This window comes from Micromys minutus (genome assembly GCF_963924665.1).
Source record: "Micromys minutus genome assembly, chromosome: 7".
NCBI lineage: Eukaryota > Metazoa > Chordata > Mammalia > Rodentia > Muridae > Micromys > Micromys minutus.
The window spans coordinates 60,787,105-61,075,462 of NC_137976.1; the positions used below are offsets into that span (position 1 = coordinate 60,787,105).

Consider the following 288,358-nt stretch of genomic DNA (forward strand, 5'->3'; position numbering starts at 1 on the left):
GCAGCATGGTGACCGAGATTCCTCAGGATTGTGGGACTCTGGCTGGGACACTGCCAGGGCCTTCTCTGCTGGTGAGCCATGTAAAGGATCTGTCCCGTCGCCCACAGGTGGGGGCGAGCCACTGGGAACCTGGCCTGTCATTAGCATCCTGAGGCCCCCCACACAGACCAAGACACAAATAGCTCCAGGCCCACGCCCGCTTCCACTGTGCTGACAAGGGCTGCTTGCTCCTAATTCTTCTTTTTATTTATTATTTTTTTTAAAGGAACAAGATCTGGAGTAAGAGCTGGTAGCTTTGGAAAACTTTTTCTGGTTTTTGAGAGAACAAGGACAAAATGGGGAAGAGGCTCTTTCTTCCCTAGGCCTTGACTCCCATAGCTCTTAGGAACCAGGGACTCTCTCAAAAGATTCAAGAGACCAACACATGCAGGGGTAGGGGAAGACACTGCTCTTGCCAATCCCCTGGCTCATGGGATGTCCTAAGGCCCAGTTCATGGAAGGGCCTTATTTTGGGTTAGCTCACGCTTCTTCAGACAAGCAAATATGCTCACCCAGAGATAAGAGAAGTGAGTGTGTGTGTGTTGATTGTGGGAAGGGGTATATGAGGGAGAGAGAAAGCTAATGTTGAGACAGAGCAGGAGAGCAAATAGTAGATTCCAGGCAACAGTTTCACTGTGCAGTGAGGTCCAGGCAGGGCAAGTCCTGCTTGTGACAGGAGCTGTTAAGCAGGATAGTTCCCACCCTGCATCAAGTTTCTCACCCACTAACATTCTTACGGGGGGGGGGCACTCTGAGGGTTTTTGGAGGACTTCATCCCCACAGTACAGCTCTGACCTTCCTCCCATCCCAGTCTGGCAAAATATGCTGTCCAATGGGGCTGGGCTCTTTGGTTGATGTCACCAAAGATAATGACAAAGGCCCGATGTGCTCAGCAACCCTGCTCCTCCGGGGAAGTGGGTTTGAGCCTTGGTGGCCAAGTGTCCACAGGACAAAGAGCTGGGGCAGCGACAGCAGGGGCTGCTGGGTGGTAGAGTGTGTCCCGCGGAGGTTCTCTGGGTTGGGGGTGAGCTTCTTCCTCGGCACCTCCCCAGGTGCTGGTGCAGAGGCTGGAAGCTGCTTTTGGCAACCGGCCTCATCCTTCCCCTCCACCCCCCTCCCAGCCAGGAGGCTCCAGGTGGGAGGCACAGGTTCGCTGCAGGCAACACCAGTTGTGGGTGGAGTGACTGGGAACGACTGGGCTGCTCGCCAGCCGCCTCAGGTACTGAGAGCCCCCGGCAGGTGGGAAGACTTGGCCTTAACAATCATCCTGCTTCTAGAAAATTCTCTTTGGGTTAGAATCGCACATCGGAGGGCTGTGTGTGTGTGTGTGTGTGTGTGTGTGTGTGTGTGTGTGTGTGTGTGTGTGAGTTCTCACCTTGCTTCTCGCATCCCCCCCTCTCCTGCGGGCTTAGCTGGTTTCTTGGGTTGGGCTCTGTAGCTTTCTCTGCTCAAGGGCGTGGCTTGGAAGCAGCCACCTTCAGAGAACTCTCGGGAGGAGGCCTGCAGCCGGGGCCAGCAGGAGCAGGGCCAGTAGGGGGACTCGATGCACCGCGGCCCCTGGGGAATTGGAGGGGGGAGGGGGAGGGAATGACAGGTAGTTAAGGCTGGAAGCACCAGGTCTGTGGGCGACAGGCTTGGTGCTCACACACAGTCAGCGCTATTTCTGTGTACTCGGCTAGCTCCAGACTCCGTTCTACCCCGCAACAATCTTGCCTTTCCCTGGTTTCTTTACATATGTATTCCCTTCCAAATTATACTGCATGCATATTTATGTCCTTACCTCAGATTCACCAAAGACTATCATTTCAGCTTTTGTGTTCATGATCCCAGTCTATTTGGGTAACACACCAGAGCTCCTGCCTCAATTACCGGAAAGCCTTCATGTTTGGACCTGGGAGACTTCACCTTCCTCTGCTTCACCTAGGCCTGGGCTATCTAGCCTTCAACTTCCTCAGTTTTGATTCCAAACTCCTTTATCCCAACGATTCTGGGGTGTCTCACAGCCCTTTGGGGGGGTATCCCAAGTGCTGGCCCATCAGGCCTGCTCCTTTACCTGCACCCGAGCATTGCAGAGATAACATCCCCTCCAGAGCAACCACATAGTCGGGGCCCAGCCAGTCCAGGTATGTGGTTTTCTCCCGGACTGGTACCACTCGGACCGTAGCATCTTTGAAAAGCAGGTCTTGGCTGTGGTATTTGGAGGAGTCGAACATTTGGAAACCATTCTTGTTGTGGTCGTCTCCAAATAGGTCCTGAAAACATCAAAAGCAGCTGCTGTCTGGACTTTATAGAACATCCTAGGGGTCCCAAAGAGCAACACTTCAGAGCTCCAAATCTTTCAGTGGAAGCCACCCACTTAGCCGCTGTCACAGAAGGAGTCTGTGGACAAAATTGCATGGAGCTACCATCCAAAGACACCCAGAGATGTCCTACCAGACTGTTGAATTCTTGAATGCAGAACTGAATTATAGCAAGAAGGACACAAGTGAGACTCAGTAGACACAACGACTGGGCGCTCGGCTGGACCTGCTCAACTCTTTTGTTAGCAACACTTTCTCATCATTTTTATGGGCATCTTTCCAAAGAGCCAAAAACAATCTCAGAGACATTTGTTCTGTCATTAGCAACAGCGAGGGAGCTGACGGTGTTCTCCCTGACTCTCCTCAGTGTCACAGGGGCGGTGCCATTCCTGCCCTGACGGGAACCCTTGCACTGAATGTGCTTTGGACAGCCCCAAACAGCCAGAGGAAGGTGAGACACAATACCAGAATATCACCATAACGTAATACCACCACACCAGACATACAACCACCAAGCCAGGCGTGGTGCCCTATTCCTATAGTCCCAGGGCTCAGGAAGCTGAGGCAGAAGGATTGAGAGTTGGATGACCACTTGGGATATAGATAATGCTGCGAACAAAGGCCACCTAGGAAATATGTATAATGTGTGCTCACTGTTAAGTAGTGAAAGGGGAAAGGACAAAGTGACCATGGCCTTCCTTCTTTTTGAAGGGGACTTGTAGATTCTCCTGAACTCGTCAACTCTTCCGGAAAAATATACACCCGCACGGTATTCTTCCCTATTTAACTTCAGAGAGCTTGAGGGACCAGTGGGGGGGAGCCATGGAGTTGAAGGAGTTGCTCCTGGAACAGACTCTGTCGGGAGAGTGAGCAGAGCACGGATAATTCCAGTTAGGGATGGTCGGTGGAGGTTCAAAGGTCAAAGGAGGTTCAGTTCCGCCCAATCAGTGGAGGTGGGAGGGGAGCTAGTGGTGTGGGATCTGAGAGCCAAAGGAGAAGGCGTTTTCAAAGAGAAGGGGTTTGAGGCTCAGGAGAAGGGAGCCTCATATACATAAAGTAAATAAATCAATCTTTAAAAAAAGGAGCAGTTTCAGGGATGTAGTAAGGACTGGAGTAGTGCCATCCCCAGAGGGACCAGGAGAGCAACCAATGGTCTAGCATGGAGATAGCTTAAGGAGTACTTCCTTCCAAAGGAGTGGAGGAGCAGTCTCCAGGGAGGGGGCTCTGGGTTTGAGCTCCTAGGCCACCCAACAATAACAGCAGTGGCAAGGGGCACTGGGTTGTAACTCTCAGAGATGGAGGCAGGAGAGTGGCTGGTGAAGCAGCTATTTGCATGTTGATGAGAATGGGTGGCCCAGTCAAGAAGGAAAGTTAATGACATAGGAGTCAGAAGGATGGTTTCTGGGAGAATATCCAGGCTGGAATGAAAACCATACAATGCCCCCTAGTCTCCTCTTGTGAATTCTGCTCCAGGTAAGCAGAAGCCACCTTGGGGCTTGGGCCCACCCCTCCCTGAGGTTACTGTAGCTTGCTCACCTGGGCCTTGTCCAGAAGTCCATACACAGTGAAGATGTTGGTGTCTGGACCAACCATGACAGCATGGAATGGCATTTGTGCCAGGTTGCAAGCTTGGAACTGGTCGACCTCGGCCCGTGCTCCATTGGGGCACAGTAGCTCATAGTCTTGCCACCTGATGTGAGAAGCCCAGGGCTCAGGATTACGACCTGTGGGACAGCAGAGGGTGGGAAGAAGCGGGAGAGAAATCCATGAGACCCTTCACTGGGAAGAGGTGGTGACGTCTGGACAGCATCCCAAGCACTGAGCTCTTGAGTCTTGCAGGAGGGACAGAGACCGACCAGCTGAATGTGACACTGAGAACCCAGTATGACAGGCATGGGTTAGGGTCCTGCCTATAGCACAGGGTGGGGTTGAGGTGGGGCCTATCACTTCCTCTTTACAACCCTTTGCAGTTACAACACCAGGGAGGGCTCTTAAGAACATCGTTTTTGAGACAGGGCCTCAAACTGTGATCCTCCTGCCTCAGACCGCAGCATGCTAGAGTTGTACTATGACAACAGATCTTAATATCTTTATGGTTTTCTCTCTGGAGCAAAAATGCCTATCTGTGGGTTATGCCCTTGAGCCCAGGCATGGGGTGACTCTGAAAGCTAAGTTCTCAAACGGTAGAAGGTGTGACACCAGCCATGGGTGTAAGACACAGTCCCAAGGGCCACCACCTGTGAAGAAGCTTCACTCTATAGCTCTTGGGTAGAGCCTGGAGTCTGCATTTTCAGGCAGCATGTGAAATGTTGAAGCGGGTGATTGCTCCCAGAGCTTCCCAAGAAGAGCCGCTCCTGGGAGTTACGTCATATTTGTCCAGAGGGAATGCCAGGTGGGTTCCACATAAAGCCAGACACTGAAGGACCCTGGGAGTCACGAGTGTCATGGCAGGCGAATCTACCAGGCTTAGAGAACTAGGCCAGCTCTCTTCCCTAGAGGGTGGGCTCTGTGGTTCTGGGTGGGAGGTTGGGCAGGGAGGCAACAGGAAAGACTGTCTCCAGCTCTGTTGGGAACACATCCTGTGACCTCAGTGACCTCTGAGCACCGCACACTGGATCTGAGTTTTAACTACTGTTTTTCCTCAGTGTCTAATTCCTCCCTGCTCGGGGCCACAGCTGTGCCCTTTGTGTTGTCTCTGTAAAGACAGCATTAAGAAAGGGCAAAGACAACTGAGGGTAGGTTTTCTTTGGAATGTCAAAGCCAGGGCACATCAGGGTAGGCGGAAGCACAGACACTAAGGGGCACGGACTCCAGCTTTAACACAGACGTGGTTTCTCCACTTGAGTGGGTGCAGGGTGGAAGCTGAGAGGTTCTGTAAGCAGATGGGATCTCAGAGGTGGCTTTTGGGGACCTGAGTGTCTGGGCTTGGGAAGGTGACTGCAGGAAACAGTTGTTTGTGTGATGAACCTGGCCGGGCCCTGTCTTGGTGAGACTTGAGTAGACTTTCCCTCAGAGGGCACTGACCCGCTTCTGACCAGTGATCACAGGAGAGAGCCCACAGGTCTCAGGGCCCCATAAATGCCTGCAGACCCGCTGGGATGCAGGTATCACACTGCAGAAGGATATGAACTTGAATTCTGTCCTCAAAATCTGTTCTTACATTGCGGCTCCTGAGCCTCCTAGGCTCACGGGGTTAGAGGGTTCCCGACTCAGTTTCTCTCTTGACTCAGTCTCTAAACCCAGCAATACCCTGTGCCTGGATTGTTCTGGAGGTTGGAAACCGCCTCACCTCCCCCCCTCCCCCCGTGCTCGGTTTCTGCTCCATCCCAAGCCCCCTCAGGTACATACCGTTTGTGTTCTCAAAGACAGTCGTGTGCTTGAGGAAGGCAACGTCCCCTGCATTCTCCACAAGGCACCTGTCACACGGGAGGGCAGGCTAGCCGTCAGAAAGACAGTCATGCTGCAGGGCCAGGCCAGAAGACGCCCCCTGTGCCGCTGCGCCAGTACCTGAAGGCCCCGCTGTAGCCGTAGTACCTCTCCTGGCTGCTGCCAACACATTTGTTGCGACCCTTCTCGTCCCCCACGCAGAGCGCACACAGCGAGGAAGGGTAGTTCTTAGGGTTGTTCACCGGCACACAGCTCGCATTAAAGAACTCGCTCACCGCTGGCGCAGAAGGGAAACAGTGGGATGAGGGGCCAGCAAAAAGCTGGCCGTGGAGGAAGGAGATGGGCAGGCTGTAACCCCACCCCCATCTTCCCACAGGCCTTGGTTGGCCTGAACTTCCTCAGGGATGGGGGTGGTCATAATCTCATGATCTAGTCTCCCTATTAGAGCAACAGCCTACTGTCAGGAGAGAGAATTGTCAAGTCTAGTGCCTTCCATGTGCTTCAAGGTAATAAAATGATGTTTATTTTCTCTGAAGCCAGGAGAGGTGTGTGGCCAGTCAACTCAAGGACCTCACTGGCTTTGGACTGTGAGAATAGAGGGAGAGCTTTGCATGAGATGTGTATGGTGGCCAACTAGCAAACCTTTCCTTTTCTGTCCCCATCTTAGCACTTAGATATTTGGTCACGAAAGCGCATACCCAGCCGCTTTTCCAATGATCCAATGAGGTCCGCAGATCCCAAACAGCTTTGGGATCTGTGTCCCTCAGATGGAGATACCTGTGAGGACATCACAGTCCTTGGGTCGGATGAAGCCCCGCTGGATGAGGAAGCCGATGGGCACCTCCCAGCCCGCAGGGCTGCCCAAGCTGGGGTGACAGGAACGCTTGCTCCGAAGCTCGTCCAGGGTGAAGGAGTAGGAACGGTCCCGTCTCACCACGGCCACCACAAAGTAGGAATTGCTCCTGTCCTCCTCTGCAGGGGTATGAACATCTTGAAAGGGACCCCTTAGCGGAGCTGGGATCCATGCTTCAACTGTCCCCTTCTATTTGGGAGCTGTCTCATCTTGGGGCTGCATAAACCCAGGCTGATGTCCCAGGGCCTTCGGGGGTCAGCTGGTGTCTCCGGTCCTCACCTGGCTGAAACACCCCAGGAGCCCTCGCCCATGGTCTTCCTCACACCCAGCTGGTATTTTTTTTTTCTTTGAGAGAAAAGCAGGCATGGCTGAGACCTGCAGACACGTTCACAAAGCCCAGAGATTTCTCACAGCCAAGTGGAAGGGACTAAACGTCCTAAGATCTATCCTGAAGAGGAATAAGTCAAGCCAAAACCACGGAGAAGGTGTGAATCAGTTAACAAGCAGAGGGCTACACCATGTCAGGGAGAGGACAAGGTCACCCTTGCAGACTGTGGGGTGGTCTCTGCATAGCCTGGGTTGGCTGATAGGAAGGGCTTTTATAGTTGTTAATGAGGACTTTGAAAGTCAGAAGACTATGAGTTGGCTCTACAAAGACTAGAATAATTCCTTGGCCCTGTCCAGAAAAATCTGTAGACGTTTAAGGCATGTATTGCACAGATGTGTAACTGAGGCCTGCGGTAGGAGGTGCTGGCTTCTCGACAGAAGGCTGGCAGAAGGCTCTGGATGAAGTACAGAAGGAAAGTTGGAAGTTCTTAGACAGCTTCAGAGTTACAAAAGAATCAGCCGCCAGGCAGGGACAGGTCTACGCACCAGCATACAGCTCCCCCGCCGCCGGGACCAGGCCGTACACCTTTCCTGCTCTGTAAATGTCCTCGCCCCTGAGAGTCACGGCGTCGATGTGCCCAGCCTGCAGGGAACAGAGGGAGACCCGGTATGCTTCTGGATGGCAGGAATCCCCAGAAATGGCAGGGCTCTTCCTCTCTCGGGGGAAAAGAGGGAGCTCAGCCTCTCTTCCTTTGGGAGTCACCTCATTTGGGAGAACTCCATTCTGTCCCTACCCCGTGCCTTCCCACATTTGTGCCAGGCCCAGAGGCTGCTGAAAGGCTAAGGACAGCCAGTACAGGCAGGAGCACCCAGCTCCTGGCAGCTTCACCAGCTTTTCAGAGTATGGCTGCTGAGATTTTCCCACGTCCCTCCCCTGCATAGCACTGCCCTTGCCCTACTGCTTGGTCCCCTGCCATCTCCCAGAGGCCTGAGGTGTATCAGCACTCTTCCGTGGGTAGCACATTTCATGGACAAAACACAGCTGCAATGACACATAGGCCCGGAGATTAAAAGATGACAGCCCTAGGGCCTCAGGATTCTTCTCCCTGAGTGTTGGGGACAGCCCATACGAGAAGGCAGCAGGCAGTTCTTCTCAGGGACCTTTCCCCCTCCAGGTCACCTACACCCCACCCCGCTTGCTCATTTAAAGCTGGTTGATCCTAGCCTAGGGGTTATGTGGTTTGAAGCCACAAGTAATGACAAGAAAGGGGCCAGACTAGAGAAAGAGGGGTTCAGGCACTCTGAGGGCACCCCGCACTATGTAGCCGCAGGTGTGGACCACAGGTAGTAGTGTTTGTCCCAGTAGGTGCATCACTAAGGATTTGTCCTTATTCAGAGTTTTTGACACCTTCTGTGATACCAAGGGACACAGAGCCCGAACCCATAGCCCTAGCCCCAGTCACTGTGGAATTCAAGAAAGGAAAGTGGGCGCCATACTGGACACCATCTACAGAGCCTGGGATGCCAGAACCGAGGCTCACTGGGCCTCTTGCTGGGCTTCTGAGGGTGCCTCTGCTCCTTTCTCCACAGGCCTGGGTGCCTCCTTTCCTGGCTCCTGTCAATCCTGTGAAGGTTGCGCAAGGCAGAATTCAGAAAGAGCTACCCAGGGACAGGCCAGTCTGCCCGTTGTCAGGGAAGACACCATCTCCTCCAGCCTCCCTTTGCCAGGAGGACAGAACTGAATGGGGTTGAGCAAGGGCTAGGCTAGAGTTTTACTCGGGGATTAGTGGGTATCAAGAGCAGTAAAGAGAAATACCGAGCACTCTTCCTATCCCTTCATACGTAGGATGCAGTTTTCATACATTCCTATTACATCCCTACGTTGTACAATGGAGCTTCAAGCTCAGTGAGATCAAGTTCTAAGTGTGGCTTGTCCCCAGAAACGTCTAAGCAATGATGATCTCCCACTCACACCGTGTATGGGGGAAACAGGCTCAGAAGGGAGAATAGGCTTTCTCTAAGCAAAGGTCTGTTCTCAGCCAACTGTGGTACTTCCTCCTGCCTCCCTCTATGAGCACGGTCACAGGACCTCTCCCTGTCCTTACCACGTAGGCACGAGAGATGGGGATAGACACTGGGTATTTCACACAACTGCCCCCTCCCTAGCCCGCTGCAGTGAACCTGGATCTGCTCCATGCAGTGCTCCGGGGACTCCGCTGACACACACTGGATCTCTGGCTTGAGACCCTGGCGGCTGAAGGCCACAGCCATATCTCCACACTTCTGAATCTCGGGCGCCGACAGCACACACCAGCGCAGGTAGTGGGGTAGCCCTGTGTAGGGTGTACACGGGGGTGGGGTTGGGGGCTAGTACCTTTCAAATCAGGGCTCAGGGAAATCCTGGGTCTTCTTAGCCATGTGACCAGGTTATGTAGTTTACCCACTTCCTCCTATGGAAAGCTGAGATGCTTGAGGCAGACTGGCTGTTGTGTATTGAACTCAGTCTGGTATTCCACTTCCCTGGCTATAGGTGGGATATGTGTAGGGATGAGGGCTGGAGGCAGGAAGCCCGCTTATAGGCTACTGCAATAATTCGGGGACGAGAAAACTCCTAAGCCCATAAGGTGAAGAAGGAAGGATGGGAGGCTGTGGAATACAGCCCACAATAGTTCTAAAACAGGCTCCGAGGACCCGAGTCCCAGAGCCTGGAGAGTCCTGCTTCCTCTCCAAACACCCAAGCAGCAGCAAAGTGACATATTCTCCAGGGGCCACAGGGCACACACCAGATTGCCCGGATAGGTGTCCTGCCCCAGCAAGCCTGGTAGAGAGTCCCACCATGTTATGTCCAGGCAGAGATGCAGCCGGTAAGGGTGGGCACAGGAGGACTCACGGTTGGGATCGCAGAGCAGACCCTTCATGGCATGCAGATATTCCTGACCCAGCCAGGACTCGTAGTTCTGCGTGGCAATGGGCACAAGCTCTAAGGTGGAATCTTTGAACAGCAGGTTCTTCTGGCCGTAGGCTTCGGAGCTGAACATCTGGAAGCTGCTGTCTTCATGGCTGAACAGAAGCTGCACGTCAAGGGTAAAAACCAGGGTGGCAAGGCTGCTGCGGGCCACACCCTTTCCTCCTGAGTCTGTCACCTGTAACTCCTTGCAGCCTCAGGCCACTTCTTCACAGGGCTCCCTCCACCTCTGCCTCATCAGCCCCCACCCTTCACTCACAGGGCCTGTGGCCCAGGTGTGGATGGTTTTAAGCACAAGCAATGACTGGCCAGTGGTGGACACTGCAGGGTCTCCACAAAACATTGTTCGCCACGGTTAGCGGTTGGCACACTCGCTTTCTTCTTTGCCCATAACCGCGGTTTTGATTTTCACAGGCACACGTAGGAAGGGCTTCTACGGAGGGGTGCTGAGACTGAGGCATGCCCGTGCTCTGACCTTCCCTGTCAGCCTGTAGAATACTCACTTCTCACAATGGCCTCGGCTATTCCAGATGGAGTCCTTCTGGACCTGAGCCCCTCCCCCTATGGGCCCAGGGCTGTCCAGGAGCACAGCATCCCACCTCACCTGGCCTTCGTTGAGCAGTTGGAATACGAGCCCTGCGTCCATGTCATCCCTGACCACCACAGCATGAGCAGGCACCTTGGCCAGGTGGCATCGTCTCCACTCGGTGATGTCGGCCCGGCTGCCGTCCCGGCATAGTAGCTGGAAGTCCTGTGACATCAAGGCCTTGCCCCAGGAAGGCAGGGTTTTCCCTGGAAGGTAGGAACTGGGGAGTTAGCTCCTGCATTCACAGAGGGTGGGAGGGTAGACGGGGATGGGAGAGGGGTCTGGAGGCTGGGTGTTTTGGTGGGGAACCTAGCACTTGTGTGGGGGGGCTCTTCAGCTGTACACATTGCCTTTTCAGTACACGATCTCCCTTTCTCCAGTATATGTTAAGATGATCTGAGGGAGCGTGCCATAATACGACACACAGTGTGGCTACTGACAGGTGGTAAGAGTTAGACAACAGAGCTGCTTAGATGAAAGAGATAAATGTAGCAAAGAGGCAGAATGCAGGGGGAGGGATGGAGGGCATGACGTAGGGTGCCCGGTCAGGGGCAGGGGTAGAGGAGAGGGTGCAAGGTGCAGGGCCAGGGCTAAGTGTAGAGGAGAGGGTTCAGGGTACAGGGGCAGGGTGCAGGGGACACGGTGAATCACCTCTGACAGACTCCTCAGAGCTGTGGCCCCAGGGAGCAGAGTAAAGCTAAGTCTGCCCAAAGGTCCAAACATTACTATTTTGGTTTATTCTCCCTTATGGTCATTTTTCTAATTCACTCATGCTACAATGTTGATTAAACAACAGGGTAGAACATGCATTTTATATTTATCATGTGTAGGGGTGTTTAGCATGCATGTGTGCCTATGTGCCATGTGAGTGTGCCTGGTGCCCATGGAGTCCAGGAAAGGGCATCAGATCCCTGGGACCTGAGTTACAGATGGACAGGAGGCACCGTGTGGGTGCTGGAAGTTGAACCTGTGTTCTCTGAAAGAGCGGTGATCTCTATCGTCCCTTACTGGAGATAGTCTTTATTTTTTGAGGCACGGTCTCACTATGTAGCCTTGGTTGATCTGGAACTTGCTGTGTAGACCAGGCTGGTCTGTAATTCCCGAGTGTTGTGACTGAGGGCCTGAATCGGCATGCCTGGCTTGGTTTCTTTCTTTCTCTTTTTTCAATGCAGAAGCGCTGAGTGTTTACATAATTAAACATGGTATGTCCTTGGTCAATTATTTAAAACATGAAGAGAAGGAAGAGGAGGCTGTGGTGTCAGCTGGGCAATACACATATGCCCATAACCCTAGCTCTTGGGAGACCAACACTGGAGGGTTTATAACCTAAACCTATAACATATTTATGTATTTGTCTGTCTGTCTGTCTGTCTGTCTGTCTGTCTGTCTATCTATCTATCTATCTATCTATCTGTCTGTCTGTCTGTCTGTCTAATTAAGCTCCGAGTCTACATTCAGGATAGTTCATTTTTGTAGGGCTGTCCTTGTCCTGCTGACAATTCTTTGTGCTTTAAGACTTCCATTTTAGAAATAAACAATGACTCCCCAAACCCAGACAACAATAACAAGAAACACAACTGAAAACAAAGAGGGTAAGGCTCACACATCCTAACCAGGCAAAGGTCGGACATGGCTGCAAGTTGGTGGGGAGAAAACTAAATCCTGCTGCACATAATCTCAACTTCAGTTCAGGAGGAAAAATCCCCTACTATTTTTAGACAAATCGACACGGAGGGACCGTTCCAGCCATGCATGTAGTCCTAGCTAGCACTTGCTTGCAATCCTCCTGCCTCGGCTACCCAAGTTCTGGGATTACAGGCACATGGCAATGTGTCTGCCTGAAGGTTCTAAAGGTCAACTACTACAAAATTAAAAAGAAAACAAACAAAAGAAACCATACTAGAACAGCCCATCTAAAGCAAGACTGTCCAGAGAAAGGCCAGGTCACAGGGGACATGCCAGGAAGGAACAGGACAGCCTGCAATGTCTAGCATGGGGCTTGCAGACAGAACCCAGTGCCACAGTTAGAGCCCTGCTTGCCCTGACCCTTGCCACACTGCGCAGAAATGCTAATGGTGAGACCCTTAGCTTGGTATGTAGACTGTGGCACTTGTCCAGAGCTCCCCAGGGAGACTCAGAGCAGCGTCCACACTAGACCACAGTGCTGCAAGTCATCTGGGGTCAACCTGGGCAGCTAAGCCTGACCCTCCTCACCATCAGTGTTCTCCAGCACTGTGCTGTGCTTCACGAAGGCCACGTCACCGGCTTCCTCCGCCAGGCACCTGTGCAGGAAAAGCCGTGAGTCTGGGTGGGACATGACCCCTGCTATGGCCCTTCAGTCCCTCCTATCTTCTGCCCTGGGGGTTTGCCCAGAGCTGCAGGGGGTCACCCTAGGAGGTATATTTTACAGTTCTGCAGTTCTGGGGACCTGCTCTTGGATGTTCGATGCGCGGCTTTGCCTAGTTGTGGACTCATCCGGGCCATAGTGTGTCCGTGAGCCAGGAAGGCAGGTGGGGTGGGGCTTGTCTGAGGAATAGGGGTCTCTTAAGGTCAGTGTGTTGCCTCCCTTGGCCTGCAATCCAAGACCCAGATATCCAAGGTAGTTTGAAGAGAACTCTTCTCTGATACAGGGGACTGGACTAGAAGGCCTCTCATACCATACCCAAATATTCTTAGTAGAAAGGATGGTGACTTTGATACTTTCATATATTCTCCCAACACGGGAGGCAGGTTGGGAACTGCTGGGCAGTGGGACTTCTTGGGTCCCCACAGTCAGAAAATAAGCAGACTGGACTGGTGTGGGGGGGGACACACCAGAGTAGGCCTCTGAGGGCACAAAGTAGAAGGGGCAGATAGACGGGGACATGGGGAAGTAGTAAGGACGTCTGTGGTTAAAACTGCCCCCCTGCCCACCAGTAAGCATCCTGCCCTGGGCGCGGACACGGAGGACTGATTGCTACAGGGACTGGATCTCTCTTGGAGACAGGAGAGTAGACACGAGCCCTTACCACTCTCTCTTGATCTTGAGTCATCATGGAAGACTAAAGTGTCAGTCAGGGCCAGCTGGTGTCCAGTCACACCTCACTGCCCTCCCCAGTGGTCAAACATGAGAATGGGGACCCAGGAGCAGCCTGAGATGGCTTTTTCCATTCTCTTTGGACAGAGCCCTCCCTTTTCTCAATACACCAAACTTGTTGACTTTGTGAGCAAATTCAGCCTGGCCCCTTCCGGTTTCGTGTTTATAAACGAGCACAGCTTTGCCTGCATAAAGGGCTCTTTGATACCCTGCAGTCCACAGTCACTTCCCTGCACCCCTTGGCTTCTCTTGCTGCACCCTGCCCTGGGCCCTCTCACCGGAAGGCTCCGCTGTAGTCATAGTATCTCTCTAGGGGACTCTTGTCACACACGTTGTGCCCAGAAGAGTCACCGCGGCAGAGGCGACAGAGGGACTCTGATTGGCTGGTTTCTCCTGTACCTGGGACACAGCTGCCCCCGAAATAGTCACCAACGGCTGTGGGGAGGAGCAAGGAGAGGTCACTGAGCCCACCCTGGAGAGTCAAGAGAGGCATCAGCCCCGCCTCCACCTTTCAGAGTCCAGTGAAAAAGCATGGGGTGGGATGGGGGGCGGGGCTGGATCACCAGTATGCCCAGCCTGAGCCCTCCGACCCGGGTGGGGTGTTGCTGTGGCTGGAAAAGAAAAATGTTTTCTCTAAATGTCTTCACAGGACGACTGAATGCAAACTGTAGAGTTCATTTTCAAATCAGCAGCCAGCACAGTCTTACCGAAAGAGGGGAAGAGGTCCGAGAAGAGGCCTGGGCGGTCAAGCTGTGTGACCTGCATTTTTTTGTGGAATTTGCTTTTCTTTTTTCCTTCATTAGTAAGGCTCCCGAAACACTTTTTCACAAGTGCTTGTCCTCGTGACTTGAAACTGGCCACCCTGAGAGGCTGTGGACCTTGGTTTTCCCAGGTTGTCACTTACACCATGGCTGGGCCCACAACCACTCAGGGGATTTTGAGGGTGTGAACTCAGCAGCTTGAAAATGCAGTTTCTCATCCCGGAGAGCTCGGGATACATGTCTAGACAGAGACCACCTTCAGCAGCCCACAGCAGGTGAATCTCTTCCTGGTCCTACAACTGTGGTTGGTCCTGCACCTGGCTGTGTTGAATGGGACATGGGAATCAGCAAGCCCGAGTCGGACTCTGTGGCTTCGCTGGGAGCAGTAGAGGAGGCTCCTGAAGGAGGTGGGGCTTTGAAGGTTCCCAGGGAACACAGGATGAATGTGACTCCTGAGCAGAGAAAGGAGGGGAGGGAAGGAGAGGAGGGAGAGAAAGAGAGAGAAGGAGCTCACCCAGAGACTTCAGGCTGGGCCTGAAGTTCTCACCTTTGAGCACATCACAGCCCATCACTGACAGATGGCCGCTCTCTATGAGGTAGCCGACAGGCACGTTCCAGCCCACAGTCCGGTTAATGCCTGTGTGACAGGACTTGACACCCTTCAGGGTGTTGATGGTCACACTGGAATTCCTCCTGACCACAGCCACGGCATAATAGGAAGTCCCAATGTCTAGGAGGCAAGAAGTGAGGGGTGAGGACAGCAAGGGAGGACACAGGAGGCTGCAGGGAAGGAAGACTGGGGGAGATGGTCTTCAATGGAAGTGTGTGGCTGCATGTGCATGCGTGCCCATGTGTGTGCATGCGTGACCATGCATGTACAGATGAAAACATGCATGTGTACTTTTACTGAGAGCTGGGAGGCACGATCTATCTCATCCTACCACAAGATCCACCCCCACAACACCTCTTCCCGGCTGCCTTGTGAACTTGGAGAGAGACAAGTAATTCATTCAACTGCTCCCGTTTCCTTTCTCAAGCCATCTGGCCATAGCTGGATCTCAGTTTGCTCAAGTCAGGGGAGCCTTCGGTTCCCAGAAGCACTTAGGAGAACTTGGAGGTTTGAAGGAGGGGTACCATGATTTTGAGAGAGGATAGCTGAGGGAGAAGTCCAAGGTGCTCCCTGCAGTCAAACTATGTCAAGGTGCTAAGCAGTGGAAATGAGGAGACATAGGGAGCTTGTGGTACTAACCTAAGTCACTCAGGACCCTGAATAGCTCTCACTATGTTGGCTCTGCAGCCCCACAAGACTCTATGAGAAGGACCATTCGGAAAAGGCACATAACTCATCTCCAGGGACTCTCCTTCCTCCCCCCCAAAACCCCCATACTGTGTGGTCCTGGGATGATCAGAGCACACTTGGGTCTGAGGAAATTAGGCAGCTGCCTTTCCTATTAGTTATTAGAGACATCAGGCCTCATCTGCCAGGGCCATGGTTGGAACCCTGCTCCACCGCCTTCCCTCTGCCCTCCTCTGTAGGCTTCCTGGAACCTTTTTCTCTTGGCTTTTTAGTTTTTCCTTCATAGCACTTGCCATGTGAGGAACTGGGGTCTGCGGTACATGCTGGGCATCTGACTCTTGCTTTTGAAACAGGGCTTCCCAGTCAGGGAACAGGTTACAGTGCACAGGGAACCAGGGGACCGTGGGTGCTCAATGGGGTGCTGAGTTAACCAGAGGAGGAGCTATACTAGGGCCCGTGAGTCAGGGCTGTTGGTGGCCTTCAAGGAAAGGCTCCCTGTGCTGGACTATGTCCTGTGTCATGGGACTGTCACAAAGTCAATTAGCAACCAGCCGGAGTGTGAAGAGACTTGGTTGAGGCTCCATTTGGGGTCAGTAGGGCAGAGGGATCAGGCCTTAGGCTCATGGAGGTGAACCTGAGCTTTAGTGACACTTCAGAGGCCTTTGCAAAGATGGGACCCAGAGCGCACAGGAGGATTTGACGTTTGCATTGCTGACTGTAGAGGCATTGGACGGGCTGAGGGGGTTATCAGAAGGGCTTTCTGGCCGAACCCCCAGAAGTGTTCTGTGGAGCTAGTGTTCACCTAGGGCTTCAGGTCACGTGGCCAGCTGACTTCTGTGAGGGATCCTTGCTTCTTCCCACCCCAGGCCCCTTACCTTGGTCATAGACTTCACCCACCACTGGCTTCAGGCCATACTCCTTCCCTGCCTGATAAATTGCTCCTCCATCCAGGGTGATGGCGTCTGCTTTTTGGTCCTAATCGAGAATGAGGGTCAATCAGCTCTCTGAGTCAGCATTCAGCGACACCCATAGGCAGCCCAGAGCCCCTCAAGAAGCGTGGGGGGTCGTTACATGACCCTCTTCATCTGGTCTAGGAGCTTGATCTTAGCCTTGCTCTAAGGGCCCAGGACTTCCTTTATCAGGCCAAGAACTCACAATGCATTACCACATTTGCTCTGTAAAAAGTTAGTTGTTAATTTTACAGGATCATAACTAGTGTGCACAATGAAAAACCAGTAGACACAACATGAACCTATAGCAGAAAGCGTCTATTCATGGGGAAGTTCTCAGGTCTTGCCCCAGTCACTAGCCAGCTTTTCCCTCCAAGGTAGTTCAGAAAGGTGGAAGCCTAGAGGAATTGTTATTTACTGCTGTCTTCTGTCCTCAGAGAGGGTTGGTCCAGCTAGCTGATTAGTTCTTAGATGGGCTATGGCATCACTATGATGACATCACTATGATGACATCACTATGTTGGTTAGGGTCTTTTGTTTTTTTGTTTTTTTACTTCCCTTGAATTTGACACAAGCTAGAGTCATCTGAGAAGAGAAAAACTTCGCCATCAGATTGGCTTGTGGGGCATTTCCTTGATTGGTGGTTGATAATGAAGGGCCAGCCCAGTGTGGGTGGGGCCATCCTCGGGCAAGTAAGTGGTCCTGGGTTGTATAAGAAGGCAAACTGAGCAAGCCAGGAGCAAGCAAGTAAGCCACATTCCTCCATGGCTTCTGCTTCAGTCCCTGACACGAGGTTTCTGCCTTTAGCTGCTGTTCTGTGTTCCTTTTAGGATGGAATGTAAGCTGTAAGCTGAAATGAACTGGTTTCCATCCAAGTTGCTTTTGGTCATGGCGTTTATTTCAGTAGTAGAAAAACAAGCTAGACTTGGGTGGCACATGTCTTTAATCCCAGCATTCGGGAGACAGAGATAGGTGGGTCTAACTCTGGGTGCAAGGCCAGCCTGGTCTACAGAGGACTTTTCAAGACAGCCAGGGTTACAAAGAGAAATCCTGTCTTGAAACCACACACACACACACACACACACACACACACACACACACACACACACAAGTAAGCAAGTGAGGACAGTCACTTGTTCTCTCTCCCATGAGGGGGTGGCATCCCTGTCCTCATCCTTGAAGGGCCACTGTGCAAGGGAAATCCCACCAGGGTTTTCTCCACTTTCTCCTTTACCCACTGGTGCCCATCAGGACTAAAGCCCTTCCTCACCTCCCATTTGGCAGGAAAAATTCAGGCGCTTGCTGCTAGGGAAACTCGGGAGATTGTATTGCCCAACCCTGGCAAGAGGAACATCAGCCTCTTTCCCAGTGAATGGGCCTGTTGTGCATTCCTCCTGAGTCAGAGCCTGGGCCAGGGGTGGGGAACAGTCAGAAGGGAGAGGCCTCACCTTGATGAGCTGGACACAGTGGTCAGTGGAGGTGCCCTGGATGCAGAGGAGGGAAGGCTGAATGCCAGCTCCCTGGAAAGCCTTGCTCATGTCCCTGCATTTCTGCTGCTCTGGGTCTGAGATGGTACACCACTGCACCTCCATCACACTGAGGACTGCAGGCAGGAGAGTTGAGAGCATTTCCTTGAATAGCCAGCCCGCCAGGACCCCACCAGCCTGTATGGCCAGCCCCCTGACACACAGCCTTGCACTCCCATGGAGAGGCCACCAGACAGAGGCAGGGCAAATCAGTGCTGTAGACTTTAACCACAGCTCATAGTTTTGCAGATGGGTGGTTCATAACCTAGCCCACCAAAGAGAGTTCCTGCCCAAGACTGAGCACTGGCCCCAATTCTCAACTGGGGCTGTAGCCAACAAATTCTTGTCTCTTTCTCAGCGATGTATTGCCCCAGGATCCCACCCCAGCTGTGTCCCTGTCCCTCCACCTAAGCACTGGACTATACAAGGAATAACTGTGGTCCTCTGCTATCTGCGGTGAGGCAGTCAGAGGCCCCTGTGGGGGAAAAGGTGCAGCAAGGGAGGCCGAGGGATGGGTGGGTGGCTCAGGTCTCTGCTCCTGTAACTGGTGACTTCAGGAGACTTAGCCCACCTTCAGTGTTAGAAGTCAACGTATGCAAAGCTGGACACACAGGTCCTCCGAGTGGGCTTCCTTCTGCTCCCCTTGACCTGACCAGGTCAGAGTCCTAGGGAGCATCCCAGCGGGGGCCCAGAGAAAGGAAAGGGGGTTCCAGAGTTCCTCGGGGTTGGTGACTTTGCAATCAGGACCCTCTGGAGGTCTGTACATTTGGAACTTGCCTTTAGAGCTGTACTTTCATCTAGGGGCCAGGTCTTTTCTGCTCACAGCCTGCCTTCCATCTTCACCAAGGGTCAAACTGTAGCTGCCTCACAGGCCACTACGCTGCCTTAATTCTGAGCTATGGGCTCAGAGCACTCAGCCCTTGTTCCTGAGGCTCCTCCCTTCCTCCTCTTCCTCCTCCTTGCCCTATTTGCCCTCCTCTGTCCTCAGGGTTGCCTGCGTCCTGTCCCCTAAGCTCCCTCCAACCTTCCACACCAGATAGTGCCCCCATCACCCTCAGGACTTCTTCCCTGTCATGTGGCATGATTTTTCAAAGTCTAGCTCAAGGGCGGCTCCTTTAAGAAGCCCTCGGGAAGCTGCGCTGAGCCCTGGTAGGTTCGAGGGGACTGCAGGCGGAACACCACTGCTTTGCCCCATACCCTCCCTCAGGGACACTCTCACCAGTGCTCAGGGACAGGAGTAGCCAAAAAGTCACGCTCAGGAGCTTCATGGCAACGCTGGATTGGCTGAGGTGCTGGCGGGTCCGTCCTGGCTTCCTCTCCTCCCTTCACTATTTAAGCGCAGCCTTGGCAGAGTCCACGCCCCTCTACACACCCAGCACTCAACACCTAGGCTGACCAGCATGGCCTTGGCTTTCTCTCTGGCACCCCCTGCTCACGCCTCCTCCGCCCCCTGCCGGCCGATCCAAGGGTTGCTGACCCGACTTAGCTACTACAGCCTGACTCTCTCCCCTCAACAGTTTGCCTCCCAGTCCATCCTCTTCTCTGCTAGAGGACCCCAATGTCACATTCTACTGGACAGAGACAGATTTAGAATGGGAAGGAAAAGAAGTCGGAAGGTGAGAGTCTGAGCTTGAGGAAGGCCGGTCACCCGATTCACCGCCACCTCCCTTCATGTGCCATGCACACAGGATCTGGAGGACGGAGCCATGATTTTGCAGACATTCTCAGAGACTCATAGGTAACACTAGACCATGTCAAACTGGCACTTAACACGGTTACAGAAGGTTACTTTTCAGTGCGGGCGATGAAGTTTTATAACTGTTGACTATGATTAATAACTGGTGCTGGATGAGGCTGGCCGTTGACTAGGATGCTGCTGCTTGCTAGCATTGCAATCCGGGGCATTGCAGAGCAGCCGAAGTAATGCAGTGAGGCTAAGGCCGTGTGTGTGTGTGTGTGTGTGTGTGTGTGTGTGCGCGCGCACGCGCGTGCGCGCGTGCCCGAGCATCTTTAAATGCTTTTCAGAGTTTTATTTTTCTCTGTGTCTGTGTGTTTGTGGAGGCCAGAGGACAGCTTGTGGGAGTTGGTTCTCCCTTCCACCATGTGGATTCCAGGGATCAAACTCAGGTCATCAGGCTTGGCAGCAGTTGAGAACACAGAGGTCCTTGTGATCACCGAGAAGCACTAAGAGACGCAGGCATCTTGTTCACACAGGGGTGTCTCCTTAATGGGGGAGGTAAAAACCTAATTCCTGCATTCCATCCAGAAAGCTGAGTGGCTTTTGTTAATGACTGGCTATCTATGAACACCCACATTCCCCAGAATGATTATCCCAGACTCTTCTGGATATCCTTGACCTTACCCAGTCTCAGGGGAGATGTCACATGTACTTTATGGCCTGCTGGTCTGTGTATTTTAAGCTGAGCCTCTAGGCCTTTTAGCTATAGAACCCACCCTCATGGTCAAGTGTACTTTGTAGAAGAGATTCTATGTAGTCTCCCGGTAAGCTATCTTGAACACATGGAGTTCGACAGATTGGACTGAGTGTTGCTGGAATTCTTTTTCTGTGTTGCACTGTGTTTTAAACATGCTGACAATGAGGCACCTGGCATTGGAATTCCTGAAGTCTGGTCCAGGTTGACGAAGTCGATTTGCACGAGTATTCATTCTTATCTCATCATACAGTTCTCTTCCCTGGATGACACCCGCAGGGACCCCCTTGGAGCCTATCCCCTACACTTCTGGCTCATGGTTCAAGACCAGGTGGTGGCCTACATTTTGGCTAGCAATCCCATAGAAGCATGGTCCCTGAGGCTCTAAGAGCCTGGATTTCCAGAGCTGGAAAGTGATGGCTGAGTGCCCCTGTTACCAACACAACAGGTCTCAGTCCTGTTTTACATAAAGAAATTCTCAGGTAGAGGTGGCTAAACCTTCAATGCTTCAATTCAGCAGGGCACCATTCAACCTGCTACAGCCCACTATTGTTCTGCTGGTCTAGGCCGAGCACAGAGCTTGGTCCCTACCTGTGTTAAAACATCAAAGAACACATTAGAGTGACAGGCTGGGCTACAGAGGTCTGTCCACCGTCCAGCTTGAGATACGCTCTGACGCTCCCTGCCCTCCCTTAAGAGAAGTCATCTTTCAGTAGCTGGATCAGTACGACCTGTGAAGTCCTAGTGATTTAAAGGACTGGTGTGGGGCTGGAGAGATGGCTCAGTGGTTAAGAGCACCCACTGCTCTTCCAGAGGTCCCGAGTTCAATTCCCAGCAGCCACATGGTGGCTCACAACCATCTGTAGTAAGATCTCATGCCCTCTTCTGGTGTGTCTGAAGATACGGTGTACTTACAAATAATAAATCTTAAAAAAAAGAAAAAAAAGACTCATTGTCTGGGAGCTGAGATGGGTCTGGGTCAGAGTGATGCCAGTAAGATGTTTGGGAAGAATTATTTGGTGACTGAAAAGCTAGGACATGTCAAATGCACCTGGAGTTGAGGTGCTTAGATGAGCATTTGCGGACAGGGGCCGTGGTAGTTAGCCCGAGAGAGAAGAGCTGAATTAGTGTCAGGTAAAGCCGACCAGAAGCAAGCACTGTTTGTTCAGAGAAATGGAGCTATCCTCAGAAAACTGTCTCTTCCAGTCTTAAATACCACTAGGGAAGTAGGTATTTTTAATTAAACGACTCACAAGATTTAGAAAATCTTTTTGTAGAGACTCCCACTGTGGGACATATGGAGCGTTCAGGCACAGTGCTGTAGCTGCTCCATCTGGGAATCGAGTGAGCCTAATTTTAGACAGCTTAAAGAGAGTGTCAGAGATTAGATCACTACCTTCCCTAGAGAAAAGTTCCCACCGTGCACTCATTAGCAACGTTCACACGGCAACTGTCCATGAACTGACTTCCACGTATTTACATTAAGAAAGAAATGTACATTAACTGTACAAGGTTAATAATTTGAGTTTTTGTTCACATTTCATATAGTTCTTTAAAAAGAATTTACTCACAGTACAAACTGTTCAAACAAAAACCTATTACCAACTACTTACTGTTTGAGGTAGAGGTAAGTGTAAATGTCTGTGCTGGATAAATACTAAGATTCCTAAGGGTTAGTCCAGTGCCACATTGAAGGACTTAAACCAGAGAAGATGGCTGAGGACTGTGTGCAAACTGTACTGTTAGACTATGGAGCCAGTCCTTAAATACAGGGCAGTTCAATCCTAATGCTCTAAATCATGCAGTGGAATATTTAAAAATAAGAATTCAGGCAACTAATATATACGGGAGACAAGCTATAACCTTTGGAGTTTTTGAACTCCAAAGAGTTTACAAAAACAAAACAACATCACACACCAGTCTCTTGGGAATGGTTTTCCTAGTGGGGTGGCTTGTTTTTGTTTGTTACTTTGACTTCAGCCATGTTGTGACATCTTTGGGAATTAGGATCCCTGTGGGGTAGCAAAACAAGGATCAGAGCTAGATGTCCTCAGTAACCCTGGTGACCTGAATGCTTGGGAAGCTGTGCATGAGTTATATGCAAATACAGTATCATTTTCTTGGGGTTTGGGCACCAACAGCTTTTCCTGTATCCTTGGATCAATCCTCTCCTCAGACTGAGACAGGAAGTAGGAAAAGGAACAACTGGCTTTCACAGGTATATTTATGACAGCTAGGGTGACTTTCTAAAGGTGTACGTATGTTTTTCATCAGAATTATTTCAATGTATTGTCAGTTTTTCGTGTGTGCTGTAGGTGGCTTATGAGCTCACAACAACTTTTATTTTTCTTTCTGAGTTTATGTTTTTTAGCAATTTACTGCATGTAGTGTAAGAACTGCATATACTGCTCATGTCTTTAAACCTGACTTATGTAATGTGGTGAACCATCCTAATAAATGCCAGCTTATTTAAAACAACTCCAAAATTCAAGACACATGTAACATATAGATTTTACAATAAAGTTTATTAGCTGTTCTCCTCTTTCTCATAAGTGGAATGGATAATTCTTTACAAACAAGTACTCATTTGAGAAATTTTAAAGAGTTTCCAAAATCACATATTGAATAAACAATTCCAAAGAGCAATGAGAAGCCAAATGACATTAATAATGGACGAGAGGAAGTGAGTCCTGAAGGCCTCTCTGACTCACTGACGTCTCAAGGAAAACCTGTGCAATTCCCGTTCAGCGCAGCGACGTAAGATGAAGTGTAGGGGGATCTCAAAAATGGAGTTTGTCTGTCTATTGATAAAAGGAGGAAAACTAGGAGGAAGGCAGAGGACCCAAATTAAACTCCATGACAAGAACAGCACTGACAGAAAACCTAGGAAACTTCTGGAACTTCTGTAGGAAAGAGGAGAACAGGCTTGACGTGTACTCACAATCTACTCTCCCTAGAGGCTTCTCCTCACCGCCACCATACACCTGCTTCAGTTCACATGATTAAGGACGATAAGTCTCATCAATTAATATTTAATTTAAAAACCAAACAAAAAGTTAGAAGTAGGTGGCAAAAGAAAAATATATTTTAAATATATATATATGTTTGTGTGTGCAACTATGTAAAGAAAATAATTCCCATAGTTACAGAGTTTAGTTAAAGAAAGTTTTATATATATTTATATATTTTTTTATTATAACAAAATAGGCAGTTATTGTGGGTAAAATAGTCATTAAAATCTGACCCCTCCCTAAGCATACATTAAAATTTTAGGCTATGAATTGGACTCTTTTCCACCGCCATGATTGCTACATGTCCACCAAGACATTTCCTCGTCCGCAGTTCTGTGTGTGAAGTGAGCTCTCTGTGCCCGATGGAACAGTAACCACAAAGTGTACAGACAATGCTTGAGGGCCACTATCCACAGTGCTGCATAAGCCGATTAAAAACACTCCCATGGTTATTCCTGGCAAGTGTCCCAGGGGCAGGGCACACAATAAAGACCTGTCATGAATAACAAACAGCCCTCCTGAAATCATGAGCTAACTCGGACATTAATTTTGAAATAAATTCCTATTTTTCTTATTTGTTTTTAATGGAATAATTACTTTAATGGCAGAAGTCAATGAGGAAAGAACTTGAGAGCTAATACACTGGCCTAACCATGCTATTAGAGTTAAGCGTGCACAGTTGCTCAAGGCCCACTGAGTCAATGATTAAAACCACTTTTCTCTCATTTGTACTGAAATTGGAAAGAATGTATATAAAGCTTTTCTGAAAATCTCTTAAAGTTAACTTTCCCTTAAACATTAAGGAATTTTACAATTTTGCATCTCCCCAAACCCTAGATAGCTGGTCAGGCCGTTTGTCTTCCATTCTGAAAAGTGGCCAGAAACCAATAGTGACACAGAATAATACAGATGATGCAACATGAAGGGACACATGTCAAGAATGGGCACAACTGCCGACCATGAGGAGGGGATCTGCCTCAGCGTGGAAGGAACACTTAAGACAGACTCCAGAGCAGGGCAGAGAGATGAGACCATGGAAAAAGAAAGACAACATCCGTCTTCATAATTTTTCTTTTGCTGGGACCCAGATGTAAGGACCAGACTGCTCTTCTATGATCTGCTTCACTTGGTTGTAAATGTCCTCCAGCGTGTCCCCCTGCACAATAGCTGCAACGACAGGAAGTACGAGCGCCCGTTAGTTGTCCGCCTTTGCCATCAACATTTCCTGTGAGATGGGAGAAGGCAGTGTACTACTTGTTTACAACAACTGTCAATTAGTCAGGTTTACAACTGTACAATACAGAAAACAACTGACCACAAGTAAGGCAGGCATCTGTCTCTACCCTCTGACTAGTGTGCTGGTCATCGCTCCCTCGCTTACTCTTCTGACGGTGCTGGGCACTGAACCTAAGGCCTCGCACAGGCTAACCGTGTGCTCTCTCTGATTTATGCCTCTCGGTTGTTAGCTTTATTATTTTAATACAAACTACTTCCTTGACCTCTGTGGGAACTACAGAGCAAACACAGCTAAAACTCATGTGGTGGCAGCAGCAGGAGAGGGGTGTGAGGGACAGATAGCAGGTCACATACTCTGCCCAAGTAGGTGTGGCATGCAGACTGAGATACACAAGCTGTATCTTAGTGCTAGAAACTATTAAATCAACATTAGAAAGTCCATTCCTGAATTGTGTAAGTAAAAACTGATAACACACCATGTGTCATGAAGCATACTTACAATTTACAACTTGAAAGGCAGAGGCAGGAGGATTATAAATTCTAGGTCAGCCTGGGCTATACAGATCCTTTTTCAAAAAACCACAACTAACAACAACAACATGGTAACAATTACTAAGAACTAATTATTTGGATAATTTGTTCTCTAGATCTGTAAGGATCAAGGGTTAGTTAATACAACTAAAAAGGGCTCAGCATGGAGCCAGGCAGGTGCTTAGAGCCATTCAGCTCAGCACGAGTTTGGGACTGAAAACTAGCAGCAGGTGTGAGCAGGTGTAAGGAAATTGAGATGTCCCCTGTGGCCTGAGACATCTGGGGTAAAATGCCAGATGAAGATGTTAAGTCAAATTGTCCATGTTGGCGAGTGAGGTTAAGAATATGAGGTATTCTTAAGGTAAGGAGGAACATTTATGTACATAAAAAGAGCTTCTGTGTAGCTAAGAATGACTGGGTAATCAAGTTTTAAGTTTTATAATGTTTACAAGTATCAGTTCTGTCAAAGTCCACATTTTGAGCTACATATAGATATCCTTTAATATTTGCGAAGACGGACATTTGGCAAACGCCCGTTTCTGTGACTGGGTCAGTGTGTAACAGGGCAAGCCCACATGGCAGGCAGTGAATTACTCTAGGGAAGGGCAGCTGCTGAAGAACTGCACTGGGAAGCACACATCTTGCTTAGTATCAAAGTCGTGGTTCTCCCTGGGTTGGAAGAGCAGCAGTCAAGTCCAACCAACTTAGCCATCACAACCAACAGCACTAAATGAATGGTCCAGACTGGTGTCATAAGGACTCATGACGCGGAGAATGAAATGTTACTTATCTGATATGCCAGCTCCAAACTAACCAAATCTAAGGAGATTTCACAAGAGAACTGGCCTTCACTCTTTAAAGAATGTCAAGGTAGTTACTGGGTTTGGTGGCACACACCTTTAATCCCAGCACTGGGGAGGCAGAAGCAGGCAGATCTCTGTGAGTTTGAAGTCAGCCTGGTCTACAGAGTTCCAGGACAGCCAGAGCTACATAGAGACCCTCTCTGGAAAAAAGTCAAGGTTGCCAACGACTGACTAGTAAGTAAGGGCTCGCTCAATGATGTGTGGTAGTTCAGTGCAACATATTCCTGGATTGGGTCCTCTGAGTATTTTTTTCTTTTTTTGTCATCTTACTCTAACAACTGCCACTCCTGGGGAAAGCCTGTATAAAAGGGTGAGATAACCCATGCTAAATTTCCCAAGTATGATTAGCAGCACTCTCATCATGTGAAGGATATAAGCAAGTGCTCATGCTATCAAACCTCTAAAAGAATTAAGTACTGACAAAAATATTCATATAATGTTATGCCAAAATGTCTTTAAAAATCTGTATATGTTCCCCCCCCCCTTTTTAAAATAAAGTCGTAAGGAAAAAAAAGAGAAAGTTTTGAAATACTGAAATATTTAGAAGTAAAAGGCACCTATTTGTAACTTTCTCAATTGTTTTAGAGATAAAATGTTAACATTGGGAAATCAGGGTAGAAGGCATGCCCCCTGCCCTGTGTAGTCCCAACTGTCTGAAACTCACTCTGTAGACCAGGCTAGCCTTCAATTCAGAGATCTGCCTTCCTCTGCATCCTCAGAGCTGGGATTAAAGGTGTGAGCCATTTTGTTCTATGTTAATATTCTTACGGTTTCCCTGTACGTGTGAAATTAAAAAAAAAAAAAAAAAAAGATGCTCTTCCCTTTAGCACGTGGCTTATGCTAAGAGAGCGCTTATTGGAACTCATGTGATCATTATTTTAAACGAGGTCAGGACAGTATGTATACACTCAGCTACTCAGGCAGCAAATGTACAGGAGTTCAGGGCCACCTTGGTACACGGTCAGAGCCTATCTTTTTATCATAGTGCTAGGCTGCTGTTGGTCACTCAGTCCCTCCAGCCCTGTGTGCCTGTCACCTGGAGACCATCCCTCTCATTTGGCAGTTCCCAGAGCTTATACCCAGTCTACAGAAAACACAGCAAGAGGTATAAGCCAACAATCTCACTTCTGGGTATAGATCCAAATAGAAATGAATCAGTGTGTGAATGAAACATCTCCAATTCTCTTTTAATGTCATTATTTACAACAGATAATCCAATGAAAACCACCTAAATGTTTGCCAACAAAGAAAATATGGGGGTATTTAAATATCTATAATAAGAACATTATCCAGCTGTAAGAAGGAATCTGGTCATTTTTTAACAACATGAATGAATATACAAGATCTTAAGGTACATTAAATCAGATACATAAAAATAATTCCAACATGGCTTCATTTCTCAGTGGAATCTAAACTGAAGTCAGAGGCAGGAAGCACAGTGACGGTTCCCAGAGACTGGGGGCGGGGGACAGAACAGGAGAAGAAAATAGTGGTCAAAGGATAGACATTTCTATTTTTAGGGGGGAAATGTGCTGTAGTCACAGCTCAGTGACAGTGCTTGCCTAGTATGTTCAAGGTCCCAGTACTGGAAAATCTAAGACCCTAAAAGAACAATTTCTGGCTATCTAATGTACAGGCAGTAATGACATTAACAAAGTAGATGCCAAGTGACCTCACCAACAGACACACACAAGCACACACAGCAGCAGGACTGGTGGCCACAGATGTACTCCTATGACTGCAGTAATCAACTCACGAAGTGTACACATCCCACTGTGCACTCTGAACGCCTAGGGAATCTGTCAGTTCCATTTAGTAAGCCTGGGAAAAATTTATAAAAATTTAGAAAGGGTAAGAGAAAGTCAGAGCCTTCAAGGAAGCAGTGAAATCAAACCTATTTTTCTCTGGTCAAGAACTACTCCCATGCACACAAACCTAGGCACACTACATTCTCTATTACCAGCCAGGCTGTTTCCCACAGGACAAAACAACAGATCTTCCATGTTTGTTTTGAAAGCTACAGGACTAGTCACTACCAGTAGATATGGCGACAGCACAGGCAGTAGTTATACAAGAGCTCCCACCTGTAAAGTGTTCAGTGAACTCCTGCTCCAGTTTCACGGCTCTCTCAAATGTTTTTCTGGCTTGTTCTTCTGTTAGTCGCTTATTCATTTCCCTATGCAAATAAATTTAGAAATTGGTGATTACCATATTGCAATACTCTTTGAAAAAAGATATCAGAGGACATATAAGGCATAAAATAGTGAGTAGTTCAAGTCTGCACAAACTATAGCTGTCACTGGGAACAGATGCAGTCACTAGGCCTGCTGTCTGACAAGGACTGTGGCACTTTCTACACTAGCTCAGGGCCATGAATGCATTCACCTGAGTTTCCCTATATACTTCATATCAAGATGTGATTCACAGCGTTCACTTGGAGGATAGAGGACAGCTCTGTAGAATTGCTTCTCTCTCCCGCCCTTCACACGGGCTGCAGGGATCAAATGCACATCAGCAAGCTTATGCAGCGGGCTCCTTCCCCTCATCCTCACTGGGTGTAGGGTGCTAGATCCACAGGCTTTGTTTCTTTAGTGTTAATGCACCATTCATGCTTTCTGACTCCAAAGTTTCTGATGAGGATCCTGCTGATCATCTCACTGGAAGATCTCTTGTGTGTGACGAGTCATTTCTCATTCTGTGTACAACAGTTTGACGGTAACATGCCTCAGTTAGGGCACTTCCATCTCTTATGCTTGAACTTTACTCAATGCTTCGAATATTTATGACTTTTAAATAAAACCTGGAAAGTTTCTTCAAATAATTTGTCCCTGCTCACATCTGACATTCATAACGTATGCTGACCTACTCAATGCCATCCCCTAGTTTCTTGAAGCTCTGTTAAATTCTGTTAAGTTAAATCTCCAATGTTCTTCAGATTTGATAATTTCCATTGCCCCATCTTTAAGTCTGATGAGTCTTCGGCCTGTTCAAATTTGCCTCTGAATCTCCCTACTAAATTTATTTCAGTAACTGTTTTTAAAGATCCAGAATTAAAAAGAAAAAATTTAGTTTAACTATATATGTATCTTTGTGTTGTGGTGTGGGTATGTGTATTTGAGTGCAGTGTGTGTGAAGGCCAGAAGAGGACATAGGTCCCCTAGAGGAACCTGACTTGGATCCTCTCTAAGGGACATCTGTGCTTTTAGGGGTGAGCCATTGCTAGCCTCCTAAACTTCAAGTTTCCTCTTTATCAATATTTCAAACTTGTTCAGGTATACTTTTCCTGACTTTGACCTTGCCTATTAGTTCTTTTACTAATCTTCAAGGCATTATAAATACTACATAACACAAGGACAGAAAGGATACGACAAGAGATAAAGAGAGGGACGACAGAGGTGAATATATATGATACAAATGCATGAGAATGTTATATGGAAACCGTTATTTCTTACTTAAAAACAATGAATAAAGTAGTCTTATAGTCTGTAGTGAGCTTGACATCTGGTCTGCCTCGGGGACCATTTGATTTTTCCTTTAACCATTCTTTGCTGTTTCTTTGTATACATCTTGTTTTGTTAAAAGTTCATATTGGATTATTATGATTCAGCAACTCTACAGACTAATTTTTGCTGTTTTATTTAAAATTTATTTATTGTTGTAGAACAATTCTGTGCTGAGGCAGCTTGACATAAGCTGAAGATTTTATTCAGGTATTTTCTGAGGCTGACTTTCTATGGTCATGTACAATATATCTATAAATTCCATCCATACGTGTGGCACTTTCAAATGGCTACCAAAGTTTAAAAAAAAAAAAAAAAAAAAAAAGCAAAGTCAGGGAGGTGGAGTGGGTCTGGGGAAAGGCACTGGTGCATTTAAAACTTTGACAATTACTTTGTAAGCACCTTATTATACTTCTGAGCCAGAAATAGCACCAGCCAGCACAGCCATTGCTGGTAGGGTCTTTGTTGTGTCCTTTGTGGTATCTTAGAAATTGTACACAGACTGCTGAAGAGGCTGCTTGCTATGGGGCTAAAAAAAATGGGAGATATATCATGCTGAGAGCTGAACTTAACCTTTTAACCCTACCCTAGGAAGCTGTAAGGCTTCAAAAGTCTTCAAAGTTCTGGTATAGGAATAGGCTGAGCAGATAGACCTTGCCAGGGAAGCCACTGTGTAGACAGGGCAGCTACTGGTGTGTTCTTTATTGGGAGGCTCTCTTTGATGGGAATTCCAGCCCGTGTAACTCCTACACCCTTTATTTATGCTGGCCATGTGCCCTACTCTGGACTTTAGTCTCCTGATAGATTTTTAAAATATTAAATCAGCCTTAATATTCTAGGAATAAATTCTGCTTGTGGTTATTATACAAGATTTTCTTTCCTTTCATCCTTTTCAAATTAAAGTTTTTGAGGTATAACTTTAAAAACATTGGAGTGTGGTAATGCACATGTACAGCTTGACACAGTCACAAACCTGTGCACCCAGCACTCAGGTCTAACAGAGCAGCTCTAGTGCTCTGGGACTCAGTGCGCCATCCTTATGGCTAGGTTTCATTTGGTTTTTGAAAGCGATGATCAATCCTGGAACTGTAGAGCGTGTTTACTTCTGAGATCTTTTATTCAAATTATGATTCTCTGATGCATTTGTACATACATGGAGACTGCTCATGATTATTCTTGCAGAATGTTTTATTGTGAAAATGTCATTGATGTATTTGGTTGGTGGTGATCATTTAGGTAGTTTCTAGGTGGTGGCTATTTGAATAGCTCTTTTGCTGGCAAGAAAGTATGCTTAACACAAGCAAGCATTTCTGTTGTATGTATTTAGGAAGGAGAGTTCTAGGCTAATCATAAATTCTGCATGTATCAAGCTTTTAAAGTTACTGTAAAATAATCAATGTAGACTCACCAATGACACTTGAAGACTGAGTTGTTTCAGATGCTTTGTATTCCCGTCAAAGATGAGCTGTCTTTTTCCATTTTTACCCTCCTAATATGCAGGTTAGTAATATTATGACATCAATTGTTTAAAGATAGTGGCCATACTAAGTGTGTGCTCTGTCCAAGGCCTAATTTCCACTGGGTCACTGTGTCAGAACTATAATGACCACTGATGTACACTGATCACCCTTTTCCATCCCGGTGCAAACTGTAAAAATGCTTAACTTTGTTTCTTGGTCATTCTTAATGTGTATTGTATTTTCAAAGAACAGCTTTCCATTGATTATATTGATCTTCCCACTGTTCTATACTGATTTGACACTACACTGATCTTTCTTCTGGTGTCTTTCCCTCATTCTGTAGTCCTAGCTGGGGTTGACAACACTCCTTCTGTTTAGTTTTCATGTTTACAGGCTGTGTTATCTCCACCAAAAAGATGACATAAAGTTTGTAAGCTTTATATGTAGTTTAAGCATTTATTATATTTTCTGTGATTTATTTTTTAACCTATTCAGAAATATAATGCCCAGTTTCTAATATATATGTATTTGAGTCATATTTTTATAATTAATTTCCAGTTTAATTTTGCTGTGGTCAGAGCACAAATTTCAGTCATTTGAAAACTGTATTCCAGCAGACAGTTTAGTCACTGTCACATGTGTCTGAAGTCAGTATGTATTTTACATATGTCGAGTACAGTATTTACTGAGCTTTAGTTTTTAATGAACAGGATATTTAGGCTCACTGATACTATATTTTTGTTCTGCTTTGCTGTTTTTATTTGCATTTTCTTTTGTTTTTTTACTTAATTCTACTCAATTACACTGTATCATGTAGCAAATGTGTGTTGGGTGGGAGTGTTGAGGAGCAGCTTGCAGGCAGGAGTCCTCCTCCCTTGCTGTGTGGATCCTGGGTATTGAGCTCAGGCCCTCAGGCTTGGGGCAAATGCCCAGCCGTCTTACGTCCTGTCAGCCAGGGAGCTGCCATCCTTTAACCTTTTAATGGCTACCATATAGCCGCACTGCCGATTCAATAATATGAATGATGATATTTTACATCACAACACCCTCTAGGATAGGCATAAATATCGTTATCTTCATCTTATAGACGGAAAAGACGATGACAAATAAGTAACTCAGGGCTGGCTGATTTGCATTTAAAGGGAACACTCTAGACATTTACACTTACATGATATTTTCCATCGATTTGGGTTTAATAAAAATAGATATTGGGTACAGCTGTGCAATCTGCAACCTCTTTATGGCGTTTCCAGACACATCAAGGATACAATGTTTGCCCTAAAAATAAAGACAATAAAGAAGACAATTAAGTAAGTGGGCCAAATCTTTTCTATTACACCAAAGGAGTTTCCCACAGGTCACAATCTGATTGTACTTCATTTAGATCTTTTTACTTCAAGTAAAATTGTCATTTATCAGTAAATTTCAGAAGGAAAATTAAATGAAGACAATGATGATAAATAACTGCTTTTCCATTCTCAAAGCCAAAAAGAATTAAAATCAGGTCTCATATTCCTAGTTTTTATAGACCAACAACTTCTAAATGGGTGGGAAAATGGCTCAGCAGTTAAAAGTGTGCATTCTTCTTACAGGGTCTGAATTTAGTTCATAGCCACCATGCTGGGTAGCCACCTGCTACTGGTTAAACTATGGCTTCAGGTGATCCAACACCCTCTTTTGACCCCAACAGGTACCTCTACATCCTCCCATGTATAGACACCCCCCCCCATGTATGTATAGGTTAAAATCTACAAGTAAATCAGAAGGCCATTAACAAACTTCATTCCATACAATGGCATGACTAGCAGGTGAGAAGGCACATGGACTGTGGCTGCCTTTTACTCAGAGCCTGTAAAGCCTCACTACCACTGCCCTCTAAAAAGTTGTTTTTATTTATGCACATGCCTGTATGTGTCCAAGGAGACCAGACCCAACAATGGACCATCTCTTTGGAGCTGGAGTTATTAGATGCAGTTGTGGGTCCTCAGTGAGAGCAGTACACACTCTTAAGCACCGAGCCATCTTGCTAGTCCCTCAGTACTGTGATTTCATGCTTCCAACACTCATTTTATTGGGGGGCTGGAAGATACCATAAACTGCAATTTGGAAAACCCAATTCTGGATTTACACAAAAGATCATTTACATTTTTGTTATAGCTGTATATTTCCAAGTTTCATAGAAAAGTATATAATGAAAATTAAATAAATTGTATTGGAATATTTAAAATCAGGTCCTTGGTCTCATACAATACCTTGCAATTTAAAGACTAGGGTTTATGTTAAGAAATGATACTCAATTTAATAGGCATGTTTACAATAAAAATTAATATTGTAAAAGACTTCAAACATACAAAAAAGTAAAGAAAATAATGTACTCACGGTATTAAAAAAGTTGATAATTTTATTTATTTTTTAAAGATTTATTTATTTATTATATATAATTACATTGTTGCTGTCTTCAGACACACCAGAAGAGGGCATCAGATCTTATCACAGTTGGTTGTGAGCCACCATGTGGTTGCTGGGAATTGAACTCAGCACCTCTGGAAGAGCAGTCAGTGCTCTTAACCACTGAGCCATCTCTTGGTTTGCTTGCTTACTTAATGTATATGAGCATATGTGTAGGCTGACATCAGGTGTCCTCCTTAATTGAGCCTCACCTTACTTTTTGAGACACGGTCTCACTGCACCTGAGGCTTGTCTCCTAGTGGCTAGACTAGCTGCCAGTCATTTTTGGGGAGCTTCCTGTCTTTGCTTCCCAGGGCTGGGATTATAGGTGCACAGTGACACACTCTGCTTTATGTGGATCTAATGCCAGATATTCATGTTTATGTGGCCAGGACTTTACTAGCCCCGTGTTAGGCTAAGTTGTAATTAATGGATACGTTCAATGGAAGTGATGCCTCACTGGAGGAAGCAGCTCACTGGGATTTCTGTTTATTTCTGCTCTCTCCTCTTTGCTTCTTCACTATGGACTGAAACCAAGAGCTAAAGCAAATCCTTCCCTGTTTTCCTTCACAGTGACAGAAAACTAACATGCTAGCTTCACTCTTTACATACACACATCAGTTTTAACTGTAAACTGCAGGAATAATATTCCTTTGGCCTATATTTCCCAAATATAATCACAGTATAAATCTAGCTGGTCATCTAATGCTCCTTATTGAAAAATCAATAGAGAGCTGCTGGCTGAGGTTGCAATCTAGGATATGTTTTTAATTTACTGACAGTGTCTGAGTTGCCAGCAGCTGAGCAACTTAGCCCTTATCTTTCTAGGTCTTGGTATTTTACTATTTTTGTCTTGTTCTTTGAGACAGGGTTTTTCTGTGTAGCCATCGCTGTCCTGAAACTCAATCTGTAGACTAGGTTGGCCTTTAAGAGATCCATCTGCTAAGTACTGGAATTAAAGGTGTGTTCCCTACCCGCACTCCACTCAACCTGATTTACTTTTTAGGATAAGCTTGCTCCCTCAACCTGGAGCATTGCGTCCACCCTGCTCAACCCCAACCTGCCTGGGTTTTACATGAGTACTGGAGATGGGAACACAGGCCCCCATTCTAACCAAAAGCACTGTACTTTATCCTGTGAGCCAACTCTTTCTAGCCCTGATCTTGGCAATTTTGAAGAGTACAGATCATTCATTTCATAGGATAGGACTTATTTGGCTTAGCCTGCCTCTTGACCATCAGAGGGCAAGTTACACAATTCTGGAATACCTCTAACAGGTATCCTGTTCTTAGTTCATTTTATCAAGAAGTTTTGTGATATTTATTTTTCCCATTTCTAATAACAATGTGGTTACATTTAAACTTCTGTCTGTTTAAAAGTTCTCCACTGTAAAATTATCTTTGCCCTTTAAACTATTTTCAGGGTAGATACTTTCAATGAATGTAAATAATCTTGTTTCTCACAATATGTCACTTACTGTGATTATTTTAAGACATAATTTTAATCATCTCTTAATGTTCTTGCCTGAAATAATTATTAGCATGAGATTTTCAGGAAAGATCTCCCAATGCTGTCATTCCCAGGCCTTGGTCAGCAGCAGACAATGCCATGTAAGGCTTCTCCTCCATATTTTCATCCATGCGCTTGCTTACGCCTTCAGGGATTACTTAATTTTTATGTAGCACTGTGTTTTATAATCAGTTATTAACTTACTTTGACAATCGAATGCTACACTCTTTGATCTGCCTCCCACTTTCCTGTCCTTTGTTAGTAACTAGTCTTACCAGTTATGGATTAGTCCTTCCTGTGGTTACACACAACTGAGTAGATGTTCTCTTATTTCTTCTTTTAAAATACTAAGTCATAGATCCTCTGCATGTTGCAAATCAATTCATTTATTAACTCTAAAGTTTATGGGCATTACTGATTTCAATCACTTTAGCACTGAACAGTTTACAATATCTTACACTTTGATTAAGGCCACAATCACAACCCCTTTGTGCAAATGCAGCTTTCATATCAGGAGTGTGTCTGGGAAAAGTCCTAAAAGTGACTGCTCAGTGGAGGACGGGAGTTTACTAGCTGCTGCCACATTTCTTCCTGACCAGTGTTCTGCAGGAGCAGAGCTTTTACTCGATGAACTTCAATCTATCATCTTTTTCTTCTGTGGACTGTGCATTCAACATCTTTGTCTAACTTAGGGTCATGATTTTTCTTGATAAGTTACTTATTTCTATTTTATTTTATGTATGAGTACCTACCTGCATGTATGTATGTAGCATGTATGTGCACCATATGTGTGCATACTGCCCTTGGGGGCCAAAAGAAGGCATCAGATTCTCTGAAAGTGGAGTTATAGAGGATATGAGTTGTCAGATGTGCTGGGAACTCAACTCAGGATCTCACAAGAGCAGCCAGCACTCCTAACTGCTGAGCCATCACACTGGCTCCTCATTATTTTTCTCAGAAGTTTATAGTCTTAGAATTTAGATCTATGACTTATTCTTTAGTTAGATTTGTAAGTAGCATGAACTGAAGCTATTTTATTGCTGACATTCCATATTCAAATGCTATCTGTCCCTTCACAGAATTTGTTCTTTTCTCCATTATGACGGTGTGTGTGGGTCTATATTGCAGAATTACAGTTTTCTTGATAGAGACAGAGTCTTGATATATTGAAAAAATTTGCCTTTATCTCCTGGGTTCAAGTGATCCTTTTGTTTTACCCAAGTAGCAGAAATCCTATTTGTGTGCTACCAGTCTAGGCTTATTTCAGAATACTTCAATGTGTAGCCCCTTTGATCTATGACTCTCTTTATATAGAGATTACTATTATTATTATTGTTGTATCAAAATTAAGTAGTATGAGTCCCCCAACTTTGCTATTTTTACAAAACTGTCTGGCTCTGGAGAGATTGTCTGGACTGTTAAATGAGGTGGGAAGCATTGTCTTGAATGTGGGTGGCACAGTTTATGGACCGGGCCCTGAACTGTACAAGAGGAAAGAAAGGAAGCAGGAAGCAAAGGTCTTGACTGTAGACATGCTGTCATTGGTTGCTTTGAGTTCCTGCCACTCTGAATTCTCATCAATTAAAGGATCACTGGAATTATAAGATAAACCTCTAAGATGCTTTGATTAGAATTTTGATCACAATGACAGGAATGACACTAGAGCACTAGAAATTTTTACAGAATTTATAATTATGATATAAAGTCTGTTAGGAATTCAGGGACATCTGATATTTAAGTTATATTTGTTGGGACCTCAGTAAAATGTTAGGGCCTATTTAGCTGTTCCTGGGCCAGCCTGCCATTATAAGGAAACTTCCTAATGCCAATATTGATTACATATTCTGTTATGTTCTGTGCCCTTGGAAACCAATCACAATAGAATCAGTAGAACTGTTTTGCACAGTTACCCACAACAAGCTTGGACTCAAACCAACCACCCAACAGCACTTCCTACACCTATGTATAAGCTTTTATAGTGTTTGCCTTTATTAAACTGTCCCTGGGATGAACCCCAACATAAGTGAGGCACCTGCACCAATATAAGAAGCTATTTGTAATAAGACTTCCATTTTGAGTAGTGGTCGAGTAAAGTTTAAGTTCCAAAGACCTTCCTGGGATTTCATTTTTTTTCCCTCAGGGACACTGGTGACCTTAGCCAGGACAAGACCTTAGGATAACCATCCCCCATTTTATGAATGCATGTGATCATTTCATTCTCAGAATTGACAATGTGTTCTTAGCTGAATTTTCTGAGTCACTGAAGAAGCAACGCTAATACACTATCAAGGCTGATAAAGTGGAGCAGACACTCTGCTTTGGGTGCTCTGGTGCTTACCTTCTCTGCTACTGCTCGCACAGACTGAACGCTCGTTCCATAGAGATGGTTGTTATACTGGCCAGCTTCAATGAACTTATGCTCCTGGATATCCTTCTCCATCTGCTCTCTTGAAGTCACAAAATGATAATCTCTTCCATCCACCTCATAGTCACGCTTTGGTCTAGTTGTATCTTCAATAAAAAAGAACTTGAAGAAGTGTTTAAAATTTAAAAACAGAATAAATACATCTCTACTTAATTCATTCCTTTAAAAAGGTTTAACATAATACCTTTAAATCTAAAAAAGATAAATATTGAGGAAGAAGAAGAAGAAAAAAACACTAACTATAGTCTTTAAAGCAGTTACATTTATTTATACCAAAACAGTGACGGAAAATGTTAAATAGTTTTAATTTGGGTTACTCACGAGGGACACAGGATCCAAATTTGTCAGGAAACTCTGAGATTAAGTCATCATTTACTCTGTCTTTCATAGGTCCTAATATGATGACTGGTCGGGTATAATTAACTACAAAAGCAAACATATTTAAAAGAATAAACACTTAACAATGTATTTCAGCAGAGAACAAAACCATTCTGAATGATTATGAATAAAACCATTCTGAACTATTAATTTATTCTTTCTCTATATTATGTTCTCAACTAAGCACTACTTTGTAAACAAATCCTTATAAAATCTTGGAAGTCAAGTTATATTTAGCATCTTAGAGATTTTAATAGATTGCTAATACTTCATGAAAACTAGAAAGCAAAGTTCAGTGTTTAAAAACAAGAAAGCAGAACAAAGGAGACAAAAACAACTGGGTCTAGGAGGTGGTGTGATGACACTGTGATCTAGAAAGATGAGCTAGCTGAGTGCAGGGGGCCAGGCTGAAGGCGGGAGATCAGTGGTAAGAGTCAGACCGGTACTGTGGTCGGAGGGATGAAAAGGTAGATTCAGTGAGCTTAGGGACACAATACCTATAAAACTCAGCCAATATGAAGTGACTTGGTTCTAATACTTTATGGGTTTAATATTTATATAGAAATTCTCTACATATATAGTTCCAAACTAAGCATATTTATTTTATTTTATACTAATCTCTCTACTATAATTGTTTTTTTATAAGTGACATGATGTATATATATATGTGTGTGTAGGTCAGAGGATAATATTGGTTCTCTCTTTCTACCCTGTCATTTCTTGGGTCTCAACTGAGGTTAGCAGGTTTGGCAGCAAGCACCCTATTCACTGAGCCATCTCATTGGCCCTGAAATATACTTTTTAATAAGGCCATAAAACATCAACAAACTTCACAAACCTTCTTGTTGATTCACTGGCTCATAAGATAAAACATATTCTTCTTGACCACCTATTGGAAAGTTAAAGCAAAGTTAAGAAAATCTGTAAAGAGAACTAATGCAAATGTAACCCTGCTCCACACAACTCACTGAAAAATAAACACCATATACAAAAAGGTACTTATGTCATAAATATCCAAGGCAAGACTTAGAACACAAGGGGGAAATTATGAAACCATAAAGGTTAATTTAATATACAAGACAAATGTATTATTTTTTCCATAGGTTAATGTTATTATGTGCTTATTTATATACATCATCAAATCCATTAAAATCTTCAGTTCTGCCTGGAGATTTAACTTACTGGCAAACTGCCCGAGTTTGATCCCTAGTACTATTTAAAAAAAAGAAAAATCGAATAACAAAGCTGTCTCCCAATAGCAAAGAACAAAACCAACCAACACACCTTCTTCATCTGGGATATAGAACATTTACTATAAATATGTACTATGGCTAGATGTGGGACTGCTTGCCTATAATTCCAGCACTTGAGTCTCAGGCAGGAGGGTTGGCATTTTAAGGTTGGCCTGGACCATGTAGTAAGACTCTACTTAAAAAAAAAAAAAAAAAATCAGAAAAACCTAGTAAGTTGTTGTTTCTGTTCCAACTGAGTATATTGAATTAAACTGAGTATATTGAATTTATTATTGAATAAATAAATTGTATTTATTTATTTATTTATTTGTTTATTTATTTATTTATAATTTTTGTTTTGATCAAAAAAGCACTTTAGAAGTTAAAGCATCTTAAGTTAAAGGAGCTTTGGAACCATTATGAATGAAAAAGAAAAACCTATCAACTAAATCCGATCACCATGAAAATAAATGAAACTGTACTTTGAACACGTACTGAACGAAACAATGAAAACTGGATGATGTATTTGGAAACGTTCTCTTTATCAAGACTCTAACAAGTCCACTGCCTTGGAAGTGGGTTACGATTCGTGCAGCTGCTGTGCTAAAGCTGTAATAGTGGCACAAACATCTGGACTTGCTTGACACTGTGTGTGGTTGCTTCCAACTTCATTATTGTAGTATCATAAAACAGATACTTCATGAGCTGTTTTTCGTTTGTCTGTACTAATGTATCCAGGCATGGTGGCACATGCCTTTAATCCTAGCACTTGGGAGGCAGAGTCAGGTCAAATCTCCGTGAGTTTGAGGCCAGCCTGTTCTGTATAAAGTTCCAGGATAGCCAAGGCTACACATTTAAGTGTCTCAAAAACAAACAAAACAAAACAAAGCAAAATTACTGATATAAAATATGATTTACATACTATAAAAACATGCAGTTGAATATTTCACAACTTAGTAATCCATGCAAACGGTGAGAGAAGACAGTATATACTTTCATGACCCCTTTTAATCTAGGCCACCATCTAACCACTCTAGAGTGGATTCTGGTTATAAGCAAATGAACTGCTGAGATGAAATTATTTTCCCATTCTTTCTCAAATCACATAGCTATTATGTGAGAAGCTATCCAGCAAATGAGTGAGGGTTAAAAAGTATATATTGCCAACATGAAATATCTGGGACTTGTAACAGGATTATTAACCTTTTGAGCAGCCAAATTCATCTGTAATCAAGATTACTTTCATTTTAGACAGCAGTAAAAGAAGTTAAAAAAACAATTTTAATTTTTAAGTTGCTACAATTAATATTCACATACTTTCCCCTCTTTCCACACCCCGCTTTGTATAGTCTAATTAACATCAAGAATATAACTTTAAACACCAAGGGAATAAACAGTATTGTTTTTTTGAGCAATGGTTGCATAGAATAAAAAGAAAATAAACTAATAAAGATTTAGCATTATTAACCTCTTAGTGCTTATATTAAAAAACAAAATTACTAAAGAAAATAGGAAAATACAAGTTTATTCCCCAACATATATTTACTTTTTATAAGGTACACACAAATCTACATACTAAGTATAGTGTAAGTTCTAAAATGAGTTTGTTTTCATTAAAACCTTGAAATTAACCTTTCTGTATGTGGAATTTGAGGACCCCCTTAGCCAGAATGCTTACAGCAAAAATGTTTCAGATTTAGTTTTATGCATTTAAATATATCTATACAACCAAACCTGGCTGAACAATTTTGAACTTACAAATTTGAAATCCCAAGTGTTCCCAGATCTGAAACCTTTACATCGTCACATTGTTTCTATAGACTTGGGCTTGGGTTAGAGACACTCAACCTTCAGGAACATCTTTTCAGGTCTATACTTTTCCTTGGCTCGTCCTGGTTTAACAAACTTCAGAGTCTGACTTTTAGTTTTTAGAGCACATCATTTAGGAAAAAGGCACTCAGAATATTACTTTTTTAAACAAAAGAACAAGCACCGTGAAACACTTACGGTAACTACTTTCACTATCGCTGGCGTTCGACGTTACATGCTCTGAAATTGAAGGAAATTGAAAAGAAAACAAGAAGACACTGTCATGAACTTAAAAGCTGTTAAAAGCAAATTATCAAAATTAAACAAGGTGGTATTATAAATGTTGAGATATAAACCAAATATAACCACATATTTTTTACAAAGCATTTTAGGTTTTTTATGAAAAGTTAATTTTTCAACTAAATTAACATGAATTGTCATAGGAAAATGTCTGTAGTAAAAGACAGTTTATGAACAAAATTCTCAGCAAAAAACCAAGTAGAGCATGGCACAAATACAAAGCAATCTTGTATCAGTCCAAACATACACATAAAATCCCCAAATAGAAAATATACTTGGTACCAAGTGGACAAGGTCCATTTAAGCAAATGGGTGCTCACTTGCTTCCTGATGGAAGGAGGTGCTTTTGTGATTTACAAATAGGTCAGAGGTTTTTACCAGAACATCTTTCTTCTTCAACCTAGGCTTCAGAGGCCATTCAAATCTCTGCAGATGACAAACTGTCTCAAAAAATTCATGACAAGGGAACTAGAGATGCTGAGTGAGACTACGTTCTAATAGTCGGCATACCTTAGCAACTCCAACAAATATTAGTAAAAGGCCACCTAACACTGGTCAAAAGTGGCCATTTCATAATTTGATCACTTGCGAGTAACAGGCACTCATTCATCCCTCAATAAATATCTTCCTTGAATAAAAAAGCAAAAATCTTATTCAGAAAAAAAAGAAAAACTTTCGATTTTCTAATGTTAGGGAGCAACAACAACATTTTAGGGGTTTGAGGCTAAGGTGGCTGTGCCTGTTCTGGAAATTGATGCTCTGCTGGAAGGTAGAACAGACCTCCTAAGAATGAGAAATAAACCTCTTGATTTAACCTGCAGAAGAAAAAGGTGTAATTCTCTAAAAAACTGTGCATGTGCAAATGAGGCAGAGGTCAGCAGCAAACATCTTTTCTGCTAGTTCCCCATCTTATTTTTGAGATTGCTTTTCATTAAGCTTGGAGCTCACTGACTAGGAAAGACCAGCCAAGTCTGACCAATTCCCCCATTTTCACTCCCAAGGGCTACGGTTATAGGCATGTGCTATGAGGCTTTTTGTTTTGTTTTTATTTCCTTTTAAACATAAGGTCCTTGTGTTTGTCCCCATTCTTGTGAGAAAAGTACTTTGATTCCAGTCTTAAGATGCAAACCTTTCTTAGTCAGAATTTACATTTTAAATAAAGCTCTTACAACTTCTAAAACAGAATCAGGGAAGGGAAAGTCATTTTCTTCAGTGTCTTGTAAGTTGCCCACCAAATAACCCCTCCCCACCCTGCCCAAGGAGTCAGTGGGTTGTAAAAAGGAAGGAGGAGACTTGTGGGAAGAAAAAAAAAAGGTTCAGTGGGATTAGAGATGATGATGGGATAAAAATAACTAAAATGTATACATGTATGAAACTGCCAGGGAGTAACACAGGAATTTGTAATGATTTTTCTTACAACTTAAGAAACTTCAACGAAATAATTACACCTAAGAACTAGAACTGACTACTATAAGACAAGCACATGTAAAACAAGCATCTTAAAGTTCACATTAATCTTTCTGTTTCTATTTTTATATGTGCATATGAATGTTTTACATGTGTGCGTGGCTGTGTATGCACGTGTAGGCCCCAAGTGGACGCTGCAATCAATCATCCTCAGCAGCTCTTCTACCTTTTCAGTGAGGCCAGTGTCTCCATCAGACCCAGAGCACACACACTGCTGGTCTCTCTTGCTTGCCTGGGGACCTTGTTTTTGCCTTTAGAGGCAGGTTGCCATACCCACCCAACATTTACATGGGTCCTGGGTTCAAACTATGCTCCTTATAGTTGTAGGGGCAACTGCTTTAACCACTGAGCCATCTCTTCGGCTCACCCCCAACCCCCAATTTTTTCTCATGTTAGTACATAGATTTCACTACAATCATTTGAAATTCCAAATGATATTCAATTTAACTTGTAAATTCTAATCCACCTGTTTTTTACAATATTAATTCTAAATGTCCTTATTTATACCACTTTTTACCTGTCCTATTTCTTTAAAATTTATTATAAGAAATAGGAATGCCACAAAAATCAAAAACTTGTGAAGTCTGTATTAGGATTGGCATTACAATCTTCTAAGTTGTAACCAGTTATCTGCAGGATGGGAATAAGTGGGTGTAAGAGACAAAACTATTAATGCAGAGCTGGTGATTATGACGTGAGGAAATGAATCCTGCAGGGTTTATGTTTATTGTTCTGCCATTCAATACATCTGACATACTACAGAATAAAATGTTACTATCCTTTCTTTTATATTTTACCTACTCACCTTGAGCTCTTTAAAACTGCCAGAAGGTGCACTGTAATAAACTTTTGTGGGTTCTTCACATTTTCTGTATGTGGTTCCTCTATAATAAAACCTTGCTACTCAGAGGGTGTGCCTTAGACTAGGATATTCACTGGTACTTCTTGAACTAACAAGAAAGGTAAAGTGCCCCTCCTCCAAAATTAATGTGTTGGGGTTGGGCTATAGTTCAGTGGTCATTCACTTGCTTGACATGCATGAAGAAGCAAGTGCCTGGGTCCAAGCCCTAGCTCTGCCAAAATAAAAACAACAAAAACTTGAACGTAATTTATCAAAGAAAGTCAGATAGCTAGCACATCGATTAAATGATATTAAATTTACCTCTGACAAAACCAAACCAGACATGCCAAGGGAAGACAACGATACAAAGTATTGCAGTAGATCAATATGAAGCATATGGATAAAAACATTCTGGAAAATTATTTGCCAGAGCAGTGATCCCTAGATATCCAAGGAAAGTTGGTTCCAGGACTTCCAAGTACTAGATGCTGAAGATGTGAAACGTGTTGAATTTACATGTATTTCTTGCTCTCCTCCTTTCCTTCCTAGACAGAGCCTCATGCAGTCCAGGCTGCCTGTAACAGGCAGCTGAGAAGGGAGCCTCTAACACCCCAAAGGCTGGGACTGTAGGTAGGCACACAGCACCACAGTGGGCTCCCATATACTTTGATTGTTTTTTGATTCTATAATACCCAATATAGTACAAATAATGGCCATATTGTGTTGTTCAGAGAACGAGAAGGGAATTAAAGCCAACTCAGTATACCACTGGAGGCTGTAAAGTGAATAATGGTAAATAAAAATGTCACTGAAAGTCCAAGAATGCAGGAAATGCCATTACTTCACGTCTGTTCATTTATTGTAGTGCTCTGTATATGTGGCAAATTCAATTTTATGCTTTGCAATATCTAAACATTTCTCCCCCAAATATTTTCAATCTGCAGTTGGTTCAATTCATAGATATGGAAACCATGCATATGGAGAGCCAATTTTATAAAGCTCAACAAATAAATATGTATGACCTAAAAATTTCTCCCCTTTTTACATATTTCCCAAGAAGAAAGGCATATATCTGAGTATCAAAAGATATGCACAAGAATATTCAAAACATTATCTCAAAGTGCCAAGCACATTTTATTTGCATATCCGAAACGTGCAGCTTCATTTTTATTTTTTGTATTGTGAAGGTTGTCCATGTCATCTGTGTGTTGGCCAGGCTGATCTCTCTCAGGCTGGTGATGCTCTTGCCTCCTCCTTCTTCCCAGTGCATTATAGGCACGAGCCACCAAGCCTGGTTCTTAATATGATTTGCAAATGCCATATAGCACTATAAGGATAAATTGTATTTCACTAGGCATTTCCAAACTAAGACACTCCAGAATGGCTTCAATCCTTTTACTTTTAAAGAAGGATAAAATTTATCTCCATCTACAATTATACCTAGAGGATAATCTCCTTGAAATGGATTTAATGAGTCAAAAGAGAATTTCTTTTCTTTTTCTTTTTTTTAGAAAAGACACATTAATTTATAGTTGTAATCACAGTACGTTAAAAAGCTATTCTGCAGAATTTTTTCATCATGAATGTGTCTCCAGAAAAGCTCATTACTTTGTATATTCTGACTACTGGGGAAATAGTGTTTCCTGAGTGCAAGCATGCACGCACACACACACACGCACACTATGAGAACAGCTAGGGCTGCACGCATGTCTTCTCCCAAAGGTCTGTAATGGTACAATCAGAAGGCAGTAGACAAGTGAGAAGTTCAGCCTAGGGGCAGCTTTTTCCAGGCCTTTTCTGTACTTGCTGGCACTAAGAGGTGAGCATCTCACTGGACCACTCACTGTACAATGATGTGCTGCCTCACCACAAGCCTTCCAAACAACAGGCCAAGTGATCATGGATGGAACTGAGTCAAAATGAACATTTGTCTTATAAGCTGATTATCTTAGGTTTTCGTTTGTTTGTTTGTTTTGTTGTTGTTGTGAGTAACAGGAAGGCAGAATACTTGTATTTTCCCTTGTCCAGTTCTCTAGTGGACAGCCTGTCTCTTATTGATCATAAAAAAACTGTACTTGATGCAGATATATTCTTCCAGGTCTAGGGTACCTTGGATGCAAATTTAAGACCCCCATTGACCCTCTTAATTTAGGGAAAAAGTATTCTCCAAATCTCTCTTCCCCATCCTCTCCTCTTTCTCCTCTCCTTCCCACCTCTTCTATTTTAGATGCCTGGTAAGCACAATTATTTCACATGTAACCACATTTTACCTTTCTTTTCAAACATTTCCTTCGTGGTAGGGTATGCACGTTTATTCTCTTTATTCCCTCCAATGCTATACTGCCAATCCCAAGCAACTATTTGACATCTTATTTGTAACACAAGTAAAAGTAAGTGTAGATTTGGCATTTGAGTGCTTTGCACAACTCTGCTTACAGAAGCCTTTAAAACAAGAAATAAACAGATACAAGAAACCTATGTGGCTATCTGAGGAAGTTTTTGAGGTTCATAAAATTGGAAATTGTAAAAACAGAAAACGAATGTCTTTTCAAACTGTGTGTTATCACTTCCCTTATAAGCACCCTGTCTACTTCTTACTGAGTTCTATCACCTTCAGTCTTATTTTGAATAAGCTTATATACAAATGAAATCCTGATGTCCCCTTTTCCAGTATTTCCTCTATAATGACAAGCAGCCTGTGATGCTTTATGTATTTCTTTCTTTTTTTCTGATGTTTTGCTACATTTATTTTATTATTTTTTCTTTTTTTTAAAGGTTTGATACTCTGCATTAAGGTCTTACTATTTACAATGAGCAAAAAGTACATGTAAAACAGGGTGTAACCCGGAATTAGTCAATGTGTTCTTGGTGTGTAAAGATTTAGCATGACTTTTTTTTTTTGTTTGTTTTGTTTTGTTTTCTTTTTTTTCTTGAACTTCACACAGTCTGTGAGTTGTTTCTGGGACAGTCCGAGCCTCTGGGGTTAGCATCCCACTATCAGTGACTGCATATTATGTCTGTTCTTTTGTGACTGGGTTATCTCACTCAGGATGATATTCTCTAGATGCAGCCATTTTCTTAAGAATTTGGTTAAGTCATTGTTTCTGATGGCTGAGTAGTATTCCATTGTGTAAATGTACCACAATTTTTGTATCCATTCATCTACTGAAGGACATCTGGGTTCTTTCCAGCTTCTGGCTATTATAAATAGAGCTGCTATGAACATTGTGGTGCATATGTCATTGTTGTATATTAAAGTGTCTCTGGGGTATATGCCCAGAAGCGGAATAGCTGGATCTTCAGGTAGTACTATGTCCAATTTTCTGAGGAATCGCCAGACTGATTTCCAGAGTGGTTGTATCAGTTTACAACCCCACCAACAGTGGAGAAGTGTTCCTCTTTCTCCGCAACCTCGCCAGCATCTGCTGTCATCTGAGTTTTGGATCTTGGGCTTTATGTATTTCTTTTATGTGATAACCTCCTTTATACCCAGTTTTAGAATTCTACTGGTATTTTTCTGCTCCTTCAATATTTTCTGAATAAAACCTTGTCCTTTAGATTGCCAAGTTAACAAATTGATTCAATTCCTGTGAAACGAAGCAGGTACTCATAATTCAGTGAATTATAATATACTGTATAGAAAATGAAATCTTTCCCCAAGTGACACTGCCTGATAATCTGTTACTTTTCATAAATTTTCCCTAAGGAAGTTTCTGTTTCCAGTTAGAGACACAGGGCAAGGTATAACCATATGTAGCTGTAAATATGGGATCCATAATTATAGACAGCAGCATCAATGAGAGTCAAAAATTCTAAGTTGGTTCACACAACCTCAACCTCAAGACTGGTAATCTACGGGGATATTTTCCAGTTATTGAAGGTTTTCACTGATAATTTTCCCAAAGTGTAAAACATTAAAAAGCCGCTGCTAGGGATAGGAAATCCGTGGGTAATACCAATTGTATTTTTAAATTAAAAATTGTATACAATATTTTGATCATGTTTTCCCCTTGCTTCAAGTCCTCTCGAATCCTTTCCATTTCCCTACCCACCCAACTGAGAAAACCCAAACAAACATGAAAAAGAGCAGAGGATGTCCAGAGCAAGGCCTGCTCAGTGCAGGTACTTGATATCTTCGGTTTGATGGCAACCTACCCTGTTAAGATCAAAGTAAAAGTATCTACCTAAAAATTGTAATATTTATATTTAATAATATAATTCTTGGAAGGTTAACTACTTAATTACCAATAAAACTACAAGAAGTTTTCAAAATGCTTTATAATTCAAATGAAATAAACAATTTAACAAAAAGTTTAGCCTAAATGTTTATTTCTATGAATAGAGATCACCTAAAAACTTAGTAATATTTGATGACTTTTCATACTTAAGCATCTCACTCTGCCCTCGCACTCATAATGTCAGGGATGGGGTCATAGGCACCTGTCACCATGTTTGGTTCTCACTCAGTTATTTATTATATCCCATCTACATATCAGAATCTACTAATCTGTATAAGATGACTAATCAGTTAGTTCAAAGTTAAGAACAGCAAAAACAGGAACAACAAATCCAAATAAATCGCCTCTTGGCTAAGGGAGAAACACTTCATTAAAGAGTTCCCTATAATGCTGCTTACAAATCTGAAGAGGATATCCATTCCCCTAGACTGCTGCTTGATCTTGATATCTGCTGTATACTTTCACATGAAAGCAAGGGCTTCTTAACATAAAACTGTAGTGATTTAAACTTCCTTTAAAAAGGGAGACACAAAACCCCAAAGCTGTACATGTCTATATTCTATTAAGATGGGCAAGTGATATCGTTAAATTTTTTTTTTAAAAAGCCTATACTTAAAAATTGTCTAGCAAAAAGAACTACCAGAAAAATTATGAAATTAAAAACATAACTGAGTTTCTCAAGTGGCATATTAAAAAAGGAACATAAGAAAACAAAAATCGTATCATTGAAGATCCCAAGCTCGTTACAAACATGAAAAGCCTAAAAGCCATCTAAAGCACACACCTCCTCATGCCAAAAAGGCACTAACTGCGAACCTCAAAATGTCACTGAATAAGGTAGGAGGTTAAAAAAATAACTTGGCATTATTTTGATCACTTACTCAGGCCTTTTGATCCCATGTCGTCAGGGATCTCCTGTAGAGAGTAGTCCCCAGAGAGCAAGCAGTAAAAAGATAATCAAAGAAAATAGTTGTCAGTGATGCATAGAATTGGTGTTACAATTAGAGACAGTTCCAAGACCATTACAGGTACACACAGCTCACAAAGCATGGTTGTAGATCTTTGAATGTTTAGAATGAGCTATCAATTAAATGTTATCTACAAAAAGGATAAAAACTTGTGCTTAGAAGTTAATTAGAAAAGAAAGGCAAAATTTCAGGCCATTTTGATATTTTACAAGTACAATTTACATTATCTATATTTAATGATGAAACAAATGGAATGACTCCAGATGATCTAGGAGTAGAGACTGACGGTACTATACCTACAAATTAGGTACCTTCATTTTTATCCCTCAGAAATACTCTGTGAATGTGTAAATGTTAAGTTCTTTTTATATGAACCCTTACTTAAAGGAATTATATTTATTTTCATATGTTATAAATAGGTAAGATGCAGTTCAAGAATTCCTAGGTGCCAGAACAGTTAAGACTGGCATACAAATTAATTTGTGTGTATTAAATTTCCCTGGTGAGGAAAGTAAGTAACCTGTTGCAGCTCTTGCAACTGTCTCCACGGTAACAGCCGACTGCAGGGCAGTAGCCCTACGCTCTCTTGTCAGGTGACCAATGGACCCACATACTCACGGTCAGCATCACTTGTTTCCTGCTCACTCTGGTCCTTGCTCTTGTAGAAGGGGAATTTTCGGGAAAAGAGGTTCTTTTTACGCTTGTCATTGAATGACTGCTGAAGAAGAGAAGGAGGGCAAAACAAAGGGTGTCTGCTTCTGTGTGCATAAGGCCCAGCCTAGCAGCTATGGAAGCTGACTCCTGGGACCACAGACTGCATGCAGTTTACATGAATTTTATACTGTTCACATGAAAAATGAATTTCTAATTCTGTATAAGGTTCTATAATTCTATTATTTTGTAAATGGTATATTTAATATTTTGTAAATATTAAATTTTAAAGCACATTAAATTTTTTCTTAAATATAAGTGCTACTTGAGAAAAATGTTAAAAAGGGTTAATCAGATCACTATTACAGTATAAACCAAGCTAATATTTATTGGTATGGCTATGTATTTTTCTAGGAAATTTCCAAGGATAGTACTAGGTAGGTGATACCATGTTTTTTGAACTTTACATTGCTGCTCAATTATCTTTTATGTATTCAGTAGCAATCTTGATTTTACTTTGTCCTAATTATACACTTTTCCTTTATGCCTTTATTTGTGGCTACAATGAATTAATACAATAGCTAATATTAACACAGCAAACCTAATTATGAGGACATTCCTAATTAAAAGAATGGAAAGACATTTGTGTAGTCACTGACTGGAGCTCATGAGGCACAAAGGACAATGACATTTACTGCAGAGGAAGAACGCCTGACCAATTCTTCTGTTCCGGGCTTTCTTAGTGGAAATGACCTTATCTACCAGTCACATTAAAATCTGGAGTGGGGATATATGAAGAGTTTTTTGGAAGGCAGTGCTAGGGATGGCCCCAAAGATAGGAATTCTGTTTTGACTTTCAAGTTGAATTGTACTGGAAGATGGCTACCCCAGCCCTTTACCATCCACCATTTACTTCCCAGGGCTTCAGTTCCTGTTGGTCAGTCTGGTGCAGAAATAGAGCGGACTATTTCAGAAATGAACTGTTCCCAAGTTTTAAGCTGCATTTTTTTTAAACTTGATATGAACATTATGATGAAATCTGACGCTACACTGGCTCCAACCTACCCAGGAATATGAATTCTCTTTCTGCCCATCTACCTACTGACTCAGGAGTCACTGGGTAGCCATCTTTATTATCTGATTGACTGTCTTGGTATCAATGTGCCTATGTTAAACGTAAACATCACTTTATTTAATGCAGCAAAGCACAGAAGGCAATAATGGCTATTGTATTATATTGTTATAACCATTGTGTTATTGTTAATTTCATGTGCTAATTTGTAAATTACATGTCACAGACATGCATCTGTAAGAGAAACGAAGCACATATGGGTTTTATCCCATCCATGGCTTCAGGTGCCCACTACAGCCTTGACATGAACTTTACTCAGGTCAGTGGGCATGGCTGCATATCACTGGAGGCATGTGAGCACCAATCTGTGTTGTATGTCCTTGTTTATAAATCATGTGTTGGGAACACTTAGGGAATTATTATAAGTGCAGTTAGATGAATAAATTCTGGAGGAACTAGAAAAAAGAGAACTCTCCAGCAGAAGCTAACAGTGCTGTTTTTGAGGAGCAGGACTGCAAAGTCTGGCTGGCAGCTATTTTATAAGCTGTCAAGTACATCATGTGATTAAAAATACTTGCTTGAGTCTAAATTTTAGAAAGGAAAAAAATTTAAGTTTTAGCAGGGAAAAAAAGGTAATTTCTTTTTTGCACGAGAATGAATCGCTGGCTTAAGCTTATGGTTTTTGATAAAATTGATTGTTTTTTGAAAAAAGGTTATTTACCCTGTTTACTGCATGTATAGTGGTCAGAGTCAGTTTCCTAGCATATAACCAAAGAAACATGTAGTTTAAAATGTTTTGATTTTTGTTATCTTTCCAGTTAGCCAAAATGAGATAGATATCTCAAGGACACTGTAATACAGGATAGAAAGATGTGTTAGTTAGGAAATGTATTAATTATGATAATTTAATATTACCTGGTGAAGAGCTTATTAAAAGTGCAAATATAAGTAGCATAAGCAGACAATTAAAAAAGTGCATGGAAAACACAAAACTGAAGAAATATGAAGAAAAACCTTCAGTTTTTCTGTATTTTCTATAAAAATTATCATCTTTAATTTCTAATATCATTAATGTCATGTTGTAAGAGTGCAATAAACACAAAAATTATATAATGCCACAAATTCATGATAGACATATTAGACATATAGATATATAATCTCCAAATGTAGCATTTCAAAAATAGCCAAATGAGTGCTAAACATGTTAATGAGAAACTGAAATGTTAAAGGTCAGTATTAAAAAAAAGTTTGCAGATCGTCATGTAAGGAAAGGGAAGGAGAAAGGTAAAATATTATGGAAACAAATGCAGTCCTGCATCAATGGCAAGCGTATTTTTACCCCACTCAGTACCATGCATACTTCCCGGTGCTGTGTTAGAACACAGTGACTGTGCACAAAGTCGGTTACAGTCAACAAAGACTAAGACTTAAATGCTGTTAATCAAGTTAACTTCTCACAGAATGAAAGGAAAGTTAAAACATGCATCCTCTTTTATAATTCATTGACAGTTTACTGTACTGACTTTTTAAATACACATATAAAACAAGTACAGAAAACAGTTATTTAATATCCTGAGTATTTACTTGTGATTTTTCTTCCAATAAAAATTTCTAACCTAAATATTACTTCAGGTTATAAGATGTAATTACGATTTTGAATTTTATAGAAATTTGTCACTTTCAACAATTGAATTACATAAAATCCATCCAGTTTAAAGTATTAAAGCTCTAGGCTCTGAGTGCTCGGTGCCATCTGCTGTCCAGTGACGGTAGTGTACAGGAAGTAACTTGCTGTGAATGTGTTCATTTCAAGAACAATGAAAAGCTTATAAAATTGCTTCAGATAAAACAAACCGAAAGAAATAAACAGAATGAAAAGCATTTCAATACAGTGTGTGTAGAAGCTGTTTCTTCAGCTCACTTAAAACAGCTCCCCGCAGGAGGCTGTGCACAGGGCAGAGCTGAAACCTGTGCTCTCTCTCAAATATCAGCACGGCTTATTTCCACACATCCAAACAGATTTAAACTAAACAAAAAATAAACATCTAAATATTTAAGAAATTTGATACATTTCTCCACCATCTATACAACTTCTTTTGACTTTCTTTATTCTCTGATTATAGCTTCATGTTGATCTTGAACATCAAAAATTGGATTCTAGTAAGAAATTTATTACGGGATGAAGGGTATACAGAACAAAGATCTCTCTCCATGGCTTCACCTTTAACAACTTGTAAACTTACATATGACTTAAATTACAAACAAAACACCCCACCCATCTACCCTCTGACGACAGTGTCTTACTATGGAGCCTTTGCTAACCGAAGACTCCCTATGCAGTGCAGGCCGGCCCCAAGCTCACAAAAATCTGTCTGGGGGCTGGAGAGATGGCTGATCTTGAGAGCACTGACTGATCTTCCAGAGGTCCTGAGTTTAATTCCACATGGTGGCTCACAAGCATATGAAATGAGATCTAATGCCCTCTTCTGGTGTGTCTGAAGACAGTGACAGTGTATTCATATAAATAAAAATAAATCTAAAAAAGAAAAAAAAAAAAAAAACCTCGTGTCTGCCTCTGCCTCCAACTGCCCTGTGCCACCATGCCCAGCAGGTAATAATATTTAACGGAAGTAAATATAGTATAGAAATATCATTAAACTAGCTGTTTCATAATACGTGCAATTACAAGCATGCCTCTTGCCTGTCTGCTTCTCTATGTCTTGGGATTGTAAGTGTGCATCATTAACTCAACTAACAAAGTCAAGTTAAACCACTGAAAGCTAAATTCATACCATTTATAAAAATAATACTGATCAAAAGTTACTAAGAATCTATCAAATGACATAATCTGAAAAGGTCTGCAGAACTTTATGAGTGATGACTACTCTTCTAATCTGTGGCAAACACTGTTCATAATAAACTCTGATATGATAAGTCTTCTCATTTTAACAATAGAGCCTAAATAAAAGTTAAGGAAATGTAAGAGATTTCGTATACTCACCCCTTTATCTCCTCTTGTTTTAGAATTGAATTTGACAGTTTTTAATCGAGCTCGCTCTTTCTTCTCAACTCTGTCAAAGTACAGAAGGTTATTGTCTTTGTTACTGGAGAATAAGTCTTATATATATTAGTCATATTTTCTAGCACTGAGTCCTGATTTCTAGAATTTTTTCTTCTGTTTTTAATTTGGAGTTTTACTGTATGTCTAAGACTGACGTGAAAACCTTGATTCAAAAATCTTAGCCTTCTGAGTAGCTGGATTTCTTAGGTCTACATTACAAATCCTGGTTATAGTATTTTTCTCTTAAAGATTTTTGTGCATACATGTATATGTGGAAGTTAAAGGTCAATGTTGTGTCTTCCTTACTTGCTCCCTACCATTAAAAATACATTTGTATGTATGTATGTATGTATGTATGTATGTATGTATGTATGTATGTATGTATGTATGCATTCATGTCTTGTGTAAGAATGAACAAATGTGTTGGTTCCAAGGAAGGATAGAAGAGCTGGATCCTCTGGAGCTAAAGTCACAAGCATACATGACTTAGATGTTGGGAACCAAACCTAGGTCCTCTGCAAGAGGCAATACATACTCTTAACTATTGAGCCATTTCTTCAGCTCCCATACTACTTTTTTTGAGGCAGGGTGTCCCACTCAATCTACAGTTTACCAATTTGGATAAGCACACTCCAGAGATCTTCTTGTCTGTGCTTCCCCAGTGTTGGAATTTCTGTTATGTCCTGTCCTGAAACCTGACATTTATATGGGTGTGTCACTTGTGTGACACTTTACAGACCAAGCCATCTCACCAGTCCTTAGTAAGTCTAATCTAATCAAGAGCCTTGCTTGACACCATATACTCTAAATTCTGTAAACTTGCAGATAAATGATATGCCACTTTACTGTGAAGTAAAAAAACCTCTTAAGACGATCCAAACCACAGAATACAAGTATATATATGCACTCAGTTCCATAATTATACTAAAAACAGTCAGATATCATTTCTGACTTTAGTCAGTTTCTAGAATTCCTTCCTTCTTTTCCTTTTGAAAATACTAGCTTAGCAAAGAACATATATTTTATCATATATGATAGAAATAAAGCTGGAGGAAGAAAGTAAATGTAGCAAAACTCAACAATTAAGATGTATATTGTATCATCTTGAAAAAATTTGTACTGTTCTGTAGCTTTCAAACATAAAAAACTATGTGGAAAAAAATTAAGTTTAATTCCAACAATCTATGTGTATAAAGATATATAATAGTCTACAAGTCAGAGTTGAAAAGTATTTTGAAAGGGAGAACAACAGGTAACCTTCCTTATGTCTTTGAGGGTGAAAAGTAACTTTGGAAACAGGCTGACAAATGCCAGGACTTTAAAAAAAACATTGAATTTGCAATCTTCTTTATCTATACTGAGCATGGAGGCTCATGCCCATAATTCCTATATGCAATAAGCCAAGGCAGGAGGATCATTGTGAGTTTGAGGTCAGTCAGTGTGATAGAGTGAGTTCTAGCTAGGTTAAGCTATAGCCCTGTTTTTCAAACAAAGAAACAATAAAAGGGTCACCTATTCAAATATGATAATTAAAAAACCCAAAACTCTAGATATAGTGACATCAATCTGAATCATACAAATTTGGTTTCACATAAATCAAACTTTTTATAAATCTTTAATTTTCAGCTTTTAAGTAGGATAGCATACTGCAGGAAAATCTAGCAGAATAGCCTATGAAAACTATCTAGCTAATGTTTAACTGTGGGTACAACAGAATCTTAACATGCATAGATTAAATGCCTATGTTCTTTACTACTCCAGAAGAAAACTTGAGAGTCTATGGCACGAGTAATTTGTAAACTTATTGCAAAACTTACTGAGGGAACCCCTAAACTAGAATTAATTAAATAAACATTTACCATTCAAAAATGGACTTTTCTAATCATTTTTTAAGTAAATAAACAGTATTTGTAAATGCTATTTCTGAAATAAAATCAAGAAGTGTGAGAATTGTAACCCTTAATGGTATTAGATTTCTAGATAAAAGACAGTTTTACTTAAGAAAATCTAAGTTTTAAAAATATTAAAGAAAAAAATAAAGGTGCCTGCAACTCCCCGAAGCTGGCAGTTATGAACTGTGTCCATAGCTGACCAGGGCACTGTGGAAGGATGCCATGCCTTTCTTTAGTGTGCAGAAAAGGGTGGGCATTAGCCTAGATTGGCACCTGATGATTTCTCTCAGCACCATGCTTTTGAGAAACAGAATATGCATGCGGAATTGGTGCTATCTGGGCTCAAAAGAGTGCAGTGTAAATATGAAGAGAGTGTGTGTGTGTGTTTGTGTGTATGGGTGACATCAAGTGGCAGTGGGATAGTGGGGGGGAGCCTCCGTACCACATACCCACACCTTTTGGCCAAGGGGAAACCCAGGCCCCGAGCAGAACAGCTGAAGGCTGTACTTTAGGCTCCTTGTTTTCCATGGGAAAGACTGTCTAATAAAAGCTTCTTCATCTAAGTGCATATAAACAAAAACTACTCAATCTTACATAAAAAAAATAAAATGGCAAATGTGTTGTCTTCCTGCTGTATTTTATGGTGGAAACATAATATTCTATACTACTATTTATGAACCAGCGGCTGATAGACACTTCAAGATGCATCCTGTGTTTGTTCTTTCTATCCAAGTCAGCATCCTTCTCACTGGTTGAGGGGGACATGTAACGCCTTTATAGGGTATAAGGCTTTAGAGGACAATTTTTAGGAGCTGCAACTTTGATATTTAGGATGTAAGGTTTCTACTGAATCAAGAAAGCAGCCAGGAATTTCTAAATCAAAGCATACTATAGTCTAATATAGGAAAGAAGAATGCCAAAGGCTGCACTCCTAAAATAAGATTTTCTACCAATCCTATCAATACAACAGATGAATCTAGCTAAGTATATAGTTCTAACTAACAACAGTTATAACTCTCCAATCAGTAATTACAAATCTTGGCAACACTTTGATATGGTTCTTAAGTTTAAGGTGTAGTTCAGTGATAGAATGATGGTTGTGTAGCATGCACAAAGTCCTGGGAGATCAATTCTTAATATTGCAAATAAAGTATTTCTATCTGTTTGTGCTATATGTGACAGATATGATATGGGTTATTTTTCAATTAGAAGTATAAATCTAACTCATCAATAAACTTGATGCTGAATGAAGTCACCAGTTATAGTAAGCATGGGTACCACATTTGCTGGCCATCTTGACATAATCTAGTAATTGAAATAAAAAGACAAGAAGCATACTACAAGATTTCCCTTTCTTCCCCTCCTCCTTTTATAAAAAAAGTTATTTTTATTTTTTATTTTTGCAGCCTTAGAGATTGAACCCAGACCTCATACAAACTGGGTAATAAAACGTGGTCCTCTAGAAGAATAACCATTGCCTCTCCAGTCCCTTCAAAGATTAATTTGGTGACGGTGTATTTTCTAGTTATATCATTGGTTACTTTTCTGTTTGTTTGAGACAGAGTCTCAGTATGTAGCCTAGACTGGCCTGGGACTCACATAGTAGGTATGCTACCTCACTAGAACCTCCACTGGTTACATTTAAATGTGACAGAATTAAATAGTAATAAATCACACCATGAAAAACAAAGCACAGAATCACTATTCAAGAAAAGATACTAATTTGTTTATTCTGCTTTCTTAACTTTTTAATTCATTAACTGTGGGGCTCCAAGACTTTTAAGATTGTGTATATTTAAGTATAGTAATGCATACCTGCAATCTTGGTACTTGACAGGCTCAGACAGAAAGGTTTTGAGAATTCAAAGTCAGTCTGTGATACATAGCAACACTATGTCTCAACAAACAAGGCTGAGGAGATGGCTCAGAGTAAGATGTTTAATGGCCAACTCAAATCCTTAGAATCAAGAAAAGGTACTGTATGCCTGCAATCCCTTTAGTGCTCCTAAGGTGATGTGGAGATAGGAGGCCTCTGAAAGCTCACAGGACTAGCTAGCCTGATCTAAGTAGTGGTCAACAAGATCCTGCTTAAGACAATGCGGAAGACAAGGACTGACACACCTAAGGTTGCCCTGACTGTCTACACACAAACATACACACTCACCCTTCTCTATGATTTGATTTGTTACACATATTTTGATATACACAGGTAAAACAATTGCTATATATCATGCTAAATAATTTAACACACCTCAATAATCTTTCACACAATTACTTTTAAAATATTTTTTTGATGCCAAAAAACTTAGGCTCTACTTTCTTGGCAAATTTCAAGCACACACTTCAGTCTTGTTACTACCTATCACAGTTTCATTCTCGAATTTATTCTTTTATATTTGAAACTACCTTCACTCCTGACCAACATCCGCCCATTCCTCTTCCACCCAGCCTCTTGTAACCTCTAGTAACCTCCAGAATACTTTTACATTTCACATAAACGAAATACAGCACTTGACTGTATCTGGCTACCTTCACTCAGCACAATGTCTCTACATAGCACAGTAAAAGAACTGTTAAGTAAACAACTGTTGATGAATGCCATACTTTGAAGTAGTAAGAAAAACCATTTACCTGCGTTTACTAGGAATTACTCCGACTTCTTCGCTCTCACCATCTGGGGTAACCTGTCTGGCTTGCCACCATTCGTCGTCAGAAGCATTGATTACATGGAGTATGTCTCCAAATTTGAAGTTTAATCCTTGACTGGGAAGGCCACTGTCTTTAGTCTTGTCATAATCAAAAAGGGCTCTAGACTCAAGAAAAGAAGTTCATAACAAATTGTTATTGTGATATTAATCAATTAAAAAAATTCATGGGATCCCAGAAGTATATATAATTTTCACAGACAAATTATTAGTATAGGATAAAAAAGTTAGGTTTGATTTTACAGTATATGTAAGTTAGTAACAACAACAACAAAAAAAATTACAGAAATCACTCGGTAATGGAAACAGTCTACGTATATTATTTATTACGTTAGTGCTTTAGGATAGACTGCATGCTCAATTATTTACTTGATATTGGAAAGTGCTGTATTGTATGTATGTATGTATGTATGTATGTATGTATGTATGTATGTGTGTGTGTATATGTATGTATGTATGTATGTATGTATGTATGTATGTGTGTGTGTATATGTATGTATGTATGTATGTATGTATGTATGTATGTATGTATGTATGTGTGTGTGTATATGTATGTATGTATGTATGTATGTATGTATGTATGTATGTATATGAGTTGGTAGGGCCCAAAACTCTGTCTTCTGCTTCAGCCTCCTCTGTGCTGGGATGTCTGGCTTCTTTGCCTTAATGCTTTCTTACTGTGTCATCTAGGAAATGAAACTGACAGTGATTCTCTTACTGTTCCTCCTGGACAGTGACACAAAGGGCTTTAGAGTGGTGGTCTCAGTGCTGGACCCCGCACTTCCTGGGTGTGCTGCACTTTGCTTTAGTCTGACAGTTTATTTGGCTTCCTTTTGCTTTCTCTTTCCTATTATTAGATGGGGCTAATAATGATATATCGCAGAGATGTTCTAAGGACTCCATCAGATTTAGTAACGTGTTTAAGAGAAATTTTAAAAATCTCTGGGTACACTGGGTTACATCTGTACTTTTAGCTCTCAAGGAGGACTGCTTGAATCTAGTGGTTCTGAGTGAGCTTTGCTAATATAATGACACTACATCTCACCATAAAGAATAAAATAAAAATGACACCCCAAACTTCATTAAATATAATAAACTATATTAGATCTGTAAATGAGAAATTATATAGCTGTTCTACAAAAATAAAACACAAACATTATCTACTTTGATTAGATATTTAGAAAAAAAAAAAACACTCTAATCCATAGATCAACTAGCTAGATATGCAAGTATATAAGTTGGTATCAGTATAGTGATCACTCTGCCAGCGAATTACTTCTTCCATTCATTTGCAAATGTAGAATTAACATTAATTTAAAAGTCATTATCAGTGAAAATTATTTTTAAAAGATATTGTATTAATTTATAGCAGTAAAATGTAAAGTTTAAAAAAATTTGTTAAAAAGGAATTAGCTAATTAACATACAATATTTAAACTTAATTCTTAAGTCCAAATAAACTCTCTTAAAGTCCAAGAGAAGGCTGGACTCAAGTGCACTTGCCTGGCATACACAAGGCCTTGAGTTTGATTCTTAGTACCAGGGGTGGGGTGGGTGGGGGTTGGGGAATATTGTGATCCCAAGCACTTTCAGCAAACAAACCAAGAGAACCTAAAAGAACTGTGGCAATCAGACTGAAATGCTAAACAGTTATTCTCTTATCTTAATCTGAAAACTGAAAATTAAGGTAAAATCTTTTCATGTTTCTCAACACTTTAGTCTTTTATAGTATGACTTTTTTGTTATTTTATGTGTAGGAGTACATACATGGAAATAAAATCTAACTAAGCTCAGATAGTCAGTAACAAAACATCAACCTAAATTTTTTGTAGCCCAATTTATTTTGTCTTTTTTATACCACTATTAATTCAAAAGGGAACAATTTACATTAAGTTAAAATATTCCAACTCTTGAGAGTATGCTAGAAAAATCACTCATGAAAATGTTCTTATTGGTTTGCACTGAATTTTGTTAATAGCAAATCCAAGTCAGTCACAGTAAACAAACAAGCAATCGGAATGTGCTGACAAGACAGTTAAGTGATGTCCCATTCCAAGAGACACCTACCTGACATAGAGGGACCGCTTCTGGCTAGTGCGAAGAGACCCTGACCCCGAGCTAATGCTGCTGTTCATCATCTGCTCCCGCAAGTCATGTATTTTAGCTTCAAAACGACTGTATTCTGATGGGGGAAAATAAACCAAATATTTCTAAAAGCGAGTTTTTAAAAGATAAAATGTAAACTATATAAATTGTCTTAAGATTGACCAAGTAGGCTAGAAGTTTAAGACAGTAATAAGCGTCTAACTAGTATAAATTAGAACTGGTTGGTAGAGGATGTCTTTATTCAAATCACATTTAGTATAACTCTATGAGTCAAATAACACTAGTAATTTTATATTATATTTTCATTTGGATGTAAAATTTGAAATAGGAATTATTCCAGTTTTCAATTACAAATGAAATTTACAGTAATTATTGTTAGTTGCTTTGATGGATGAAATTTTCTCCTTAAGAAAAACCAGCTAATCATGTTTTCAAATGTAGAACTTAAGTAGAGTTAATAACAAAGAAAAACAAATCCAAACCAGACAATAGGAATAAATAACTATTTTGTAATTTTTAAACTGCTGAAATGACAAAAAAGGCAATCAGAAGTAACATTCATAAAATAAAAAAAAATTTTTTTGACAATGGCTATTTTAAACCATATCATAATGTTTAAAGACTACTAAATCCCCTGGAACTGTGAACCTGGCCAAAAGCTGTGACTCACAATAGTATCTTTTTTTTTTTGATGATGCAAAGTATTTTCTACTTTTCCCCCTGATGTGTCTGTACAGACTGAGGCTATAATACCCCCATGGAACTACCTAAACTTTCATCTGTCTTCTTATTAAGTCTGATACTGTTATTGTCTTTGAACACTTGATGAGGGGTGCCTGATGGGTTATCTCCTCCTTTCAAGTGAGTTTTTAAATATGTATACATCTCTTAATTCTTTAAAAAAAAAAAAAAAAAAAAAAGCCTAGTTATTTACTGTGTGTTGAGGGAGGGTGTACATAAACCCTGTGTGGACCCAAGTTGTCCAAAGACAACTTGAGGACATTGGCTCTCTTTCTCTACTGTGTGAATTAGGGACTGAACCCAGATCATCAGGCTTGGTCAGTGCCTTTACTTGCTGAGTCATTTCACTTGCCCATTAAGCTTTTAATTAGTCATTTAACTAACATCAGTAAGAACTTCTAATTTATTTAGTATGTTATATTTAGTATTATACCAGTAATTTGAAGCAGAAATTGTTAATTTGTATCTTTCTCCATATTTTTTTGGGTTATGTTTCTATCACTGTTTGAGTATTTTACTTTTTGGCATTGAGTATCAGAAAATAACAGTATTTTTCTTGCCTGAATCTGGAAGCCAGCCATTTGTTCAAAAAGCCTGAGTTTTGAAAGAGGAATAGATCTAGATAAGAAGGCAAGTTCTGAGGACTATGCATGGTCATTACTATTGGAACGTGACTATGGTATCAGGGGTAAGGCGTATCAGATATTTATATATGCACATAGAATGTTTATATCTATAACTGAATCTATTTCCACTGATACTCAAAGTTCATACTAAATTTTCTAATTACAGATATTACAGAATATATACTTAGCTTTATTTCCTCTTTATATTTAACTCATAAAAAATATGGGTAATACCAGCTTAACATGCATGTTCACTTTATGTTTTTAGACACAAGCAAGTGTCTACTCTCATCAGTATCTACTACTTTCCTGAATGTGCAAACTAGGACATAACCTCACAGGAAGCCCTTCTCATGGACTAAGTCCAGTGGACACTACGGCATCCTCAGCCTGCAGCCCGGAAGTGGCTCTTGCTCTGTTCTTTCCAATCACCATGGAACTTAAGTGATCAAGCTATGGAAGAGAAAGATCTCTAGCTTCAATTCAAAAACATTTCCCCAGTTTCCTTACTTCCCTCAGGAAATACTGGTCCTAGTTAAATATAGCGCTGTTATTTTAGTACATTTCTGATTCTATGAAGTCACTGTTTCTTTGTCATTCTTTGCATATCCCAACACGGTTGTGTAAATACTAGTGTAACAGCAGTTGTGACTCATTCCAAGTGTGTTTTCTGGCATGTACTTGTTTGTGAAGAAATTATTCTGATTCTTATTTTCAGCATTCAAGCAGGTTTCTATGTAATATAGTCTTGATCTGTTCCTTTTTATCTAGAATTTAAGTTTCTAGAAACTTTTTATTTTATTTTTTTTTAAAGATAGGGTTTCATGTAGCCTGGGTTGCCCTGGAAGGAGATAGATAGACAGACAGACAGACAGACAGACAGATAGAAACGCTTAGTTTTCCCTAAAATTTTGGGTAGGCTTTGTAAATGGCTTCACCCTTCCTCTTTTTGTTTCTGCCAAGTATTCAAAGATATGACCTAATATGCTGAGATTCTCCTACTTTATTATGTATTTACCCTATTAATTCAGGCTTCTTATGTCCTTTGGTCAGATTGCACCAATCCTATTCAATTTCTCCCCAGTAGTTCTTTCCAAGTGTGAGGGTTTTGAAGAGAAAGTGTCTTACAGTTGGCGGTCACAGCCCAAAGCCTGCAAACCTACTGTACTCAGTGTGCAGACTGCACAAAACCTCACACTATCACACCTCACCCTACTTTATGGTCTATTACTCACCCTGCGCCTTTCTTGTTGCTTTGCCCTGAGCTGTGGGTGATATCACAGGGGTTGGTAGCTCTATAGCTTGCTTACATCAGTTTTTATTTGGGGATTTATGAAGAGTTCCACCTCGTTTTGTTGTAGATTGTTAATAAATTTTAGTTTCGCTTGTTCTAATAATTTTGTAAGAAGTGCAGAGAAATTATGGGACATGTAGCATTAAATCTTCCACTTCATTTTGCATTTTCTCGTAGTACCACTGATCTCTATGCTTTGTTTTTGAAATTACTGTACTGATAGCTGTTGTAAGCACACAGGGTATACTTGTGCCATGACATCTGTGTGAAGGTCAGAGGCTAACTTTCGGGCCAGATCTTCTTCAACTGTGGGTTCTGGATTAAATTTGTAATTTGTGGGCTGCAGAGATGGCTCAGGGGTAAAGAGCACTGACTGCTCTTCCAGGGGTCCTGAGTTCAATTCCCAGCAACCACATTGTGGCTCATAACCATCTGTAATGGGATCCAATTCCCTCTTCTGGTGTGTCTGAAGAAAGCCACAGTATATGCACATACATAAAATAAATAAATCTTAAAAACAGGGGACTTTAAAAAAATTTGCAACTTGCACAATGAGTGCTTGATGTCACTGAGCCACCTCACCTGGGCTTCGTTTTTCCCTGTGTTACTTATTTGGTTTTGAAATACAGACTCACTATGTAGCTTAGGCTGACCTCAAACTTGCTTCTTGTTCCAATGCTCCAGGTAGGCACTATCACCCCAGCTCCAACTGTCCTATGCTTTTATGATTTTTAGCAATGTGGATTACTTCTGTTTTAAAAATATTTTAGCATTGCATATTTTATATATATATATATATATATATATATATATATATATATATATATATATATATATATATATATATATATATTTTACTCTCTATGTGGAGGACAGCTTTAAGCTCCTGATTCATGCCTCTATCCTCACAGTTCTGGGACTACAGGGATATACAACTAAACCCGGCCTATTTTTACTTTTAGCAAAAGCCTATCTTTAACAATTAGTTGGCAAAATCCCCTAAAACAGACATTGCTCTTGAAAGAAAGTGGCTCACTAGCTCTTAAGTTACTATCTTTTCATGATGGTTTGATAACTCTTCGGCTCTAACAGCTCCATAACATTTAACAATATGTTTATTGCATTTCATGTAGGTATACTGTTTGTTTTCACTTTGCGGGGCTGATTATGAGAAGCCTTGGGCAATTTTAAACATTTTAGAAAATTTAAAATTTTATGTAAAAAAAAGCACATCCCATTTTACAGTGAGGTAGAGCACTTTCTTGATAAGTAGCCAACAGTCTCAGATATTACTAAACATGTACAATTAGGGCACTTATGGTGATTACTGATAAGTTCTTAAAGTTCTCTTTCCTTTAGTTTCAGTCAGTTCACACCTGTCATCCTCTTTCCACCTTTTAACCATTCTGCACATATTTTCTGATTTTCTCTGGGGAGACTGTGACTCCCTTTTTGGTGTGTGCTCCCTTCTCCTAGAAATCCTTCACACTCTTAGCAGAGCTGCTACTGGGAAAGAATAGGCTATCTGAAACTGTTGGACTAAATCACTTTATTTCATATAACATAATTTATTTTAAATAACTAGAATAGAATGTACATGCTTTTGAGAAGAATAATGTTTAATACGACCCCACCCTCCACTCACACTTTAGGACCCACAAGTTTAATATTCAGGAAATTTTGGAAAAGACTAAACATATATAAGATAAAACCACTCTGGAATGGGAAACATAAACTAAATACTACTTGAATAATCAATCAAAAAAGAATTCTCTTTTATTAAAAAGTTTTTAAAATTGAGTCTAGATTAGTACTATCTCTCAGTATTCTTGAGAATAGTATTTCACCAGGCTGCCCCTCTTAAATAAAAGGATCAATCTGAAAGATGATATTAACAGATACTTATAAATCACAAAAAAAGGGATAAAACCCAAAATAAGATTAAGCATAAGCACCAAAGAATGAGGAAAGAGGGGATTCCTGGGGAGACTCAGTGATGACAGAGAAAGGCTGAGTGGCCAGTGCACCAGGGTGTGCGCCAGGCTTAGGTAAGTCAATGGCCATAAAAACTCAAACTGCATGTGCTAAGTTCCATCACAGCAATCCTTTGAGTTAGCACAGAGTTCTTATGAATATATCAAATTGAAATCCCAAACATGTATTTATTTTCTAAAGAATCTTAAATAAAAGAATTAAGGTCTGATTTCCTCCTCTTTTCCCTCCCTCCAGCCCTCCCATGTGCTCCTCTTACTATCCATAATTGATGGCTTCCTTTCGTTATTACTGTCGCACACACAGTACATAAATACAGTGATACAACCTGCTACTTATGTATGTGTTGCACAGACAAATTTGTTTTCCTTTGAAAACACTGCCATTCTTGGTGGTTCTCAGAGAGTTCGATGGTAGCCTGGTCTACAAAGCAAGTCCAGGACAGCCAGGGAGGGATCTGTTACACAGAGACCCTGTCTTGAAAAGCCAAAACAAAAAAACCAAAACAAACACAAACAAACACAAACAACCCCCAAAGCATTGCCACTCTAATATTTTAGCTTTTCTCTGTGTTTTACTCTCCTACTGTATCCACTGAACTGTACTATCTGGGTTTGCTAGCTTACCTTAATCTCCAACTCTACTCTTACATTTTTACTTTGTGGTTTTCTGTCAAAGCCAACTGTTAAGGAAGCTGAGGTTGAACTTCATGTCATATGCCATCTGTTGCCAAACTTTGCTGCTACTCTTTGCTCTTTAATTGTCTTCATATGGATAATATGAATACCCAGGCTAGATCCTTTTAAATTACTTAGTACTGAGTTGAATTTTGCTGGACCAAGAAAATTAAAGTAAATAAAATAGCTGGTAATTGTTTCTTTTCAATGCTAACTTACGGACTATTTCACTTAATGTCTAAATCATAAAGCACTTCATTCCTCTCCTTGGCTCCTCAGTTTTTCCTTCCTCATGTTGTTTATGAACACCAGTGAGCACATTTCTATGTATTCTTCTGGGTTTTCAAATACACCAACCCCACTGAGGCCTTACTGCTGACTGGTAATGCCCACACATACTCACTATGGAATTACCTCCAATTTCCATGATCACATTCGTCCCCTAGGAATCTAGTCAAACTATGTCATGATGCTTTACTGTCGAGAGACAATAAACCACAAACTTTATTCTTCTATTTCTAAATAACAGCAAAGACTACTAAAAAGTATAAATTTGGTATTAATAAGTATAATTTAAAAGAAAGGATTCTGAGTAACTTCATTTTCTTTGGAAGCATAACTATTTTTACTTACGGTTTTATTACTCTTTTAAATCAGTAAGTTGTTGGTAAAAGGGACTGTGGTAAATTGGAAGTCAGATAAAAAGAAACTTTAAAAATAATTCAAATAATGGCACAATCTCAACAATTGGCAGAGGAAGTGTGTTCATCCTAATGAAAAACGCTTCTGACCTGGAAAATAAAACTCTTTCAGACTGGACAAACACTAGATTGACAAATGAAAGGAATACATAAAACAAGCTAAAATGAGCAAGGAGACATTACTAGGAGCTGGAAATGTAGCTCAGATGGCAGAGCACTTCCTAGTGTGAATAAGAAATTGTGACTTGAGCCCCAGCACAGCATGAAAACAGGCATGGTGGCATTCAACTGTAATTCCAGCATCTGGGTGGTAGAGGCAGGGGAATCAGTTCAAAATTATCCTTGGAGCACACTGAGTTCAAAGACAACCAAGACTACATGAAAGCTTGTTGTAGAGGAAAAATAAAAAAAGTAAAAAAAAAAAAAAAAAAAAAAAAAAAAAAAAAAAAGTCACTATCAAAAAGGAAGAATTTAAGAACATTTAAAAAAATAACTAAAATGTGCAATAGTAACAGGCAACAAAAATGTATTACCTTCAGGTCGATACTGCGCAACGATAGTGACAGCTTGGCCTGCATTTTTTAATGCAGCAGCTGCTTGTTCATGACTTGCAGCTCTGAGGTCAACACTGTTTACCTGTAAATAAAATTCAAATTCTAATTTAAGAATATATAACCTTTGACTAGACATCAGCACGGCTGATTAATGTATCATTCAGTAAAATAATACATGATTATTTCAAATAATCTGATTCACTAAAAGCACTTTGTTTAGTGGTAAGAGAAGAAAGTCAAGCATTTCCTCAGATGAATGTCAGAAGGCGGGCGGGCTACCCACGTAATAACAAGTCATTATTTTGCATAATTCATTTTGTTAGTAACTCAAGCAATGGGAAGGAAACGGATTTCTATTTTTGTAGCAGTTTTAACCCTCCAGTTCAACTCAGTTTCATTTCTTTCTTCCTTTCAGAGTAAGACTTCCATTCTTTTGGCTGTAACAGGAAAGCAATTGCTTAAGCATAGTTCAGATTTCAAGGATCAATTTAAACAACAATAAATGTAAATACTCTCAGAAATAATTTTAAATAAAGGAACCTGCATTGGGTGCAATTTGACTCCTGAAAAACACCCCATTTTATTTTTACCTCTGAAATGCACTAATACATTTAATTCATGTAGCAAGGCATTATACCTTCTGAGATTACTCCCTTTCCTCTAAGACAAATAAAAGACATTGTTCACAGGTGTATTATTATTGAATGCAATAAAGCCTTAATACTAAAAACTAAGAACCAACAACAATCAAGAGATCACAACTGTGTCCAGGAATTCCACTAAATGTTATTGATAAGGGGGCTGGGGAGATGGCTCAGCAGTTAAGAACACCTGCGGCTCTTCTAAAAGACCCAAGTTTGATTCTCAGAAGCCACGTCAGTAGGCTCACAATTGTGGTTCTAGGGAGGGTCTGATACTTACACCGCCACAGACACTTGTACTCTGCACATACCCACACGCAGACGCGTGCATGCCTAACCACAGTTAAAAAAAAAAAAAAAAAACAAACTTTAAAAATTACATTTTAGCCATGTAAAGCTAAATGCAACTGAGTATGGCTGTTACAGAGTAACTCCAGCTGCAGGGGGCGCCACTTACCAAACACAACAACACAGCGTACACTTCAAATTCCAACTGCCAGAATAAACTAGGTAAAAGTCTAGAGAAAGATGAACTTATATATATTGTAGGAGAAAAATTAAAACTTTTTTTGGAGGGGAACAGGTCTCACTCTGTAGTACAGGCTACTCCGGAACTCACAATGTAGAGCTCAGACTGGAGTCAAAACTCATGACCATTCCTCAGTCTCAGTTTCCTTAGTGCTGAGATTATAGGTATGAGCCACCATACAGCCTGGCTTTAGATGAGAAGTTTTCATGGGTAAAGGAGGTGGCTCAGTGGGTAAAAGGGCTTGCTAGCTCACTTGGTAACCGCAGTTTGGATTCTCAGAGCTCACATAAAAGCTAGGTACAGTGGTACTCATGTTTGTGGTCCTTATGAGCCAAACAGAAATGAGAAATGGGGAAAGGAGAATCTCTAGCTCATACGTCAGTGGGATTAAAGAACAGCAGAGACCCTGCCACCAACAACATGGAAGGTGAGGACCGACCTGAGGACTTGTGCAATGACCACATGCCATGCTACCTCCACAAACACACACACACACACACACACACACACACACACACACACACACACACACGCAGTAATGACTATAGGCAGAAAACTCAATTTTTGTTTTAAAGTATATTTTCTTATTTGTGCTTTTGAATTTTATTTAATTAGGTACTTAAATATTTATCCTGGAGTTTTTAGAATTTGTTGATTTTTGAAGTTTTTCTTTTTTTCATGTTTTTTTCTCTTGCACCTAAAGATTTATCGTTTTTGCTTTACTGGTATTTCCCACAGAAGACTACTAAGCACTTACATTTACTGATGTACACTGCCAAGCAGTGCTGTCCTCAAGCACACCTCAGGGTGAGCAACACGTTCGTGTACTCTCGGAAACTTTCAGTCTTGAGTGAGTGTGGCTGTGCTGCTGGTCTTACACATTTTGGCACTGTTTCGTGTCACTGACCTGCTGGTCTCAGATGGGCAACTTAAAATCACCTATTTTTGCTCTGAGGTTTTCACACCAAAATCTAAGCAAATTAAAAATATACTTTGACAGAAGGTAAGAAGAAAGTCCTAAGCTAATTTTATTCTCCCAACTAATGTGCCTGACAACACTTACTAAACTACAGTATATTTTCAAAATGTGAAGAAAAGCCCTATGACTAATTAAAATGGAAGGATCTACCAAACATATAACCCATGAATAACAGTTAAGGAACATATATACTGTCTCCATTATTCATCCCTGAGAGTTCTACTGGGTATTTTATAGTCAGTACACATCAATAATTATTTTACAAATCCTATTACCAGAAATTAATACTCATGATTATCATACAAGGATAGTGCGCATCTCTGTGACATCTGCTGTGTTTTGCTCAACATGATGCTTTTAGAGTCACGTGTTATTTTGTATTTCAGTTATTTTGTTACATTTCATGCAGTGTAGTATTAAATGATATAAATATCTTATTATTCAGTTATTTTCCTATTAATAGAAAAAAAATCATGTCCAGATTTGGATTATTATGAATAAGCTGGGACAAACATTTCTGTGGATGTGTCTTCATGTCTCTTGGGCAATTTATGTGATTAAGTTACCTGCATGTTTAAATTAATGGCTTCACCAAAGTTCTTACAACATCGCTTTATGAGTTACACTTTTCCCACTGCTCTTCCCCATAAGTATTGCTTCTAATAATATACATTAATATCATCTAGCCATCCAACTCAGTGGGATATGTATGCATCTGAGATATCCACAGATTGCTTTGTTTACTAGTTCTGTAGTTTTGTGCTGTCAACTCTTAAATATCTTTTCATGAGTATCCCTTTTAGTAAAATGTCTAAGTATTTTGTGAGTTAAAAAAAAGGATTAGTGTCCTAGTTACAGTTACTGTTGATGTTATGAAACATCTTGACCAATAGCAAGATGGGAAGGGAAGAGTTTATTTGGCTCCACATCATAGTCCATCATTGAAAAAAGTTAAGAGAAAAATCACACAGAGCAGGAACCTGGAGACAGGAACTGATAAAGAGGCCACAGAAGGTTGCTGCTTCACATGGTTTGCTCAGCCTGCTTTATTATAGAATGCAGGACCACATCCCAGGGATGGCTCCCTCAGAATGGGATGGGAGTGCCCCATTAATCATTAATCAAGAAAATGTCTTCTAAGTCAGCTGGATCTTATGGAGACATTTTCTCAGTAGAGGTTCTCTCCTTTCAGATGACTCTAGCTTGTGACAAGTTGACATAAAATTAGCCAGCACAGTTACTCAAGCTCTTTACTGTGGATGTGTAGACTTTTATATATTTTGGGTACAAGTCTTTTGTGAGGTATTAGTGAAGATCTCTACATAGTTTGCCTACTTGTTTCCAAATGGATACTTTGCCAGAGAAACTGCTTTCTTGCCCAGATATTTTTTCAACATTATTTTTTTTCCCCTAGAAAGATTTGGATTTAGGTTTTAACATTTGAATCTAAATCTACCTAGGATTAAATTTTTGACTTTCAGAGTAAGACTGATTGTGGTTCATGCTTCTACTGCCTGTCCAGTTGATTCATTGTTGTGTTAAATATTATCTCCTTATGGGGTTATCTTTGTGACTTCCTTTCTGTTTCACATCTTAGCTGCAGAATTATGGTGTTGTCAGAGAACATGCTGTTATAAAATTTACTTTTGCTTTCTTACAAAGGTCCAGTTTCTTTGGAGATGTGCCTAAGATGCAAATGTAGTCTCTGATCTCTGTCACAAGTTTACTACTTTTGTCTTTATTTATAGACTATTTATATACTATTTGAACCTGTTGTTTGCTTGCTATTAAGTCTTTCAAGGGTGACTGTATGATGGTGGATTAGCAGCCTATCTTGTCTTGGTTGTATTTCAATTAGAATTCCCACTCTTTCCTCACATGTTTGCCATTGTATAATAGTCTCTTATTGGACATATTCTGAGTTTGAGATAAATTTATGATTTAAGATGGATGAGAAATCATCTATCCTGGTCACTAGTGCTATACAGTATTGAGATTTTATGTCATTTAAAAATATATGAATCAATATAGATACCTTTTCAAGTATAAAGTCAGAAAATACTCCAAGTGAAAAATGAATGCAGCCAGCACATGATAGAAGAAACGCAGTTTTCAGAATTATCTTTCTTACTATCTGACTGAACATCTGACATACTGAAGATTTATCAATATATTCCTACATATAATCCTTTTGAAGGTCTCATAGAGTTCAAGGACAGAGTCTAGTATAGAATGGATGATCATTCACAAAAGAAATAGCAATTAAACTTTGTTCTAGTTGGTCTAGAGCACTGGAGTAATCAGCTGAATGAAAATTTAGGTATTTGATATGTAGTTTATTAAGGATTATATGTAACCTCATATATTAAAAAAATCAACATATGCAGCACTGTTAAATGGAAATTACCTTCCTACGTTTAAATACCACTATATATTCTTAAAGATAAAATATAGCCTACTCAATACGACTAAATCATAAAGTCACAGGAATTACCACGTCTACCTTAATACTCAGAACCATCAGAGTAAGTTTATAAAAACTAAATCCACCAGGGCATTGGAATTTTAAGAGACTTAAGTGAACTAATATCTAGAACGTCACAGGAAGACACCCATGGGCACGCCTGTGCTTGGCAGAATGGTGAAGGAAGGAGGACCAGATGGCAGGAGGAAGAAACCAGCTACTGCTTTACTCAATAGTTTATGATTTGTTGTAGACTGGGAAACATATAAAACTTCCAAGAAGCCATAAGTTAAGTGGACCTCCAATCTGTCACTCTTGTGTTCATGGAACAAAAACCACAAGCAAACAAACCAGCAAACTGAAGCTACAGCGGAGTACAGCTCAGCTATGGACCATGTTTATACAGCTTGACTCCTGTAGCCTAAACCATCAATCATTCCCTATACCTAGGACCAATCCCTGACACACACTTCTGTTCTGGGTAATAACATACAGGATCTCAGGTTTAGTAGCAGTGCCTTTACCTGTGAATCATCTTACGTGTCCCACTTCATTTACTATTTTACCCAAAATATCTCATGAAGATTAAGATTATACGACATGCAAAGATAGAAGAAAATCTAACTTGTTAAGACAAAAAGAAGTAATTTCAATACTTAGGAAACCAAAGGATACCTAACCATGAGTGGCTGGCCATGCTGGACCACAGCTGAGAGATCTTGTTACTAAAAATAGTAACAATTATTATGAGAGAACCATGATGCTAACAGATGTAGAGACTATGTGGACGAGTATGGCATAAAAACCACCCCCCCAAAAAAATCAAATAAAACCCACATGGAATTGCTATGGAAAAAAATGAGAGATTTTATGTGAAGACTTTGTAAAATTAGCTGAAGAAAGAAATAGAAAATTTGAACCTAAGTTAAAACAAGTTTCCAAGCTGAAATGTACAAATAGGGAAAATTGAATGTGAAGAAAAGAAAAACCATAGCATCATCTGTGGGACAGCTAAGACTCATGGAGTCTGATAAAGATACAAAGTCTTCTACAGAGATACTGACAAAAAACTTCCAAAACAGATAAAGGAGATGCAGTATGGCAAAGCAGGTAGGGGCACTTGCCAAGCAAGCCTGTTAATCTAACTTTGATCTCTTGAACACACGGTGGAAAAGAACTGCCTTCTGAAGACTGTCTTTTGGCCACCATCCACAGCATGCATGCTCACACCAGTCACACCCAATAATTTTTTAAAAAGCAGAACGTGGGAAAAAGTGTCGACAAATTTTATATTCAATGAAATTATGATAGATGGAGGTAAATGTAAAAGCAGTTTAAGAAATCAGTACTGAAGTAAAAAAGCAATTGAGTAACACTGTGGGGTAAATAAAAAGCAATGAAATTTCCAAGAAATACCAATGTACTCCAGCTGGAGATACGGCTAGTAGTGAGCACTTACCTTATGGATATTAGGCCCTAGCTTCAGCCTGAGCACCACAAATAATAGGAACCACTGTATAACAATTAACACCAAGGTTCAAAAACAAAAAACACCCCAAAAATGACAAGATTGAGCTCTACAATGCTTATCAGAAATATACGTTCGGGCTGGAGAGATGGCTAGTGGTAAAGAGCACTGACTGCTCTTCCAAGGGTCCTGAGTTCAATTCCCAGCAACCACATGGTGGCTCACAACCATCTGTAATGAGAGCTGATGCCCTCTTCTGGTGTCTGAAGGCAGCTACAGTGTACTCATATGCATAAAATAAATAAATAAATCTTAAAAAAAAAAAAGAAACACTTTCAAGTTATTTTAAAAATTCACTTTTAATCATTAACAGGTCATAATAAAGATAATAAAAACACCCAAGTATCAGACCTACCGATATAATGCGATCTCCTTTTCTGAGCTCTCCACTCAGATCAGCAGGTCCTCCAGCAAGGATGAAGGAGATAAAAATCCCTTCTCCATCTTCACCTCCCACAATGTTGAAACCAAGTCCCGTTGAGCCACGATGAAGAACAACTTTTCTAGGTTCCCTAAAAATTAAGAAAAAAATTAAATGTCTTAGAGATTTTATGTAGAACCTGAATTTCAGTAGGAGAGCATCTGGTGGTTACTCCGAGGAGGGGAGGAAGTCCTTCTATGGATCCCTGGCTGACCTTCAATTCAATGTTAGCCTCAAATTCACAGCAATACTATCAACTATGCCACGCTGATATCTTATATTACCAAACAATACACATAAGCTAAATGAAAAAAAATAACCAAGACCTAAATGTTATATAAAAGTCTTATCAAAATGAAAAGGAAAATATAAATAAAAGGAAAAAAACCTAACTTTATATAAAAGCAAAAAATTAATGGTAAAAGAAAAATCAAGCAAGCAAAACTACCACAACCACCACAACCAATATGAAAGAAATAATATATGAATCTGGGGAGAGTAGGGAGGAAGTAAATTTGATCAAAACACAATCTATGTATATTCAGAGAACAAAAACAGTATTAAAGGTAATACAAAAGTAACATTTATTTAAAGGTTCTGTCAAGAAAATTTGACATGTGTGCACTACTGCCCGAGAACTCAGCACAGCCACTGTTTCTTAGACATGCTTGCTTGCAGAAAGTAGGGCCACTCCTTTAGTTACAAAGACACCATTCAACTAGCCAGCACAAACCATTGCCTTTTGCTAAGGAGAGGGCTTGACCCCTTTATGGCCTCTGACAAGTGAAACTGCTTTGTCATTTCCCAAAGAAAAAGAACACATTCCTACCCTCTTTTCTCATATCACCACCCATCTTCATCAAATAAACAAACCCTTAATAAAATCTCCTTACTGGTTTAGAAATATTTTAATTATGAAGGTAAAATTAGAGAGCTCCTAGCCATTATGGGTTGCCATGCTACCTTGAAAAATGCCCATCTCCAAATTTTCTAGATAAAAGAATTGTCCTTTAACAAGTGGGTGTGACTGCACGCACCTGTATCCCTAGCTCTCTGAAAGGCCAAAGCATGAGAATTACTTAGGATCATGATCTGATACCACCCAGGCATCACAGACAAAGTGCATTTCCAAACAAGAGCAGCAACAACAAAGAAATGTTTTTTTTTTTCCATTTTATTTTTACGTGCGTTGGCCTCCATGTATACATGTATTAGGATGTTGGATACAGACAGTTGTGAGATAGAGTTGGGTGTTGGAAACTGAATGCACGTCTTCTGGAAGAGCAGCCAGTCCTCTTGACTACTAAGCCATCCCTTCTCCACCCCAAAACAAACAATTTTTTGTTTTTTAAGTGTTTTGAGACAAGGTGCCACAGTGGAGTTCTTGCCTGGCCTCAAATTCACAGAGATCCGCTTGCCTTTACCTCCCAGGTGCTTGTTGTTATGGCCTGCACTATTACCCCCGGTTTATTATTTCACATTTACTTTTCCCCACACATTACAACTCCCTGCCTTGTATCTCTCTGTTGATGTTTCACAGCTTGAGGCATGTGCTATGTGAGAATCACTCATATCTGTCTTCTGGTAAGATGATGGAGCGCCAGAAGCAGACCCTTTTACATTTGATGAAATGGAGATTATCACTTGACCAGACATTACTCTTAAATAGAATAGATTTGGCAAGCATTTAAAAGTTTTAATATAAATTTTTTCTAAAACGTAAAAGGAAACAACTGGTTATAATAATCTTGAGAGTTACGTATGATGAATTTTAATAATTGTGACATGTTAAATCAATTTTGCTAACTCATTTATGGTGTTTATGAAATTATTTTTCTTATCAAAAATGGGAAATTAAACAAAATGTTTATGAAAGTACATGTGTATACAGACATCTCTATGAATGAAAACATAATAAACTTTGGAGGGTAGGACGAGGTGCCCATACAAGTGGACATGTGAGGTAGAGGATTCAGCGCGAGAGGCTCCTATCTTGCTTTAAAACACATGTATGAATTATAAATTCATTGAATAATTGTTTTTAAGTTTGATAAGAACAATGTAAATTAAACCAAGAGATACTTCTAGAACTCTTGTAGGTGATATGCAGTGATTGTATTTTTTTTCCCGAGACAGTATTTCTCTGTGTAGCATTAGTTGTCCTAGAACTCTCTCTCTGTAGACCAGGTTGGCCCTGAATTAACAAAGAGCCTCCTGCCTCTACCTCCTGAGTACTGGGATTAAAGGCGTGTGCCACCACTGTCGGGCTCTGACTGTAGAGTGTGTTTGATGGTTCTGCAGAGCTAACTCAAAGACAAGTTACCTACAGTCTTGGAATTGCACCCAGGTTATTTCCTAAGAAACTCATTTATGGTATGATTTAAATGACGTGATTGTCAGTATTTCTCAGAATTATTTATAGTGATAAACAACAAACTGTGGTTTGAAAGGATGTGAATGGGCGTGCATGTACACACACACAAACACTCAGATATACACACAGGATTACTACTCAGTCAGAAAGATGAATGAAGATTTTATGTAGGCTAACCCATGAGTGAATCTTGAACATTGCTGTAAAGTGTCAGTCACAAGAAACTTATCCCTTGGTTCTGCTTACATGACTTATCTAGATGAAGCAAATTCATGGGACTGAACGTAGGCTTATCAGGCACCAGGATTCTATGATGAAAAAGGTTTTGAAAATAGCTAGTAGTAATAGCAGCACATACTGAATATAATGTACCTGAAATATACACTGTGGACAAGCCTAAAGTATTACTTTTATGATATATACATATTTTATTACACAAAAACTAAGCTGCACATCTGACTTTATTACTGTGTGTGTAAGGGGTTAGTCATGTGTGTAGGTCTAAGGAAAGTCTCAGGTCATTCCTCAGGTGTTGTCTGAATTCACCTGTCTCTGATCTCCCAGTGCTGGGGCTGCAAGTGTGCTACCAACATGTATTTTTAAAATGTGAGCTTGTCAAACTTAAGTCTTTCAACTGAGCCATTTGCCAAATCCATCTGTAAACTTAATATGTATAAAATTCATGGTAAGTATTTGAATAAAACTAATCTTTTAAAAAATTGTATTTATTGTTGTGGGGGTGTTTTTTTTTTTTTTTTTTTGGTTATTTGTATTTGAGACAAGTTCTCACTCTGTAGACCAGTTTGGCCCCAAATGCACAAATATCCACCTGCCTCTGCCTCCCAAGTGCTGGGATTGAAGGCATGTGCCATTTATGCCCAGCTCTGAACTTTAGAACCACTAAACGTATGCTGTGGTATTTCTGAAGTGGGGCTGAGACTGTGTGACAACCTCTCAATAGACTTTGGCTCAAACTATGGAGGATTTACAATGTTTGGGCAAAGATTTTTGTAGTTTATAATTTGAGAACAGGACCATACTTATCAAATGGGATTATATAATGCACATCACTTTAAGATTTTTTTAGTAACCAACCATCTGGTTTTCACATTAGTATGGAAATAAGCAGGTCTATTGTATTAAAGGTCCAACAAATACTGTAGATATGAGATGTGCAGAAAGCCTGGATGGGTACAAGGATGAAGTGCAATTACAACCTACTCTTTAATTTGCAAAATATGTAATAATATTAAAGCTACATAAATCATTTTTCCTCTTCTAGAAATAAACACCATTAGCAAATAACAAAAATAGAGATCATTTGAGGAAGAATAATTACAAACAGTGAGCACTATTCATTATTTCATTACTAGCCCAACTAATGAGCATTTGCTTTATTTCCTATACTGCTAACTCAGTGACAAGATAAACACTTCTGTACTTAGAGACATCATTGCTTCTTTTCTCTTTAAAGACTTATTTTCATTTTGCAGTATGAGTGCTTGCCCTAATTAAGTATACAACATGTGTGTTTGGAGCTTACAGAGGTCAGAAGAGGGCATCAGATCCTCTAGAACTAGAGTTAAAGTAGATTGTGAGATCTGAGCCTAGATCTTCTGCAAAAGCAGCAAATCCTTTTAAGCATCAGGCCATCTCTTCATCTCTGAGTCCAGTTTCTTAATCTACAGGTCCTAATCCTACACTGAGGCCACAATGACTTGGGAGTGAGGAAAACTGGCAAAAGTAAGACTTCTGAATGCACAACAACTAAAAAGTAATTCAAAACTAAACGTGTAATGAATCTCTGTGTAGCTGTCACCTCCGTTGCATCATGGGACAATGCTGCAGTCTTGCTTCTGAACGCATCCCATGTGCATTCTGCACTGCAGATGCTGGACTACTACTAGCAAAAACTGCTTGAAAAACAGATGTGAGACTGCTGTGCATGTGAAACCCATTCTTTATAGAGTCACAGTGCTTTACAGATAGAAACAAACACTTCAGTATTTTGCAACCATTTTTCTTTAGTATCTAAATATCAAAGTAGTCATACTGGATTGTATAGTATTAGACTACTTGATTTAAAAAACTGGTATCTGAACTAATAACATGAGCTTCATGAAAAACAACAAGCCATTAAATGAATTCTGGCTTTAGCTCAGGACAGAATGTTCAACATTCCTGAAATGTCCCTTCATGTGCTGCATTTTCATAGAACAATGTGTTCTCAACAAACAAAATGTTGACCAATATTGAGAATACTCTATAATCTACAATATCAAAGTTTAAACAAGATTTAATTTCTTATTTTTAATTTTAAGTGTTAAAATTACATTTTACTCATTTATTATGGTCTGTGTGGAGGGTCTTAATACACAGTCAAGGGACAACTAACTGGTTCTCTCCTTCCACCATGGTGGCTCTAGGACTCAAACTCAGGCTGTCAGGCTTGGTGGCAGTTTCCATCACCTGCTAAGTCATTGTACTAGCACCAAGACTTAAACTGTTTATATTGTAATAAGCACATACACCTATCTGATTAGTAGAAATTCTGATCTCTAATTCTTATAAGAGTTACTTATCTTCATTTTATGTGTATGGGTGACTATGTGTATGTCTGTGTATCATGTGTGTGGAGTGCTGGAGGAGGATTCCCTTGAATTGGAGTTGTTAAATGAACTTATTAGCTGTAATGTGGTGCTGGGAATTGAACCCAGTTCTTCCAGAAGAGCAGACAACACTCTTAGCCACTGAGTCTTCTTGTCCTGACCTTTAATAAATGGCAAAAATTCTATGTATATAAGAAATATGTATCTATTTTATACCTATATATCTGGGAATCATGTAAAATTTCTGCTGAGAAAGGGGCTGTGAAGAGAAAAAGCTTAGGAACTAAGTCTGGTGTTTATAGTTCTAATAAGAAAAGACCCAATTAAATACAAAGGTTCAAAGCCAACAATTATGAAAGCAATAAAAATATAATAGACATCACTGAGGACACATGTAACACTAAATGGTATAGTTAATATAAAATACTTGTAAGAATTACAAAGAACCTATATACCGTGTCTCATTACTACTGTCAATAATGTGAAATACAGCTAAAATATTTCTACCTCATCAGAATCCTATGACACTTCTTACACATAAACTTTAATGTAGTTACTATTGTTAGATAAAAGCCAAATTTTTGGCGACAGAGTATCAACAATACATATCAAACAAAAAAAAATCACTTGCTGGTTTCTGAATTTCTAAACATAAACTAAATGCTATAATATTCTCAAACATGTATTGAAAAAATATACAAAGCTTAATGGATCGATCAGTATTTTTTTTTTTTTTTGATTCATTACTCGGTTTCATAAAGCAATTGACATATACTTATTTAACTTAACCTTAATACTTTTTCTCTCATTTTGTATAATTAAAAAAATTATATTTTTTAAAATGGCTTCTTTTATTAGATAGTTTATGTATTTACATGTCAAATGTTATCTATCCTCTTTCCCAGTGTTTCCTTTTCCCATCTCCCTTCCCCAGCTTCTATGAAGATGCTCCCCCTCCCCCTCCCACCTCATCGCCCCGACATTCCCCTAAACTGGGGAAACTAGCCTTCACAGGACCAAGGGCTTCTATTCCTATTCATGCCAGACAATGCCATTCTCTGCTACATATGCTGCTGGAGCCATGGGTCCCCCATGTGTGCCTTTTGGTTGGTGGTTTAGTCCCTGGGAGCTTTGGGGCATCTGGTTGGTTGATATTATTGTTCTTCCTATGGGGTTTGCAAACTCCTTCAGCTTCTTCAGTCCTTTCTCTAACTCACTCTTTGTCCTCTGAGTACTTTGTTCCCCCTTCTATGAAGCATCCACATTTTGGTCTTCCTTCTTTTTGAGCTTCATGTGGTCTGTGAATTATATCTTGGGTGTTCCAAACTGATATCCACTTGTCAGTGAATGCATACCATGTGTGTTCTTTTGTGTCTGGGTTATCTCACCCAGGGTGATAATTTCCACCCATTTGCCTAAGAATTTCATGAAGTCATTGTTTTTAATAGCTGAGTAGTACTCCATTGTATAAATGTACCACATTTTCTGTATCCATGGATCAGTATATTTTTTAGTTTAGCTTTATATAAGCTAATCTCTCCTCACCTTTTTTTTCTGATAGGGTTTTATCTGTAACCCAGAAACTGCCAATGTACCCTAGCCTTGAATTTGAACTCACGATCTTCCCACTTCAACCTTGTCAGTGTTGGAACTATAGATGCACAAGAGCATACCAAACTATTTAAACTAATTTTGACACGACATCTTACCTCACTCACCTTAAGAGGGCAAAAAGCAGTATTTTAGAAAAGAGTAGAAATTACTTAATATTAGCCCTAAAAGGCCTGGCTTTCTTTGTAGGAAGGTGAAGATGAAGTTCCTTACCTAGTGATCTCATCATCTCCAAGTGCTGCTTTAGAAATGGGTGAGTATCTGGCTGGTGATGCTGGTGTCTGGCCCAAGTATGAAGACGGGCTAACATGGTTGTCAACAGACTGAGAAGAAGCTTCAAAATAAATTGAGAAAATATATCAAAGGTGAACACCACCACTTAGTACCACAATATGAACTTTAAAGCCAAAGTAAATTTATCTCTGCTGCTCTGCATATCAGAACTTAACTTGTTAAATTCTGTCATCTAGGATGGATGCCTGAGCTCAGTTTTCAGGTAAGCACTAGTTTAACTTTCAGACAGAGAAGCTATTATTTCATTTGTACTCTTTCAAGAAAATACAACCACAAAGGAATTTTATATAAGCTGGTTTACAAAATTAAATCCAGGAAAGGTCAAAGATTGTTATAGAAAGGACTAAAATACGATGTAAAATATTAAAAATATTAGTGATTATTACTTTCTGTGTATGGCTGTTTAGCCTGCATGTGTGTTTGTGCACCGTGTGCAGGCCTGTTGACCTGTCGCCATGGAGATCAGGAGAAGGTGTCAGGTCCTCCAGGACTGGAGGGACAGGTTTTAAGCTCCAGTGCTCTTAACCATGGAGCCATTTCTCTAGTCCAGTAAATTTTGCTAAGAAGTCATTTGTAGACTTAAAACAAGAAGGAAGGAAGAAAGAATGGAAGGCAGGAGGGATGGAGGGAGGGAGGAAGGAAGGAAGGAGACAAGAGCACACAGATTCACAATTGTGAATAGAGACCAGAAGTCCAAAAATAGTTAAGAAAAGCTTATGACAGTTCATACCTGTCAACCTAATCTGTGCCTATTTTTAATATTCCCAAAAGAGTAGAAATTTGGTTAAAAAAAAAAAGAACTTAAAAAGTAAAGGTGATCTGTCTCACTTCTCTTCAGAGGTATACTGCAACACTCCTGACCACACTTCACAAATACCCAGTTAAGAAACATTTTAGGTGGAGGCCCGTGGGAAATCTATATAAAAGTGGCGAAATGTGCAGCCAACTTTAAATAAAGACATGGAAGATCTGAATAAAGAACAATGGGAAAATGAACTGCAAGGTAGAAGAAGAAAATGCATATTCTACTAAAAAGAAGGCAGCGTCTCTTTAGCATACAAAAGGGGAGCGTGTATGATGAGTCCTGGCAATACAATCCAGGGCTAGTGGTGTACAGACCCCAGCAGCAATAATTCATAACTAGCTCCTAAGTTATTCTTTGACATTTGTATCAAAGCATTAACTACTAATAATTCTCAGCTTTAAAGTCCAAAGTCGTTCCTGGATGATACATGTTTATTTGATTTTTGACCCTTAAGGTTTTTCTCCCCCATGTTTGTATGGAGCAAAAATCTAAACTAAGAATAACAACAGAACAAGAAAACATAAAATTCTGATGCCAAAATTATAAAATGTAACTTTTCCCTGCTAGATTTAAAACTGCTCTGTTGTGCAGTGGATCCTTTTTGAACCCTTAACTTACATGTCAGTTTCTCTGAAAGCAAGGACTAAAAATGTATGTTCCTATCTATTGACCCAAAGTTCGATTATATAAAAACACTACTACCTCTTATGCCTGAAGATCTTATTTAATAAGATCCCACAGAGAAATGACTGAACAAAACCCCAGTTTATTATGAAACATTAAACATTAAAACCAACGGTCTAAGACCTGCAAGGTTTGGAGAGAAAGAAACAGACGGTGAAGTGAGAGTAAGAAGACACCGGGGCTGGACCCTGTAAGGGAGAAGATGGAAGTGTATAGCCATTTCAAGTCAGCAACGGTCAGATATGAGGAAGAGCTTGCTCATCATCACAAACAGACTTTTATTCCTGCAGACTGTATTTTAGTTATCTCTATTTTGACTGCCTTATCTAAGTGGGAAATATTGATTGTGTCTCCCTAATTAATGGACTTCCATAATTATCACTTCTTGTTTCCTTCCATATTCTTGTCAAAAGATTTTTTCTATTTAGTAATCAACTGTTTCCTAACAGTTGACATCTGCTCACTTATACACTCCCTCTCCCAGAAAACCCCTCACCCCTAACCTTTGACAATCACCTTTAAATCTATTGTGATCTAATTAATTTTTCTGCAAATGTGACAAATGACTGAAAGTATGGACAGTCTCATATTTACCTTTACAAAGTTTGACTGAATCCTGAACTAAAATCTTTCCAACAACAATAAAAATTTCAAATATATACAGATGAATTCATTGATAAATTACATTATCAATATAGTTTATCATGTTAACAGAATAAAAAACAATAGTCTCTGTAAATAAAATATTTATGCAATTTAAAAACTTAAAAAAATAAGCTGTATATCAGAAATAAAAATTAGCTTTATTAACCTGACAATGTGAATATACAAAAGTCCTGGCAAAATACTGTTTTCCTAGAGTTGACATTGTGGCAGTAATATGCATCATCTTTTCATTTTAAAATTTAATTATGTGTTTGGGTGCTTTGCCTGCATATATGTGTGGGCATAATATATATGCCTGATTCCTGCAGAGGCCAGAAGGTGTCATATCCTCTGGAACTGGAGTCACAGATGGCTGCAAGCTCATGTGTGTGTGTTGGGAACTGCACTTGGGTCCCCTGAAGAAGTAGTCACTACTGAGCCATCTGTCTAGTCCCTGACATTTCTTTTTAATAGTGACCTGGAGGTTCTATCAGTCATCAGACACAGGAAACGACTGTTTAAAGAACAGGGTCAAAAACACCTCTAAATTCTATATACAAATCACATGGCTGAATAGACAGACTTTTACAAGACAATCTAGGGTACTTTTAATGAGCTTAGCAATACAGATTATATAATCAAAGTAAAGAAGCCAATCATGTTTTTGCCAGTGAAAACTAGCAACATTTCATAATAGAAAAAAAATTTCCAAAGCAGTATCATTCATAACAGACTTGAGTATTAGAGTTGTCAAGTATCTTGGACTAAATGTAACAAAAACAATGATAAAATCTCTACTATCTCTACAAAATACTGTTCAGATAAATTTTAAAAGTATCTGTGTAATTAAGACAAAGCTATCATTTATGGACGGGGTGAAAGTCAAATTTCAATTGTTGCAGAACAGTACTATACGTTTCTCTTCTCTTCATTTTTGGTTGTTCCAGACACAGATCTTTCTGAGAACAAGCAGATTTAATGCTATCCCTTCACTCCTGACCAAGGGAGCCTCAGGCTTGCCTGGTACTTTTTCCTGTTTACTCACTCACTGAGAGTCTTTCCTCATTTCAGTTTACTTTACACCTAGTTCTTAATCTCCCAGAAGAGAACTTCATCTCAAATCTCCAGCCCCATTCTGCACTGAAATAACAAGAATGGCTGAGCACAGCTGGGAAGGAAGGATAAAAAACTAGAAGCACAAAGAAGTATCATCAACCAACTACAGAACCTAAGCTGAAAAACCCATTAGGAAAACCAAGCTATAAGAAGGCAAAGAAATGAAAGTAAACGAGGCTGAATGGATAGAAAAGAAGTGACTGAACTAATGGTTGTGAATGACTTAAAACTGTTGTAGATGCTGAAGGTATTGACAGTTACTGAAAAGATTTGTGTTAGAAGTACTTAGGTGCCCAAGCTGAAGTAGAGGGCAGGAGAGAAAGCCACGGTTTACATGAGCTAGTGTGGCTTTACATCACCTCTAAGAACATCAATGCGAATAAAAATGGCAAGAAAGATAATACAGTGTTCATGTGTACTGAAACTTCAATGACTCTCATACAAGGAAGATGCAGAAAGTTGAAGGCAAGGAAGGCAAAAACTATGAAAAATAAACACAAATGCTTAAAAAAACCACAAAAATGAATTCTTCATGTGTCTCACTACTGAATAAATATAAGTATATTCAAAATGTAAAATTACAATTGTATAAGATGGGGAATAGTAATAAAATATAAAGTTGAGCTATCCTATTAATTCATTAGCAGACTGGAACCAAGAACAAACAGCTCAGTATCTATCAAACCTACACAGCAGACATCAGTTATTGCTTCTCTTCAGAATTAGCTCTTCCATGTAAAAAATGCCAGGTCATTATCAAAAGAAGAATTAATTTCATAGACATTTCTTGTTTAATGTTTTCCTAGGTAACAACCTTGGTATTTGTAATACGTATTTGATAAAAATTAGGACATCAACTATCAATTTGTAGAAAAGCTGCTTCAAATGTGCACATGGCTGTCCTAAAGAGGCAGTATTCAAAGTGAGGCTGATACTGGACTGATGAACCAGATTCTTTACATTCAAATAAACATATACAAAGTCCTTATGTAGAGTTTATGTACAAGACTAAGGACATGCAAGAATTTCAAGCAGCGATGTTTTCTTTGTTAAAAAGCATACCATTTCTGTTGGTTAGAAAGGCTGACCATCATCAAGAAAATAATTCAATTATATTAAAGTCAGTGTTTTTCAATGCCTAGTCAATGAACCAATTAGAAGCATCAAACTTAGTTTCTTCATATACAGAATAAACTATTTTCTTGCTCAAGCATATAAAATGAACCTGCATTATTTAAAAAATACCATTAGTAATTGTTATTTATAGAAAAGTCTGAAAATTGAGGTGGATATTACTTGTATTATGATGACTATGACTTAATGGATTTAAAAAAATCAGATTAAAGAATTAGTGGTTCCCTTAAAATATTTACATTTTTAAGAAAGATTTTATTTTTAATTATGTGTTTATGTGTGCTTGTGTACATGGATGCAAGGGCCTGAGGAACACAGAGAGGGCAGCGGATCCCCGCAGCTCGAGTGACTGTGAGCACCTGAGGGGTGCTGGGTACAAAAGTTGGAGCCTCTGTAAGAGCAGTATGCTCTCCTAATTGCTGAGCCATCTTTTCAGCCAATTCTTTTCTTTTAAGACACTGTAGCACAGATTGGCCTTAAGTTATTTTTGCAGTGCTGATCCTCATGTCTCCATCTCCCCAACACTGGGTTTATATGTGTATAATATTTTTTCAATGTTTAATCTTTTTATTATTATCCTGTATACTGTTAACATTATAAAGAACATATTTGTGAAAGTAAGACACATGTAAGGAACCTTAAGCTAACACACTTACAATTAGTGATGTCGGGTGGTGCATAGCCATCATTTATATACATACTTGTTGGTTTTGCCACTTTCAAATAAACAAAGTCAGATGTATTCTTTAAGGCGGTCACTGCTTCTTCATGAGTAACTTCTTCTAAACAGACACTGTTCACCTACAAGGAAATAACAAAAGATGATATTTGAAGATACTTTTATGTGCTTTCTGGTTTTTAGAAGAAAACAATTACTCAAATGATATGGGATATGAGAGAGTGATTCCTGAAAAACCAAGATGTGTGGAAAGTAAGTTAACACATCTTTACTGTCTATGATACATGGGAATTATTTTTACATATGTTCATGAAATAGACAAATTTGATTCTGGCTTCTTTCCCTAGCTTCAGCTTCCCTCTCTCTAATTAAGACTAAATTAAGACATTTAGGGATGCAGTATTGCAGGATTTAATTCTTTTAAGAAGGAACAGCATTAAAACACAAACCAAAAGTAAGCTGTCCCTGTCAAGCACTATCCTGTTTGTAGGAAGAGGTGCAAATACCATGACTATCTGTCATTTTATGTTACTTATTTAGTATTAGATCTATGACATAAGAGATGAAAAATTATATTTATTAGATATACAAAGAAAGATGAACTCAGAGTTTTAGATTTGAGCAAAAGTTATCTGACATTTATCAGAGTCTCCTTTTGCAGTTTAAACAAGGAACGTGGGAGCAGGTACTGACATAAGAGGACGCACAAGACCGAGTTCCAAATCACCTCCATGATCAGAGCTAGAGAGAGTAACAAAAAAGGAGCAAGAACGAGTAACAGCAACATGGAGACAAACACCAAGTTGGAGAGAAAAGTGGGGAATGACAGAGGTCTGTCAAGTGCCAGGTTAAAGTCAATTCAAATGAGCTTCACATTGTCAATTTCAGCAGAGTTGTAATAAAGGCTTTATTAACATTTGTTTTGAGACAGAATAAAAAGTCTTATTGCTTTTGAAAAAAATCAACAAGGTTTTTGGTTTCCTGCGAACAATACTAGTTCTGTACAAACAATAAAGCACTGTATATGTAAAATTAAAAAATTGAGGGCTGGAGAGATGGCTAAATGGGTAAAAGACTAGTTATACAACCCTGACAACTTGAGTTAGATCCCTGGACTCAAATCAAACAAGAAACCACTCAGATATGGTAAGAGACATCTGCAGTCCCAAGCATTCCTAAAGATGTCAGGCAGAAACAGGAGACTCAGTGGGAATGTTGCTAGTCAGCTAGCCAGGAGTGTGTAGGACAGCAGCAGAGACTCGAGGGACCCTGCCTCAAGAAGGTAGAGGACAAACTTTGGAAGTTGTCCTCAGCCCTCCATACAGTAGTGTTACACAGGCACCTGTTCTCCCGCACACAGACTTAGAGAATAAAGAATAAATATGAAGGTTGTTGATGCTGCCTGGTGGGTATTTATGGTGAATCTATCACTTGTACCTTAGGGAAAGACTGGCAATTATGCTGTAAGACAAGAGGCGTGAGCAAAGACAGTGCTGTTCCCCATTGCCAAGTTGCTAATGTTGGGGAAAAAAGTTTTACAAGTGTCTAGAAAACAATAGGGTAGAAGCCTTTGTTGCTTAGTAATTTTACTAACAGAATACCCAATGAGTCTGTAAAATGAATGCTTAAGTAGCCAATGAAACCCTTGTACAATAGAGCACACAGCAATTCTTCCTACCACAACTATTTTTATAACATGCTCCCCAAATGGAAATGACATAATTACTACTAACTATACTACACTATTTCATGTCTTTACAAATGTTTCAGAGCATTCCTGCCACTAGGCCTTGATGGTCAGCACAGTGCTCTGGCTATTATTGCTGTCATTCTGTATCCTACCATTACCAGTTTGCCTATTTTGTTTAGGACTGGGCACAGATGATGGAGCCACATTTGTGAAAGTGTTAACATATCTCACATGTTGTATTGGCTAGTTTTATGTCAAGTTAAGATAGTCATAAGATAGTCAACAGAGAGCAGAGATCTTCAATTGTGAAAAATGCTTCTCTAGGATCCAGCTGTAAGGCATTTTCTTAATTAATGATCAATGGGGGAGGGCCCAGCCCATTGTGAGTGGTGACATCCCTGGGATGGTTGGTGGTCCTGGGTTCTTTAAGAAAGCAGGCTGAGCAAGTCAGTAAGCAGCACCCCTCTGTGGCCTCTGTATCAGCTCCTACCTCCTGGTTCCTGTCCTTCTTGAGTTCCTTTGGTGATAAACAGCAATGTGGAAGGGTAAGCTGAATAAATCCTTTGGTCCCCAACTTGCTTTTTGGTCATGGTGTTCACTGCAGCAACAGAAACCCTAAGACGCATGTCTAGCTTTCTCTCCCCTTTCTAGGCTTCATAGGACCTTATCTTCACCAGCACCTTAACTTTTTCTCAGGTTTCATTTTCCTAGTGAGCATGAGGACCAAGTAAGGTATTTGTTGATGAACACTGGATAAATGATGACACAGTCACAAAGTTAAATCTTTTATAAATGGGTTTCAACTCTAGGAGTATGGATCCATTACAGTATCACCATCTAGAGTGAAAAAAGCATAAAAAAAAAAACCAAAACAAAACAAAACAAAAAAAAAACTACCAGTCCAGCAGCCCCAGAAAAGGTTTCCAAATAAGATATTTAGACTTATGTAGATGATTAAACATTTTATATATTTTGTGTGTACGTGCACATGTATGCCTGATGCTCATAAAGGCAGGAAGGTGGCATCAAATTTCAAACCTGGGTCCTGTAAGAAGGAGCATTAAGCACTCTCAACTACTGAGCTGTCGTCTCTCCAGACCCTGTTTAAATAACTTATGAGAAGAAAGAGAAAATACACAAAATTCTTGGTGTTCTTGTTTTGGGAGTAAGTAATGACTTCACTGGATTTTCTTATGTTATAAAATAGCTCAGTTAGAACAAACAAGGGTCATGTGACCACACACTGCACTGTAACTTTAGACTATGATTCACAAGTCTATGCCTTTCTTTAACTGGGAAAGAGAGCTGGGTAGAGATTTAGGAGAGAGGAGACAGAGGAAGATGGAGAGGAAGAATCAAGATGAGTGTAGGGCTGCTAGAGGAAAAGGTAGTAACACCAAGAATCACTGCAGTTTCACAAGGGGTGCTAGAATCCACTCCGACTTCAATGGTTTCAGAATGGAAAAGCAGACGTCAGAATGACTTTCAGGACAGAACTTATACTCACTGCTAGAAGCTTATCTCCAATCTGAAGCTTGCCATCCTTGTGTGCCGCACCTCCTTCAATTATTTTGGTTACATAGATGCTGTTATCACCAGGAATGTGCTGATTTCCAACTCCTCCCGCAATGCTGAACCCAAGACCTGGTTGGAATACACTTGTTTAGATTCTCATCAATACAGTGAATTAAAGCCCAGAGAGAAGAGAATGAAAATTAGAAATGATTGTTCCATCACAGAGAAAATTCTTTGTTTAGTTTTCTGCTTTTAAAATCTGAAGTTTAGAGACTAGAGAGGGGTCTATCAGTAGTGAAGAGCACTGGAGGCTCCTACAGAGATGCTAGTTCCCAGTGCCCACACGATAGCTCATAACCATCTGTAACTTGAGACCGGGGGTTCTAACATGCCTGGTACTCATGTGGTACACAGACATTCAAGCAAGCAAAACACTCATGCACATAAAATAAATCTAAATTACTTTTAAAATCTCAGGTTTTTATATAAATGCAGGCATTTAAAAAGTTACAAATGCTCTCTTTTTTTGGATTTCTTCTTAAAGTCTTTCTGTAAATGGATTTGAAAATCAACAGAAACATAACATGATGCTTTACTTCTACTTCTGTCATAATAATGCCTTTTACTAATACTTTAATGTTTCATAAGACTGAAAGAGAATCAAAATTTTGTTTATTCTAGGTAGAACATCAGGCTTTAAAATGTGGACACTTTTCCCTAATAGTCTTGGAAGTGACAGTTTAAAATAAAATAACAATTTCTGCAGTTCTGAAATCTCATTTTGTTTCCAAATTCTCCACATTTTCTTTGTTGGAATCCCCTTCCTCTAGGAAGCCAAGGACTGACTAGAATTACTATTTCTACTTATCCCATCGCTGTTTTCAAATTCAGAAACCATCCCCCAGTCCTAACTACAGAGGTAAGTGTCATGACACACTATACTATCCTTTTAAAATCTGACCCACACTCTATCAGAGTACTTTGTAGATAAACAAAAGTTGGTATAAACATTACATATGACTTTAAGAGTCCTTAACAACAACAAAAAGATAACTAACTTAGCATGAAAAAAAAAGTTCTTAACAAAATGAGACTTAAAATGGATACAAACCAATCTATTCTGAATTAGATTAGAATTAGAGGGTTGGTAAAATGGACCAACCAGCAAAGGTGCTTTCCACTAAGCCTGACAACCCAAGTTGCCCTTAGGGATGCACATAGAAAGAACTAACTCTTGCAAACTGTCCTGATTTCCATATGCACACCATGGCAAATCACTCCTTCCTCACCACATAAATGTGTTTTTAAAAAATTTAAAATAAGTAGACTCTGTTCCCTGTTTAAAAGTATTAAGGATAGGCTACCAAACAGCAAGGGAGCCTGTCTCCAAAGGCAGGGTGGGAGTGACAGAGGAAGACAACCACCCAAGTGCATGTATGGTGTGCATACGGCATGTATACAAACACTACACACACACACACACACACACACACACACACACACACACACACACACACACACCACAGCAAGTAGAACATACTCTTCAATGTATACACACATAACAATAAACTATGTAATAGTACATTGGAATTACTATTGGACTGTTCCAAATGCCACCCTGGCAGGAGTACAGCCACTGTGACACTGTACTCAGGCAAAGAGCAGTGTGAATGACATTCTATGAACCAACTCAGACGCTGCAAAAGACACCACTATGACAGCCGTAGAGTATAAAAATGTTAACACATTTTTTAAACATATACCTTTAGGACCTTTAATGAGTTTTATTTCCATGATTTTTTCTGATGCTGGCTTCCGCCTTTTCACATATAATCGCACAATAGATCCAGCTTCTTTTAATGCCTCAACTGCTTTGCTGTGGGTTACATCACGAACATCTGCTTCATTAACTCTCAGTATACAGTCATTTACCCTGATAGAAATATAAAATATTAAGACAGTAAGTACCAATTTTTAATTTTTCTTGATAAAAGAATATTTATTCAAGAAAGTATAAAGAAGCTACATGTTAAATTCCAATGTATAAATTTCTCAAAAGCCAGCAAAAGTGAAAAATAAAATAAAAATAGATTTTTTTAAAATATTAGTATATTTCTTATAAATAGATAAAAATATATGATAAAATTAGAAAACAATTTACTCTAACCACATGCTATGTATTTCCTTACTATTTTAATCCTAAACAACTTGCACCAAATATTTTCTTCTTACCTATTTTAGACACGGAGACAATGAGACAATGAATTTTAACATAGTGCTCGCAAGGCTATAAAGAAGTGACAGAGCTCTGCTTAAGAATAAGAAAAATGAAGCTCAAGAACACTTAAAGTCAGTTAAGCTAGTTAGGTCAGAAGACAGTGTCAAAACTGAAGTTAACTGACTTAGCCAAGAGGAAATTTTAGTTTTTTTCAAACCTGAGGTGTAGAACTAAAACACTACTTCTTGAAATTTATATAAATTTAAAGATCAGATCATTTAATTCAAAGTTCTTTTATGTAAATAACTTGTAAGTAAAAAAATAAACTTTTTTGTTCCTATTCTCAACATTTTCGGCTTAGCTCTGGTCCTGACTCTGACTGTGTGGTACTCCATCAGAAAAGAATGGTGGTCATTTCAAATCAGCAGAAAGGAGAACAAAACACATTTTTTAAGATATTAAAACTCAGGCTGGAGAGATGGCTCAGTGGTTAAGAGCACTGACTGCTCTACCAGAGGTCCTGAGTTCAAATCCCAGCAACCACATGGTAGTTCACAACCATCTGTAATAACATCTAATGCCCTCTTCTGGTGTGTCTGAAGATAGCCATAGTGTACTTATATATAATAAATAAATCTTCAAAAAAGATATTAAAACTCGTCCTGACAAGTGTTCATATCTAATTAAATTCCGTAAAGATATTTCATACCCAAGGGAATGATGAGTACTTTGAGTGTGTTCTTCAGTTAAACAGGAACCATATGAACTTTCACATAGTTACACAAACAAAAAGGCAGTAACTTAAGTAGGAAATAAATGCATGGATGGTCAAATTCCTAATTTTTATGGTAAATTTCACTAATATACTATCTTTCATACCAGTGAGAAGTTCAGTTAAAAATCTAAAGAGCCACACAAAGGCTCATACTAAGAACCTTTGAATAAGATGTTGATTTAATAGTTCATAACATTATAAAATCCTTAGTTCCAACATGTCATTCTATACTTACATAAAATACAAACCTAGACCAACCAAAGAAATTGGAAAAATTACAGAATTTATTGTCCAAGGAAATAATAGATTTGTAAAAGGCAGTTTCCAAAAAAAGAGCACTATATAAATTCTATGTAAATTTGTTTCTCAAAACAGAAAATAAAATAGTTTTGTGACTTTATCTGTAAACCCCAAAGACATGACATCTATAAATTGGTTACAGACCTTTAAGCTGTCAAAATGCCTTATTCAGCGTATTATGATACCTAAGATAAAACTGAATTCCTTAAGGACAGAAACAATACGAATATCTGAGAGACGGTCATTTCAATTAGGCCTGAGCATCTTTCTCCTTTAGCTGCTATCCTGCTTCTTCTCTGTGCTAGTCCATGTCTTTTGTCAACATCACATTATGTTTAAGACATACCGCAATCTTCCATCCTGGGCAGCTGCTCCTCCTGTGATAATTTTGGTGATGAAAATACTTGAGTCATCTCCAATGTGTGGGTTGTCTGTACCTCCTGCAATGCTGAAACCAAGGCCCGAATTTCCCTAAGGATAGAGGGGGAAATTCCAAAAATTCTAGAAACTATACTGAGATCAGAACTATACCACTAAAAGGAAATGCACAGGTAAGAAAAAGATTCTATATCAAATATACATGCTCTTCATAAGGAAAGATGTCTTTTGGAGGTATTTATTATTGCTTAGTAGGTAAGGCTGAAGCAAATGTACTGAGTTCTTCAGAAGTCTAGTTTGAAGTTCTTTACTTACAATTATGTGTAATTTGTTAATTACTCTACCCGCAGAGGTGACACTACAAATTTCTTTTTAAAAAATGCCTCATGTTTGATAAGGCAAACCTCTCCCAAGAGACAAAGCATGTGATCTTTTGCTTAATTAATTAATTAGTACGTTAGAGAAACTGTAGCCCAGAGCACCTCAACCCTGATGTAACCCGGCCTTGGCCTCCGGAGCCTGGGAAATAGAGGCCATTACGCCTGGCTACTGCTTCCTCTCTGAACAGGTCAAACCTATTTTCACTTCTTTAAAGAAGGGGTGAAGACAGTGCCTTCTTCCGACCACTTAGCCAGGTGCTTATTTAAAAATGACAAACTGATAAGTAACATCAGCATAATCTGAGATGTTTAATTAATATACCTAATTACAAAATGGCATCTTTTAGTCCTAAGACCCATTGTGACAATTTATGTCGGTGAGCTTTTCTGATGGCAAGTGAACTTTGACAACTGCCTCCTTACTTTTATGCTTATTTTACAAACAGGAAGACTGAATTTCTAATATTTGCACACAAAAAGAGGTTTTACTGCTACTAAGTCTATAAGAAGAAATATTACTTTGATCTAAGATACTTAGAAATGTTATTTCTCCATGTAGCTTCCCAACAATTCAAATAAGTGGGTATATCTGATCTATTTCTAAATGTTCATATTTAGTAACTTAAAAATCCAATTTCCCACTATTTTTCTCAAAATCCCAATATAATTAATTGTTTTCAGATTAAATTCTTTAAAGAATTAGTAGGATTTCAATACAACTGAAAGATTATGGAAAGCTGACAAAAAATTTAAATATTCAAGTTTTCCAAGCAGTGAGAAATATATAGCCCATAAACCAAATATAAGAAACTTGGAAGGCACTGGGAGAGAATTAAAGAAAATCAGCCGAACAGCAGCGATGTTGTAAAATGCCCATGAAAACATGCTAGATCCACACTGAGCTTACTTGTATGCCACTGAGGAACCTGCCTGACCTGGGTGGGTGACCTGAAGTGAGTGAAGGAAGAAGATGACTGCATGTGGGAAAGGACCTTTAGTCTTACTTATTTTCCTGGGCATCCATTCTGGCTTCAAACTCAACAAAAATCAATTATCTAAGATTTTAGTTTTTAAAATGTAGACATTCTGCTACTCAGGAAAGGTGCTTTTGTAGAACATTTAATTCCCTGGAAGTACTTGCCAGACAAAGGCAGTGTTTCTAAAATAGACACACACACACACACATACTTTCATTCACCTACACCAAGATATGTATGTATGTGTGCATGTATGTGAATTTGAGACAGTCTTATGGAGCTTAAGCTGCCTTGAATTCACCACTGAACTGATCCTCCTGACACCACCTCCTAAGTGCTGGGAATACAAGTCTGCTACCATCCAGAGAGCATGCTATTTTCTTAGAAAAATTAAAAAGAAAATTTTGACAAACTATAATAGTTTAGAGCACCCTAAAGAGATAAAACTATATGGAGTATAGTTTCCTGGATGGTACCCTAGAGGAAAATACAAAAAACAACAACAAAAATATCTTAGAAACTAAAGAATAAGAAATACAGACTTCAGTTATACAGGGGCTCATTAGTTTAAACCGATACACTGTAACAAAGTCTGATGTTAATGATGAAGTAACTGAAATTCTCTATATTACCCTTATGCTTCTTCTGTAAATCTACAAAAATTTAATTAAAAGATATTGAAGAAAAAAATTCTAAAAATGCCATGGCTAATTTTATGACCTGTGAACTTGAAAAAGAAAACACTTCATTTTTCCGATCTTGAAAGACATTTCATCCTTGGATTCTATGATTGAACAAATATTTAAAAGTTCAAACAACAGATTAAAATAATAGTTTTTACCCTTTCAAGTGTGATTTCCTCATATTCATAATCTGCATCAGTGCCATTAACCTACAGAGGAAAAAGAAAAGTAGCTTAGAAATTCAGAATGATCATTCTGAAATGTCAAGATAATTCTACATGATTTATTAATGAAAACCTGTTAAGCATGATGATTAAAAAACTCAGCTCTACTTTAGTGACTTTAGACAAGACTCATAAGGAACGAAGAGTGTAACTGTGACTGTGCTACAGTATTCTACCATGCCTTTTGAATACGGGAGGGTGCATTTAGCTTTTGCTAGAATGTTGATTTTTTAATAATTCTGTGTACAGATGTCTTGCTGTACATATGTCCATGCACCACATGCATCCAGTTGTCCAAGGAGGCCAGAAGAGAGAGCACAATGGCTTCAGTGACTGTATGCTGCCAGGTGGGTGCTAGAAATTGAATCCTGATGTTATGCAGGAGCAAACAGCTCTTGACTGATAAACCAGTGCCTTACAACCCCATTTTTCTTGTATTGATCCACAAAGATAATCAGCTGTTAGCTCTTCCTAATTTAAATATTGTAACTTTTGAAAAACTATCACTTTTTCATTCTCATTGATACTACTTTGATTCAAGCCTTGTTTAAACAGTTTATCTTCTGGAACACTGCAAATAAACGTCATCTAACCAGTCAAACCTAGATCAGTGTTATCCATCTTTATATTTTAATCAGACTAATCTTTTAAAAGTCCAGGCTGTGAATACACTTCTTTCAAAACTTTCGGGAATTCTCCTTGCCTAAAACTTAAAAGTGGCTTTACAATCAAGGCTCTGTATGAATTAATCTCATCTACCACTTGTTCCCATCTGAGACACATCAAACATGTTCAGTTTATTCTCTATTCTCTTTAGAGGCATTACCATACTGAGTGTCCTTGAATCAGATTAATCTAGGCTTAAACCCTGGCATTACAATTTCTAGTAATAGGCTAGTCAATATACTCAATGTAGGTCAAAAGAGTTTTATTTCTGAAGGTGACTCCTGTCTTCCATCCCACTTACTCTTGTAGTATCACTAAATCTGACACCAAGGGGTGATGAGTTTATTTCCCTTCCTCTAGGACAATGATGCTGGTGGTCCTGAGTCTTATGTACTTTAGTGCTTGGCTTTGCCTTACAACTTAACATTCCTTAAAGTTTAGCAGATACAATTTGAGGAAACTCAAAGTGCTGATGACCAGATCTAAATGAAGGAAAACCAAGGTAGTTAGCCCTTAGTCTTAGCCTCATTCTTAACCAAGTAGCCAGCACCAACTGTCATTCAAGCTCACGAGTCAAACTTAGACTTTCTGGTTTTTACCAGTAACCCATCCAAAACTCTTGTCATCTAGACCCAGATAGTTAATAACCTGTGAGATTTATGAAAAATAATGAATTACTGTTTTTAAAAAATGATACCAGCAGAGCTGGAGAGATGGCTCAGTGGTTAAAAGCACTGACTGCTCTTCCAGAGGACCTGAGTTCAATTCTTAGCAACCACATGGTGGCTCACAACCATCTGTAATGAGATCTGATGCCCTCTTCTGGACTGTCTGAAGACAGAGTGCACTCATATATGTAAAATAAATAAGTCTTTAAAAAAATGATACCAGCTTTTAGTGTGGTTTATTATACAATGACAGATAACAAAACAACAAAGACCCTACAACCCTCCACATCAAAAAAAGAAAGTTTGTTTGTTCTCTTCATTATATGTAAGTTTAGTCCAAGTCTGTCTAGAAAGGAGCTCTTTTTTCTTGAGGGTATCTGACATCCATATCTACTTAAGAGAAATGAGGAAAAGGAAGAAAATAGAAAGACTACAATCCCTCTCCCACAATCATGTATAGAATTCTTATGGACCTATTCATATTCTCCAGACTCATCTATATATTTGACATAGTATTACTCACAGATGAAGGGGGTGGGGAAAAGAAAGAGAAAAAAGAAGAAATGGAGAAAACTGGCTGCACATATTGCGGAGGGCTGAAGTTAAAAATAAAAGATTCATCTATAGTTAGGATGTTCAACGGCTACTGATCACATTTATATTCAAATTTAAATTGATTAAAACTCAGTGCTATTTTGGTAGGTACATTTGTTGATATGACTTTATTGTATTTCCCTTGCTTCCTAAGAATAAATCCCACTAACTACAGTGAGTGGTGTCTTTTAGGTGCCTGAACTCAGACATTGTCTTCTTCTGTAAACTCTGTATATTTTCTTTTTAGATGATTGATTGCTAGACATTTCATACTTTTTTCATTATAATTTATGGATCCATACTTTCAAGTGGTTACTCCTAGAATAATATTGAAAATTATTGATAAATTAAAAATTACATACTTTTTTGATACTGGTACATAGGCCATAAAGAAACACAAAAAACTTAGCACAAATACTCAATCCTTCACTGATACAGACTTAAATTTTCTAATTAGAAAAGCACTAATGCAAATCAAACAAGATAAATCCTATCATGTTAAAAGTGTATGACTTAGCCAAAGGAAGATGCTTCATTTATTATCTTATAGCTTAGATTTGATTTAGCAATACCTTTCCAATAGAGTAATATATTGACATTCAAGATTTTGCACATTAATATTCATAATTCATTGTTCATATTGCATAATCTGAATAACTAAACCTCAAAGCCAAAAATACATTACAAGCCAAAATTCCAAAAAAAAGCAAAAGTTCTTCCTAATGAAAAATTAATGTAACTACCCTGCTCTCTTTATTCTCAAGCATCTAAGTCTCTGCTAACATATCCTAGAGATGCTTATACATTTAAGTTTACTACTATAGTAGTCAGTATACCAGGAAATGGATTCAGCCTAATTGTCCATCAGTAGATGGGTAAACAAAGAAAATGTGGCCCACATATAAAATGAAATTTTATTTAACCATAAAGAAAAAATAAAAACTTGACAGTGGAGGAAAATTTCATGCAACCAAGAATCATTGTACTAAGCAGTCAGTCCGACTCAGAAAAACAAACAGAGCCTATTTTCTCTATTTTTAATTTATGTATATTTAAAATTATATAAATTATGAGTACATATGAATGTATTTATAGGTCATAGAACTAGAAAGGATGAAATAAAGAGATCATAAGGAAAACATGAATAGGAAACAGAAAAGCAGACTCACTAGGCCAGGGTGGGGAGTGGGGGAGGAGACAGTGAATTTGCGAAGGGAAGAAAACATGGTGAAAAGCACAGGGGTAAGGGAATGAATAAAAACAAAACATAATGATACATATGTGTGAAGATGTCATGATGAAACCAGTCACACTGAATGTTAACCTTAAAATTAATAATAAAGAAATATTGTTCTCACAAAAAATTTTTTTTTCCCTAAATAAGTTTGTAACTAGTCTTTGCTATGCTGCAAGTTCTTCTATTCCCCATCTCCCTCACCCTTGGTTTTACTCGCTAGCGCTATCACTTGATAGGAGAGAAGAAGAGGAGAAAAGGAGGGAAGAAGGCAGGGAGGGAGTTCCTTGAATCTAATTTCTTCCCTTTTGTTTCTTCCTTGAGCATGACTACTAGCAAACTCCATCCAACCTCCATGAACAGCTGGACCCCGCCTCTCAGGGCTCTAGAATTTACATACCCTTCCGAAAAGTTCCCAGAATTCCAAATATCACACATTCGCAGAAACTTCCTAAAGCTAACAAATCATTTCTCTGGCTAGAGCATGAGGCAAACCATAGCTGCTGCGAAGCAACCCCATATCCCCGCACCTAGGATTTAAATGAAAGCATAAAATATGTAGTTTTGGTTTTTTAAAAAAACAAAAGTTCATTTTAAATACTTATATATATGGAAAAACTGAAGACTATCATGTAAGAAATTTATTAAATTTGAACTGAATGAATTTTTTCTAACATTTAGCATTTAGAATTTGTTTTGAGAGAAAATTGTGACAGAAAAGATAAGAGTAATTTCAACAAATTCACCTTTCTACTTCTTTAATGGAACCTGTAAAATCTTCATTTTTTTTGATCCTTACTTTTGCCTTACATTAACATTTTATCTTTAAAATTTTACATGTATTGTTTGTGTGTGTGTGTATATCACAGAGTTCAGAGGACAACTTGTGGGGAGCTGGTTCTCTCCTACAATACAGTACTAGGGAATCAAACTCAGAACTTTATGCTTGGAGACACTGTACCCACAAGTAACCTTACCAGCATAATTTTTTCTTTTCAAGGACAGAATATAGATGAAGAGAGAATCAAGTTCAGTGTCAATTTATACTTAAAATTGAGTTTAATACACCATATTGGAAAACTGAAAGTTTACCTCCAAAAAAGAATAAATAAGGCAGTTTGGTTTTAGTCCTTCTACTAAATATAGTAGTGAAAGTTCAAATCAGGGAAACAAGTCAAGAAATAATAGACATCCATATCTGCAGATATCTGCATTACAGAAAATCCAGAGAAATCTATCCAATATTGGAACTAATAATGAGTTCAGCAAAGTTACAGGATAAAATATCACTATCTAAAATCTTATATTTTTATTCACCACCAAAAGGAAGTATACAGCTTATATACAAAAAATTATTAAACATCACTAAAAGAAGTCAAGAGAAATAAACATTTTATAACAATTGATTTTTTAAATGAGAGGTAAAACCATTCAATAAAGTAAAAACAGTATTCAGCAATGATATTCATAGGGAATAAGGAAGATCTTTTCCCTATCCACACCCTACAAAATGAAACCAAACTAGATTAAAACCTAAATTTAAAAATTAAACCTTCAAGAATAGTAGAAAAAAACATAAATGTAAATCCTTATAATTCTGGATTAGGCAACGTTTCCAAAACTAAGAGCAACAACAAAAAACAATGTGATTTGGACTTTGGTTTTTCAAAGGATTATTAAGAAATTAAAATATAATCAAAATAGTGGGAAAAATTTGTAAGCCCTATTTATACTCATAGAGGACTTGTCTACAGAACACTTCAAAAGGTATTAAAAGAACAACTTAACTAAAAGTGGGCAAAGAATCTAAATAAAAATCTTTCCCAAGATGTATGCCAATAAATACATAAAAGATATTTAATCTCATCAGTCATTGAGGAAATGTAAACCAAAGCCTTTGTAAGGTATGATTTCTATAATCAAGGATACTGTAACAACAACCTTGACAAAGAATAACATAAGTGGTGGTGTGAAAGAACTGGAAACCCTGTATATTACCAGTGGGAAATAGAAAATGGTATAGCTACTTTAAAAACTAATAGTGTAAAAATATTTATCACATGGCCCAACAATTCCCTTTTAATATGAAATGAAACTATAGGAACATACAAAGCTTGCAACAATAACCATTTAACCACATCAGTTTTATCTTTAACAACCAAAATAGACACAACCCAAATGTTTCCATTGATGAGCAGCTATATAATGTGGTAGGTGTATATAAGAGAATATTATTTGGTAGTTAAAAAGAGCAAACTAGTAGGGGTGGAGTATGTTCACTGTAGAGTGTTAGCCCCGTGTGCTCAAGGGCCTCGGTTTTATTTCCAGCATTGGGGCTGGGGTGGGGAATGGAGGTCCAGAACAAAGGTAACAAAAATAGAACCAAAAAATTGATGCTTATTATAACAAGGATAAACTTTGAAAGCACTGTGCTAAATTAAAGAAGCCAGACCCCTTAATCCAGCAAAAGACACAAGTGGCACAATTACTTATATGAAAATCCCAGAACACACAAAACCCATAGTGACTTAAAAGGCCAAGGCATTAGGGAAGAGTGGGAAGAGATTATTTGTGGGCACAGGGTTCATTTATAGTATGATAAAAATACTTTATTAGGCAGTGGTGATGACAACACAATGTTAGAAGGTAAGACCACAGAATTGTGTAGTTAAAGGGTGGGCTTTGTGGCATATGGTGGTTACATGGAGAAAGGGATGGAAAGGCAGGTCCTTCCCTGAATCCCAGGTTATTATTCTCCTGTCTGGCTATGAGTGCTGGGATTAGAGACTCATGCTACTAAGTCTAGATCAGTACCGTCCAACAGTTAAGAATCAGGGAGCAACACAAGTGCAGATCGCAAGTTAATGGATTTTAATGGTCATAAAGATGACTGAGAGTTTACCAGCCCTGTGCTGGCTGCTGAGAACACAGGGTAAAAATACATCAGTGCAGCCTGGTCTACAGAGTGAGTTGCAGGACAGTCAGGACTGTTACACAGACAAACCCTGTCTCAAAACCAACCAACCAACCAACCAACCAACCAACCAACCAACCAACCAACCAACCAACAAAACAACCTTTCTTCCCAATATAATTTTTGTTGAAATATAAATGGATAAATTTTTTGAAGTGCAACTTGGCAATAATGATCAAATATAAACATTAAGTAAGTTTATTTACTCAAAACACTAAAAATTAAAAAGAAAGTTTTAAAAGATGGGCTGTCGTGTAGCTTAGCTGCCCTCAAACTTCCTATAAAACTGAGTGTGGCTTTGACTTGATCATCTTGCTTCTGCCTGGTTAGGGCTGTGAGTGTAGTTGTGCCAATATGCATATGTATGGCTGGCAGCGCACTAATTTCAATGTATTTGATTATGACTTGTGCACATACAAAAATACCTCTGAATCATCAGTAGGACGCTGATGGTTCATCTCTGAAGGCATTTAAGAAATGCACCTCAGGACCTGTTCATTAGGATATTGCCAGAGAGGTGTGAGGGGAGCCAATCCTCACTTAAAAAGTGGGTGGATTGGAGTCCTGACTGAATAAAAAGAAGAGGAGGTCAGCTGAGCACCATCTGGTCTCTGCTTCCTGACTGGGTAGTGTGTGACCGGCCATCTCAGACTACTACTGCATTTTTTCAAACTATTAGCTAAAATAAGTCCTTTCTTTCTTATGTTATTCTTGATTATTTATGGCCATGTATAGTAATTGATACACCACAGGCTTGAAAACATGCTGATACGCTTGTAATGATGTGGTCCAGGAGCCCGAAAGGCTGAATTTAGATAAACTTGATGAAAAAATGTTTATTGAAGGATATTTATAAACTTAGTAGTATTTTATGCTTTAAGTAATTGGAAATAAAGACTAGGAACAGGGAAGGAAGGAAGAGATGGGTTACAATATATATGTATCGTTCCTCAGTGAATTTTGGGGTATAAATGTAACTAGGAGAAATGTGTTCTGAACAAGGAAGTCTCAGTCTCTTCCCTCTCTTCTCCTTCACACACGGGGAACTGCAAATAGTGGCTTGCATGTATTTCTTTTCTCTTATTTTTAACTCAGTTATCTAGCTAATATTAAGTGATCAGGATTAACAAGGGGATAATAAACAAGTTTTTAAAACTCCTCGGAATATATCTAAAATCTCAAAACTAAACCCTTAAATCTCTTAACAAACCCTTAAATCTCTTAACAGCCTAAAGTGTTTAACTTAAAGCAATTTTGTCTACATGAAAAATTATAATAACCAGACAGAACAATCTTACTACTTAATATTTGTTTGGCAGTAAGGGAAGAGTTAAGATCTCACCATATAACTTCAGCTGTTCTAGAACTTGCTACATAGAAAACCCAGCTAGCCTCTATCCTTGAACTCACAGAGACCCACCTGCTTCTACCTCCTCTGCTAGATTAAAGGCTTATAGCTCCACATCTAGCTACTACCTAATATTTTATACATTATTCTGTAACAGCAGGATGGCTCAGTCCCTGGAAAATCTTGACTAAGGAACTGGAATTTGCCTTACTTCCTTAAGATGAAAAAGCTATCACATTAGTCCAAAGCTGAAATTTCCAACAAAAGAACATAAGAGTTAAGACTGGGTCTTAGCTAGCTTCTGGGATGTTAGATTTGTGGAGCTTTACTACTAGGTTTGTAACTTACTCTGTCTAAAGACAATACATTTTACTTTTTTTTTTTTTAAATCTGCTTTCCCTTTTAAAAACTGGAAATTTAAACAAAGTTGGCCTATATGGCCAATAAAAGCAAAACCTTAGGCATTTAGCCATCCAAAGTTTCCAGGACCAGAAATACTGTATACATGTTGCTGCACTTCCCTTGCAGGGGAAAAGAGTGCTGTGTGACCCCTCAAAGGGCAAACAAATGTAAATAAGTTTAAACATGAACTCTTCCAGATACACAGCCTTAGAATCTAACTGTAGCCTCTCACTCACTATATAGTTAAGGTCATGTGGTGGCCTGAAAGGCTCACATATATGAATGCTTGGACACCAGTTGGTGGAACTGTTTGGGAAGGATTAGAAGGTGTGGCCTTGTTAGAGGAGGTGTGTCACTGGGAATCTGTTTGGAGGTTTCAAAAGCACAGGGCACTCCCAGTTCTGTGTGACTGTTAATACATAAGCTCTCAGAAACTGTTCCAGTGCTGTGTTTGCTTGCCATCAAGCTCTCAATCATGGAGGTCATAGACTAACTTTCTGAAACCATAAACTTTTCTTCTATAGTTGCCTTGGTAATGGTGTCTCTTCATAGAAATAGAAGAGTAATTAGGACAGATGGATTGGCACTTCGTGTGGGCATGCATGTTCACATGTATGCAGGTACTCATGTTGACACGAGTTTGTGGAGGCCAGAAAACAATGCTGGGTGGTAGTCTTCAAATGTGTCTGCCCGGATTTCTGAGATAAGTTCTTTACTGACCTGGAAATCAAGTTAGCCCCTGGGACCCTCCTATCTTTGCCTCTCCAGTGCAGGTTGCCTGACCTGGTATTGATGTTTTGAGACAGTGTCTCAATGTGTTGCTATTAGCTTGCCTCCCTCAAATGCACAGCAATCTGCCTGCTTCTGCCTTTCCAGTACTGGAATTAAAAGTATTCCCCACCATTCTCAACTCACCTGGCTTTATTTCACAACAGATCTAGGTCCTTAAGTATTTTATTGATTGAATCATCTTCTCATCCTTGTTTTTTTAAAATAGTGTCTTATTGTAGCCCAGGCTGGCCTCAAATTTACAATCTTTCCATCTCAGCCCTGAGTGCTAACAACAACAGATGTAGGCTAAACTACCAGGTCCATTTGCTACTAATATACTGTCTTAATAATGAATAAATTATATTTTGTCTTGAATCTTTCTATCACATATGAAGTCATGAGAATTATCTATAAGATCCTCAATATATCTTCCTTAGCATGAAAAATATTTTTAATAGTATACTATGAAGAGTTAAAAATTACAAGATTGTTGCTTGATATTTTAAAGTTCAATGTGCCGGTATTTGCTCAAAAAATGTGCGTTTTTTTTTTCTATGATACTGCAATTTTCTGCTAGATTTTTATAACTATTAGCTAAAAGGAGTTTAAAACTATATAATCACTGATTCTACTCCAAAACATTCTTCAAGAAAAAGAGGTAGAGCAAGTATGCCAAGAATATATTAACAAAAGCACAAAATTTTGGACTAGTTAGATAGATGGCTCAGCAGGTATAGACACTTGCTGCCAAGGCTAATGGCCTGTGTTTAACTGCCTAATCCCTTCTAGCAGAAGGGTTAAAATGACTCTTGCAATCCTGCAAATTGTCTGTTGGCTTCCATGCACCATCCCCTTCCCCCGACTCTGTATAAGATAGATAAACGTCAGAAATAATCTCAGAATATGAAGTTCTTCTCAAGTATTCACTATCAGTGTAAGGTGAATAGGTGAAGAGTTTCGAAGAGTAAAGAACAGTTCTCTCAGTTTGGCATTAAGTTTCTTTCAGAACCTCCAAATATGTCACACACCAGTATTTATACAAATACAAAATAAAATGCTTATAAAATAGATTGAAAATTAACTATGGCTTTAAAAATGGGTAAAAGGATTTCCTAAGACTATAAAAATGATACACCATTAAAAATGAGCCCAACCAAAAGCACAGCGAGTACTGCTTCTACTCAATGTATAGCACCGAGCTCCTTGCCTCCAAAGCCATGTCTCTCTCAAATGAAATCTAGCTAGTAATCTTGAAAATTTGGAGATTATTTTTTTAAGAAAGTAATTTTAGAGTTAAATAACAGCATTATAATTAATTATTTCTTCATATGAATATACACAAACCAGCTTGCTAAAAAGCTAATGGTGCAATTAAAATTCTAAAATGACTGTGACTTATACAACTATTATATAAGCATTATATAAGTAACTACACAAAATTATTATGAGTTGGACTAGAGATGGCTCAGCAGCTAAGATCACTGGCTGTTCTTCCTGAAGACTGGGTTCAATTCCCAGCACCCACAAGGTCCCTGGCAACTACTTGTAACTCCAGTTTCAGGTGGGAACTTATGTACCCTTTTCAGGCACTGCACACACATGGTGCACAGACATGCATCCAGCTATTCTTACATATGAAATAAAAATAAAACCCAACCTCTAAATTATTGAGTATGCAAAAGCATTTAGTGAAAGTTATTTATAAACTCAAAATTAAAAGAACTTATTGTTCCATTTACAATAGCAACCAAACAACAAGATAGTATGATTTCATTTACTATCAATTATGGCTATGTTATATACTGCTAGAAACAAAAAATTTTTGAGACCAGGTTTCATAATGTCCAGGCTTGCCTCAAACTCACCATGGAGCCCAGGCTGATCTATCTGCCCCTATTTCTGTTGCCAGAATTACAAGTGTGTACCATCACGATGAAGCAGAAATTCTAAAGTAAAATTTCTTATAAAAAACAATGCTGTGGTGTTTGTGACTACATCAAATGAACAACAAAAAGGACAGAATTAATTAAATCTGGTGGTGAAATAGAACTTACATAAGTTGATGTCTCCAAGCTGTCTGTGTTAACCAGCACTGGAGGAGGATTTGCCTGTGAAGAAAGAATTGTAAAGTGTTAGTGTAGCAAGGAAACTAACACACTACATTATCACGTTCTAAATATTAACAGCTTAACAAAGACTTGCTATTAACTTTTCATTTTGTTTTTGTGAGACAGAGAATTGTGTTGTAGTCCTTCTGACACAGTCTCCCAGGGGCTTGCCATTTCTAAATGTATGCTTCTAATGAGCTTTCTACATATTAAACAATGCATTCATGTGAGATACATTAATCAAGAGAGCCAAATGAGGGGAAATGAAGTATAAATAGTTATAACTAGGTTTGCTTCTGAAAACTTTTCATATAAGTGTATGTACATATTTACATATGTGATACACATGTGAACTCATGCATGTGGAGGTATGAAGTTAATGTCTGGAATGATCCTAGACTGCTCATCTATGGTATTCTTTGAAGTAGGCTCTCTCATTAAATCCCCGTCTCACTTATGTGACTTGTCTAGCTACCTGGCTTACTCTAGGGATCCTGCCTCCTAAATCCAGAAGGCTAGAATTACTGACAGGATGCCACACCATCATGATTCTGATGGGCTCTAGAGAGCTGAAGTTTGCTGCTCACTCTTACATGCCAAGTACTTCAACTGCACAGAGCCATCTCTCCAGCCCCTGTTTTATTTCTACTGAAACAGATACAAATATAAATTTTAAAAGAAGTCCACCATAGTTTCCCTTAAAGCTAACATTCTTTGGTGAAACAAAATTACATTGCAATATAGAAATCCAGGTATTTTATTTCATCTGATCTTATAAAAATTCCAATTATTTTATCAGCCCAGAAAAAAAATCCGCCAACAATGAATTGTTTAAATGTTGGAAAAATAAAAAAATAAAATCAAGGCTGGAGAGATGGCTCAGCGGTTAAGAGCACTGACTGCTCTCCCAGAGGTCCTGAGTTCAATTCCAAGCAACCACATGGTGTCTCACAACCCTCTGTAATGGGATCCAATGCCCTCTTCTGGCATGTCTGAAGACAGCTATAGTATATTCACATATATAAAATAAATACATAAATAAATCTTAAGTAAGAAAAAAAAGAGTCTCCTTAGAACAAACATTAAACTATCTGCCACAAATTTGGAGAAAATAGAAATATTTCTTCATGTAAAGACCTTAGATTATTTTGGGCTGAAATTCTTGCTTTTTGATGTTATTTTAGACCATTCACATAATAATAGTTTGTTATAGCACACAAAACAAGTAAAACAATGAGCATTTATGTAAGTTTGAAATGAAAAAAAAAAACCTGGTTTCCTGTTAAATTAAAATTCATTTTTCTAACGTGGATGATACCAAGGAATAAAATCAACTATCAAATGAAAACAAACCAGAAATAAATTCTTCTCAACATTATTTTTTCAGAATATTTAAAGATGTTTTTGTAAGAGTGATAAATTTAACATTTAACTGAATATGAAAGATGACTATCCTTTAAATAAATTTTCAGAGAGATATTTAAATGCTAATATTAATCCACTAAAGAATTACACAGCATTTGGGTGGTAGAGGCAGGCAGATCTTTGAGTTTGGATATTTAAGTTTGAGGTCAGTCTGATTTACAGAGCAAGTTCTAGACCAGCCAGGACTACACAGAGAAACCTTGTCTGGAAAAAACAAAACAAACAAACAAATAAATAAATCTAACGACAAAACCCCAATTATACAGCACAGTTGTATGAAAACACATTCTAACACAGTTTTTTCCAAATGATAAACTGCTTTTTGTTGTTCTGAAGCAGGCTCACTGTATAGCTCAAGAAGATCTGGAATTCTTTATGTAGTCCAGCCTGGCCTCAAACTCATGGCAATGCTCCTACCTCGGCCTCCCAAATGCTAGAATAAACCACCATGTTCAACTTTCTGTAGGTTACTTTAAATAAAGTATCTGAGCCAGTAGGGGCGGCACCTCCTTGCAACCCCTCACATAGCTGAGATGGGAAATCTCAAGTTCAAGAACAGCCTGAGCTGCACACAGAATTCAAATGATACACTACCGTCAGCCAACAACTCATCTGAACGATCATGATAAATAAGCACAACACAGTTTCCGTTTGGGCTATGTGTATAAAAGGAGCAGTTTAAAATAAATCAGTAGTACTTTGTTATCTGCAACCCTATATATGTACACTATATTTGATGATTTAATGATATCAAACATAATGAAAATTCTACCTGTAAACTACTACTAAGCAAACTTAGGAATCTGAGAGAGACCTTTACAGACAGTTAAAATGGTTCATTTCAGTGGCATGAGATTATTCAGACTGATAATTTTTACCTGCTCATGATACAGCTTCACTGTATTCTACCTAAGCAATTTTAGAGAAGAAAGAGAAGGCCATTTAAAGTTACAAAGGAAATTATAATCTTCAACCACTATGGAAAGAAAAAAAAAGCCATTTGGATTCTTTTGCTTACCTGTATCAATCATATAATAGGTAGGTATTTATGGAAATTTAATTTTCCTAAATTATTAATATATTAACCATAATTATTACCATGTTAGATGCTTGTTAACAATTCATCATTATTGTATAGAACTCTGTCCTAATAATTTATAACATTGAAATATATATAAACAATTTCAATCTTATATTAACTTAAAATTAAACAATGGAGAATAAGTTGTCTATATATACAGGTAAAATTTAAAGAGTGATCATACATGAAGGAAAACCTTAAAAACCATAAAACTGGAGAAAAACAAACCATGAATGTTAAGGAAGAACTAAAAATTTATCAGTCTAGCATCTGGTAGATAAATCTATCATGACATTAAGAAACCCTAGCAATTTGGAAAAAAAAAGTCATAACAGATAGTAAGAGGCTTTGGACTACTCCGCTTTAAAAAGATGTCTCCATAAAATCCCTTCCCTTGGAGTTCAGAGCATCCCACAGAAGAGAAGACAGAAAGAGCCTAAGGAGATGAAAGATACCCTCTAAACAACATGATCAAAGCGTATATGAACACAGACTAAGGCAGCATGCACAGGGCCTGCAAGGGTCTGCACCAGTCTCCCTGAGCCTACAGGACAGCTTCCAGTGCAGTATTCTTAGGGGATTTCCAAGTGGGTCTGATTCTTACTCCTTCTCTTGGACTCTTTGTTTTTGTTTTTTTTTTTTTGTCCAGTTTTAACATGTTTAGTTTTTGTTTGCTCATGTTACATTTTATTATTTAAAAGTATAACAATGCCATAAAAGGTCACTTGAAATAAGAGCTTGTAAACATGAAACTCAAATGGGGAAATGGTCTGACTACCTCAAGTTTAGGCACCTGAAGAAATGGTAAAATATAAAATGATATCAGAAAGAAAATGGAGACCTCTATCTTGATATATAAATTACTTGCCAACCTAAACTTTTCTAATTTTATTAATTATAGATATAGACATGGTATTTGTTAAAATATTGTTTTATATTTTTTCCAATTTGTAATAACAGCAATGAAGGAAGGAGCACAATTTGAGTTGCTCCGGAAGATAAATGCACAACGCAAATAGATAAATATAGCACCAAAGTTAAAGCTTCTACTCTACCAGCAAAAATCAAGGACAGGTTGCTTCTCACAGAAGACATAAAGTATGATACAGAAAATAAACTAGTTTTATATAGTTGCAGTAAAAACTTAAAATGAAGTCTACACAGACTCTTTTGAGTGCTCCTTGTAAGTAAGATTGCTCATTTCATGTTACCTCTTGTCCAATTAAGGTTGTCAAGGTCTTATGCTGGCCAGAGTAGCCCCTGCTTTCTATTTTCTTGTTATTTTAGATAAGAAAAGAAAATCCTACTTTCTACCTCTCACTTCAGAAGATACTATATGTCAAAACCTGGTCCAAGATCTCAACTTCACAGCAATTCAGTGAAATATTTGATTACATTAAACCATAATGAATATTCAAACTCTTTACCAAAGAATTGTATAAGGATCCCAGAAGTAACATAAATAAAACATGTCATAAACCATAGAAAAATGTACACATATTTATCTATCATTACTACTACAAAGGACAATCTCTTAGAGGCTAGGGAAGGATACCTGCCCCATGACAAACGATAGTCTAGAGAAAGGTCTGGCAAAAGTGAAGAATCTGACCTGTGTCACTGCTAACAGTTAAAGACGGTCAATTTTATTGAACTGTTTAATAATTAATAAAGTATCTTGTAGCGATTGCTGCTATATTAAACTTCAAAAATCCAGACATGTTTAATAATAATGACGATATATTTTATGCAGTAAGAGAAATTATAAAGCAAATGTAGTTGAATTAAAGTTTTACCAACTAGTATATCTAGGTAAAGTGTGAAACATCTTTGTACTATTTTGCAACTTTATAAACCTGTAGTGATTTGAAAATAGAGCCCAATACAAAACTAAACATTTTTCTAAAAAATAATAAGTAGAAAAAAGGAACTTCAGTCAAGTGTCGGTATACAATTACAAAGAAAATTCATCCAGATAATATCACAAATACTATTTTAAGATTACTCATAAAATGAAAATATATCAAGTTAAACAATACTACTGATCCACTAATTTAAACTCTTATGTTTTGTAAAATTTGAAAGGTCCAGAGGTCATAGGATGCTCTGCAGTAGACTATACCGTTAGTGAAATTACTCTCATTTATATATATATATATATATATATATATATATATATATATATATATATATATAGAGAGAGAGAGAGAGAGAGAGAGAGAGAGAGAGAGAGAGAAAGCCATATATATACTGCCATAATGAAATTAATTGTTAACTTTCCTCACTTATAGTTGCTCTTGTGGAAAGTCAATTATGGTATTAGTATATACTTAAGTCACCATGATCCACAAGGAATATCTTTTGGGATATTGCGCAGGTACTAGTATTATAGTGTGTGTGTGTGTGTGTGTGTGTGTGTGTGTGTAACATATCTATGATACCTGTAAGAAGGTTTAGTCTATAGTCACAGAAAGAGATTAGGAGTAATTAGTAAGAAATAGAACTAGTGTTAACACTACTGTAAAATAAAGGTTATGTAAAATTTGACTCAACGGATTCTAGCATTTTCCACTTAATATTTTTCAAATTTGACTGTAAATGAAACTTCAGAAATATGCCTCTGGGTTAAAAAGCTAGAATCTTAAAAGATGAGTGGTTGCATCTTTGGCAGAAAGAACTATGTATCATATGCTTTGGTTCATGTGAGAAACAGGAGCTCTGAAATTTCTTCCGCTCTTACATGTCCAGAAATGAGTGTTGCAGAGAGGAAGTGGGTTTAGATCAGACAATTAAGTTCAAGATGTTTTATTAATTTTATGTAGTCATTCAATTTATTTTGCACTGTACCATTTGTAGTCAGCTTTTAAAGTTCAAACGATAGGATCAACATGCAAGCACTGTAAAAGATAAAAGCATCCACAAAAGGTATTTGTGGTTTTCTGACCTTTCTAGAACTTGCTATATAGACCAGGATGGCTTTGAACTCACAGGTATCTTCCTGCCTTTGCCTTCCCAGTGCCACTATTAAAAGAATTCCCAGTATTAAAAGAATGCACCATTGTGCCCATTTGATAATATAGTCTTAAAAAATTCATACATTTATGAATCTTTCTTTGGGGTTATGACCTGAACCTCACAGTTACTATGAAATATGGTGACTAACTTCTCCCTTACTGAGGAGCGTAACATTTTGAAAGTATAATTTATGTGACAAAGACAAGACTAAATTCTGAATCTTTTGTTTTCTACTACTGTGCTGAACAATTTTATGTCAATTTGACACAAACTAAAGTCATCTGAGAGGGGGAGCCCCAACTGAGCAAATGTCTGCATAAAATGGTGCTGTAGGCAAGTGGTGGGGCATTAGCTTAGTGATTGATGGGAGAGCCCAGCCCACTGTGGGTGGGGCCATCCATGGGTTGGTGATTCTGGGTTCTGTAAAAAAGTAGGCTGAGCAAGCCAGGTGAAGCAAGCCAGCAAGTGACATCCCTCCATGGTCTCTGCTACCTTCAGGTCCCTGCCCTGTTTGAGTTCCTGTCCTGACTTCTTTTAGTGAAAAATAATGTGAAAGTTTAGGCCAAATAACTCCTTTCCTCCCCAACTTGTTTTTGGTCATGGTGTTTCATCACAGAAATACTAGCCCTGCCTGAACAGCTTCTATTACATCCTGATGCCTCTAAAAGGACAAGGTTAAGAAGTTATACATTCTTTTAAAGATTCATTTTTATATAACATTTTTAATGTGTTTACATTCTTTCATATAATACATTTTGATCACATTTTCCCCTCAAGTTTTCCCATATTCTCCCCACCTCAACTTAATGTGCTCCCTCCCTCTCTCAAAACAAACAAAAACTTAACAAAACAAAAAGCCCAACAACCCAATAAAACAAAATAAATAACACAGACAAAAACCACCAAACCGTAACAGCAACAACAAAAATCAATGGCATGCATTTTGTTAGTCAACTACTTCTGAGTGTGGGATCTACCCGGGAGTGTGGCTGATATACCTACCCAGTGTCACTACACTGGAGCACACTGATTTTCTAGCTCTCAACAGGTATCACTGCAAAGAGCTTCTTGGACCTCATTTCTACTTCTCTCTGCTGGGATTTTATGTGGCTTGAATGTAATTTGAGTGATGTCTCAGTCTCTGAATTCATGTGCATCTAAAGGACTGTTTCCTTGGGATCATCTCTCTGGCTTTTACAATTTTTTGCCTCTTCAACACTGATCCCTGAGCCACAAGGGGAGGGGTTTGATGAAGACATGCCATTTTAGGGCCAAGTGCTTCATGGTCTTTCATTTTCTGCACACTGTCCAGCTGTGGGTCTCTGTGTTAAGTCCCATCTACTGCAAGAAGAAACTTCTCTGATGACAATGAAGATTTATTTTTCTTTAAGTGTGTGTGCTTTTGTATGTATTTGTGAATCAAGTGCCTGTAGAGGCCATAAGTGGGTGTCAAAAGCCCTGTAGCTGAAGTCACCTAACTTTAGTGCCCAGGACTGAACCTGGTCTTCTGTAAGAGTAGTAGCTTTTAATTGTTGAGCCAGCCTTCTACTCTAAGGTACACATTCCTTAAAAAAATATGCTTCAAAACTTAGTGGGAACAGTGTTCTATCGTTTTGTTTTTACAATAAATGTGCTAAACTTAATACCAAGGACAATACCTATCTTGAAAAATGAGACAAATCCATGAGCTTCTTCTCATATATAGCATGGATTACTATCATCTAAGAACATCAGCCATGTTTATAGTTTTATAAGGCAAACTGAGGGTGTTCCTTTTCTTGTATACATAGGCTCATTGATTTTGATTTTTTGGGACAGAATTTCTATGTAGTACTGTCTGTTCCAGAGATTGCTATATAGAACCATGTTATCTTTGAACTCAGAGATTCTTCTGCCTCTGCCTCCCCAGCTCTGGGAATTAAAACCAGCTACTCACTGACTTTTAAATTTGTTTATTTTCTCTCTCTCCCTCTGCCCCCTCTTGTGCTCTCGCTCCCCCCTCCCTCCTTCTCTCTCTCTCTCTCTCTCTCTCTCTCTCTCTCTCTCTCTCTCTCAAAAGTTAAGTACAAAGTATGAGGGGGATTATGTGAAAGTTACTGTGCGTACACCTTTTCTCTCTCTCTCTCTCTTTTTTTTTTTTTTTGGCTGGGAACTGAAGTCAGGACTCAAAGCCATTCCTCCTATATTAGACTCTTAATCAATCAAGAAATCTCCCAAGTCAGAACTATTGCTACTCTAGTAATACAGATTTGCTAACAGATTTCATCATGTGAAGTGAACTATTTTGTTACACAGTAGTAAGTTATTGGAATGAGTTCAAAACAAGTCAGACTATGTATATAACTTACAATAATGGCAGAATGCTGTTAGGGACACCGAGTAAGTAAATGATAGAAATCTAAAGAAAGGACAGGTTCATAATTAAAAACAGAGCAGAGACTTGTAAAAAATTTTAAGGGATTCTAGCAAATTATTTTAAGATAAAAAGTGAAAGAAGTAGAATAACCTTTGAGATCCACTTTGGAATTACCACTAGACACTTAAAAACACATTTATCTTTATCATGTTTTAATAACTTTTAGATTGCTGACTACTCACTCTCTGTAATATGGAGATAATATATACCTGGATTTACCTATTCAATTCATGGTGATTTCATAATGACTGAGTTCTAAATAATTTCCACGAAAGGCAAAGGCTCTCCAGAAGCCACAGTATTAGTATCATTCAGTCACTACATGCTTAAGTCTTGCTATGATACTAAGGATTTATTCTGGAATCTCATTTAGTATGGCTATTCTGACTGATTTTTAGACTTTAGCATAGGGAAGCCCTAAGATGTGAGTGCCCACAACTGTTCCTCCTTTCCCTCTCAGTGGGCACTGTTAAGCTGTGATTGTTCTCTTAGACACTATTGTTTACCCACCTAGATCATGTCACTCATCAATTTCAGCAAAAATATCTATGAACACATTTCCCTTTCAAATGGCACTGCAAACTCTCAAACTGAAGGCCATCAATGTTTTACACAGCGCACTCACTGCTAATCTGTGCTGTTTAAGAATAACTGTGTGCAATAGCAATGAAGTGTCAACAAACCACTTCCTGCAATTAGTTAGATTCTAAAAGTCAAAACTTATCAAATTCCCTGATATTTGTCTATGGTTTTATTCTGTCACAGAACTGACAGAAGTTATGAAGATCGTGTAAATGGCTCTCTCACACACAGCACCATGGCACACATCTATACCTGGCACTCTGGAAGTGGCAGCAGCAGGACCACCAGGATCAAAGCTAACAGACTACACGAGGTCCTGTCCCTACAATAGAGGAGTATTCATATAATTGAGATACAACTTATTTTAATAAGTGTACAGTATGGCATTTAACCAAATAAAAAAAGGCTAAAGATGTCCAAAGGAGACAAATATACACTGAAAAACAGTGCCATATAAAAGAATGAATTTGACAAAGGAATAGGGCCATTAAATTAAAAAATTAGACTGATTTATAAAACTTTTCATAAACACAGTTTCAAGTATAAAGGCATGTTAACAATTCCCAAAAGTTCATTACTATACGTTCAGAATGCTCGCTATTTCATAGACTACCAAATACAATGGCAAATGTTCAACCTATTTTACATACTAACTAGTGTCAAAACAAATTAATAATTAACAAAAAATACTTCAACAGTTTTAAAAGATACAAATAAAACATTGAAAGCAAATTAAATGGTTATAAAGAAAAGGCAATAACGACCTGTGGTGCGGAGGGCAGGACGACCGTACTCTCAGCAGGGACTGGCAGGGCAGGGGTCACAGGGACAATGGGAGAGGAGGGAGGAACAGCTTCTGTGGGCTAAAACCATCAATGACAAAAAATCAGGAAAAAACACCAAATAAAAGAAAACAAACAGAAAGTTGTACCATAAAGGTAAATTATAGTTCCCTGTAACAACTAATAAGTCAATAACTTAGTAAGATATTACTTTAGTTAGTTAAGCAGTAAGACTGACCTAATTATTCCAGCAACAATTATGGCATTAATTTATAATGGCAGGGTCTATGATTAAGGTCTGTTCTGTAAGATGTATCAATAAAGACAATCACAATCTACTTATGATGTACTTGTTTTGTAGACAGGATGCTTTTCTAGCATCCAGAAGTTATTTGACTATTTCCACTTTTCACATTAAAATTAAAAAAATTAACCTACTATGCAAATAATGAATTTATAAATCCACAGAAAAAATATTTAAAAATCTCTAAACTGAATTTGTATCATTGAAAATAATCCATCTATTAAAACACCAAGAACAATGGTGTTCCTAATGTCTGCCTAGTGTAGTGTCCCTGTCGAGTCATTATCCCACTAACACTGGTTACCTTCATGTGACAGAAACAATCTGACAAAAGGGGAGGAGAAAGTTTAGAAAAAGTAATTTGGCAGTAAACACCCACAGTCTATAAAACAAAAATGCCTGAACTCTTACTTAGTTTAATTTATTCTCAAGGAACAACTTAAAAAAGAAAATATAAACTTCTAAGGTTACTCTTTAGAACAGGCTTATAACTATAGAATTGTCTAATATCCTAAATATTCAAAGGTCTTAAGTAACATTGACCACTAACATTAACTGCTATAAAGCAATTAAAATAATCTATAGTTGTTCATAATCAGGAGGAATAATGATTATAATATTAAAAGAGATGAAATTTATGAAAATAGAAGAAAGGTTTGAAACATTAACTGGGCCAAGATTGTTATTGTTCCCACTCTTGCTTTGATTTTGAATTTGATTTCTCCAACTAATAACAATAACCGTAAGTTGAGAGGTAGATCTGTGCATACCAAACAAAACAAATCATCTATCATTGGCACATCCTTTACAAAACTAACACAATAAATATGCTCTAAAGAAACTTTGACTTTCAGTGAGAACATTAACTGTAAAGAGACTTGCAGGACTCAGAGGGAGGGACTTTAAATGAAATGCCCTACAGTGGGGGAGAGGGAACTTGTAGCGCTCGTCTCCAGCAAAGACAGAGCATCAAGTGAGAGATGTGGTTGCCATCCCACAGTCAAAAACTCTAACCCGTTTCCTGTCTGAAAGAACTGCAGGGACAAAAATGGAGAAGAGCCCGAGGAAAAGGAGTGACAGGCCCAAAGTGGGATCCAACTCAAGGGGAGGCTACAAGGCCTGACAGTACTACTGAGGCTACGGAGTGCTCACATAAAGGGACCTATCATATCCTCTGAAATACCTAACAAGCAGCTGAAAGAGTCAAATGTAGATATTTATATGGACATAAGATGCTGACCCCTGTGGTTGACTTAGGAAAAAGTTGGAAAAAACTGAGGAGGAGGGAGACCCTTCCTCCTGTAGGAGGACCAGCAGTCTCAGTTAACCTGGATCCCCAACATCTCTCAGACACTGGTCTCCCAACCAGGCAGCATATACGAGCTGATATGAGGCCCCCAACACATACACAACAGAGGACTGCAGGGCCTAGGCTCAGTCAGAGAAGATGGTCCTAACCCTCAAGAGAAGGGAGACAACCTTGTGGAGATGAGGGTTGGGGGAGGTATGGAATGTTTAACAGTCAGAGGTGGACCGGGAGGGGGATAAAATCTGGAGTGTAAAACATAATTAAATAAAAATTAAAAAATATTAACACTGATAAATGAACTAGAATTGCTGGACTCTGCTATCTGAATTTCTTATTTTCTTTCCAAACACAGTTTGAGTGGGCTGAGAATCACATCAACATGGGGTCAATATGGGCTCGGCTTAAAGCTCAAGGATTCCAGTGGAGGACAAAAGCATCTGTAGTTGCTTGATCAGGAAGGAAGGTGACAGTGATGGAGTGTTTCACCAAGGGAGATTTCACTCTAATACACAAGTATATAGAGGACAATGGGATCGAGATTTCTCATGTTAGAGAAAAGTAGATTAGGAAAGGGAGAGCATGGACCTGTACCTCTAGACAAAAACTGGAACTACTGGTATAAACATATGATTTCTTAATACATGTAGAAAAAAAGCTAAATACAAGCATACATGTATTTCTCTGCCTCAAGGAGAACAACCAGGAACACTTACTACCTCAAAGGCCAAGACAAACAAACACACACACGTATATACATATACATATTTATATGCACATATATGTATATATACATACACACACACACACAATTACTGAGATCTTGATTTCTAAACACCCACACTCAAATAAGAAAACAAAAGAGAGGTCCTTGGAGAAATGGCTGGCTCCAGTGCTAGACTTCAGTGAGTACAAGTAAGTACTTACTGCCTCAGAATAAATATTCAAAACAAAACAGATGTCAAAAGGCCTAAAAGTAACCCAAAGGGCTGCCACCTGAGAAGCACCTGATACTCAAAATAATAGCTGTTTTACATTACTTACTTTTCTTTTGCTATGATAATATACTATGACAAAAAGAAAACTTAAGGAAAAAGACATTTATTTCCTCTATGGTTCTGAGGGCTGAGTCCACAATGACAGGAAGCAGTGATAGGCTGGCCAAGAGCTGGAAGCTGGCTGGTCTTATTTTTCATCCACACGCAGACATTCAGAGACCATCAAGTGAAATGAGGATATAAAATCTCAAAGCCCACCCCTACTGCACTTCCTACAGCAGGGCTGAACCCACCTAAGCATCCCATAATCTCCCCCAACAGTACCATTCACTGAAGAGCAACAGTGGCATAATACGCAATAACTAAAATGAGAGCCCATATTGTACAAATACATGAATTGATAAACACAGTGGATTTCCTTGAAATAAAATGCTAACAGAAAGTATAGAAGAAATGGTGGAATTACAGAATCATCACCTGGCAGCCATCAGGTTATAGTTTAAGGAACAGGAGTGGATGCTTAAACTTCTTGGAGTTGCTAAGTGAAACTTTCATTTTACTTGATGAACATCTGGATGGGACACACACACAAAGATCCTGTAACTCCTCAAAATACTAGCCTAGATAAGCCCAACAGATATTACCTTAATCAAGGGATCAGAGCTAGCATTATCAGTATAGGACAGATAGAAGTTAAGCACTTCCTGATAGTATACAGCAGCATTCACTTTGTTGGTTTTTTTTTTAATTAATCATTTTATTTGTTTAATTTCAAACGATGCCCCCCTTCTCAGTTACCTTTCCACAACCCTCCCATCCCATTCCCCTTATCCCCCAAACACAATTAACCGAATCTAATAAAACAGAGAAATCTTAACTAAGTGATAGTGCTGCAATAACTGGCCATATTCACCAAGTTGTAATAATTATGATTCTTAAAATTATTGTACAATTTTATAAGCGATTTTATTGCAGCATGACTAATATAATCTACATATTTTAATTTTTATTGTGTATGGGTATTTTGGCTGCAAGTATGTCTGTGCACCACAAATATGCACTACCTAAAGAGGACAGAAGAGGGTGTAAGACCCCTTGGAATGAGAAATGGGTGTGAGCTGCCACATGGGAACTGAACCAACAAGACCTTCTTGAAGAGCAGCTAATGTTCTCAAACCACAAAGCCATCTTTCTAGCCCCAAAGTACATATTTAATGTACGAAATCTGATGGGTTAACACATATGAAACTTATGAGCACAATGAAGGCTGTGAATGAATCTATCATCTCTAAGAGATTCCTAGTGTGTTTTTATTGCTCTAGTTTTGAGTTGTATCAGTCCCTTGGTAATGGTCTAATAGTACCAAAGCTCTCTGCACTAGTTTATTGCTCACTTGGAGTCCAAATACTAAGATAAGAGTTACAGTTCATGTAAAATTAGGTAAAACTACACACTCACCTCAAATGTTAAAGCCAAACACAACACACACACACACACACACACACACCAGTTGCTCCCCACATCCCTTATGACAAACCATTATTCTTTTTATTTTACACTTAAACTTCACTGTACCCTTCTTTTTCAGAGCCTGTTCTGTTCTAGAATCTACTTTCTTTGGAAAGGATTTGTCTTAGTCAGGGTTTCTATTCCTGCACAAACACCATGACCAAGAAGCAAGTTGGGGAGGAAAGGGTTTATTCACCTTTCATTTATTTCCACATTGCTGTTCATCACCAAAGGGAGTATCTAAATACTGTTTCATTTTTTAAAAATCCCTAAAACAACCTATGACAATTTATCTCACAGTCTATAAGACACCTGGTGTTAAGAATTCTATATGCCCCTATATAAAAAAAAGCAAGTTGGGGAGGAAAGGGTTTATTCAGCTTCCACTTCCACATTGCTGTTTATCACCAGAGGAAGTCAGGACTGGAACTCAAGCAGGTCAGGAAGCAGGAGCTGATGCAGAGGCCATGGAGGGATGTCGCTTACTGGCTTGCTTCTTCTACTTGCTCAGCCTGCTTTCTTATAGAATCCAGGTCTACCAGCCCAGGAATGGCACCACCCACAATGGGCTGGGCCCTCCCCGCTTTGATCTCTAGTTGAGAAAATGCCTTACAGCTAGATCTCATGGAGCTTTTTCCTCAAGGGAGGCTCCTTTTCTCTGTGATAACTCCAGCTTGTGTCAACATGACACACACAAACACATCCCTATTAAGCCTCAACCATTACTTTCGTATTCATCCTCAAGTCCTACAGTCTTTAGAAATTCTTACATATTAAAATTTCAATCCCTTTAAAATATCCACTCTCTTTTAAAATTCAGTCCTTTTACAATTCCAAGTCTCTTAACTGTGGGCTCCACTAAAATACGTTCTTCCTTCAAGAGAGAAAATATCAGGGCACAGTCACAATCAAAAGCAAAATCAAACTCTAACCATCCAATATCTTAGATCCACTCACAATCTTCTGGGCTCCTCCAAGGGCTTGGGTCACTTCAGTTCTGCCCTTTGTAGCACACACCTTCTCTTCTAGGCTCCAGCTGCCTGTACTCCACTGCTGCTGCTGTTCTTGGTGGTCATCTTATGATAATGGCATCTCCAAAACACTGCTGTCTTCCACTGCAGCTAGGTTTCACCATAGCCTCTCATAGGCTCCCTTCATTATGCCAAGCTTAAACTCCTTTGCATGACCCCTTCAGTCCTGGGACATTAATTGCAAACTGAGATTGCACCTTTACCAGTGGCCTTTCATGGCCTCTCAAAGTGCCAAGCCTCTGCTGCTCTTCCTGACCCCTTCATGCCTTCAAAAAAAGTGACTCTTATGCACTACCAAGTACAGCTGCAGCATGAGGTACTTACTACCTTAGCTATCTCTGGAAGACAGCCTCTTTGTGCTCTCAGAAAACACTTCCCAGAATATATCACCTCAGTGATGTTGGCCTTTTCTTAATCACCACTAATTTCTTATCTCTGGCTAACCAGCATCAACAGTCCCAGTAATGCAAAGGTTTGGCTTTAGTAGTTCTGGTATCTTGTTAATCATAGCTGATTCTTCAGCTCCAGCTAACTAAAACCACAGAATCTTCACAATCAAAATAGCAACAGCTCTGACAAGAGTCTTTAATCTTGCCTCTGAAATTTCACAAGCCAGGCCTCCATCTTCTGCACTGTTCTCAACATTATCTTCCAAGCTCCTACCAAACATCCCACAGAGCTCTTAATATCACAATGGCTCTTCTAGCTCAAAGTTCCAAAGTCCTTCCACAGTCCCTCCCAAAATATGGTCAGTTTGTCACAGAAATACCCCACTATTCTGGTACCAATTTGTCTTAGTCAGGGTTTCTTTTCTTGCACAAACATCATGACCAAGAAGCAAGTTGGGGAGGAAAGGGTTTATTCACCTTACACTTCCACATTGCTGTTCATCACCAAAGGGAGTATCTAAATACTGTTTCTTTAAAAAAAAAAAAAATCCCTAAAACAACCAATGGCAACTTATCTCACAGTTTATAAGACACCTGGAGTTAAGAATTCTATATGCCCCTACCTCTTCCCTCTTCAGCATGTAGATACTTACTCAAAAATGACCTAGCAATAAATAAAATATCCAAGCCACAAATGATAAACAGATTAACAATATCCATTTAATTTACTTGAAACAAAAATACAGGCCTAAAATAAACCCTAATAATCAAATGAAAGTTCATGAGGAAAGACAAATACTCGGTTTTACAAAATAGAGCAAGGATAAAGAGGATTTAAATACATCTGAGAATGTGAAAAAATGCTTAAGAGCTGTATAAAATTCTAAACTGGAAAATGTCAAGTATAATAATGCATCAACATGTATGGTTAAAACATTGAGGCATTACAAAGTAATCATTATATTTAGGTTATTTTCAGAAAAGAGTGGATAATAGCATTTTAAAGGCTAACACTCTTTATAACCACATAAATCAAGTAGAAAACAATGGCCCTTATACCATTCCTCTCCTGCTCTATTTGTATCATCACTCGTAAGATCAGCTCGATTGAGATCTGTTATTGTTTTTAAATATCTTGGTCACATGACTAGCAACAGTCTCAGTTGTTTCTATCCATAGCAACAGCACAGAATCATTAGCCTCTAAGGCTGCTTCCGAGACTTGTTTCCATGACAACAGAGGCTATAATATTAACACTGTCTGAAGGAATACTGCAGAAAATTGTACATTTCTATAAAATAACTGGATAGATTATACATTGTCAAGTACTTTTGAAAAAAATATCACATTGGCAATTCCCTGAAAGATATTTTAACTGATTTAACAAAATTGTACTAATTTTCTACATAGGTTTATTTTTTTTAATACTAATTTATGGTCTTAATTTAGAAAACCTGTACTCAAAATGTAGATTCTTACGTAATTTGGAGTATTGCACAATCTCATTTATGACAATGTAGTACAACACTCACTTTAAGGCATTCAACAGTATATACGCATTGTGGGCCTAGCACAACCTTACAGGCCACACTGTTGACCACTATGGGTGCTAGCAGTCAGATAAACACTGTGAGTGTAGAGTTAATGTACCCTGGGAACCCATGGGATGTGAGGATACTACATCCATACAATACCACAGCTGGGCATTGTGGCACCTGCCTCTTGTCCTAGCACTTGGGAGGTAGAGACTGGAGGATCTTTTTCTGTGAGTTCAAGGCCAGCCTGGTCTACATAAAATGATCTAAAAACAAAACAAAATAAAACAAAACAATTCCCAAAACTGCAATTAAAAATTATTTCCTAGATAATAATTAGACTTGGATGGACATAAAAGAGCTGTAATGCTATCCAAATATTTTTTTCTTGTTAATTACTTATTAATAATTAAGACTTTCGTGACTTGAAGAGATTTGCTCAGTGGTTTAATACTTGCTTAACAAGCATGAAGCCCTGGGTTTAAAACTTAAGTCTCCTGTAATCGAAAGATAGGACATAAAATCGAGAGATAAAATGATTTTCACAATGTAAAACTGACAAGATAAATAAAACTACAATACCAAGAAGCTAATGTTTACATTTTATATTACATGTTTCATATACTCAGTAAAATGAACCTAAGACTAACCAAAAAAAAACCCTCAAGGTCTCAAAATATACTGTATTTTCAAAGAAAAAATTGAAATAAATGAATTAACAAACTTTGGTACCAGTACAGACAACAAAAGTAACCACCCCAGGCTACTGTTGGTGACTAAGGAACTTGAATTTGTACATAGCATAGTTAGAATTCTTAATCCAGGTTCCCTGGCCCTTTGTTTAAAGATCCACTATGCCATAATGCGGCATGCTTCTGATTAAATGTCAAAGAAAAAAAAAAAAAGAGCCAGGAAAAAGCTGCAAGCATTTTGAATGTTTGCAGAGGATAAAATATAGCAAAGTAGATTTATACAAACTCCACTTGGGAATTACTGTATTCACGGGAGGATCAATATCTGCAGGACAAAGGGTGTTTTTCGTGGTTTAATATTTTTCTTATGATTCATAGCCCTTTGCCACAGTCACTACAAATACATTATATCTTTAATATAAACTTGTTTGGCTTTTTTAAAAAAAGGATTTCAACCACATATGACATCCACACCAATGTCTCAGAAGAGTGTATAAAACACATCTTTTAAAATAAACCACAAAAAATATCAAAATACAAATATTTTTTAAAACTTAAAATCGCTATGGGGAATAGGAAAATAGATCTAGTAATTAATTCTATTGTAGAAGCATAGATGCAAAACAGTCTATAGTTTACATAGACAAGATAAGTTACTTCATGAATTTATTATTTCTAGTTGCAAGAATTCATAAAATTAAGGTTTCTGATCTCTTCATTATGAGAAGATGGTACTTTATATTAACATTCAGCTAGCAACCTTTAAAAAGGATGACTCAATCACTACAAATTTAAAAACAGAGTCTTAAAGACTGAATTTAAAGATATGGTTACATAATTAACATAGGATATTTTCAATTGCAATCCATCTTTATCTTTGATATTTTCAGAACTGGCTAGATAAACATGCACCGTTATGGACTTCATTACCTATCAAGCTAAAGTAGACCCTAATGCTTCTTAGTAATGGCAGCTGCTGTGTTCTCACCTTTCCTCTAGTGCCCAGTGTGTCAGGCTCTGCAAGCCTTCCTACGTAGTGATCTCACATTCTCCCTCCACTTACTGTTCAGTTACACTGACCTGCTCCATACCTTCCCACCTTCCAGTTACTTTTCTTCCAAAAATGCTCTTGCTTAGATGGCTACAGCCTCAAGTCTAGAAATTTTTCCTGTCTTTAATCAAATTATCACTTTCAAATTAGTCTCCATGAGCAATTTTCTTACCTCCCTACATATCTTTCTTCTTTTTCTTTTAACTTTTCTTCCAAAACACATTTTTTTATAATTATATTACAATATGAGGTTGACAAAAGCAAAGATTTCTGTTTAGTTTTTTAATGTTCATCATCGTAGGAAGCTATATGTGTGAGATGAACAAAACCATGAGACTATCAACTCAGATTCTGGAATGGATTTTGAGTATGTGCTCTTCTTCATCTTGTTCCCTGTCATGTTGTACTTAGAACAGATACTAATTAAAGGTATTCCTGTAGAGTTGGGTGGGTACACCCAATCAGAAGTGTTCAAGGCATTCTATTTGCCAATCTTACAACAAAAGTTTCAAAGTGTAAAAATGCACAACCCTCCCATTAAAAAAAAACAAAACAAGTAAGTGCCCACCTCCCATCCCCTCTCCCCATCTTCTGATTACAACCAATGCTCTAATGCTGGCCTTTATGGGAATAACCCAGTCTTTATAGCGTTTCATCTCTTCTCTCTTCACACTGTACTTCAAAGCCAGCCTTCTAACGGAGTGCTCATATAGTGATCAGGTCCATGGTGCCTCTCCTCTAAATCTGTAGGTTCTCCTAAACCTGAACTCTATTCTCTAAGGTAGTAAGTGTTGTTATCCTCTGTACTGTGGTATTCCTAGTTAGACCTTTTAGTTCTCTAATGCAATTTTTGTTATTGTTGTTTTGTTTGTTTTTCTTTTTTTGAGACATATCTCACTATGGAATCTTGGATGGCCTATAATGTTCAGGTAGATCAGACTGGCTTCAAGTAAAAGAGACCCCCTGTCTCTGTCTCAGGAGTGTTGTGATTAAAGGCATGCACCACTATGCCCAGTTCTAATACTTGTTCAGATAATCTGTTACATTCTCTCTCAGAATAATTATTTTGAGTTTTTTTCCCCCTTCTTCTAGTTGGACCCTGTTAAGGTTGAAAATCTACCTGTTTTCATTAATTTTTTTAAAAAATTAGGACATAATTCTTTTTCATTCTGTAATTAGATCAATTCCTTCAAATTCCTTACTTTCAAGACCACAGTAGTTTGTAGAACTGCTAATAATGGTGCTAGCCTTCATTATGCTTGTGATGATGAATGAAGACAACGAGGATGCTACTCAAGTCAGAAGCTGACTTCCAGTTGAGTACTGTTGTATGTAGTCCTTACTGACTCTTGGTCCTGGAAATATCTCAATTCCCACTTTTTTACAAACAAGGAAAGAGACTCAGAATTTAGGTAATTTCCGAATGTGTTGTGCCATGTAAAGGGCAGAACACAGACTTAAGCTCAGGCCGCTGTGCTCCACAAACACTACACTAACCAGTGTAGCCAGCTGTCTCTTCAAGCAGCTTCAGATGGCTTAGATCTTCTTGACTGTAGTCATTAACAGCGAAGGTCATACATAGCACTCCACTGATATGTCTCATATTTGTTTTCCAAAATACCCTTAAAACAATTTCAAATTTACAATCTTTTATTATAGTAGATGGTTTTGCAAAGGATAGTCAGAGTATACAAAAATCAAAAAGGAATCCATTTTAATTTAAATTCCAAATTATAATCTCTAGTTATTTTCTGAGAACCACTTAAAAAACTTGTACTCTACAATAATCATTATGTTTTCACAGCTTGATGGCTAAGATAATAGACAAAGTTTCACAAATACTGATACACAAAACCAAAAACCTGTTCAGAAATAGAAGCAACTTGGTACTTTATAATAAATTTTTAAAATTATTTTTACTTTATTTTATGCTTACAGGTATTTTATCCAAGCACGCGCACATGCTTGCACACATATGTATGTGTGTATGTGTGTATGTATGTGTGTATGTACGTGTGTATGTATGTATGTTTGTTTATATACCACTTGGAAGCCTCGTGCCCAAAGAGGCCAGAAGACTGTGCTGAATTCCTGGCAACTGGAATTACAGGTGGTTGTGAACTTCCATGTAGATGCTGGGAAGTAAACCTGGGTCCCCTGAAAGAGCAGCCATGCCCTTCACTTTTGAGCCATCTCTGATAAAGGTGTATATAGTGGCAATAACTTTTAACAATGTTAGGACTCCTTTTAAAATTCTAGTTCTATGTTTGGAGAGAGAGTTTGGTGGTGAAGGAGCCTGGAGGTCAGTTCCCAGCATCCATATCAGGAAGCTCACAGTGTGAAGTGATTTCAGCTCCACATTATCGAACACCTCTGCAGGTCTTCACAATGACCCGAGCACATAGGCATGTGCGCACACGCATTCACATTAGAAAAATCTCCTGCTGTCACATATGATGGCCAATTATGCAACCTTCAGTAAGATAGGACCACTGTCTTTGTTCACTAATTTCTATGTAACTATAAAATGATAACATCTGTAGGTATACTTAAAAGTTTCTTAAACAAGGTGGTAATTATAGGTTACTGTTTTCTACATGATCTGGACAATTATTTTTACAATTACTTTAGAATCATAATTCTAAAATTATATAATAACATTGTTGGGGATTATAATATAACAGACGATCTTTTAAAATGTGTTTTGATGATACAAGTTTAAGTTTATCACATGTAAAGTCTAGCACCTCACATACTTTCTTTTTCAATTTGATTTATATGTGTGAATGCTCTGCTTTTGTGTGTGTTGGTGCACACATGTGCCTGGCATGAGTGCTTTTCATGTTGTTGTTTTGTCTTTTGAGACAGGGTTTCTTTGTGTAGCCAGGTATCTTGGAACTTGTTATGTAGACTAGACTGGCCTCAAACTCAGAGATCTGCCTACTTCTGCCTCTCTAATGCTAAGAAGTGCACCCACCATTGCTAGCTAGCCAGTGCTCTTGAAGGTTGGTCCCAAAAACACACACACACACATTTTTCCCCCTCAGAGGGTTTCTAACTACTTTGGCAAAGTATATACTTTATCTTACAAAACTTTTGGTGAAGATGTGCCAATTTTTAAGCCATAATTCTACATAAGTTTGTGAAAATGACCAAATCATATTTAGAAGCTCCTTGCTTCCTTTCAATCATTATGTTAAATGGAAATAAGCACCTATATTTATTTATAATACTTTATGAATATTCAACTAATATTTATAAATGCATTCACTATGCTAGGCTCTAGAAATATAAAAGAAACTGTGTGTACATCTTTATAGGACGAGCCCTATGAAGCTTACAGCTCAATAGATGACAGTGAACAAAACTGTGGTAAGAAACATACAGTTTAAGTCTTAGAAGAATAACCCTGCTTGAAAATAAGCAAAGGAGCCCAATTGGAAGCTCAAAAGCCTGAAAACTCTAGATATGTGGCTCCACCCTTTTTCAGAGGTTTACTTTAAAACTGACTTTAAAATTTACTTGAATATATTAAAATATGTAAATGTAAAATGTATTTCTCTTAGCCTATGTGTCCTTGACAGAAGGGCCAACTATATCAAGACATTACATAGAAGCTGCACAGATGAAAACTTACATAAAAATTTCCCATTTAGTTCTCCAGACTAAGCCAGTCTAAATTTAAGATAGCAAGTTTATATTTTTTAATAGAATTTAATTTTCAAACCAGATTTAAGTTCACAGAAAACTGAATGTTGAGCACAGCAAGTTCCTGCATAACCTCAGCCCACATATGTGTAGAGCCCACCACAGTCACCCCTGCACCAGAGTGGTACAGTTGTTACAACAGATGAACCTGTACCAACCCACCATTATCACAGAGTCTAGTCTGTGCTTGGTTCACTCTTGCTGTTGGACATTCTATGGTTTTCCAAGCTTTTCATGGCATGCATCTGCAATTACAGAAAAGTTTCACTCTCCTCTTAAAATCCTAAGAACCACAGATTTTTACTTTTTGACTTTCCCAAATGTCACAGGGTTAGGATAATATGTATAAAGCCATTTCAGATTGGTTTCTTTTCACTTAGCAATAAACATTTACTATTCCTTCCATGTGCTTTGTGGCTTAATCTTTTTTACTGCTAAATACTATTCCATTGTTCTATTCACCTACTGATGTACATCTTATTTGCTACTATGTTTAGACAATGATAAGCAATTACAAAAATCTATCTACCATTTTCTCTATACCAAAGTTTGTAATTAATGTGAAGAAATTCTAATGATTATCACTGCTAGGTTGTATGGTCAATGATGTGTTTTGTAAAACTTTCTATATTGTAAACAAATACTTGTTATGTAGTGTGTCTGTGATTTCCAAAGTGTTCTGCTGCACTGATAATTGGTCCTTAAATACTAAACACATATAGGTGTGCTGTAAAATCTTTAAGACAAATAGAAATATAACATATTCCTACAATAGTACTCTTGTGAAAGGGTGAACATTTCCAAAGATGAGTCACAATATTAATCTTACAAAACTCATGGCCTTTGGAGTGAGGAATTAAAAAATAAATGTTCCTGCCCCAAGTAGCATTTCGTAACTAGTTAAACTATTTCTACCCTTTTATCTTGGAAACTGCCCTACTCTTGAACATACAGGGCATTTCTGCCATAGTTTTAAAAGGCATCCCATTTACTTGGTATATATTCCGGTTTATTGCAAAGGAACTATATTACTAAATACAAACAGCCTCCCAAAGATAAGAGCCCTTCCTTTTTATCTGGAACCAGCTTTATGAAAATGTATGGATAACAAGGTTGGAGTCTAGGATATTCCAAGATGAAGATGTCTTGGTAGGAACACTGATCCCAGTTGCCCAGAAGATACATGAATATAAACAGGCAAGCATACGCCTAGGAAATGCGTATTTGTACTGGTTGTCCCCTTTAGTTATTAATAGTACCCTCTCTCCACCTAAAGTCTATGAGAGTTACATAGTTACCAAAACTTTTCCCCCCTTCTTCCTTTCCAGTGGGACAGATAAAAAAGAAGTTATCAGGCAGAGGATCAGTATAATACTAAGGCGGTACAAAAATGTTTTGTGGAAAGATTAAGACAGAAATAAGACAAACAAAAATCTGTACTAGCTCTTCTGAGTACAGGTTGATTTGTGTTTTTCTTCCCTCACTCAGTAATCTTTTGTAGTTGTATTTGTTATGTTGCCGTAATGTTATGGAAGCTGAGGATTAGCATAAACATAAATAGAAAATTATTCCTCCAGGGAACTGCCAGGTTAGTGAAGGAAACAGATTCTGAAGTGCACCTGCACTCACTCATATGCACACACTCACACAGACAAGTAAAATTAATCTCTGAAGCCATAAGCTTAAATAAACCAAAAATTATAACAAGGAAGATCAGTCTGTATGTAAAGACTGAAGAAAATGATAAGAGTAAACTGAGACTGACATCTACAGGGTCAGGACTACCTGGGTGGGTGGCAGGGTGGGGGAGCAGATTGACAACCCTGTCCTGAACCAAAAGCCAACGGGGCTCGCTGTTAGTGTAGAAGTGGAGCAAAAGTAAAGAAGGCAATCCCACAGGCTTTGTCTTTGGATTCTTGGCATACATAAGAACAGGAAGTAAGTTAGAAACTCTCTCGGGGCTGACAGTGATAGAGCATGCTTATTAGCACAGGCAAAAACGGGCACTTTCTATCAAAGACTACAACAATAATAACAAAGAAAATGAACAAACAAAAAATTTAAATGAAAACAAAGAAAGTCAACAATAATGATGAAAAAGATAGAATTATCTTTTATTCTTAAGTGGAAATACTGGATACATAGAAAACCATGGCTACAAAGCCTAGATTAGCTCTAAGCTAAAGACAGAAATCTTGATGATAACAATGGCACAAGACTGGACTGGACGAGATTACTTGAAAACACACACAAGAATTCAAGACTGTACCCAACTTAGCAATAAGAAAAAGAAAAACACTGCAAGGAAAGCAAAGCTAGTAGAATGTCAGGTCAGCATCCATGAGTCAGAGGTGAAAACTTCTGTAGTAATCAATTGTGTTAAATCATCTGCCTAGCAGGCCATGTGAAGATAAACCACTGGCCAGTGGACTTGATCATGTACAAGGTTTCAGTTGTTTATGCTAATGAGCTGTTTCAGCTAATGGAAATTACCTAATATACAGGGAAAAGCAAATGACAGTGAAGAGAAAAAGGTGTCTGATGAGGTCTTGAATAATCAAAGAGGACATAAGGGTGAGTTTTAGAAACAGACAGTTTGCTTATTGCAACAAGCCAGAACACAGAGGAAGATTATTAACTTAGAATGGTGCTAGAAATGGATACTGCAGGCTTAAGGGTCAGATTCCAGAGCTGGTGGAGAAGGCAAAGCTGCAATTAAAAGTACAAATGCTTCCAATAAAGTGGTGGGAACTGGAAGAGAGTTGAGAGTATGAAAGAGTTTGAGCAAGGTAATGAGAGATGTATGAGTGGCAAAGACAGTTAAAAAAAAAAATCACTGGTTTAGGATTAAAACTCATTGTAGTAAAAGTACTGAACAAGTGAGCTGAGAAGAAAAAGTGTCAGTCATGTGAAATGCCTGTACCAGAGGTACAAGTGATAGGGTGAGAGGTATTGAAAAGTCATGAATACAACCATTTAAATAGATTGTTCAAGTGACAGAAAACCCAAGATCCCTATGATAAATATATTAAAGACAGGAAAGTCAAGATTTTAGGTAGATTATGTAAGGATACTGAAAGTCACTAAAAATGATTATACAAATAGTGGGCAGAGCAAAGGCATCAAGTCAATGCTCAAATACTCTGCAAGTCCCAGTGATTAAGAGAGATGCATTAAGGCCTTATTATACCAGCATACGTTTCCTTTCTACCTGGGTTCGTTCCTGTAAGCAAGAGTTCCTCGTGCAGGTGGTTCTCGTAAGTGGGAACATTGCAGGCCTTTTGAAGACAGTATTTGCATTGATTAGTAAACAGCAGCATTGCACCACATCAGTTAGTCATCTAATGAGAATTTGAGGGTTTCGAAGTAAACCTTAGTTGCTCATGTGTCTTACATTTGGGGTCACTGGGAAGCTTTGGAAAGCAGAGTTTCCATATTCATCTACTTTTCTGTGACACGGAGAACAGCTATTCCCATATTATTTTTGAAAGAAAGCATTTAATGAGATCTTCAGGATATTTATTTGGCTTTAACACCAAATTTGTAAAATTTTATGTGTTTTCTGAGGTGTGGGGAGTAATTGTGTTTAGTGGCTCAGTATACCATGCAGCTTGGCAATACAAACGAAAATGGTTGCTGGGATAGTAGATTTATCATTTCAATAAAAATATGACATACTTAAAAAAAAAAAGAGAGAGATGCAGAAAAAAAAAAAAAAAAAAAAAAAAGAGAGAGAGAGATGCAGATGCCCAGAAAGGGAGAAAAAGGAAATATTGACTGATGATAGCTGGGTCTTCCTGGTGGGCGTCTTAGAAGATGAATGACTTGAGATTACAATACACAGGTTTTTTTGTTTTGGTTTGGTTTTTCAAGACAGGATTTCTCTATATAGCCTTGCTGACCTGGGACTCACTCTGTAGACTAGGCCGACCTCAAACTCAGAGATCTGTCTGCCTCAGCCCCATAAGAACTGGGATTAAAGATGTGAGCCACCACTGGCTTGGCCCCAAATGAAATTTTTATAGTTATGAACAAAGAAGGAAGATGAAGTATAGGCATACAACAAACTAGTAATGATATCAACTATATTTCTTGGTGCCATTTTGACTACTTAGAGGAACAGGAAGAATGATGCTGTGAGGAACCAAAGGAAGGAATAAAAATCTCTGTAACAGCTTATAAAGTTTGAAAGTAAGTATGTGTGTACATAAACAATTTAAAATAAAGACTGTTTACAGTAGAAGTCTCTGAAGAAAAAAATTACAGCAAAATAAACCAATTCATGACAAATATATCTTAATAATTAAAAAGTTCCCTTTCTCAACTCACAGTGTGAACTTCTGAGGCAAAACCAAATGAACCTCTGTCGGTAGTGGGTAAAGGGGTAAGGAAATCAGGGGAACAGGAGACTTGTGTGGCCTGAGGATAATATGAAGCAAGAGAAGAAAAGGCAAGACTAAAGAATGAGGCACTGTGAAAAACGACAGATACTTATTTCCATGTGAAGACTTTGGTATATTGAGAATAACATTCCAGGAAACTGCAACAGACATTAATTCCACAAACATTTACTGAGTGCTCAAGCACTTGGTATCTTGTAGATCTTTATAATTACTTCATTTCCTTAGCATTCAGAATATGACGACTTCCTAAAAGTCCCAGGTATTCTATGGCTTGGAACATAATCTTAGTTTACAACATAACTACTTCTAATAAACAAGCACTTAAAATAAATCTGTAAAGTAAAATTTCTTTCCACTTGTAGCAGGATGTGTTTGGAAATCAGAGAAGTAATCTGAGATAGGAATTAAAATTTAATTTAGTAACAACCTCCAATTTGGTAAAGTATCAAGGAAATTTAAAAATCTTCCCATGGAATCTTTAAAAAGTTCATTTCAGATAACATCAAAACAGGAGATTCTGCTATTTACAAACCACAGTACAAGATATATTCATAGTAAGTACATAGTATATGCTCAACAAATTATGAAATTTCATTCATCTACTTTGTTCCCTACAACAACATACAAATTCCTTCTGTGCTACAAAATAAAACTTTCAAGCCCGAGTTATCATAAAAATGTATCCCAGTGCTAAATCATGTTTTGAGTTCTTTCTCAGTTCCACTATATTTTATCATATAAAGCTAACTCCAAAAGTTATAACCTGAACATATAAATTTTCATCAGTTAGGAAAGTATATGAAAGAAAAGTGAAATGTGATTATTCCAGAGAAAGCAGAAGTGAAAACCCCTGGCCAAGGATTTTCTACTTCCAGAGATAAAACACAAAGGTAATGAAAAGGCCAAGAGAAATATCAGTTAAGAGGTTTGCAAGAGAAACTATGTCTTTCTTCAGCATACAGACACTACAGGGGCCAACTCTGGGAGAGAGGAATAATAGTTAATGGTTTAATAGAGGTTACAACAATTTTAATGCATAGGTTCCTATATTCTAATTCTATGCTTTCAACAGTTTTATATATATAACTATTGGTCTTTTCATGTGATGTCCTTAAGATGAACATCAAATATAGCAATATATATATATATATATATATATATATATATATATATATATAATATGTACAGTAGTTTATTTATAAAACCATAAAGATTAAAGAGTAAGGTATCTTTTTATTGATGTGAAAATATTATTTCATATTAATCTGTAACAAATAATAGCACTAACCTTTAATCTTTTATTATCAGAAGCAGGAAAAAATGCTTAGAGCAGTCAGTATTCAATTTAAGAGTCAGTCATTGCCTTTCAGTAAATTCTGGCTGGAAGAAACCCTGGTGCCTATATATGTAATTTCATCTAAATGTATAAGAAATACATAGAATTTCTGACTTCAGAAGTTGATATTTTACTACCAAAAATTACTGTGTGAAAACTCTAGGCTGGCAGTTATATTTATATTTACTGCTTCCAGTGAGTAAAGAAATCATCTTTAAAGAAAATTTATCTTTTAAAGGCCCAAAAGATAATATATGCATCTGTATACATATTAAGAATTACTGATATCAAAGGAAAAACCATTCTTAATTTATTAGACTATTTTTGCCCTTTTATTTTTACTAGTTGATTGACTAGCTGCTAAAATATATTTTAAAATATTAATACTTCCCTTTGTCTTTTTTTATACCAAACTACAAACATTTCATTTAACCGTTTATTTCTGTCTCCTATATTCAATATTCATTTTTCCTTAAATAAAAAATTTTATGGGACTTTTTTAAAAAACTGGGACCTTTCATTTTTGCTAGCATCTTTAAAATGTAAATGTTAAAAATATTCCATGACTATGCAATTGTACAAGTTTACTAACTCTAGATTATTCCTAGACAATGTATTTTTGTAAAATAAATACTCATTAATCTACTGAATAAATTTAATATAACTAAGATAAATATATATTACCTAACTGTAATATTTAACCTATTCTCAGAACATTCAAAATGAAAATTTTTAAGCTATTTTATTTTATTTCTTTCTATGCCTCCCAGAGATTATCTACTAGCTTACAAAAACTAAATAGGTGATTTTCTTTTGCTCAAACATCATTCTTCACAGCATTTAACACCATCTAAAAATAAGATGAACATTAACTTGTATTTTAACTCACATGTTAATGACTTTACATTTTTAGAGCAGTCATTTAGTAGAATCTGAGACTGTTTTGTTTAGTATTACATAACATAAGGGAAAATGTTTTTCATTTCCCCTTCTGTGCTAAAGACCTGTATAGATGGACTAAAACATAAAATTTCAGTGCCAAGATAACAACACAGTAGACTCATTTTTAATAAGTCTGCACTAAGACATCATAGCAAAGCAAATATGAATATAAATATACTGCAAATAATTTCAACAAGTGGCATGTTACCTGGGTGGAGCTGGTGGCTACCGAGATGCAGTCAATAAAGCTGTGTCTTCGAGTGAAGAATGCAACTATCTGCTGCCAGCGTGAAGGCTCTGGCTCAGCTTGCAGTTCATCTGACGAGCCCTTTTTTGCCCAGTGTTTCTGCTTAGGGCCTACTGAGCCATGGCTAGAGCTAGCATTGCCTCCTCGACTGGCGCGAGAGTACAGAAGTGTGTTGTTTCCGAAAATGTAATTCATCTCTGCAGCCCTGCAGGTGGTTGCCAAGCAGTCTTACTTCTCTACCAGCTGCTGAGTGGTGAATGATCGGTGAAAACTGCAGCTAGAATTACAGCAGCATCACTTGTAGATCAGAGAAATAAAAACCTTGAGAAATGATGCTCATTTTCTCTGCAGTTTCTTCCTATGACCGAGCCTGTATCTTCCTTCTGTACCTGTTAGCTGTATGGTGGCTGAGTTTATTTTTGCAGACAGAAAAAGACGACATAAGGTGGATTTCTTTCTCGTGATTATTTTTTCACCAGCGTCTGCAGGAACCAAAAGCTGTTCTTTTGTTAGCTGATAACTAGACCCGGACTGAAATCCAGGAAGTGAGGTCGATTAGCAGGTAAAGAAGGATGTTGTAAACACTGGGCTACCAAGACCCTTTGGGGATGGCTGATTTAACGCATTGGGTGGAGAAAGCCTGGGTTACTAAGTTTCAATCAGTGTAGAGTAAAATCCAATGGCATCTTCACTGCTTACATAAATAATAAATATGAACTGAATTTTAAATATAAGGTTTCTTTCTGCTATCAGCTCTGATTGTTAATGTAATTTCACTAAAAGAATATCTGCTATTCACAAATGTTGACAATAGAATAAATCTTATATTATTTAGCATTGGTTTTTCAAATTGCTTGAAGATACCATGTGTTGAATTCTGAGGATCTAATGTTAGGGAAATATGTTTATAATATAGCAAAATCATTTTACAGAGTGTATTAATTTCTAATGCTTTAATTACAGAATCTACATAAATGGCCACTGGAACTTTTATGATAAAAAGAACTGTTAAGGAGTAATCAGCACTGTCCTAATATATAATAATTATTAAAGTTACAAAATTATGAGTTTATAATATGCAAAAAAACAATAATTCTTTTATTACAAAACATTGTATAAATACCACTCTGGCTCATGAAGTAATGCTGCTTGATTTCCAAATTAATGAGCATTATAAAAACAAAAATCAATTATTTTTTCCTGTGTGTTTTTCACCAAATTAGTTAAACTTAGAACTGTCTGATGTTTGATATAAAATCTTTAAATGTTTCACTGTACGTGTATGTGTGTTTGTGTAAGCCACATATGTGCAAGTCACCAGAAAGGCCAGAAGAGGGCCTAAGATTATCAGGAGCTGAAGTTACAGGTATTTGGAAACTGTCAGAGTGCTTGAACTAATTCAGCTCAGGTCCTCTGGAGTAATAACACATGTTCCTAACCACGGAGACATCTCTCTTGCCCCCATGGAAGGCTAGCTAAAAAGCTCCCTAAGAAACTCTTAAGACCCTCAAGCTTAAGAAGCAGATTCTGAAGTATAAGCCATGCTATGCTGTATTAGCATATGTCACAATATACATCCTTGAGAGAGTATAGGTGAACAAAAACACTACCTGACAATAACGCAGCCAATTCTTAGTCCTGTTTGAACACCACACTCTACACCAGTAAGGAGTATTTTTCAGATGTGGACAAACATCTTTCTATGTCTGTACTTCCAGGCAGGAATTAAACGTAACCTACTAGACAGAGCCACACCCTTGAGTTCACTGCAAATCTGGTTCAAAAAAAAAAAAAAAAAAAAGATGTCCATACTATCTCTTGAAACCTTACCTAAGACATGTCCCCAAAGAGCAGAGAACCACATGGGATTCCCAGAGATAAGACGCCTTCCCAGAGAGATTAGAGCAGAGTTTGGTGTTTATTTCCAAGGACTAGAAAACCAGCTTACAAGCTGGTTCTAAAGAGATTATCCTACTTATGTTCAGTAAAGAAATATATGAAAAGATTAAAATCTAATACAGATCTAAGAATCCTCTTTGAAAAAAAAACTAAAACATCCTGAAAAACAAAGTGTTATTATGGTCCAGGTATTTAATAAAGAACTCATTAATACAGCTAATATAGTTTAGTTATTAGTTTGATTCCAAAACATGTGTCATGATCCACATATTCTGACAAAAATCAAACAAAACACTCTAGTTTTGATACAGGCCTTGATACCATGTATTATGACAAAGACACTGAATACAAATCCTAAGTGCAAACCTCCTTCCTCAAAATGCAAACAGTATCAATAGAGACACAAGAATAATCCTTCGGTGTATACAGTCTCATCCTAGAAAGCCAAAGAGCTTGGGTACAATTCAAAGTTGAGAGATTACGCCATTCCAAGTTTCTCCAAAGCCCAACTAAATATGCTGTAATATATAAATTTCCTACTCAATTTATTTACTACACAACTTCCAAATTCTCAAAAAGGTACTCTATAGAAACAAGTATCTTATCATCCAAAGAACAAAAATCCAGGATCTTAGATAGGTTATCAACTGCACAACAGTACATGCACACAAAACAATGTATTTATCAAAATCCTAACTGGGACAAAGGATGTATTTTTGCTTTACAGAAGCCTTATTTATTCCACAACAGAGCTGAAACATTAGCCCCACTAAAACAAAATTTAAGTTCATTACAGAAAAACCTAGAAAGCCTGTTTGAAATAGTGAATAGAAGTAATATGCCACCTAAGACAACCAACAAAAATAATAGCATTTAACCTCTCAGGATATACAGAAATTAACATTTTATATATTTTAACTTTTCCTTTAAAATTATTTATTCCTATGATTCTGTGTCTGCCATATGTGTGTTGGTGTCTATAGAAGCCAGAAGAGAGGGCACTGAATCCCCTAGAGGGGAGTTACAGGTGGTTATGTCACCTAAAGTGGGTACTGGAAACCAAACTCAAGTTCTCTGGAAAAGCACCACACCAAGTGCTCCTAATTACTGAGCAATCTCTCCACCAAAATTCCAACCTCAACAACTGGAGAAAGCATAATGTAGTAAAGCAAAGTACACATACACATACGTGTGATGGCTATTCTCGGTTAACTTAACTATATCTGGAATTAACTAAAGCTCAAACTGCTGGGCACAAGTGTGAGAAAATTTTCTTGACTAAATCATTTGAAGTAAGAAAACCCATCTTGTATGATGGCAGCATATGTAAAGGCCATGGAAGAAGTAAGGTTTTGCTCTTTTTTTTCTACTTGCTCTTACTTTTAAATGATATTAGGGCCTACTTCTTTGGGCTTCTAATATGCACTTAAGACAAGCTGAGATAGAGCCTTATGGACTGAATGACTATTGGATTCTTGGATTTTTCTGTCAGGAAACAACCATTGTTAGAACAGCTGGACTGTAGCTCTGTAAGATATCTGTCTGTCTGTGTATCTCTTGATAGAGATACAATGTAAGGCTTATACATAAATATATTCATTCTAGCACTTCTGTTTCTCTAGAGAATCTAGACTAACACAATATACATGTATGCACATGCATGTGCACCTGCACAGGCATACATATTGAATCAGTGTTTCACTATGTAGCCCTAGATGAACTGGAACTCCAAGACCTTGAACTCGTAAAGAGGTGCCTTCTGGAGCTGAAGGGGTTTGCAATTCCATAGGAAGAACAACAATATCAACCAATTAGACTCCCAGAGCTCCCAGGGACTAAACCACTAACCAAAGAGAAACCCATGGTTCTAGCCACATATATAGCAGAGGATGGCACTATCTGGCATGAATAGGAGGAGAAGCCCTTGGTCCAGTGTAGGGAAATGCCAGGGTATTGAGGTGGAAGTACGTGGGAGAGGGGGAGCATCCTCATAGAAACATGGGGAGGGGGTATGGGAGGGGTGTTAACCAGGAAAGAGGATAGCATTTGAAATGTAAATAATAAGAATAAAAAAGATCTGCCTTCCTCTGCCCCTAGAATTAAAGTGCTGTGATTGAAGGTGTGCATCACCACACCCAAAGTATGTATTTAATGGTAATGATGCAAAACTTGAATATCATAAGCTTAGAAGGGTAATATGTATTTTATAATACAGAACATTTAAACAGAAGATAGTTCAAAATTATACAGAATAGGTCCTCGATTATTTGCGAACTATTTCTAAACTTACAAAGAAACCCAGAAGTCTTTAGGTATAATTACAATACCACATATTAAGTAATCCTTGTGAACAAAGAATGCAATTTATTTAGAAAAGTGAGAGCACGGGTTTGTACTGTCTGTCTCTGTCTCTGTCTGTCTCTGTCTCTGTCTGTCTCTGTCTCTCTCTCTCTCTGTCTCTCTCTGTCTCTCTCTCTCTCTCTCTCTCTCTCTCTCTCTCTCTCTCTCTCTCTCTCTCTCTCTCAAGTAAATCCATTTTGTATGGGCACCATCTAGTGGCCAAATTGTATACAAATTATATGGTCAACAAGAAATGGAAAAGGGCTGGCTCGGTGGTTAAGATTAAGAGCATGCACTATTCTTTCAGAGAATCCAAATTAAAGTCCCAGTGCTCACATCTGTAGGAGTTGACGGCCCATAACTCCAGCTCCTGGAGATCCTCTGGCTGGGTGTCTGTGTGTATGAGCATATGCATTGATGCCTGTGTATGTGTGTGCATGCACAACCTGACACAAGCACACATAAATTTAAAAATGAAAAGTCCAATGTATATGTTTAGTAGATATAAGAGCTAATTTCAAATTGCGTGTTATTTATTTGAAACAGAAAGAGTATATTCCTATAGCATTCAGTAAATAAGATTATATTAGAGTCTTAACTTTCTTCTGTAAACCCTGTTTAACAGTTTCTGAAAAACTGTAAGAGAAACTATGTGACACAGTGACTTCCTTTTGCAATATTCTCACTACTGTGTGAGATGTGAGTAGGAAGTGAATCCAGTTTAGGGATAAACTGGATTTTATCTTCCTTTCAAGTTTCTTCTACCAATACCTATGTTATACATACTAGTTCAAACAAAACTTTCCTCATCATTAAAGAAAATTGTATGAATTATTTTTTATCCAGGTCATTACAATTTCTCATATATACACCAAATGTCCTACTTTGTCATTTTACCTAACACTGGACCGATTTTGAAGGCTGAATTTGTGTTTATTTTATTTTATTTTCTGACTGCTTCCCTCAGGTCTTAACTGATTGTTTTTAAGAGTCCTGATACTATTGTTAATCCCTGAGTTTATCCACTATATCCTTTTTATTTTATTACTAAGTTCGCTATTGAGACTTTCCCCAACACTAGCCAGAAAGTATCCTTTGCAGTTTTTGAAATTGGTACCCATCTCTGAGTCCTGAGATTAAAGTCATATGCCACTACCACCAAGCTAACACTGGTCTTAACTGTGAATTAAAACAATCTGCAAGGTAAGATTTGCCCACAGGTGAAACAGTAACATGACTGTTAAGGATGGGGTGACCCAACTATTCTATAATTGGATGAGACCTGCTCCAAAAGAGGAAATTCATAACTCATACTGTAAATTTGGACAATAACCCATTGCTAGAAAGGCATAGGTCACTGAAAAAAAATTACTACTTGTTTACCTGACTCAGTGTCAAACTGTCTTCTAAACACTTATGTTTATAACCATAGATAAATACTATTACCTTCAATCACAGAAGCTTCTCTTTGCAATGAACAGTGGTGAATGCAAGACTCTTGGCTGCTCAGAGTGCTGAAAACAATGGATAACTTGAGTGGTCAGCCCTCAACAGGAGGATGTCTATTTTTCATTCTTTTGTATTACTGCATTTTTATTGTGTGCATATGTGTCGTGATGCATATGTGGAAATCAGAGGACAACTTACAGAAGTTGGTTCTCTCCTTCCACCATATTGGTCCCAGGTATCAAACTTGGGTCATCAGGCTTGGTAACAAACACTACCTTTATCCACTTAGTAATCTTGGTGGCTCTAAAGAAGGTACTTATAACCCCATCCAAGGTTCAAGGAACACTAAAGAAGAGGACTTGGAGAGAAAGTAAGGGTCAGAAGATAGGGAAAAGGGTGTGAAATGTCTACCTCCTGGACAAGACCCAGTTACAGCAAACATAAACTCACAGAAGCTGTGGCTATCTGCACTGAACCCAACTAAGTGTGGACTTGTCAATAATCAGCCAAGGATGGGGTAGGGGATCACTGAGGCCCTACCCCTCCCTGAGGCACTAATTCATTAGCTACTGATAAACTGGGGACAGAAATCACTGTCTTCACTTGTATATCCACTAGTAATTATGCTTGATTCCACTGAGTGATTCTAAACCCATGGTAGGTCACAAAAACAAAATAAAAAGATATAAACATGGGAAAGGGACTTAAAGAGGAGAGAGTTGCCAACAGGGGTTGGGGGTTAAGAGTAATCAAAATGCAATATCTACCTGTATGATACTGGTTAAATAAGAAATCACATATTGAGTTGTACAAATTCCTTAAATGTTTTACTTCATTACAAACCACAATATTGTAAAGATTGAAAAGGTCCCTGAACTGGCTTTTTTCTTTTAAAAAGTGTGTTAATCTTAATTGAACATAATATTTTATGTAAGTTATATTTTACTGCTGAGTTTCTTATAATATCCCATTAGAATATATCAATTTTTAAGTTTTATAAATGTTTACTTTGTAATGAAAAGCTGAAGGAACTCAAATAATTTTACTTAATATTATTTTTATTCACTCTTACTCAATTTCATCCCATAAACAAGTATTTTATAAGATAATCATCATAATAACCCACGCACAGAACGGAAAGACAGAAGAAAACTTCCATATTATACTTAAGTTGCAATTATATCAGAATACACTCAGTCAAGTATCAAGAGCTTACCAAAATGTTACTGTGATTTTTCCTCACTAATCTGACCTCCAGGGATCTATCTAAATGTCCCCATTCATCTTTTTTACAAAGATTTTTTTCAGTACATTGTTATTCACCCTAATTTTAAAAAGAAGAAGCAGAAAGAACCCCTGCTTGACCAGAAGCCATACCAGAAATCCAGATAGGCCACTTACCTGTGGACATCTCTACCCTGAGATGCCCCTCCCCTTGGTGCTACCCCAATGCCCCCTCTTCACCACTGTCCCAGCCTGCAACTTGGGCAAACACTTACTGCCCCAACCAAAGGCCCTGCCAGCTGTCAGAAGTCCAGCCCCTTACAGGCCATACCAGCCAGAAGACCAAAGAAGAAACATAAACCAAAGAACAAAACATCCATGCAACAAAGACATACTCAGAAATTGACACCTAGACCTAAAATCACCTAAACCAAGGTAAGAATACAACTGGCAACAGCCAAGGCAATGTGTCATCACCAGAGCCAGCTATCCCACACCAGGCCATGAACATTCCAACAAAACTGAAAGACAAGGAAAAGACCTTAAAATCAACTTTATGAACATGATGTGAGTTTTAAAGAGGAAGTGAATTAATTCCTTTGGGGGGGAGGGGCAAGAAAAAACAAACAGTAGAAGGAAATGAATAAAACTGTTCAAGACTGAAAATGGAAAACTATAATAATGACAACACAAAGTGAGGGAATTCTGAAAATTAAAAAAAAAATCTAGGTAAGGGAACAGGAACTACAGAATAGAACAGGCAGAAGAAAGAATATCAGTCGTTGAAGATACAATAGGAGAAATAAATACATCAGTCAAAGAAAATGTTAAATCTAAAAAAATTCCTGACACAAATCATTCAGAAAATCTGGGACACTATGAAAAGATCAAACCTAAAAATAATAGGAATAGAAGAATTCCAGGCTAAAGGCCCAGAAAATATTTTCAACAAAAATCACAAAAGAAAATTTTCCCAACCTAAATAAGGAGATGCCTATAAAGGTATAAGAAGCACACAGAACACTCAATAGGTTGGAGAAAATAAAGTTCCCCTACAACATAATAAAACACTAGACACACTGCAGTAAATATTAAATGGCTGGCTGATCTCTACTGGTCGACTGGTTACTGCGGTCTCACTCCGTAGATCTCTAACTTGGCAGTCAGAAATCTAGGAACTCTGGCACAGTTCACTCTACCGTCCCTGTTATTTCTGTCCTGAGTTAATATGACCTATGACCGCCCCGGCGTGTTGTTTTCACTCACTTCCCCTTGGCGTGTTGTTGCCAAGCCTTAGACATGCATCTTAACTTTGTGGTGGCTTTATGCACTCCACCACTACACCCTTTGAACTCAATTAAGTGGTCACATCAAAGAATACACCAAACTACACTGATCCAATAGGTATAATATAATTTGTTAACCTTTATAAGTAAAATGATCGTGTACAATTCCATCCCTTATAAAACATTCATAACGACTTATTTATGAAGAGATGCGGAGGTAAACATAAACATCTGCCTCCATTTCTTAAACACCTGCCTCTTAATTTCTCCTTGAATCCCCTACCCTGCCTTCTGCCTCCACTTCTGTTCCTAGACCTTTCCCCGCCTATCTCTCTCCTATCCAATCATGTATTGCCTTGACATAAATCTACATAAACATACAGAACAAGAAAAGATTGTTAAAAGCTGAAAGGGAAAAAGCAAGAAACATATAAAGGCAACTTTATTACAATTATTCCTGACTTCTCAATGTAGCACTCAGGAGAGAGGGCACTGCCTAGGAAATACAATGGAGCTGACTCTGGATGTGTGGGAGTGGGTGAGTTGGTCCCGAGGGCATGAGAACAGGAGAGCTGATCTTAGCTCCTGCCAATGGTGGCATTAGGTGGTATTAGGTGGCCTAGCTGGAGCAGTGCTGGAGAGCTCTCCCTGGTGGTGCTGACTAGAGAGTTGACAGGCTGACCCACAGCTACCACCCAGGCCCAGATCTAGAGATTTGAATTGGCCCACTCCAAAATCTATATCATCTATTAATAGTTGAGACATATAAAAAGGCCAGTCCTGTTCCATGGCACAGGGGAACATCAGGACAACCAGGAGTTTCAATAAGGATCCAATAATGATCATGTCTCAGATGTCAGAGATCTGGAATGAGATTAATGACTCACTGCAATGAACATTTGCAAGTGAAGACCTGTGGACAGAAAGATATACTGTGGAACACACTGTGACACTACAGCTGCCACAATGAGATGTTTTCTGTGAATTGGGATTTTTATTGTTGTTGATGTTTCTTTGTGTTATTTTGGGGAGAGGTTAGGATGGGACAGGGAAATGAGTGGGACAGGGGTGCATGGTGTGAAACTCAAAATGAATGAAAAAAAGTTTTTTAAAAAATATATTCCATGGGCTGGGGAGATGGCTCAGTGATTAAGAGCACTGACTACTTTTCTAGAGGTCCCGAGTTCGAATTGCAGCAACTACATGGTGACCCACAACCATCTGTAATGAGATCTGGTACCTTCTTCTAGTGTGTCTGAAGACAGCTACAGTGTACTTATATATAATAAATAAATCTTTTTTAAAAAAGAAGGCACACAAGAAAAGTAAGATTCGGATTTAAAATCACATCTCATGATGATGATAGAGGACTTTAGGAAGGATACAAATAACTCCCTTAAAGAATTACAGAAAAACACAAGCAAACAGAAGAAGGAACTGAACAAAACCATTCTGGATCTAAAAAGGGAAATAGAAACAATAGAGAAATCACAAAAGGAGACAAGCCTGGAGATAGAAAACCTAGGAAAGAGATCAGGAGTCGGAGATGTAGGCATCACCAACAGAATGCAAGAGATAGAAGAGAGAATCTCAGGTGCATAAGATACTAGAGAAAACATTGACAGTCAAAGAAAATGCAAAATGCAAAAAGCTCCTAACCCAAAACATCCAGGAAACCCAGGACACAATGAAAAGATCAAACCTAAGAATAATAGGTATAGAAGAGACTGAAGACTTCCAACTCAAAGGGTCAGTAAATATTGTCAGCAAAATTATAGAAGAAAACGTTCCTAACCTAAAGGAGATGCCCATAAACATAAAAGAAGCTTACAGAACTCAAATAGACTGGACCAGAATAGAAATTCCTCCTGTTACATAAGAATCAAAACAACAAATGCACAAAACAAAGAAAGAATATTAAAAGTGGTAAGGGAAAAAGGTAAGGTAACATATAAAGGCAGACCTATCAGACTTATACCAGAGACCCTACACACCAGAAGACTGTGGGCAGATGTCACAGAGACTGTAAGAGAACACAAATGCCAGCCCAGGCTTCTATACCCAGCAAAACTCTCAATTAACATAGATGAAAAAAACCAATGTTTTCCATCTCAAAAACAAATATACACAGCATCTTTCCACAATACCGCCTACAAAAAATAATAGATGGAAAGCTCCAACACAAGGAGGAAAACTACACCCTAGAAAAAGCAAGAAAGTAATCTTTCAAAAGAAGATAGCCACAAAATATAATTCCATCCCTAACAACAAAAATAACAGGAAGCAATTTTCCTTAATATCTCTTAACATCAATGGACTCAATTCCCCAATAAAAAGGCATAAACTAACAGACTGCATACATAATCAAAACCCAGCATTTTGCTGCACATAGAAAATGCACCTTAGTGACAAAGACAGACACCACCTCAGAGTAAAAGACTGGAAAAATATTTTCCAAACAATGGTCCCAAGAAACAAGGTAGAGTAGCCATTCTAATATTGAATAAAATAGACTTTCAACCAAAAGTTATCAAAAAAGATGAGGAAGAACACTTCATACTCAAAGGAAAAATCTACCAAGATGAACTCTCAATTCTTCACAGCTATGCCCCAAATGCAAGGGCACCCACATTCATAAAAGAAGCTTTTCTAAAGCTCAAAGCATGCATTGAACCACACACAATAACACCCCACTCTCATCAGTGGACAGATCGTGGAAACAGAAACTAAACAGAGACACAGTGAAACTAATGTAAGTTTTTGAACCAAATGGATTTAACATATCTATAGAACATTTCATCCTAAAACAAAATATACCTTTTTCTCAGCACCTCATGGTAACTGCTCCAAAACTAACCACATAATTTGTCACAAAACAGGCCTCAACAGACACAAGAAGATTGAAATAACCCCATGGATTATCATGGAATAAGGCTGATCTTCAATAACAACAAAACCAACAGAAAGCCCTGATACACATGGAAGCTGAACAATGCTTTACTCAAAGATAACTTGGTCAAGGAAGAAATAAAAAAATTAAAGTCTTTTTAGAATTTAATGAAAATGAAGGCACAACATACTAAAACTTATGGGACACAATAAAAGCAGTGCTAAGAGGAAATCTCATAGGTCTGAGTGCCTCCAAGAAACTGGAGAGAGAGAGCATACACTAGTAGCTTGACAGCACACCTGAAAGCTCTAGAACAAAAAGAAGCAAATACACCTAAGAGGAGTGAGTAGGCAGCAGAAAATAATCAAACTCAAGGCTGAAATCAACCAAGTAGAAACAAAGAGGACTATAGAAAGAATCAACAAAACCAGGAGTTGGTTCTTTGAGAAATATCAACAAGATAAATAAACCCTTAGCTAGACTAACCAAAGGGCACAGAGAGAATATCCAAATTAACAAAATAAGAAATGAAAAGGGACAGAGGACAGAGGGGAAAGGTTGTAGCAACATGGAGCTTCCCAAGGACCAGCTAGACCCAGCACTTTGCACTTGTCCTGGGCTGAATCATTTGGACTTCTCTTCGTTGGTAATACTTTACCAGGCTGTGGATAGAACCAGAGTTTCGTACATACCAGGTCCCCCGCCCCACCCAGGAGGTGATACAGTTCACATTTATGGTGGGGCTTTCCTACTCAGAACTGCTAATTTGTTGCTCTATCTCTGTACCGCAAGGTAAGAGTATCATTCAGCCTTTATCAGAGAGGCTTCTTGAAGTAGATGGTAATGAACACAGAGACAATGTGCAGAGAGTGAGAGACTTTGGAGCACTCGACCCCACATAGAGATGGGATATCTTTATCAAACACCTCCCTTCAGGGATCAAGGATCTATGTAGAAAACAAGATAAAAATACTGTAAAAGCTAGAGTGGTGGATGACAAAACAAACAGTGTCCTGTAGACACAAGACTGATGCCCACATGAACTCACAGAGATGATGACGGCATTCATAAGAACCACACAGGTACAAACCAGAGAAAAATCCCAGCACCAAGAAGTAGGAGTGGACATAAAGTCCCATTCTTAATCAAGAAGCCTTAGTCTTCTCCAGGGAAGTCTCACTGGGTATTCACCACACCTCAAGGGAGGAACCAGCCCAGGAGTGGTCTGCCTGTGCAAAACAGACTCCAGGTTTGATTTGTGCAGCTTTTCACAATGTTTTGTTTTTATTTACACTTTTACAGACAGACAGAGAGAGGGAGAGAGAGAGAAACAGAGAAACATTGAGACAGAGACACACAGAGAGAGACAGAGACAGAGAGACAGAGGGGGGGAAAGGATATGGAAAGAATATCTGGAAGGAGTATGAAAAAGAATATTATTAAAAATATACTATATAAAAATTAATGAAATGCTTCTTTAAAAGAGAGGTTTAACAATCTACAGATTCAATAAAATCCCCATCAAAACTGCTACACAATTCTTTGCTGAAATTGAGAGAATAATTTTCAGCTTCATATGGAAATGCAAAAAAAAAAAAAAAAAAAAAAAAAAAAAAAGCCATGACAGCTAAAATAATCCTGAAAAATAAAAGGACTCCTGGAGGCATTTCCATCCCCCTGACCTCAAATTATACCACAGAACTATAGTTATCAAAACGACATGGTGCTGGTACAAGAGCAGACATATTGATCAATGGAATTTAATTGAAGACCGTGACTTAACTGACACGTGATGTTTGATAAAGAAGCCAGAGAAATAAAGTGGGAAAAGGGGAAGCATCTTCAACAAGTAGTGCTTGTCACACTGGATGTCTGCATGCAGAAGAATTCAAGTAGATCTGTATTTATTACCCTGTACAAAACCCAATTCCAAGTGGATCAAGGATGCCAGCATAAGCCCAGACACATCAAATCTGATAGGAAAGAAAATAAAGAATAGCCTTGAAAAAAAAGAAAAAGAAAAAGAAAAAGAAATGAAAAGGGAGACATAACAGAAACTGAGGAAATTAAAAAATTCATCAGATCCTACTACAAAAGCCCATACTCAACAAAGGTGGAAAATCTGGATGACATGGACAATTTTCTAGACAGATACTAGATACCAAAGTTAAATCAGGACCAGATAAACAGTCCCATAACCCCTAAAGAAATAAAAGCAGTCATTAAAAGTCTCCCAACCAAAATAAGCCCAGGACGAGATGGGTTTAGTGCAGAATTCTTTAAGACCTTCAAAGAAGACCTAATACCAGTACTATTCCACAGATTAAAAACTATTCCACAGATTAAAAACAAAAACAAAAAAAAAAAACATTACCCAATTCGTTTTGTGAAGCCACAATTATACTTATACCTAAACCACACAAAGACCCAACAAAGAAAGAGAATTTCAGACCAGTATCTCATGAACATTAATGCAGAATACTCAATAACATTCTTGCAAACCATTCCAAGAGCACATCAAAATGATCATCCAACATGACCAAGTAGGCTTCATCCCAGGGATGCAGGGATGGTTCAATATATAAACATTCATCAACATAATCCACTATATAAACAAACTCAAAGGAAAAAAAAAAAAACCAAACACATGATAAATCTCATTACATGCTGAGAAAGCATTTGACAAAATTCAATGACCCATCATGGTAAAAGTCTTGGAAAGACCAGAAATTCAAGGCCCATACCTAAACATAGTAAAAGCAATATGCAGCAAACCAGAAGCCAACATCAAACTAAATGAAGAGAAACTTGAAGCAATCTCATTAAAATCAGGGACTACACAAGGCTGCCCATTCTCCCCCACCTATTCAATATAGTACTGAAGTCCTGGCCAGAGCAATTAGACAACAAAAGGAGGTCAAAGGGGTACAAATTGGAAAGAAAGAAGTCAAATATCACTATTTGCAGCTGATATAATAGTACACGTAAGTGACTACAAAATTTCTACCAGAGAACACCTAAACCTGATAAACAACTTCAGCAAAGTGGCTAGATATATAATTAACCCAAGCAAATCAGTAGCCTTCCTTTATTGAAAGGGTAAATGGTCTGAGAAAGAAATAGGGAAATGACACCCTTTACAATAGTCACAAACAATATAAAATACCTTGCTGTGACTCTAACCAATCAAGTAAAAGAACTTCAAGTATCTGAAGAAAGAAATTGATGAAGATCTCAGAAGATGGAAAGATCTCTCATACTTATTGTCTGACAGGATTATATAGTAAAAATGGCCACCTTGCCAAAAGCAACCTAAAGATTCAATACAATCCCCATCAAAATTCCCACTCAACTCTTCATAGAGTTGAAAAGGACAATTTGCAAATTCATTTGAAATAACAAAAAACCCAGGATAGCAAAAACTATTCTCAAAAATAAAACAACTTCTGGGGGAATCATGATCCCCACTCTCAACCTGTATTACAAAGCGATCGTTATAAAAAACTGTATGGTATTGGTACAGAGACAGGCAAGTAGATCAATGGAATAGAACTGAAGACCCAGAAATGAAACCACACACCTATGGTCACTTGATCTTTGATAAAGGAACTAAAACCATCCAGTGGAAGAAAGACAGCATTTTCAAAAAATAATGCTACCCCACCACCACCCCCCCCAACAGGCAGTCAGCATGTAGAAGAATGCACATCTATCCATTTTTATCTCCTTGTATAAACCTCAAGTCCAAGTGGATCAAGGGCCTCCACATAAAACTAGATACACTGAAACTAATAGAAAAGAAAGTGGGGAAGAGTCTCCAACACATGGGCATAGGGGAAATTTTTCTGAACAGAACACCAATGGCTTATGCTCTAAGATCAAGAATTGACAAATGGGCCCTCATAAAATTACAATGCTTCTAAAAGGCAAAGGACATTGTCAATAGGAGAAAATGGCAACCAACAAATTGGAAAAAATATCTTTACCAATCCTACATCCAATAGAGGGGTAACATCCAATATATACAAAGAACTCAAGTTAGATTCCAGAGAATTAAATAACCCTATTTTAAAATGGGGGGGGGGGGCAGAGCTAAATGAAGAATTCTCAACTGAGAATATCGAATGGCTGAGAAGCACCTAAAGAAATGTTCAACATTCTTAGTCATCAGGAAAATGCAAATCAAAACAACCCTGAGATTCCACCTCACACCAGTCAGAATGGCTAAGATAAAAACAAAACAAAACAAAACTCAGGTGACAGCAGATGCTGGTGAGGATGTAGAGAAAGAGAAACACTTCTCCATTGCTGGTAGGATTGTTAGCTGGTACAACCACTCTGGAAATCAGTCTGGCAGTTCCTCAGAAAACTGGACCTAGGTACCCAGCTATACTACTTCTGGGAATATACCCAAAAGATTCTCCAACATATAACAAGGACACATGTTCCACTATGTTCATAGCAGCCTTATTTATAATAGCCAGAAGCTGGAAAGAACCCAGATATTCTTTAACAGAGGAATGGATACAGAAATTGTGGTACATTTACACAATGGAATACTAACTACTCAGCTATTAAAAAGAATAACTTCATGAACTTCTTAGGCAAATGGATGAAACTAGAAAATATCATCCTGAGTGAAGTAACCCAATTACAAAAGAATAAACATGGTATGCATTCACTGATAAGTGGATATTAGCCCAAAGCTTGGAACACCCATGATATAATTCACAGACCATATGAAGCTCAAGAAGAAGGAAGACCAAAATGCTTCAGTCCTTCTTAAAAGAGGGAACAAAATACTCACAGGAGAAAATACAAGGACAAAGAATAGGGCAGAGACTGAAGAAAAGGCCATCTAGAGACTGTCCCACCTTGGGATCCTTTCCTTATCGAGCCACCAACCCTAGTCACTGTTGCTGATGCTAAGAACATACTGACAGAAGCCTGATATGGCTGTGTCCCTGAGAGGTTCTGCTAGAGCCTGACAAATGTAAAAGGCTTCTCAGCCAATTTCTGGACTAAGAAGAAGGTCTCCAATGAAGGAGTTAGAGAAAAGACTTAAGGAACTGAAGGGGGTTTGCATCCCCATAGGAAGAACACGGATATCAACCAACCAGACGCCCACCCCCATAGCTCCCAGAGACTAAACCACCAACCAAAGAGTATACATGGAAGGACCCAGGGCTCCACCCGAATATGTAGCAGAGGATGGCCTTATTGGGCATCAACAGGAGGAGAGGCCCTTGGTCCTGTGAAGGGTCAATGCCCCAGTGTAGGGAAATGCAAGGGCTGGGAAGTGGAAGGAAGTGAGTGGGTGGGGGAGCACTCTCATAAAGGCAGGGGAAGAGGGGAGAGGATAGCAAGATCCCAGGGGAAATTGGAAAGGGGATAACATTTAAAATGTAAGTAAAGAAAATATCCAACAAAAAGGATTGTAAATAAATAGATAGATAGATAGATAGATAGATAGATAGATAGATAGATAGAGGATAAACAAACAAAAATCTGAAGTAATAATAAAAAGCATGAAATTCTTTTAGACTATAAAAACTAAAACCAGCCCAAAGAGTGGGAAATTTACATGAACTTAAACAATTATTTATAAACAAAACATTTAAATCATAGCAATAAGAAATAATAAAGTTATTATCCTACCTTTATTGGTGAAATATGAGAATGAGAAACAAATCCATGGACATTCTCAATCTCTGACAGGTTCTTCTCCGAGACATGAACCAATTCTGGACCTAGCACCTCATTTGTGACTTGTGGAGAAATAGTCTCTGGAGGAAGTATCTCTTCATCCTGATACCGGTATTTCTATAAAGAAGAAAAACTATTAAATATAAAGAAACCCTAAAACTAAAGGAACGTTAACTCAAAAAAAATTTTCATTACTATTCAAGTATTAAATATAAACAATGTGAAAATATTTAGTATAACTTAATACATAAAATTTGAGAAAAGCAAGACTCTATTTTAAAGTCATGATAAAGGTTTTCTGGGAAACTGCAATAGAAGCCTAAATATTAATTTGCCCATTTCTTTCTTACCCAGTGCTACATGTATCTCTAAAAGGAAGCTGTTTGAATGAAGTCAGCATGAAAATCTGCTTATTTAGCTAAATTGGTCTGGTTCCTTGTTCAGTTAACTTGCATATAAAAGAAAATAAACCAGTCAGCCATTTCAATTTGGAACTGAAAATTAGCTCGGCAGAAAATAGCATTTTCCTTTACCTGACAAAGTAATCTTAATCACTTGTGTGTGACTCAATGGATGAGTGTGAGTGTGTGCGCACTTCTTTTCAGTGCAATCGGTGTTTGAGAAGTGGGGGATCTCGCTCTGTACCCCCAGCTGTCCTCCAACTCAGAGGCACCGATATCCAAGTGCTGGGATTAAGGTATGTGCTGTCACACCCTTTTTTTTTTAAGGGACTAACCTTTAAAAACAAATTTACTTCACAACATATAATAAATAATAATAATAGAAACTGGGAACAAGCGGTGCATTTTCAACCCAGGCTGTCTGTTCTCTACAGAAAGTCAATATAAGTTAAAAGACTCTCAGATTACTCACAAATAAACCTAACAAAGAAAAAAATCAGGTATAACAGGAAAAAACCTAATTATCAAACTATTACTGGCCACTAAAAGCTGCTCTTAAAAATTATTTGAAAAGAATAGTCAGCAATCACAGATAAGTATGTTTAAAAGTCATGCAAGTAGGAAAATTGTTTAGTGTGTTTAATAAGCAGAAAGGGAGTTAGCATGAAGACATTCAGTGTGCGAATTTTATAAATGTATACAAGGAGTCTTTCTGCAGGGCAGTTTGGCAATGATTCAAAAGTTCTGAAAATGGTTTTATTTCTCTGCCTAGTAATCCCACTTCTAGAAATTAATCTTAGAAACAAACATTATCAACGATACAGTTGCAGGAGAATAAAACTAAATTTGTATTTCTCACCCTAGACAGACATTGAGGGAGGGGAAGAAAGAGGGGAGGGGGAGATGGGGGGGATGGAGCACTTTACAATAGCTTTAAGCAGCCAACTTAGATATTCACCTACAGAGGAATGGGTAAAAGCAATGCATGCACATATGCACACAGAGAATTTTATTTATAAAGTTCTGTTTACAGAAAAATGAATGCACCTGGAGATAATCATTAGGTGAATAAAGTCAGTCTTAGAAGCATAAACAGTACATGTTTTATATCATTTGTACGTTTTAGATCATGTAAATACATATGTGTACACATGGTGTGAAAGTTGGAAGCAATGGTGACTAATGAAGGGAAGCATAGGGGAGGGCAGTGCTGTGTGGGAGAAATAAATTCCAGTGAACATTAGATACCTGTATGAAAATGCCTTATGCTAACCAGTATCATCCTCATTGTAAAAACAGCAGAGCAACAAAAACACACACACAAAAAAAAAAAAACAAAAAACAAAAAAAAAAAACCAGTGTCAATACAGAACACAAATACTGGCTGAATATAGAATAATGACTGGCCTGGCAAGATATGCCTTCTTGTCCAATTGCCTTATAAATGCTATCAACAGTAACCAACTACTTTCTGACTGAATTTAAAGTTTACTTCCCAAGATGGAACCTATGCCTTGTATCATTACCTGAACCAAAACCCTAGAGGTGTCTAGGTCATAGGCTCTAGGGGAGAATCTGATACTATTATCATGCTACATGAACACAGCCACAATGTTAAGTTCCTATTAGTATACACACAAATTAGAGTCTCTTTTTACCCTCACCAGAGAAGGTTCTTTTGTAGTATGTATGTAGATTTATAACTCAGTTGAGTGAAAGTAAATCTAAATACTCATAGCTGATATAATACAAAGAAAGAAGCCATATTTACAACTTTAAAAGCACTCCATACTGGCTGGTGCTTTTAGGAGAGAGATCGTCACAAGAACCCAGATTTTAGGGTAGCTAAAAACAAACAAACAAACAAACAAAACAAAAAAAAAATGTTTTGAAAGTACCTGTTAATAGATTGTCCCTGCCCCTATCTAAGGGTCTTAATAAACTCATTATAGGAAATTCTATGTATGTTGAATTAAATTTTAAAAAGTAGGAAAGGCTGAAGACGCAAATTACTGAACTAAAAAAGCATGTTTTAAAATTGGGTATTTGTATTACACACACACACACACAAAGCCAGATATGTACATAAGTAAAACTATAAATACACAGCTTGAACATTTTAAACAATTACATATATGAGATAAGCATATAGATGTGTGTATTCACACCCATGAATGTAGATTAAAGGCATTTACAAATAAATTAGCTCATTCTGAAAGGCCAAAGAAATCACTTTAAACACTGTTTTCTAGCTATCTTTTCATGTATATCTTTCCTCTTGATCTCTTTTAAATTATTTTTTTCTCTAAGATTTATTTATTTTTCTTTTACATGTACAAGTGTGTTTTGCCTAAACTTATTGTGTGTGTAGTGCCCTCAGGGCCAGAGGAAGGAAATGGATCCTTGGGAACTGGAGTTACTGATTGCTGTCAGCTGCCATGCAGGTGCTGGGAACCAGGTCCTCAAACCACTGAGCCATCTAATGGTGTGTTCTTTTATCAGGAAGCACAAATATCTAGTTATTTCTTTTTGTGATATTAGTTCCTCTTGATTACTAGTGCTTAAAACAAGACATTCCCTGAGAAGGAATCTTTTCACTAAAGAGAGTACATGTAAAAGTTACACTTCACCAATTATCTGTTTATTTGCTAGTATCAGAGTAACAGAAGAAATGCCTGAATTTTTCTTTCTATGAGCAGATACAAAAATGGTTTACCACCATCCCAACATGACCCATATGGCTATAAATACCCCACCTTGTTCCCTAACCCCCACTTCAACATTTTCAAGCAGATCTTAATGTCATATGGAATTGCAAGGGAACAAGAATAGCCAAAATAAATCTTTGACTGTAAGAATGAAGTAGAGTAACTCGTACCTCCTGATTCTAGATGACAACACAGAGATAGTTGGGTTGGGGATGTAGGTCAACTAGTAACACACTTCCCTAGCCTCCCGCCTTCATGAAGGAAGGTTCAGTCCCCAGCACTGTGTAAACTGGCAGTGTTGGTGCACACCTGTGATTCCAGGAGCCTGAGCTGGAGACTCAGAAAATAAGCTGGAGCTGGAGAGATGGCTTAGTGGTTAAGAGTGCTTGTTAGTTCCAGTATCCACCACAAGCAGAGCTTCTTTTTTTTTTTTTTTTTTTTTTTTTTTATAGAAAAGAATACATTTCTTTCTTTTTTTTTTAATAATTTTTACATAAAACCATGTGAATATATTTTTTTAGTCAGTACTTGATTTTTTTCAAGGGCTTGACAGTATGCATTGAAAACCTAATAGTTACAATAAGCGTAAAGTACATGCAAAACAAAACGCAACATGGAAATAGTCAAAGTCTTCTTGTTTTGTAAATATATGTATATATTTTTTGTTTTCTTTATTTCTTGGACTTCATACAGTCTGTGAGTTGTTTCTGGGGGAGTGCAAGCCTCTGGGGTTAGCATCCCACTATCAGTGACTGCATATTATGTCTGTTCTTTTGTGACTGGGTTATCTCACTCAGGATGATATTCTCTAGATGCAGCCATTTTCTTAAGAATTTGGTTAAGTCATTGTTTCTGGTGGCTGAGTAGTATTCCATTGTGTATATGTACCACAAGCAGAGCTTCTAATAAACATCTGAAACTCCATCACCATGGGATCTGACACCATCTTCTGACCTTGGTTCACACTTACCATGTTCACCACCCTCAAGCTGGCCAGGGTCCCTTCACCCATATCAATCATTAATCAAGAAAGTGTCACCACAGACTTGCTTGCCTACGGGCCAATCTGAGAGAGACAATTCCTCAACTGAGACTTCCTCTTCCCATATGAGCTTGTGTCAAGCTGACAAAACAAAAAAAAAACCACCACCAACAAAACCCCCATATAACCAGTAAGTCTACATGTTATAAAACTGCAGTTATAGGAAATGTTCAGAATAGGTAAACCCATTTATCCAGAAAATAGACGTTTGCCCAGGACAGGGGACAGGAATCAACTACCAGTACTTATGAAATCTCTTTTGTGTGCAATGAAAACATTCTACAATAAATGGCAGAAGTTACAGAACCTTCTGTGCACAGAATTTATTCTCTACAAAGGTAAATCCACCTAATGAGAATCTTGATCTGTAACTGCAGAGCATTTTCCTTTTTCTCAGTGACATAAGCTCAATAATACTGTTTTCATGTTTGCATCTACTTCCTTTCATTTGCCTTTGAATATTCATCAGCTGCCCAGCTATAAACTAAGATAAGATACTGTTGTGTGCTCTTACTATGGGGATGTGCCTACTACATAATCACAAAATACTCCATGATAAAATCCTTACTTAATAACTATGTGGATAAAAATGCTACATTTCTTTTCTGTCCTTAATTGTTCACTCATTTGTCTTTGAATTTGAATAAAAGTTGGTGTTGACATGTGAAGACTTGAAAGTCTTAAATTATGTAATTATATAATCAAATTAATGATAGAGCATTTATTCATGTTTTGGTCAGTAGTTATTCAATGTCTTTGTTGTTGCTGGGGGTATGTATGAAAGAATTACACACTCTTAAGTGACTGTCTTCGAAAAGGTCTCCTATCTAAGAACTTAGATCTCAGGAGGATTGTTACTGCTTAAAGATAAAGTGTGCCAGGACACAACTCAGAATAGGTAAAGTGGTTACTGCACAGACCTGAGGAGTACAGGTCAGATCTCCACAACCAACACATAACCTGAGTAGGCATGGAAGCTACCTATAATCACAGCAGAGGTAAAGGATCTCCCAGGCAAGCTGGCAAGCTTAAGAGTTAACAAGAGGGGGGACCCTGCCTCAATAAATAAACTAGAAAGCAACAGAAGAAGACTACTCCTTTCCCAAATATGAGCCATAAGTTTGTGAAAATATTGTGCTTTGATGTTAGGGGAGAAATCTAATATGTATCAGTATGTACCAAATGGGTAAATAATACAGTCACCTATGACAATGAAGGAATAATTAACTGTATTCAAATAACACCATACATTTTGGGAATAAATATCTTTACCACTGCATGTACTACATACATAGAAAAGAATACTGACCAGGATTAAAAGGATATATTAATATACCCAATATACCAGATAAACAGAACAAAAAGATGTCATTTTATGATTAAACATGCTAAAGAAATTAGACAGAAGGAATATATCTCAACACAGTAAAAGTCAGCTGTAATAAGTCAGCAGCTAACATTTCACTGACTGGGGAAGAACTAATAAGATTTTGTTAAAATATGAACTGGACAAAATGCCCACTTTCATTCAACACAGCACTAGAGGAAATGATTAGAACAATCAAAAGCCATCCAAATTGAAAAAGAGGAAATCAAAGCATCACTGTTTGCAGACAAAAACCTTACCAAAAAAAAAAAAAAAAAAAAAAATCCCAAATTTTCTATCAATAATCTATCAGAATAATCAAATGTAGCAAAATTGCAGAATAGTATCAATATGCAAAAATCAGTAGTATCATAATGTCAATAGCAAATAATCAAAAATTAAAATTAAAAGGTAATAATGTCTACCAGCTACCCTCCCCACAAAAAAGACTTAGGAATAAATCTGATCAACAAGACAAGAGGAAGGAAGAAGGAAGGAAGAAGGAAGGAAGGAAGGAAGGAAGGAAGGAAGAAGGAAGGAAGAAGGAAGGAAGGAAGGAAGGAAGGAAGGAAGGAAGGAAGGAAGGAAGGAAGGAAGGGCGAGCTACAAACCACAGCAAGGGTGGCAGGACAGCTCAGTAGACTTTACAGGTACTTAGGTACTTACGGGCAAGCATGATGAGTTTGATGCCTGGAGCCCACATATAGGTGGAAGGAGAGAGCTGACTCCAATTTTATTTTCTTACAACCACACACTTTTACAAACAATAAAAGTAATAGTAAATTTATATAATCTATATATTCGATATACATATAAAATACATGAAATATTTTTATAGAACTAGAAAAAGTAACCCTGCCACTTAGGTGCAACCACAGCCAAAAGAATTATGAGATCAAAGCAGAAACCATTATGCTACTAAACTTCAACGTGTAATTTTAATTTAATTTACAGATGTTGAGAAAACTGGATAACCTATAAAGAATAAAGCGAAATCCCCATTTACATAATCAACTCAAAACAGATTAAAACTTATTTGTAAGACCTAGACTTATGAAACCACTAGAGGAAAATAGGGACACTGTCTTAGGACATTGGAATGGTAAGTACTTTTTGGGATGAGATCTCAAAGACAGGAAACAAAACAGACAAATGAGATTTCAAATAAAAAACTTGCTGCCCAGGAAAAGAAGCATTCATGGCTGAAGATGTGGGCTACAGAATGCGGGAAACGGACAATAAGACCTTTAGCACAGGACCAGCAAGCAGAAAACACGAGGAACTTAAAACATGCAACAGCTAAGTCCCCAAACAGCCCAATTTAAAACCAGGAGATGGACATGAATAGACATTTCTTAAAATGAGGCATATACAAGGCCAAGAGGCATGTGAACCAAGCTCAACATCAATAACCACCACAGAAAAACAGACACACAAGACATCATCTAAGTCCAATGAAAATGATGATCATCAAAAGACCAAAGCTTATCTTTCTATAGCAATAAAGCCACTATGGGAGACAGTAATGAAGTGCTTTAAAATTTTTTAAAGTAATTTAAGGATGAAGAAGTGGTAGTAAGAGAGGGAGACAGGGACAGGAAGGATGAGAGAGGGAGAGGGAGGGGGTAAAGGAGGAGAGGAAGAGAGGCAGAGAAAGAGAGGGAGACAGGGACAGGGAGAAAGAAAGGGAGAGGGAGGGAGAAGGAGAAGAAGAGAGAGGAAGGGAGGGGGAGGGAGAAAAAGACAAAAAGAGAGGGAGGGAGCAAGAAATCAAGAGAGGCAGAGGGAAGAGAGTGTTAGTTGTATAACTATGTGACAGAAGTTGATTGTGAAGAGTGTTTCCTTAATAACATCTTCACCTTCATTTACTGAAGCTTAGACTGGGAGCACCTGGGATTAATTATGTATTCTCAATTCCCAGTTGGTGGAACTGTTTGGGAAGTATTAGAAGGTGTGGCCTGCTAGAGGAGGTTGTCACTAGGGGTGAGTTTTGAAGTTTCAAAAGCTATTGCAATTCTCAGTGTCCTTTTCTCTGTCTCTTGTGCTTGTGGATCATGATATAAGTTCTAAGCTACTGTTGCTGAATGCTTGCCTGCCTGCCTTCCATGCTTCCCACCATGATGGTCATCAACTCAACCTCTGAAACTGTAAGCCCAAAATAAACTCTTAAGTTGCCTTGATCATGGTGTCCTATCACAGCAACATAGTCATAACTAAGACACAAAACTTAGGCACATACCACTGTACCCATCATTTTACTTGTGTTCTGGGAATCTGATCTCTGGTCTTCCTGCTTACAGAGCAAGTAAGCATACTTACTGAGCCATCTTGCCAACCTAATTAGTAATACTTCTAAGCCAACTTAATTAGTAGTACGTCTAAAAACGTACTAAATTTTATCAGACATTTAAAAATGAGTTGATATACAAATCTCCTACATTATAACATTAAGAAGAAAGGGAATGCTACAAAACTCATGAAATCAGCATTGCCTTAATATCAAAACTGAGTAAGAATAACAACAAAAAATAATTACAGACAACTATGCCACTATCCCTGATGTACAGAAGCACAGTTTTTCAGTAAAATACTTGCAGATTAAATTTAACAACACATTAACTCACACTCTGTCTGTCTGTCTGCCCCCCCCCCAACCTTGACTGAGTTATCTTTATTATGGTTCAACACAGAAAAGATTAGTAATGAAAATCTGGCAAACAGAGAGACTCAACGACAAATATCACAATCACAACAAAAGATCCAAGAAAGGTATCTGACAAAAGATTAATATTCTTTTATAATAAAAGCCCTAAGGACCTAGGCAGCATATCTTTAATCCCAGCATTAGAGAGGCAGTAACAGGCGGATCTCTGAGTTTAAGATGAGCCTGATCTTCAGAATAAAGTCCTAGGTAGCCACGGCAGACAGAGAAACTGTGTCACAAACAAAAAAAGACCCAAAGAAACTAGAAATAAAAGAATATTTCACTAGCCATATGACAAACCTATAGCCTAAGTGAGGAAAACTTAGAACCATTTTCTCTAAAATCTGAAACAAGGGTTCTGCTCTCTCCATTCTTACTCAATATACTGCTTTACAGCGTCTTAAAGAAAACAGTACTAAGGCAAGCGGAGAAATATATACAATCAATCTAGGGTCCACATATGAAGAAAAAGCATCTAATACTTAATCATTCTGGGTCTGGCCTATTACACTTAATACAGCAATTTCCAATTCTATCCCCTTGTCTGTAAGTACACAAACCTAACACATACACTCACAAAATAGAACTGGGGCTGTCAAGAGAAAGGGCTTAGTGAGAGTGCAGCAGAGAGTAAGAGGGAGTAAATATGGCCAAGGTCCATGAACATTTGAACAGAAACGGCCTTAGAAAGCAATCCCCTCTGTATGATAAGCAGACTGTTTTTTAAGAAGCCTCAGTTTGAACTCATCCTGTATTTCAGCTAAATGGACAAATGATTTAGTGACAGCACTTCTGAAATTAATAACTTCATCAAAATTCTATATGAAGTCAAACTACATGCTGCTTTACTCAACACTATCATCTGTTTTCCTTGCTTTTCTCTAATGCACAGGCGATTAAAAGCTAGCTACCAGGCTTCCAACTCTCTCTTGCTAATAGAGTTCATGTTAAGACAATGAAATATAAGCAGATACCTACAGGTTTTGAAATCATATCCCTCTCCCTTTTCTACCTCTTCTTTCTATATTATGGCTAGAACTCCAACAGACTCTCAATGAAGAAAAGCCTGACATAAAGGTAGAAATGTGAGTACCTGTAACCACCCCTACTTCCAAGCTGGCTGTACTACAGAGCAGAGGAGGTGCATTTATTATATATACATATATATATTAATGTATTTTATATTGTATATATTATAGGTGTAAATAAATATATATACATTATAAAGTTGCTGTTATATTCGTATTTAATTATTTGTAAACTCTGCCTTAAGCATGAGTGAGTTGAACAAAGTCAATCACCTAGACTGTTCAAATCTATGCTGTCAGGTTTTTGTTTTCCTCACAATGAGGAAGGAATAGTACAGGCAATTATGTGAATAGGAAACTATTCCACCTAATGGTCTTTAATTGGGGGGGAAAAAACAAGCATCAAAAGCCCCATCAGAATATTTAAAGATATGATGAATATGAGGAAGGAGTCACTGAGCTACATAAATGGTAGCTGTGCGTGCATGTGTGTGTACCTGCGTGTATACACTTGCACAAAGGCCAAGAGAGAGCATCAGATCCCCTGCTCTCTCTCTCTCCACCTTAGTCTCTTGCCACAGGGCTCTGACTGAACCTAGAGCTAGGCTGACAGCTAGCAAGGGCCAATGATCCTTGTCTCCACCCCTATGGCTGCTGAGATTACAGACACCTGCACAGGACAGTGCCCAGTTTTTCACCTGAGTGCTGGAATCTGAACTCAAGTCCTTCTGCTTACACAGCAGGTACTTTTACCCACTGAGCGATCTCTTCAATACCATGAATGGTATTTTTTGAAAATCATATATTTACTACAAAGTCCATATTATAATTTTACACTTATAAAATACCCATTAATCCAATTATAACCATAACCAAGAACCATGGTTATTGCTGACATATAAAGATACCTTTGAAAGTATTTTTCTTTATTAAGAATATACTCCAGAAAACTTGTTGTACAATGACTGTGAAGTACTCACACAGCTAACTTCCTAGGGAATCTTGACCTGTGGTGTTTGCATACTCTGCTTTTAGTTGCTATGATAAAACTGACCTAAACCAACTTTGTTATAGAAGGAGTTTGTTTTGCACCTCCACATCACAATCCATCATTGAGGGAGATCAGGATAGAAACTCAAGCCAATTAGATGCATGAGCAGTACTTGCTACATGACCAAGATGAGACCATTAAAAAAGTTTGGGTCATTTGGTACACAGTACAGGCTGGTGCTGTCAGGGGCACTTTATAGGACATTTCTGTGCTTCCCACGCTCTATGTCAAACTACATTACTGTATAAGCTGTGCCATTCACAGCAGAGTGGTCAGGAATTGATCTCAGGAAGCCTGGAAGGCCCAAACACCCCCACTGTAATTCAGAGCTGCTGCTGCCATTCCATGGCCTCTACCAAAGCCCATGTAAAGAAGAACAGAAGGAAAACCATTTGGGAAAAATAAAATGGAATTTTAAAAGGACATTATAGTTTAAGTATTATACTTATATGCTGGGAGAAAAGATTTACTTTTTATTATTGTTTCAGACTGTCTCTGGCTTGTTTTAACCAAAATTTATAGGACTATTCACCTCTAAAAAGTAGCCTGTTTGTACACTTAACATTTTATCTGAATTTATTTTACCACAAAACTTATATAAGTTCTGAATTTATAAGAACACATTATTAAATATGTAACTTATGTATTTGTAGCATGTATATAGTCTCTTGTCAATACCATATATTATTTACTATTCCAACATTTTGGGAAAACAGTCTTTACAAATCCTAACTATAAGGTTAAGCCTCTCACATAATATTAGTCAATCCACATTCTTTTTACTTCCAAAATTATTGAAGTATTTTTGTTATTCGAGTATAACTTACATGCCCTTTTAAACTATCTTAACTACTTTATTATACATGCCCATGAAACATTTTCAATATAACATTTTCATCACTTTCCCACTAGAGGGCCACCAAGAGTAGAATGGTTTAAAATGATGAGGTCTAGAAGAGGTATTCATCATTCACAAAGAATACTGGACTAACTGCTGGTTATAACCAGTGATATGCAACCTCTTAGAATAATCCATATAACAAGGATGGTCTTGTAAAGACATGTTGTACAACTCAAAACATATAATCAGCTTAAATTTTAAGAAGGAAACTATTTTCCACTGATTAACTTTTTACATTTAACAACAATACTTTTAATATTTAAAACCCTCCCCACCACAGAGTCCCATTGTACACAGCACATGAAGAAAAGTCTACAACACAAGCATAAATGCAGCTTGAGTGCTCTAAGTGCACAGTGACTTTCTGCTGCCTCCCTATTTAGTGCCCAATCAGAATGTTAAAACAAGCGCATTGATAAAACATTCTTCTTAAACAGTAATTTCTGAAATATTGCTAGGAGTTTCTAATAGTACAAAGACCTTTGTAGTGATGGGAAAACAAAAGGCACAGCCAAACACTCTCCAAGTGATGAGAAAAGCAATACATTTATTCATTAATAAGTTTTTTTTAAAGCTTAAGTATAATTTGATCTACTACCAATTTAAAACACTCATTCATAAACTGGAAAGCTTCACAGTTCTTCAAAAACTTTAAAAAAATATTTAAAATTATTTCTAGGGTAAGCAAGATGGCTCAGGAGGTAAGGGTGCTTGCCAATGAACCTGAGACCCTAAAACTCACAAAATAGGAGAAGTGACTCCTGCAAACTGTCCTCTCACCATGTTGGGCACACCAACACATATACTAGATAAACACATACAGGTTAAGAAATTAAGTATCTCTTTATATTTATATTACTTCAGAAATAAGTTAGAAAGCTCTTCCTGTTTGCAACTAGTTTTAAACCACATAATACCCTTAATCACAGAAATTATGTAAATACATCACCTAATTTTTTTTTTATGTTATGTGTACAAGTGTTCTGAGCTCATGTCTGTGTGTACCTCTCATTTATCCCTGGAGTCTGCAAAGGTTAGAAAGGTCAGATCCTTTGAAACTGGAGTTAGAGATAAGGACATCCATGTGGGTGCTAGAACCAAACCCAGTTGCTCTCTACAAGAACAAGTGCTCTTAACTGCTGAGCCATCTGCCCAACCCCAACACATCACTTCTTTATGCCGATTAATAATGTTCCGTGTCAGTGCTTCTCACCCTCCCCTACACTGTGATCCTTAATACAGTTCCTTCTCTTATGCTGACTCCCAACCATATTTCTGTTGCTACTTTGTAACTGTAATTTTGCTACAATGAATTGTAAATATCTGCATTTTCCAACATCTTAGGAAACCTTTGTAAAAGGATCATTGGACCCTTAAGAAATTGTGGCCTACAGGCTGAGAATTGTTGTTCTGTGTAAAGATTTTTGTATTTTGTAGCAAAGTTTGAACCATCACTAAAGTAACATAACAGACTTCTAGCTGGTAAGTATAGGAGCATGCCTTTGTTGCTTTAGATAGAAACTTTTTTTCCTCTATATAACTTAAGATCAACTTGATTTTGAACTTTAAAAAGCCTATAGTATTAGTTTAAATACTAAACCAACAACCACTGATTATATCTAAGTGTTATCAGAAGAGATTCCAAGTCCCATACATAAATTAGAATTTCCTATATATTTAATTGTCCACAGGAGCAGAACATAAAAATGAAGCAAATAACCCTATCTCGTGGAGAATAATGGCAATTCACATAGAGCTCTCATAAAAACTAGAGCTTGGGGCTCAGTTGTTAAAAATACTTGCTGCTCTGAAGGACCAAATTTGGTTCCTAGCATACACAGGGAGACTCACACTTCAACTCCAGGGGACTTGATGCTGTCTTTTGGCCTCTGAAGGCAGCTACACATATGGCATATACATAAATAAAAATTAAAGTTAATCTTTCTTTAAATATTTGTTTGTTTTTGTGAGTAGTGGTGTTCTCTGAGCATGTATGTCTGCACATCCTGTGTGCTTGGTGCCCACAGAGTCCAGAAGATGATGCTGTGTTCCCTGAGACTAGAGTTATAAATATGGTTGTGAACTGTCATGTGGTAGCTGGGAATTGAACTTGGATCCTCTGAAAGAGCTGGTAGTACTCTTAACCCAGAACCATCTATCCAGCCTACAATATAAAAATTAACCTAAATAAAATAAAAAACAGAGCTTTTCCTGTATTTTGTCTGTGCTCAGATCAGCTCTTGTGTCAAATACACAAAGGGGCAAGGAATTTCCTGACACAAATTAAAGTCACCGAACCATCTTACCTGAATTATAATTATTTATTCTGAAATACTACTAGATTTTGACACCAAGGTTTGTTACAACGTAGTGTCCAAACTCGCCTTCTATGCAAAGGTTGAGGGCACTGTACTACTAGTACACGCTACTTTATACTGCAGGATACTAAACACTACAGTCAATTCAGACTGAAATTCTAGAAAAAGCTTCTGGGCCAATGCTGCCAACATGCCTTAAACATGTAACCAAAGCAATCTTTCCAAAAGATTTATTTTACATGTTACATTCTTCAGTTGTTTCCACATCCACAGCTGAGATCAGATCTGCATGCTATGATTGTGATTAAGACCCCAAAGATTTTAAGACAAAAAGGCTACTTCAATCAATTACAATTTCCCAGATTTCAGCTTGTCTCTGTCAAGGCCCTTAGATGAAGTTTAATTGAGCACAGGAGCCACCACAGGCCCCAGGGCTACAGTCTAAACACTGTCACCTGCATAGGGAAGGAAGGCACAGCACTGACAGAAAGACCCTACAAGGAAAGAGAACTTCAGACCAATCTCACTTATGAACATTGATGCAAAAATACTCAACAAAATCCTTGCAAACCGAACCCAAGAACACATCAAAACAATCATTCACCATGACCAAGTAGGCTTCATCCCTGGGATGCAGGAATGGTTTAATATAAGAAAATCCATCAATGTAATCCACCATATAAACAAACTCAAAGAACAAAATCACATGGTCATCTCACTAGATGCTAAGAAAGCATTTGACAAAATTCAACACCCCTTCATGTTAAAAGTTCTGGAAAGAACAGGAATCCAAGGTCCATACCTAAACATAATAAAAGCAATATACAGCAAACCAACAGCCAACATCAAACTTAACAGTGGGAAACTTGAAGCAATCCCACTAAAATCAGGGACTCGACAAGGCTGCCCACTCTCCCCCTACCTATTCAACATAGTATTGGAAGTCCTGGCTGGAGCAATTAAACAGCAAAAGGAGATCAAGGAGATACAAATCAGAAAGGAAGAAGTAAAAACATCACTCTTTGCAGATGACATGATAATGTACTTAAGTGACCCCAAAAATTCCACCAGAGAACTCCTACAGCTGATAAACAAGTTCAGCAAAGTGGCTGGATACAAAATTAACTCAAACAAATCAGTAGCCTTCCTATACTCAAAGGACAAACATGCGGAGAAAGAAATTAGGGAAAAGGTACCCTTCACAATAGTCACAAAAACTATGAAATACCTTGGTGTGACTCTAACTAAGCAAGTGAAGGACCTGTATGACAAGAACTTCAAACCTCTAAAGAAGGAAATCGAGGAAGATCTCAGAAAATGGAAGGATCTCCCATGCTCATGGATTGGAAGGATCAACATTTTTAAAATGGCCATCCTACCAAATGCAATCTACAGATTCAATGCAATCCCCATCAAAATTCCAACTCAGTTCTTCATTGAGTTGGAAAGATCAATGTGCAATTTCATATGGAACAACAAAAGACCTAGAATAGCGAAATCCATCCTCAGCAACAAGAAAACATCTGCGGGAATCACTATCCCTGACCTCAAGCTATATTACAAGGCAATTGTGCTGAAAACTGCATGGTACTGGTACAGAGAAATAGGCACGTGGATCAATGGAATAGAATAGAAGATCCAGAAATGAGCCCTCATGTATATGGTCACCTGATTTTTGACAAAGGAGCCGTAAACATTCAATGGAAAAAGGACAGCCTATTCAACAAATGGTGCTGGTCCAACTGGCACTCAGCATGCAGAAGAAGAATGAAAATAGACCCTTTCTTATCTCCTTGTACAAAAGCTCAAGTGTAAGTGGATCATAATCTCCACATTAAACCAGATACACTGAAACTATTAGAGGAGAACGTAGGGAAAACCTTAGAACACATAGGCACAGGAGAAAATTTTCTGAAGAAAACACCAATGGCTCAAGCTCTAAGGTCAAAGATTAACAAATGGGACTTAATGAGATTGCAAAGTTTCTGTAAGGCTAAGAACACTGTCAAGAAAACAAAACGGCAGCCAACAGAATGGGAAAAGATCTTTACCAACTCCACATCAGATAGAAGCCTAATATCCAAGGTATACAAAGAACTCAAAAAGCTAGACACCAGAGAATCAAACCACCCTATTAAAAAATGGGTTCAAAGCTAAACAAAACGTTCTCAATTGAGGAATATCGAATGGCTGAGAAACATCTGAGGAAGTGCTCGACATCCTTAGCCATCAGGGAAATGCAAATCAAAACAACCCTGAGATTCCACCTCACACCAGTCAGATTGGCCAAGATCCAAAACACAGATGACAACAGATGCTGGCGAGGTTGCAGAGAAAGAGGAACACTTCTCCACTGTTGGTGGGGTTGTAAACTGATACAACCACTCTGGAAATCAGTCTGGCGATACCTCAGAAAATTGGATATAGTACTACCTGAAGACCCAGCTATTCCACTTCTGGGCATATATCCCAGAGACACTTTAATATACAACAAAGATACATGCACCACAATGTTCATAGCAGCTCTATTTATAATAGCCAGAAGCTGGAAAGAACCCAGATGTCCTTCAGTAGATGAATGGATACAAAAATTGTGGTACATTTACACAATGGAATACTACTCAGCCACCAGAAACAATGACTTAACCAAATTCTTAAGAAAATGGCTGCATCTAGAGAATATCATCCTGAGTGAGATAACCCAGTCACAAAAGAACAGACATAATATGCAGTCACTGATAGTGGGATGCTAACCCCAGAGGCTCGCACTGCCCCAGAAACAACTCACAGACTGTGTGAAGTCCAAGAAAAAAAGAAAACAAAACAAAACAAAACAAAAAAAAAGTCATGCTCAATCCTTACCCACCAAGAACACATTGACAAATTCCAGGTTACACCCTGTATTACATGTACTGTTTGCTCATTGTTAAAAAAAAAAAAAAATCTTTACATACCAAGAAAACTTTGACTATTTCCAGGTTACATCTTGTTTTACATGTACTTTATGCTCATTGTAACTAGTGAGATAGTAATCACACTATCAAACCTTTAAAAAGAAAAAAAAACCAAGTACTGACAAAAATGTATTGTATACTTTTATGCAAAAAATGCTTAAAATCTGTACATTTATCTTTGTTTTTTAAAACAAAGTTAAAAAAGAGATAAAATAAATCTTGTTAAACTATTAAAATAAAATAAAAAGTTCATAATATTTTATTGTATATTTGAGAATTTCACACATGTATACAATGTATTTGTATAACACTCCCAACTCTTATCCCTAACTCTTCCCAGATCCACCCTTCACCTCCTTTCCCACTTCATAAGTCTGTCCCCCCTTTAAAAAATAACCAAAGATACCCAGAGGCAGCATGTCCTCCAGGACTTCCAGCAGATCCAGGATCACAGGTAAGACCCCCAACTCTGCCCTAATAACTGGCCTATCTAGGGACACCCTCCATCCCCCCTTCAGACCCAGGGGATAGAGGTACTCCTGCCTAGCCAGAGGTACATGGTACTCTCAGCTTGCACCTGTCTGGGGAAGCAGAGCCCTTGCTCTGCCCTCCCCAACCAACCTACAACCAGAGGCAGCCTGCCCTCCAGGACTTCTGACAGATCCAGGGTGAGACACCCCCCAACCAATACCTGCCCCCCACAGGACCCAGGGAACAGGGCACCCCTGCTTAACCAGAGGCACAAGTTCCTTCCAGCATGCACTGGAGTCCAGGAACAGACCCTGGGCTCTGGATCTTCACCCACTCTGCCCACACCCAGAGACAGCTTGTTCCCCAGGACTTCTGACACATCCATGATCACAGAGACAGAAGGTCCCCCAGGAGTTTTGATATAACCAGGATCACAGGATCACAGGAGGGACAGGCTCCAGTCAGAGACAGCAAGGACAGCTAAAACCACAGGTAACCAGATGGCAAGAGGAAAAGGCAAGAACATAAGCAACAGAAACCACAGTTACTTGGCACCATCAGAACCCTGCTCTCTCACCACAGCACACCCTGAATACCCAAACACGCCTAAAAAGCAAGATTCAGATCTAAAATCTAATCTCATGGTGATGAGGACTTTAAGAAGGTCATAAATAACTCCCTTGAAGAAATACAGAACACAGATAAACAGGTAGAAGCCCTTAAAGAGGAAATACAAAAATCCCTTTAAAGAAATACAGGAAAACACAACTAATCAGGTGAAGGAAATGAACAAAAACCATCCAGGATCTAAAAATGGAAATAGAAACAATAAAGAAATCACATAGGGACACAAGTCTGGAGATAGAAAACTTAGGAAAGAGATCAGGAGTCATAGATGCAAGCATCACCAACAGAATACATAGAAGAGAGAATTCCATGGGTAGAAGATACCACAGAAAACAATAGTCAAAATACAAAATGAAAACAGCTCCTAACACAAAACATCCAGGAAATCTACGACCCAGATGTCCCACAACAGAAGAATGGATACAGAAAATGTGGTACATTTGCATAATGGAGTACTACACAGCTATTAAAAACAATTAGTTCATGAAATTCTCAGGCAAATGGATAGAAGTAGTAAATATCATCCTGAGTGAGGTAACCCAGTCATAAAAGAACACACATGGTATGCACTTACTGATAAGCAAATATTAGCCCTAAAGCTAAGTCCTTTCTTGTTGTCAGAATGACAATTTGAGGGCATAAGGCAGCCTTTTAAGATTATATTTTAAATTGGTGTTTCCCTAGTATTATGTCACAAAATTATAACTTGTACAAAGCACAATATTTAGATCAAATCACCAAAAGATACAGCACTTAGAGCAGAAACTTGAATCTTAATGAATAAATGAATTCGGGCCTGAAAAGATAGCACTGGATGTTCTGGTAGAGGAGCTGGATTCCATTCCCAGAACCCATTATGTGGTTCACAACTGTCTGCAACTCTAGTTCAAGAGGATCTGCTACTGTCTTCTAGTCTCTGTAGGAACTGCACGCATGCACACACACAGCACATTCATACAATGCTGACAAAATATATACATAAAAGTAAACATTTAAAAATAGTAAGTGAATTTAATTTTTATATTCTTCCAAATCCAAGACTAAAATGTCAGCAATACCTACTATGATATAACATTATTCTGCCAAGACTAATTGCTATACATATAGTGATTTATTTAACCATCTTACTGATTTAAACTTCACTTCAACAAATTAGAGATATCCTAACAGAACTAGTTACAGTTATTCCATGGTGACAGAACAAAACTGCAACATTAATGAACAGCCACTGCTAACTTCAACAATTAGCAGAAACTCCTAATGATTCACATAGAAAGAAAAATGCTGTCAAGAATACTATCTGGGATTCAAATGGTTAATGAGATTAGAGAAACACTGCCATTTCTTTTCAATTTCACTTACAATGAACACCAGAGACTATTACTTACTTTTCTCAGTACTGAGACGAAAAGCTCGACAAAAGCAGCTTAAGACTTTATTCTGGTTCCAGTATTTCTTAACTCAGAATGGAATCACAGGCCAAGCAATAAATGGTATCACCATGTTTAGGATAGTTTCCCACCTCAAATAACCCAACCTAAACAATCCCCCATAAGCTTATCTGAAGACCTGTTACCCATGGTGATCTAAATTTCAAATTGACAAGATAAACCATCAGAACCCTCTGTCAACTGGATATCCAAACATAACACTTTTGAGCCAAAAAAACTTTCACCCCTTGTCTCCATAGGCTAATAGCCATCTAATAATACAAACTTCAGTAAATCTAAACCTCAAAATTTCCCATACTCCTTCCACAAAGAACCAGGGAGTTGGAGTGATGGCTCCAAGGTTAACGATACTTAGTGATATTTCAGAGGACCTGAGTTCGGTTCCCAGTACCCAAATGAAAAAGCGCACAACTGCCTGTAACTCCAGCTCCAGGGGATCCAATACCCTCTCTTCTGGCCTCCCCAAGAACCAGGCATATAGGCACTCACACATACACATAAAAATAAATCTTTTCAAAGGAAGTCCAAAGTTCAAGTCTTATCTGAGATTCAAAGCAATCTCTTAATTATGACCTTAAATGGAGTCCTTGGAACATATCCACCACAACTATAAGGAAAGGGCTTCTGTCCTATATGGTAGTCAGTGAAAAACTACAACCAAAGAAGCAGAAAACTGATCCAGTCTCAGGGGATAAATCAGTCCTCCATAGAAACAGATTCAAAACTGCCAAGTGATAGTTAGCAAACGAAGGTTTTGAAATACTTGGTAAAAGTCCATGTGATTAAAAGCCAGACATCATTATTCAGGGTGCTGAAGGCAGTCTTATCTATGTAGTGAACGTGTTCCATTAAAACAAACTGGGGCAGAGAAAGCCTCTTTAATAAAAGAAAATTTCAGTTAATCTACAAGATAAGGCTAAAAGGTCACCCAAATGGCAATATGAATGAATAGTAAAATTATTACTCTTGATTTTTAATGTCTTTTAACAGACAACTGTACAACACAATTTTTAAATGACACCAAAGTGATCCTAATATCAACAGTTCTTTTTAGATATACCACTAAAATATAATTCATGAATGAAATAACTGTTAGGATATATTTCATTAATATTAAACACTTCTCTGTAAGAGAATACAGAATAAAATTAAAAACATAAATTAGAAGTAAATACTGGAAAATAATCTCAAAAACTAATTAATAATCAAAATATACAAAGAATTCTTATAATTCAGTAAGAAATAGACAAAAATATTAATATAAATGTAATCAAACACGTGAAAAAGAAAAAAGCAAATAAGATGTTCAACACTGCAAACTGTAAGGACTTTTTTAATACTGAAATGAGGTGCTACTACCCACGTAGTAGAATGACTAATACTTAACATGAGAAAGATAAAAGACTGGACCTCAGTGCTCACAGAACACAAATTAAACTTGTGACTGGCTGACAGGCAGAAATAAATATGTTGCAAAGAGACTTGTGTGCCTCTGTCTTTGGTTATCAGAACTGGTTATATTCAAACAATGGATGCCAAGAAATTAGAATTTCCCCATGAATCTCTTGAAGTACTGGGGCAACTAGAGGGAGAATTTGTCAGAGGAAGAACTTATCTCCATGAGAAAGAATCCCAAACTAAGATGCTGCATCTAGGAACAAGCCTCAGAAATACAGATTGAGGCCACCTCATTATACAGACAATGGTTAAAGTCAAAGGGATAAACAAAATTGCTCTTAGTAATTAAAAAATAAATAAAACAAGAGTAGAGTCATTACCAATTTATAGGCAAGACAAAAGAATATTCAGAAAGACTGACAAAAGGGCAGCTAATTAACAGGCGCCATGAGCTGAAGTACCAGAGCAAAGATGAGATGGATTCCAGACACTACTACTAAAAGTTTGGCGACCAGAAGTGACCATTAGCTCTGACAAGAGATAGCAATTTGATACAACAGTTTAAATGGAGTATTATGGATGGATTAAAGACAACTTAAGAGTTACTCTGAGATAAGAAAGTAGTGATAAACTGTGTAGAGAAATTGTTAAAGAAATAGAGCTATGAAGGTCTTCAGAGAAGAATGGACAGACTAGACTGATGATCAAAGTTTTAAGTTGGAAAAGAGTATTTTTTTTCATGCTGAAAGAATTACAGTAAGGTGGAGGTATTAGTAGCGTGTATGTATATATGTGTCTGTGTGGAAACACAAAACACAAATTCATTTATGTTTCAATAAATACCTTATACACATGACCTAAAGGGAAATGTCTACATGTTTAACATACCAGCATTATGATTGTATCCTATCACATACAGTCAAGTGTGGAATTTCCTACAGGTGGGGTCGTTTCGGGGCTCCTGAAATTTGGATTACAGAGAAATTCAGATCTTCTGATAAGAGATGCTTAGCCTGTAAATTCAGATCTTCTGATAAGAGATGCTTAACCTGTATTACAGGTTTTTACTTTGGTTTATGACCTCATAAATTTGTCCTAAATTATTATATGCTACTAAGGGTAAGTTAGTCTAAGTTCTAAATAGTGTGCTGTCACTTTAGGATATTCAATGTAATTCTCATGGCAACCATAAAGAAAATAGATACGAAACATACAAAAAAGGAGGCCAAGGAGGAAATTTAAGTGTTCTATGTAAAATCAATCAAACACAGAAGAGAAAAATGCAGGAAATGAACAATACAGCATAAAATGCCTGAGAAATCACAAAGTGGGAGAAGACCCTCCAGAACTAGTAATTACAAAGGTATTGTTTTAATTTCCTGTAATAACAAAAACAGCAACTAAATAACATATTTTTAAAACAGACCAAGTTCCAATACAAAAACATGCTGAAAGAATGAAAATTGCTATTAGACATAAATAACATCAAAAAGAGAAGAGGGGTGTCTCTACATTTTTAGTATGCATGTATGTATACATGTATGTATCTCTGTAGTTATTTATTGGGTTTGCTTTTTGTAGCACTGTCTGTCCTGGAAATCAGAGATCTGCCTGTTCCCGTCCCGAGTCCTGGGATCAAAGGTGCATACCACCTTTGTTTCTTCAGACAAGGCTCTTCTATGTAGCCTTAGTTGGCCTCAATTAGAGATCTTCCTGCCTCCCAGTGCTGTGCTGGAACTAAGGGCGTGTGCATCATGCACTGCTGAAAGTTGATAGCCTTGTCAGACAAAACAAAACAAGACTTCAAATCAATAAATTTTGAGACAAGGGGGTGAAAACATGGCTCAGCAATTAAGAGCACTGACTATTCTTCTATAGGACCCAGGTTCAGTTTCCAGCAACTACATTGGCAGCTCACAACTGTCTCTAACTACAGTATCAGACACCCTCACACAGATATACATACAGGAAAAAAAATGCACATAAAATAAGAATAACCAATTTTTTAAAAAAGGTTTGAAACAAAGAAGAGATGGTCTATGTCAATGTAGTTTCAATACAGGAAGATATAATTGCAAACATTTATGAAAACAGTATCTAACTGTAACAATCAAAAATTGGTAGAACTAAAACCAAACAAACAAAAACAACCCCCCCCAAAAAATAAGTTGATAGAACTTCAAAAAGGACAGTTCTACAATAATAGCTAGAGAAATCATATTCCCTACAAGAAGATACAAAAGGAAATAGTCCCTCTGCACTCAGGAGGAAGAGGCAGAGGGAGACTGACTTGTGACAGATGTGGGTGTGGTCTGCACACTAAGTTCCAAACCAGCCAGGGATACAATCCTGGAGAGAGATAGAGACAGAGGTAACAGGAGAGGGGAGAGGGAAGAGGGGAGAGGGGAGAGGGGAAAGAGTAGAGGGGAGAGGGGAGGAGAGGGGAGGAGAGGGGAGAGGGGAGAGGGGAGAGGGGAGAGGAGAGGGGAGGGGGAGAAGAGGGGAGAGGGGAGAGGGGAGGAGAGGGGAGAGGGGAGAGGGGAGGAGAGGAGGAGAGGGGAGAGGGGAGAGGGGAGGAGAGGGGAGAGGGGAGAGGGGAGAAGGAGATGGAAAAGATGGGGAAAGGGACAGAGAGAGAGAGAGAGAGAGAGAGAGAGAGAGAGAGAGAAAGAGAGAGAGAGAGAGGGTGAGAGAACGGGGTGGGGGCAGAGGGGGGTACGTGTGAAGGTCTTTTTAAGACTAAACCATAAAGGAAAAAAACCTAACTCCAGTAAAAACAAACAAAGAAAAAAAAGAGACCCCCCCCCAACAGTTTCTACCACACATTTTTAGAAGTGAGCTTTAATTCCCCCTTAAATTTATTTCCAAAATATTAGGAAGGAGACTACTTCCATATGCACTACCTATTAATAAAACAAAAAAATGTGATGTATAGCAAAAGACACTGTGAATTTTTAAAAGTTGTTTTCATTGGAGCCTGGAGGGACTTATTACAAGGCCTCCTTGCCCACTCAAATGAGTGTGCTCATGTTCCTTTTATAAAATGATACAGTATTTGCACATAACCTACATACATCTTCCATGACTAATAATACCCACAAGTAATACTGTATTGTTTTTGGAATAAGAAGAAAGTCTATCCAATTCAATACATGCAGTTTTCCTTCCTCAAGTGTTTCTGAGTAACAGGTAGTTTTGAATCCCAATGAAAACAACACTACAGAAAATATGGCATGATCAAAAACTTACAAACTTTCCAGTCTGTGGAAAGACTTAATACTGCTGATATGTCAATGTTTCCTAAGCCAATCCACACATACAAGGCAAACTCTATCAAAATGCCAGTAGCTTTTTTCAGTATAATAATAAAAACCCACCCTAAAATCATATAGAATCTCAAGGGATCCTGAACAATTACTAAAAGGAAAGCTTAAAATATCATTACTTTTTCGTTTCTTTTGGCTTATGGTTCTAGAGGGTGAGTTCAGCATGGTAGGGAAGCAAAACAGGAGGAAGCAGGCCTGTTGCCAGAGCATCCTCAAATGCAAGCAGAAATGAGAGAGCAAACTTGACCAGGAGGAATCTACCCTCAGTGGCAGACTTCCTTCAGAAGGAATATAAGGGAATATAAGGGAAATATAAGGGTAATTTTTAATTCATATGATCACAGCTAAAGAGCTAGGGAAAAGAAGAGTCAGGAAAGTGTCTGCCTCACATGCATGAAGACCCGAGTTCAGAACCCTGGCACCCACATAATAGTGAGGTATGGCCACTAGCTTCTAAATCCTAGTCAGGATTTCTAAATGCCTAGTCTGGCAGATCCTAGAGCTCACTGGCAGCCACCTAGGCAATTCTTGAATCTGGATTCATTGAGACCCTAATCAAAAGATAAAGAGAAGAGTGAGTGATAAAGACTCCTAACATCAGTTTTTGGCCTTCACACATGTGAACATACACTTACACACATCTACAACACATACACAGAGAGAGAAATATACACAGAGATAGAAAAGCACAGAGACGGATACACATAGACAGAGACAAAAAGACAGGGAAACAGACACACACACACACACACACAGAGAGAAACAGAAACATACAGAGAGAGGGGGAGAGAGAATAACTACCTGGTTTCAAAACTTTACAGATCTACAGTACTCAAAGCAGAGATACTAAAGACAGATATCTAAACAGAGTAATATAGAAAGCCCATGTTAACCCCTTAAATACATGGTCAAATAATTTTTTACAAGTGTATCAAAAATCATTCAATTAGAAAAGGCAGTCAATCAACCTGTAGTGATAGAAAAACTATACATGAGTACGTGTAACAAAATTTATCTAATGCCATGTTAAAAAAAATTGAACACACAACTAACAAAGGGCCAAATATAAACTTAAACTATAAAATGCTGAGGACCTGTAAAGGTCCTTAGAAATGACAACAAAAAGACACTCAACAAGAGAAAAACTGGGTCTCAGGAAAACTTTGATTCATGTATCAAGATACATTGCAAAAAGCAAATTCAAAGGACAGGAGGGAGGGCACAGATGGGGAGAAGGTGAGTATAGAAGTGCACACCTTTAATCCCAGAACTCAGGAGGCAGAGGCAGGCTGATCTCTGACTTCTAGGCTACCTTGGTTTACAGCGTTATAGACCAGTTAAAGCCAACAGTGTCCTTGCTTTCAAAACAACAATAAAAAGAACAGAAGAAAAGTACTTGTAAATGACACATCTAATAAGAGATTAATCTCAGAATAAAGAAGAACTTCTGATGTACAAAAACTAAATCCAAGCCAAGATTTCAAAACAGATTAAATGCAAATGGCCTTGCTTCTGTCAAGACACACTTCAGCAGTTCCATGACCCTGGCAAAGACTACTAGTCAATCTCAGCATCCAATCTTTCAACCTGTTAGAATTATTGGCAATGACCTCTCCGCACTAACACCGGTGTAGCCTGATTTTTGAACTACTGCTCAGTTTGCTAGTCTTTGTCTCCCATGTTTATTTTACAGGTAGTATAGGGTTTTATCATTTATTTTATATACATTATAGAGCTTTATATGTAGAAGGCACTCCCTAAATCCAAGTGAGAAGCGATCTTAAAATTACCCCTAACCTTTTCATCAGATGTTAAACTGTATTCAACATTAACTTTTAAAGAAAATTTCCTTTTAGATCTTAAATAAAGATCTACATCTTTATTTAATACTAAATATTCAAAATGTGAAATTTTGAAACATGAAAGTTTTAAAACTTCAAATACCAAAAGACAAACTGAAACAATAATTATTTTAGAAAAATCTTTATATATGGTTTACAAATAGGTTATTAGTTGCAAGCTCTGAATCACACAAGCAGAAGATCAATGCAAGAACTACATAAAAGTCACCCCATGAATTCCAAAGCTATATCTAAGCAAAAGCTTGCTTTAGGACCAAAGTTTTTCCAAAGGCCAATATGAGAACAAACATTTTAAGGAAGTCAATATTATTTAATTATAATAAAATAATCAAATTGTCACAATAACATTTTATATTATCAAAATTCAATCTAGTGGCATAACAAATACTAAAAAGTTGTCATCCTGGTATAGGCTCATGAACATTTTTGTGTGGCAGTAAAGTATTAGCTAACAGTAGAGGGCAGCATTTCTATTCATTTTAACTTTAAAATAAAAATCCGAATTCTTGAGTTCACAACTCTTTCAAAGCTTCTAGCTGAAATGCAATTTTAATAGAATCTATTACAAGTAAAAGTGTCCTAGTGTATATATGAGGACTTTGTGCATATAAATCAAATTTGGTATTAATAATTTTCAAGCGAGTAAAACAAAAATAAAAATAATAGTATAATTTATTACCTGATAGTTCATCAGTTACCCAATTTAAAATAAGTCCTTGAGTACAAAGCATGTCTTTTCCATCCACAGTGGACACTGGCACACTCACTCCTAACCCTAACCCTTTAGCTGCAGATCTGGAACTGCCACAGATGGACAGGCTTAGGGGGCTCCAAGATACAGAATCACGTGACAAAGCCAACAGAGCACAAACAGGCATGAGTGGAAGCAACTTTAAATCTCACTGTCCTTTATATTGTCATTATTCTATGTTCCAACTTGTTCTGATGGTGATTAAAAACCATCCACCCTCCCCCAGCCATTTAAAATGTAAAAGACAGAAATTATAAAAGGAATTATTCAGAAAAGGCTATTCTATTCAGCCAGGAGGCTGCATATTTTCTACTTATTACAAGTTACCTTACCATGAGCCAGTCATTGTTCACGGCTGGCAGGCTTTACTTTACCTAACCTTGAAGAGGTTGTGAAACATTGCCCTTTTCTCCCCTGTCTTACACATCAGGAAACTGAAGCCCAGAAGGAATACTGAGCAACTAGCCCCCTGGACTGAACTCCTTCAATAGTCTCCAGAACCTGAGCTCTCCTCACCTAGAGGCTCTTGTCCACCTAACTGGCACAGTATCTGTTGAGTAACTTAAAACTGACCAGACAATAAAGGTAGTACTTGAAAACAATGCCTTCTTATATCGACTCAGAGGTCGCAAGTAAGACGGACCCAGATGAGCACTGCCAGATATTAGAAATTAAGAAAAAGGTGAAATAAGAAATGCCATATACCACTGGACTGGTAGTACACATCTTTAATCCCAGATTAACACAGAGGCAGGCAGATCTCTGTGAGCCACTCCAGTCTACTTAGTAAGTTCCAGGCCAGGGCTAAATAATGAAACCCTGCCACTAAAACTCAAAACCAAACAACAAAAACTGGAAAATTCAAAATAACCTAACCACCATGTTTCAAATAAGGAACAATAATGAGCCCTTCCAAATATAAACAGTTTAGTGACAACACATTCAGTATACATTATGCTATTCAACTGAAGAGACAGTCTGAAGGTAATTTAACTGGGACAATAGCAATATTAACAACACAATAAAAATGTTATTACTATTTATTCTAGAAATTCCTCACCAAAAGGATCTTGATTATACTCAGATTTAGCAGCAAGTTTATCATTTTAAGGAAAATAAAAACAAAAATGTTGATTAAATAAATTATAAAACATTCAAACAATAAAATCATTTTAAATGCTACAATAAGATATCCAATGATGTGCTAAGAATTTTCAAAATGCATTAAACACAAATATCCCATTCCCACCAATCTCCATTCCCTCAGTCACAATAAAGATACCAAGCAGTTACAGCACCCTTTCCTTCAACCTCTTATCAGGGTGTGATGTGGCTCAGTAGAGCAGTCTGAGCAGCACTCAATTGACTCCATCAAAGTGAGCATCAGGAGTAAAGGATGTGAGGGTTGGGTGCACTGGTATACACGTTCAATCCCAGTACTCCAGAGGCAGAGATATGTGAATCTCCATGAGTTAGTGGAGGCCGGATGGTTTGCATAGTGAGTTCCAGACCATCTGGAACTACATAGGTGAGAGCCTGTCCCACAAACAAACAAACAAACAAACAAGTAAAATTAAATGAAAAAGTTTGTTTTAGTCAAAGAATAGATTTGGACCTAGTTAATTAGTAAAATCATGATGCAAAGGGTAAAAGCAACTTGGGAACAAGTGAAATATATCTTTAATTCTCTCTCACATTGTATTCTAGTAACAAAAAGCAGCCCCTAAGGACTCCAGTAACAATAATCTACCATCCAGCTTCTCAAAACTAGGAAAACTACTGTGGTTTGTTTTTAAAGTATGCTTCATTTCCTATTTATGTGTGTGTGAGTGGAGACACATGCCATGGCATACATGTGGTGGCTAAAGACTTTCAGAGTTAGTTCTCTTTCTACCATGGGTACTGGAGATCAAATTCAGGTGGTCAGGTTTGCATGACAAACACTTTTACCTGCTGAGTCATCACACTGGCCCTACAGAATACTCTTATAGCAAATTCATACTAGTATTTGGAAAGATGTAGAAGAGATGAATTTACCTAGCTCTCCTGCCTCTCTGAACTAGGAAGAAACATTCCCAAGGATGCCAGGCTACTTTTTTAGAGGGCTTCCCAACAGCAAAATTCTTAACGAATCTAGTAAGTTGAGTCCAAATTTTGTATAGAAAAATAAATGAAGCTAGGGCTAATAGTACACACTTGAAAACCAAGAACTTGAGAAGTATGCATTCACAGTCAGTCCATGCTATATAAGACCCTTTCTCAAACAAACAAGAATAAGTAAGATATAAATAAAATAAAGAAAAATACCTTAAAAAGATTTAAGTAAGCATAGCTCTAAAATAGTCCTAAGCAATAAGACTGTTATCAGATTCTATATTATAACATATAAAGCTTCAATCAGTAAAACATTGTCAAGCTGGTTCATAAACAAACCAAAGAAATACACTAACTTCTTAGAAACAGACCCAGACATGGGAATTTACTAGGTGTAATTTCAGGTTATTGGGATGGAGGTAAATCAGGACTTTTAAAGAAATGACAAGAACAAATAGGTAACAATTTAGGGGAAAAAAAACATTTTATTGAAAATAGAGGATGTAGAATAAAACTGTGAGTAAAGATCCAAGACAAAGCGTGTGAGGGGTAGAGACCTCAGCTGACTTCAGACAAAGGTTAATCTCTGCTTAAAATGAAAAAGTTCTTACAAACTACAAAAAACAAACAACAAAAAAACCTTGCTTAAATAACATAAAGAAATGCAAATTAAAACTTCACTTATGTAACAATGTTCATCCAGCAAAGAAGTAAAAATGTGAAAACTCATTCTTTTGCTAATTTGCAGAAAAAGTATTTTCTCATACACTGCTAATAAGGATGCAAAATGACACAATTCCTATAGAGTTACTTAACAATAGGTACCAAAATTAAGTTACACATATACAGACAAGACCTTCATAAATACAAAATAACAAAGCTGCTTACTAAAGCAGTGGTTTTAAAAGTGAAAAAATTAGAATCGTTCAGTTCACTGAAAGTGTTAGTTATAATTATTTCAGCTCATTTGTGTTGCTAGACTAAAATTCCACAGACTAAATAATTATTAAAGAACTGAAATGTATTTCCTACGTGTATGGAAGTTGGAGTGCACAGGATCAGAACACCTTCTGGACAGGTATCTGAAGGGGCAGAACTTCAGAACTCTTTCTATTCCTCTCTGGCAGAAAGGGTAGAAAGGCTCCTTCAACCTTGAGCCTTTTCAACACGGTACAGTCTCACAAGGCCAAACCACTCCTGACATGATCTTTCCTCAAAAGCTACAACTCTCAACATCTATACATTACATGTATAAAGTTTTAACCTGAATTTGGGGAGTGGCATTATCAATCGATCTTTTGAAGACCTAGTATTTTTTCCTAAAATGGGTATGGATCTAAATTCCATTTTTGCTTAAATATAATCGCATACACACAATCAATTTTTTTTTAATTATTGAGGAAAAGTTTTTAAGTAAAATCAGCAAAGGGTGAAAAGTCACATAAATGTAAAATATACTATCAATTGTATAAGAGAAAAATAAAAACATTCTTTTTACTTGTAATTGTATTAAGTCCTGGAAAAAGAGATCAAATAAAAGCAGTTTCTGAGGCTGAGGAGATGTTTGTAAAGCTGAACAGCACCAATGTAAAAAGCCAGGCAAGGCAGTGTGCACCTGTAACCCCAGCACTTGGGAGGCAGAGACAAGACCCCTTGGGTTTGATGGCTGAAAGAGGATTAGTTTCTGTGAGATCCTGTCTCAAAAAATAAAAAATAATCAAGGCCTTAACATGTGTGTACACATGTGCACACACATATATACAAAGCAACAACAAAAGAACCAGTTTCCCCTACAAGAGAGAGAAGGAATAAAAACAAGAAAGTGCCATATACTACACTACGAGAGGATGATACGCGAGGCAGGGTCTCCCTCCAGCTCAAAGCTAGTAAACTATAGAGAACTTGAGTTGCAGGGATCTTCCTGCCTCTGCTTCCTGAATGCTGGGATAACAGAGAAGTGCCAGGCCTGGTTATCTAAGTCATTTAGTGACAGTTTTGATTTTGTTGTTTTATTTAGACAGGGCCTTGTCAAACAGCCCAGCCTGGCTTAGAACTTTCGATTCTCCTGCCTCTACCATTTAGAAACTGGAATTACAAGCATGTTGTTTGTTTGCTTGAATTGAGCTTATTCCTCAAAAATTATGTTTAAAAAATAAGTATAGGAGAAGAAAGTGAAAGATTAGCAACTGAATAAGAATAGTTGTTACAGGCCAATATTACTAATTAAATTAGAAACTTTGTAAAAAAACCAACTAGATTTCAAGTGCTAGTAGATACAACAGTGCCATTTTCAGAATGTTTCCATGGCTGCATGAAATTCTACTGGACAAAAGTGAGGCTGCTGACATTCTGCAGCTCTGAGACAGAAAGCACTAAAGGATTGTTTCCCAATTCCAGTATAATCCAGAAACAAATACAAACTTCTCACAGTCGATCTATTGTTCTAGCATTAAGTAAGGAGTGGCCAAATAAGAAAGCAGATGCTCAGCTTAGTCTCCATGTGGGTCCCACAACAACTGGAGCTGCGGCTACGACTGGCCTCAGTGAGAGAGGATGTGCCTAACACCGCAGAGACTTAATGAGCCAGATGAGTCCCACACTCTCAGAGGAGAAGGGAAAGGGGGATGGGAGGAGAGATTCTGTGAGGGGGACCAGGAGGAAGGGGCATTAGTTGGGATATAAATCAATCAACCAGTCAATCAATCAATCAACAAGAAATGGGGCTGGAGAGATGCCTCAGTAGTTAAGAACACTTGCTGCTCCTCTAGAGGACCAGAGTTCAATTCCCAGCACCCACATGGGAGCTCACAAGTGTCTCTAACTCCAGTTTCAGGACATCAGACACCCTTCACACAATCATACATACAGGCAAAACATCAGTGCACATAAAATGAAAATAAATTATTTTTTTAAAAGAAAAAAATTAGTGGAAACAACAGAAACAACCTACTTTCTGGATCCTTCTGAATTTATTACTAAAAAGGATACTAAATGATAATCTTTAATATTATAGCTTATGTGTCTGACTGTTTTGCCTGTAATGTAAGTCTGTACCCTACTTGGGTACTTGGGTGTCCACTGAAGCCAGCAAAGGTTATTGGCTCTTCTGGACTGCAGTTTCACAGTTACATTCAGTTGTGAGCCACCATATGGGTGCTGGGAACTGAAGCCAGATCCTTGGAAGAGCAGCCAGAGTTCTTATCACTAAGCTACTTCTCCATCCCCAGTAAAATATTAATGACAGTTTTCTGAAATATTTTAAGTGTATTACAAAGTAAAATAAATTTTTAGGCCTCAAGTTTGGGTTCTCTGGACCAAAGCTCCACTCATAACAAATCTTTCCTGAGTGCCGCCTATATACTGGACACTTGATCAGGCAGATGTTCCATGGAAAACAAAACATTGCTGCTTTCATGATGCTTTCAATACAACAAGAACACAGTACTAAAGAATAGAAGTGCACAGTCTACTGTGTGCAAGAGGAAGTGGGTGCAGTCTTACAGAGCAGCACAACTAAACAGTGGATACCTCATGCAGCCATCCACAAACTGGAGTTGGAAACCTCTATGCACATATATCCCAAAGATGAAGAAATACCTTAGAAGAACTGGGAAAAAAGCCCTATTAACAGAGTAATGGAAACATAATGTAATTCTTAAGCAAAAATATTGCCAATTCTTTATTTTGGAATTAAACAAACATCAAAACTGTCCTGACAGTACCTGACATGAGCTACTAGATTTGGCAAATTAAATTAACAACTGTGACTGGAGACAGCTCAGCAATTAAAGAGTATTGACTGAGTTTTCAGAGAATCTATGTTCAATTTCCAACACCTACATAATTAACAAGTGTTTGTAATTCTAGTTCCAGAGTATCCCATACCCTCTTTTGACCTACTTGGTCTACTGCATGCGCATGCGACACACACACACACACACACACACACACACACACACACACACATGAAACACAGGGAAAAAAACAATACATGCAAACTAATATATATATATATAAAGCAACCAGCACTAAGTATGAGCAACTCTCTTGAGCTGGAGAGTTGACTTTCTCCTTCCCAGTGTTAAGGACCTATATACAATACTTCTCTTTTTTCCACTTCTACTCTCTGCTATCTACCAGTTTACTAAATGATCCTAAGAAGACATAGAGAAGAGCTTTTCTAATTACATGATCAAAAATACTGTAACCAGAGGTGGAAAAAGATACGGTCAACAAGAAATTCTGATCCTACATTGCACCTGTTAGCCCCCCCTGTCTTCTTTTTTCCCAGTTACCGATCAGATAAAATCCTTCATGATGAAGAAGGTAGACACCCTGAGCTGCAGTTTACACATGAATGACACTTGTTAGTCTAAAACAAAAATAAGCTATTTAACAATATTCCCAAAGTACTCCTTAGGTCTAGTGTGGTAACGACTTCCCTACAGTGATAATGAACCAGGTAAAACTATATTTTTCTAGTCCCTCGTATTACCTCCACACAGATACAAATCACTAAAGAAGCTAAAACTCGGTTCTGTCCTCTCATCCCACTCTCCCTCTCTCCACAGGCTCATGGCCGGCCTCTACACCCCCCACTCCCCAGCTTTCTGTCTCTACCACCCTCTCAACTTCCTTCCCCATGCACTGAATAAACTCTATTCTATTAAAAACAAAAAACAAACAAAAACAAAAACAAAACTCTGTATGAGAGACACGAGAAAATATTGTGCCTAAGCTGATTAAATAACATATAATCTATATGACTATAAGTAAAAATAACCAGGAACAACACTGCACATGCTCTTTTTCCCTTGTAAAGTGTTTAAACCCAAAACAACTTTTTTTTTTAAATTCAAGGAGGAAGCATGCTTTCAAATCCATAACATTTCTGTTTCAAATGTATTAATCAGGGTTGGGTATGTAGCTCAGTGGGGGAGCACTTGCCTGACATATTCATGGTCCTGGGTCTAATTCCCAGCTCTGGGAGCAGGGAAACCAACTTAGTTCCTTTTAAGGACTGTATTAATCAGAAGAGGAACATAGGGCTATTTATGACTGTCTTAAATTAGTAAATGCCAATTATACTACTGTAGATGAAGGCCAAGATTTAGCAGTTCAGTAACAGTGAAGATTTAGTCATCCCATCTCACAACCTAGTCATTTGAAAGGATTTTAAAATAAGTCTTCATTGTGAAGAGCATATAGTTATTATAGTTATGGGGGGAGCTCTTCATCATTGCTTTAGCTCAACCCACATGCCTGTTCTTAAGGGTATCCATGGTAGCAATGATGCAACATGCCTACCTAGTTCACTGTGCCTACACAAGTGGGAGAAAGGGGAGGCGGATCATGAAAAAAATTTTACTTGAGGTATTTAGTTAGTATTAACACGATAGAATTATAGCAACTACACTGTCAAGATTTTATACACCATAATACTCTCAAAAATCTGAAAGGACCCTAGAACCGGAAGACAAGGGGGAGGGAGCATGCACTGAAGCCTTTAGTTGAAGAGGAAAAAAAAATGCTCATTTTGCTGTAGCAACTGATGAAAATGTTCAAAGAATTTATTTCTAATCATACAATAAATGATTCTAATTTAGCATTTTCAAAACTACAAATAGCATTTTATACTTCCTAATTTCCAACCTACATATTTTCCTATTTTTGTTTTCACAGTTACATAATAATTTATAAATATTTTAAGGTAAGTGATTGTATCCAATAGTTTTTAAGCAATAAGAAACTATTCTCTTCTGATTTGAAAAACTGAATGAAAAATAAATCTAATTCTGTCAAATCAAGACTAAAGAGACATATCAAATAACTGCTATAACACTGGAAGCAAAAAAATTAAATTAAACTAAATAAAATTACACAAGGTAATTCACAGGAGAAATCCAAACACAGATATCAAAAAAAAAAAAAAAAAGGAAAACACAAACAAAAGTCATGCTTGATAGCAGAGTACAGGCCACATCATGGGCACAGTGATATCTGATCACAGACTATTACCTGAACATACAATATTCAATTTTATTGCATACAATAAAAACAAACTCAATGCCATCACTTTTCCCATTTTTCTTCTGAGAACTAATTCATTACCCAGAAATAATAATAGCCTGCTTTCAGAAATACTTAATTCTTTTATCACTAAACAGAATCTTAAAGTTTCAACAGTTATATTTAAAAGCCACTATATGACATTAATATGTAGAAATAAAAGCCAAAATGGGTACTTCCTGTTTTGAAAACCCAAACCTAAAGTTTAAATCTAAGCACCTAAAATGTATAACCAAAGTCATCTGCTTGGAGAGTACTAAGTGAGATGTGCTGTACTCAGGACAAGAAGCAGAGCAGCCTTCAGTGTGCTTTAGGAAGGAAGTGTCTGCCGTCCAGACCAGGACCTATCTAGCAATACATCTAGAACCTGACTGCTTAAAAAGAAGAATCCAGAAACTGTCTGCAAAATGAACTACACTTGCAGCTAACATGACATGTCCAAGTGGAATAACTCTAAGGAAATACAAAACCTAAGCGTATCAAGGCTTTCCAGATCTATGCTGTTAGGAGGAAAGCTTCCTGTAAATCTTAGAGGAAAAAAACAAAAAAAAACAACAACAACAACAAAAACCATCAGTTTAACACAGTATTTTTAATCTAATTGAAATACATTTCAAACTATTGCCTTTGCTAACTATGTATTACATAGATTCAAGATCTGTTTTCAAGCATCTAACAATGGTTATATCTTAAAAAATAAATACAGAAAAAAATCATAGCATATCTTACCTTTGTAGTTACAATGCACAGGCAATCCATTATTCTGCCATTACAATCTTTTATACACAAAGGAAAACTATTCAAAATGTCTATTTCAACAACAACAAAACTTTAAATAAAGTTGTTAGATAAAATCATAGATGAAAAGTTATGACTGTGCCAAGATCTCGCCAGGATCCATTCTTAGAGCTAGCAATTTTTCTACTATCTGAAATATAAGAAGCCAGAATGCATCACGTGCCCTACAATCTTCTTTATGTAATCTGTGTCTGAAGAACTTGAAATTATCCAACAGAACACTGTGGAACTTGGCGGGTTGATTCCGTGAGAGCCCACTGCTGCTTCAGACGCTACCTCATTAATCCCTCTCTTCAGGGTGCGTTGCCAGGGAGTCATCTGATAAAATGCCCCACAAGGAGGTTTCCCCAACGCAAATTTAAATGTTTCTCCTTGTTTGCTTCAGTTTGGATATTCAAAGAACGGCCAAAAAATTAATAAATAAAGAATCACTAGAAAAATGCAAGCAAACATTTCTTCCACTAAGCCATCTCAGCAGCTGCAGCCTGCAAAGTGATGACTTTCTCGGCAGTAATGAATGGAATATTCCAAGTGTTATTTTTGAGAAGGGGGGCGGGAAGAACAAAGCAATCATATAGAGTATCATAAAAACTTCCACTTTCTCTCTTTACCAAAATAAATAACATTTACCAGTGAAGACAGATTGTTACTTTATTGTATTACTAAATCCACTTCACCAATTCCTTTTCCCTCAGGTAGAGGGAGAGAGCGCCACAGAGAGGCAGTTACAATTGTACCATTTCAAACTCCTTAGTGTTTTTTTAAACCCAGAATTCACCTAACTTTTTAAATTTTGTCTGTTCCTCAAGATCATCAAGCAGAGTTGGACAAGCTAACAAAGAAAAGAAAGGGCACAGAGATCCAAGTGGCTTTTCGTTTCCTAAGTGTCTGACTCTTCCCACAAAACAAGGAAGAGCACTGTCTGTAATTTTGATCCCTTCAATAAGTTTGTAACTTTTTAAAGCTAAAAATGATTGTTTTAAAACAATGAAGGCAATGTTCAAGTACTGACAGGGCACTGTATTTTAAGAAGAATTTATTGGTTTCTTTCTTAGTGTGCTGAAATTTCTCTCATGAAACTTTAAGATATCAAGAATAGTCTTGCCCAGAGAGATATCTTCCTCAGTGTGGCAGACCTCCTAACAGCAGATGTTGGACAAACCCTATAGCAAATCAGAAACGTGGTTGAACCCATTAATAAGCTATATAACCAGTCCTTCTCTTTCCTGGTGGGGGTTGGGGAACAACTCAGTTCACCTTTTATAAAATAAACAGTGGCACTAAGAGTCCGTCCCCTTACTTCTGTCATAATGTCTATACTCAATAAACTCTAAGTTCCAACCAGGGCAAAAACTCAAGAATGTTCCTGTACCTACTATTTTGTCCTCATCACCTATTGGTTAGACGTTGTTACCACAATGTAACCAACCCTCAGTATGTGTTGATGACTGAGTAGCCTTCTTAACTGTAGACAATTACAAAACTGAAAATCTGAATTGACTCTGAAAATGAGAGCTCACTTTCCCAAGAAAACCTCTGAAATACCTTTGCCAACTAAACTTGTAAGATATAGAATAGCTAAAAAGCCAAGTTTAAATTTGAATCAGCTTGATATATATTTAACAAATCACATTTAAGGAAATATTTTAGTTGGAATCTTTATTTTCATCTTAGACATTAGAGTCATCCACGTAACTAAACCACTCGTGAATAATCAGATTTGGGCTGGAAAGATGGCTCAACTGATGAACTGCTTGCGTTGTACGCATAAGGACCTAAGTTTAATGCTCAGACACACATTTAATTATGAGCTGCCAGGTGTGCAGCTCCTATTTGTAGCTCCAGGACTGGGGAAGTATGGACAGGGTAGATCTCTGGGACTTGATGGCCAGCCAGCTTAGCCTACATCAGCACATTCCAGGCCAATGAAAGACCCTGCCTCAAAAACAAAGGGGTACAGCTAATGAGTAACTATATCAAAGATTATCCTCGGTCCTCAACACACAAGTGCATGTGTGTCTGCATACTCACCTCCCAACACACACACATACACACACACACCTTCTTGACTTTAAACAGCAATTTTACAGAATCTAAGTTTTTTGAAGTTGCTTTTTAATTAAAATGTCACCTGACCATTTACCCAATTTCCTACTAGTACCCATTTTAAGTATAGTTATTATCCCTATTTGGACAGTAGTTGAATATTTTCGATGTCTATGCTGTAATCAGTTAACTGTATTACCTTTTTAATGTACTTATGTATCTTTCAAAAAAAGTTTGAATATAGCATCTTATACTCAGGAATGATCATTTAATCTGAAATTAAATTAAATCTGCATTTACTGAACCTATCAACACCCAAACTGGCTGGCTGTGACTAGGGCTTGTTTAATGTGTTCCTTTCTAAGTCGTTTGCTCTTTGAAATGATTTAGAGGCGATCCTGTAACATGAACAAGTTTGAAAAAGACCTAAATATAAGCATTTGGGGATAATAACTTCATCTAACATTGCAGGCACATTGGATACTCAGCACCACTTCAAAATACCAGTGGATTTCTACATAAGCAATTGCTTTTAACCATGAAACTAATAGGAGAAAATGGCCCACCTTAAACAACTAAAACAACAACTCTGGAGAAATATAAAGGGATAATTTTCAAGTACTGAGAGAGGCAGTATAAAGCAATGGACCTCTATGAGGGGAAACAAGATGAGCCCCGTAACTGTCCAGCCAAAGTTTTGGGGCAACAGCAAAGGAAGAGAAAAACTAAACACAGACCAGTAATCTGTGAGAAGACTAAATGAAAGCTCAGTATGACCAAGGTGTCCAAATTATGTCATGGCAACAGTAAGCAGAAGAAACAGAACTACACACAAAGAGCTCCAAAATGGGCAGGGCTACCCTCAAGTCCTGGTTAGTTCTGATCATTTTGATCAGCAAAGACATAAATCTGAAACTAAGAAAAAAGCCAGAAGGTAGAGTGCAAGTCCCCAGAATTCACATAGTGCCAAGAATAGAGCAATTTCTAATAGGCAGAATACCAGCCAGAACTAAGAGTGTGGCCATAATTTGGGAACAAAACTAGCCTTACACTAAAGTTTCTCCAGTATTCAAGGGAAAAAAAACTTAAAAATACAGCAACAGATTTAAACTTTTCCCAAGTAAATTCACTATATATCAAAGCAAAGCTCAAGAATACTTAAGGGAGTAAAATAAAATAATCTATACTTATAAAGGGTTAAAATTCACAAATGTCAGTCAAACTTATTAAAAATAAGCAGCCATGTAAAGAACAAGGAAAGAGAAAGAAAAAAGGCCAATTACAAGAGTCAGAAATGACAAAACTAATATACAGGTGCATCTCAGGAATTACTTTGGTTCTGCCCCAATATGTTCATGTAGAAAAAACAAAAGCAAGCAGACAAACAAACAAAAAAAAAAAAAAAAAAAAGAGATCATTAAAATGTCTGAAATGAATTTTTTTCTGAACAGAATTAATGATACTACATTTGATAAACTTTAAGACATGGAAACTGTCCAAAATGGGGGGGTGGGGATCAAAACACTAGAGAGCTGTGGAGACTCCAATCAAACTGATTTATACATAATTAGAATCCCTCTGTGTGTGTCTGTCTGTCTTTCTGTTTGTCCACAGTGGCCCTGAACACACTCTGTAGATCAAGTCTTACACTTATAACTGTCTGTCTGTCTGTCTGTCTGTCTGTCTGTCTGTCTGTCTATCTATCTAACTATCTCAGTGTATGGGTTTCTTGGCTAAATGTATCTGTGTTCCACCTGTGTGTGTGTGAGGCATAAGATACCCTGAGACTGGAGTTGAAGACAGTTGTGAGCTGCCACTTGTGTGCTGGGAACTGAACCTAGGTCTTCTGGAAGAGCAGCCAGTGTTCTTAACCACTGTGCCAACATCTCTCCAGCCCCTTGGCCTGTAATATATTCTTGTTTCTGACTCAAGAGTAGTTGGGAATTTCAGACTACATTCCCAGATCCCAGTCAGTGGGTGAAATGTTCCAATGTGAGTAAAAACTATAAACCCACTTACTCAAACTCAATGAATCCTAAGTGTGTATACACACAGGATTCATTTTGTGCACAAATGTGTGGGCTCAGATTTTTCTGTGGCTATAAGGTTTTTCCAAAACAAAAATTTAAAGAGACATAAAAAGGGCCCAAATTAACAGTAAAATATGGGACCCAAAAGAAAGTTACTAAGTAACAAATTTGGGTTCTCACTGACTCCACCTTTCAAGAAGAAAGTACAAAGAGCTATCTATAGGCATACAGAGATTAGTTTCTACCAAGAAATGGGTGAAGATTTCACATTAAAGGTTTTGAACTGAGCCATCAAAGTGCATATGGTGCAACTATAATTTGAAGGGTGGCATAAAATTCTGTACCGTTCTAAAAATTGTAATATGGATCATATAAGCATGAAAACCAAAATAAACGTGTCTGATAAACAACAACAACAACAACAACACAGGCCAGATGGTGGTTGTGTATGTCATTAATCTCAGAACTCAGGAGGCAGAGATCTCTGATACCAGCCTGGTTTACAGAGTGAGTTCTGGGATAAACAGGGCTACAGAGAAACCGTGTCTTGAAAAACAAAACAAAACAAAAAACAAAAATTAAACAGAAAATCTTAGTGATCTTAAAACCAGGAAAAACTTTGCATTAATCATAAATTGGCCTATATCAAACCTTGAACATTAAAAAACAGAAGTGCTGGGCATAGGAGCACATACCTTTAATCTCAGAGTCAAGAGGCAGAGACAGGCAACCTTTATGAGTTCAAGACCAGCCTGGTCTACACAGAGAGCTCCAGTAATGTCTCAAAAGACAAAACAAAAAGAAAACAAAACAAAAAGACATGCCCAAGAATTTGAGAAGATATTTTTAATATATGTATTTGACAAGATCAATTCAGATATCTATTAATCCAGATAGAAATCTTGTTAAATTAAGAAGATAATGGATAAGGAATGCAAACAGACACTTGGCTGAGGAGCTGTGGCAGCAGTTTGCACGTGTGTTACTGCTGCAGAGGGACTAGTTCCGGGCCCAGTAACCTGCACAGTGACTCACAACTGTCAATCAGTAACTTCACTTCCAGGAGGTCTGACACCTCCTGACCTCTGTGGGAATCAGGCACAAATGTGCATATACATACATGTGGGCAAAACAAATAAACACATCCAAGATTTTTAAAAAGATTTTAAAAAAAGAACTGACATAAGAAAAGTTCTTGTTAATTGTTAATCTCATTAATGACAGGAAAACTAAAAACAAATCAGCAAAAAGAATCTCTGCATACCTCCTATGCACATAAGAGTTCTTTAGGGCATTTTAAAGTTAACCTTTAGAAGCCTTTAAACTAGTAGTCCATGTGTTTGTAACTGCCCTTCCTCCAAAAATTCTAATTTAAAAAAAAAAAGTTAAGATGAAAAAGAGATTATCTTCCCACACCATTTAGTCAGCCTGCTAGGATGACCTTTGAAGAGTTAGACAGACACAATAAAACAACAGTACTGAAAGAAAACTAGTGTGCACTCTTTCAGACAGGACCTCAGTTTTTCCGCCATACTTTGTGGGATAAAACCTGCCTCATTCAATAAACACAGATACTCTGACAATGGAATTATGTTTGAATGTCCCACCATAAACTGAAAACACAGTAACACTGAAAATGCAGTCTGTGGCTGACTAGCAGGGGTGGTCTGCTGCCACTAGAATCAAAAGGGAAGTCTTGGGGGGTCAGGGTTGCAGCTCAGTGGTTCTTTCCCAGATTTGAGTTTCACTCAAACTCAAAATCCCTGATGCCCAGAGATCAGGAGGTGTCAGATCCCCTGGAAATGAAGTCACTAACAATTGTGAGCCATTATGTGGGTACTAGAAAAGACCAAAATTCAAAATCTGAAATGTGGTTTTTACTGAATATCACGTTCACACTATCATAAAGTCAAAATATAGTAAGTAAAATCAAATTGAAAACCAGGTATAGTAGACATAAAGAATTTATATTTGTGTTTATTTTAGCTGAATATACTTTAGCTTAAAATAGCTACAGTAAAATGTTTTACTTTAAAATGTTTATTTTGTGTGTGTGCATGAATGTGCATGCAAACCATGAGCACAGTGCCACAGTGCATGCCCAGATCATTGGACAACTGTGCAAGTCAGCTCTCTCTATCATGTGAGTCCCGAGAAGCCGCCTTTATCTGTTACTATGTCACGGACACAGGATGCTTTTAATCCAGCTCCTGCTGGTAATATTCAGACTGCCTCCTCTCTAAATTAAATATTAATATTACATAGAATATTCCAATGAGCATTTCTTAATTATTTTATGAAAAAATAAATCTGTGGCACATACTGGCCACAGGACTGTATATTGTTGTCTCAAAATTATTGAGGACGTGTACTCTCCTCTACCAACCACATAAATATCTGTGGATTCATTTAGCTTACCTTTAATTAACTACCTATTTGAAAATATTCCTTGTCAGTTTAATCTGCATTTTTTAATGTCAGGTTTACTGCTCTATATTTTTTCTATAAGCTGTTCATTTATATCCTTTGGTCACTTTCATACTGAATGATAACTATTTTGTGTTTCTTGAGTTGAAATAGTTACAAATAAACAAAGTCCTTATGCACTATGTGAAATTTTCTCTTCCATTCATTTGTTGGTTAGCTGAATGACGATGATGGTGGTGGTGTTGTTTTGGGGAGGTGGACTCAGCCACTATATAGTCCAGGTCGGCCTCAAACTCAAAATTCTCCTGCCTTAACATGCAGAATACTGGGGTCAGAAGCAAGCACCACCACACCCAGCAAAGATACAAAAAAAGCTCTATACTTAAAACCCAACAAACCTACAGTCAGCATTCCTGATCTTTGGAGATGAGGCACATCACACATGTACTGACCACTAAAGTGCCATCCCTAGACTTTAAAATCAGACTAAGGATTGAACCCAAGGCCTCATATATACTAGCACTGAACTATTAAGCCAGCCCTAGACTTCTTTTTCAGTTTATTTTGTAGCAGAATTTAAGTTCCCCAGTTTACATATTATCCTGAGCCTGAACCTCCAAAGTGGTCGCTTCTTTGTTTTGTAACCCTTAGAAAAGGTTTGCTTTAGCCAGGGATAATGGCACACACTTTTAATCTCAGCACCCTGAAGGCAGAGACAGGAGACTCTGAGTTTGAGGCCAATCTGGTCTACAGAGCAAGTTCCAGGACAGTCAGAGCTACATAGAGAAACCCTATCTTAAAACATCAAAAAAGAAAATAAGGTTTCTTTTATGCTAAAGGTATAGAAGAGTTTGTTCTTATGGTCTCATTTTTAATCCTTTGGTTCTTCCAGCCACTTAAAATGTGATACTAGGAATAGAACAGTAATTTCTTTTTGTAACCATATCTCAGTAAATTAGGCAATTTCTCCTACTCTATCTTCTTTTTTTTAAAGTCATATACTCTTCTCAAAGTAACTCAACAGAATTATTTTTTATTAAAACAAAATGCCTCTTTAAAAAAATGAATAAAAGTACACCAAAGCAAAGTGGGGAGGCTGGCAATGCAGGCCAGCAGAGAACTGCCTCACACATACAAGCAAACCACCCCAAGTGACCATTAACACTGGGGTGGGCAGGGTTGGGGTGAGAGACCCTTGCCTCTAAAACAAGTTTATAAACAAAGATCATTTAAGCATCTCACTAGGCATATGTTCAAAGTAAAAGGCAGACATAAAAAAGCCACTAAGAAAATAAGTCTTCACTATAAAAATAAACTATATTGAATTTAATTTTACTACAGTAACAGTCATAAGGTTAACTAAAAAGGATTTGGTAATATTTACATCCATTATCAACCATAAATAAATAAATAGGACAAAGAAAATGGGACAGGTACCTTAAACTGCAAAGAGTTAGAGAAAACAGAAACTAGTCAATGTCAAATAATTTTTGCAAAAAACAAACATTAAGTACAAGAGGCAAGACCATGTTGTATGACATTTTTGTTGGAGAAAAAAAAAGACTGCCTACAGAAGATTTAGTGAGTAAGTTCAAGTCAAGCCTTGTATAAAGCAAAATAACCTTATGATTTCCAGGTTATCGTTCAATTTCTAGTTAAACAGAAGTGTTTTTCTGCATTTGTTTGAATTTGGGTCTGTGTGCTCCAAAGTCTTTTCAGCCACAAACATGACTGAAACAAGAGATCAGGTTAATGATCACCTAGGCAAGTGTCCCATCCAAACACAGCAAGAATGGTGAATAGGGTAATCCATTTCCTACTGAGATACTCTCAAAAACAACTAACTCTCCAAACATTTCACAGTGCTCATAACTGCCTGTCAGGATGTTTTAAACTATGTACATTGTCAGACTAACATCTGTCAAGTTATTTGCTACAAAAACAGTAGTTTCTAACCACAGACTTCACAAGTTTGGCATATACATTTTCCCCATTAAAAAATAATCTAGAACTTGGTATTGTATCCCAATGCTTCTCTTACGGAGTCCATCCATGAATAAGTATGAGTATGAATAATTTCAAACATTACTTGAACATTTGCCACAGAGAACACCATGTGATCCTATTCTTTCTCACACGTTTTCCAAACTAATCACATCTAACTTTTTTTTATTTAAATATTCTCATTCTTCATTCGCTTGAGCCTTCAGCGTATTTATACAGTAAAGAAAGAAATGGCAAAGAAACCAGGGTTGTATAGCATTCTAGATATCAGTATTTCACATATTTATAAAGATAGAAGTGTTTCTAAAATCCTTTTTCCTCCATGTTGGTGGTCAAACCTAAGAGTCCTCATGCATGCCAGGCAAGTACTAAGTTTTATTTCCACTTCCCTTATACTATTGATGAAACTCGATACATTAGTACTGGTTGGTTAGTCTTACTTCACATACAAACTAGAGTTATCTGAAAGGAGTGAACCTCAATTGAGAAAATGCCTCCCTAAGAACCAGCTGTAGAGCATTTTCTTAATTAGTCATTGATGAGGGAAGGTCCAGCCCATTGTGGGTGGTGCCACACCTGAGCTAGTAGTCCTGGGTTCTATAAGAAAGCAGACAGAGCAAGCCAATGGGAAGCAAGCCAGTAAGCAGTATCCCTCCATGGCATCTCCCTCCAGGCTCCTGCCATGTTTGAGTTCCTGTCCTGACTTCCTTTGGTGATAACAGCAATATGGAAGTGTAAGCTGAATAAACCCTCCTCCCCAACTTGGTGTTAGGTCGTGGTGTTTCATTAAAGCAATAATAACCCTAACAAAGACAACATTGTTGACCTTTCTTTACAGAAGTCTATAAGAAGATAAACTTCCACCTCACCAAAAGTTCATTTTTTTAAACTTAATGAGTAGTCATTTCCACTGGCTGTACTGTATCCGACATTTTAAAGTAATCTTATAAAAGGAAGGGCTGGTGAGATGGCTTTGTGATTAGGAGTACTTGTTCTTACAGAGGACTGGAGTTCAGTTCCCAGCACCAACATGGTGGCTCACAGCTACCGGTAACTCCAGTTCCAAACCTTTCGGCCTACTCAGGCACCAGGTCTGTATGTGATACACACAATGATTTATAAGCAAACAATAGAAGAAAATAGTAGGTAAACTAGAAAGTTAACACTCTTAAACCTTAACAATTTTTTTTAAACACAAGCATTTTAACCTAGGACTAAAATAATAAATAGGGAAACTGTAACTGGGGGTTGGAGAATTGACTCAATAGTTAAGAGCACTGACTGCTCTTCCAGAAAACCTGGGTTCAATTCCCAGCACTCACATGGTGACCAATTACTATCCAGCCCCAGAGAATTGTATGTTTTCATCTGGCTCTCAACTGGCTCAGACACTAGGCATGTATTAAAGGCAAAATGCTCATACATAGAAAATGACCTACAAACCCTAACTGTGTAGGTTTATTAAAGAGAAGCCTATGCCTCATATTCTGGAGGCTAGGAAGTCTAGAGTCTAGGCATGTGCTTTGCTAAGGGTCATCTTGCTTCATTCACTCTCACAGGCAGAAGGCAGACATAAACTTTGTCATAAAGTTTCTTTTATAAGGACCACTTGTGTCGAGCAAGCCCTCATGGCCTCCCCACTTTTGGGTAAGGGTTGAGTCCAGAGCCTTTGCGCATGCCAGGCAACTTATTTTGGAAGCAACACATTTATCTGAACCATAGCAGTAACTACAGACATTTTAAATCTGCATTTGAAATAGGCCACCGGACAAACTCTCAGAGCAAACAATTTATCAGCTAAAGAAGAGTATGGTGAAAGAAATTACCCAAGAAAAAAAGTAATTTTTAAAAGGAGAAAAAAAAAAGAATGCATACACAGAGAAATGTGTAAGATTCTATCAGAGTTAACTAAGAGAATTATAAATTCAATGTTAAAAAGTTTGATATCCAAAGATAGACTTGTGAAAACTAGCTAGCCTTAAGCTAGGTCAACCATTTTGTTTTAGATTTCTTTTTTTTTTTCCAGCTTTAAAATGTAGATTATATATGCTCAATCATACCACTCTAAAATGCTAGTTATGCAACAACATATTAAATAAAAGAGAAAGTGAAAACTTGGACTCTTCATTCCCAGTGTGCTACATAGCTGCCCCCCACCCCGACTCATTACTCATCAAACAGAAGCTGATTTAATTTCCCAGGGACCGTCTAGTACTAACCAGAGGGACCAGAAGCAAATTTAGAGACAAGCACTTTTAAATGACTAATGCTTCTCAGGCAGAATCCTCATTACAGAATGCTGCACCACATCCAACTCTACTAGCAACAATATAGCACAACTAAAAAAAGAACATTACCAATTACCAAAATAGTTATTAAAGCTCAAAGAAGTTAGCAGTTTTAACTACAGAAAACTGTAAAAGCCAATGCTGACTGGAAGAACTGCTAGTTTTCAGTGAGTCTTAATGGAATCCTTCAAGCCAATCAAGAGAATTCTTAACATAAGGGCTCAGAGTCACAATTACATTCTTTCTTTAGACAAAAACACCAAGCAAAATCATCTTCCAAACTACAATGGCCACTTTAACAATTATACAAATAAAGTTTTTAGAAGTCTACTACCAAAACACTAATATCCTAAAACAAATATTTCAGACCTCAAACAAGTTAAAAACTTTAAGACAGAATCAAGATTCTTGACTTTTTAAGAATATTTTAATTCTATTCTCTCTATCTCATTATTATTTCCCAAAAATACCCATCTTAAAAAGACAATTGACCACTGGAAACTGGCTTTATGAAAACTCCTCTTACCTCCACTGGAGGGCTAAGGCTGCTGGGCAGGGTTTCTGAAGTCACGGCAGTGCTTGGAAGACTGGCAATCTCCCAAGTATTCACAGGCTCAAGTGGTTCACACTGCTTTGAATGATCCACACATTTTGGATTATCAAGTAAGGTCACTTCATAAAATTCTTGAATATCTAGAGATGAAGAAAAAGAAAATTCCAAAAGTATTTATATCTATAAATTATGCAATGTTGAAATAGCGTAACTCAAAGGCCACTTCTGACTATTAGGAAAAGTCTAATCCTACCTCATACTTCTTTTTCCACTCAAGACAGTATTTCTCTGTGTAACAGCCCTGGCTGCCCTGTATACCTTGTATACTAAGCAGGTTTCAAATTCAGAGATCCACCTGCCAATGATGCCTCTAAAGTGGTGGGATCAAAGGTGTGTGCCCCCAACAATGGCTCAATGACATACTTGTAACTTTTAACGGGTTATTTCCTTATTTCATTATGTCACAACTGCATCAAAACCTGCAAGGCACCATATAAAATCTTAGAAATTTTACACTTCAAAAGTGGGCATTTTTGAGAGATGGCAAGGGAGGACAACACTGCCTGAAACTTCAACTCCAGGGTATCCAATGCCCTCTTGTGGTGTCTGATGGCACCTCCACATAACCCTACACACAATACACATTCATGTACACGTTTCATATAAATCTAAACAGTTAAGGTGCCATGGATGGGGAGGGGCTCACAACCCCACCTTAGCTGAAAAGCTACAGCCAGTTGACAAATGGTAGAAAAGAGAGGGCATTCTTCTTTGAGGGTATTATAGTGATGCAACTGGTGGGCTACCCATGTTCCCTCCAGTAGATGGCCAATACCCCTACACATAAGGGTAGCCCTAATTAGACTCAGTAGGTCACTAAAACCCTGCATTGGAAATAAAGGTGGAAAGTATATATGAAAGAAAGAGTCTAGGGGAATGGAATAGGAAATTATGGGGGCAAATATGATCAAAATACATTGTAAACATGCATGTGTAAAATTTTCAAGCAAATTATTTTTTAAAGTGCTATGTTAAAAATCCTTATCAATTAACTACAAGAAAATTACTAACCCTTTGATAATTTGAACTGTTCAAAAACTGAGCATAATAAAGTACCTAGTGTGCTAGCACATAATATACCCTTAATAGTGGTTAATATCATTATAAATTGTTCAGATGAATCATTACTAATATTTTACATCTTTATCATCACTATTCAGACTGAGAATGTAAATCCTCAAAAGGTTTTAACTGTCCTTCTAACTAAAGTAAAACACACTTTAAAACCAAAAAAACTAGAACATTTCCAACTTTGCAGTCTGCAAATCTAAGAGGAAGAGAAACACTCAAAGTATGACAAAAAGTAAGAAAAGAAACCAAAAATTTATTCAGAATAGCACAACATAATTTAAAAGATAAAATCACTATGCTCTAAGTTGGAGTTACATACTATATTAACAATATTAGCAATAGCTATTCACACAGCTCAGTAACAATGAGTGACAATTACCTAATGTTTAGATTTCACACTGTGGGTTCTTTAGTCACCTACAGGTATAATTCAGAATTCTTTAGAGAGGGAACTTTTATTTCTTGTTCCTTACTATTTAAAAGTATTGTTATGCTCTTTAAAACCATATCTCATTGGGCCAATGAGACAGCTCAGCAAGGAAAGGTCTTGTCACCAAACCTGGTAACCTGAGGTCTATCTCCAGGACCCACATAGTGGAAGGAAAGAACTGACTCCCAAAATTGTACTCAAGATTCCACATCCAAAGTGTGGCACTTGCAAACTCCACAATTCACAAGACAGTAGGGACAAAGTAGTTCTGTTGGCAATTTTAACAACCAGTAGAACTGAAAGAAAGAAAGAAAGAGAGAGAGAGAGAGAGAGAGAGAGAGAGAGAGAGAGAGAGAGAGAGAGAGAGAAAGAAAGAAAGAAAAAGAAATCCAAGTAAAGTACTAATGTTTGTACACTAAAAATGAAATCAACCCATCTCACCAGCTGTTAAAATTATTATTACTAGGCTGGAGAGATGGCTCTTGCAGAGGACCGGGCTTTGGTTCCCAGTACCCATGTGATGCCCTGTGACAGTCCCTAACCTCAGTCACAGGGGGTCCAGCACCAACTGCTCTCTTCTGGACTCTTCAGACTCCAGGCAAATACATAGATCTTGTTACCAAAAAAAAAAAAATTTTTTTTACACATAAAATGAAAACACTAAGTCTTTTTTTAAAGAATGCTATCAAAAAAAAATTGGATATTGAAGTATTTTATGGGCCAGAAATCACTGCAAAAAACTGACACATAGTCATCATGAAGACAAAAACTCAAAATCCCTGTGTCTCCTAGAAGTCATCTTCAACCTCCATATTGAGTCTTCAGAACTAATTTCTAGTTCACAGGAAATAGAGCAAATACAAATCAAAAAACACCCTAAAGCAAACCATTAAATAAGATCCTAAACTGGACACCTCATCTCCTCAGAAAGCCAAACCACAAACAAAAGAAATTACTTACAGACTAATCTGCATTTTGTACAAAAGAACTAAAGACAGCACCAACTACAGAATTTGAGTCTGAATTACCAGTGAATTACCAATGATGTAGGGTGAGGTAGGCAAATATAAGAAGCAATGGGAGAAGTTAAGGAAATATGAACTGCCTTCCAGAACATACTGTAATAGAAGTAACATGTGGAGGGGATTTATGACGAATATGTATTTTATACAGGTAGTGTGTATATATACACACACGCAGCATATATAACATATCCACATTCTTAATTAGTAGCGCCTACACAATATGTAAATATACATAAAATCCTATTACATTATGCCTTCAAGAACACTATGACTATTGTCAGTATCTAATTCAACTATACTATGTAAAGCAAGCTTCAAATTTTAAAGTCCTATTCAACCTTCTATCCTTTTATTAACTAACAGGGCACATTGCTTTAATACCAATGCAATAAAAACCTACACTAGTAATGACCTAAAAAACAAAACTTTCCATATGATAAAAAAACAAACAAAAAAAAATAAGACTTGGCTTCAAGCTTCATATGGCTATTAAACATTAGAAATATGACTAGTGTATTTAAGAACTGAGTTTATAGGTTTTTGTAGGCATAATCTAAATAGCCAAATGGCTAAAAATTATTGTAGAAATCTAGACTACTATCATTCTAGAAAGGGATTATATTTGAAATATATAATCAAAGAATAAGGTGTGAATTTTAGAAAAATTTCACAGCATCTTGCTTGTCAACTGAAATCCTTAACTCAAGATCTGATATTCATCTATTAAACAGCCCTCTTATTTATATATGTATATACACACATATGCACACAGTATATAAACAAAACTATATATAATATATATGTATATATGAATATATTTAATATATACTAACCATATATAGTTATATATAGTTAGTTAGACTGTCTTTTCTTCAAAACTTTGTGTGTGGTGTGTTTGCCTGCAAGTCTTTGCATATGCATGCAGTGCCCTTTGAGGCAAGAAAGAGGGCATCAGACCTCCTGGGTCAGAAGTTACAGTCTGTTGCAGGTGGTAAAGATTGAACCTGGGTCCTCTAAAAGAGTGGCTAGTACTCTTAACAGCTGAACCACTTCCCTAGCCCCCTCAAACAGTCCTTCCTAATTTGTTCTATTTAAACTCCTGTAGCTGGAGAATAAGGTATCAATTCTATTTTAGCTGTATCAGAATACAAAATGAGCTGAGTTAACACCACTTAGAATGGTTATTATAAAACAAAACAAAAAACAAAAAGCAAGTATTAATAGGATATGTAGAAAGTAGACTCCTTCGCTGCTCTTGAAGGAAAATGTAAGCTGGTAAAAGTGGCTACTGAAAATGGAAGGGTGGCTTCTGAAAATACTAAATCCCAGAATTAGCATGTGATCCAGGATTCCCACTTCCTCATACACATACAGAGAAAAAAAAGAGAGTGAACCAGACTGACAGTCTGTATACTAATGGTCACACTGTGTAAGAGCTGAAAGGTGAAAATACAACTATCCTTCAAAACTGAATGAATAAAGTACTATATGTATAAAGAAATATAATTTACCCTTAAAAAGGAATAAAGCCTTTAATACATTCTATATGGAAGGGTAAACCTTGAAAATATCCTTAAATGAAATATGCCAGTCTTAAAAGGACAGTATTATATTCATTCAATTTGTATGAACTATCCAGAATACCAAATTCAGAGACAAAAAATGAAATGCTCCCTAGGAGTAAAGGTGAGGGCCCCAGAAAAACAGGCATGAAGCACTAGCTACCAGGGGTTTGTTTGTTTGCTTGTTGCTGGAGACATAATTACTGCTCAAAAAGAGAATTTCAGTTTGAGTTGAAAATAATTAAAAATTAAGATGTTAAACTTTATATTATGTATACTTTGCCACAAAGCAATAAATAAATAAAAACAGAAGAGTTCTAGGATGAAGAATGTAACAGCTCGATCATAGGAAGGCAGCCTAAAAGAAATGTTACCTTATGGGAATGGCATGACTGTAGTACACAACTTACAACAGCTGCCGGTGCACACACAAGGTTTATTCACAACAAGCCAGTAAACAGTCACAGATGGGGAAGAGACTCATGGGAACCCACTTCAAGGAGCTAATTGTCATAGAGGGCTGTTGGGAAAGAGGAAGATACTGTCTTTGATAACATAGCCACTGGTAAATTACCCATATTCTGGTGGAAAACTTTACACTCCTGCCCATGTGAGTGGCCTTGGTTAAGGGTGGTGGGTCACAAGGCAAAACCAAACAACCATCTGTAATTCCATCACCAAGGGATCTGATGCCCTGTTTAGATTCTGTGGCCACCAAGTAGCACTTGGTATATACACATGAAGACAAAGACCCATACATGTAAAAACTAATAAAAATTAGTAAATATATATATACATTTTTCTTAAACAGAACAACAAAAATGTCTGAAAGAATGAGCCAACTGAAGGGTAAGGATAGGGGTGTAACTTCAGTGACACACATCAGTAAATATTTTAATTTGTTATATGTAGATTTATGTTAAGGCGATAGAGAGATAGGCGGGAAAGGTCGAGGAGTGGAAATTTAGGCAGGAGACGGAAAAGGATTCAGGAAAGAATCAAGACGGAGCTGTAGAAAAAGGATCTAGATACCGGTGAACGTCATTGGTGATAGGTAGATATAAATATTTTTAAGAGATTCTATAAGTCTTTTTATCTCATATAGAAGGGCAGTTTGTACCTTTGTCCTTTGGATGTAATCATATTGTGTAGAGGGTTTGTGAACTGAGAATTTAATATATGTTTGTGCCAGGCAATGCAGAAATGGAACAAGCTAGGGCAGTCGTATCCACCCAGGACGGAAGCAACAGGGACAGTGGAGTGATCTGCGCCTGAGTTCCTAGAGGTGGCATGGAGTGACAAGTGGTGTGGAGACTGAACGTGTGTGCTCGGCTCCACACTGGAGCAGAGTCCCCGGAGTGAGGGATAAGCCATCCATTTAATATTTACAGCAACAGTTATACAATTAGTTGTTTTATCCCACGTGAGAGAGGTTTATTGTGGGGGAAAGAGACAATGGGACAACGAAGATAAAGGGGGGGGGGAGAAGGCTAGACATTATTTTAATACAGAGTAAACTGCTGCTTTAAAGTATTAATTCATTATACTCATATCTTTTTAAAGTTAGTAAACTTAGATTTACAGAAAATTGAATGGAAAGTAGTTTTCATATCCTCACCTCCTCATCCCTATTATTAATATCTTATGTCAGTACCTTGCATGTATTAAAACAGACAGGCTATTACTCATCATCTAAAGATCATAGTTTACATTAGGATCACTTAGTGTTGTACACTGACTTAAATGTATGTTTGTTGTTTTTACATATTAATCCATCAGTCTGATACCAAACACAAGTTTCACTGCCTTAAAAATCTTGTGTGCCTCCACTCCCCCAATACTGGAAACTACTGATTTTTTTGCTACCTCTATAGTTTTTTAAATCTTCCATATATTACCTTATGAATTAAACTGGCATATCATTTGTATGAGCATATCATAACAAAAACCCCTATATATGTACCCCCTTTTTCACCAAATAATTTCAGTTTTGTGAATTTATCCCAAAGTAGTCTTTGGAGACTGCCTTCATTCCCTTAACAGCAGATGTTAATTTTGTTGTCTTTTTATGGTTTGTTGATTTTTATCTTTTTTTTTTTTTTGCTAATACTTCATATTGTATGGCCCTACTGTACTTTGTTCATCAAAAACATCTTGCCTCCTTCTAACTTTTACTGATTATTAATAAAGCTCCTATAAATTATACAAAGTTGTTCTGTTTTGGCTCCTTCTGAGCTACATTCCAACACCTTGGTTTTGTGTGTTGTGTTGTTTTGAGGAAAGAGTTTTGACCCATAGTTTCCAAGGGTTCAGTCCATGGTCACTTGGCTGTGTCTCTGGACCTGTTATAAAACATCAATGGGCATAGGCTTGTGTGTGGCAGAAATTATTTACATTATGGTGGACATGAGGACAAGAAAGGGGGGCTATGAGTAGGTTTTTGCTGGACATGTTTCAACTCATCTGGGTAAGTACCCAGGAGGTAACATGATAAGGGTGAGTTTTAGGAACTGCCTGAGCAGTATTCTGATGTGGCCATGCTGCTCTGCATGCCGATCAGCGTGCAGTGTGGCACTCACACCCTTACCACCGTTCAGTCCTATCAGTACTTCAGACTTTTTTAAGCATTCTGAAAGGCGTGTGGCACTACCTAGGGTTTTGTTTGCTTGATTTTGAGCAGGATTCTGATCTGTATCCCCATCTGATGTAAGCTGTTGCCACGGGGGCTTGAACTTTTATTCTACTGACTCAGTTTAGACATTTTTATTGGCTGTGTCCTATGCTATTTGATATTAGACATCTTCCTCCATATTTACTTGCTATTTCTGACTACTTCAGTCAGATATTTGCATCTTCTGCTCACTGTTAGTGGATTTCTTCTCTTACATGGTTTTTGTGTAGTTGGGTACCAGTCCTTGGTCAGATAAATGTTTCACAAATATTTTGTAACTTGTATTTTTCCACCAAATAAAATACTTTCTCATAGATTAGGAATGTTGTCTATGTTGTGTTAAATTACTGCACAGTCTCAGGTCAGTGTATAGACCTACTTTGAGCCTAGGTTAGTACTAGCCTTAGTTCTTAGCTTGAGAAATATGATGTGTGTGAGGTGTTTCTGCTTAGGAGGATATATGTTATCCCTCAAACTGTGAAGTTTCTTGGCCTACTTGAAGATGCCTACCCTCCTACTTCCTGCTTTCCTTCCTCAGCTCCCTACCTGTGAGGCTATTTATGGAATGCTGTACTACTTCTTCCAGCGTCAGCCAACTAAGAAAACAACAAAGGCAATGAAAATCTTTTACACGATGACTTCTCAAATAAGCTAGTTGACTTTCATAGTTTTTTTTTTAACAGTTACTAACGTGCTTGTGTGTAGTATCTGTGAGTACAGGCACATGTGTACCACAGGCACATGTGAAAAGTCAACGAACAACTTTCAAGAATCAACTCTCCTTTCTGTTATGAAGACTGAACTCAGGTCATCGGGATTATGCTTCAAGCATTTTTTACCCACTGAGTCTCTGGCCTCTAGAATTGTTTTTTAAATATGAATGATTCTGATAATTCTTAGGACTAACTCGATGTGTTTAAGTTTTAATCTTTTTCATGAATATGCTGAAGCTTTTAATGATCCTCTGATTTGGCTTAGTTTAGTCTAGAATCAAGGCAAGCACTCTATACCCTGATAGAACAGTCGGACTGCACTGAGATTAAGACAGACCCCACAGATTCCTGTAAGGTTTCCGACTGTGGTTCATCTAAACAGTTTCCTCTAAGACTTATCTTAGCACTCCTGCGTTTTCTTCTATGGTTTCTTCTGCTGATGCATCACCATTTCACAGAAGAATATTTCTTCAGAGTAGTACGTAAAAATGCAGTCAAGTTATTCTATTTTTTATGTGAATCTGGTAAGCTGTCTGTAGCACCTTCAGAAAAGGCTGGAATCACACTTGGTCTATGACGTATCGATCACTTTTTACCAGTGAACACACTTATTTTCTAAGTAAGCAACCAAATTAATGGTCAGCTAAGTTTACTGAAGGACTATTATTTCACACCAGATAGTAAATGTGTTCATTTCTAATGACACTATAGTGAGAGATACAATTTTTGAAGCATTAATAATAATTTATTTTTCTATAGTTACATACTGTTTTCACAGCATATATATAAAAGTTTGAGCAGTCCTTATTGACACTGGATAGTGAAACACATGAATAAATGAGAACTGAGGAAAAAAAACAACATGATCAATTTAATTATCCATTTGTTTCTGGTGATATATCCTTTACTTTGCTCAGACAACTTTAGGTGACCCTTCTACTGCTTTCAATGTTTTCCTCACAATTTAAATACATTTTCAGTAATAGAAATCTATATTTATATATATATACACACACACATATATATATAATTAAGTTGCTATAGCATCTTAAAACCACATCCATCAAATATTTATTAAAATGTACCTTTGTAGTGCACATGTATTATGTTGTACATAAATGTGTATGCTGCTTGGGATTAAACAATATATACAAATTAAAATGTTTTTTAAAAGTCTTCAGAATGTCTGCTGAAGACAGATTAAGATAATAATCTTGAGATTAAGGCATCAAGGATACCTTTCTAGGCATGACACCACAAACATAAGCCATGTATCTACTGATAAATCTAAGCAGAAGTAAACATCAGTTTTTAAAATTCAAGTTTAAAAACACACTACAAACCAGATATTTGTGATTTGCATACCAGAAAGGGTTGATATGCCTCCTGTTAATTTTATAAAAAGAATGGGAGGAAATATAATGACATAAACAAGGAATTCAGAAATTAAAAGATCAAAATATCTAGAAGTATATTCCACAAATCAGAAGAGATAATATTAAAAGATATTTAATACTCTAGACTGTTAGCCAGTCATTCTTCTATATACTGCCTAAAATATTACATTGATTTAACATTAGTAAGAGTACTTTACAAATTACAAGGAAAGCCTTAAAATGTATACCCTTGCACCTAGTAATTAGCTTCTGGCAATTTATCCTATGGATATAATAAAGAAAGCAAAACATAACAACCCCCACCTAGATGTGCACATTTGTATGCCTATGAATGCAATGTTTATCAAATCATATAAAAATTGAAGTAAAAAGCCTAGTTGCTGGAAAGCCACTAACAGAAAAATCTGTTACATAAACAATCATTTAAGATGATAAAAAAATGACACTGTGGCTAGAGAGATGGCTCAGTGGTTAAGAGCACTGACTGCTCTTCCAGAGGTCCTGAGGTCAATTCCCAATAGCCACATAGTGGCTCACGACCATCTGTAATGAGATCTGATACCCTCTTCTGTTGTGTCTGAAGATAGCTACAGTGTACTTTAAATAAATAAATAATATTTTTTAAAAGCTGACACTGAAAAAAAAATCTGCTGGTAAATTTTGGGGAAAACAAAAACAATTATGTATGGCACAGATAATTCACACATTTATACAAATTCAACTGCAGTACCCCAGCACACACAAAGCAGCTCTCCCCCTCAGCCCACCAAATGAGTGAATATCACACACAGGAGATGAACTGGAGAAGTCTGCTCCTCTCAGGTTCAGTGCTGCTTAGCGTGAGAACTTCCTGCTGTGCGTCACTATGCAGGGTGTGCTTTAGCTCTAAACAAGTCAATTATTTCATCTGGTATTCAACTAAAGAAACTGAAACATTCTGCCACTAGAGAAAGAAAAGTTATAGTCATGATATATTAACAAGAAGCATTTTTCACCTTATATAATAAATTTATATTTTTTCAAGATTTACTTGGATTATTTTTGTGTACGTCTATGTATGTTTTGTGTATGTGTGCCTGTGTATGTTTGAGTGTGTGTATCAGAATGTAAACATGTACACGTGAATGTAAACCCACCACCTTGAAGTGCAGGTATTTGTCAATACCTGATAAAAGTGCTGGGAACTTAACCAAGAGCTTAGCAAGAGCAGCATGTGCTCTTAGCCTCTGACATCTCGCCAGCCTGTCCTTACATGCCAACTTTATTCAGTTCTCACATAGGAAACAGCTTTACTGTTTTGTTTAATATGTTTTACAAAATCAAAGTATTTGTTCAGATATAGAGAATAACATTTACTTGTATTTTATAAAAACTATAGTTGTCTAACCTTAAATGTTTTAGGTAGAACGTGTACTATCCTTATGACAGATTGCTGCGGTAATTATTAAATACGATTCTGTTGCTACCGGCCCCATGGTCTCACTCTGTGGGAGCCGCTCCAGTGTGGAGCACAGACTCTGTTACACAATCCGCAAGCCACACTCTCCACTTGGTTCCCTTCCCAGGGAGGTCCACTCCACCCATCCCAGCTGTTTCTGTCCCAGGTGGTCCACGAACACCCCAGTGCATTGTTTTCACTCACTTTCCCTTGGCATGTTGTTGCCAAGCCTTGCACACACACATCCCAACTCCATGGCAGGCTTTGTGCATCCCGCCACTACACCCTCTTTGAACTCAACTAAATCGCCAACTAAGTCGCCACATCAAAGAGCACACCAAAATACTCTGATCCAATTGGTATGATATAATCTGCCCACCTAGATAAGTCAAATGATCCTGTACAATTCCTTCCCTTATAAAATATCATAAAAACCTTATCCATATAGAAATGCGCCAAGAGAAACTTCATGCTTCCATGATGCCACACTTGAATCTCCAGCTTTCTCCTCCTCCTCTCTCCTTAGACTTTCCCCCGCCTACCCTTCTCATCCAATGATAAGTTCAACCCGCCTTGTTGAATAATGACATCATCCTACAACAGATTCCATCTTGGAGAGCTAAAGAGCAGGACAACAATGGAATACAACCTGCCATTGCAGAAGGAAGATCATCTATCAGTTCATCTGACAGAGCCAAAGATACTCAGTACACTTCTAGATCAAGGAACACTGTAAAAGCCACTTGGATCCCCAAATACCCTACACAATTTCAAGATTATAACCAATTTATATTCCACACACTGGAAACATTGTAGATGTCAAAGTAGTACATAAAAATAAGTTACCTCCATTCTTCAGACATCATTTGACTAGCATGTGAATATTCCTTTTAAAAGGTATATGGCTGGTAGTCACAAGGTGGACCTGAAGCACACCTTATGCCAAAAATCAATACAGTGCTAAAGAAATGAGGCACATCATAAAAACACAAGAGGAAGCTTGAGAAGAGCACCCGAGCTAAACCTGAAACAGTCCACACATCAAAACCATTAGGATGGTAAACATAAAAACCACTGAAAGAAACAAAGCTCTACAAAGTTCATGGCAGGCAGAGGGCTTCTGAAGACAATAAAACACCAAGTGTTGACTGGGAAACACAGAGGAATGTTACTATTAGTTAAACTATCACTTTTCAACAACCACAGTAACAATTGCTTCAAACAAGAATCATTTATAATTTTGCTCAAGAGTAATATATGTAAATGGTAAATGATCCATATATGCTTATAAGTGAAAAGCTACTAGAAAGAAGAGAAACAATACAACATATAATCAGGTGATCAAAATTGATGTTACCAAGGAAAGAAAGATGACACTGCATACTGGATATGCAGAATCCTAAGCCAAGAGAACAAAATCTGAATCTAATTAAAAACATCAATAAACCCCAAATGATATAAAAGTGTAAGAGCAGAAGCTGGCTCAGCAGTTATGAGTACTGACTGCTCTTCCAGAGGACCCAGGTCAGTTCCCAGGACCCATATGGCAGCTCCAAGTGTCTGTAAATCCAGTTCCAGGGGATCTATGCCTTCTGGCCTCCATAAGCACTGCATGTATGGAGTACAGATGTATATATGCAGGCAAAACACTATTACCTATAAAGTAAAAATAACCTTTTTTAAAAGGAGGTATCAAGAGGGAATTATTTTATTAAAAAAATGTCAAATGTTGGAGCGCCTTGGGACACAGAGTCAGGAAAACTTCAAGTTCAGGGTCTGTCTGGGCTACAAGGCTAGCTCAGGGGCCATCCTGGTCAACACAGCAAGACACTGTATAAAATTAAAAAAAAAAAAAAGTTTTAAAAGTGCCATGGATTATAGCTCAGAGGTAGTGTTCACTTAGCAACACACACACACACACACACACACACACACACAGAGAGAGAGAGAGAGAGAGAGAGAGAGAGAGAGAGAGAGAGAGAGGGTGGGTGGGGAGATTCACACAGAGAGAGAGAAACAGAGATCATAAAAAGTCAGGAGAAAAGCTAGAGAAAAGAGTCCCAGATAGAGAGGAATGTCCAGTCCCCACTTCTATCCCATATGGAGGAAAGATTCCACTTTACACAGAAGAAACAAACAGCTTAGCAGTTGTTACAGATGCTTCTAAGCTCTATTGTTCCATGGTTTAAAAGAAAACTAGATCCAGCAAAATCACACTGTAACTGCTGGAGTACACAAATAAACAACTCAGCCTGAATAAGTCAAAACCACTATATGTAAAGTTAAGAAAAATTCTCTTATTTCCAGTCTAATCCTCATCTTATATTTTCCTGCTCATCTACCATACACACTTAAAAATACAAGTTAGTAACAGGTTAAAATGTAACCTCAGTTACACAATTTTAACATTTTACCTACAAAGAACTAAATTCTCAAATCCTGATTATAAAATCAACTTATTATAAACATTTTCCTTGAAAATGATACTTTAAAAATAAAGAGCCACCAGCCCAGCAGCCCAGCGTGTAATGTGATGACAGTGATCACAATGATCAGGACTATTTTAATAAACAAGTACAAGTGCTGGATTCAAAATAGAACTCAATTTTACACCAAACAAGTTAGTATCTGAGGGATTATGGGTAAAACTAGTTATTCCTTAGTGCCTTAGACTTCTAATCTATAAAATGGTGTAACCATCTTATTGTTAAATATACCTCATAGGACTGAGGACTAAATGAAATATTTAACATGTAGCCATTATTACTTTTTTTTGATCCTCAGCATTCACAGGCTATATGAAGTCTTGGCAAGAAAAAACAAAGCTTCAATTAAAAACATACTTTTTTCCCATAGACATAAAAATGATGAGGGGAAAGACAGAAAGAAGGTCAGGATTATTAAACTCATCATGAGATAACAGCCCACACTTTATACAGATGTCCATCACAAACACAAGAGGAAGCAAACGGTGGCAAGAAAAAAAAGGAAAGCATGCTACACTTTTGGTGGAATTTAGATTTGTGAATCAATTATGAAAAACAGTATTAGTTTCCCAAATAAATTAATAATAGAACTACCAGACAACCAGAATCTCCCAGGATGTATCTGGAAACAGATACAACCAAAGGGGATAAAATCACCACCGTAAAGGTATGCCCATGTTCACTGCAGCATACTCATAATACGTAAGACACGGAAACAATTTAAATGCTTGTAATGGTCCAGCACTTTAAAGATGTGCTATTTATGAACATACATATGCATTCACACATACAAATTCATTCTTTAACAGAAAGTTTCATCTATCACAACATGAATGGACCCAGGGACACTGTGCTAACTAAAATAAGATGGACACATAAAAACACTGCCTGGATTCACCTGGATGTGGAATGCTTAAGGAAAAATGAAAGGTTTAAATATGGTGAGAATGAATCTGTGAGTCAGGGCGACCCAGGAAAGAAGTTAAAATCAGTGGGATATGGATGATGAACAAATTTAGAAATCCAATGTTCAACATTAGAACTAAAGCCAGTATTAGGGATCTTTGTCAAATTAAGCAGATTTTAGCTACTTTCATACACAAGATGATACGCTGTTTCACTATGGCTCTTTTTACTATTTATCCATATGTTTTATAACATCATTTTGTTAACCTCAAACATACAAGTTAAAATCTAACGTATTAATAAGGTTCACCACAGCCTCTACATGGCTACCCTGACCCCGATCCGTATAGCTCCTAAGCTTGGCCAGAGGTTTCTGTTTACAGTGAACAGCAGTTAATGCAGAGGTTCATACCTGATGCAAGTGCTCAGGATGAGTATGAATTCTCAGACCAAACAGGACATCACTATCAACAGGTCCTCCCACCAAGGCTCAAGGACACTGTAGAGGTAGAGAGGAGGGTGGGGGCAATGTGAGACACTGGCTTCTGAACACAGCCAGTGCATGCATGAACCCTCAGCAGAGGGGCAGCCTGCACAAGAGCAAGCCAGTACAGATTCCAGTATGGGTGGCTGAGGAGTTCCATACCCCAGAACTGCTGAAAAGCTATTGGCAGTGAAAGCCTGCTGGGGAGAGAGAATCATTTTCTTCATGTGTGTGGCCACTGGTATGTTGCCCATGCATATAAGCAGTACTAATTGGACTCAGTGAGTTATTAAAAAAAAAAAAAAAAAAAAAAAGGCACCATGAAGTTGGGATACTCCAGGAGAAGGTGGGGGGAGGGGGGACATGAACTGTAGGTATCTTAAGAACTAAAAATTTTAAAAAGTAAAAAAAAAAAAAAAAATATTTTTAAAATAAAATTGTTTAATTAAAAAAATTTTAAAAAGAAAAAAGAACATTGTAAAGCTCTAAAATAAAATAAAAAAAAATGAGACTGTAGCCCAATGGTGGAATGTTTATTTAGCATGGGTTTAATTTTTAGTATGCCTTTCCTTAAATGAAATTAAAGCTTGCTATTTACTGCAGATAATTTTTTTAAAAGCATGCCAATAAAATAAAAACATGCAAGTCACATGACTAAATTTACCTAAGGATTTAAAGACAGATCTTAAAACCAGAATCCTGTCTCCAAGGAAAGCAATGTGGGAAGAAACAGCTACAGGGGTAGACTGGTATAAAACCTCCAGACACCTTAAAATCTGAGTATCTGAGTTCTGATGTAATCTAACCCCCAAGCTTTTAGACCTGATACTGGATATGGAAATATAAAATGTATTACACTTTCAAAGACATTCTGAGTAAATGACAAAAGGCCACTACTTCCTACTTATACAAAAACAATCACCAGATATGTTTGGGATTAAATTCTAAACAAATGTGCAAATAATGTGTTTTGTTGATATAATTTAAAATATTTGATTGTAAAGAAAAAACTTAGCTGAAGCCAGGCATAGTAGCACATACCTTTAATCCCACCTAAGAGACAGACAGCTCTCTATAATTTTGAAGCTAGCCTGATCTATATATATAGAGTACCAGGCCAGTCAAAGTTACAGACCTTGTCCTCAAAAAAAAAAAAAAAAAAAAAAAAAAAAAAGAAAAGAAAAAAGAAAAAACTTAGCTGAAACTCAAATTTGACTGCTTTTCAAGAATTTTCAAAGTTTTGAATTATTACTCAAAGTACCAGGACATTTTCTACATCTTATTAAATTGTGAATATTGTCAATTATACGTTGCATCACTATTTCATGTGCCAGCTAAATAATAATAATAATTATTATTATACAAACAGACTTTAAACCTACAACCAATTCATAACATATACAAGTCCAATGTGATTGCTCACATCTGAACTGCAGCACTCAGGAGCCTGTCTGGCTACCCAAAAGAGAAAGTAGGGCAGGCAATGGGGGGATATAGCATGTGTAAGATACCACCCACATTCAGACATATAAAATTTTAAAACAGAGCCAAGTGAGATAGTTCAGGACATAAAAGCACTTGCCACCAACTCTGACGATCTGAGTTCAAGTCCCAGATCCTCTGGGAAGAGAAAATAAACTCCTAAAAGTTGTTCTCTAATCAACACAAGCATCACCTGTGCACTCACACACACACGTAAGTGTACACACTCAAACACATTCTCACTCCCTCTCAATATAATAAAAATAAAATTTTAAATGGTATTACGGAACAGATACAATGTAGTCTGTCTTTTCAAATAACCCCAAAGTATCAGAAAGCCAATCCATATCAACTAGGGGGAAGACTTCACATTCCCATACCACCAAACCTTACAGACTCATAGAAACTTTAATTTCATGAAAACAGTCAATACTAACTTATTTCAAAGTGTATAATATGCCTCCCTGCCCCTCCCCCCAAAAAACCCCTATAAAACGTAATTCACTAAAACCTAAGAAAACTGAGTTTCAAACGACAGTCAAGAACCTAATAGCCAAATGGCTTTCTGTTAGCTCTGGCCACTGAGCCAGATGTCCCCTTTACATCTAGATATTCTTTCAGGTGCACCAGCACAGAAGACAGCAAGTACCACCACTGAAGGAAAAGCACTCAGTCACAGTTTTTCAGTATAAACTAAATGTTGCAAAACTATTTAGAAAACAATGGTGAAAATATAAAGAACAAAATCTTAACAGCTTACAAAGTTTCAGAGTGAGAAGCAAACATGAGAAATATTTTGTGGTGTTGGTCTTTTGTTTTATTTTGAGACAAGGTCTATGTAGCTCAGACTCATTAAACTCACTATTTAGCCAGGTTAGCCTGGAATTCTTGATCCTCCTGCCTCAGCTTCAAGTGCTAAAATAATAGTATGTGCCAAGAATGAATGCCTTAGTACAGCAGTGTCATCAACTCAGTTATAATGCACAGAACCAAACCTGTCCATTCCAGCACACCTAACGTCCAGTTACTGCTGCTCCACTAAGCCTGATACCGCTCAACTATAAATACTAAGACGAGGAAGCCCATATAACAAAGGAAGTCCATAACTAAAAGTTATAAAGACCGATAAAATCTTCTAGTACAAACTTAAATAGATTATCAAAATTTAACTATGCATATGAATGAACATTTAAAACAAACAAGAATATGCAACAACGGCCTCAAAACATAAGCAAGTTCAAACATAACATGGAAAAGGTCGATTCTATTTAGTTTTCTGAAATACAGCTTTCCCATACAGTAATATACAGTCTATATGTGTGTGTATGTAAATGAGGACACATAAGTCATGCTGGGAGTTTTTTCCCTAAATTTAATGTTGATCTAGAAAACTACATAACTAAAATATTATTGTTCTCGTCCTCACTTGCTGTTTTTCTTTCCTCCAAGGAACCAGTCTGATCATCTATTTGAACCTTAAAGGTCAAGGCCTGGAAAACAAGTGCAAAAGTGTCCTCTACATTATCAAAATGTTGATGATCTCTGCGGATGGGCGACACTGGCAGCTCATCATCTCTCCATTCTTCATGCCTTAAGTCTGTAATAACACTAAATTCTAAAAAGTCTTATGGTCTATCAAGCCTGCAAGAGACTAAAACTCAGTAAAGAACATCAATAAAGCAATAAGTAATCTGACAAGCCACACACTGACAACTTCAAATCACACCAATAATCGATCAACACACACATCTGTTAGGCCTGAGAAAATGAACACAATGTGAGAAAGCATACATAGGTCTTATTTGAACATGTTGGACAGTCCATACTTAATTCTTAAAAACTGTATTAAACCTAGAAGCAATAAATCTTCTGGTTCAGGAGTTTTCAAACTTCCGCATCGCATGATAGAGGAGGTCAGAGACAGACCAGCTTGTTTAATGTGTCGGAGATGATGTGGTAAACAAAAATCCCATTTTTAAAAGAACCTGCTTACTTTAAAAGTCTTTTAAAAGCCCACTGCTTCATTTAACCACCCCGTCTATAGTTAGTTAATAGCCTAATCTGGCTGAGTGGGTTCTCTGATACATAATCAGCAACAGTGTCAGGAATTAAATTCAGGTCTTTGGACTATTTGTCCAACTCTTTAAAACAACAAACTACCTCATATTTAAGATACAGGTAAGAACAAGACTGTTCTGATACTATCTGTAGAGTACGGTCATTATTAAACACCTCTAAGATCATTCTCCAGGTCTGAAATTCATATTCCACAAATGCCAAATTTAACAGACGTGTGTATCAAAGAGATGAATGTTCTCAAACACAGCAGAATCCTTCAATACGTTCAAGGATTCCAGAGAAATACACCAATGGTAGTTCAGTCATTACGACTGGTGTTCCTCAAACATTTCTACCACTTGTCCATCTTTCAATGGCTAACTCTTAAGACATGAAACAGTGTTTTCTAAGTGCACAGAAATAACCATACCCCTAAGTTTTTCTGACAATTAAACATTTTTAGAAGCGACAGTAACCTAACTGCACAACATAAGCACACTAGAGATGTTCCATGCAGTGTCATTCTAAGTTTAATGTAACTTAGAAGCACTATGCATTAGTACAGTGGTCATAAGTAAAAAAAAAAGTTTCAATTCCCACCTATTAAAGCCTGAAAGAGGTTGCTCTGAAATATGTTAATAACCCGCTCTATGGAACTTCTGAGCTGTCTGTCGTCAGTTTGGCTTAGTTTCGAACGATATTCTTCCAACAGACGCAGTGCTCTCTGGGTATCTGAAAAGAGAAGTACAGTGAAACTTTCATGTATGTATTAAGGTTCTGTGTGTATCTGCATGCATATTTACAAGATAGTGCCACATGCTATGTCTACAAGACGTCTAAGGAGTTCCCCAGAGTCTCCAAGCCAAGAGCTGTCATCACTATTCCATACTCCATTCCCCACTAAGACAAATATCTTAAAGGCTTTATATCACAGTAGGGAAAGGAGAAAGTGAGTAACCTGTGGTGACTGTGGACTGACAGCTTCCACTACTTAAAAACCATCTAATTAAACTGATAGCAACTTGGTTTTAGAATGCCTAACAGACAAGAACAAATTATCTACAATTTGTTCCTATAACCAAATTTTGAGTGTTTTTAAACATCAATTCTTAGTTGCTCCCAGTTGTTCACAAAATAGTGTTGGTACGAATAAAATACTGAAGCAATCAAGTTTTGAAAAAGACATGGTAGGGGGCTGATTGCTGCTGTAATCACTACGGATGTCAAAAAGGTGTGCGCAGTGAACTAACAAGTTGTTTCCACCTTCTGAAACGATGTGAAGCTTAGATACCATAAGGAATAAAGGCGAGAGTCTGCTGATTCATCAAAGTCACACAAACCTTGTAAAAACAGTAACCACAACACTGATGTATGTTACAGCAAGTGACAGCCACAAAACAGTCCCGAAATAAATTCTCACCTTGCTTCCGGACCGGCATTTTTCTCCAGAATCAGGAAGAAGGCACACACACACACCTTTACAAACACAAAACAGGAAGGAAAACTTGAGCTAATGCAAAGAACTGGAATCGTGGAGCCATTCCTTGCCCCCGCCCCACTTCCCTCCTCAAACTCTCGACTAGGGAAAAACTCCAACCTCGGTGGAACTGCCCACCTTCCAAAGTTTTCCCGAGTGAAAAAGAGCAGGAGCCTCAACCCCCCCCCCCGCCCCCGGCAGTGTTAGCCAAGGCAGAAAGCTAGTTCTCGGGGGTCGCTTATGCCCCCTACAGATTAAGATCAGACCCAAGCCCGCTTCGGAAGGTTCCTCCTGAGCGCGCCTGAGCGCTCCCCTAGGCAAAGAGCACCCGAGGAGGAGAAGCGGGGCCGCCGGACCGTGCTCGCCACGCTCCCCACCTGCTGCCGTGGGCCGGCCCGTGTCCAGCCGCGCAGCGCCCAGCCGAGCGCCCGGCTACTCCCCCGGCCCGCTCGGGCCCCCTCCTCTCGCTTGCCTGGCTCCTCGCTCGCCTCCTCCCGGCGGCGACTCCAGCAGGGGCCGGACCGGACAGCCGCCGCTCTCTGCGCCGCCCTCGCGCCGCTCATGCACCCCTCCGCGGCCTCCACACCTGCGGCTCCGCCGCAAAGTTCCCGCGAGCGGCGAACGCGGGCGCCCCGGGTGCGCTCCGGCCAGACTCGGAGCAGCTCCCCGCCCGGCCCCGCTCCACGTACCCCGCCCCGCCCCGACTCGAGCTCAGCTGAGGGGGTGAGGGGACGGGGGAGGAGCTCCCCCTCGGCGGCCGCACCCCCGCGCCGCTCTCTCCGCCTCGGCCGCCGCCGCCTGCCCGCTCGCCGCGGCCCGCGGCCCTGCTCGCCCGCTCGCCTCCCGGCCGCCCCACCCCCGGAACCTCGCCTCCTTCCGCGCCCCCAGTCGCTCTCCCCCTAAACTTTCCGCCAAGATGGCGGCCCTGGAGCTGGCCTGCCGCGCGACCACGTGACTGCTTTCCCGACGCTCTCAGCCAATGAGAAGTGAGGAGGCGGCTCGCTCCGAGCCCGGGGCTCGGGGCGCTGCTACCTAGGGGTTGGAAAAGGGAGGAGGGCCGGGAGGGGGCTGGAGTACTGGAAGGAGGACCCTTAAGCATTCAGAGGGAAGCGCCTTGCTGAGAAGCGCTCCAGTCGAAGTGGCTCTAAGGACAAAGGAGTTGACACGCGCTCTACAGGTGGTCCGAAGTGGCTTCGGGACAGCCAGCCTTCACGTCGCCCTAGCCCACCCGGGGTGGCCTGCGGTTCTGGACTAGCGAGCTGGACTGGAGATGCTGGAGACTTTGAAAGAGAGAAGTGACCTCACCTGCGCTAGATCCAAGAAACAAGTTCGAGACACCCCTTAACCTCACTGAACACGTGCTGGCCAACTTCAAGGCAGAAAGAGTGCCTGGCACGCCTCGGTAGATCCCAACCGGGAATAATGAATTTGGGCAGACTGCGCCCGTCAGCCACGTTAAGGGGCGGAGGAAGAAGGGACTTGGGAGGGGAAGGGGTAGTCTATGTCCTCCACTTTTTATTGGTTTTTAAATTATTCGTTTGTCAAAAAAGGTTTGAGGGTTTTCATTAAGGATCGGAGACTGATTAGTTCGCTAAATCTTTGAGGATTTTTTAAGTCTAATTGGTTAACTCCTGGTATGAGCCGTTTAATGGTGAAAAGAAGTTCACTCGTTAATTTTTCATTCATTCATGCCTGCATTCATTTGTGCGTTCATGAATGTGTCCCCGCCCAGCGATTCTCCCAGGAATTACCCATTTTATGGCGGTTCCTTTAAGAAACTCACCTGTCTACCCGGGCGGTGGTGGCACAGGACATTATTCCCAGAAGGCTAAGGCAGGAGAATCTTTGTGAGTTCGAGACCAACCTGGTTTACAGTGAGTTCCAGGATAGCCAGGGCTACACAGAGAAGAAACCCTGTCTCAGGCGAAAGACAAACAAAAAAAGCCTCTCACCTGTAGAAAGGCTACTGCCAACCCTCACGCCTAACTTAAATTTCAAGCACCTCAGAGCAGTCCCAAGGGACCCTTGCTCTGGAGTTGAGACCGCAGCTAGAAGAAGAAAGTTCTCCGAGTCACTGCCAGGCTCTTTGAGCTGCTCTTGTGCAACAGGAAATTCTCTGCTCCATCGCCCAGGAGAATTTTTCCAAAGTCGTCAGAAGTTATTGAGGCAGAACCAGACATGGAGATCCATGTGTCAAACTATAAGGCTGGATCCGCTTGGATCCAGCTTGGAGATGATTCGCATGGTTAAGGTTCCTTGCCTCTGAGCCTGATAACCTGAATTCCATCCCTGGGACCCACGTGGTCAAAGGAAAGAGCCTCCTATAAGTTGTCCATGAACCTCCATGCACATACACATTTAAAAATCAATCCATCAGTAAATGTGTTTTAATTAGAGGAGGAGGGTTTTCTTTGTTTTTTGCAATAAACCTGACAGGCCTTTCCTGTGTCCTTGACAGTGGAAAAGTCAGAGAAGGAACCTTGCATAGCAACCATAACTCAGGTATGCTGACGGCTGGGTTTCACCTTTGGATTGTACCTTAGAATCTTAGCTTGTGAGAACCTTAGGACTTTAGAGCTCACATAGATCTACTTTCAATTTGAGGTAGAAAACCAGGTCCAGAAAGGGAAAGAAAGTGTTCCCCAAGCCATATAAGCTGATCAGTGGCCATAGCTCACAACTGTCCTAGCTCCAGCCCAGGGCTCTTCCTCCCCCCCCCCCACTCTGAACAAGCATGTTGGCAGCAGACTTTTTGGTTTGTTGCATTAGGCATGCTGGAATCTTGATCAGTAAAAGCCACACTGCGTAGAGGCGATGGAACTGGAGAGCAAACAGGGATGGCTACTGAAACAAAGGGATCTTAATAGATAAGCAGAGGTTATTGGACAGTGAAAATGTCTATTATTGGCAAGACTTCACTGACATGCTGCCAATGCAACGGATCCAATAAGGAACCATTGTAAGAATAGAATTTCTTAGAATTCAGGGTTGGAGGGACGTTTGTCCTCTCCTTTGCTTTCACTCTGTTCGTAGATGTTACAGGGCTAGGAAGAGTAATGGGAGTAGAAACAGTAGCAAGATCCAAGCTGTGCTCATGAGGACCCAGAGCCCCATAGCAAATGAATGAGGTTCTGTGAGGTCTTGCCAGGGGACCTGGAAGATTAAAATCAAAATGTGTGTTGGTCCTCAATGCCATCCTAATCCTGCAGTGAGAGGCAGTGGCTAAAGGCATATTATTTTCCTCTGTGGGGCATGTGTGTGTGTGTGTGTGTTTGTGTGTGTGTGTGTGTGTGTGTGTGTGTGTTTCAGGCTATGTCTAAAAACAGGAATGAACCTAGAAGTTGCTCCTGCTTGAGATACTAGGACAGATCAGGTAGAATATGAGGAAACTTCCCTTGGTGTTAGTTACTTAGTGCTATATAACAAGTCACTTGATGCTTGGGAACTTAAAAGTACCTCTTCATTTGCTGTGGGCTGGGTCCTCGGGAGCACGGCTTGGATCTTGCTACAATTTCTATCCCCATTACCTTTCCTAGAAATTTAACATATATTAACAGAATGAAAGGAAGAGAGGGGACAAACTATCACAGCTTCTGTGGGACTGGAATTTAGGGGCCCCTTCGTTAGTGGCTCTGGTTTAGGATTTCAAGAAACTGCAATCATCTGAAGGCTTTAATTGATGCCAAGGAGGTTCTGGGAGTCTGTCCGGGTTGAGAAAGGCTCTCATGATATAACCCTGGCTGGCTTGGAACTTTTTATGAAGGCCAGGCTGGCTTCCAACTTGTTGAAATGCTTTGAGTTTTTGCCTCCCAAGCACCGGGATTATAGGTGTACCACGCCAGACACTGTCATTCAGCTCTTTCAGCATGGCTAATTCACATGGCTATTGGCAGGAGGCCTCAGTTTCTCACAGTGAAAACCTCTCTAACTCACTGCTTGAGTATCTTCATGACACAGTGACTGACTTCCCCCAGGACAAATGATCCAAGAAGGCAAGGCAGAAACCACAGCATTTCTCATGCCCTAGTTGCGGAAGAAGCATTGTTTGGGTGCATTCTGGCTACTGAAAACTAGCTAACTTATAAACGAGAGTTTTATCACAGCACCAGGGAAGTCGACATGTAATGAGGAACACATTCCTCTAAGTCAGTGGCTCTCAACCTTCCTAATGCTGCGACCATTTAATATAGTTTCTCATGTTGTGGTGACCCCAACCATAAAATTATTTTCATTGCTACTTCATAACTGTGATTTTGCTACTGTTATGAATTATAATGTAAATATCTGCATTTTCTGATGGTCTTAGTTGACCCACAGGTTGGGAACTGCTGCTCTAAATGGTGTCTTTTTTTTCTGAACCTTCGTGGAAAGAGAGATGGACAGGCTTCTTTAGACCTCTTAATGAGGGGAAAATCCCATGTATAAGGGCTGACTTAATATCTCCTTCCAAAAGCAGGTGTTCAAGGACATGAATGTAGGAGGACATGTCAGGAACCATGCAGAAGCTGGCTCCATGGCAGAGCATTCAAAGCAGCGATGTCCACATTTTTCCAGTTAGCTTTCATTTTCAAGAACTCTTCCCTACATTCTATACTTAAATGCATGTGGCCCTATATATAACCTTATGGCTTCTCCAACCTCCTCATTAAAAATATACATGCACGTGTATTTCCACAAACCTTAAACAAGAGAACAGAGGTTAAATCTGACCACACAATTTGCAAGTTTTACTTTTCTGTTGTATAGTTTGAAAGCCTTGAGAGTCAAAAGACCACAAAGAAAGACAAAAACCTCCCGATCTGTTACTAATATGTCAGAGAGTTGATCTCAAAGAATATTGGCTTTCAGTTTCAAACCTTCTTTCCCAGCCCATCCTCCCACCTAGGCTACCTTTGCAGCTCTGCATGTAGCTTTTCCTTCCTGCCCCCTAAGCCCCAGCCTGTCTTCAGAAAAGCTGTACAGTCCCTGCCAGGCCTGTGGCAGTGTTATCTCTCAGGCCTGCAGAGTAGTTCACATTAGCTGTGCCAAGACAACCGCAAAAAGAAAAGGATGCGATGCTGTCAGAAAAGCTTATGTCAGCTTGCGTTGTAAGAGGAGCAGTGTAAAGAACAGAGAAAGTGAGCACAGGTAGTGTCTCCAACACACTATGCTAGAAACATAAGTGGACATGTCTGTGTCTTTCCACAGTGTCAGAAGTTATTGAGTAATAAACTGACGAGGTTCAGCTGTTTCATGGCAGCTGGGTGTCATTTTAGAGCTGCTGGCTAAAGTGATGTTGTAGCTTCTTTTATCCCAATCTTAATTACTAATACTTTCATATCTTCTAGCACACAGTAAATCTATCTGTCTATATATCTATCTGTCTATCTGCATATACATGGATTACAGAATGAATACAAGTTAAAGAAGCTACAGGTGAAATGAAAAGGTTTCAGAAGTGTACTAGGGAAGAGTCGGTTTTGATAAGATAATGAACCAGACTAGATCCAGGAGGGTGCCTTGGGGCTCAGGTTTGGGAGCAAAGCTGCAAAGTTCAGTCGCCAGGTACTAGTCAGGAGCAGGAAATCAACAGTCAGGTCCAAAAGGGCAAACAGATGGACAGGCAAGCAGTCCAGCAGTCTGCACAGGCAGCAGAGAACTGAACTGAGCCAAAGCTCTAGAAGCCAAGGAGCCCTCGCTCCTTCTCTTACTTCCCTTTTCACCCCAGTCCCTCACCCCCATCACACACACACACACACACACACACACACACACACACACACACACACACACACTCCAGGTATCAGGTTATTGTGGGGCCAGGCCATAGAATGGTTAGATTACCATTACTTTATGGGTGATGGAAGGGAAATCAGACCTTTCCTTGGCACCAATGACATGCATGTCTGATAAGTTCTTGGCCTTTTTTTTTTTTTTTTGATAGAGTTTTAATATACCCATATTAACCTACAGTCTCAAATTATTCCAATCAAAGTTATAGCTGGTTTTCTACTCCTTTCTATTCTAAGGAAGAAGTCACTTAATAGTTCTGTGATGGTGGTGACAGATGGTGCAGTTTCTGGGTCCACACAAGAGCTTCAGTGATCCTTCTACTCAAAATGGAGCTGGGCATGGAGGTGCACACATGCAATCCCAGCACAGCACGCCAGAGGCAGAGGCAGCTAGGGCTAAACATTGAAACCCTGTCTAAAAAGTAAAATAAAATAAAATAAATAAATAAAATTTTTTGAAAAAAACTCCCCCAAAACAATAGCAACAAAAATGGAGTCTCTTAGGGTGACTCGTGGCCTTAAAAAAAAAAAGAAAAGTGATTTATACAATATAGAGCAACTGACAGTAGGGCATAGCCTCACCTCAGCAGACAGTAGGACTGCTGAGAGAACCCAGGGAGGTGTATCTTGGCTGCACACTTTAGGAATAAAAGACTGTAACCAGAGCAGTTGCACCTCTGAAAACTTATTCCAGGAAGAAAAAAAAAAAAAAAAAAAAACAAACAAACAAAAACATTATTTAGTCTAAGGCCGTTTTACTGGCAAAAGAAAGAGCATCCTGAGTTTGCCTCTTCTTCAAGCAGGCTTAGTGTACCTGCCCAGGGCACAGAAATTCAAACAGTGGTTAAAAGATATACTGATACTGGAAATTCCTCCTAATGCTCCAAAGTTACGAAAGCTAGTGGGACTTTCCCATGAGAAAGATGCTGAATGCGCTCAGCGGGGCTTCCTTGATATAAAGTTCGAGGCAGGACGAAGACTGAATGTCGTCTGCTGGTATGAGCTCTGAGCCGGTGCAGCTTCAGTTCCAGCTGAATACCAAAATGCTATGAGAACCATTTTATCTACCTCCAGAATCCCGTCTACCCAGTTCAGATGATACCAACTCTGTCCTCACTTTCATGGATAATGTTCTGACTTCACTTTTATTTTCCTGTAAGAAATATTCTGGTAAAAAGAAAAAGAAAAAACCCTCAGATCCCATAAGGAGTAATTACTGGGTTTACAGCTTCAGAAAAGTCAAGGCAGGAGCTTGAAGGAGCCAGTTACATCCAGGCAAGAGCAGAGAGTGAGCACTCAGCATGTTCTCTACCCTTAAGAAATGAGAGATGCTGGACCCCGGCAAGGTACCAAACACAGTGAGTGGGCTGGGTCTTCCCACAACAATGAACTCAGTCAAGACAACCTCTCACAGATGTTATCGTAGGCCTACCTGATAGCAGCAATCCCTCGATGATAATCATTTCGGAATTGATTCTAGATTGAATCAAGTTGATGATTAAAAAAGAACCATCACAGAGAATTATCAGAATAACTACTACACCGGGAAACTATTTTAAATTCCCTTTAAAGTGTGGACGGACAGTTGTTCCTCTTCACTGGGCGATCAGGCACTGAAGTCAAGCTTTTCAAATGGAAACTCACCAAGCTTCTATATACAGATGTATGCCCTTGGACTTGACGTTAACCTGTATCCCTTATACTGGGACAGCACTCTATATTGTGCTAAAAACTAGATTTAACTTCCTGTTGTGCTCTCTCACTTTGCAGAGGGTACTAAGGCCTAAAAGTTACCTTAGGGCAGCACAGCTGGGGCTGGGGCTGATAGTGTGTCGTTTTCCCTTAGTCTACATTTCTTCCACTCTTTCTGACCTCTCCATAAGTTAAAAGCAAAACCAAAAAGTGTGTTTATAGACAGGAGGCTAGAATACAAAAACTAAAGAGGAACAGAGATGGATAGAAAGACAAAAACTAAAAGAGGTGGGGAAAAAAGAGGCTGAGAGACTTAGGTAAAATAAAACAGCATGAGGCAGAGAGGCAGGGGCAGAGAGGCAGAGAGGCAGGGGCAGAGAGTCAGGGGCAGAGGTAGGGGCAGAGAGGCAGAGGCAGAGAGGCAGGGGCAGAGAGGCAGGGGCAGAGAGGCAGGGGCAGAGAGGCAGGGGCAGAGAGGCAGAGAGGCAGGGGCAGAGAGGCAGGGGCAGAGAGGCAGAGAGGCAGGGGCAGAGAGGCAGGGGCAGAGAGGCAGAGAGGCAGGGGCAGAAGCAGTGGATCTTTCTGAGTTTGAGGCCAATCTGGCTTACAAAATGAGACTCTTCTCAAAAAAACAAACAAAAACAGGTAATAGACTAGTCTGTTATATATTTATAATATATCTCAACATTTATAAACTATTTCAACCGTGGCAACAATTTTAATGGAATAGGAAATGAGAGCATTGACTCTCACTTCAAAGAAATAAGCCAGGTTACAGACTGTGACTAAATGAGTTTGGACTTGGGTGTTGTTTGTTTGTTTGTTTGTTTTCCAATGCAAAGGTGTATCTTTAAAATATCTTTATTCTTGATAGATGGCTCAGTGAACGAAGAGCACTGAGTGCTTTTCTGAAGACCCAGGTTCAATTCCCAGCATCCACATGGAGACTCCACAATTACAACTCCAGTTCCGGGGATCAAGCAATCTCTTCTGGCCTCTGTGGGTACCAGACACACAAGTAAATAGGCATGCTTTCAGCCAAAGTGCCTCTACACATTTTTTTAAGGTAAAAAGAAATAAGCTACCTATTGCATCTTTCTTCTTCTTTCCCCCTGACAGGCATCCTGTTGAGAGGTTCCCTAGACACATGAGATGTTCAACTTGATGGAGCTCTCTCAGTTAGCACCTGGTACCATCCTTTGTTTGATAGGCAGGCCAGGTGAATCCTGGCGAGCTGCCAGCCAGCATCACATACGACTTCAAAGGACTTTCCTGGAGATCAGAAAGTACATTGAATGGTAATTGACCTTGTGCTGCAGAGAAGAGTATGTTTTCTAACAGTACATCTCTAAGTTTAGGCAAATCGGACTTCAGCTTTTAAAGAACTCTTCATATGGAACGAATCATAGGACCTCATATTGAAGCCCTCGGGATCCACTAAAATATCTTTACTCTAGAAGGTCTCCTCACCCCACCCTGTACTCAGAGGGCTAACAGTGTCTCTTCCAGGAAGCCTCTGCTTAAGACTCCTCAATTAGTCTATCTTTTTATGTTCAGAGAACACGGACTTAATTGAAATGTGAAGAGATGTTATTAGAATGCTATGAAGTTATTTGTATTCTGTTTCTGATATGAGGCCTAACAGAACTCAGATAAACCAAAAGAATTTAGAAGATTTTTCATAGTGCTTTGTGGACTGAGTCATGTAACCTGTCACCTTGGGATGGGAGACTGCCAGAACTTTTTGAAAAACAGCTTTCTGTGGCAGCCTTCCATTTGGGGAAGTGGCACACACTAGAACTATAATTTTCTTGGTTTTCATTTTGAATAACCTTAAACTCCTTTATTATTCCCTGTCATTTTACACTCCCAAGGACCGGAAAGACAACAAATCATTTAAATCTTACTTTCTATTTAAACTTCCTTCAAACATACACTCATTTCTTTCCAAGATAGTTTTACCAACTGAGATATTTGTGATTAAAATAGCCTCTACTTTTCATAAATAAATCAGACTACAGTTGACAAAAAAAAAAAAAAAAAAAAAAAAGGAAGGAAGAAAGAAAAGGAAAAGAAATTTTCCAGGAATGCTTTTTAAAAAATCCTAAAAATTTTCTGAAGATGGATATCATTCCAGATCACAAATTACCCTACAAATAAATCCTAGACCCAGGGGAATGAGGCAATAAGGTAGGAACGTCTATAAATCAACATTTTTTTAAAAAGGGACATCACAAATTACTCATGAAGGTGAAAAAAATAAGAATAAGAAAGAAAAGAAATACTTAAGAAGAAAACCTTGACTCAGCAAGATGGCTCATTAGATAAAGGTGGTTGCCCCAAGTCTGATGATCAGATTCCAGCCCTGGAGCCCACAGACATGGAAGGAGAGAACCGACTTCCTCCCTCAGGCTGTCTTCTAACTAGCACATGTGTGTTACATGTGTGTTGGAGAACCCGTGAAGCCCTTCTCCACCTGGAACTGTTACCAATCAATCAATCAAGAAAAACATTTCAAGGAAGGAAAGAGATGCTAATGTCATTCAGAGGGGCCTTGGTTTAATACAAAGCCACATCTCTGTTCTTTTGTCTCTCAGAGATCATTCCCCAAATATTAGAAAAAAGAAAAGATTGTTCCTCCTGCTTTAGTGAAGATATTAGTATTTAACTCTAATTAGATGTAAAATTGATGAAATACTGGTAAATCTATGTGTGTAGGGGGGGAGTAGAAAGAATGAAAAATGCAGCTATAAAGAAAGAGTAATAGAGAAGAATTCACACACGTGTGCATGCGCACACATATGCACACTAGAGGGAGAGAGGGGTATTTCTCTTATCTTATAATGAGGTTATAAAAATATCTCCCACCTGCATTCAACTACTTCTAAGCAACTGAATATAGCTTGGCCTAATTAACTTATTATTAAACATTCCTAAAATGCTTATATTACACTAGAGTAGGAAAAATAATTCAACACAAAGCCTATTTTAAAGGGTTGTATATCTCATAATTATCCATCTACAGAAAAATAACAAGGACATAAAACACTGTGGAATATTAGTTATTTTTCCCTCTTGGTGTGGCTGACTAGAAGCTACAGCATTACAATCAAGTACTGTAGGAGTATTACTGAGTTAGGAAAAAAGTCAAAATTCAAAATACACATGCTGCCTTTATCATCATGGTAAAATTAACAAATCATTAAATTACGTATTTGCCAAGTGCTACACACACGTTGTGTGATAAATACAAAGTGGTTTCTTCTATTTATCCTGAGTACTTCTGTGACGATTTTTTAAAAATCCCTAAATTAAATGTTTAATTCCAGAAAGAGTTAGGTTGTCTTGGAAAGATATGGAAATGACATCTAATTCTAAGGAAGTGTAGGGTGTGCTGTCCTGAGAGCAGAAAACCAGGAAATGGCGCACTATCGGGATAAAGGGAAACAAGATGCACAGCTTCCCACTGACTCGGACGACTCCCTCCTCGGAGGCTCCAAGTGACAGCAGTTTGACCTCAGAACCTATGAAAAGCCAGACACAGCAGGACTACTAGCATATACCTGCAGTCCTGGTGTATCTGCAGGAGACAGAGAGTGGCCGGCAGAGAACCTAGAAATCCGTAGAAGCGCTAGAGTAACCTGATACAACGGAGTAGCGAAGGGGTAAAGGAAGCTACGACGCCCCTCCCCCACCCAGACCAGAAACACACGCAGAGTAAAAGAAAACCTATAGCAGTTATAAGAAATTCATCTTGTTACCTTTCCTCACATACCCATTAAAAATAGATTTTTTTTCTCTTTCTTTTTTAAAAATCTTTGAGACACTATGGATATGTGTGGCCTAGACAGGCCTTGAACTTACAACCCTCCTGTGTCACCCCCACCCCCCCACCCCAAGTTCTGGAATTACAAATAATACACCACCATGGTCATCTTCAAGTGGATTTCTAATAGGTTGGTAAGTTCCTTTGAAGGCCCACCATTTTAAGTGTCCATGTGGGTTTCGATAAAGAGGCAATGTGAAAAAAACTGGTCAGTAAACATCATGATAGACTGAATATACACACGGACACTGACCAGATCAGATACGCCAAAGGAACTCTGACTCGCAGCCTGTCTCTGCAGCAACCAGCCTGGGAAGAGTCGCCCCCACTGCTGCGGCAGTTGGTCTTGGAGAATCAGAGCTCACACCACAACTGGCACTTGCCTAACCTCTGCCCTTGCTTCTAACTCAAGGCGGCAGGGAAGCAGATGTTTCCCCCAAACCCCACTTCTAGCCACCTCCCCTCCAGCTTTGTCATATTAGCACCTCAGTGAGAGCATACCTGAGATCTCCTTTGCTCTTTCCTTCCCTTCTTTTGTGTTACAAGGCTTCCCCATTCCAGGCCAGCTCTACCCTCTCCACAAGAGATAGCAGCTCTGCCCCTGGCTAGCACAGTGTCTGCATAATAATAGCCTTGATTTGTTCTCATTCAGTAATGACATTAAAAACTTCCTTAAAAGGGCAATCACGAAAATTATAACGGAAAAAAACTGCTTAGTCAGCTACTTCAACAAACGCCTCGTTCATCAGGTTCCTAGTTTAACTGATATAAATTACGTATCAATTATAAGCCAGACACTAGAATAAATTACACTTCTGTAGGACAGATTGGTCTAAGAAGATAGCCAGGAAAACATATAGCTGATGCCTTGGGGTGTGGCAGTTCGAATCCTGAGTCTGTGCTTATTATGACTTCGGCGAGAAAAGGAGTGGCTTCAGATTCCTTTAATGTTCCCTTGTTTGCATGTGAGTGAAGAGACATCCTCAGTATGACTATAATGTACCCCAAAGAAATCCTACTAACAGGGGCGTAGGGGGTGACTCAGCAGTCAAGACCACCAGCTGCTCTTGCAGAGCACCCAGGTTTGATTCATGGCACCTATAAGGAGGTTAATAATAATCAGTTCCAGATAATCTGATGCCATCTGCTGGCCTTTGTGAGTACCAGATATGCACACGGAGCACAGACACACATGCAGACAAAACGCCCCTACACATAACATAATTTTTCTAAAAAAGGGTTGCTACTAATCCTTGAACGTTTGTCACTCTATTTTCAGAACCATAATAAAAATATTGTACATATATAATTACTTGTCTTGGATAATTCTCTCTCTTTTCCCTCTCCGTTTTTCTGTTTTATATTTAATTTATTGACTCACAGCACAAAGTTTTCGTTAATAAAGTTGGTACACACAGCTCCTGAAATTCTTGCTCCAGGGAATAATGCTCTGGGTAAGTTTTTTTTTTTTTTTACTAAAAATGACATTTTCATTATTATTGCTAATGAACTGTGCTTATTTCTTTGGGGAGTGATGATTTATTAAAAGAATTAAATGTTCAGAAAAAATATCAAAATAATTACATCTATTCGTTTTGAATATGATCACAGTGTTTGCAAGAGAAAAATTAGTGACTATTCCCTGCAGGCGTGGTGGCTTTTTAAACACTGCATAATTCTAGAGATTGCCACCAGGGAAGACTGCACCATTGCTCATTAGGTGGATAATGTCATTCTAATAGCTTTACTCCAACAGAAACTAGGTAAATGAAGCCCCCCCCCACCCCCGCGCGCCTTGAAACAGAAAGGCAGAAGCTGTTTGGTGAATCATTCTTGTTCTCTGGTGGTTCTCTCTGGAGGCAGAATGCAGCTTGGGGCTTAATGTGATGACTCTTCTGAGGAAATGCTGAGGGGACGTAGGGAGTGGAGGTGGGGGGTGGGGTGGCTGGCACAGGGAATTGAGAAGAGGCGATAGGGTGATAGGGTCCTGTAATTGGTCTCTAGGCTTCGTGATCTCTGTTCACACAGCTTTGCAAGCTAACTGCGTACAAGCCAGGAGAGAACACAAGCTACAATAATAAACGTTTAGGAAGACCTCCCCGGCTCTGTGCTTGTAACACCCCTCTTGCCATTGTGACCTTAGGAATTTGAGTGTGACTGGTACTTTTCTGGTCCAAAGTGCTTGAAAAGTTCAGACCAGGTCAAGGGCAAAGCCAGGCCAGGCTGACTCCAGGGTCAGCCTTATTCGAGTGTCTTTTTTAGGCTGGGCTAAAGGAACGAAAGGAACCTTGGCAGCTTGCTGGAGGTTGGTAAGTCAGTTCTCCAAAGCAGAACCAGTTGGCACAGAAAGAAAAGCTGTCCAGTGGGGTCAGCTCTAGCCCTGAGCACGGATTCTTATGATAAGCCTTACACATGCAGTCATGGAAAAGCTGGGTAGCAGAGGCAAGGGCGACTCCACTGCAGAGGGTCTTGTCCTAGAACCCATTACTTGCATGGAGTTAGCTTCTTTCAAGGCCTTCCCTCTGGGGGCGACATGATGACTTAGCCATTAAGGTATTGGAAGCTAAGTTTGAAAGCCTGAGTTCAATCCCCTGGGACTCACCAAAAACAAAACAGAACAAAAACACCTTAACTCCCACAAACTGCCCTCTGACTTCCACACTCAGAACTGTGGCACATGACAGCTCCCACAGTAAATAAACGTAAAGGTAAAAAAAAAATCATGACTAGACTTGTTGACTGCTTTCTGAAAAAGTGATCAGGCCTTGGAGTTGGCCGGCAACAGAACTAATTTGATGACTGCTTCTGAATCAAGGAACTGCCTCCTGGCAGAGCCCTGAGCAGAAAGTGGTTGAGATGCTGCTAATGAGTAGTGCCTTGGGTGGTTCTAGAAGCTTGAAATGAAGGTGGACATTGGCCCAAGCTCAGCTCTCCATGCAAAGGGTGGCTCACCTGCAAACCAGAAAATAAGCATGTCAGGAAAAGAAAACCCTCACTCTTCCATTGCTCAGTCTAGGCAGTGTATAATACCAGCTGTTCCCAGACGGATTGCAGGAAGTCAATAGAAACCATTGGGCTAAAAAAGAGAAGCAGATGAAAGGTTGGGTGGGGTTGCCCATAATCCAGCCCTGAAGAGCCAGCACAGAAGAACTGTGAGTTCCAGGACAGTCCTGACCGTGTAATAAGACCCTGGTATCTCTCTCTCTCCCTCTCCTCCTCTTCTTCCTCCTCTCTCTCAAACACACACACAGTCACACACACACACACACACACACACACACACACAGAGTCACATACACAAAGACACACACAAAGTCACACACATAGACACACAAAGTCACATACACACACAAAGACACACACACAAATTTAAAAGGAGGAAAGCAAGATGAGAACAAGGAAGACTTTAAAGGAAATGGAGAGCTCAGTCAGTGGTTACAAGCACTTGCTGCTTTTGCAGAAGACTAGGGTTCAGTTCCCAGCACCTACATGGTGACTCACAACCATCCATGACTCCAGTTCCAGGGGATCCTATTCTTTCTTCTGGCTTCTGCAGGCAGGTACTAGATATGCACAGATACCTAGAAGTACATTTAGACAAAACACTCATATACATACACCAAAAATAAATAACACTGAAGAAAAGGGGAATTAGTTCAGGATGGGGAAAAGGAAAGGCAACAGCAAGGCCTAGGCAATTCAAGAGCCAGTGCGCCGAAGAGAAAATGCTTCTGATGTTAAGTCACGGGCTTAAGGTTTGTAAAGGCCCTCTTTTCCTCCCCTGCCACTTCTACAAGCTTTAAAAAGCTCACAATACATCTTCTGTACAGCTGTTCTGAGAATTTAACATGGAGAGGTCTCTGCTCTCTGAGATGCAGGCTCTAGAGACATCATGGCCATCTCTCAGAAGCTATGCTCAGTGGTTCCACGGAAGTGATGTAATACAGAGGCTGGAATTCAGCCTCCTCCCGGCTCTCCTGCCTTCTGCCTCTGGCGGTCATGTGACAGATCCTTGTCAATCCCCTTTCTCTTCTTTTCACTGCTACTTTCTCGGTGTCTTCAGAATGACCCTCATTTCACAAGTGGCATCCAGACCCCTGAGACAGCCCCCTCCATGAGAAACCTTGAAGTTCACAGTGTACTTTGTTCTCTGAGTACTTAAAATCTTGACAACAGACTATTTGCGGAGCTAACCACCAAACAAGTGTGAGATGCCAGAAAGGCGGCCTGATTGAGTAGACTGACAGGGATGATGGCGCAGGGCTGAACGGAGGGACAGCAGGAAGGAGGGGCTGAGGGACATCCTGTGCCAGCAGCTGCCCCTGACAGTCCAGCTCTTTCCACACATCTCAGTGGAAACATGAGAAATACTGTCTGGACTAATAAAGAAAAGATGAACAGCTAACAGAGCATTCCTTTAAAAAAAACCCAATCCATCTTAAAGACTGAACCCAAGCATCCTTCTGTATTTAATAGCATTAGGGTAGGGGGTCTAGTTTATATGCTCAGAGAAGAAACATTGAAAAACAGAAACATACTCCCGGGGAAAAAAAAATCAACCCAGATCACACAATTTAAAGATAACTGCCAACCAACTAACATTTGTTGAAGATATTTCTAGTATTTTCCATGCATATACATTTTTTTCATACAAATATAGTAGCATACGTGTTATTTTATAGACTTTTTCTTTCTTAGGTAATTTACATTTACTTTTTAATCTCTGAAAAGGCTTAGCCTACAGCAGGATATTTCTGTTCAGCTATGATTTAATAACCATCTCAAATTCGGGAAACATCTATATGAAACACTACCACTGTAATATTTAATATTTAAACTGTATAAACTCAGATCGTGACTGCTCCAAGGTATGGTTGAGGGGAAGGTTTGTTTGTTTGTTTGTTTTTGAGCCAGGGTTTATCTGTATAGCCCTGGCTGTCCTGGAACTTGTTCTGTAGACTATGTTGGTCTCAAACTCAGAACTCAGAGACCCACCTGCCTCTGTCTCCTGAGTGCTAGGATTATAAGGCATGGGCCACCACCATCTGGCTAGGAAAAATTTTTTGATATAGATATGAGGGGAAGAACAGTCAGGGACACGTGGGAGAATCCAGAGCACATAGGGAGAAAATAATAAACTGAACTTGGCTAGCAAACTGAACCCAGCCATGGGGGTTTAGGGGAGTGAGAGAGGAAGATAATGAAAGCAGTCAAAGGAGAGCAAAAGGGGGTGACTAGAGGGGAAGACAAAAGAACTGAATTAGTAGGGGTTTGAGGGGTGAGAAGGCATGGGGGGTGGAGGCAGGAGGGAGAGAAACCCATGAGCTGGAGAAGTTTAGAGTGGGGGCAGGATGAAAGAGCTGATAAGAGCCTCAGTACTTGTACTGAGCAAGCCAGGAGGCCACCACACTCTTAGATATGTTAATAGGCACCACGCATAGCCATTTGCCTCAAGTTTCTTTTGAACCTGTTATAACCCACAAACTGCACTGTAGTCTGCAAGTTCCAAAGATTCACAGCATTCTGTAGGTAACAGGGCCAGCTACGGCAATATATAGATCTAAATTTTAATGGTTCTTCTGAGACTGGGTTTCTCTGTGTAGCTCTGGCTGTCCTGGAGCTCTCTCTGTAGATGAGGCTGCCCTTGAACTCAGAGAGATCTGCCTTCTGAGTGCTAATATTAAAGGTGTATGCCACCACTACTTGACTAAGAAAATACTTCTTCTACCAAAATTCTGATTCAGAAGTGCAATGTAAGTCGCCAGGCAAAGCAAGCGAAATGAGTGTGGTGGATCATTTATCATCTTGACTCAATTAAGAAACACCTGAGGCTCCCTCTGTGGTGCTCTCGCCTCTAGTCTCAGCACTCCGGAAGCAGAGACAAGCAAATTTCCATGAGTCCCAGGTCAGCTAGGGATATATAAGACCCAGTCTCAAAAATAAAAGAAAAGAAAGACTCCAGTCATGTGATGATGTGTTTATAAAACGATAAAGATGGGGGATATGTTTTATGGAGGTGTGGCGAGGTGTGGGGAAGAGGGTGCCTCTGTGGGTTCGTAATGAAGCATCCCTTCCCCCTGAGGGACCTTATGATGGTATAGTATAGAATAGAGTTTATTCAGAGTATGGGGAGGGGAGTCAAGAGGGTAGGAGAGAGAGAAAGAGAGAGAGAGAGAGAGACAGACAGAGACAGGGGGGGGGGGAAGAATTGGCTGGCCTTGAGCATGTGGAAAGAGAAGGGGGAGGGGGATGGGAGTTCAGAGCAGGGGCAAGAAGGCAAGAGCAACAGAGCAAGAGAGTGAGGAGGGGGCAAGCAGCCCCTTTTATAGTGTCAGGAATAACTGTGTGCTGGAGCTTAGACAGAATGCTAAGTGAGGCGTGGCTTTGAGTAAGCCTGCATGTGAAGGTGTTAGAGAATTATTTGGCAGGAAAGGGACCTGCCATGGCTTTGGATGGCACCATCCCATAAACGAGGGTCCCAGACTGAGTAACAAGGAAAAGGCTAAAGCCAGAGAACACCAGTGTTCACCCCCTGAGTCCTGACTGCAGACACACGGGACCATCAGCCTCCTGCTTCTGTAGTCAGCTTCCTGCTCCAACCGCCTGGCCTTCCCTGCCAGGATGCTGTGTGCCATCAAAATCTGAGCCAATAAGCTCTTTCTCCCTTAATATCTCAAGGACAGGCACTTGCCAATAAGGTATCTCTCTCTCTCTCTCTCTCTCTCTCTCTCTCTCTTTCTCTCTCTCTCTCTCTCTCTCTCTCTCTCTCACACACACACACACACACACACATACACACCAACAAACTGGAAAGATAAGGTTGCATTTGGGAGAAAGTACTTGAAAGCTGTGACGTCATAAGAAGCCTCTTGCCATGTTTTTGGTTACAGTGGCAGCTAAAATCATTCACTAGGCATATGACTAGACCTTGCCTCTTAACTTTTCAGTTAGCGTGAGTGCTTCTTAAGTGGTCTTCCCCAGTCAACTCGAAAAGGTCTAGCCGAAGTGTATGCCAGTTTGCACCTTAGATACACATAACTTGCATTTTCTTAGGTGTGCCTTTCAGAAGTAACTTGCCCCAGGTCACAACGCTGATAAGCGGGTACTTGGATCCCAAGTTCATTGCTTTTCAAATCACCTGTGATTCATTTAGTAGTCCTTGAGGTGTTATCATTATGAATAACAAGGCATATGGACTTTTCCAAGAATGTTTTTTTGTTGGTGGTTTTGGTTTTGTTTTTGAGACAAAGTCTCTTGTAGCCCAGACTAGCTTTGGACTCCCAATGATCTTCTTTCTACCTACAAAGTGATGAAATTATTACAGGACCACATTAATAAACTGTTTATGTCTCTCTCACCATTTCCAACAAAATGGAAAGAAATGGTTACATCTGGGAGAAAGTCCTTGAAAGCTGTGATGTCGAAAAGAAGCCATTTTGTAGGTGATCCACAATGTATAAAATAAAAACTGTATTCCCCTTTTCCCCTAGAACTGTGTGATGTCTGCCATTGTGCTGGTGCCTCGTAGTGTCTAACACAGTGGGCTCTTGGGTCTGCCTTCTAGATTTGAATCTTGGCTTAGGAGTGCTCTGATCTGAGCGAGCTCACCTCCATGTTTCCCCACCCCTTAAGTAACTAAAAGGAGAACAATAGCTTCTGTTCAGAGGATGGCTGTGAAGACTTGGAAGGAGAATGTCAGTAAAGCACTTAGTCTTTTGTTCATCTGATGCTAACCGCCTGACACGTAATTATTCTTATTACTTGATGCTGAGAACCTAGATAGCACTGTCTTATCCAGGGAGGAGGGCACAGGGATGGGCTAAGTAGGACAAGAGGTACAGCGCCCTGCTCTGATCAGCCAGCGGATTAGGAGAATAATTGAACAGTGTCTCTAGCAGGCTGTATGTTCCTATCTCCCACTTCAAAATGGTTTCAGTCTCTGGTTATTTCTTCGTTAGCCAGTGGTTCATTTAGGCATTCTGTAGCTTAATTTTTTAAAATGATTGATGTCTTCTGCACACCTTTGGTTATTATTTTCTCATCTACTCTGTTGCAATGAGAAGCAGTGTACTTTTTTTTTTTAAATGTGAAATTTGCTGTTTGGGAAAACATTGCTCTGAAAGCAGCAATAAATCACATTTGATGACCTAGTTTATGTTTCCTGCAAGTTTATTGTTTTTCTGTTTACATTTTCTATTGGTTATTGGAAGAAAATTTCATACATGTTTGCCTTTCTGCTATGTTGGCATTTGTTTCTTTGCTCCTCTTTTAATTTTGTTTGTTGCTTGTTCCATTATTACAGTTTGCTTGTTGGTGTTTAGGAAAGTCAAATGTCCACATACAGTGACCCATTTGGCTGGGCTGGAGTCTTGGAAACCTGACTACCTTATTTTCTTACAAAAACCTGAGTGGTGGTCCCAGCAGGCAGTGCGGCTACTGCTCCAACCTCCATCCTCAGACACTGTATCATCAGTTGAAGCAGACAGATGAGCAGTGTCCGAAGGAAGGGAAAGTTGCCCCCTTAGAAAGGTTATAGAGCTTCGAGCTTTGGAGAGATGTACGTGTGTGTGTGTGTGTGTGTGTGTGTGTGTGTGTAGATGGGAAAGGATGAAGGACGCCTGCCTAGGAATCAGAGCAGCCAAATCAAACCCAGAAATCTAGGGGGGTTGGCAGATGTTGCAGTCAATCTGCGTTTACACTCTGCCATATATGTTTAAAGGTACTGCTGTTAGCTACCCATGCATCCAGAATTGTACATTTTGCCAGATTAATTTGTTTATTCTATGAAATGTCCTCGCCCACCTTTTAAACTGATGATACTCTTTGTTTTGGAATCTCTTTGATTTGATGTTAGTGTTTACACCTCTGGGTTCTTGTAACAAGTATGGTTGGGACTGGAGAGATGGCTCTGCTGTTTAGAGCATGCTGATCTTGCAGAGGACTTGGGTTCAATTCTCAGCATCCATGAGGTGATTCAACCATTTGTAATTCTAACTCAGGGAACATGACACCCTTTTCTGTTTCCAAGGGCACCAGGCAGTCATGTCATTCACAGGTTTACATGCAGATAAGAAAAAAACATTCATATACACAAATTAAACAGATCTAAAAGGAACACAATTTAAGAGCCAAGTGTGGGGGTATATCACTGTCCTACTGTTGGACAATTTTGTTTGTAGTTTAAAGACTGTTAAGAGAGTATGTGTGTGGGGGGGGGACAGAAAAAGAAAGAGAGAGAGAGAGAGAGAGAGAGAGAGAGAGAGAGAGAGAGAGAATGTATCCAATCTAGAAGAGGGTGTCAGATCCTTTGGAGGTTTAGCAGGAATTAACCATAATTCTGAGCTGCCTGATGTGGCTGCTGGAACTCAGCCCACCCCACCCCTCCCCTTGAAAGAGCAGCAAGTGCTTTCTTCTTTTTTTCTTTTCTTTCTCTCTCTCTCTCTCTCTCTCTCTCTCTTTTTTTTTTTTTTTTTTTTTTTTTTTTTTTTTTTTTTTTTGAGACGGGGTCTTAATATGTAGCTTTGCCTGGAATCCTGGAATTTGCTCTGCAGACCAGGCTGGCCTCTGGAGCTCACAGTGATCCTCCCTCCTCTGCATCCCAAGTGCTGGGATTTATTGTGTGCCACTAAATCCTTTTGCAACTGATTTTAAGTGCTGAGCCATCTCTTCAGCTCTCTTGTAACTAGATATTTAAGCCATCTCTGCTGTGGTTGTTGATTATGGAAAGTATTTAGATGTTAATTTTTATCCTTATCCATTATGACAATCTCTGCTTTGTTAACAGGGAATCTTAACACACCTAATGCAATTGTTAGAGGAGCCCCACACGAATCTCCCTCTTCATTAGTTTCTGTCTGTTTCTCTCATTTGTTCTTTTTTTTCTCTTCCTTTCCCTGGCCTGTTCTGAACAACTGAGGAAAACGTCTGCTCCTTGTCTCTTCACCATCGCCTTGCCAGCTATGATTCTGCATTTGTAATCTAGCAGTTGTTTTAGGGTTTGCAAAATGTGTTCCTCAGTTATTGCTGTCTTCTCATGACACTGCAATGCATCAAAGACAACGTAGTAACTCGTATAGCTCCTCTCTCCTCTCTGATCCTTTACCCCGGTACCACACATTGTGTTTTACGTCTGCGATCCACAATATGCCACGATTACTTTTGCACTGCACAGTCAACTTTAATTTAAATAAATTAAAATTTGAAAAATGTCTGCTATATTTAAGTTTTTTTTTTTCATTTTTAGAACTCAAAATCCGTCTACAAACTTAGCTCTCTACTGATTCACTTATCGCCAGCTTGATGAAATCTTGGTGGCAATGATGTCTCTTGGTTTTTGTTTATTTGGAAAAAAAGTGTTTTTATTTACCCTTCACTTTTTAAAGGATTTTTTTTTATTCTACTATCTCACCTAAAAATTAGTGACCCACCTATCAGTGGGTAAAGACACCTTGTTGGTGGAATTGTTCTTATATCAGTCGGGGCAGAGCAGGTGGCAGTCCGTTGCTCATCCTAGCTTGATGCCTGGCGTGGTGGACAAAGCTGTCTTATACCTAGGACTCAAAAATCAAATCAAATCCAGGCAGCACAGTACAGTAGGAAGAAGACAGAGACCTGCAGATGGCTATGTCACTCAGAGACCTGCTGTCCTTTCTATGCCACAAAGGGCAATTGATACCAGCTTTTCACCACAACATGAAACATATCACAGATGGAGGAAGTCACCTGGAGCCTGCAATCCATGTGTCAAGCCTACAGCAGGGCTACCACCATGTTCCAGTACACGGTGGTCAGATGGGAGAGAGAAGTGGAGAAGATTGAGCGTCATGAATAGATGGAACTGGAGACTCTAAGCTGGAGAGGAGGAGCCTGTGGTGAGTAGCCAGCCCTGCCACCTGGGACCATGATGGAATCCCAGTCTAAGCTGCTACTGAGGGCCGTGTCTGAATTCGTGACTGCATATGTCAGTGTCTCATATTACCTCTAGAGAACTTGGGATGTTCCTTGTAGGGACAACTGCTGGGGACCACAAGAATTCCCAGGGTCTGTGCATAACTGACCCCACTCCTCCCTGATGCTTCACTCTGCAGAGCTGGTCCCAACTCTCACCAAGGGCAGCACTCTGGAGAGCTTGCCCTGTGAACAGCCGTGGAGCTGTCCTTGGTGGTTAGGGTGGAGGTGAGCTGGCCCTGAGGGTTTGAGTGTGGGAAAGCTGACCCTGCCACTCATCTTCCATGGGGTGACACAGGTGCAGAGGTGATGCCACCCCACTCTTCCAAGTTACACCTTGCCACCTCAGGCAGTCAGGGTCATGAGTTCGGCTACAGCACTCAGGAGGGAGGGTTCTTCACCTCACCTGGACCTCTTGTGGCAGGGGAGCAGATGAGCCAGCCCTCGGGGTGAAAATGCAGGAGGGCTGGCCCCACTATTTGTCCATAGTGAGGTGGCATGGGATCAAGATGATAGTTATTCCCTACCTCACCCCTCGCTATCTGCAGCAGTCAGGAGCGCAGGGCCTGTGGTCATGAAAGCCAGGGAGCTGTGCCTGCCCCTTGCCAGCGGTAGCACTTGGGAAAGTAGGCCCTGTACCTCCCCCGACCAGCACAGTAGAGTTGGTCCTGGTGGAGGGGATGCAGGTGAGTCGCACCAGGGGCATGGATACAGGAGGACTGACCTCGTGAGGCGGCCTGGTAGGGGTGGATGGAGGGGAGATGCCCCCTGCCCCCTCGCCCCTCACTACCTGAGGAAATTGGGAAAACTGGCCCCGGGGTCGCGAGATCAGATGAGCTGTGCCTGCCCCTCACTGGCTGCAGCACTTAGAAGAGCGGGTCTGCACCTCACCTGCGCATCATAGTGCAGCTGGCCCTGATGGCACAGGCACTGGTGAGCTAGCCCCAAGTGTGGTTGCAGGAGAGCTGGCCCTGCCCCTCACAGTCTGCACCACGTGGGACAGTGGGCCCTGCACCTTGACACAGGAAGAAGGAGACAGAGAATTGCCATGAAAGTCAACCAGCCAAGTGAGAATTCAGGTGGGTGGCTGTTGGCCACTTCCCCACCTAAATTCTGGTCTGGGGTAGCAGGGGAAGGTTTAAGAGGGCCCAGCCTTTGAGATAGCCAAAGTATCTTAAAAATAAGCTAATGTGTGTGTGATTTCCATTCATGAATCCAAAAGGTTCACCAGCCACCGGCCGGGAGCACAAAGTAGTGTGGTACAAATCTACAGCTCTTACCCCATCTATGCACTGCTGGAGCACATGAAGGGGTGGATCCTGCAGATCCTAAGCTTCAGTATCTCCACGACACAGGGCAACAACAGGGAAACCAGGAGGAGTCCTGATGAAGATGAGGATCTAATCCTGATGGTGTTCCAGAAGCTGGAGATCTTAAACCAGACCAATGACTCATTGCAATGAACATGTGCACGTGAAGATGTGTGGACAGAGAGATGGACTGTGAGACAGACAGCTTCCAAGATGAGATGTTTTCTATGCTTTGCTTTTGTTTATTTGGGGGCTGGGGAGGTTGCAAGGGCAAAGGGCAGACCCAAGGGGATGAAGAGATGAGTGGACCTGGGGTGCATGATGTGAAGCTCAAACAAAGAAGCAATAAAGAGTTAAAAAGGGAAAGAAGAAATTAGTTGAGGTGCTAGAGAGATGGCTCAGTAGTTAGAACACTGGTCCTTCTTCCAGTGGACCTGGGTTCAATCCCCATCATCCACATGATAGCTCACAAATGCCTATAACTCCAGTTCCAGGGGAATCACGTACTCCTCCAGCCTCCTCAGGTACCACACACACAAACCCTCAAGCAAAGCACTCGAATATGTACAACAGTAAAATATAGTTTAAAAATAGTGGTTGAGGCACTGGAAAATGTCTCGGTGGCTGCTGCACAAACCTAAGGACCTGTGCTCAGATCCTCAAACCCACACAAAAGCCAGATGCAGTAGAGCTTGTCTCTATGATTCCACTGCACCATTTTTCCAGACGGGAGGCAGAGACGGGAGAATCCTGGGAAGTTCACCGGCCAGCCAGCTGGGTACACACAGCAATGAACAAGAGAAGCTCTGTCTTTAAAGTAGGAGATGGGTTGATACCCAAAGGTGTCTCCTGACTTTCACATAGGTGATATGGCATGTGTGCAACCCTTTCCCTGACACACACACACACACACACACACACACACACATACACACACCATAAAATTTGTTGAAAAGTTTCTTTTGTCTCCTACAGTGAGAAGATGTCCCAGGATCATCATATTGTATCAGGGACTTCCTGCTTATACATTCTAATGTGTTTGTAAGGGGAAAAAAAAGATTATTCAATTTTCCTAATTTAAAACATAATATCTTTTCTATTCTGGGAGAATCTGAGAAATTAGTAGTAATTTCTTTTAGTCTTTCCCAAACAATTTAAATAAGCAGGTTGGATGGCTCTTGAATACAGTTGGGTTTGTGTGTACACTAAAATGTTGGGGGGGTGGTGATGCAGAGCAGGGACACTGGGTTTGACCCATACACACACCACATGAACTCAGCATGGTGGTATGTACTTGTAATTTCAGCACTCCAGTGGGAAGGGGAAGCTACATAGCAAGTCTGCAGCCAAGCATGAGACTATTTGAAATAAAATGACATTTCTTGAGGTGGGTAATCTGAAACTCCCCACCCCTAATTCCCAGATGGCTAAAGTCCATAAGAACAATTCAAAACCTGAGCTTGTGTGACTGGCCAACTTGCCTAGCTATGGCCGAGCATCTTCTCATCTGTGAAATGGTGAGAACAGCATCTGCCTCAGTTGCCAGGACTAATCCTGTGTTAAGTCAGAAACACTAGAGAAGGCAGAAGAGCTATGTGAACATTAAGTCCAGTACAAAAGAAAAGCTGCTTCTGCTCCAGCAGAGCCTTTGAATTCTGGATCATTCTCTGGCAAAAGCCCGTGCACTTTTCTTGGTGGCACGTGCAGGGGCATCAGTGTATCCTGAGGACATCCACCAGGCCTGGGCATAGCATAGTAACTTTCTTTTCAACAGTCTCAAACTGTAAACAACCAGAGGTATTTGCCAGTGGGTGAATGGATAAACAATTTTTGGTGCAACTAATCTGAAAGCCCAAAGTTTGAGACGCTATGAAATCGGAAACATTTTGAATGCTTGCCTTATGCTTTAAATAGAAAACACCATATTTGGTGTTAGGTGATGAATCACAAACAAAACCCAGGTTCACTGAAAGTGTCGTAAAATGACCTCCAGGCTACGTGTATAAGCTACCCGGGAAGCACAAATGAATTTCCTGTTTACCTTGGGTCTCATCTCCTCGATCTGTATACCAATATGGAGAAATGGTAACTTGGTGAAAGAGGAGTAATTGTTACATGTGGTAACATGCGTTAATATCAAAATAATCAGGCTGAAAGAAGTCAGATCTACCCTCACCCCCAAGAACATGATTCCATCTATCACAACTTCTATAAGTGCAAAATAACACAGGGTAACAGAAAGATGGCTGGTTGCTTTAGGATAAGCTGCAGGGGCAGGTAATGGATTGCCAAGGGCCATGAGGAAACCTTTAGTGGGCTAGAGTTATCTGCTGTTCCTGTTGTGGTGACAGCTTCACACTTTGACCAAAGTTTATTAAGCTGAATTCTTTAAATAAGTGGTACTATGCTCAACTGAGTCTCAACATAGCATTTAAGATATATCTTAATTTTAAATTATAAAATATAATATAAAATTATATAAAATTATAAAATAATTTTATTAATTCTTTGACAATTAATAAATAGAATGTATTTTGATCATATTTACCCCCATTCCTCCCCCAACTCCTTCCAGAATTACTCCCAACTCCCAATTCTCTCTGCCTTTCCAATTTCCTGTCTTCTGGGGTTTTTTTTTTTTTTTTTTTTTTTTTTTTTTTTTTTTGGTTTTTTGTTTTTGTTTCATGTTCTTCAATAACCCAATGTGTTCAATATACACAGTTCACCCACTCACTGGTGTGGCACCAACCACTGGAGAATGCTTCACAAATCAGGACCACATCCTTCAAGAAAACTGATTCTTCTGCCCTTAGAAGCCACCAGCTGTCAATAACCCCTCAGGGGTTGGGCTCACAAGCTCCTCCCTATGCCCACTAGAAGCTGACTGGGTTGATCCTGCACACGCAGTCACAGCTATGGTTTTTTGAGTTCATGAAGCATCCTGACATTTCTAGAAGACAGTTTGGCTTCAGCCTCCTCTGGCTCTGAGAATCTTTCCATCTTTTCTTCTCGGATTGGGCAGGGGCATTTGTGGCTGAGCTCTCCAGTGACACTTCTTGCCTGCCCTTGACTAGCTGTGAGATTTTTCATTAACCATTATCCACTGCACAGAGAAACTGCTCTGATGAGGCCTAAGAGTTGCAGGAAGCTATGGATCGAGAAATAGAAAGTTAGAGGACAGAGCATCAGTAAGAGGTTCACCTCTGGGGCCTGCCAGTTCCCTGACCATGGGCTCTTGGCTAGATTTACAGCGCCAAACACGTGTTTCTGCCCACGGAGTGGACAGCAAAGCTGTTATTATAAGCTGTCAAACAGGATTTTGCACACACACACACACACACACACACACACACACAGAGAGAGACACATACACAAACACATATGTATACACACACACACACACACAAATAATTAAGTTAACCTTGAACTCTTGGGCATTTTCCTTTTGGACATTTATCTCAGAGACTTGAAAACCAAAACGGCACATGATTTTTCACCACAGCTTTATTGAATTTAATAAGAGAACTAGAAGCAACTCAACTGCCCTTCCATGGTGGCTGATTAAAGATGCTCCAATCCTTCACTCAGTGGCCAACTGCCAAGCAGTGAACGGAAGGGAGAGTGGGGGCACCTGGGAAGGGTCACAGAGGCTCCGTGGGGAACGACAGAGGCAGTGGTCATACACTGTGTGGTCCCACTTACCTAATATCCTCAGGTGACAGTTGTGGAGAGCAGACCGGTGGCTGTCAGGTAACAGGGGCATGCTAGGGAAGTGTGACTCGAAAGCTGTGATACAGCCTCTCTACATGCTGATTATTGCGATGGTTGTATGATCTGTATGTAGAGCCATGTTGTGTTAGTACATGTAAATACTGTTAAAAACTGAATAAGGTCTCTATTTTACTTGACAGTATTTTACCCATTTTAGTTTCCTGGGTTTGATATTTTATTGTGGTTGTATTGGGTGCCGCCTTTCGGGGGAGGGGAATTTAAGAGACTCTACATTATTTTTGCAACTTCTTGTGGGGCTATGTATTTTTTTAATTTAAAATTACAATTATTATTGATTCTTTGTGGTACTAAAGTTTGGACCTAAGACCTTGTGTACCAGCCATCTACCCTAGGCCTACATCTCCAGCCACTTGAAATACAAATAATTTTAATTAGTAAGCAAACATAAGGGGAATAGAAAAACTACTGGAGACTTGAGGTTGGGCTGGTTAATTTGAGGTTCTTTTACAAATCATTTTCCTAGTCTTAATTGTGTGTGTGTATGTGTGTGTGTGTGTGTGTGTGTGTGTGTGTGTGTATGTACACCAATTTGATTCTTTCCTTTCATGGTGTGGATTCTGGGGATGAACTCAGGTTGTCAGGCTTGGCAGCAGGACCCATTGGGCCATAGTTTACAGCTCTTTTGTTTTGTTTACTATTTGTTTTTTTGAAGCAGGGGTTTTAAGTGCAATCTTTTCCCTAAATTCTTTAGACAGCTGCTATGAGAGATGAAGAACCAACAAACCCATTACTCCCAATGTTAAATATAAGCAAAAATATTGAACAGGTTTATGGATATGTGGTACTCCATCGGGCTTATATTTTCAAGACCTAAGCCATTAGAATGTGAATATGGGAGCAGACTCCTAACTTGATCATTCCAGCACCTACCACAGGGCCTGGTTCCCCGCAGGAACGCAGGAGGCTTTGGGTAGAAATGCACAGAGGGAGCGTGAAGAAGGGTCAAAGGAAGGAGGGGATCTCTGCTGGCCTCGAAGCGTGTGCTCTTCTTTGTATCCGTTCTGAAGACCAGGCTTAGCCTCTGACAGGTCAGCATGCACTCCATGCGGAGGGAGGAATGGAAATCATCACTGTGACTAGACTCCCATTTCACCAGGGACAAAGTGCCTGACTGAGCGGGGTTCCAGGTAGACTGGAGTCAGGCTGGGAATGGGCTTCTGCAAGACGCCATGCTAGCTACCCTGTGGGCTAGAGAAGACTGTAGAGTTCAACTTTTAGGCCTCTGTGGGCCACACTGGACAAAGAACTGTCTTGGGTCACACATTACACACACAATTTAGAGCTGTAAACAGAAATAAGACCTGTGTATAGTTTTTGTGATGTCTGCCACCACAGTTAAGTATTATCCTAAGGATGGGCTGCCCTGTTTAGAGAAGTCTTTTAGAACCTTAAAACAGGCTCTAAGTTTCTGATCACTAAAAAAGAAAATGGACATGCATAGTGATAAAACTTAATTAATTTTTAAAACATATTTTAAATAACTGTATTTATTTGTTTTTTTAAACTATAAAGTAAATGAACACTCAGGAGGCAGAGGCAGGCAGATCTCTGAGTCTGAGGCCAGCCTGGTTCTCAGAATGAGTTCCAAGACAGCCAGGGCTACATGGAGAACCCTGGTCTCAGAAAATATAAATACATAAACAAATAATTTAAAGTAAAAGAGAAGAGGGCCCCATAAAACCAGTGACGGATTAAGCACGGTTTCTGAGGAATGAGTGCACGGTTCTCCCATTGATGGGTGCAGCTGCAGTTCTCAGTGAGGCCTTGACTCCAGTTTTCCCCTTGGTGCGCCTCACTCCTGAAGAGTTGTTCCCAAACGCAGGTGCTGCCAAACGACAAGGGTGGGAATGAAGCATGGTTGAGAAGGGAGAGACATCTGTTTTGAGGTAGACAGAATTTGGGTAAGTTTTGTAAAGAGCCATGATTATACCTATTGGGAAGTTGAATGTCAGACTGGGGCTTTAGACAGTCTATTTGAACATTGGCAGGTAGGGTATTTACGTCAATTGAAAATGGAGCAAAAACCATATCAAAGCAGCAATTAGTTTCCACTAATCTTATTTTCATTTTTATTCTTTTAGATTTATTTAGTTTATTCTATATGTATGGGTGTCTTGGCTGCATATGTGTCTGTGTACCAAATGCACGCCTGGTGTTAAAGGTAGGAAGAGGATGTCAGGTTCCCTAGAATTAGAATTACAGATGGTTGTGAGCCACGATGCAGATCCTAGGAACCTAACCGAGGTCCTCTGCAAGAGCAGCAAGTGCTCTTAACTACTGAGCTAGCTCCACGTTCCCAGAAATCTTTAAATCTGTTTTCAGATTCTTAAATAAAATCAGAAAGCAAGGTTGGTTACATATTTTTCAAGGCTCACAGGGCTGTATTTACCCAACATGTTGAAATGTGTAAACTTCTTCGCCTTCATTTGAGATTGCCAAATTTCAGTTTTATTAGAAATGCTTGCTAAGGTGTTTATTTTAGTATTATATTAATATGATTATAATAATATTAATTTATATCGATAAGTTGTTTTCCACCTTGAAGACACATGTTCAAGACCCTCAAGTCAGCAGAACTCACTGAAAAATGCAAAATCTCCAAGTAAGCTAGTTGTTATTATCTACTTCTGGCACAGAGTTTGTTTTGATACCATGAATAAGTTGGTAACATGTTACAAATCCTAGAATCATTTCAACGTTTGGCCTTGACTTAACCATCTTTTGGAAAGCAAATGACACCACCACAAATATGTCTGCAGCATCACATGACAGAACCCGTTACTGCTGCCCATATGCACATGAGTGTAAGCATGGATAGTCACTCTATCAGGAGCTACAACCCTGAAGAAAATCTATGGTCCTTCCCCTGACATCTCTCTAATTGTGACCTTTAGGCAGAAATTGAATCGCTTTCTATTTATTTTAGGTCACTCTTTTTCTTATCGTCCCATGCATGACTATCAGACATGTTGACACTCAACAAAGAAAATAATTTAACATATATATCTTACCACTTCAGACAAATTATGTATTTATTGTCTTTTAAGAATTTTTTAAAAGTAATTTACTGCGTATATGTATGTTCACGTTTGTGAGCCACCATGTGGGTACTAGGAACTGAACACATCCACATAAATAGATAAAAATTTTAAAAGAGTTTGGGGAGGTTGTAAACAGACTGAGAAATTTCCTTAATCATCACAAAAGAATTCTGGGAACAAAAACTAATTCATAAAGGCACAATAAGGATTATTTCATTCCATATTACAAAATGGAGTGAAGACAATATGGAGCTTTCCAAAATATCCAGGACTTCTCAAAATGTTAGGAGAAGAGTGAGTATGTATAGTTTATCCCACCTTTCTCCTTCAACGATGCTTTGAAGAGCGTGTGGGGAGTTAGCATTGGTAACATGTCTAGCTTCACCAAGAAGAAGCAAGAACATATGGAATGTTCTCACTCACACCTCTCCCCCACGTGTCTCCATGGCTTTGAAATCATATAAACCCGGTTCCGGGTGGTCCTACTTCATTCTTCAGTGCACTTGTGTCTTTGTGTTCCACACTGTCTCCTACAACCCTTTACACTATGGCTCCTTGCGTTTACAGGATTCAAAGATATTGACAGGTTGCTAGAGGATTTTCCTGCCTAAGAGATACGTTGAACATAAAACCTGGAGGCTATGGATACATTGAACATAAAGCTGAAACTGTTTCCCTTCATGACAACTCTCATCCATCCATCATCTTAACCTTTCACATCATTTCCTGAAGCCATTTCATCCTCAGTGGAAAATGTCAACCTAAAAATAAGCAATCACACTGAAAAGGATCCAGGCAGAAACAGAAAAGCACGTACACACTGTTTCAGTCCGAAGAACCTTTTCTGTATTTGTCATCTGACTTACCTTGTTTCTCTTCCTTCTGCCTCAACAGAGAGGCGTTCAGGGGGTGCCCAGAATTGTTCTGACCCACTGAATCAAGATCCGTTTTTCCAGGCTTCTGCTTCCAGGAGGAAATCATTTTTTATGGACCTTTAGAAGTTCAAGAAGATATTGGAAATGAATGTGAGTAATTTATGTGTCTCATTTAATTGAGCTGAGATTTTGGCGAGTTATGTGTATTCTTAAGAAGCAAACTTTTGGTTTCAAGCTAGGAACTGATGGCTGCTTTGAGTTCATAACTTGAAAAATTCCCTAACTGTTTGGCTCTAAGAACGTGGAGGACTTTCTAAGACACAGCTGCGCTTCTTAGACACAGAGAACCAGGGCATGAGAATTGTGAGCACAATATGAACGCTGCAAACTATGAGCACAGTGAGAAATGCAAATTCCAGGCTATCCCAGATCTGTAATAAATTGATATTTTTAAAATTCTCCTTTTAGAAGAGAGAACAACACGCACATTTCTATTAGTGGGGACTTGTGCTTGTCGTCACACAATCTCTGATGTCAATACACGCTCCTCTCAAACACCCACATCTTTCTTATCTACGGTCCGGTCAAAGGGCAACTGGCATCCAGAATGAGAAATGTGAGGCACCATAAGAGGTTGAATCACAAAAGGAAAAAAAAACTTACATTTTATACCAGAGGAAGGCCCCTTTTCTGTGTCATATTAGAACATTTATTAGACTAAAGAATTGAGCTAGAAAGCATTTGCTGAATAAATTATGTTTTAAGTCATGGAGGGTTCATTCTCTAAGCAGTGCATTATAAAAAAATATCCCAATCTGTCCCCCAGTTGGGGCGACTCACACCTTTGATCCCAGTACTTGCTTGAGAGGCAGAGATCAGTGTTATCTCTGTGAGTTCAAAGCCAGTCTAGTCAACACACTGAGTTTAAGAACAGCCGGTGCTACATCGAGAGACCCCCATATCAACAACGACAAAACAAAACTATTGCTCAAGCTCAATTCTTAAAGCTCGATAGCTTTAATTTCACATGAATTAATGATCATGATTTTGGCTTCTCTTTTGCTCCCTAAATCTCAAAGCACAGATGATGTAAGAGTAATTAAACTGTTGTATTTGAAGATGTGGAGCTGAAAACTCAGAGAACCTTTAAGTGGTTTGAAGGAGAAGAAATCACAGCCTCTCAGTCCTCTCTGTTTAAAGTCTTGCACCTAGGTCTTGTTCAAACCAAACTTCTTCCAAAGATGCATGCGCCTCTCTACATTTTTGTGAAGTGCTGACATCAGGCTGGAGAGGAGCTGTTCGTTCCCTGCCAGGCACTTTTCTTTTTCTATTTTCCATTGCCTCGAGTTTATTTTACTTGGTACAACATCAATTTACCCATACCTCCCTGCTACTGGTTGAATGTGGTTTCTGTTCCAGCAGTCTATATATTAGAAGCCTGGTCCTCAGAGTGCTGATCCTGGGCAGAGACAGAATCTTTGAGACGTGGGGCTGGCGGAGGGAGGTGCCTGTGCCTTTGTGAGTGTGCTGTATAAAGGGGTTAAGGCTTTTCTTGGCAGTCCTGAGAATTCCTGGGGTAGAGGTGGGGTGGAAGATTGGGGGAGAGGGAGGGGGAGGGGAGCCTTTTAGGAGCCTAGCTTCTCCCTTTCTAGCTCCTCCCTTTCTAGCTGACTTTCTGTTGTCTTTGTGGTGCTTTTTCTCTGAGATGTTCTCACTATATTGTAATAGTTTCTGCAGTAAGGCCCTCATCAGAGGCCGAGTGGGATGTGAACCTTCAAAACTGTGAGCTAAAACCTTTTTTCATCCTGTTACTTGCCTTGGGTATTGTGTTAGAATGACGAAAAACTTATTATTTCATGCCTCTGTGCGATCACAAACTTTCTGAGTTTGAGATCATTCCTGTTTTATGTTTCTTGAAGCAACACAGATGAGACCACACTGTATTTTGTAAAATACTTTTACACCTCTCCTAGTTTGCTTTCTGTTGTTGTGATAAACACCAATACCAAAGGCAACCTGGGGAGAAAAGACTTATTTCCTCTTAAAGCTTACAGTCAGTCCATCATAGTGGAGGAGACAGGGACTCAAGGCAGAAACTGAAGCAGAGGCCATGAAGTAATGCTGCTTACTGGCTTGTTCCCTCTGGTTTGTTACAGTCCTGGCTCACCTGCTTAGGAATGGCAGTGGCTTGGCCCTCTGTGGTGTTTTAAGTAGGAATGGCCCCAATAGATTCATGTGTTTGGATACTTGGCCAAAGAGAGCAGCACTGTTAGAAGGTGTGGCCTTATTGGAGGAGGCGTGGCCTTATTGAAGGAAGTTTGTCACTGAATAGGTGGGCTTTGAGGTCTCCTAGTGCTTGGGCTCTACCTAGAGTAGAATGCAATCTTCTCCTTGCTGCCTTCAGATCAAGATGTAGAACTCTCAGCTTTTCCAGTACCATGTCTGCCTGGATGCTGCCATGCTTCCCACCATGATGATAATGGACTAAACCTCTGAAACTATAAGCCAGCCCCAATGAAATGTCCTTTATAAGAGTTGTCATGGTGATGCTGTCTCTACACAGTAATAAAATCCTAACTAAGACATCTTCCTACATCAATGAGCAATCAAGAAAATGCCTCTCAGATGTGCCACAGGCCATTAAATGAGCAAATGACTATACGAACCATCTAATGATTTTCCTCTGATTCTTCATGGTATCTAGTAGAGAGAGAGACTCAGAAGAGAGACCAACTCTTAAAGGACATTTGTTGGAATGGAACCTGGTAGGCTGGCCTGCCAACCTCAGCTCTCTGCCCATCAAACACAAACATTACCAATTCTCCCATCTCTCATTACAGTGTTTACATGTGGCATCCTCGTAAGATGCTCTGGGAAGGGGGTTGGAGAGATGGCTCAGTGGTTAAGAGCACTGATTGCTCTTCCAGAGGTCCTGGGTTCAATTCCCAGCAACCACATGGTGGCTCACAGCCATCTGTAACAGGATATGATGCCCTCTTCTGGTGTGTCTGAAGACAGCGACAGTGTATACATAAAATAAATAAATAATTTTTAAAAACAGCTCTGGATAGCTTCTTTAGGTAACTATGCATTTTTACCCTGTACCCAAAAGGTGTTTTAGGACTGGGTTGTGCAGGGTGCTAAAACTACCCTACCATTTAGATATTAGAATAAGCACGCCGCAACATAGCTCCTACCCCCCACCCACACCCAGGGAGCAAGAGGCACTAAAAAGAGCTATGTGATCATCTCAACCAAAGAACTAAAATCAGGCATTGTGTTTGGTGAATTATGCCAAGTAAAATGAAGCAAGGCATTATACTTTCAAAAGGGAAGTTTTGCAAGCTTTTAAAGGCTTTAACGACTGGGATCTCCGGTGGAATAGGGGTGGAACTTTTAGGTGGCAAAGCAGACTTTTGCTTTTCCAAGTATGCAGAAACATTTGAAATAAGCCCCTTTCTTTGGTCACTCTCTGTGGCAGGAGGCCCAGGCCACCTGCTTGTCCCCATCCTTCATTCTTAGACAGTCCCAGGTGAAGTTGGACTTCTCCAATTCTGTGCCACGGTGCAATGCTTTGCTTGAATCATTTACCAACTGCTGGATCCCCACCCCCCAGAGTCTCACTATTTCATTATAAAGACCAGAAGAACAGGCCCTTGTTCCCAGGCAGGAAAACACAGAAGCTTCGTTTGTTTATTATTTTTAACCATTATGCATTTGTGTGCTTCATAGCTTCTTCAGTGATTGTTCAGCTCTGAATGTATTGGCATGTGTTCTAGGTCAGCTGCTCATCCCCTGGGATGTGGAAATCCATAAAAATCCCCTTAAAGTTCAAGCTTCCAACTCAAATCCACCAGCAAATAATGTCCCTTCTTCAAATATTCTGTCAAACATGGAGAAAAAAGTCCTCAGCTGTTGATCTCTCTCTCTCTCTCTCTCTCTCTCTCTCTCTCTCTCTCTATATATATATATATATATATATATATATATATATATATATATATATATATTAAAGGTTTCTTTGTTTGTTTGCTTATGTATCTGAGTACACCATCACTATTTTCAGACATACCAGATGAGGGTATCTGATTCCATTACAGATGGTTGTGAGCCACCGTGTGGTCACTGGGAATTGAACTCAGGACCTCTGGATGAGCAGTCAGTCCTCTTAACCACGGAGCCATCTTTTCAGCCCTGGACTGTGTTTCTATAAGCACATTCCCTCTCTACCTTTGTGAAAAGTGCAGCAAGCCAAGCAAGGGAAACTGCTTGCTGTGGTACCATCTGAAGGCAGTCAGCACACGGGCTGTTGGGTTGGGCCTAAGAGCTTGTAAACAGCACTGAAGCAGACTCAGGCAGTCCAAGTTTTTATACTATTGCCCTTCAATTACCACAAGAAAATAAGATTTTTTTTCATTATGTTTCCAGTTTGCTATCAGGGTATACAGCTTGGTGGGTCAGCGGTCTCCGGGGAAAATGGCATTTTCAAGAAAAAGAGGACTAGACTCTGCCACTTCAAATCCTGTGACAAGAGCACACGGACAGATTCCACTTGTCCCGCTTCTGCTTCCCTCAGATCTCATCCTGCCCAGCAGATCTTAAGCTCTCGCACTGGGATCCTTTGGTTTCTTTTTGCTTCAGATGCTGATTCTAGCAGTTGAGAGTAGGAAGGGGAAAAGATTGGAAGCAATTACAACAAAAATCTTGATCGTGGCCATGTCTTATATATAGCGTTTCTATCACTACAACAAAACACCACGACCAAAGAGCAAGTGTGGGGACGGGGTATTCAGCTTACTGTTCTACATCACTGTTCATCAAAAAGGAAGCCAGGACAGAAACTTAAGCAAGGCAGGAACCTAGAGGCAGGAGCTGATGCAGAGGCCATGGAGGGGTGCTGCTTACTGGCTTGCTCCTCATGGCTTGCTCAGCCTGCTTTCTTATAGAAGCCAGGACCAGCCTAGGAATAGCACCACCCACAATGGCCCTCCCCCTGTTGATCATTAACTGAGAAAATGGCTGGAACACATACATGGAGGCATTTTCTCAACTGAGACTTCTTTCTCTCTGATGGCTCTAGTTTGTGTCAAGTTGACACAAAATTAACCAGTATAGGTCAACTAGGTGATTAGTATGTAGATATGATCTGTATTGGTTCCACAGTCTGTAGGAAAAAGCTTAACATATTTTAGTGTTAGCACTTGGGAGCTAGTGTCAGGTGGATCTCTGAATTTGGGGTCAGCCTGGTCTACAGAGTGAGTTCCAGGACAGCCAAGGCTACACAGAGAAACCCTGTCTAGAACAACAAAACAAATACATGCCACAGGTGGCGGTCAGAGGACAAGTGATAGGAATAGGTCTGCATCTTGCATGTTGTGGATCCTAGGGATCAAACTTGGGTCATCAGACTTGGTTGCAAGGGCTTTTTTTTTATCCACTGAGCCATCTCACTGACCCCCTAAGATAGTTTTAAAGTTCTACATACTGTTTCAAATGTGGCCGCTGTGTTAAAGAAATTTAGAGTCTGGCATAGTTACAAGCGACTGTATCACATTGGCATCTAGCATACAGTTCATTATTCTTGGAGACCTCCCCCTCCCATTTTAATATCAATGGTGTTTTCTGCAATTGGTCTTTATCATCAAGGCCTCTCTCATGTTAGGCAAGTGCTCTACCACTGAGTTCAGTCTCATGCTTTCTAACAGAGAGTCTAGAAGGTTCTCATTAACATTTAAGGGAAGAGTAACAGAATACCTCATCCTCTACTTGGTACCTCTATGTGGAGGATATAAAAAGGCTTCTTCAAGAACACAAAGTTTGAAGATGAGTGTTTTTCCATAGTTTCAGGCAAAGGTAGGGCTGTATGACAGAATTTTCCTCACTTGGGCAAGCAGACTCTAGACCACAGCCAGGGAGGGGGGTGCCTTTTCTGTATGTCTGGGGGTGTCGTGTGTCAGCATAGCTGGGCGTGTCATGTGTCAGCGTGGCTGGGGGTGATCTGTGTCAGTTTGCAGAGCTGGCTGTCAACTTTCTCCCATGGAATGTGGTGCTATTAGGAGGTGTGGCCTTGTTGGAGGAAGTGTGTGACTGTGGGAGTGGACTTTGAGACCCTCCTACCTGCCTGGAAGCCAGGTTTCTCCTAGTGTCCTTCAGATGAAGATGTAGAACTCTCAGCTCCTCCAGCACCATATCTGCCTGGATGCTGCCATATTCCCACCATGATGATAATGGGCTGAACCTCTGAACCTGTAAACCAGCCCTAATTAAATGTTGTCCTTATAAGAGTTGCTTTGGTCATGGCATCTCTTCACAGCAATGGAAACCCTAACTAAGACAGTAGTGCTAGGTTTGACACATAAAGTGGGTCCAAATAACATCATTTTAGAGACTGGCAGAACAGGACAGAAAACTTAGCAATATACTGAATTTGGAAACTCTCTGGCACATCTCAGAGTTGCACGTATGTTCAAGAGGTGGATATATATGTCTAGGTAAGTATGTTGTCTGGGCCAGAAGTTAATATGTTAATAGATCCCACTTTGACTGAGAGAATGATGGGGGAGAGAAAAGCACAGTAGCCGTAGTTCTGATGCCACATAGAATATAAAGATCACGGAGAGAAGAGGGACTGAGGAGGGGACTGGAGTGGAGGTATCAGTGAGTATCCCATCTGCTAATGAGGAGATGATGACACAAGTCAGTCAGGTTCCTGGGTAAAATGTAGTAAACCTGAGGTCAGATAGAAATGGGTACCTTTCTCATGCAGCTATGCAACCTTCTGCTTGTTGAGACAGGGTCTTGCCGTATGGCTCAGGCTGGCCTTGAACTCTGCCTCAGACTTTTGAGTTCCAGGACTGTGTGCCTGTGCCACCATGCCCAATTGTTTCTATTTTACTTGCTAAATATGGTGACCTAGTGCATGAAGACTCACACATGCAAAAAGATGTGTTAGAGAAAGCATAGGCTTAGGACTTCAGGGGGCAGATAGTCCAGGGGGAGGGGCATCTTCCTAGAAACCAGGCTGTGGAGTACCAGGAAAAGGGTGTGGCTAAGGCAGGGAGCCCTTTCCTAGGCAGAATAGAGACTTCTTGTTATCACCCACCAGCCATGAACCTCCTGAGGAACATGTCCTTACCTCACTTTCTCTCATAATCTGGTCGGCCCAAGCATTAGGAAGTTTCCATGCATTAGTAGCTCAATACATTTCTGCTCACTTAAATTCTTTGAGTGAATTTTCCAAGCCATTCATTCAGAATGAATGTCACTTAGAGAGGTACGATATTTTTGCTTCTATTTGAAAATTACAATCTAGTCAGTTTTAATCCCAATCTTATCTTTAAAAGAACAAGGGGAGAGAAAAGAAAAATTACAACCTCACATAGTTTAGCAAATATAGTTCAGACAAATCATAATGACCTGAGAAATGCCTCAACTCTCTACTTAAAAAAAAAAAAAGTTTTTTTTTTTTTTCATAACGGGACTGTGTATAATCCGGCTGTACTGGAACTCACTCTATAGACCAGAGAACTCAGAGATCTGTCTGCCTCTGTCTCCTGAGTGCTGGAACTAAAGGTATGTGCCACCACCACCAATCTAACACTCTGCTTTTATTTTCTGGGAAAGGTGCTGTATTAGGGTTCTCTAGAGGGATGGGACTTATAGAATGAATCTACATATAGGGGATTTATTAGATGGTCAACAGGCTGTGGTCCAGCTAGTCCAACAATGGCTGCCTATGGGAGGTCCACGAATCCAGTAGTAGTTCAGCCCATTGAGGTGGATGTCTCAGCTGCTCTTCAATGAACAGCAGAATCTCAAAGGAGTCAGCTCTAATGTCTCTGAAGAAATGGCCTTGCAGCGAAAGTGAGAGCAAGCAGGTGAGGAGCAATCCTCCCTTTTCCATTTCCTTTCTGGGCTGTCAGCAGAAGGTACGGCCCAGGTTAAGGGTCAATCTTCTCACCTCCAAAGACTCACATTAAAAGTGTGTCTTTGTACTTCAAATGATTTAATAAAGAAAAGAGATCCCTCATAAGAGTCTGAAGATGTTTGCATTTTAATTAACTCCAGATGTAATCGAGTCGACAACCAAGAGTAGCCTTCCCAGGTACATACGGTCTTTTACGGTACAGTTCAATGCCGGGTCTTCTACCTGGCTAATATAAAGTAGCAGCAACAAGGAAGAATCAATTATTTAATTGTCTTGAGCTTTGTCAAGATTGTGCAGTTTTCCAGGTGAGTTAAACAGATTCTGAGAGGCTGAAGGAAAATCAAAATAAAAGCTAACCGGCAGCAAGGCCGCCCAGTCAGATGCTGAAGGGAGTTGTGAGACCTGCGGGAAACTTCAGCATCCTCAGCCCATCTGACACTAGCCGCTGCACTCGGTTCATAAACTGCCCCTCCTTCTTTACACAGCTAAATGAAATCCACTCACTCCATCAGAGGGATAAACCAACCACAAAACAAATCTATTAAAAGGCCACTCAAGTCTGCCTTAAGCGAAGCCTATGTGCAAGTGCTTTCAAGGAGAAAGGTTTTGCATTTCCACTCTGAAAACCTTGTGTCTGAGTCTACACGCTGGATATCGCTGTGGGAAGAGAGCCTGGAACAGACGGGGTGAAGTGGAGCTGGAGACTCTGTCCCGGCTGTTGTGGAAGGCCTGCCTAGCACAGTCTTAGAGCAACAAGGAGCTCTTGTCAGACAGAGAAAGAGAGGGATAGTTAAACGGGAGAACTTGCATGTCAAGGCTGAGTGAGACCTGAGTTCAAATCCCAGATTTAGTCCAGTGCAGTTCTGCTGTTGGGGTTTTAGAGTAGTGTCTGAAAGCAAAGCTTTAGAGTTGAACGTGCTTGCATTTGGTGCCTAGGGCTACATGTAAGAACGTATTCTCCTTACAGCCGTTCTATCACAATGGCTTCAAGAAAGAAAACGTGATACCAGCATTCCAAGAAGAAGGAGAGCCAGGAAGGTTCTGATCATCAGTAGTGGGAAGGTACCAGACTTTGAGAGAGGGAGCCATTAGAATTGGAAAGAAGAACAAGCGGCAGACACAGTGGCCTGGCTCACTGGCAGGCTTGAACTTCAGAAGGAAGGCTAGGAGTCAGTTTGGCTGTTGTGGTTGGGCTTGGGGATGCTCAGAGGTGCAGTTGTGAGTCTTTCTACTTGAGGAATCCCAGGAGGAGGCTGTCCTGTAGATGTGCAATGGGCCCATCTGGCATCTACCTTGCTGTATACTTGGCTGTAGATGGGGCTTGCTGGGATCCAGTCTGACTCAGAAGCCCCTGAGAGACCTACTGGGGAAACGCAGGCCACTGAGAACTCAGGCCAGTGGGTATCCCGTGGGTTCTATGGAAGGGAGAGTGACATACAGTAGTTGGGAAGAAAACTGTCCCCACATATCACAAGGGGTAGCCTGAGTCCTGCCACCTGTGCTGGTGAGGGCTGAGATACAGGGTGTGGGGGGGTAGAGCAGCTGCAGTGCTGACTGAGCCCACCAGGCCAGAAACACAACAGGCGTCTCCACAGCTGGACTTCAGCCCAGACCTACCACACTAGGAGCTTCTCCACCAAGAACAGTAGGAACCCAGAGGGCAGGACAAGGACCAGCTTTCCAAAGAAAGGGAGACAGGACAAGACAAAGGAATGGTTCTGACTGAACATTGAATAGCTGTTCAAAATAAGCCAAGATAGCTAGAAAGAAATAGAAAACACAAACAACTAATTTTGTTTGCTTGCTTGCTTTTGAAAGACAAGGTTTCTATGTGTAATAGCCCTGGCTGGCCTTGAACCCACAAAGATCTGCCTGGCTCTGCTTCTCAGGTGCCAGGAACAAAATCATGCACCACTGTGCTCATCCCAAAATGACTTTTTCATCTACCTCCCACCTCCACCCCCCCCCCCCCCCAACCAGGATCTCCTTGACTCAATCAGTTTTTGTTTGTTTCTGCTCCTCAAGAGAATTTGGGGTGCTAAAGGTTAAAATGATGAGTTATAGAAAATAAACAACTGACACCCCCATCTCAAGTGAGGTGCAGAGATCACAGCCCACCTTGAAGTGAGCTTTGTAAATGTAGGTTCTAAAATCACTTCTCTGGGCCTTGGTTTCTTCATTTGCAAACGAAGCGCTATAGCACAGTAGGAGAGTTATTGTGAGGAACTGCCATGTGCCAAGTCAGCACACCGTGATGCTCAGAATGTCAACTCCTAGCTCCCTCTAGCTTCACCTTCTGCCTCTATGAAGCAGGGCCTGCAGTGTCCCCGTCACAAATATGTATGCTGAGAGGGGAACTGTCCTTTCCTAGTTCTGCTGCGTCTCTGAAGAATGAGTCTGTCTCTCATGGTCCACTGAAAGTAAACCCAGCTCTCACTTACTCCCGCAGGAAGAACTGCCGAGATTCGGCTCAGAGCTGGGCACTCTGCTGGGGGTTCCGAGGTGAGATCTATCCATCCTTCTCAAAGAGGTCAGTCCTGGAGGAGGGCGGGCAGTTGTCTTGTTTCTTTGCAACAGATGGGGAACAGAGGTGCCAGCTGCCTGGGGACAGGTTTAGCACAAGCAGGGCTCACTTCTAACTAGGCTTAGAAGAAAGAGGTGCATTCCACCAAGCCAGGCCACTGAAGTCAGCTTTAGGAAAACAGGCTGACTTGGGTAGGTAGAGATGGTGGAGGGTGGTCCAGGCAGTCCACGGCCAGAGCAACAGCACAGCAAGGATGGTCTGTAACAAAATCAGAGAAGGCAAGAGGTGTGTGTGTGTGTGTGTGTGTGTGTGTGTGTGTGTGTGTGTGTGTGTGTGTAATCATGAGAAGTTGAGTGCAGGTCTGTTACAATGGCTCCATAATGTTACAAGACAAAACATAATGTTTCATAATGTTGTGAAAGTTAAAGGGAATAATTGGCATAAACCAAGTTCCTGCCCTGAGCCCACTGCCCCAAGGACAGCACCTCTATACCATATGAACACACGGACACTAAGTATTCATCAAGGAGGAAATGTGAGTTCAGGGAGGTTAGTGATGTGTCCAGGGTTACACAGCTAAAAATAAATCAACTCAGAGTCACATTTGGGTTTGCCAGTGCTCTGAGAAAAGGCCCTCAGGCCTTTCCTGTTCTACCTGTTAGCTTGTGAACACGCCTTTCTCCCCAGCTCCTGGGCTTAAGGATATCATGGTGAATCACGTTCTGTTACCAGCGAATTAGCACAAAGGTGAAATGTGTGCACTCTGCAAATCAGACTCAACAGAAAGCTACTTCTAGTTTGGAGTCAAGGCAAACTGCCAAAAAGAGATGGGTCCTCGTCTCCTGCTGGTGGGTCAGTGACTATCGGTCAACCTTGTTATCCTGAGGGAAGAACAGGGTCAGGGCCCAAGATTCAGCTTTAAAAGGCAACAGTCAAAATGTAGGAAGGCCCGGTAGGCTCATTTTTCATTTGTCCTTGCTGTTTAGACCTGGGAGATTATATTTAGAGGTTCATTATGAGTCAGGAAATACGGTGACAAATGTTTACCTGGCATAGAGAGTCTCAGAGAGGAGGCTCCAAATGCCAACTTCCTCTGCTGGGATGCCTTGGGATTTGTACTAAAAATCAGGTCAAGGAACTTGGTCTGAGCATGTAAGCCCAAGGGTCTGATTAGGTGTAAAACCTTCTGTTTACCTGGGGCCAGTGCTCAGAGAGGAACACCAACTCATCCAAGTTCACATAGACCCGGAGAGGCAGAACCAAGACAGGGGGCCAAGGACTGGACCTCTTGGTTTCACTTGGAGCTGTTCTAAGGAACATAAACTTACCTGATTGAAGGGCTGAAACTCTTCAGTCTCCCAATGGCGTGTGACTGATTTTGCTAGAATGATAGAATTTTTACAACTAAAGGCGGCAGCACAGATCATCTAGTCTGCTGGGTGCATTTTATAGTTAAGAACATGGAACCTCTGCATAGAAAAAGGGAACGATTTTAGCTATGGAGTCTGTTAGGTCACAGATCTGCCCATGGTCAGCACTGAATGATCTATGAACCATTTGGATATATATGAATATATACATATGCATGTGTGTACATATATAATCATACATATATGCACATAGTATACACACATACATACTTGCATGCATGTATATACACTTACATATATTGTGCATTCATAATGTGTCTACGTAATATACATTCCACTGACCATGATGGTCACCATCACCCCCTGCTCCACATACTTCAAGGTGGGACCCCGGAGGTAATCCCATCATATCTTTACCTTTAGCTGAGCACACTATCCTGGTCAGGATACTTGGAACCAGATAGTTTATACAGAAAAGGCATTTTATTCTGGTTCACATTCCTGGAGGCTGCCAAGTCCAGCACAGTGGTTGGTATGCGTTCTGCTTCCTGTGGTGAGAAACAGAAGGGCAAGCTGTCTGGTGGCGAAAGAGGCAAAACATGAGAGGCAGCCTCACTGTAGCTCTTGTACTGTTCCAGACCTGCAAGGGCGAGACGTCACTGGGAGAAAGCTCCATGCCCCAAACTCCCTCACACTACCCACCTCCAACATCACCACCCGGAGGAGTCAAGAATCAGATCCATGGACTTTGGGGGCACTGGGGGTTGGGATCACACTCAAACAATAGCACTATCTTTCTACTTTTACAAAGGAGATGTAAATGTCGCCTAATTTTAAAGCAGCCAGTAAAAGATTCCTCAAACATCTGTTTCTTCATTGGTTTCAAAGTCCCCTGCATTTTGGCACACATACTTAGAATGTCGAAGCAGAAAGCTGGGTCCAATGCTCCATGGTTTTCTTCTCAAAGTCTACAAATACTATGCATATCTCCAGCATTCTTGGTGGCAAGAAACTTTTGACAAAAAACAAAACAAAACAAAAACAAAAAAAAAAAACAAAAACTTGTTCACACTCACAACTTACCTGGTTCCGCAGCCACCTCCCTCTGGGCAGTTTGCCAAACCTCACAAACCATTCTGCCCTGGTGAAGAAAAACCTGGGAGCCCCTTCTGTTTCTTTGCCAAGCAAGGCTCCATTTGCTTGGCTACCCAGCTGAAGCTGCTCCCATCACTTCCCCCAAAGAAGCCCTTTCTGAAGCCTGAGAGAGAAGGAAATCAGGATTCTGTTCCCCTGGGGTTCCTGCAGGCTTGGGGCCATCTGCTCCAAGCCCCGTTCTCTGCTCTGACATGACCTGTCCTGCAAAGCAGGCTTGCAAGAACGACACACTGATGCCCAGCTTCGCATTCCTGCAGAATCCCTCTGGCGCCGGGGCTGGAAATGATCTGTGCAGGGCACACAGCCAGCCTAATCACTCCCATACTCACAGATGCAGGGATTCCCAGCTCACTGGCCCAGGGGAGGGAAGGAACCTCCCTCCTTTTTCCCTAATGGATGTGCTTAGCAATAATGGCTGCCTGAGAGGAGGATGGGATGGTCTGGGTCTGGAAGCTTGGGTAGAATTTGCTTGGGGCATCTATGACAGGAAGATAGGATAAGCCATCATTTGGGAGAGTGAATGAACCTGGAACTTGGAGCGCAGCAATGAAGAAAATCGGGTATTTTGGAGGAGGGGAGATGAAATCAGTCTGTATCCTAAGAGGAACTAGGGGAGAGCAGGTGGTGGTGAAGCAGGGTACATTCAAATAGGGCGCATTCAAATAAAATCATTCCAGGAGAGTTATTGGCAAAGCTATGAGCTCAGAAATCCAGAAATGGTGCAGGGAATTAGACCTGGAGCCCAGGTGTTGTCACCTCAAGGCACAAAAAGACCAGGCAGAAAGAGTTATGCAAAGCAAGCCATTTTAGAAAGAACAGAAACCAAGGACACAACCAGTTGGAGTCAGTTACCCAGGGGAGATCCAGGCAGTGAGGTTGGTTATGCTAAAGGTTCAGGACCTCCCATATCCACAAGTGCCTCAAGGCCAGAAAGATGGTCTTCGCATGGTGCATCTTTTGTAAAACTTGCAGAATTCAGGAGTTTGTTTGTTGTTGTTTTTCTTTGGAGACAGAGTTTCTCTGTGTAGCCCTGGAAGTCTTAGAACTCACTCGGTAGATCAGGCTGGCCTTGAACTCAGAGCTCCACCTACCTCTGCCTCCCCAGTGCTGGGAGCAAAGGTGTGTGCCACCGTGACAAGTGCAAGCTACTTTTTTGGTCCCTAGTTTCCTTTTGCAATATACATCCAATGTTTGGTAGCTGTTAAGTAGTGGTGGGCATCCTGGAAACCTAGTTATGGAGGATGGGTTTGGGAGGTGGATCATATTTAAATTGTTTTTGTGTTGTCCATTTAATTTGTTGCTAGCTGTCCCATTGACCTTGGACCATGTGTCTGCCCTATGGGTAGAGAAATAGAGCTTGCAAGCCCAGTTCAGAGGGTTCAACATTCCTTGTGATCTGCCACTGATATGCTGACACCTTTCAAGATGTCTGTGCTTAATTTCCCTGAGAACTGATAGAAAATGTCACAGAAGAGACTTCCATTGAAGATGTGTGTGCAAAAGTACAAGGAGAGCAGTTCTGGGGGAGGCTGGCCAGTATATGATCTCAGTCAGTCCGAGAAGTTACAGATGGTCATGTGACCACTTAAAAAAGTATGGGGCCCAGAGTACCCACTATAGACCAAAACAGAAAACTCACCATGCACACCATTCTACTGGGAACATCAAAGACCAACTAGCTTAAGAGTGTTGCTGTCACCACCCTGGCAGCAGTGAAGATGTCTAAGAAGAAACTTTGAGCTCCTCTGGCTATTAGACTTGTGAGTAACAGTCCCCAAGGAACTGGAATTTCCCCAACAATATCCATGTCAGGGGAAATGAAAGGCTGGAAGGTCTGGTGTTAGGCAGAGGAGTTTGTCTTCCAGGAACAGACCAGACAGTTCTGACAGCTACTCAGACAGCCTTACAGGACAGACTCCAGTGGTGAGTGATGATCAGGACCATCCCTTGACTAGGACTGCTTAGCTACACAGATCTCTTATCTTCTATTTAAACTAAACCTTGGGCTGGAGAGACAGCTCAGGCATTGAGAGCACTTGTCACCTTGTAGAGGGCTTGGGTTTAGTACACGGCTCCTCACATGGTCACTTACGGTTGTCCATAATTCCAGTCACAGGAGATCCAAAGCCTTCTTTCAGCCTCTTTGGGCTCCAGGCATGCATTTAGAGCACAAACATATGAGCAGGCAAAGCACTCAGACACATAAAATAAATTTAAACAGAATCTTATTTCAGGACTCCAAAGATGGATATGGGGGGGTTCTTGGGCCTCTTTGTTTCTGTCTCTAGTCTTGCCATGTGGAATAAGTCTCCGTTCTCTGCTTTGCACCATTGTTTGTCTCTTTGATTGGTGTGTTGAAGGCAGGTGGCCCAGCTTGGTTTGTAAGGGCTTCCGGAGCCCAAACTTTGACATTAATAATCCCAGCAACATATCATTTTGAAGCATATTTAAGACCAGTTCCTGCACAAGAAAACTTGAGGTGTCTGAAATCTTGGTTCCATATGAAGAAATAGAGAACAGTCTTTCCAATTTAAAAACAGCTTGGACAGTTTACTTGATTGCTAGGGTTGGTGGCAAGAAGTGGAGGTAAGGAGACCTCAGTGAATTTGAGGCCAGCTTGGTCTACTTTGAGAGTACCAGGCTAGCCAGGATTCCCTAGTGAGACCCTTCAATGAGATACAAATTGGAGCAGCTCTCTAGCTGTCTGGTGGTAAAGAAAATAAAATTTCCACCAAATCTATTAAAGACTGCATCATCCTTTTGCTGTTTCCTGCGTTACCAAGTTTCATCCAAGGGGTGGAGTATCTGCAGGCAGGTCATGAGAAAGTCATACAGGTATTTCTGAGACAATTAAAAAACATCATCATTTTTTTTCTGTATTTATGATGACTGTGTTATTGGTAATCATTTTTATATTTTGTTGTGATAAGTAGACATCCATTCTTGTGTCTAGAATTCTATTTCCAATTATAGTGGTAAGCTCTGGACAGGGAAAGCCAGAGTCCACAGTTAGATCCACGGTAATAAGTGCTTAGCCCTGCATAGAAGCCCTTCCATTACTCCGCACTGGCAGAACGCATTGGACAGAGTCCTTGGGAGGGGCGGCTTCCCAGGCAAAGAGTGAACAATGGATCAAGAGGCAACATCCATAGTCATTGCTCACTACAGTACTAGAGGAGGGACTCCTGGGCCTAAAGGTTATCTCTAAGTGGCTAGTTTCCTGCCTCCTTTAATGTGTCTATTGAATGCTTCCTAGTTCTCCCATAATACTTCATAGGCGATATGTTCACAGCCAAGCTCACTAATCCCAACAGTGCTCCGTTAAAACATGGCTGGTAGGCCGTTTCCCTTTATTTCTCCCAGACACTGCCTTGTTTAGGCTTCTGTTACTTTCTGTCCAGACCACCATCTTAACTTCTCTGCTAAGTCTTGCTCTGCTCCAGCTCTCTCCAACTGACCTTCCCTATTCATAGTATCAGAGGTGATGCCTAACGTAGACCACTTTACTGACCTTCTGACCTCAGTGACCTTCTGTAGGACCCATCACCTCACAAACTGAGCCCAAACCAATCAGTTTGACCATCCGTAATCAAATGCATATGTGATATTGCAGTTACTTTAACACACCAATGCGTGCATTTATTTGCACTCAATGGCTCTCTCCCTCCCATTAGCCAAAGGAACTCATAAAGGGACAGGGCCTGATACATAGCTGGCACTTGGGAAAAGGTTAGCTCCACAAGTGAGCATTTCTCCCAGTTCTTCCTGTCCAGACTAGTACTCTCTTTCTCTTCCCACTCAAACTCCACACTCACCCTTTTTCTCAACCCCTTTATATGGTCCCCACTGAGGGCCTTCCTACCGTGGTCCTCCTGGGACTCCCTCCCAGCCTACGTTAACACATGTGTGCACACCACACAGTGTTCAGGCAAGTGCACACACATGCGCACACCATATGCAACAAGCACATGCTGCTTTGTCTGTGCAACCTTCCTCCCCATCCCCAAATACTCATCTCTCACTGTCTTCGCAGTATTTGTCCCTAGAGAGTTCTTTTATAGTAATTCTCCCAGAACAACACAGCTGGGTCCTGTGGGAACTACATGGATTCCTTCCAAAGCTAACACCCCCAAGGACCTAACAACCTCCCACTAGACCACATCTTTTAACATTGCTACATGTCTACAATGGGACCAAGCTTCCAACACATTAACATGTACAGGAAAAACCACACATAAATGTACCTACTGCTTTAAATGCTAATCTTCTCTGGAAATGCTCACAAACATGCCCAGGGATGATGTTTCACCAGCTGTCTGAGTAGCTTTTAGCCAGTCAAGTGAACACCCACCATTCATCATCACAATATACAGTAGCAATTTTTATTTATTTTGTAATTTTTAAAAATATTATGTGCATTGATATGTTGCCTGCATGTCTGTGTGAGGTGTTGGATCCCCTGGAACTGGAGTTACAGACAGTTGTGAGATGCCATGTGGGTGCTGGGAATTGAACCAGTGCTCTGAGTATTTGAGCCATTTCTCCAGCCCCTACAATAGTAATTTCTAAAGTCTACAAACAAGTTTAGGAGGAAATAGGCATAGCTATATGAAAAGTATCACCATGCCTCCTGAAGGCTAGGAACGGCCCTTGACTAAAAAGGCTGTGTTGCTCCTGGATAGAAAATGTAATGAAGGGGTGATGGCCAGGTTCTCATGTGTCTGATGGATCTACCCAAGGAGTGTGATTTCTCTGAAAAACTGTAACTAATATGTTTAGTTGTTTAGAATATGCTTAGGTTTTTATTTCTGATAGGATATTTCAGATGCATAAAAGTATAGACAGAAGAGTAAAATAGCAAAATGAATATTCTTGTGAACATTACTTGGGTTTTTTTCTTAGAAAGTTTCAACTGTGGTCAAAGGGATTTATCATAAAGTTCACAATCTTCACATGTAAGGTTACAGTCCAGGCATGTTAAAATGTCCCACACTGGTCTAGAGCCAATCTCCAGGTATCTTTCCTTTTGCACAACTGACATTCCACAACTTAAGCAACAATCCTCCATCCCCCATCTTCACTCCCTTCCTCATCCCCCATTTCCATCCCCCTAGCCTAGGACACACATGTGTATGTCTCATACATCTCTTAGAGTGTGTATCACACACAAGTGGGACAAGACTGCATTTGTCTTCCATTTAAGTCACTTGTGTCCCCAGTACTCACCCATGTGCCTATGTGTGCCAGAATTTCCTTTCTTTCTGGATCTGAATGATATTCAGTTAGTAGACACTCACCATATTTTATCTGCCCATCCGCCATCCCACCTTTTGACTCTTGTGGCAAATGCTACCATCAACCTTAAATAATCACCACCAGCACAGAGCCAACCCAGCTTCATCTGTAATCCCACCTGTACCCCATTCTGTATAATTCTGAAGTACATTTGAATGAGGTAATTTATAAGTCTCATTTTCTGTCTCGTAAAGGTTCATTCCCAGGCATAACATAGTAGGTGCTCCAAGCCAACAAGTATCCTCTTACCTAGAATGCTTTGAATCTGTTTAGCATAGGAGAGGACTGCCAGGTGCTGGTGACACACACCTTTAATCCCAGCACTTGGGAGGCAGAGGCAGAGTAAATTCCAGGACAGCCAGAGCTGTTATATCAAGAAACACTTTCTTGGGTGGGGGGCAGGTGCAGATAGATAGGTGATGAGGTGGGACGGTCTCTACAGGAGAGTGAAAAAGGAAGAAGTAGGAGGTGATCTTCTAATTGAGTCAGCTGGCAGAGTAGATGATGCCTTTGCTGGAATTCACATCATGGAGGAGGAAGTTCTTTTGCCCCCCCCCCCCCATTACTTGGAAACATAAGACTGTGTGCTAAAAGAGCTGGGGAGGGCTTGTGTTTACCTTCCCTGTGGCCTCAAAGAAAACAGAATCAATCATTTTTGCTCTTTCTTAGAGGTCCCTCTATTCATTTGCCCACCTTCCCCTTCCTTAGCCCCATCAGCTCCATAAACAGCCTTTTAGCACCCCCATACAAGGGTGGGGGCAGCTCAGACAAGGCCTATTTACTCCCCTTGTAGACTACTCAGAAAACACTTCATTTTCTTCCTCATGAAGCCAGGGATCTTGTGTTTCCCCCTTCCCACCTTGCTGGTTTGAGGATTCTGTCTATACCTCACAAAACGCCTCAGTGACTCTTGGGTAGTGCAAAGTCTAGTTTCTACTTTTCATTATCACCTCCCAATAGTTCCACCATATTACAAACAGGAACTGACCTGTTTATTAGGTCAGAGCTCTCACGATCTGATGGTCTTTGTGACACAATCATAGACTTGCCCAAAACAATCTTTTGAATATTTTTAATCAAGTTGGAAGTTAAGACAAATTATCACAAAGAGGAAAGAGATAGAAGAAAGATTCGAGCTCCAGGTTGGGTTTCCCAGGGTGGGATCAAGAAGGCACCTTGAAATTTGTGAGGAGACCAGAGATCCTGAAATAGCAAATGAATGAATGTAACCTGAGGCAGGGCTGAGACAACTCAACTTAGAAAAACTCATCTATGGCATTGTATGAACAGGTTCCTCCGGGTTTGGATAATTGCAGGGACCTGTGGCCAAACAGAATCATCAGGCTATCACTGCAGAAAAGTACATAAAGATGGCTGTGAAACTAATGGCCCTGGATGTTAGAGCCCAAAGAAAGGCCTGCTAGGGGTGAGGAAGGTCAGAAAAGTAGGAAGGACAGAGGTTGCACTGGCAGAAGGAAGTCGTCTTCAAATGCTCACACATAGCAGTGTCACAGGCTGGGCTAGTTAGAACACAGATGGCCACCTCTGCTAGGCTTTCTGATTTAGAGGATCTGGAATGGGAATGGAGACTGTGTTATGGTACAGAGTTAGATGTCCTTTGAGACTGGTAGTTTGAATGAGAATGGCCCCCATAGGCTCAAATATTTGAATACTTAGTTCCCAGTTGGTAGAACTGTTTAGCAAGGAGAAAGAGGTGTGGCCTTGTTCGAAGAGGTGTGTCACTGAGGTGGGCTTTGAGGTTCCAAAAAGACTAGGTCAGGAAAAGAGAGGAAAAAGCCTGAAGAACGAGGGTGGGGGTAAACATTTTCTTCGGGTGGCAAACTCTTCTCATAAAAAAAAAAAAAAAATTCCTTAGAGACTTCTGACAAGCTTAGTAGCCAGAACTGTCACATGGTTATCTCTGAAGGACCCTAGGGGCTTTTGCCAGCCTTATACCCACCTGCCTCTGGTCAAGGCTAGGCCAAATTATATTCTTCAACAACAGTCCTCAGAATGAGCAGAAACATTCTTGAAAAACCACAGACTATACTGACCAATAGTCACCTGACCCTCTGAAAAGTTCCAGATAGAGTTAAAATGTGTGTCCTGATCTGCCCATGCTTGCTAGCCAATAGATTCAAAGGCCAATACACTTAGCCGATAAGTTTGAACTGTAGCCTTACTGATGTAACCTGTACCCCTAAAAAGTATAAAAACTGCTTGTTATAGCCATTTGGGATTGTCTTCTAGTCACTCACCTTTGAGGGACTAATTAAGGTTTGTTCTCGATGCGCCAGAAAATAAACTTATTGTTTTTACATTGATCTGTATCTCAGTGTCTCATTTGGGGCATCTCAAAGTAAGTACCACTGACCGAGGGTGGGGGGGTTGTCTTATATTTGGGGGCTCATCTGGGATTGGAGAAGACTCCCCCAACCCCCAGCGACTACCGACTAGACTGATTGGAGGGAAAAGACTGATCTCGGCACCAGGCACCTGCTCATAAGTGTTTGGCTCTTTGTCTTTTGCTTTCACTTTTGGCTTGCGATTGTGGTATCAGCTAGAAAGCCTCCTGTCTGGTGCTGTCAATTGCAGCAGACATGCCTAATGCCAGGACCGTGGGGAGTCTAGAGGACACTTCAGGCCTCCCAGAGGGAGTTGGAGGGACTCTACTCCTTTTGAAAACAGTATTGGCAAGAGCCAACCAAGTCTTGGTACAACCTGGTTTCTGAGCCTATGACAGGGGAGAACTATCTGTGTGTTGATTGTCTTTCTCAGTGTTCTTGGACATGGACTGACATTATTTGTTTGGACATGGGACAGATTGAATCTACCCTGTTACACATCCTAGTTAACCACTGGAGGGAAGTTAGGGAAAGAGGAGAACACTTGTCAGCAGTAGTAAAGAAGGAAAAATGAGTTACTCTCTGCTCCGCCGAATAGCCCACCTTCGGAGTAGGGTGGCCACCCGTGGGGACCTTAAACTTGCAGATGATCAAAGCAGTAGAGAAAAGAGTCTTTAGGCCAGAATCTCCCAGGCACCCAGACCAAGTGCCCTATATAGTTACCTGGAAGGATATAGTGGAGACCCTCCACCACTTGGATAAAAGACTTTCTGTTTCTGACACTCTTGTAGGCCCTGGCCAAGAAGGAGAAGAGCCACACAGAGACCAACAAGTTGGTAAAGAAGAACATCCTCCAGTACCTTACACAGCGGATCTGCTGCTGCTGGATCCTCCACCCCTTACCTGCTACCATGGCCCCATTCCCACAGTGCCTTCTCAAGGATCTCCCTTGAGCCCTCGTCCAGCATCTCTTTACTCACCCCCCTTCCAGCAAGGGGCAAGGGTAGGGAGGGGCCCTCAGAGCCAGAATCAGCCATGAGGACCTGGAGCAAAGCGGCCACATTACCCGATGCAAAAGTGGCCCTCCTCTCTGAGCCTACTGGTCCATAGATAAGGATGGAAATCAGCACATGCAATATTGGCCTTCCTCTTTGGCCGACTCCTACAACTCGAAGACCCAACACCCTCTACTCCCTTTTCAGATAACCCCAAGGGGCTGATTAATCTCTTTGAAACTGTCCTGTTTACCCATCAGCCCACCTGGGATGATGTACAACAGCTTATGAGGGTCCTCTTTACCACTAAGGAAAGAGAAAGAATCCTCAACAAGGCCTGAAAAAAAATGTGTCCTCAGACACAGCAGTCATTGACTCAGGATTCCCTTTAACCGGACCTGATTGGGACAAAGGTACGGAGCACCTGAAGGTCTACCGCCAGGCTCCATTTGCAGGTCTCAAGGTAGCTGCCCAGTGGCTTACAAATTTGACCAAGGTACATGAGGTTAGATAGAGATCAGATGAGTTGCCTGTTACCTTTCTAGAGCGGCTCATGGAGGCATTTTGCCAATGTACATCCTATGACCCCAGCAGCGAGGAGCACAAAGCTACTTTGACTATGGCTTTTATAAACCAGGCTAGTAGAGATATCAGGAAAAAGTTTCAGAGGTTAGAGGGACTACAGGATAAGTTGTTGAGGGATTTACTGCTGGTTGCTGAGAAAGTCTACCATAACAGGTAGACAGGGGAGGAGAAGGAGCAGAGAAAGAAAGAAGGAAACGAAAAGCGGCAGGACAGGAATTTATAGAGTCTTGGCTACAGTATCTAGAGAAATCAGAGAAGAGAGAGTTCAACTGGAGGGAGACAGAAAACCCCTTGAAAAGGATCAGTGTGCATATTGCAAGGAGAAGGGCCACTGGCCCCCGTGAGTGCCCCAAATGGTGAAGGTGTTAGCCGGGGGAAGACAGCAACTAGGGAGGATGGGGTTCAGACACCCTCCCCAAGCCCAGAGTAATCTTGGAAAATGGAAGGGAAACTTACCCAATTCTTGGTGTATACTGGAGCTCAGCACTCAGTCCTCCTCCAAGCTGATGGGCCAGTCAAACAAAAAACAAACAAACAAAACGAAACAAACAGGCAAGCAAACAACCAGGAGTTCAAGAGGCCACAGGGACTAAACAATATTTATGGACTACCTGGAGAATTGTGGACCTGGGAGTGGGCCAGTTATCCCACTCGTTCAAGGTCATCCCTGACTACCTCTCTCAGGAGAGATTTGCTCTCCAAGATGGGGGTTCAGATCCACTTCCTTCCCGAAGGACCTCAATCGGGAGCCCCACTGAAGAACCTGTCCAGGTCCTTACTATTAGGCTGGAAGATAAATACAAATTGTTCAAATCAACACCCAAAAGACAGAGGCTATTGCTTGGTGACTGGAAAAATTCCCTCTTGTTTGTGCTGAAACAGCCAGGCTAGTACATCTTTGTCTGCTGGCCTCTGTGTACGTGGAGCTTAAGACCCAGTCTGATCCCTGTTTCGGTGAGCCAATACCCGATGTTGCAGGAGGCATGAGAAGGTATTAAGTTTCACATTGACAGGTGTCAAAACTGGGGTTCTTGTGCAAGCGCTGCTCTGCTTGAAACACACCTCTATTGTCTGTAAAGAAGCCTGGTACTCAGGACTATCACCCTCACCAAGGCCTTGGAGCTTGGGACTGGAAAGAGGAATAAGACCTACACAGACAGCGTTCCACCTTCTCGACTGCACATGTGCACGGGGCTATTTATCAACAAAGGAGACTCCTAACCTTGGAAGGCAAGATCATCAAGAACAAACCAGAGATAGATAGTTGCCCTACTACAGGCCCCTTTTTAAACCATCAAAAGTGAGTATAATTCATTGCCCCAGGAACCAGTAGTGTGAGGACCCCATCCAGGAGAAGAGAGCCCAGATTGGAACTTGAGAAATGGCTGACCACCACCTGGGTATACTGATCATGAGCTTAAGCTGATTAAAGGGCGTCCCACTAACTATTTGGATGATAGTGGATATTGGAAGACACTGGAGGGAAAAGCCATCCTTCCAGAACATCAGGCCCTTGGACTACTTACATGAATGCACAGATAGACCCACCTTGGTAGCAGAAAACAAAAACAGGAGATCAAAAGGTCTGGCATTGTTATTTTAAATTTAGGAAAGCTAGCAGACATGATAGAAAGAAATTGTGAAGCTTGTCAGAAGGAAAATGCCTATCCCACTAAGGTACCATTGAGAAAAAGGCTAAGGGGTAATCATCCTGGAGTATTTTGGGAAGTTGACTTGCTGAGGTCAGACCAGGAAAACATGGGTATAAGTACCTCTTAGTCTTTGTAGGTACTTTTTCTGGATGGGTAGAAGCCTACCCCACTAAGAGAGAAACCACACAGGTGGTCGTGAAGAAGATACTAGAGGAAATACTCCCTCGATTTGGTATGCCTAAAACCATCGCTCAGGTAGCGGGCCAGCCTTCGTTTCTCAGGTAAGCCAGGGAGTGGGTAAGTTTCTGGGGACAGACTTGGAAGCAAAGTGGAAAGGACCATTTCTGGTGTTGTTGACCACCACGACCACTATTAAAATGGGTGGAGTAACTGCCTGGGTTCACATAACTCATGTCAGATCAGCATCTGCGCCTGACTCCAACTGGATAGCAGCCAGACACCCTAGCAAACTCCTCAAGCTAAAGACCACCCACCTACCAAGAGAAACTATGGTGTGTTGGCTATGGTGTATCTTTCTTCCTGTGCTGAGCCTCAGCATCCCACACAACCCTACAAAGGTGAGTTGGCAAGTACTCTCAGCCTATGGGGATGTAGCTTGGTCTACTACAGAGGAACACCGCCATATACCTTGTGGCCGGACCTTGTCTTTGATCTCTGTAAGTTAGTGACAAGCCTTGACTCCTGGAATATACCCACCCTAGAGACACAGGGTGAGGGATTACTAAACTGAGTCGAAGAAGTGGCCTTGGAGGGTGGGGCTTAGGGTGTGGACACCTGAAGTTGAGAAGTGTCCTGAAAGAAACCCCCATATATGTGTGCCTCCAAGATGGGAGAAGCCAGCAACAGGCCTATCAGTGTGAGTGTGTGTGTGTGTGTGTGTGTGTGTGTGTGTGTATGTACTTTTTCTGTGCTATCTGGGGATGTGAAACATTGGGAAGCACATACTGGAGACCTAGCTCTTCATAGGATCTGATCATGGTGAGGAGAAAACATACAGGTTCCAGGCTCACTAAGAGCCAATGTGAGGGATATCAATCCTCAGGATTTGGCAACCAATCTATGAGCTAGCTAAATGGAGTGGGAGAGAAAGGGAAGGAGGGAAGGAAGGATGGAGGGAGGGAAGGAGTGGAGAAGGGAGAGAGAGAGAGAGAGAGAGAGAGAGAGAGAGAGAGAGAGAGAGAGCGCAGAATCAAAGTTGGTTTAAACCTTCGCTTAATTCTTTTCTGTGGATAACAACCCTAATCTCCACTTTATTGGGTCCCATTTTTATTTTGCGGCTTTTGCTAACTTTTGTCCTTGCTTTATTAACAAGCTGATTGCCTTTGTAAAAGATAGAGTAAGTACTGTGCAGCTGATGGTTTTAAGGCAACAATATGAATCCCCAAGATCAGGAGAGGATGAATAGGAACTAGCAGAGCCTTATTGCCAAGAAAGAAGAGCCTCATGATTAAAGCTCACGCAAGAAAAAGAGGGGAATGAAGGACCTTAGGGGCTTTCAATGGCCTTACACCAACCCACCTTTAGTCAAGACTAGACCAAGTTCCATCCTCCAATCAGTTCTCAGAAGGATCAGAAACATTCTTGAAAAACCACAGACTATACTGACCGATAGTCACCTGACCTTCTGGAAAGTCCCAGATAGAGTTCAAATATCTGCCCATGCTTGCTAGCCAATGGATTCAAAGGTCAATATGCTTAGCTGAAAAGTTTGAACTGTAACCTGGCTGATGTAACCTGTACCCCTAAAAAGTATAAAAACTGCTTGTTAAAGCCATTCGGGATTGCCTTCTAGTCACTTGCCTTGAGGGACTAATTGAGGGTCGATCTCACTTTTGCATCAATCTGAGTCTTGGTGTCTCACTGGTTTGGGGTGGGGGTCTCTAAGTAAGTACCACTGATGAAAGTTGGGGTCTTACATCTCTAGGTCGCAGTCATGCTGTGAAAGTAAGAGCCTGAACTTTCTAGACTCTGGCAGGGATGGCGGGGTAAGGAAGTTGAGGTGGGTATTGAGAGACAACCAAGGTTTCTACCAACTGATGGCTCAAAGTTTGGAAGTTACAAGTTCAGTGAGCCATGTGGGTTTGGGGCCCACAGCTCATTCTGTACCTTTGTGATGGGGCTGTTTGGGTAGGCTACTGGAACCTTTAGAAGGTGTGGCCTTGCTGGATGAAGTACATCACTGAGATTGAGCTTCTGAGAATTTGTAGCCACACCTACTTCCGGTTCAATCTCTCTACTTCCTGTGTGTGTTTGAAATGTCTCAGGTCCTAGCTCTGGCGTCCTGTTGCCCCACATTTCTTACCAGTAGTGATCGCTAGACCTCAGGAACCGCAAGTCAAAATAAACTCTTTCCCTATAAGTCACTTTTGGCTATGGTGTTTTATCACAGCACGAAAGTAATGAATACTGTCCTTCCTGAGGGCGAAACGGAGTGAGAAACTTTGCTTTTTCTCCTGGGAAGTTTCCATCGCACTCACTCTCTTACTGGCTCAGTTGGAAGCAGATCTTTATCTCCCACCCCTTCTGCATCTCATAACCACCCTGTTTCCCAGACTCATGTCTTCCGTGACTGTTCACTTAACCAGGCCCCAAAATGGCAACAGAGACACAGCCTATAAGCGAGTGGCCCAGTCCTCATGAACCAACCGGCCAGGCAGGGGTGAGGTGGCATTGCATTTTTTTTTTTAAAGTTCCTAAACAACAAGGACTAGTTTGTTAAATAAAGTGGCTTATTTGATCAAAACAATAGACAAGTTTGCCCACAAACTTCCTTTAGGGGGAAAAGAAAAAGAAAGAAAGCAATCTAGCTGTAACCGGCGGGTTTGGATGTCGAATGGAATGACTGCATCTTTGAACATCTGTCTGCCGTTCCTTCTGGACTCACCCGTTTCTTCTGAGGACAAGGCTAATTTAATGGCTGATTTATTTCTACCCTCAGGGGTGCATTTAGTGCTGGTGCATAGTAGGAACTCCAGAAATATTTGTGGTGAGGACTGGAATCTAGTTTATGTCTTTAATAAAGACTGTCAAATTGGCAACTGGGCTCATATTCATATGGGTGTGTGCTCACTCACTGGGGTGTAAGTGGAACAATAAATTGTTTTAAGGCTCATAAACTGTTTTGTGTGTGCGCCATCCTGGCACCGGATAGTCATATCTTGTCCCAGTGAGACCCCTTTGGGGAGACACTAACTCTGATCCTAGACAGGCTCAAATATCCTGGACTATGCACCATGTCCTGTCTGTCCCTCACACATCCTTTTTCCTTCATAGAAACAGTAAGGAAAGTTGGCTCTTTCCACTGAAGGAAGCAATGGGAAGACTACAGGGAGATAAACCAAAGTGCCCTTTCTCTCAACTCCTCTCTCTCTCTCTCTCTCTCTCTCTCTCTCTCTCTCTCTCTCTCTCTCTCTCTCTCTCTCTCTCTCTTCATGTCCTAATCTCCAATGCCCAGTGAAGTCTTCTGTGAACCTTCTGCCTGCTCTTACACTGTGAAGCTGAATCTATTAGAAAGAGTATTTTTGCTACGACAAGAATAATGTCAGCTTATTTTAATTAACCAAAAAAAAAAAAAAAAAAACAAAAAACAAAGCACTGTGGGATTTTATTATAACGTTTCTATCATGCTTTTTCCCTGGATACATTTCTTTCGACCCCCAGTGAGATGAGGATGCCACAGTAAACTGTTTCCTGGAGTTTCCCATCCTGCATCCTAGTTTGCTTTCTATTGCTGTGCTAAAGACCATGACCAAAAGCATCTTGGGAGGCAAAGTTTACTTCATTTTACAGCCTATAGCCCATCATGAAAGAAAGCCAGGGCAGGAACTCAAGGCAGGAACTGAAGCAGAGGCCATGAAGAAATAATGAAGCTTACTAGTTTGGCTTCCATGGCTTGCTCAGCCTTCTTTCTTATACAAATGCAGGACCACCGGAAGTAGGCAGATCCCTTCCTAACAGTCACTCATCAAAACAATGCACTGCAGGCTTGCCTTCCTGCCAATCTGGTGGAGAGGTTTCCTCTTCCTGGATGCCTCCATCTTGTGTCAAGTCGACAAAAAAACTGACCAGCACACCCACAGGCATCACCATGAGCTTTTACTACCTGGTCTAATTGGAACAGCGTTCCTCTGGGACATGCTTCAGAAGCCACCTGCTGCCTGGAAGGCAGGCAGGGAAGGTCAGCATAACCCGATGCTTAATTATGTCCAACTGTTTCTATGTTTTGATCCACCCACAGGAAGGATGCTTGGGTACGAAAAGAACCGTGCCTGCATGCTGTTTCCTCAGTGTGGCATTGGGGAAGTAGGCTGGCCTGGAGTCTGACGGCTCTAGGCTCTAATCACAGGTGCACACCTTTGGGCAAGCAACTTAGCCTTTCTCCTTCTACAAAGTGAGGCAATGACTACTTTCCTAGGACATCTGTAGGATGGCTCTGATTATGTCTTACTCATCATATACATTGGTTGTTAGGTAGCTGGGGACATGTGGTACCTTGGCTACAGGTAGGTATAGTTAAAAGTACTGGCTCCAGCTGTCCTTTCAGAAGCTTCTCAGGTTCTAGGCCCTGCACAGTTTTGTTGGTTGTGCTCTTATTTGTCCTTTGTTAATCCCTCAGCCCCAGCCCTACTTCATTCATTTATAGAAAACTGAGACCTATGATTCAGACACTGGTTTCTATAGGTCTTTTCCTGCCACTTGAGAGAACCTTCTTAGAGCCTCTGTCTGTCTGTCTGTCTGTCTGTCTGTCTCAGTCTCTGTCTCTGTCTCAGTCTCTGTCTCTGTCTCTGTCTCTCTCTCTCTCTCTCTCTCTCTCTCTGTGTGTGTGTGTGTGTGTGTGTGCACAGGCCCATGGAAAAACCTCTGAAGCTATAGTTATAGGCAGTTGTGAACCTCTTAACACTAGAAACTAAATTTGGGTCCTCTATAGAGCGTCAAGTGTTTTTAACTGCTGAACCATTTCTCCAGCCTAGGCTCTTCTGGACGAGTTGACACAGTGTATGCCTTCCCTCTGTCCCCTGGGGAGCTGCTTGTAGAACAAAGAGTCCATGCTTGGAACACTTACTGCCAGATACTTTCCTAGTGTGGCCAGAAGGGAGGTTTTTGAGGTAGAAGTGTTGTGCCAGTCTGAGATGTGGACCTAGATTGGCAGTTCACCTTTCTTTGTTCTGGGGAGCCCTGGGAGGGCTTTACTCCTGCTGGTCTCTTTTTCTGGACACCTTAAGAAAAGGGGTTGTGGGGGGACAGGAACATGCTGTGAGACACACACAAACACAGACAGGAAAGCAAATGAGACATAAACAAAGGAAGAGGGGCCTGTAACAGCTGCTGGGAGTTGGAGGTCTGAGGGACACAACACACACACACACACACACACACAGAAACAGACAGACACACACACGGGGGAGGGGCGAAAAGCAAGCTCAACATATAGGGGAGATGCAGTTCAAGAGAGAAGTTAGACTTAGGGCCAGACAGAATAAAACAGTGGCTCGGCTAAAGACATAGAAGTTGCACCCAGAAATCTTCATGCTGAGCTTGGTTCTTGGCTTTCAGCAGGGAGTGAAGGATCATGTTCGGAGGACACACTTTGAAAAGTGGGCCAGGCAGACTTACGGGGACAGCTGGGCTTCAGCTGCGGTTGACAGCGGCCAGCGCTTTAATCCAGGGCCTACTCAACAAGTAAAGCAGGAGAGCTCAGACTCTCCCACAGCGTCTCTTGGGACAAAGATGAGGCTCCTGTGGTCCACCATAGCCAGGGCTGACAGAGCAGGACATAACTCTGCCCAAGACAACTGTGCTCCTCTTTGGGGAGCCAGCCAAAGACCTGGGGCTACACCACTCTGGACCAATCTAGCTGACGGCCTCCACTGGCATCTTGTGAACATGGGGAATAGTCAGCCCCATAGGGCTCTCCACTGCTGTGCCCATGGGCACTTACCATCTACGGAGCCTCAAGAATGCCTCTTGTACAGCAGAGAGCTTAGTAACCAGCCAGCCCATGGTCACTGGAAAATGCCTTTCTGGGCAAGCTGCTCTGGTTCCAACACAGCACCTCCAGAAGCTCTCAAATGCGGGATCGCCTCAAGTACTAACAGAGCTGGGGGAAGTCTTGGTCCTGGAGCCTCTCTAGCCTGTTTTCTATTCCCCATTACTTCTTGTTTCTCTTCACCTGCCCTCCACATCCAAGGCTCCTGCTCTGCCCCTGCAGGAGTGTTGGCCCACTCCTGTCTCCTAGGGGTTCAGGAGCCTTTCATTATCCCTGGGCCTTTGTCGCTGGGAGCCAGCTCAGTTGCTAGCCTAGAAGGGCACTGTGCTTGGGGCCTGAGGAGATGTGCTTCTCTTTCCGTGTTGGCAAGGATGGAGACTCTTAAAAGAAAAAAAAAAAAAAAAAAACATTCCAGTGAGTAGACATCCCCTCAGAGTAGGGGACTGAACTATCAGTGTCAGAGAACCATAACCCATCTGTAGATCAGGAAACTGAGCCAAGGTAAACTCACAGGATAACCGCATCCCTCTTCCCATTATCCGTGTGAGTCAACACAAGCTCCTGGATGCTCAGTGGGGTCAGTTCTGCAGAGTGTGAGCTAATGTGAGGCTAGGGCAGAGAGGGACAGCAGAGTCAAAGCCACTGTTGAAATGCTCTGAGGACTGGCACCTTTGGCACTGTCCGCAGCTAGCCTGACTCTTCATGAGCCGGGCACGCACTGTCTTCCCATTTTCTGAGGCAGGCAAAGCATTTTCTCATGTACCATCAAAACACTTTCTCCTCATGTACCTTCCAGTGGACAGTCCCAAGACCACAGAGACGGGTGGTTTCTTCAGGACTGTGTGCTGTAATCACACCCCCAGCCCAGGTCTCTGATTCAAAGCCCAGGTGGGCATGTGACGCTGCAGCTTGTACATGAAGCACTGGTTCTCTTTGTCCTTTATTTCCCCCTGGAAAGGAAAACCCAAAGCTGTAGGAATGGGCTACCTGCAGTGGCATAGGGCACCAAACAGTCCCAGAAACAGAGAAAACCTCCAGCTTGGGTTTTTTTTCTTCTCTCGGCTGTCATAGTTTTCTGTGGGAATGTGGAAGGCACCCTGTTTCCCGGCTGAGGAGGCTCGAAATCCCGGTGACCCTGAAAGGAACAGTAGGCGTTTTGTCTGGCTCCTGAGAAACCAGGCCCCCATCATTAGCCACAGCCCTCCGTAGATTTGTGGCCATCAGTCACATAAGGGCAATGCCCCAAGCCCCTCCACAGGTAGAGGACATGAACACAGGTCACTTAGGCTCAAGACAGCTCTGCATTATAATGAGGTTTGTAAAGACCTGGAGGTTTAGCCAATAAACTTTCCTTCCCAGACACTCCTCCCTGCAAAAGTATTTAAACTCAGGCCACCCTGAGAAGTAGGGTGTGGTTTTACTCATCCACTTTCGTCCCTGACAATAAATGGCTTAAAACCATGGACTGTCTCTTTTCATCAGGATTCGCCATGGGGAGCCTTAGAGAAACCCTTTGCCTACTGAGCAGCCGTCTAATCTCCCATAGAAGGCCTCTCTGTGTCACCAGCCATGGTGCCACCAAGCCTAAGCCTACAGCCTGCCACTCTCAAGCCAAGAACTCCGGAACTCCTCCCAGCGGGACCAGCTTTCTCCCCTCCGTCCCAGGCTAGATCCAGCCAGCAGTGCCTGGGTGACCAAGAGCCTGAGAACTAGATGACCCCGGCCTTGCCACAGGCCCAGGGACCTCTGAGCCAGCTCTGGCTGTCTGTCCTTGGGACCTCAGACTGAGCTCCCCCACACCACCACCACACTCCGCCACCCCCAGCGGTGTCCTGCAGCTAGCTTCTGTACATCTGCATGGGATAAGCCCAGTCAAACTTCTGCATCCTGCCTCCCTGAGACCTTGCCTTCTGGTGAAGCAGACGTGGGACCACTAACTCTACAGTGTTCCCCTAGAAGTGGTCTTCCTTACTCTGTGCAAGGCAGAAAAAAGTGGGTGATGCTTTGAATGCTTCTCTCCTCCATCCTCCAAACTCACATCCCAGCTTATATAACCTGGAAAAGTGTCTACGTTTATGCACTACCCAGATGTACGTGGATTCATGGGTGTACACGAGCATCCTGGATAGAATGAGTAGTGGCCATGTGCTCTCAAAGGAGCTGGGGGATGAGGAGTGTTTGTTGTTCTTTGTCCCTGGATACGGCTGAACTGTAACCACTGCTCTGAGGTATTGTAGGACCAGCCCTTTGCTAAAATTCCAATACCAAAAAGCACTTTTAGTTGGCTGTATAGGATTTTTCTAATGCCACTTTTTTTCTCTACCTATTTCTATTTTGTCACATTAGTCTTCTTATACATATATGTGTATCTATGCATAAGATGAATACATATAGATATATGTGTCTATATTTATGTATACATATATATATCTATATAGATATATACCTCAATCTATCATCTATCTATCTATCTATCTATCTATCTATCTATCTATCTATCTATCTATCTAACTATCTATCTATCTATCTATCTATCTATCTATCTATCTATCTATCCATCTGAGAGTTTCATTATGTAGCACAGTTTATTCCTGAATTTATAATCCTCCTGTCTCATCCTCATGTTTTGATTTAGGAGTGACTCATGAAGCACAAATGTGAGGTGAACATTTTCTGGTGAAGACTTAGCAGCATGGCATCCATCTTAAAGCAGTGAATCAGGAGAAATCACAGTGGAACGTTCAGTGTGGTGGTCAATGCACACACACAGGTCTGATAGTCTTCAGGGAAAGGAGGCTCTTTACCCACCATCTTGGGGACCTTGGGAAGTCACACACCCTTTCTGAGCCTTAATTGCCTAAGGATAGGAGATAATATTGCCCTCTCCTTGCTAGTTTTGTGAGGACAAGATGGGATGGTATATGTATTAGTTTGGGTTTTACTGCTGAGAACAGACACCATGACCATGGAAACTCTTATAAGGACATTTAATTGGAGTTTACAGGTTCAGAGATTTAGTCCATTATTATAATGGAGGGAACATGGCAACATCCAGGCAGATGTGGGGCTGGAGCAGGTACGTTCATCCAAAGGCAAACAGGAGAAGACTGGCTTCCAGGCAGTTAGATGAGGGTCGTAAGCACATGCCCACAGGTGACACACCTACTCCAACAAGACCACTCCTCCTAATAGTGCCACTCCCTGTGACAAGCGTATACCAACCTTCACAATATATATGAATTAGTGACAGCAGACTATAAAATGGCGCTCTGGAATTTGTCTCCTGGTCTACACCTGTATCTGATCTCCTAACATCGTGTTCGGGTTGAGATGTATGGCCAAAAGAATCCAGCAAAGAGGTGGGATGTCACTTTCAAATCTAGGTCTTAGAAAATATTGAGGCTTTAAGTTTGGTTACTCTCTCTTTGTGGGGAAGACACTGCCATGCTGTGAGCAGCCCTTTGTAAGGTTCATGTGTGTGATGGTTGGCATATGCTCAGCACAGGGAGTGGGACTATTAGAAGGTGTGGCCTTGTTGGAGGAAGTGTGTCACTGTGGGGGTGGGCTTGGAGACCCTCCTCCTAGCTGCCTGAGGATGTCCAGTCTATTCCTGGCTTCCTTCAGATGAAGATGTAGAACTCTGAGTTTCTCCTTCACCAGGCCTGCCTGGATGCTGCCATGCTCCTGCCTTGATGATAATGGACTGAACCTCTGAACCTGTGAGCCAGCCCCAATTAAATGTTGTCTTTTATAAAACTTTCATTGGTCATGGTGTCTGTTCACAGCAACAAACCCTAACTAAGACAATGTGATAAGAAACGGAGGCCTCCTGTAAGCCATTTGAGAATTGATACTGTAGTTCTAGCCAACCTAAAAGAAGTCTGCAGCCCCAGCCTTTAGACAGGCTTGCATAGCCAAGTCACTCCCCAATTCCCAACCTTCAGAAATGCTGTGACATCATACATGCTTATTGGTTTACACCATTGTTTATGCAGCGATAGCTGAGGATGAGATAGATACTTGGTCAGAATTATCTATTTTATTAATATCATGGTTAATTATCATTGTTAATATTAACAAGCATCCGACTTCCTAAAAAAATCATCAAGTTGGCCCTAACACTGAAAATCAATGTAGACTGGGCGTTCTCGTTTCCTTCATGGTTGATAAGACCTTCTCACCAAAATCAATTTAGGGGAGGAAGGGTTTGGTCTATGTACACTTGCAGGTCATGTTCCATCACTGAGAGAAGCTAGGGCAGGGAAGGAAGCAGAAACCATGAAGGAAGCCTCTTACTGCCTTGCTCACTGTCTTGTTCCCTGATTCATGTTCAGCTAGCTTTCTTATACAACCCAGGCTCCCTGCCTAGGAATGGTGCTACCCACAGTGGGCAGATCCCTACCTCACCAGTCATCAGTCAAGACGATCTCTTAAGAACATGAAATAGTCCAAACTGATCTGGACAATAACTCAATTAAGACTCTCCCTGGTGGTTCTAGACTGTGGCAAATTGGTAGTTGAAGCTAAGTGACAGGGAATGGTGGCTCATACTTGTAATCCTTGCACTGGGAAAGCAAGATTTTCATGATTTGGAGGCCATGCTGAGCTATATGGTGAACTCCATGCCAGCCTGTGCCACAGAATGAGAGAGACCCCCTCTCAAGCAACAACAATAACACAAACAATAAAACAAAAACTGAAAGGAAAGAAACAAAGCACCCAAAGAAAGCTAGTGTAAATTCTTACCAAAAACCCTCTATTCTTCAAAAGATCTTTCTTATTGCTCAGACATTAAATTCTAACTATGTTGGGGTTTCTATGAAACACACATGGTCTCAGTCACATGGAAATAGAATTTTTGGACATTAATTCATGTCTTAGAGGAGATGATTTTGTGGAGAAAAAGCACTTTGTTGGTTTTCTTACATGTGACCTGTCAAGACTAGAAGAGTCTGCTTTCCCAGTAGAGTGGCTATTGGCCTTATGTAACAATTTACACTTACACTTAAATAAATGTGTAAGAGCCCAGTATTCAGCTGCCTGACTGCATTAGCTGTGTCGACTGTTCCAAAAGCATGTGGGTGGTCATGGGATCACCTCCTGTAAAGGATGTTTTTATCACTGCAGGAAGCTCCTTCCCATGTGGTCGAGATATTCAGTAGGTTCGGAATGTGTGACTTACGCAGAGCATAGGGCACAGTGCCTAGAACACACTAGGAATTGTGCTCCTCCCAGCAGCTCTGAGGCAGGAGAGACTGAGTCCTCTGTTCTGGCACACACGGCCAGGAGGTGCAGCCACCGGTCTCTGGAAGAATGCCCTCCTTATGTGTCCCCACCACTGTTGGTTTCTGTTGCCTTGGTCCTTGGTGTCAATAGTCAGCTGTTCAGTTGCCATGGCTGTACAACTGACACTTCAAAAAGGTCCAGTAACAAACTCAGTCCCATTGCCTGTCCCCATCAGTGACTGCCCATGGCATGTCACATTTGCTCAGAAGCCGCTCTTTGCTTGTGTCTCCCTCTGCATTTCTTCTGACCACCCACCCAGATCAAATTCTCTCAGTTAAGCCTTCAGTTCAGGCCATTTTCCTACCCCTGTTTCTTGTGCCAACATCTTGTCTCAACTCCCTCCCCTCTCAGCTGTTCAAGTGCTCTTACAGACACCTGCTTGGTTAAGGAGCGGCAACAGAATATGCAAAGGACTGACCGTGGCAGACAGAAATGCAGAGTCTGCGAGGAAAGACGATTGGATCCTTTTGTAGGAGAAATTACCTGAGCACAAGTTCCAGGGAAAGTTGAGCCTCGCCCCCACCCCAAGAATCTTCTCATCCCTCTTGGCTGTTCCATGGTTCTTCTTTCATCGGTAACAACCAAACTCTATTCTTTTACCTCTCATTCACTTGCTCATCATTCATTCCCAAGCCTCCACTTTGCTAAGGGCCCCTCTCATTCATTCATTCATTCATCATTCATCCCTAAACCTCTACCTGGCTGAGGGTCCTGAATTGGACTCTGTGATACCAGATCTAGAGATGAAAAAGGCGTATGCTCTGCCTCCTAAATACAAATGACTCACTAAGACAAAGCAAGCAGTTATAAGACGAAGATATGCCAGAGAAGGGAGACTCCTCATTTTTGTGCCTCCATCTTACCCGTTCAAGGGGAGGCCAGGGACTTATCTGGGACACTGGCTGACAAAACCAGCAACCTGAGAATGGAGTCAGGACTCTAGAGGCTGAAGTTTTGAACAATGAGCAGCACCAGAGGCCCTGGACTGACCCAGGAAGGGTTCTTAGCACTAGTTACCTAGAATGTAAGTGGTAGACTTTGAGGAGGGAAGTCAGGAGTCATGCTTAAGGAACAACATTCAAAAGACCCTTGCTAGCCCACAATCAGGAAGCCCGTCTAGGAGTCAGAACCTAAGGGCCAAGAAAGGCACATGGTATGGGCACAGGTTACTGCCCTGGTGTAGGCAGATGGGTGAGGGGTAAAAGAAATAGCTCTCTATCATCATTCCTAGTCTCTTTTCCACCTCACCTATAGATCTACAGGACAATAGGGCACAGAAGCCAATATGGATGAAGCCAATATGGATGACATCACACTACCTAACTGTGCTCAACAAGAATAGGTCATTGCTGGCCTGACCAAGGCCTACTGCACTGAAGAGGGCTGCTTGGGGGCTGCAGGGCTGTCGTTTAAAAGCTGAAACTGTCTGGTAACTCCTGTCAGTCTTGACAGGGTAGGGAGGGGATTCCTGATGACCCCAGGGGCTTCCAACTCTCACACTGTGTGGGAGCGCTGTGCAATAGTGTGCCAGGGAAGACAGAAAGAAGTGTGTCTGATAAGTGAACGAGGAATGCTGGGCGGGTCAGTCACTATCATGTTGGCACCTGGCCAGGGACACCTGGATGGAGTGTTTCCGATGACCCGTGGAGCAGCTGCTTCACCCCTTAACCGTTAGGGCTACAAGCCCGTTAAATGTCTTTGTGTAAATTAGAAAAAGCACCTCTCCCCATGTGGACACCCCTATCTTCGGTTTGACAGCAGAAAGTCTAGAGCTCAGCTCCAACCTGTTCAGTGGGTAACCCCCACAACTGTAGCCGGGGGCCTCCTTTCCCATTTCCCCTCCAAGCTGCAGACAACGGACTCAGGGTTGAACACACAAAAGGACTGACATAAAAGAGAATGGGTGGGAGGCTTATAGAATCTCTCAGTCTCAGAACCAGCCATTTAAGAGTCAAACTCACACTAAGCCAAGTGGCTGGTATTAAGGCTGAAGTCTTTACTCTTAGGAACTGTTAAGGCTATGCCTGGTGGTCAACCTGACTACACTGGGAATGAACTACAATCCAGAAATGGAGAACAACGTATCTGTGATCCAGATCTTGAGGCATAATGACCATGGAAATATTGGACCCAGGCAAAGTGGTACTTGCCTTTAATCTCAGGAAAGAGATTAATCTGAGTTCAAGGCCAGCCTGAGACAGGTATGGTGGTGCTCACCTTTAATCTGGGTCTCGCCTTTGCTGGAGGCCTACATTAGGACAATGGAAGAAGGAAGGTTTACTTTTCTTCACCTGCTGGCACTTGCTTGCCAGCACATCTGTTGGAACCTACTTCTTCAGGACTCCAGTTTATACAGAAGACCAGCTGAGACAGCTAACCTCATGAAACTTAGCAACTACTAGATTCTTGGACGTTCCGTCCACAGCTGCCTGTTGTTGAGTTAGTTGGACTGTAGCTGCAAGTCATCACAACAATTTCCCTTAATATACCAAGACAATCCATATGTTCTGTGATTCTGATTAATACAGGAGCTTTTCTCAGAGCTGCAAGGTACAAGAAGGCTGGGGTCATCTCAGGAGCAATTGCTCAAATGTCCTCTTCCACAACAAGTCTATTAAATGGACTTATTCTCTATTCACAGTTAGACACTCATGTGTTAAATAGGTTTTGATTTATGTGTGGCTTTAATACCTGTCTTCAATATCTGCCCATAATTTTATTCTTTCTTCTCAATTTCAAGCTCCCAGAAACTTGCAGACTGTGCAGTACTCGAGAATCTTTCTCAGTGAAATGTCTGGCCCCTTGCCACCTGGTGCTTTTAGATGATAATGATGCTGATCAAGCTCAGATTCCTAACTGTGGCACTCCAGACTTTCCATCATCTGACCTTTAACCTATTTCCTTTCCCATGCCTATTATTGTCCTAACATCCTATGTAATCGTTTAGCAAGCTGACATTCTCCCAGGCATCCTATCTCCTTGACTTAGCTTAAACCTCTGCTTTTATGGACACAGTCCTCTTCCCTTCCTCCTGCCTCTAAGGAGCGACACCCAGGTCAGCTTTGGAGAACTAGTTTTCATGTTTTTTCCCTGACAGCTGTCCTGAGTCTTTGTGTAGAAGTAGTCCGAAGCTTTGCCTTCCTGGAACTTCGGTCCAACATCTTATGGCCCTCTTGACCTTTTAATGTGTACAACTGCTGTTGGAGTAAGGTCTAGTTACTGGTTGGGGGCCAGTGTCTCATCCATGTTTCCCCTCTGCACCCTTCAGCTACCTGGGGTTCAGCTCTGTGACCCGGACAAGTTCTACCCTGCTCTGACTGTGTGTTTGCTCATCATTGATATAGGTTGGACAAATGGATCTCTAATGTGCTTCTGAACTCAAGCTCACTGAGTGAGTCGTGGGTAAATGCAGGGTTAGAAGGAGATCTGTCCCACTAAAAAGAAACTTCAAGGTTTTTTTTTGGATGCTAAGAAGCTAGAAATTCAAACCAGTTAATTCCAGGCACCAGATTTTTCTTTCCCCGTGAATGGGAACAGTAATGACTCAGAGTAAATGGCGCCAAGATTCAATATCTGTTGTTCGGTCTTGGCCTCTTCTGAAGTTCCCCCTTCCACCCTTCTTGAGGCAAAGGTATGGCTCACACTCTGGCAGTGGTGGCTGGAAACTGCCCTGTGTGTGCCAGACCCCACTGTACAAGCTCAGGACTGTATGTACCATGACAGCCATCAAAGGAGCAGCCTGGCCTGCACTGAGCCCTAAACCAATACCTATCTTTGGCAGTTAAATTACTAAGCACTTAGAGCATTAGTACCCTGACAAATCCTCTTAAAATAGGCTCTATATTCTTTCCCCAGAGTGACTCAGCACCCCATACAGTAGCTGTGATTCACAAAAGTGTGGGCACCTAGAATGTGTGGTTGCTTCTTGGAGGCTGTTCCGGCTCTCCCTCCTAAAACCCAGAGGGTCACAACCAGGAAAGGAGGTACCCACACTTTACACCCTCAGGCTTCCTGAATGCCACCTTCCTCACAACTACAAGCTTCTGTGCTTGGCTCCCCTTGCCAACCCTCCAAGGCAAGGGCATTTGTTGGGACAACTTCAGAGCTGCAGTGGGGGTAGGGAGACACACTGGAGTCCTGCGTGCTCAGTGTGGGGGCGGGCAGATGATGCCCTTAGGACTGGGAGGATGGGAATGCCCCATCTGGTAGAGGTCTAGCCAAAGTCTCGGCTTCAGGCCCAGCCAGGCTGCTGACTCACTGTGGGCTCTTAATTGCCTGTGGAGAGCAGGCCCAGCTCTGGGAAGCCCTGACAACTCAGTGGTGTTGGTGCTATTACAGATCAGGGCCGGTGGGCTGAGATAAAGGCCTGCTGGGCCACAGACAATTGGGCAGGGGAGTAGACCGGGGTGGGAGACAGAATGAGAGGAGGAGATAAGACCCCACCCTCCATGCTTGCAGAGACTGGGAGGATGGTCTGAGTGAGGATGGTGGGTGTTGGACAAGCCGGGGCTAAGCCCAGCATGCTTGCTCCAGAAAGAGGTGGGCCATGCATCTCTCAGATCCCGTAGCTGGGTTAAAGATTTCTGGTTTCTCCATAGACTCTAACAGACTGGCTAGTAGAAGGTTTTTAAACCAAATAAGACAAGCTCATCTATAAAAACTCAAAATCTACTTTCAGGACCCATGGACCCCACTTTCAGTTTCCTAGGCATCACAAGGGGAGCCACCTAATGTGCTTTGTCTCGTTACCCTAACATGAGGTAGCAGTAAGGGCCCATTCTCTACCTGCCTCGGCAAACGCTGTGACCCAGAACGCGCCTGTGTATCTCATGGCTCCAGGTAAAACGCTGAGTCTTGGCACGGGATGGAGATAATGTTTAAAACATTCCCATGTCTGTAAGTCCTGTTCCCGTGGGGCTTCCCATTCACCGTATGTGAGAAACGTGTGTGTGTGTGTGTGTGTGTGTGTGTGTGTGTGTGTGTGTGTGTGTGTATCCGTCCATCTGTCAAATTAGAGTTTTGTGAGTCCCCAAAGTGACAAGCTCAAAAGCCAGCTGCTAAAGTGGTAGGATTTTCAAAAGGCCTGAGATCAGAGCATAGTTCATGTGTGAGTGGCCTCGACAAGGTGGGAAGGCTGGTCGTGAGAAACTCCACGTTTTACTAGTCCTCAGCCCAGGAGAAGCAGTAGGGGGAAGAGGAGGGTCAGCTTATGGAGACACAAACCTTCCTCTTCCCGGCCTTCAGTCTGTGGGGGAACATGTGTCCCACAGGTCAGGATTCTTGAA

The 288,358-nt window shown here is 40.0% G+C and overlaps 2 protein-coding genes across 8 annotated transcripts; both read right to left on the reverse strand.

Moving 5' to 3' along the window:
- Window positions 1–1,516: 1,516 nt before the first annotated feature.
- MELTF (melanotransferrin) lies at window positions 1,517–19,335 on the reverse strand (the record flags this gene model as incomplete). Its single annotated transcript, XM_080918667.1, has 16 exons — window positions 1,517–1,596; window positions 2,093–2,291; window positions 3,876–4,063; window positions 5,688–5,755; window positions 5,847–6,003; window positions 6,504–6,698; window positions 7,453–7,549; window positions 9,088–9,239; window positions 9,797–9,977; window positions 10,476–10,663; window positions 12,672–12,739; window positions 13,812–13,968; window positions 14,842–15,024; window positions 16,467–16,566; window positions 17,990–18,144; window positions 19,287–19,335. 16 exons carry the CDS (start codon window positions 19,333–19,335, stop codon window positions 1,517–1,519), a joined length of 2,217 nt encoding a protein of 738 aa, XP_080774793.1.
- Window positions 19,336–23,005: 3,670 nt separating this feature from the next.
- DLG1 (discs large MAGUK scaffold protein 1) lies at window positions 23,006–217,383 on the reverse strand. 7 transcript variants are annotated; one of them, XM_080919610.1, is made up of 26 exons: window positions 217,151–217,383; window positions 216,622–216,677; window positions 215,802–215,933; window positions 197,392–197,558; window positions 150,703–150,867; window positions 114,488–114,586; window positions 105,151–105,204; window positions 94,374–94,424; window positions 92,144–92,268; window positions 90,268–90,437; window positions 88,497–88,633; window positions 85,322–85,421; window positions 80,156–80,276; window positions 73,283–73,439; window positions 66,766–66,868; window positions 60,163–60,277; window positions 58,023–58,199; window positions 53,440–53,509; window positions 49,334–49,433; window positions 41,100–41,141; window positions 38,699–38,749; window positions 37,804–37,905; window positions 37,396–37,568; window positions 32,269–32,378; window positions 28,225–28,316; window positions 23,006–24,677 (listed from the first exon to the last, which is right to left on the reverse strand). In XM_080919610.1, the coding sequence occupies exons 2-26, from the start codon at window positions 216,638–216,640 to the stop codon at window positions 24,571–24,573; spliced, it is 2,739 nt and encodes a 912-aa protein (XP_080775736.1). In that variant the 5' UTR covers window positions 216,641–216,677; window positions 217,151–217,383; the 3' UTR covers window positions 23,006–24,570. The 7 variants fall into 7 exon arrangements, with proteins under 7 accessions (XP_080775736.1, XP_080775737.1, XP_080775735.1 ...); XM_080919611.1 differs by lacking the exon at window positions 49,334–49,433 and adding an exon at window positions 48,629–48,662 and having other exon boundaries at window positions 85,277–85,421; XM_080919609.1 differs by having other exon boundaries at window positions 49,334–49,430; window positions 85,277–85,421; window positions 217,151–217,382.
- Between the last annotated feature and the right edge of the window lie 70,975 nt (window positions 217,384–288,358).

Excerpts from the sequence above, each read along its gene's own strand:
- DLG1 (XM_080919608.1), bottom strand. Across the intron at positions 58,200-60,162 it reads AAGCGGTCCCTCTATGTCAG|AGCCCTTTTTGATTATGACA; the intron begins GTAGGTGTCTCT and ends TCTTGAGTCTAG. Across the intron at positions 41,142-49,333 it reads GGAAACAAGTGATGCTGACC|AGCATGTAACGTCGAACGCC; the intron begins GTGAGTATGTGG and ends CTTCAATTTCAG.